The 282856-nt window shown below is 43.5% G+C and overlaps 1 protein-coding gene and 60 non-coding genes across 62 annotated transcripts; all 61 read left to right on the top strand.

Moving 5' to 3' along the window:
- The first annotated feature begins 248 nt into the window (after window positions 1-248).
- TRNAI-UAU (transfer RNA isoleucine (anticodon UAU)) lies at window positions 249-341 on the top strand. The gene is given in 2 exon segments: window positions 249-286; window positions 306-341. It is a non-coding gene; the product is annotated as a tRNA-Ile (tRNA).
- A 417-nt stretch (window positions 342-758) lies between these two features.
- Window positions 759-831, top strand: TRNAR-CCU (transfer RNA arginine (anticodon CCU)). The gene has a single exon. It is a non-coding gene; the product is annotated as a tRNA-Arg (tRNA).
- Window positions 832-2360: 1529 nt separating this feature from the next.
- TRNAI-UAU (transfer RNA isoleucine (anticodon UAU)) lies at window positions 2361-2453 on the top strand. Its single transcript is given in 2 exon segments — window positions 2361-2398; window positions 2418-2453. It is a non-coding gene; the product is annotated as a tRNA-Ile (tRNA).
- Window positions 2454-2860: 407 nt separating this feature from the next.
- Window positions 2861-2933, top strand: TRNAR-CCU (transfer RNA arginine (anticodon CCU)). The gene has a single exon. It is a non-coding gene; the product is annotated as a tRNA-Arg (tRNA).
- Window positions 2934-4462: 1529 nt separating this feature from the next.
- TRNAI-UAU (transfer RNA isoleucine (anticodon UAU)) lies at window positions 4463-4555 on the top strand. Its single transcript is given in 2 exon segments — window positions 4463-4500; window positions 4520-4555. It is a non-coding gene; the product is annotated as a tRNA-Ile (tRNA).
- Window positions 4556-4961: 406 nt separating this feature from the next.
- TRNAR-CCU (transfer RNA arginine (anticodon CCU)) lies at window positions 4962-5034 on the top strand. Its single transcript has one exon. It is a non-coding gene; the product is annotated as a tRNA-Arg (tRNA).
- A 1033-nt stretch (window positions 5035-6067) lies between these two features.
- Window positions 6068-6160, top strand: TRNAI-UAU (transfer RNA isoleucine (anticodon UAU)). The gene is given in 2 exon segments: window positions 6068-6105; window positions 6125-6160. It is a non-coding gene; the product is annotated as a tRNA-Ile (tRNA).
- A 416-nt stretch (window positions 6161-6576) lies between these two features.
- Window positions 6577-6649, top strand: TRNAR-CCU (transfer RNA arginine (anticodon CCU)). Its single transcript has one exon. It is a non-coding gene; the product is annotated as a tRNA-Arg (tRNA).
- A 1143-nt stretch (window positions 6650-7792) lies between these two features.
- Window positions 7793-7885, top strand: TRNAI-UAU (transfer RNA isoleucine (anticodon UAU)). The gene is given in 2 exon segments: window positions 7793-7830; window positions 7850-7885. It is a non-coding gene; the product is annotated as a tRNA-Ile (tRNA).
- A 416-nt stretch (window positions 7886-8301) lies between these two features.
- Window positions 8302-8374, top strand: TRNAR-CCU (transfer RNA arginine (anticodon CCU)). Its single transcript has one exon. It is a non-coding gene; the product is annotated as a tRNA-Arg (tRNA).
- Window positions 8375-9407: 1033 nt separating this feature from the next.
- Window positions 9408-9500, top strand: TRNAI-UAU (transfer RNA isoleucine (anticodon UAU)). Its single transcript is given in 2 exon segments — window positions 9408-9445; window positions 9465-9500. It is a non-coding gene; the product is annotated as a tRNA-Ile (tRNA).
- Window positions 9501-9916: 416 nt separating this feature from the next.
- Window positions 9917-9989, top strand: TRNAR-CCU (transfer RNA arginine (anticodon CCU)). The gene has a single exon. It is a non-coding gene; the product is annotated as a tRNA-Arg (tRNA).
- Window positions 9990-11022: 1033 nt separating this feature from the next.
- On the top strand, window positions 11023-11115 carry TRNAI-UAU (transfer RNA isoleucine (anticodon UAU)). The gene is given in 2 exon segments: window positions 11023-11060; window positions 11080-11115. It is a non-coding gene; the product is annotated as a tRNA-Ile (tRNA).
- Window positions 11116-11531: 416 nt separating this feature from the next.
- TRNAR-CCU (transfer RNA arginine (anticodon CCU)) lies at window positions 11532-11604 on the top strand. The gene has a single exon. It is a non-coding gene; the product is annotated as a tRNA-Arg (tRNA).
- A 997-nt stretch (window positions 11605-12601) lies between these two features.
- On the top strand, window positions 12602-12694 carry TRNAI-UAU (transfer RNA isoleucine (anticodon UAU)). The gene is given in 2 exon segments: window positions 12602-12639; window positions 12659-12694. It is a non-coding gene; the product is annotated as a tRNA-Ile (tRNA).
- A 416-nt stretch (window positions 12695-13110) lies between these two features.
- On the top strand, window positions 13111-13183 carry TRNAR-CCU (transfer RNA arginine (anticodon CCU)). Its single transcript has one exon. It is a non-coding gene; the product is annotated as a tRNA-Arg (tRNA).
- A 1141-nt stretch (window positions 13184-14324) lies between these two features.
- Window positions 14325-14417, top strand: TRNAI-UAU (transfer RNA isoleucine (anticodon UAU)). Its single transcript is given in 2 exon segments — window positions 14325-14362; window positions 14382-14417. It is a non-coding gene; the product is annotated as a tRNA-Ile (tRNA).
- A 416-nt stretch (window positions 14418-14833) lies between these two features.
- TRNAR-CCU (transfer RNA arginine (anticodon CCU)) lies at window positions 14834-14906 on the top strand. Its single transcript has one exon. It is a non-coding gene; the product is annotated as a tRNA-Arg (tRNA).
- Window positions 14907-15939: 1033 nt separating this feature from the next.
- TRNAI-UAU (transfer RNA isoleucine (anticodon UAU)) lies at window positions 15940-16032 on the top strand. Its single transcript is given in 2 exon segments — window positions 15940-15977; window positions 15997-16032. It is a non-coding gene; the product is annotated as a tRNA-Ile (tRNA).
- A 511-nt stretch (window positions 16033-16543) lies between these two features.
- Window positions 16544-16635, top strand: TRNAI-UAU (transfer RNA isoleucine (anticodon UAU)). The gene is given in 2 exon segments: window positions 16544-16581; window positions 16600-16635. It is a non-coding gene; the product is annotated as a tRNA-Ile (tRNA).
- Window positions 16636-17051: 416 nt separating this feature from the next.
- TRNAR-CCU (transfer RNA arginine (anticodon CCU)) lies at window positions 17052-17124 on the top strand. The gene has a single exon. It is a non-coding gene; the product is annotated as a tRNA-Arg (tRNA).
- A 1033-nt stretch (window positions 17125-18157) lies between these two features.
- Window positions 18158-18250, top strand: TRNAI-UAU (transfer RNA isoleucine (anticodon UAU)). The gene is given in 2 exon segments: window positions 18158-18195; window positions 18215-18250. It is a non-coding gene; the product is annotated as a tRNA-Ile (tRNA).
- Window positions 18251-18666: 416 nt separating this feature from the next.
- TRNAR-CCU (transfer RNA arginine (anticodon CCU)) lies at window positions 18667-18739 on the top strand. The gene has a single exon. It is a non-coding gene; the product is annotated as a tRNA-Arg (tRNA).
- A 1033-nt stretch (window positions 18740-19772) lies between these two features.
- Window positions 19773-19865, top strand: TRNAI-UAU (transfer RNA isoleucine (anticodon UAU)). Its single transcript is given in 2 exon segments — window positions 19773-19810; window positions 19830-19865. It is a non-coding gene; the product is annotated as a tRNA-Ile (tRNA).
- A 416-nt stretch (window positions 19866-20281) lies between these two features.
- TRNAR-CCU (transfer RNA arginine (anticodon CCU)) lies at window positions 20282-20354 on the top strand. The gene has a single exon. It is a non-coding gene; the product is annotated as a tRNA-Arg (tRNA).
- A 1033-nt stretch (window positions 20355-21387) lies between these two features.
- TRNAI-UAU (transfer RNA isoleucine (anticodon UAU)) lies at window positions 21388-21480 on the top strand. The gene is given in 2 exon segments: window positions 21388-21425; window positions 21445-21480. It is a non-coding gene; the product is annotated as a tRNA-Ile (tRNA).
- Window positions 21481-21896: 416 nt separating this feature from the next.
- TRNAR-CCU (transfer RNA arginine (anticodon CCU)) lies at window positions 21897-21969 on the top strand. Its single transcript has one exon. It is a non-coding gene; the product is annotated as a tRNA-Arg (tRNA).
- Window positions 21970-22966: 997 nt separating this feature from the next.
- On the top strand, window positions 22967-23059 carry TRNAI-UAU (transfer RNA isoleucine (anticodon UAU)). Its single transcript is given in 2 exon segments — window positions 22967-23004; window positions 23024-23059. It is a non-coding gene; the product is annotated as a tRNA-Ile (tRNA).
- A 416-nt stretch (window positions 23060-23475) lies between these two features.
- TRNAR-CCU (transfer RNA arginine (anticodon CCU)) lies at window positions 23476-23548 on the top strand. Its single transcript has one exon. It is a non-coding gene; the product is annotated as a tRNA-Arg (tRNA).
- A 1033-nt stretch (window positions 23549-24581) lies between these two features.
- Window positions 24582-24674, top strand: TRNAI-UAU (transfer RNA isoleucine (anticodon UAU)). The gene is given in 2 exon segments: window positions 24582-24619; window positions 24639-24674. It is a non-coding gene; the product is annotated as a tRNA-Ile (tRNA).
- A 416-nt stretch (window positions 24675-25090) lies between these two features.
- Window positions 25091-25163, top strand: TRNAR-CCU (transfer RNA arginine (anticodon CCU)). The gene has a single exon. It is a non-coding gene; the product is annotated as a tRNA-Arg (tRNA).
- A 1025-nt stretch (window positions 25164-26188) lies between these two features.
- Window positions 26189-26281, top strand: TRNAI-UAU (transfer RNA isoleucine (anticodon UAU)). The gene is given in 2 exon segments: window positions 26189-26226; window positions 26246-26281. It is a non-coding gene; the product is annotated as a tRNA-Ile (tRNA).
- A 416-nt stretch (window positions 26282-26697) lies between these two features.
- Window positions 26698-26770, top strand: TRNAR-CCU (transfer RNA arginine (anticodon CCU)). Its single transcript has one exon. It is a non-coding gene; the product is annotated as a tRNA-Arg (tRNA).
- A 1033-nt stretch (window positions 26771-27803) lies between these two features.
- TRNAI-UAU (transfer RNA isoleucine (anticodon UAU)) lies at window positions 27804-27896 on the top strand. The gene is given in 2 exon segments: window positions 27804-27841; window positions 27861-27896. It is a non-coding gene; the product is annotated as a tRNA-Ile (tRNA).
- A 416-nt stretch (window positions 27897-28312) lies between these two features.
- TRNAR-CCU (transfer RNA arginine (anticodon CCU)) lies at window positions 28313-28385 on the top strand. Its single transcript has one exon. It is a non-coding gene; the product is annotated as a tRNA-Arg (tRNA).
- Window positions 28386-29418: 1033 nt separating this feature from the next.
- TRNAI-UAU (transfer RNA isoleucine (anticodon UAU)) lies at window positions 29419-29511 on the top strand. Its single transcript is given in 2 exon segments — window positions 29419-29456; window positions 29476-29511. It is a non-coding gene; the product is annotated as a tRNA-Ile (tRNA).
- Window positions 29512-29927: 416 nt separating this feature from the next.
- TRNAR-CCU (transfer RNA arginine (anticodon CCU)) lies at window positions 29928-30000 on the top strand. The gene has a single exon. It is a non-coding gene; the product is annotated as a tRNA-Arg (tRNA).
- A 1034-nt stretch (window positions 30001-31034) lies between these two features.
- TRNAI-UAU (transfer RNA isoleucine (anticodon UAU)) lies at window positions 31035-31127 on the top strand. The gene is given in 2 exon segments: window positions 31035-31072; window positions 31092-31127. It is a non-coding gene; the product is annotated as a tRNA-Ile (tRNA).
- A 416-nt stretch (window positions 31128-31543) lies between these two features.
- TRNAR-CCU (transfer RNA arginine (anticodon CCU)) lies at window positions 31544-31616 on the top strand. Its single transcript has one exon. It is a non-coding gene; the product is annotated as a tRNA-Arg (tRNA).
- Window positions 31617-32649: 1033 nt separating this feature from the next.
- On the top strand, window positions 32650-32742 carry TRNAI-UAU (transfer RNA isoleucine (anticodon UAU)). Its single transcript is given in 2 exon segments — window positions 32650-32687; window positions 32707-32742. It is a non-coding gene; the product is annotated as a tRNA-Ile (tRNA).
- A 416-nt stretch (window positions 32743-33158) lies between these two features.
- Window positions 33159-33231, top strand: TRNAR-CCU (transfer RNA arginine (anticodon CCU)). Its single transcript has one exon. It is a non-coding gene; the product is annotated as a tRNA-Arg (tRNA).
- A 1019-nt stretch (window positions 33232-34250) lies between these two features.
- On the top strand, window positions 34251-34343 carry TRNAI-UAU (transfer RNA isoleucine (anticodon UAU)). Its single transcript is given in 2 exon segments — window positions 34251-34288; window positions 34308-34343. It is a non-coding gene; the product is annotated as a tRNA-Ile (tRNA).
- A 416-nt stretch (window positions 34344-34759) lies between these two features.
- TRNAR-CCU (transfer RNA arginine (anticodon CCU)) lies at window positions 34760-34832 on the top strand. Its single transcript has one exon. It is a non-coding gene; the product is annotated as a tRNA-Arg (tRNA).
- A 1028-nt stretch (window positions 34833-35860) lies between these two features.
- Window positions 35861-35953, top strand: TRNAI-UAU (transfer RNA isoleucine (anticodon UAU)). Its single transcript is given in 2 exon segments — window positions 35861-35898; window positions 35918-35953. It is a non-coding gene; the product is annotated as a tRNA-Ile (tRNA).
- A 1090-nt stretch (window positions 35954-37043) lies between these two features.
- TRNAI-UAU (transfer RNA isoleucine (anticodon UAU)) lies at window positions 37044-37136 on the top strand. The gene is given in 2 exon segments: window positions 37044-37081; window positions 37101-37136. It is a non-coding gene; the product is annotated as a tRNA-Ile (tRNA).
- Window positions 37137-37552: 416 nt separating this feature from the next.
- TRNAR-CCU (transfer RNA arginine (anticodon CCU)) lies at window positions 37553-37625 on the top strand. Its single transcript has one exon. It is a non-coding gene; the product is annotated as a tRNA-Arg (tRNA).
- Window positions 37626-38653: 1028 nt separating this feature from the next.
- TRNAI-UAU (transfer RNA isoleucine (anticodon UAU)) lies at window positions 38654-38746 on the top strand. The gene is given in 2 exon segments: window positions 38654-38691; window positions 38711-38746. It is a non-coding gene; the product is annotated as a tRNA-Ile (tRNA).
- A 1090-nt stretch (window positions 38747-39836) lies between these two features.
- On the top strand, window positions 39837-39929 carry TRNAI-UAU (transfer RNA isoleucine (anticodon UAU)). The gene is given in 2 exon segments: window positions 39837-39874; window positions 39894-39929. It is a non-coding gene; the product is annotated as a tRNA-Ile (tRNA).
- Window positions 39930-40345: 416 nt separating this feature from the next.
- Window positions 40346-40418, top strand: TRNAR-CCU (transfer RNA arginine (anticodon CCU)). Its single transcript has one exon. It is a non-coding gene; the product is annotated as a tRNA-Arg (tRNA).
- Window positions 40419-41451: 1033 nt separating this feature from the next.
- Window positions 41452-41544, top strand: TRNAI-UAU (transfer RNA isoleucine (anticodon UAU)). Its single transcript is given in 2 exon segments — window positions 41452-41489; window positions 41509-41544. It is a non-coding gene; the product is annotated as a tRNA-Ile (tRNA).
- A 416-nt stretch (window positions 41545-41960) lies between these two features.
- On the top strand, window positions 41961-42033 carry TRNAR-CCU (transfer RNA arginine (anticodon CCU)). Its single transcript has one exon. It is a non-coding gene; the product is annotated as a tRNA-Arg (tRNA).
- Window positions 42034-43066: 1033 nt separating this feature from the next.
- On the top strand, window positions 43067-43159 carry TRNAI-UAU (transfer RNA isoleucine (anticodon UAU)). The gene is given in 2 exon segments: window positions 43067-43104; window positions 43124-43159. It is a non-coding gene; the product is annotated as a tRNA-Ile (tRNA).
- Window positions 43160-43575: 416 nt separating this feature from the next.
- TRNAR-CCU (transfer RNA arginine (anticodon CCU)) lies at window positions 43576-43648 on the top strand. The gene has a single exon. It is a non-coding gene; the product is annotated as a tRNA-Arg (tRNA).
- Window positions 43649-47489: 3841 nt separating this feature from the next.
- Window positions 47490-47582, top strand: TRNAI-UAU (transfer RNA isoleucine (anticodon UAU)). The gene is given in 2 exon segments: window positions 47490-47527; window positions 47547-47582. It is a non-coding gene; the product is annotated as a tRNA-Ile (tRNA).
- A 1989-nt stretch (window positions 47583-49571) lies between these two features.
- Window positions 49572-49644, top strand: TRNAR-CCU (transfer RNA arginine (anticodon CCU)). Its single transcript has one exon. It is a non-coding gene; the product is annotated as a tRNA-Arg (tRNA).
- A 2703-nt stretch (window positions 49645-52347) lies between these two features.
- Window positions 52348-52440, top strand: TRNAI-UAU (transfer RNA isoleucine (anticodon UAU)). Its single transcript is given in 2 exon segments — window positions 52348-52385; window positions 52405-52440. It is a non-coding gene; the product is annotated as a tRNA-Ile (tRNA).
- A 2046-nt stretch (window positions 52441-54486) lies between these two features.
- On the top strand, window positions 54487-54579 carry TRNAI-UAU (transfer RNA isoleucine (anticodon UAU)). The gene is given in 2 exon segments: window positions 54487-54524; window positions 54544-54579. It is a non-coding gene; the product is annotated as a tRNA-Ile (tRNA).
- Window positions 54580-56568: 1989 nt separating this feature from the next.
- TRNAR-CCU (transfer RNA arginine (anticodon CCU)) lies at window positions 56569-56641 on the top strand. The gene has a single exon. It is a non-coding gene; the product is annotated as a tRNA-Arg (tRNA).
- Window positions 56642-57674: 1033 nt separating this feature from the next.
- TRNAI-UAU (transfer RNA isoleucine (anticodon UAU)) lies at window positions 57675-57767 on the top strand. Its single transcript is given in 2 exon segments — window positions 57675-57712; window positions 57732-57767. It is a non-coding gene; the product is annotated as a tRNA-Ile (tRNA).
- Window positions 57768-59080: 1313 nt separating this feature from the next.
- TRNAI-UAU (transfer RNA isoleucine (anticodon UAU)) lies at window positions 59081-59173 on the top strand. Its single transcript is given in 2 exon segments — window positions 59081-59118; window positions 59138-59173. It is a non-coding gene; the product is annotated as a tRNA-Ile (tRNA).
- Window positions 59174-78115: 18942 nt separating this feature from the next.
- KANSL3 (KAT8 regulatory NSL complex subunit 3) lies at window positions 78116-246792 on the top strand. Of its 2 annotated transcripts, XM_073622066.1 has the most exons (23): window positions 78116-78305; window positions 85534-85795; window positions 93590-93760; window positions 93867-93957; window positions 94101-94286; window positions 94454-94585; window positions 94695-94811; window positions 99447-99548; window positions 99836-99907; window positions 108843-108917; window positions 126951-127108; window positions 146505-146568; window positions 164617-164817; window positions 177726-177855; window positions 178154-178231; window positions 187162-187332; window positions 189168-189249; window positions 196580-196728; window positions 227421-227542; window positions 228602-228824; window positions 230204-230325; window positions 231013-231157; window positions 244812-246792. In XM_073622066.1, exons 2-23 carry the CDS (start codon window positions 85554-85556, stop codon window positions 245282-245284), a joined length of 3306 nt encoding a protein of 1101 aa, XP_073478167.1. In that variant the 5' UTR covers window positions 78116-78305; window positions 85534-85553; the 3' UTR covers window positions 245285-246792. The 2 variants fall into 2 exon arrangements, with proteins under 2 accessions (XP_073478167.1, XP_073478168.1); XM_073622067.1 differs by lacking the exon at window positions 231013-231157 and having other exon boundaries at window positions 244812-244948.
- Window positions 246793-282856: the final 36064 nt, after the last annotated feature.

The following is a 282856-nucleotide window of genomic DNA, read 5'->3' as shown; positions in this document are numbered from 1 at the left end:
AGTTGCAATATCATTTTTTCTTTCAAAAAAGTTTTACTTTTTATTTTTAAAAAACTGTCCTTGAGCTCCAGTCAAGTGGCTTTGGCAGTGTTTTTTTTCTAGGAGCACTTATAAGCTACCATTTCTTGCTATGAGAGAAAATCAATTCTCTTTTGTCTGGGGTAAGCAGGATTTTAGGTTTTGGATCACTTGGAGGTCTGTTTTAAACCGAGGAGAGATGGATAATGGATCTTTCGGATGATGCCTGCGCTCCAGTGGCGCAATCGGTCAGCGCGCGGTACTTATATGGCAGTACTTGTTCAGCAATGCCGAGGTTGTGAGTTCGAGCCTCACCTGGAGCATGCTTTTTCTTGCTTTTTGCCTTTCTTAATGGAAAATGTCGTCTGCACTTGCACCCTACGGCCTGAGAACTTTACCACAAGGCAGTAAGCGCCCAAAGAAACTTAAGGTTCTTTCCTCAGTGGTGCTTGAATGAGTTGTCTTTCAGTTACACTGACCACATTCTTTAAACTCTGGACCAAAACTGATAACGAGAATGTGCGCCTTCTACTTGTTGAAAAGAGGCGTGGAGCGCTGCGACATGGCTTTTCCCTTTCAGAAAGCTCATTCTTCTAACTTTGTAGCTCAAACCACTTGCAATTCTGTAGCAAGTTTGCAAGGGAAAATAAATCAAAGACTTTGCCACCCTTACCTTGTAAAGTAAGAGAACGGATGACTTATGAATGAAAAAAAAGGGGGTTTGCATGCATCCAGTGCAAGCCCCAGTGGCCTAATGGATAAGGCACTGGCCTCCTAAGCCAGGGATTGTGGGTTCGAGTCCCATCTGGGGTGCTCAAGAACTTGCTTGGCTCTGTCTAAAGCAAGGCTTTCAAATAAAATCTTTAGAAGTTACCTTTCCTGATGCCTTAAAGGGGTTGTAAAGGTAAAAATTTTTTCACCTTAATGCATTCTATGCATTAAGGTGAAAAAACTTCTGACAGAACCGCCGCCCCCAGGCCCCCCGTTTTACTTACCTGACGCCTCGAAAGTCAGCTTCGCGTTCCCGACATCTGTTCCTCCGCTCACCCTGGCCGCTGATTGGCTGCAGTGGATGGATTGAAAGCAGCGCAGCCATTGGCTCGCGCTGCTGTCAATCACATCCGATGACGCGACGCGCCGGGGGGCGGGGCCGAGTGATACAGCGAGCGGCTATAGCCGCCGGCTGTATCACTGGAGCGCGCCCGCAAGCACTCACCACCGTGCGAGGGAGCTCGCATTAAGGTGGTGAATGCTTGCGGGGAGGAGCTGAAACAGCCGCCGAGGGACCCCAGAAGACGAGGTTCGGGGCCACTCTGTGCAGAACGAGCTGCACAGTGAAGGTAAGTATAACATGTTTGTTATTTAAAAAAAAAAAAAAAAACACCTTTACAACCGCTTTAATTAATATGTGTGCCTCTTATTAGTAGAACTCACAATTAGTTGAGCATCATGCTATCAGCTGAACAGAATCTTCTGCAAGATGGCTACAAGTCCAAATCTCCTGCAATGTTTCAGCCAAACAATGTCTTCAACTCCCCACAAAGGAAAAGCTGCTTTTATTAGGAAGGAGCTTTGCATTTTGTCCGACGTTCTCCTGACATCCCATTGTGGCATGCAAATCCGGTGGGCTAAAATCTTCAAGCAAAAAGGCCATCCTGACAAGTAGCATTGGTAAGACGTGTTTTTCCTGATGTATCAACATATATGAATAGCAATCAGCATCACTCCTTAGAGGTGTGCCTCCTTTGCTTCACATGACATGGCGTTGTTGCATTTTTTGAGATTTGCACTGATAGCCACTGCTCTGGGACATGTTCAGAAGTCTTCTTGCCGCAAACAGTCAGAAACAGAATCTCATGTGAATCCGCAGCTTTTCTGACAAATAGAGCATTAAAATGCTCAACACAGTGTCTGGATAGTGGCATTTTAAATGTATTAACAACTCTTGTGTTTTATCTGGGTTTACGCACAAACTGACTTTGGTCCAAAGGTACTTGGTATTTGGTATTACCTTCCACTTCTTGGTTTACAGTGGACCTTTTAGTAACTTTTAGTAACTTTTGCATGAATATATTCCTAACACGTCACAATAGCAGTTGCAATATCATTTTTTCTTTCAAAAAAGTTTTACTTTTTATTTTTAAAAAACTGTCCTTGAGCTCCAGTCAAGTGGCTTTGGCAGTGTTTTTTTTCTAGGAGCACTTATAAGCTACCATTTCTTGCTATGAGAGAAAATCAATTCTCTTTTGTCTGGGGTAAGCAGGATTTTAGGTTTTGGATCACTTGGAGGTCTGTTTTAAACCGAGGAGAGATGGATAATGGATCTTTCGGATGATGCCCGCGCTCCAGTGGCGCAATCGGTCAGCGCGCGGTACTTATATGGCAGTACTTGTTGAGCAATGCCGAGGTTGTGAGTTCGAGCCTCACCTGGAGCATGCTTTTTGCCTTTCTTAATGGAAAATGTCGTCTGCACTTGCACCCTACGGCCTGAGAACTTTACCACAAGGCAGTAAGCGCCCAAAGAAACTTAAGGTTCTTTCCTCAGTGGTGCTTGAATGAGTTGTCTTTCAGTTACACTGACCACATTCTTTAAACTCTGGACCAAAACTGATAACGAGAATGTGCGCCTTCTACTTGTTGAAAAGAGGCGTGGAGCGCTGCGACATGGCTTTTCCCTTTCAGAAAGCTCATTCTTCTAACTTTGTAGCTCAAACCACTTGCAATTCTGTAGCAAGTTTGCAAGGGAAAATAAATCAAAGACTTTGCCACCCTTACCTTGTAAAGTAAGAGAACGGATGACTTATGAATGAAAAAAAAGGGGGTTTGCATGCATCCAGTGCAAGCCCCAGTGGCCTAATGGATAAGGCACTGGCCTCCTAAGCCAGGGATTGTGGGTTCGAGTCCCATCTGGGGTGCTCAAGAACTTGCTTGGCTCTGTCTAAAGCAAGGCTTTCAAATAAAATCTTTAGAAGTTACCTTTCCTGATGCCTTAAAGGGGTTGTAAAGGTAAAAATTTTTTCACCTTAATGCATTCTATGCATTAAGGTGAAAAAACTTCTGACAGAACCGCCGCCCCCAGGCCCCCCGTTTTACTTACCTGACGCCTCGAAAGTCAGCTTCGCGTTCCCGACATCTGTTCCTCCGCTCACCCTGGCCGCTGATTGGCTGCAGTGGATGGATTGAAAGCAGCGCAGCCATTGGCTCGCGCTGCTGTCAATCACATCCGATGACGCGACGCGCCGGGGGGCGGGGCCGAGTGATACAGCGAGCGGCTATAGCCGCCGGCTGTATCACTGGAGCGCGCCCGCAAGCACTCACCACCGTGCGAGGGAGCTCGCATTAAGGTGGTGAATGCTTGCGGGGAGGAGCTGAAACAGCCGCCGAGGGACCCCAGAAGACGAGGTTCGGGGCCACTCTGTGCAGAACGAGCTGCACAGTGAAGGTAAGTATAACATGTTTGTTATTTAAAAAAAAAAAAAAAAACACCTTTACAACCGCTTTAATTAATATGTGTGCCTCTTATTAGTAGAACTCACAATTAGTTGAGCATCATGCTATCAGCTGAACAGAATCTTCTGCAAGATGGCTACAAGTCCAAATCTCCTGCAATGTTTCAGCCAAACAATGTCTTCAACTCCCCACAAAGGAAAAGCTGCTTTTATTAGGAAGGAGCTTTGCATTTTGTCCGACGTTCTCCTGACATCCCATTGTGGCATGCAAATCCGGTGGGCTAAAATCTTCAAGCAAAAAGGCCATCCTGACAAGTAGCATTGGTAAGACGTGTTTTTCCTGATGTATCAACATATATGAATAGCAATCAGCATCACTCCTTAGAGGTGTGCCTCCTTTGCTTCACATGACATGGCGTTGTTGCATTTTTTGAGATTTGCACTGATAGCCACTGCTCTGGGACATGTTCAGAAGTCTTCTTGCCGCAAACAGTCAGAAACAGAATCTCATGTGAATCCGCAGCTTTTCTGACAAATAGAGCATTAAAATGCTCAACACAGTGTCTGGATAGTGGCATTTTAAATGTATTAACAACTCTTGTGTTTTATCTGGGTTTACGCACAAACTGACTTTGGTCCAAAGGTACTTGGTATTTGGTATTACCTTCCACTTCTTGGTTTACAGTGGACCTTTTAGTAACTTTTAGTAACTTTTGCATGAATATATTCCTAACACGTCACAATAGCAGTTGCAATATCATTTTTTCTTTCAAAAAAGTTTTACTTTTTATTTTTAAAAAACTGTCCTTGAGCTCCAGTCAAGTGGCTTTGGCAGTGGTTTTTTTCTAGGAGCACTTATAAGCTACCATTTCTTGCTATGAGAGAAAATCAATTCTCTTTTGTCTGGGGTAAGCAGGATTTTAGGTTTTGGATCACTTGGAGGTCTGTTTTAAACCGAGGAGAGATGGATAATGGATCTTTCGGATGATGCCCGCGCTCCAGTGGCGCAATCGGTCAGCGCGCGGTACTTATATGGCAGTACTTGTTGAGCAATGCCGAGGTTGTGAGTTCGAGCCTCACCTGGAGCATGCTTTTTGCCTTTCTTAATGGAAAATGTCGTCTGCACTTGCACCCTACGGCCTGAGAACTTTACCACAAGGCAGTAAGCGCCCAAAGAAACTTAAGGTTCTTTCCTCAGTGGTGCTTGAATGAGTTGTCTTTCAGTTACACTGACCACATTCTTTAAACTCTGGACCAAAACTGATAACGAGAATGTGCGCCTTCTACTTGTTGAAAAGAGGCGTGGAGCGCTGCGACATGGCTTTTCCCTTTCAGAAAGCTCATTCTTCTAACTTTGTATCTCAAACCGCTTGCAATTCTGTAGCAAGTTTGCAAGGGAAAATAAATCAAAGACTTTGCCACCCTTACCTTGTAAAGTAAGAGAACGGATGACTTATGAATGAAAAAAAAAGGGTTTGCATGTATCCAGTGCAAGCCCCAGTGGCCTAATGGATAAGGCACTGGCCTCCTAAGCCAGGGATTGTGGGATCGAGTCCCATCTGGGGTGCTCGAGAACTTGCTTGGCTCTGTCTAAAGCAAGGCTTTCAAATAAAATCTTTAGAAGTTCCCTTTCCTGATGCCTTAATTAATATGTGTGCCTCTTATTAGTAGAACTCACAATTAGTTGAGCATCATGCTATCAGCTGAACAGAATCTTCTGCAAGATGGCTACAAGTCCTCTTGTCCAATACCAAATCTCCTGCAATGTTTCTGCCAAACAATGTCTTCAACTCCCCACAAAGGAAAAGCTGCTTTTATTAGGAAGGAGCTTTGCATTTTGTCCGACGTTCTCCTGACATCCCATTGTGGCATGCAAATCCGGTGGGCTAAAATCTTCAAGCAAAAAGGCCATCCTGACAAGTAGCGTTGGTAAGACGTGTTTTTCCTGATGTATCAACATATATGAATAGCAATCAGCATCACTCCTTAGAGGTGTGCCTCCTTTGCTTCACATGACATGGCGTTGTTGCATTTTTTGAGATTTGCACTGATAGCCACTGCTCTGGGACATGTTCAGAAGTCTTCTTGCCGCAAACAGTCAGAAACAGAATCTCATGTGAATCCGCAGCTTTTCTGCCAAATAGAGCATTAAAATGCTCAACACAGTGTCTGGATAGTGGCATTTTAAATGTATTAACAACTCTTGTGTTTTATCTGGGTTTACGCACAAACTGACTTTGGTCCAAAGGTACTTGGTATTTGGTATTACCTTCCACTTCTTGGTTTACAGTGGACCTTTTAGTAACTTTTAGTAACTTTTGCATGAATATATTCCTAACACGTCACAATAGCAGTTGCAATATCATTTTTTCTTTCAAAAAAGTTTTACTTTTTATTTTTAAAAAACTGTCCTTGAGCTCCAGTCAAGTGGCTTTGGCAGTGTTTTTTTTCTAGGAGCACTTATAAGCTACCATTTCTTGCTATGAGAGAAAATCAATTCTCTTTTGTCTGGGGTAAGCAGGATTTTAGGTTTTGGATCACTTGGAGGTCTGTTTTAAACCGAGGAGAGATGGATAATGGATCTTTTGGATGATGCCCGCGCTCCAGTGGCGCAATCGGTCAGCGCGCGGTACTTATATGGCAGTACTTGTTGAGCAATGCCGAGGTTGTGAGTTCGAGCCTCACCTGGAGCATGCTTTTTCTTGCTTTTTGCCTTTCTTAATGGAAAATGTCGTCTGCACTTGCACCCTACGGCCTGAGAACTTTACCACAAGGCAGTAAGCGCCCAAAGAAACTTAAGGTTCTTTCCTCAGTGGTGCTTGAATGAGTTGTCTTTCAGTTACACTGACCACATTCTTTAAACTCTGGACCAAAACTGATAACGAGAATGTGCGCCTTCTACTTGTTGAAAAGAGGCGTGGAGCGCTGCGACATGGCTTTTCCCTTTCAGAAAGCTCATTCATCTAACTTTGTAGCTCAAACCACTTGCAATTCTGTAGCAAGTTTGCAAGGGAAAATAAATCAAAGACTTTGCCACCCTTACCTTGTAAAGTAAGAGAACGGATGACTTATGAATGAAAAAAAAAGGGTTTGCAGGCATCCAGTGCAAGCCCCAGTGGCCTAATGGATAAGGCACTGGCCTCCTAAGCCAGGGATTGTGGGTTCGAGTCCCATCTGGGGTGCTCGAGAACTTGCTTGGCTCTGTCTAAAGCAAGGCTTTCAAATAAAATCTTTAGAAGTTACCTTTCCTGATGCCTTAAAGGGGTTGTAAAGGTAAAAATTTTTTCACCTTAATGCATTCTATGCATTAAGGTGAAAAAACTTCTGACAGAACCGCCGCCCCCAGGCCCCCCGTTTTACTTACCTGACGCCTCGAAAGTCAGCTTCGCGTTCCCGACATCTGTTCCTCCGCTCACCCTGGCCGCTGATTGGCTGCAGTGGATGGATTGAAAGCAGCGCAGCCATTGGCTCGCGCTGCTGTCAATCACATCCGATGACGCGACGCGCCGGGGGGCGGGGCCGAGTGATACAGCGAGCGGCTATAGCCGCCGGCTGTATCACGGGAGCGCGCCCGCAAGCACTCACCACCGTGCGAGGGAGCTCGCATTAAGGTGGTGAATGCTTGCGGGGAGGAGCTGAAACAGCCGCCGAGGGACCCCAGAAGACGAGGTTCGGGGCCACTGTGTGCAGAACGAGCTGCACAGTGAAGGTAAGTATAACATGTTTGTTATTTTAAAAAAAAAAAAAAAAAACACCTTTACAACTGCTTTAATTAATATGTGTGCCTCTTATTAGTAGAACTCACAATTAGTTGAGCATCATGCTATCAGCTGAACAGAATCTTCTGCAAGATGGCTACAAGTCCAAATCTCCTGCAATGTTTCAGCCAAACAATGTCTTCAACTCCCCACAAATGTATTAACAACTCTTGTGTTTTATCTGGGTTTACGCACAAACTGACTTTGGTCCAAAGGTACTTGGTATTTGGTATTACCTTCCACTTCTTGGTTTACAGTGGACCTTTTAGTAACTTTTAGTAACTTTTGCATGAATATATTCCTAACACGTCACAATAGCAGTTGCAATATCATTTTTTCTTTCAAAAAAGTTTTACTTTTTATTTTTAAAAAACTGTCCTTGAGCTCCAGTCAAGTGGCTTTGGCAGTGTTTTTTTTCTAGGAGCACTTATAAGCTACCATTTCTTGCTATGAGAGAAAATCAATTCTCTTTTGTCTGGGGTAAGCAGGATTTTAGGTTTTAGATCACTTGGAGGTCTGTTTTAAACCGAGGAGAGATGGATAATGGATCGTTCGAATGACGCCCGCGCTCCAGTGGCGCAATCGGTCAGCGCGCGGTACTTATATGGCAGTACTTGTTGAGCAATGCCGAGGTTGTGAGTTCGAGCCTCACCTGGAGCATGCTTTTTCTTGCTTTTTGCCTTTCTTAATGGAAAATGTCGTCTGCACTTGCACCCTACGGCCTGAGAACTTTACCACAAGGCAGTAAGCGCCCAAAGAAACTTAAGGTTCTTTCCTCAGTGGTGCTTGAATGAGTTGTCTTTCAGTTACACTGACCACATTCTTTAAACTCTGGACCAAAACTGATAACGAGAATGTGCGCCTTCTACTTGTTGAAAAGAGGCGTGGAGCGCTGCGACATGGCTTTTCCCTTTCAGAAAGCTCATTCTTCTAACTTTGTAGCTCAAACCACTTGCAATTCTGTAGCAAGTTTGCAAGGGAAAATAAATCAAAGACTTTGCCACCCTTACCTTGTAAAGTAAGAGAACGGATGACTTATGAATGAAAAAAAAAGGGTGTGCATGCATCCAGTGCAAGCCCCAGTGGCCTAATGGATAAGGCACTGGCCTCCTAAGCCAGGGATTGTGGGTTCGAGTCCCATCTGGGGTGCTCGAGAACTTGCTTGGCTCTGTCTAAAGCAAGGCTTTCAAATAAAATCTTTAGAAGTTCCCTTTCCTGATGCCTTAATTAATATGTGTGCCTCTTACTAGTAGAACTCACAATTAGTTGAGCATCATGCTATCAGCTGAACAGAATCTTCTGCAAGATGGCTACAAGTCCTCTTGTCCAATACCAAATCTCCTGCAATGTTTCTGCCAAACAATGTCTTCAACTCCCCACAAAGGAAAAGCTGCTTTTATTAGGAAGGAGCTTTGCATTTTGTCCGACGTTCTCCTGACATCCCATTGTGGCATGCAAATCCGGTGGGCTAAAATCTTCAAGCAAAAAGGCCATCCTGACAAGTAGCGTTGGTAAGACGTGTTTTTCCTGATGTATCAACATATATGAATAGCAATCAGCATCACTCCTTAGAGGTGTGCCTCCTTTGCTTCACATGACATGGCGTTGTTGCATTTTTTGAGATTTGCACTGATAGCCACTGCTCTGGGACATGTTCAGAAGTCTTCTTGCCGCAAACAGTCAGAAACAGAATCTCATGTGAATCCGCAGCTTTTCTGCCAAATAGAGCATTAAAATGCTCAACACAGTGTCTGGATAGTGGCATTTTAAATGTATTAACAACTCTTGTGTTTTATCTGGGTTTACGCACAAACTGACTTTGGTCCAAAGGTACTTGGTATTTGGTATTACCTTCCACTTCTTGGTTTACAGTGGACCTTTTAGTAACTTTTAGTAACTTTTGCATGAATATATTCCTAACACGTCACAATAGCAGTTGCAATATCATTTTTTCTTTCAAAAAAGTTTTACTTTTTATTTTTAAAAAACTGTCCTTGAGCTCCAGTCAAGTGGCTTTGGCAGTGTTTTTTTTCTAGGAGCACTTATAAGCTACCATTTCTTGCTATGAGAGAAAATCAATTCTCTTTTGTCTGGGGTAAGCAGGATTTTAGGTTTTGGATCACTTGGAGGTCTGTTTTAAACCGAGGAGAGATGGATAATGGATCTTTCGGATGATGCCCGCGCTCCAGTGGCGCAATCGGTCAGCGCGCGGTACTTATATGGCAGTTACTGTTGAGCAATGCCGAGGTTGTGAGTTCGAGCCTCACCTGGAGCATGCTTTTTCTTGCTTTTTGCCTTTCTTAATGGAAAATGTCGTCTGCACTTGCACCCTATGGCCTGAGAACTTTACCACAAGGCAGTAAGCGCCCAAAGAAACTTAAGGTTCTTTCCTCAGTGGTGCTTGAATGAGTTGTCTTTCAGTTACACTGACCACATTCTTTAAACTCTGGACCAAAACTGATAACGAGAATGTGCGCCTTCTACTTGTTGAAAAGAGGCGTGGAGCGCTGCGACATGGCTTTTCCCTTTCAGAAAGCTCATTCTTCTAACTTTGTAGCTCAAACCGCTTGCAATTCTGTAGCAAGTTTGCAAGGGAAAATAAATCAAAGACTTTGCTACCCTTACCTTGTAAAGTAAGAGAACGGATGACTTATGAATGAAAAAAAAAGGGTTTGCATGCATCCAGTGCAAGCCCCAGTGGCCTAATGGATAAGGCACTGACCTCCTAAGCCAGGGATTGTGGGTTCGAGTCCCATCTGGGGTGCTCGAGAACTTGCTTGGCTCTGTCTAAAGCAAGGCTTTCAAATAAAATCTTTAGAAGTTCCCTTTCCTGATGCCTTAATTAATATGTGTGCCTCTTACTAGTAGAACTCACAATTAGTTGAGCATCATGCTATCAGCTGAACAGAATCTTCTGCAAGATGGCTACAAGTCCTCTTGTCCAATACCAAATCTCCTGCAATGTTTCTGCCAAACAATGTCTTCAACTCCCCACAAAGGAAAAGCTGCTTTTATTAGGAAGGAGCTTTGCATTTTGTCCGACGTTCTCCTGACATCCCATTGTGGCATGCAAATCCGGTGGGCTAAAATCTTCAAGCAAAAAGGCCATCCTGACAAGTAGCGTTGGTAAGACGTGTTTTTCCTGATGTATCAACATATATGAATAGCAATCAGCATCACTCCTTAGAGGTGTGCCTCCTTTGCTTCACATGACATGGCGTTGTTGCATTTTTTGAGATTTGCACTGATAGCCACTGCTCTGGGACATGTTCAGAAGTCTTCTTGCCGCAAACAGTCAGAAACAGAATCTCATGTGAATCCGCAGCTTTTCTGCCAAATAGAGCATTAAAATGCTCAACACAGTGTCTGGATAGTGGCATTTTAAATGTATTAACAACTCTTGTGTTTTATCTGGGTTTACGCACAAACTGACTTTGGTCCAAAGGTACTTGGTATTTGGTATTACCTTCCACTTCTTGGTTTACAGTGGACCTTTTAGTAACTTTTAGTAACTTTTGCATGAATATATTCCTAACACGTCACAATAGCAGTTGCAATATCATTTTTTCTTTCAAAAAAGTTTTACTTTTTATTTTTAAAAAACTGTCCTTGAGCTCCAGTCAAGTGGCTTTGGCAGTGGTTTTTTTCTAGGAGCACTTATAAGCTACCATTTCTTGCTATGAGAGAAAATCAATTCTCTTTTGTCTGGGGTAAGCAGGATTTTAGGTTTTGGATCACTTGGAGGTCTGTTTTAAACCGAGGAGAGATGGATAATGGATCTTTCGGATGATGCCCGCGCTCCAGTGGCGCAATCGGTCAGCGCGCGGTACTTATATGGCAGTACTTGTTGAGCAATGCCGAGGTTGTGAGTTCGAGCCTCACCTGGAGCATGCTTTTTCTTGCTTTTTGCCTTTCTTAATGGAAAATGTCGTCTGCACTTGCACCCTACGGCCTGAGAACTTTACCACAAGGCAGTAAGCGCCCAAAGAAACTTAAGGTTCTTTCCTCAGTGGTGCTTGAATGAGTTGTCTTTCAGTTACACTGACCACATTCTTTAAACTCTGGACCAAAACTGATAACGAGAATGTGCGCCTTCTACTTGTTGAAAAGAGGCGTGGAGCGCTGCGACATGGCTTTTCCCTTTCAGAAAGCTCATTCTTCTAACTTTGTAGCTCAAACCACTTGCAATTCTGTAGCAAGTTTGCAAGGGAAAATAAATCAAAGACTTTGCCACCCTTACCTTGTAAAGTAAGAGAACGGATGACTTATGAATGAAAAAAAAAGGGTTTGCATGCATCCAGTGCAAGCCCCAGTGGCCTAATGGATAAGGCACTGGCCTCCTAAGCCAGGGATTGTGGGTTCGAGTCCCATCTGGGGTGCTCGAGAACTTGCTTGGCTCTGTCTAAAGCAAGGCTTTCAAATAAAATCTTTAGAAGTTCCCTTTCCTGATGCCTTAATTAATATGTGTGCCTCTTACTAGTAGAACTCACAATTAGTTGAGCATCATGCTATCAGCTGAACAGAATCTTCTGCAAGATGGCTACAAGTCCTCTTGTCCAATACCAAATCTCCTGCAATGTTTCTGCCAAACAATGTCTTCAACTCCCCACAAAGGAAAAGCTGCTTTTATTAGGAAGGAGCTTTGCATTTTGTCCGACGTTCTCCTGACATCCCATTGTGGCATGCAAATCCGGTGGGCTAAAATCTTCAAGCAAAAAGGCCATCCTGACAAGTAGCGTTGGTAAGACGTGTTTTTCCTGATGTATCAACATATATGAATAGCAATCAGCATCACTCCTTAGAGGTGTGCCTCCTTTGCTTCACATGACATGGCGTTGTTGCATTTTTTGAGATTTGCACTGATAGCCACTGCTCTGGGACATGTTCAGAAGTCTTCTTGCCGCAAACAGTCAGAAACAGAATCTCATGTGAATCCGCAGCTTTTCTGCCAAATAGAGCATTAAAATGCTCAACACAGTGTCTGGATAGTGGCATTTTAAATGTATTAACAACTCTTGTGTTTTATCTGGGTTTACGCACAAACTGACTTTGGTCCAAAGGTACTTGGTATTTGGTATTACCTTCCACTTCTTGGTTTACAGTGGACCTTTTAGTAACTTTTCATAGCAGTTGCAATATCATTTTTTCTTTCAAAAAAGTTTTACTTTTTATTTTTAAAAAACTGTCCTTGAGCTCCAGTCAAGTGGCTTTGGCAGTGTTTTTTTTCTAGGAGCACTTATAAGCTACCATTTCTTGCTATGAGAGAAAATCAATTCTCTTTTGTCTGGGGTAAGCAGGATTTTAGGTTTTGGATCACTTGGAGGTCTGTTTTAAACCGAGGAGAGATGGATAATGGATCTTTCGGATGATGCCCGCGCTCCAGTGGCGCAATCGGTCAGCGCGCGGTACTTATATGGCAGTACTTGTTGAGCAATGCCGAGGTTGTGAGTTCGAGCCTCACCTGGAGCATGCTTTTTCTTGCTTTTTGCCTTTCTTAATGGAAAATGTCGTCTGCACTTGCACCCTACGGCCTGAGAACTTTACCACAAGGCAGTAAGCGCCCAAAGAAACTTAAGGTTCTTTCCTCAGTGGTGCTTGAATGAGTTGTCTTTCAGTTACACTGACCACATTCTTTAAACTCTGGACCAAAACTGATAACGAGAATGTGCGCCTTCTACTTGTTGAAAAGAGGCGTGGAGCGCTGCGACATGGCTTTTCCCTTTCAGAAAGCTCATTCTTCTAACTTTGTAGCTCAAACCACTTGCAATTCTGTAGCAAGTTTGCAAGGGAAAATAAATCAAAGACTTTGCCACCCTTACCTTGTAAAGTAAGAGAACGGATGACTTATGAATGAAAAAAAAAGGGTTTGCATGCATCCAGTGCAAGCCCCAGTGGCCTAATGGATAAGGCACTGGCCTCCTAAGCCAGGGATTGTGGGTTCGAGTCCCATCTGGGGTGCTCGAGAACTTGCTTGGCTCTGTCTAAAGCAAGGCTTTCAAATAAAATCTTTAGAAGTTACCTTTCCTGATGCCTTAAAGGGGTTGTAAAGGTAAAAATTTTTTCACCTTAATGCATTCTATGCATTAAGGTGAAAAAACTTCTGACAGAACCGCCGCCCCCAGGCCCCCCGTTTTACTTACCTGACGCCTCGAAAGTCAGCTTCGCGTTCCCGACATCTGTTCCTCCGCTCACCCTGGCCGCTGATTGGCTGCAGTGGATGGATTGAAAGCAGCGCAGCCATTGGCTCGCGCTGCTGTCAATCACATCCGATGACGCGACGCGCCGGGGGGCGGGGCCGAGTGATACAGCGAGCCGCTATAGCCGCCGGCTGTATCACGGGAGCGCGCCCGCAAGCACTCACCACCGTGCGAGGGAGCTCGCATTAAGGTGGTGAATGCTTGCGGGGAGGAGCTGAAACAGCCGCCGAGGGACCCCAGAAGACGAGGTTCGGGGCCACTGTGTGCAGAACGAGCTGCACAGTGAAGGTAAGTATAACATGTTTGTTATTTTAAAAAAAAAAAAAAAACACCTTTACAACCGCTTTAATTAATATGTGTACCTCTTATTAGTAGAACTCACAATTAGTTGAGCATCATGCTATCAGCTGAACAGAATCTTCTGCAAGATGGCTACAAGTCCAAATCTCCTGCAATGTTTCAGCCAAACAATGTCTTCAACTCCCCACAAATGTATTAACAACTCTTGTGTTTTATCTGGGTTTACGCACAAACTGACTTTGGTCCAAAGGTACTTGGTATTTGGTATTACCTTCCACTTCTTGGTTTACAGTGGACCTTTTAGTAACTTTTAGTAACTTTTGCATGAATATATTCCTAACACGTCACAATAGCAGTTGCAATATCATTTTTTCTTTCAAAAAAGTTTTACTTTTTATTTTTAAAAAACTGTCCTTGAGCTCCAGTCAAGTGGCTTTGGCAGTGTTTTTTTTCTAGGAGCACTTATAAGCTACCATTTCTTGCTATGAGAGAAAATCAATTCTCTTTTGTCTGGGGTAAGCAGGATTTTAGGTTTTAGATCACTTGGAGGTCTGTTTTAAACCGAGGAGAGATGGATAATGGATCGTTCGAATGACGCCCGCGCTCCAGTGGCGCAATCGGTCAGCGCGCGGTACTTATATGGCAGTACTTGTTGAGCAATGCCGAGGTTGTGAGTTCGAGCCTCACCTGGAGCATGCTTTTTCTTGCTTTTTGCCTTTCTTAATGGAAAATGTCGTCTGCACTTGCACCCTACGGCCTGAGAACTTTACCACAAGGCAGTAAGCGCCCAAAGAAACTTAAGGTTCTTTCCTCAGTGGTGCTTGAATGAGTTGTCTTTCAGTTACACTGACCACATTCTTTAAACTCTGGACCAAAACTGATAACGAGAATGTGCGCCTTCTACTTGTTGAAAAGAGGCGTGGAGCGCTGCGACATGGCTTTTCCCTTTCAGAAAGCTCATTCTTCTAACTTTGTAGCTCAAACCACTTGCAATTCTGTAGCAAGTTTGCAAGGGAAAATAAATCAAAGACTTTGCCACCCTTACCTTGTAAAGTAAGAGAACGGATGACTTATGAATGAAAAAAAAAGGGTGTGCATGCATCCAGTGCAAGCCCCAGTGGCCTAATGGATAAGGCACTGGCCTCCTAAGCCAGGGATTGTGGGTTCAAGTCCCATCTGGGGTGCTCGAGAACTTGCTTGGCTCTGTCTAAAGCAAGGCTTTCAAATAAAATCTTTAGAAGTTCCCTTTCCTGATGCCTTAATTAATATGTGTGCCTCTTACTAGTAGAACTCACAATTAGTTGAGCATCATGCTATCAGCTGAACAGAATCTTCTGCAAGATGGCTACAAGTCCTCTTGTCCAATACCAAATCTCCTGCAATGTTTCTGCCAAACAATGTCTTCAACTCCCCACAAAGGAAAAGCTGCTTTTATTAGGAAGGAGCTTTGCATTTTGTCCGACGTTCTCCTGACATCCCATTGTGGCATGCAAATCCGGTGGGCTAAAATCTTCAAGCAAAAAGGCCATCCTGACAAGTAGCGTTGGTAAGACGTGTTTTTCCTGATGTATCAACATATATGAATAGCAATCAGCATCACTCCTTAGAGGTGTGCCTCCTTTGCTTCACATGACATGGCGTTGTTGCATTTTTTGAGATTTGCACTGATAGCCACTGCTCTGGGACATGTTCAGAAGTCTTCTTGCCGCAAACAGTCAGAAACAGAATCTCATGTGAATCCGCAGCTTTTCTGCCAAATAGAGCATTAAAATGCTCAACACAGTGTCTGGATAGTGGCATTTTAAATGTATTAACAACTCTTGTGTTTTATCTGGGTTTACGCACAAACTGACTTTGGTCCAAAGGTACTTGGTATTTGGTATTACCTTCCACTTCTTGGTTTACAGTGGACCTTTTAGTAACTTTTAGTAACTTTTGCATGAATATATTCCTAACACGTCACAATAGCAGTTGCAATATCATTTTTTCTTTCAAAAAAGTTTTACTTTTTATTTTTAAAAAACTGTCCTTGAGCTCCAGTCAAGTGGCTTTGGCAGTGTTTTTTTTCTAGGAGCACTTATAAGCTACCATTTCTTGCTATGAGAGAAAATCAATTCTCTTTTGTCTGGGGTAAGCAGGATTTTAGGTTTTGGATCACTTGGAGGTCTGTTTTAAACCGAGGAGAGATGGATAATGGATCTTTCGGATGATGCCCGCGCTCCAGTGGCGCAATCGGTCAGCGCGCGGTACTTATATGGCAGTTACTGTTGAGCAATGCCGAGGTTGTGAGTTCAAGCCTCACCTGGAGCATGCTTTTTCTTGCTTTTTGCCTTTCTTAATGGAAAATGTCGTCTGCACTTGCACCCTATGGCCTGAGAACTTTACCACAAGGCAGTAAGCGCCCAAAGAAACTTAAGGTTCTTTCCTCAGTGGTGCTTGAATGAGTTGTCTTTCAGTTACACTGACCACATTCTTTAAACTCTGGACCAAAACTGATAACGAGAATGTGCGCCTTCTACTTGTTGAAAAGAGGCGTGGAGCGCTGCGACATGGCTTTTCCCTTTCAGAAAGCTCATTCTTCTAACTTTGTAGCTCAAACCGCTTGCAATTCTGTAGCAAGTTTGCAAGGGAAAATAAATCAAAGACTTTGATTTATTTTCCCTTTATTTTTCTAGGAGCACTTATAAGCTACCATTTCTTGCTATGAGAGAAAATCAATTCTCTTTTGTCTGGGGTAAGCAGGATTTTAGGTTTTGGATCACTTGGAGGTCTGTTTTAAACCGAGGAGAGATGGATAATGGATCTTTCGGATGATGCCCGCGCTCCAGTGGCGCAATCGGTCAGCGCGCGGTACTTATATGGCAGTACTGTTGAGCAATGCCGAGGTTGTGAGTTTGAGCCTCACCTGGAGCATGCTTTTTCTTGCTTTTTGCCTTTCTTAATGGAAAATGTCGTCTGCACTTGCACCCTATGGCCTGAGAACTTTACCACAAGGCAGTAAGCGCCCAAAGAAACTTAAGGTTCTTTCCTCAGTGGTGCTTGAATGAGTTGTCTTTCAGTTACACTGACCACATTCTTTAAACTCTGGACCAAAACTGATAACGAGAATGTGCGCCTTCTACTTGTTGAAAAGAGGCGTGGAGCGCTGCGACATGGCTTTTCCCTTTCAGAAAGCTCATTCTTCTAACTTTGTAGCTCAAACCGCTTGCAATTCTGTAGCAAGTTTGCAAGGGAAAATAAATCAAAGACTTTGCTACCCTTACCTTGTAAAGTAAGAGAACGGATGACTTATGAATGAAAAAAAAAGGGTTTGCATGCATCCAGTGCAAGCCCCAGTGGCCTAATGGATAAGGCACTGGCCTCCTAAGCCAGGGATTGTGGGTTCGAGTCCCATCTGGGGTGCTCGAGAACTTGCTTGGCTCTGTCTAAAGCAAGGCTTTCAAATAAAATCTTTAGAAGTTCCCTTTCCTGATGCCTTAATTAATATGTGTGCCTCTTACTAGTAGAACTCACAATTAGTTGAGCATCATGCTATCAGCTGAACAGAATCTTCTGCAAGATGGCTACAAGTCCTCTTGTCCAATACCAAATCTCCTGCAATGTTTCTGCCAAACAATGTCTTCAACTCCCCACAAAGGAAAAGCTGCTTTTATTAGGAAGGAGCTTTGCATTTTGTCCGACGTTCTCCTGACATCCCATTGTGGCATGCAAATCCGGTGGGCTAAAATCTTCAAGCAAAAAGGCCATCCTGACAAGTAGCGTTGGTAAGACGTGTTTTTCCTGATGTATCAACATATATGAATAGCAATCAGCATCACTCCTTAGAGGTGTGCCTCCTTTGCTTCACATGACATGGCGTTGTTGCATTTTTTGAGATTTGCACTGATAGCCACTGCTCTGGGACATGTTCAGAAGTCTTCTTGCCGCAAACAGTCAGAAACAGAATCTCATGTGAATCCGCAGCTTTTCTGCCAAATAGAGCATTAAAATGCTCAACACAGTGTCTGGATAGTGGCATTTTAAATGTATTAACAACTCTTGTGTTTTATCTGGGTTTACGCACAAACTGACTTTGGTCCAAAGGTACTTGGTATTTGGTATTACCTTCCACTTCTTGGTTTACAGTGGACCTTTTAGTAACTTTTAGTAACTTTTGCATGAATATATTCCTAACACGTCACAATAGCAGTTGCAATATCATTTTTTCTTTCAAAAAAGTTTTACTTTTTATTTTTAAAAAACTGTCCTTGAGCTCCAGTCAAGTGGCTTTGGCAGTGTTTTTTTTCTAGGAGCACTTATAAGCTACCATTTCTTGCTATGAGAGAAAATCAATTCTCTTTTGTCTGGGGTAAGCAGGATTTTAGGTTTTGGATCACTTGGAGGTCTGTTTTAAACCGAGGAGAGATGGATAATGGATCTTTCAGATGATGCCAGCGCTCCAGTGGCGCAATCGGTCAGCGCGCGGTACTTATATGGCAGTACTTGTTGAGCAATGCCGAGGTTGTGAGTTCGAGCCTCACCTGGAGCATGCTTTTTCTTGCTTTTTGCCTTTCTTAATGGAAAATGTCGTCTGCACTTGCACCCTACGGCCTGAGAACTTTACCACAAGGCAGTAAGCGCCCAAAGAAACTTAAGGTTCTTTCCTCAGTGGTGCTTGAATGAGTTGTCTTTCAGTTACACTGACCACATTCTTTAAACTCTGGACCAAAACTGATAACGAGAATGTGCGCCTTCTACTTGTTGAAAAGAGGCGTGGAGCGCTGCGACATGGCTTTTCCATTTCAGAAAGCTCATTCTTCTAACTTTGTAGCTCAAACCACTTGCAATTCTGTAGCAAGTTTGCAAGGGAAAATAAATCAAAGACTTTGCCACCCTTACCTTGTAAAGTAAGAGAACGGATGACTTATGAATGAAAAAAAAAGGGTTTGCATGCATCCAGTGCAAGCCCCAGTGGCCTAATGGATAAGGCACTGGCCTCCTAAGCCAGGGATTGTGGGTTCGAGTCCCATCTGGGGTGCTCGAGAACTTGCTTGGCTCTGTCTAAAGCAAGGCTTTCAAATAAAATCTTTAGAAGTTCCCTTTCCTGATGCCTTAATTAATATGTGTGCCTCTTACTAGTAGAACTCACAATTAGTTGAGCATCATGCTATCAGCTGAACAGAATCTTCTGCAAGATGGCTACAAGTCCTCTTGTCCAATACCAAATCTCCTGCAATGTTTCAGCCAAACAATGTCTTCAACTCCCCACAAAGGAAAAGCTGCTTTTATTAGGAAGGAGCTTTGCATTTTGTCCGACGTTCTCCTGACATCCCATTGTGGCATGCAAATCCGGTGGGCTAAAATCTTCAAGCAAAAAGGCCATCCTGACAAGTAGCGTTGGTAAGACGTGTTTTTCCTGATGTATCAACATATATGAATAGCAATCAGCATCACTCCTTAGAGGTGTGCCTCCTTTGCTTCACATGACATGGCGTTGTTGCATTTTTTGAGATTTGCACTGATAGCCACTGCTCTGGGACATGTTCAGAAGTCTTCTTGCCGCAAACAGTCAGAAACAGAATCTCATGTGAATCCGCAGCTTTTCTGCCAAATAGAGCATTAAAATGCTCAACACAGTGTCTGGATAGTGGCATTTTAAATGTATTAACAACTCTTGTGTTTTATCTGGGTTTACGCACAAACTGACTTTGGTCCAAAGGTACTTGGTATTTGGTATTACCTTCCACTTCTTGGTTTACAGTGGACCTTTTAGTAACTTTTAGTAACTTTTGCATGAATATATTCCTAACACGTCACAATAGCAGTTGCAATATCATTTTTTCTTTCAAAAAAGTTTTACTTTTTATTTTTAAAAAACTGTCCTTGAGCTCCAGTCAAGTGGCTTTGGCAGTGTTTTTTTTCTAGGAGCACTTATAAGCTACCATTTCTTGCTATGAGAGAAAATCAATTCTCTTTTGTCTGGGGTAAGCAGGATTTTAGGTTTTGGATCACTTGGAGGTCTGTTTTAAACCGAGGAGAGATGGATAATGGATCTTTCAGATGATGCCAGCGCTCCAGTGGCGCAATCGGTCAGCGCGCGGTACTTATATGGCAGTACTTGTTGAGCAATGCCGAGGTTGTGAGTTCGAGCCTCACCTGGAGCATGCTTTTTCTTGCTTTTTGCCTTTCTTAATGGAAAATGTCGTCTGCACTTGCACCCTACGGCCTGAGAACTTTACCACAAGGCAGTAAGCGCCCAAAGAAACTTAAGGTTCTTTCCTCAGTGGTGCTTGAATGAGTTGTCTTTCAGTTACACTGACCACATTCTTTAAACTCTGGACCAAAACTGATAACGAGAATGTGCGCCTTCTACTTGTTGAAAAGAGGCGTGGAGCGCTGCGACATGGCTTTTCCATTTCAGAAAGCTCATTCTTCTAACTTTGTAGCTCAAACCACTTGCAATTCTGTAGCAAGTTTGCAAGGGAAAATAAATCAAAGACTTTGCCACCCTTACCTTGTAAAGTAAGAGAACGGATGACTTATGAATGAAAAAAAAAGGGTTTGCATGCATCCAGTGCAAGCCCCAGTGGCCTAATGGATAAGGCACTGGCCTCCTAAGCCAGGGATTGTGGGTTCGAGTCCCATCTGGGGTGCTCGAGAACTTGCTTGGCTCTGTCTAAAGCAAGGCTTTCAAATAAAATCTTTAGAAGTTCCCTTTCCTGATGCCTTAATTAATATGTGTGCCTCTTACTAGTAGAACTCACAATTAGTTGAGCATCATGCTATCAGCTGAACAGAATCTTCTGCAAGATGGCTACAAGTCCTCTTGTCCAATACCAAATCTCCTGCAATGTTTCAGCCAAACAATGTCTTCAACTCCCCACAAAGGAAAAGCTGCTTTTATTAGGAAGGAGCTTTGCATTTTGTCCGACGTTCTCCTGACATCCCATTGTGGCATGCAAATCCGGTGGGCTAAAATCTTCAAGCAAAAAGGCCATCCTGACAAGTAGCGTTGGTAAGACGTGTTTTTCCTGATGTATCAACATATATGAATAGCAATCAGCATCACTCCTTAGAGGTGTGCCTCCTTTGCTTCACATGACATGGCGTTGTTGCATTTTTTGAGATTTGCACTGATAGCCACTGCTCTGGGACATGTTCAGAAGTCTTCTTGCCGCAAACAGTCAGAAACAGAATCTCATGTGAATCCGCAGCTTTTCTGCCAAATAGAGCATTAAAATGCTCAACACAGTGTCTGGATAGTGGCATTTTAAATGTATTAACAACTCTTGTGTTTTATCTGGGTTTACGCACAAACTGACTTTGGTCCAAAGGTACTTGGTATTTGGTATTACCTTCCACTTCTTGGTTTACAGTGGACCTTTTAGTAACTTTTAGTAACTTTTGCATGAATATATTCCTAACACGTCACAATAGCAGTTGCAATATCATTTTTTCTTTCAAAAAAGTTTTACTTTTTATTTTTAAAAAACTGTCCTTGAGCTCCAGTCAAGTGGCTTTGGCAGTGTTTTTTTTCTAGGAGCACTTATAAGCTACCATTTCTTGCTATGAGAGAAAATCAATTCTCTTTTGTCTGGGGTAAGCAGGATTTTAGGTTTTGGATCACTTGGAGGTCTGTTTTAAACCGAGGAGAGATGGATAATGGATCTTTCAGATGATGCCAGCGCTCCAGTGGCGCAATCGGTCAGCGCGCGGTACTTATATGGCAGTACTTGTTGAGCAATGCCGAGGTTGTGAGTTCGAGCCTCACCTGGAGCATGCTTTTTCTTGCTTTTTGCCTTTCTTAATGGAAAATGTCGTCTGCACTTGCACCCTACGGCCTGAGAACTTTACCACAAGGCAGTAAGCGCCCAAAGAAACTTAAGGTTCTTTCCTCAGTGGTGCTTGAATGAGTTGTCTTTCAGTTACACTGACCACATTCTTTAAACTCTGGACCAAAACTGATAACGAGAATGTGCGCCTTCTACTTGTTGAAAAGAGGCGTGGAGCGCTGCGACATGGCTTTTCCATTTCAGAAAGCTCATTCTTCTAACTTTGTAGCTCAAACCACTTGCAATTCTGTAGCAAGTTTGCAAGGGAAAATAAATCAAAGACTTTGCCACCCTTACCTTGTAAAGTAAGAGAACGGATGACTTATGAATGAAAAAAAAAGGGTTTGCATGCATCCAGTGCAAGCCCCAGTGGCCTAATGGATAAGGCACTGGCCTCCTAAGCCAGGGATTGTGGGTTCGAGTCCCATCTGGGGTGCTCGAGAACTTGCTTGGCTCTGTCTAAAGCAAGGCTTTCAAATAAAATCTTTAGAAGTTCCCTTTCCTGATGCCTTAATTAATATGTGTGCCTCTTACTAGTAGAACTCACAATTAGTTGAGCATCATGCTATCAGCTGAACAGAATCTTCTGCAAGATGGCTACAAGTCCTCTTGTCCAATACCAAATCTCCTGCAATGTTTCAGCCAAACAATGTCTTCAACTCCCCACAAAGGAAAAGCTGCTTTTATTAGGAAGGAGCTTTGCATTTTGTCCGACGTTCTCCTGACATCCCATTGTGGCATGCAAATCCGGTGGGCTAAAATCTTCAAGCAAAAAGGCCATCCTGACAAGTAGCGTTGGTAAGACGTGTTTTTCCTGATGTATCAACATATATGAATAGCAATCAGCATCACTCCTTAGAGGTGTGCCTCCTTTGCTTCACATGACATGGCGTTGTTGCATTTTTTGAGATTTGCACTGATAGCCACTGCTCTGGGACATGTTCAGAAGTCTTCTTGCCGCAAACAGTCAGAAACAGAATCTCATGTGAATCCGCAGCTTTTCTGCCAAATAGAGCATTAAAATGCTCAACACAGTGTCTGGATAGTGGCATTTTAAATGTATTAACAACTCTTGTGTTTTATCTGGGTTTACGCACAAACTGACTTTGGTCCAAAGGTACTTGGTATTTGGTATTACCTTCCACTTCTTGGTTTACAGTGGACCTTTTAGTAACTTTTCATAGCAGTTGCAATATCATTTTTTCTTTCAAAAAAGTTTTACTTTTTATTTTTAAAAAACTGTCCTTGAGCTCCAGTCAAGTGGCTTTGGCAGTGTTTTTTTTCTAGGAGCACTTATAAGCTACCATTTCTTGCTATGAGAGAAAATCAATTCTCTTTTGTCTGGGGTAAGCAGGATTTTAGGTTTTGGATCACTTGGAGGTCTGTTTTAAACCGAGGAGAGATGGATAATGGATCTTTTGGATGATGCCCGCGCTCCAGTGGCGCAATCGGTCAGCGCGCGGTACTTATATGGCAGTACTTGTTGAGCAATGCCGAGGTTGTGAGTTCGAGCCTCACCTGGAGCATGCTTTTTCTTGCTTTTTGCCTTTCTTAATGGAAAATGTCGTCTGCACTTGCACCCTACGGCCTGAGAACTTTACCACAAGGCAGTAAGCGCCCAAAGAAACTTAAGGTTCTTTCCTCAGTGGTGCTTGAATGAGTTGTCTTTCAGTTACACTGACCACATTCTTTAAACTCTGGACCAAAACTGATAACGAGAATGTGCGCCTTCTACTTGTTGAAAAGAGGCGTGGAGCGCTGCGACATGGCTTTTCCCTTTCAGAAAGCTCATTCTTCTAACTTTGTAGCTCAAACCACTTGCAATTCTGTAGCAAGTTTGCAAGGGAAAATAAATCAAAGACTTTGCCACCCTTACCTTGTAAAGTAAGAGAACGGATGACTTATGAATGAAAAAAAAAGGGTTTGCATGCATCCAGTGCAAGCCCCAGTGGCCTAATGGATAAGGCACTGGCCTCCTAAGCCAGGGATTGTGGGTTCGAGTTCCATCTGGGGTGCTCGAGAACTTGCTTGGCTCTGTCTAAAGCAAGGCTTTCAAATAAAATCTTTAGAAGTTCCCTTTCCTGATGCCTTAATTAATATGTGTGCCTCTTACTAGTAGAACTCACAATTAGTTGAGCATCATGCTATCAGCTGAACAGAATCTTCTGCAAGATGGCTACAAGTCCTCTTGTCCAATACCAAATCTCCTGCAATGTTTCTGCCAAACAATGTCTTCAACTCCCCACAAAGGAAAAGCTGCTTTTATTAGGAAGGAGCTTTGCATTTTGTCCGACGTTCTCCTGACATCCCATTGTGGCATGCAAATCCGGTGGGCTAAAATCTTCAAGCAAAAAGGCCATCCTGACAAGTAGCGTTGGTAAGACGTGTTTTTCCTGATGTATCAACATATATGAATAGCAATCAGCATCACTCCTTAGAGGTGTGCCTCCTTTGCTTCACATGACATGGCGTTGTTGCATTTTTTGAGATTTGCACTGATAGCCACTGCTCTGGGACATGTTCAGAAGTCTTCTTGCCGCAAACAGTCAGAAACAGAATCTCATGTGAATCCGCAGCTTTTCTGCCAAATAGAGCATTAAAATGCTCAACACAGTGTCTGGATAGTGGCATTTTAAATGTATTAACAACTCTTGTGTTTTATCTGGGTTTACGCACAAACTGACTTTGGTCCAAAGGTACTTGGTATTTGGTATTACCTTCCACTTCTTGGTTTACAGTGGACCTTTTAGTAACTTTTAGTAACTTTTGCATGAATATATTCCTAACACGTCACAATAGCAGTTGCAATATCATTTTTTCTTTCAAAAAAGTTTTACTTTTTATTTTTAAAAAACTGTCCTTGAGCTCCAGTCAAGTGGCTTTGGCAGTGTTTTTTTTCTAGGAGCACTTATAAGCTACCATTTCTTGCTATGAGAGAAAATCAATTCTCTTTTGTCTGGGGTAAGCAGGATTTTAGGTTTTAGATCACTTGCAGGTCTGTTTTAAACCGAGGAGAGATGGATAATGGATCGTTTGAATGACGCCCGCGCTCCAGTGGCGCAATCGGTCAGCGCGCGGTACTTATATGGCAGTACTTGTTGAGCAATGCCGAGGTTGTGAGTTCGAGCCTCACCTGGAGCATGCTTTTTCTTGCTTTTTGCCTTTCTTAATGGAAAATGTCGTCTGCACTTGCACCCTACGGCCTGAGAACTTTACCACAAGGCAGTAAGCGCCCAAAGAAACTTAAGGTTCTTTCCTCAGTGGTGCTTGAATGAGTTGTCTTTCAGTTACACTGACCACATTCTTTAAACTCTGGACCAAAACTGATAACGAGAATGTGCGCCTTCTACTTGTTGAAAAGAGGCGTGGAGCGCTGCGACATGGCTTTTCCCTTTCAGAAAGCTCATTCTTCTAACTTTGTAGCTCAAACCACTTGCAATTCTGTAGCAAGTTTGCAAGGGAAAATAAATCAAAGACTTTGCCACCCTTACCTTGTAAAGTAAGAGAACGGATGACTTATGAATGAAAAAAAAAGGGTGTGCATGCATCCAGTGCAAGCCCCAGTGGCCTAATGGATAAGGCACTGGCCTCCTAAGCCTGGGATTGTGGGTTCGAGTCCCATCTGGGGTGCTCGAGAACTTGCTTGGCTCTGTCTAAAGCAAGGCTTTCAAATAAAATCTTTAGAAGTTCCCTTTCCTGATGCCTTAATTAATATGTGTGCCTCTTACTAGTAGAACTCACAATTAGTTGAGTATCAGCTGAACAGAATCTTCTGCAAGATGGCTACAAGTCCTCTTGTCCAATACCAAATCTCCTGCAATGTTTCAGCCAAACAATGTCTTCAACTCCCCACAAAGGAAAAGCTGCTTTTATTAGGAAGGAGCTTTGCATTTTGTCCGACGTTCTCCTGACATCCCATTGTGGCATGCAAATCCGGTGGGCTAAAATCTTCAAGCAAAAAGGCCATCCTGACAAGTAGCGTTGGTAAGACGTGTTTTTCCTGATGTATCAACATATATGAATAGCAATCAGCATCACTCCTTAGAGGTGTGCCTCCTTTGCTTCACATGACATGGCGTTGTTGCATTTTTTGAGATTTGCACTGATAGCCACTGCTCTGGGACATGTTCAGAAGTCTTCTTGCCGCAAACAGTCAGAAACAGAATCTCATGTGAATCCGCAGCTTTTCTGCCAAATAGAGCATTAAAATGCTCAACACAGTGTCTGGATAGTGGCATTTTAAATGTATTAACAACTCTTGTGTTTTATCTGGGTTTACGCACAAACTGACTTTGGTCCAAAGGTACTTGGTATTTGGTATTACCTTCCACTTCTTGGTTTACAGTGGACCTTTTAGTAACTTTTAGTAACTTTTGCATGAATATATTCCTAACACGTCACAATAGCAGTTGCAATATCATTTTTTCTTTCAAAAAAGTTTTACTTTTTATTTTTAAAAAACTGTCCTTGAGCTCCAGTCAAGTGGCTTTGGCAGTGTTTTTTTTCTAGGAGCACTTATAAGCTACCATTTCTTGCTATGAGAGAAAATCAATTCTCTTTTGTCTGGGGTAAGCAGGATTTTAGGTTTTGGATCACTTGGAGGTCTGTTTTAAACCGAGGAGAGATGGATAATGGATCTTTCGGATGATGCCCGCGCTCCAGTGGCGCAATCGGTCAGCGCGCGGTACTTATATGGCAGTACTTGTTGAGCAATGCCGAGGTTGTGAGTTCGAGCCTCACCTGGAGCATGCTTTTTCTTGCTTTTTTCCTTTCTTAATGGAAAATGTCGTCTGCACTTGCACCCTACGGCCGGAGAACTTTACCACAAGGCAGTAAGCGCCCAAAGAAACTTAAGGTTCTTTCCTCAGTGGTGCTTGAATGAGTTGTCTTTCAGTTACACTGACCACATTCTTTAAACTCTGGACCAAAACTGATAACGAGAATGTGCGCCTTCTACTTGTTGAAAAGAGGCGTGGAGCGCTGCGACATGGCTTTTCCCTTTCAGAAAGCTCATTCTTCTAACTTTGTAGCTCAAACCACTTGCAATTCTGTAGCAAGTTTGCAAGGGAAAATAAATCAAAGACTTTGCCACCCTTACCTTGTAAAGTAAGAGAACGGATGACTTATGAATGAAAAAAAAAGGGTTTGCATGCATCCAGTGCAAGCCCCAGTGGCCTAATGGATAAGGCACTGGCCTCCTAAGCCAGGGATTGTGGGTTCGAGTCCCATCTGGGGTGCTCGAGAACTTGCTTGGCTCTGTCTAAAGCAAGGCTTTCAAATAAAATCTTTAGAAGTTCCCTTTCCTGATGCCTTAATTAATATGTGTGCCTCTTACTAGTAGAACTCACAATTAGTTGAGCATCATGCTATCAGCTGAACAGAATCTTCTGCAAGATGGCTACAAGTCCTCTTGTCCAATACCAAATCTCCTGCAATGTTTCTGCCAAACAATGTCTTCAACTCCCCACAAAGGAAAAGCTGCTTTTATTAGGAAGGAGCTTTGCATTTTGTCCGACGTTCTCCTGACATCCCATTGTGGCATGCAAATCCGGTGGGCTAAAATCTTCAAGCAAAAAGGCCATCCTGACAAGTAGCGTTGGTAAGACGTGTTTTTCCTGATGTATCAACATATATGAATAGCAATCAGCATCACTCCTTAGAGGTGTGCCTCCTTTGCTTCACATGACATGGCGTTGTTGCATTTTTTGAGATTTGCACTGATAGCCACTGCTCTGGGACATGTTCAGAAGTCTTCTTGCCGCAAACAGTCAGAAACAGAATCTCATGTGAATCCGCAGCTTTTCTGCCAAATAGAGCATTAAAATGCTCAACACAGTGTCTGGATAGTGGCATTTTAAATGTATTAACAACTCTTGTGTTTTATCTGGGTTTACGCACAAACTGACTTTGGTCCAAAGGTACTTGGTATTTGGTATTACCTTCCACTTCTTGGTTTACAGTGGACCTTTTAGTAACTTTTAGTAACTTTTGCATGAATATATTCCTAACACGTCACAATAGCAGTTGCAATATCATTTTTTCTTTCAAAAAAGTTTTACTTTTTATTTTTAAAAAACTGTCCTTGAGCTCCAGTCAAGTGGCTTTGGCAGTGTTTTTTTTCTAGGAGCACTTATAAGCTACCATTTCTTGCTATGAGAGAAAATCAATTCTCTTTTGTCTGGGGTAAGCAGGATTTTAGGTTTTAGATCACTTGGAGGTCTGTTTTAAACCGAGGAGAGATGGATAATGGATCGTTCGAATGACGCCCGCGCTCCAGTGGCGCAATCGGTCAGCGCGCGGTACTTATATGGCAGTACTTGTTGAGCAATGCCGAGGTTGTGAGTTCGAGCCTCACCTGGAGCATGCTTTTTCTTGCTTTTTGCCTTTCTTAATGGAAAATGTCGTCTGCACTTGCACCCTACGGCCTGAGAACTTTACCACAAGGCAGTAAGCGCCCAAAGAAACTTAAGGTTCTTTCCTCAGTGGTGCTTGAATGAGTTGTCTTTCAGTTACACTGACCACATTCTTTAAACTCTGGACCAAAACTGATAACGAGAATGTGCGCCTTCTACTTGTTGAAAAGAGGCGTGGAGCGCTGCGACATGGCTTTTCCCTTTCAGAAAGCTCATTCTTCTAACTTTGTAGCTCAAACCACTTGCAATTCTGTAGCAAGTTTGCAAGGGAAAATAAATCAAAGACTTTGCCACCCTTACCTTGTAAAGTAAGAGAACGGATGACTTATGAATGAAAAAAAAAGGGTTTGCATGCATCCAGTGCAAGCCCCAGTGGCCTAATGGATAAGGCACTGGCCTCCTAAGCCAGGTATTGTGGGTTCGAGTCCCATCTGGGGTGCTCGAGAACTTGCTTGGCTCTGTCTAAAGCAAGTCTTTCAAATAAAATCTTTAGAAGTTCCCTTTCCTGATGCCTTAATTAATATGTGTGCCTCTTACTAGTAGAACTCACAATTAGTTGAGCATCATGCTATCAGCTGAACAGAATCTTCTGCAAGATGGCTACAAGTCCTCTTGTCCAATACCAAATCTCCTCCAATGTTTCAGCCAAACAATGTCTTCAACTCCCCACAAAGGAAAAGCTGCTTTTATTAGGAAGGACCTTTGCATTTTGTCCGACGTTCTCCTGACATCCCATTGTGGCATGCAAATCCGGTGGGCTAAAATCTTCAAGCAAAAAGGCCATCCTGACAAGTAGCGTTGGTAAGACGTGTTTTTCCTGATGTATCAACATATATGAATAGCAATCAGCATCACTCCTTAGAGGTGTGCCTCCTTTGCTTCACATGACATGGCGTTGTTGCATTTTTTAAGATTTGCACTGATAGCCACTGCTCTGGGACATGTTCAGAAGTCTTCTTGCCGCAAACAGTCAGAAACAGAATCTCATGTGAATCCGCAGCTTTTCTGCCAAATAGAGCATTAAAATGCTCAACACAGTGTCTGGATAGTGGCATTTTAAATGTATTAACAACTCTTGTGTTTTATCTGGGTTTACGCGCAAACTGACTTTGGTCCAAAGGTACTTGGTATTTGGTATTACCTTCCACTTCTTGGTTTACAGTGGACCTTTTAGTAACTTTTAGTAACTTTTGCATGAATATATTCCTAACACGTCACAATAGCAGTTGCAATATCATTTTTTCTTTCAAAAAAGTTTTACTTTTTATTTTTAAAAAACTGTCCTTGAGCTCCAGTCAAGTGGCTTTGGCAGTGTTTTTTTTCTAGGAGCACTTATAAGCTACCATTTCTTGCTATGAGAGAAAATCAATTCTCTTTTGTCTGGGGTAAGCAGGATTTTAGGTTTTGGATCACTTGGAGGTCTGTTTTAAACCGAGGAGAGATGGATAATGGATCTTTCGGATGATGCCCGAGCTCCAGTGGCGCAATCGGTCAGCGCGCGGTACTTATATGGCAGTACTTGTTGAGCAATGCCGAGGTTGTGAGTTCGAGCCTCACCTGGAGCATGCTTTTTCTTGCTTTTTGCCTTTCTTAATGGAAAATGTCGTCTGCACTTGCACCCTACGGCCTGAGAACTTTACCACAAGGCAGTAAGCGCCCAAAGAAACTTAAGGTTCTTTCCTCAGTGGTGCTTGAATGAGTTGTCTTTCAGTTACACTGACCACATTCTTTAAACTCTGGACCAAAACTGATAACGAGAATGTGCGCCTTCTACTTGTTGAAAAGAGGCGTGGAGCGCTGCGACATGGCTTTTCCCTTTCAGAAAGCTCATTCTTCTAACTTTGTAGCTCAAACCGCTTGCAATTCTGTAGCAAGTTTGCAAGGGAAAATAAATCAAAGACTTTGCCACCCTTACCTTGTAAAGTAAGAGAACGGATGACTTATGAATGAAAAAAAAAGGGTTTGCATGCATCTTGTGCAAGCCCCAGTGGCCTAATGGATAAGGCACTGGCCTCCTAAGCCAGGGATTGTGGGTTCGAGTCCCATCTGGGGTGCTCAAGAACTTGCTTGGCTCTGTCTAAAGCAAGGCTTTCAAATAAAATCTTTAGAAGTTCCCTTTCCTGATGCCTTAATTAATATGTGTGCCTCTTATTAGTAGAACTCACAATTAGTTGAGCATCATGCTATCAGCTGAACAGAATCTTCTGCAACATGGCTACAAGTCCTCTTGTCCAATACCAAATCTCCTGCAATGTTTCTGCCAAACAATGTCTTCAACTCCCCACAAAGGAAAAGCTGCTTTTATTAGGAAGGAGCTTTGCATTTTGTCCGACGTTCTCCTGACATCCCATTGTGGCATGCAAATCCGGTGGGCTAAAATCTTCAAGCAAAAAGGCCATCCTGACAAGTAGCGTTGGTAAGACGTGTTTTTCCTGATGTATCAACATATATGAATAGCAATCAGCATCACTCCTTAGAGGTGTGCCTCCTTTGCTTCACATGACATGGCGTTGTTGCATTTTTTGAGATTTGCACTGATAGCCACTGCTCTGGGACATGTTCAGAAGTCTTCTTGCCGCAAACAGTCAGAAACAGAATCTCATGTGAATCCGCAGCTTTTCTGCCAAATAGAGCATTAAAATGCTCAACACAGTGTCTGGATAGTGGCATTTTAAATGTATTAACAACTCTTGTGTTTTATCTGGGTTTACGCACAAACTGACTTTGGTCCAAAGGTACTTGGTATTTGGTATTACCTTCCACTTCTTGGTTTACAGTGGACCTTTTAGTAACTTTTAGTAACTTTTGCATGAATATATTCCTAACACGTCACAATAGCAGTTGCAATATCATTTTTTCTTTCAAAAAAGTTTTACTTTTTATTTTTAAAAAACTGTCCTTGAGCTCCAGTCAAGTGGCTTTGGCAGTGTTTTTTTTTCTAGGAGCACTTATAAGCTACCATTTCTTGCTATGAGAGAAAATCAATTCTCTTTTGTCTGGGGTAAGCAGGATTTTAGGTTTTGGATCACTTGGAGGTCTGTTTTAAACCGAGGAGAGATGGATAATGGATCTTTCGGATGATGCCCGCGCTCCATTGGCGCAATCGGTCAGCGCGCGGTACTTATATGGCAGTACTTGTTGAGCAATGCCGAGGTTGTGAGTTCGAGCCTCACCTGGAGCATGCTTTTTCTTGCTTTTTGCCTTTCTTAATGGAAAATGTCGTCTGCACTTGCACCCTACGGCCTGAGAACTTTACCACAAGGCAGTAAGCGCCCAAAGAAACTTAAGGTTCTTTCCTCAGTGGTGCTTGAATGAGTTGTCTTTCAGTTACACTGACCACATTCTTTAAACTCTGGACCAAAACTGATAACGAGAATGTGCGCCTTCTACTTGTTGAAAAGAGGCGTGGAGCGCTGCGACATGGCTTTTCCCTTTCAGAAAGCTCATTCTTCTAACTTTGTAGCTCAAACCACTTGCAATTCTGTAGCAAGTTTGCAAGGGAAAATAAATCAAAGACTTTGCCACCCTTACCTTGTAAAGTAAGAGAACGGATGACTTATGAATGAAAAAAAAAGGGTTTGCATGCATCCAGTGCAAGCCCCAGTGGCCTAATGGATAAGGCACTGGCCTCCTAAGCCAGGGATTGTGGGTTTGAGTCCCATCTGGGGTGCTTGAGAACTTGCTTGGCTCTGTCTAAAGCAAGGCTTTCAAATAAAATCTTTAGAAGTTCCCTTTCCTGATGCCTTAATTAATATGTGTGCCTCTTACTAGTAGAACTCACAATTAGTTGAGCATCATGCTATCAGCTGAACAGAATCTTCTGCAAGATGGCTACAAGTCCTCTTGTCCAATACCAAATCTCCTGCAATGTTTCTGCCAAACAATGTCTTCAACTCCCCACAAAGGAAAAGCTGCTTTTATTAGGAAGGAGCTTTGCATTTTGTCCGACGTTCTCCTGACATCCCATTGTGGCATGCAAATCCGGTGGGCTAAAATCTTCAAGCAAAAAGGCCATCCTGACAAGTAGCGTTGGTAAGACGTGTTTTTCCTGATGTATCAACATATATGAATAGCAATCAGCATCACTCCTTAGAGGTGTGCCTCCTTTGCTTCACATGACATGGCGTTGTTGCATTTTTTGAGATTTGCACTGATAGCCACTGCTCTGGGACATGTTCAGAAGTCTTCTTGCCGCAAACAGTCAGAAACAGAATCTCATGTGAATCCGCAGCTTTTCTGCCAAATAGAGCATTAAAATGCTCAACACAGTGTCTGGATAGTGGCATTTTAAATGTATTAACAACTCTTGTGTTTTATCTGGGTTTACGCACAAACTGACTTTGGTCCAAAGGTACTTGGTATTTGGTATTACCTTCCACTTCTTGGTTTACAGTGGACCTTTTAGTAACTTTTAGTAACTTTTGCATGAATATATTCCTAACACGTCACAATAGCAGTTGCAATATCATTTTTTCTTTCAAAAAAGTTTTACTTTTTATTTTTAAAAAACTGTCCTTGAGCTCCAGTCAAGTGGCTTTGGCAGTGTTTTTTTTCTAGGAGCACTTATAAGCTACCATTTCTTGCTATGAGAGAAAATCAATTCTCTTTTGTCTGGGGTAAGCAGGATTTTAGGTTTTGGATCACTTGGAGGTCTGTTTTAAACCGAGGAGAGATGGATAATGGATCTTTCGGATGATGCCCGCGCTCCAGTGGCGCAATCGGTCAGCGCGCGGTACTTATATGGCAGTACTTGTTGAGCAATGCCGAGGTTGTGAGTTCGAGCCTCACCTGGAACATGCTTTTTCTTGCTTTTTGCCTTTCTTAATGGAAAATGTCGTCTGCACTTGCACCCTACGGCCTGAGAACTTTACCACAAGGCAGTAAGCGCCCAAAGAAACTTAAGGTTCTTTCCTCAGTGGTGCTTGAATGAGTTGTCTTTCAGTTACACTGACCACATTCTTTAAACTCTGGACCAAAACTGATAACGAGAATGTGCGCCTTCTACTTGTTGAAAAGAGGCGTGGAGCGCTGCGACATGGCTTTTCCCTTTCAGAAAGCTCATTCTTCTAACTTTGTAGCTCAAACCGCTTGCAATTCTGTAGCAAGTTTGCAAGGGAAAATAAATCAAAGACTTTGCCACCCTTACCTTGTAAAGTAAGAGAACGGATGACTTATGAATGAAAAAAAAAGGGTTTGCATGTGTCCAGTGCAAGCCCCAGTGGCCTAATGGATAAGGCACTGGCCTCCTAAGCCAGGGATTGTGGGCTCGAGTCCCATCTGGGGTGCTCGAGAACTTGCTTGGCTCTGTCTAAAGCAAGGCTTTCAAATAAAATCTTTAGAAGTTCCCTTTCCTGATGCCTTAATTAATATGTGTGCCTCTTATTAGTAGAACTCACAATTAGTTGAGCATCATGCTATCAGCTGAACAGAATCTTCTGCAAGATGGCTACAAGTCCAAATCTCCTCCAATGTTTCAGCCAAACAATGTCTTCAACTCCCCACAAAGGAAAAGCTGCTTTTATTAGGAAGGAGCTTTGCATTTTGTCCGACGTTCTCCTGACATCCCATTGTGGCATGCAAATCCGGTGGGCTAAAATCTTCAAGCAAAAAGGCCATCCTGACAAGTAGCGTTGGTAAGACGTGTTTTTCCTGATGTATCAACATATATGAATAGCAATCAGCATCACTCCTTAGAGGTGTGCCTCCTTTGCTTCACATGACATGGCGTTGTTGCATTTTTTGAGATTTGCACTGATAGCCACTGCTCTGGGACATGTTCAGAAGTCTTCTTGCCGCAAACAGTCAGAAACAGAATCTCATGTGAATCCGCAGCTTTTCTGCCAAATAGAGCATTAAAATGCTCAACACAGTGTCTGGATAGTGGCATTTTAAATGTATTAACAACTCTTGTGTTTTATCTGGGTTTACGCACAAACTGACTTTGGTCCAAAGGTACTTGGTATTTGGTATTACCTTCCACTTCTTGGTTTACAGTGGACCTTTTAGTAACTTTTAGTAACTTTTGCATGAATATATTCCTAACACGTCACAATAGCAGTTGCAATATCATTTTTTCTTTCAAAAAAGTTTTACTTTTTATTTTTAAAAAACTGTCCTTGAGCTCCAGTCAAGTGGCTTTGGCAGTGTTTTTTTTCTAGGAGCACTTATAAGCTACCATTTCTTGCTATGAGAGAAAATCAATTCTCTTTTGTCTGGGGTAAGCAGGATTTTAGGTTTTGGATCACTTGGAGGTCTGTTTTAAACCGAGGAGAGATGGATAATGGATCTTTCGGATGATGCCTGCGCTCCAGTGGCGCAATCGGTCAGCGCGCGGTACTTATATGGCAGTACTTGTTGAGCAATGCCGAGGTTGTGAGTTCGAGCCTCACCTGGAGCATGCTTTTTCTTGCTTTTTGCCTTTCTTAATGGAAAATGTCGTCTGCACTTGCACCCTACGGCCTGAGAACTTTACCACAAGGCAGTAAGCGCCCAAAGAAACTTAAGGTTCTTTCCTCAGTGGTGCTTGAATGAGTTGTCTTTCAGTTACACTGACCACATTCTTTAAACTCTGGACCAAAACTGATAACGAGAATGTGCGCCTTCTACTTGTTGAAAAGAGGCGTGGAGCGCTGCGACATGGCTTTTCCCTTTCAGAAAGCTCATTCTTCTAACTTTGTAGCTCAAACCGCTTGCAATTCTGTAGCAAGTTTGCAAGGGAAAATAAATCAAAGACTTTGCCACCCTTACCTTGTAAAGTAAGAGAACGGATGACTTATGAATGAAAAAAAAAGGGTTTGCGTGTATCCAGTGCAAGCCCCAGTGGCCTAATGGATAAGGCACTGGCCTCCTAAGCCAGGGATTGTGGGTTCGAGTCCCATCTAGGGTGCTCGAGAACTTGCTTGGCTCTGTCTAAAGCAAGGCTTTCAAATAAAATCTTTAGAAGTTCCCTTTCCTGATGCCTTAATTAATATGTGTGCCTCTTATTAGTAGAACTCACAATTAGTTGAGCATCATGCTATCAGCTGAACAGAATCTTCTGCAAGATGGCTACAAGTCCTCTTGTCCAATACCAAATCTCCTGCAATGTTTCAGCCAAACAATGTCTTCAACTCCCCACAAAGGAAAAGCTGCTTTTATTAGGAAGGAGCTTTGCATTTTGTCCGACGTTCTCCTGACATCCCATTGTGGCATGCAAATCCGGTGGGCTAAAATCTTCAAGCAAAAAGGCCATCCTGACAAGTAGCGTTGGTAAGACGTGTTTTTCCTGATGTATCAACATATATGAATAGCAATCAGCATCACTCCTTAGAGGTGTGCCTCCTTTGCTTCACATGGCGTTGTTGCATTTTTTGAGATTTGCACTGATAGCCACTGCTCTGGGACATGTTCAGAAGTCTTCTTGCCGCAAACAGTCAGAAACAGAATCTCATGTGAATCCGCAGCTTTTCTGCCAAATAGAGCATTAAAATGCTCAACACAGTGTCTGGATAGTGGCATTTTAAATGTATTAACAACTCTTGTGTTTTATCTGGGTTTACGCACAAACTGACTTTGGTCCAAAGGTACTTGGTATTTGGTATTACCTTCCACTTCTTGGTTTACAGTGGACCTTTTAGTAACTTTTAGTAACTTTTGCATGAATATATTCCTAACACGTCACAATAGCAGTTGCAATATCATTTTTTCTTTCAAAAAAGTTTTACTTTTTATTTTTAAAAAACTGTCCTTGAGCTCCAGTCAAGTGGCTTTGGCAGTGTTTTTTTTCTAGGAGCACTTATAAGCTACCATTTCTTGCTATGAGAGAAAATCAATTCTCTTTTGTCTGGGGTAAGCAGGATTTTAGGTTTTGGATCACTTGGAGGTCTGTTTTAAACCGAGGAGAGATGGATAATGGATCTTTCGGATGATGCCCGCGCTCCAGTGGCACAATCGGTCAGCGCGCGGTACTTATATGGCAGTACTTGTTGAGCAATGCCGAGGTTGTGAGTTCGAGCCTCACCTGGAGCATGCTTTTTCTTGCTTTTTGCCTTTCTTAATGGAAAATGTCGTCTGCACTTGCACCCTACGGCCTGGGGTGCTCGAGAACTTGCTTGGCTCTGTCTAAAGCAAGGCTTTCAAATAAAATCTTTAGAAGTTCCCTTTCCTGATGCCTTAATTAATATGTGTGCCTCTTATTAGTAGAACTCACAATTAGTTGAGCATCATACTATCAGCTGAACAGAATCTTCTGCAAGATGGCTACAAGTCCTCTTGTCCAATACCAAATCTCCTGCAATGTTTCAGCCAAACAATGTCTTCAACTCCCCACAAAGGAAAAGCTGCTTTTATTAGGAAGGAGCTTTGCATTTTGTCCGACGTTCTCCTGACATCCCATTGTGGCATGCAAATCCGGTGGGCTAAAAAGGCCATCCTGACAAGTAGCGTTGGTAAGACGTGTTTTTCCTGATGTATCAACATATATGAATAGCAATCAGCATCACTCCTTAGAGGTGTGCCTCCTTTGCTTCACATGACATGGCGTTGTTGCATTTTTTGAGATTTGCACTGATAGCCACTGCTCTGGGACATGTTCAGAAGTCTTCTTGCCGCAAACAGTCAGAAACAGAATCTCATGTGAATCCGCAGCTTTTCTGCCAAATAGAGCATTAAAATGCTCAACACAGTGTCTGGATAGTGGCATTTTAAATGTATTAACAACTCTTGTGTTTTATCTGGGTTTACGCACAAACTGACTTTGGTCCAAAGGTACTTGGTATTTGGTATTACCTTCCACTTCTTGGTTTACAGTGGACCTTTTAGTAACTTTTAGTAACTTTTGCATGAATATATTCCTAACACGTCACAATAGCAGTTGCAATATCATTTTTTCTTTCAAAAAAGTTTTACTTTTTATTTTTAAAAAACTGTCCTTGAGCTCCAGTCAAGTGGCTTTGGCAGTGTTTTTTTTCTAGGAGCACTTATAAGCTACCATTTCTTGCTATGAGAGAAAATCAATTCTCTTTTGTCTGGGGTAAGCAGGATTTTAGGTTTTGGATCACTTGGAGGTCTGTTTTAAACCGAGGAGAGATGGATAATGGATCTTTCGGATGACGCCCGTGCTCCAGTGGCGCAATCGGTCAGCGCGCGGTACTTATATGGCAGTACTTGTTGAGCAATGCCGAGGTTGTGAGTTCGAGCCTCACCTGGAGCATGCTTTTTCTTGCTTTTTGCCTTTCTTAATGGAAAATGTCGTCTGCACTTGCACCCTACGGCCTGAGAACTTTACCACAAGGCAGTAAGCGCCCAAAGAAACTTAAGGTTCTTTCCTCAGTGGTGCTTGAATGAGTTGTCTTTCAGTTACACTGACCACATTCTTTAAACTCTGGACCAAAACTGATAACGAGAATGTGCGCCTTCTACTTGTTGAAAAGAGGCGTGGAGCGCTGCGACATGGCTTTTCCCTTTCAGAAAGCTCATTCTTCTAACTTTGTAGCTCAAACCGCTTGCAATTCTGTAGCAAGTTTGCAAGGGAAAATAAATCAAAGACTTTGCCACCCTTACCTTGTAAAGTAAGAGAACGGATGACTTATGAATGAAAAAAAAAGGGTTTGCGTGTATCCAGTGCAAGCCCCAGTGGCCTAATGGATAAGGCACTGGCCTCCTAAGCCAGGGATTGTGGGTTCGAGTCCCATCTAGGGTGCTCGAGAACTTGCTTGGCTCTGTCTAAAGCAAGGCTTTCAAATAAAATCTTTAGAAGTTCCCTTTCCTGATGCCTTAATTAATATGTGTGCCTCTTATTAGTAGAACTCACAATTAGTTGAGCATCATGCTATCAGCTGAACAGAATCTTCTGCAAGATGGCTACAAGTCCTCTTGTCCAATACCAAATCTCCTGCAATGTTTCAGCCAAACAATGTCTTCAACTCCCCACAAAGGAAAAGCTGCTTTTATTAGGAAGGAGCTTTGCATTTTGTCCGACGTTCTCCTGACATCCCATTGTGGCATGCAAATCCGGTGGGCTAAAATCTTCAAGCAAAAAGGCCATCCTGACAAGTAGCGTTGGTAAGACGTGTTTTTCCTGATGTATCAACATATATGAATAGCAATCAGCATCACTCCTTAGAGGTGTGCCTCCTTTGCTTCACATGGCGTTGTTGCATTTTTTGAGATTTGCACTGATAGCCACTGCTCTGGGACATGTTCAGAAGTCTTCTTGCCGCAAACAGTCAGAAACAGAATCTCATGTGAATCCGCAGCTTTTCTGCCAAATAGAGCATTAAAATGCTCAACACAGTGTCTGGATAGTGGCATTTTAAATGTATTAACAACTCTTGTGTTTTATCTGGGTTTACGCACAAACTGACTTTGGTCCAAAGGTACTTGGTATTTGGTATTACCTTCCACTTCTTGGTTTACAGTGGACCTTTTAGTAACTTTTAGTAACTTTTGCATGAATATATTCCTAACACGTCACAATAGCAGTTGCAATATCATTTTTTCTTTCAAAAAAGTTTTACTTTTTATTTTTAAAAAACTGTCCTTGAGCTCCAGTCAAGTGGCTTTGGCAGTGTTTTTTTTCTAGGAGCACTTATAAGCTACCATTTCTTGCTATGAGAGAAAATCAATTCTCTTTTGTCTGGGGTAAGCAGGATTTTAGGTTTTGGATCACTTGGAGGTCTGTTTTAAACCGAGGAGAGATGGATAATGGATCTTTCGGATGATGCCCGCGCTCCAGTGGCACAATCGGTCAGCGCGCGGTACTTATATGGCAGTACTTGTTGAGCAATGCCGAGGTTGTGAGTTCGAGCCTCACCTGGAGCATGCTTTTTCTTGCTTTTTGCCTTTCTTAATGGAAAATGTCGTCTGCACTTGCACCCTACGGCCTGGGGTGCTCGAGAACTTGCTTGGCTCTGTCTAAAGCAAGGCTTTCAAATAAAATCTTTAGAAGTTCCCTTTCCTGATGCCTTAATTAATATTTGTGCCTCTTATTAGTAGAACTCACAATTAGTTGAGCATCATACTATCAGCTGAACAGAATCTTCTGCAAGATGGCTACAAGTCCTCTTGTCCAATACCAAATCTCCTGCAATGTTTCAGCCAAACAATGTCTTCAACTCCCCACAAAGGAAAAGCTGCTTTTATTAGGAAGGAGCTTTGCATTTTGTCCGACGTTCTCCTGACATCCCATTGTGGCATGCAAATCCGGTGGGCTAAAAAGGCCATCCTGACAAGTAGCGTTGGTAAGACGTGTTTTTCCTGATGTATCAACATATATGAATAGCAATCAGCATCACTCCTTAGAGGTGTGCCTCCTTTGCTTCACATGACATGGCGTTGTTGCATTTTTTGAGATTTGCACTGATAGCCACTGCTCTGGGACATGTTCAGAAGTCTTCTTGCCGCAAACAGTCAGAAACAGAATCTCATGTGAATCCGCAGCTTTTCTGCCAAATAGAGCATTAAAATGCTCAACACAGTGTCTGGATAGTGGCATTTTAAATGTATTAACAACTCTTGTGTTTTATCTGGGTTTACGCACAAACTGACTTTGGTCCAAAGGTACTTGGTATTTGGTATTACCTTCCACTTCTTGGTTTACAGTGGACCTTTTAGTAACTTTTAGTAACTTTTGCATGAATATATTCCTAACACGTCACAATAGCAGTTGCAATATCATTTTTTCTTTCAAAAAAGTTTTACTTTTTATTTTTAAAAAACTGTCCTTGAGCTCCAGTCAAGTGGCTTTGGCAGTGTTTTTTTTCTAGGAGCACTTATAAGCTACCATTTCTTGCTATGAGAGAAAATCAATTCTCTTTTGTCTGGGGTAAGCAGGATTTTAGGTTTTGGATCACTTGGAGGTCTGTTTTAAACCGAGGAGAGATGGATAATGGATCTTTCGGATGACGCCCGTGCTCCAGTGGCGCAATCGGTCAGCGCGCGGTACTTATATGGCAGTACTTGTTGAGCAATGCCGAGGTTGTGAGTTCGAGCCTCACCTGGAGCATGCTTTTTCTTGCTTTTTGCCTTTCTTAATGGAAAATGTCGTCTGCACTTGCACCCTACGGCCTGAGAACTTTACCACAAGGCAGTAAGCGCCCAAAGAAACTTAAGGTTCTTTCCTCAGTGGTGCTTGAATGAGTTGTCTTTCAGTTACACTGACCACATTCTTTAAACTCTGGACCAAAACTGATAACGAGAATGTGCGCCTTCTACTTGTTGAAAAGAGGCGTGGAGCGCTGCGACATGGCTTTTCCCTTTCAGAAAGCTCATTCTTCTAACTTTGTAGCTCAAACCACTTGCAATTCTGTAGCAAGTTTGCAAGGGAAAATAAATCAAAGACTTTGCCACCCTTACCTTGTAAAGTAAGAGAACGGATGACTTATGAATGAAAAAAAAAGGGTTTGCATGCATCCAGTGCAAGCCCCAGTGGCCTAATGGATAAGGCACTGGCCTCCTAAGCCAGGGATTGTGGGTTCGAGTCCCATCTGGGGTGCTCGAGAACTTGCTTGGCTCTGTCTAAAGCAAGGCTTTCAAATAAAATCTTTAGAAGTTCCCTTTCCTGATGCCTTAATTATTATGTGTGCCTCTTATTAGTAGAACTCACAATTAGTTGAGCATCATGCTATCAGCTGAACAGAATCTTCTGCAAGATGGCTACAAGTCCTCTTGTCCAATACCAAATCTCCTGCAATGTTTCTGCCAAACAATGTCTTCAACTCCCCACAAAGGAAAAGCTGCTTTTATTAGGAAGGAGCTTTGCATTTTGTCCGACGTTCTCCTGACATCCCATTGTGGCATGCAAATCCGGTGGGCTAAAATCTTCAAGCAAAAAGGCCATCCTGACAAGTAGCGTTGGTAAGACGTGTTTTTCCTGATGTATCAACATATATGAATAGCAATCAGCATCACTCCTTAGAGGTGTGCCTCCTTTGCTTCACATGACATGGCGTTGTTGCATTTTTTGAGATTTGCACTGATAGCCACTGCTCTGGGACATGTTCAGAAGTCTTCTTGCCGCAAACAGTCAGAAACAGAATCTCATGTGAATCCGCAGCTTTTCTGCCAAATAGAGCATTAAAATGCTCAACACAGTGTCTGGATAGTGGCATTTTAAATGTATTAACAACTCTTGTGTTTTATCTGGGTTTACGCACAAACTGACTTTGGTCCAAAGGTACTTGGTATTTGGTATTACCTTCCACTTCTTGGTTTACAGTGGACCTTTTAGTAACTTTTAGTAACTTTTGCATGAATATATTCCTAACACGTCACAATAGCAGTTGCAATATCATTTTTTCTTTCAAAAAAGTTTTACTTTTTATTTTTAAAAAACTGTCCTTGAGCTCCAGTCAAGTGGCTTTGGCAGTGTTTTTTTTCTAGGAGCACTTATAAGCTACCATTTCTTGCTATGAGAGAAAATCAATTCTCTTTTGTCTGGGGTAAGCAGGATTTTAGGTTTTGGATCACTTGGAGGTCTGTTTTAAACCGAGGAGAGATGGATAATGGATCTTTCGGATGATGCCCGCGCTCCAGTGGCGCAATCGGTCAGCGCGCGGTACTTATATGGCAGTACTTGTTGAGCAATGCCGAGGTTGTGAGTTCGAGCCTCACCTGGAGCATGCTTTTTCTTGCTTTTTGCCTTTCTTAATGGAAAATGTCGTCTGCACTTGCACCCTACGGCCTGAGAACTTTACCACAAGGCAGTAAGCGCCCAAAGAAACTTAAGGTTCTTTCCTCAGTGGTGCTTGAATGAGTTGTCTTTCAGTTACACTGACCACATTCTTTAAACTCTGGACCAAAACTGATAACGAGAATGTGCGCCTTCTACTTGTTGAAAAGAGGCGTGGAGCGCTGCGACATGGCTTTTCCCTTTCAGAAAGCTCATTCTTCTAACTTTGTAGCTCAAACCACTTGCAATTCTGTAGCAAGTTTGCAAGGGAAAATAAATCAAAGACTTTGCCACCCTTACCTTGTAAAGTAAGAGAACGGATGACTTATGAATGAAAAAAAAAGGGTTTGCATGCATCCAGTGCAAGCCCCAGTGCCCTAATGGATAAGGCACTGGCCTCCTAAGCCAGGGATTGTGGGTTCAAGTCCCATCTGGGGTGCTCGAGAACTTGCTTGGCTCTGTCTAAAGCAAGGCTTTCAAATAAAATCTTTAGAAGTTCCCTTTCCTGATGCCTTAATTATTATGTGTGCCTCTTATTAGTAGAACTCACAATTAGTTGAGCATCATGCTATCAGCTGAACAGAATCTTCTGCAAGATGGCTACAAGTCCTCTTGTCCAATACCAAATCTCCTGCAATGTTTCTGCCAAACAATGTCTTCAACTCCCCACAAAGGAAAAGCTGCTTTTATTAGGAAGGAGCTTTGCATTTTGTCCGACGTTCTCCTGACATCCCATTGTGGCATGCAAATCCGGTGGGCTAAAATCTTCAAGCAAAAAGGCCATCCTGACAAGTAGCGTTGGTAAGACGTGTTTTTCCTGATGTATCAACATATATGAATAGCAATCAGCATCACTCCTTAGAGGTGTGCCTCCTTTGCTTCACATGACATGGCGTTGTTGCATTTTTTGAGATTTGCACTGATAGCCACTGCTCTGGGACATGTTCAGAAGTCTTCTTGCCGCAAACAGTCAGAAACAGAATCTCATGTGAATCCGCAGCTTTTCTGCCAAATAGAGCATTAAAATGCTCAACACAGTGTCTGGATAGTGGCATTTTAAATGTATTAACAACTCTTGTGTTTTATCTGGGTTTACGCACAAACTGACTTTGGTCCAAAGGTACTTGGTATTTGGTATTACCTTCCACTTCTTGGTTTACAGTGGACCTTTTAGTAACTTTTAGTAACTTTTGCATGAATATATTCCTAACACGTCACAATAGCAGTTGCAATATCATTTTTTCTTTCAAAAAAGTTTTACTTTTTATTTTTAAAAAACTGTCCTTGAGCTCCAGTCAAGTGGCTTTGGCAGTGTTTTTTTTCTAGGAGCACTTATAAGCTACCATTTCTTGCTATGAGAGAAAATCAATTCTCTTTTGTCTGGGGTAAGCAGGATTTTAGGTTTTGGATCACTTGGAGGTCTGTTTTAAACCGAGGAGAGATGGATAATGGATCTTTCGGATGATGCCCGCGCTCCAGTGGCGCAATCGGTCAGCGCGCGGTACTTATATGGCAGTACTTGTTGAGCAATGCCGAGGTTGTGAGTTCGAGCCTCACCTGGAGCATGCTTTTTCTTGCTTTTTGCCTTTCTTAATGGAAAATGTCGTCTGCACTTGCACCCTACGGCCTGAGAACTTTACCACAAGGCAGTAAGCGCCCAAAGAAACTTAAGGTTCTTTCCTCAGTGGTGCTTGAATGAGTTGTCTTTCAGTTACACTGACCACATTCTTTAAACTCTGGACCAAAACTGATAACGAGAATGTGCGCCTTCTACTTGTTGAAAAGAGGCGTGGAGCGCTGCGACATGGCTTTTCCCTTTCAGAAAGCTCATTCTTCTAACTTTGTAGCTCAAACCACTTGCAATTCTGTAGCAAGTTTGCAAGGGAAAATAAATCAAAGACTTTGCCACCCTTACCTTGTAAAGTAAGAGAACGGATGACTTATGAATGAAAAAAAAAGGGTTTGCATGCATCCAGTGCAAGCCCCAGTGGCCTAATGGATAAGGCACTGGCCTCCTAAGCCAGGGATTGTGGGTTCAAGTCCCATCTGGGGTGCTCGAGAACTTGCTTGGCTCTGTCTAAAGCAAGGCTTTCAAATAAAATCTTTAGAAGTTCCCTTTCCTGATGCCTTAATTAATATGTGTGCCTCTTATTAGTAGAACTCACAATTAGTTGAGTATCAGCTGAACAGAATCTTCTGCAAGATGGCTACAAGTCCTCTTGTCCAATACCAAATCTCCTGCAATGTTTCTGCCAAACAATGTCTTCAACTCCCCACAAAGGAAAAGCTGCTTTTATTAGGAAGGAGCTTTGCATTTTGTCCGACGTTCTCCTGACATCCCATTGTGGCATGCAAATCCGGTGGGCTAAAATCTTCAAGCAAAAAGGCCATCCTGACAAGTAGCGTTGGTAAGACGTGTTTTTCCTGATGTATCAACATATATGAATAGCAATCAGCATCACTCCTTAGAGGTGTGCCTCCTTTGCTTCACATGACATGGCGTTGTTGCATTTTTTGAGATTTGCACTGATAGCCACTGCTCTGGGACATGTTCAGAAGTCTTCTTGCCGCAAACAGTCAGAAACAGAATCTCATGTGAATCCGCAGCTTTTCTGCCAAATAGAGCATTAAAATGCTCAACACAGTGTCTGGATAGTGGCATTTTAAATGTATTAACAACTCTTGTGTTTTATCTGGGTTTACGCACAAACTGACTTTGGTCCAAAGGTACTTGGTATTTGGTATTACCTTCCACTTCTTGGTTTACAGTGGACCTTTTAGTAACTTTTAGTAACTTTTGCATGAATATATTCCTAACACGTCACAATAGCAGTTGCAATATCATTTTTTCTTTCAAAAAAGTTTTACTTTTTATTTTTAAAAAACTGTCCTTGAGCTCCAGTCAAGTGGCTTTGGCAGTGTTTTTTTTCTAGGAGCACTTATAAGCTACCATTTCTTGCTATGAGAGAAAATCAATTCTCTTTTGTCTGGGGTAAGCAGGATTTTAGGTTTTGGATCAAGGGAGAATAAATCAAAGACTTTGCCACCCTCACCTTGTAAAGTAAGAGAACGGATGACTTATGAATGAAAAAAAAAGGGTGTGCATGCATCCAGTGCAAGCCCCAGTGGCCTAATGGATAAGGCACTGGCCTCTTAAGCCAGGGATTGTGGGTTCGAGTCCCATCTGGGGTGCTTGAGAACTTGCTTGGCTCTGTCTAAAGCAAGGCTTTCAAATAAAATCTTTAGAAGTTCCCTTTCCTGATGCCTTAATTAATATGTGTGCCTCTTACTAGTAGAACTCACAATTAGTTGAGCATCATGCTATCAGCTGAACAGAATCTTCTGCAAGATGGCTACAAGTCCTCTTGTCCAATACCAAATCTCCTGCAATGTTTCTGCCAAACAATGTCTTCAACTCCCCACAAAGGAAAAGCTGCTTTTATTAGGAAGGAGCTTTGCATTTTGTCCGACGTTCTCCTGACATCCCATTGTGGCATGCAAATCCGGTGGGCTAAAATCTTCAAGCAAAAAGGCCATCCTGACAAGTAGCGTTGGTAAGACGTGTTTTTCCTGATGTATCAACATATATGAATAGCAATCAGCATCACTCCTTAGAGGTGTGCCTCCTTTGCTTCACATGACATGGCGTTGTTGCATTTTTTGAGATTTGCACTGATAGCCACTGCTCTGGGACATGTTCAGAAGTCTTCTTGCCGCAAACAGTCAGAAACAGAATCTCATGTGAATCCGCAGCTTTTCTGCCAAATAGAGCATTAAAATGCTCAACACAGTGTCTGGATAGTGGCATTTTAAATGTATTAACAACTCTTGTGTTTTATCTGGGTTTACGCACAAACTGACTTTGGTCCAAAGGTACTTGGTATTTGGTATTACCTTCCACTTCTTGGTTTACAGTGGACCTTTTAGTAACTTTTAGTAACTTTTGCATGAATATATTCCTAACACGTCACAATAGCAGTTGCAATATCATTTTTTCTTTCAAAAAAGTTTTACTTTTTATTTTTAAAAAACTGTCCTTGAGCTCCAGTCAAGTGGCTTTGGCAGTGTTTTTTTTCTAGGAGCACTTATAAGCTACCATTTCTTGCTATGAGAGAAAATCAATTCTCTTTTGTCTGGGGTAAGCAGGATTTTAGGTTTTGGATCAAGGGAGAATAAATCAAAGACTTTGCCACCCTCACCTTGTAAAGTAAGAGAACGGATGACTTATGAATGAAAAAAAAAGGGTGTGCATGCATCCAGTGCAAGCCCCAGTGGCCTAATGGATAAGGCACTGGCCTCTTAAGCCAGGGATTGTGGGTTCGAGTTCCATCTGGGGTGCTTGAGAACTTGCTTGGCTCTGTCTAAAGCAAGGCTTTCAAATAAAATCTTTAGAAGTTCCCTTTCCTGATGCCTTAATTAATATGTGTGCCTCTTACTAGTAGAACTCACAATTAGTTGAGCATCATGCTATCAGCTGAACAGAATCTTCTGCAAGATGGCTACAAGTCCTCTTGTCCAATACCAAATCTCCTGCAATGTTTCTGCCAAACAATGTCTTCAACTCCCCACAAAGGAAAAGCTGCTTTTATTAGGAAGGAGCTTTGCATTTTGTCCGACGTTCTCCTGACATCCCATTGTGGCATGCAAATCCGGTGGGCTAAAATCTTCAAGCAAAAAGGCCATCCTGACAAGTAGCGTTGGTAAGACGTGTTTTTCCTGATGTATCAACATATATGAATAGCAATCAGCATCACTCCTTAGAGGTGTGCCTCCTTTGCTTCACATGACATGGCGTTGTTGCATTTTTTGAGATTTGCACTGATAGCCACTGCTCTGGGACATGTTCAGAAGTCTTCTTGCCGCAAACAGTCAGAAACAGAATCTCATGTGAATCCGCAGCTTTTCTGCCAAATAGAGCATTAAAATGCTCAACACAGTGTCTGGATAGTGGCATTTTAAATGTATTAACAACTCTTGTGTTTTATCTGGGTTTACGCACAAACTGACTTTGGTCCAAAGGTACTTGGTATTTGGTATTACCTTCCACTTCTTGGTTTACAGTGGACCTTTTTTTTTTACGTTATAACAAACTTTTTATTTGCAAGATTGTACATAATACATGAAAAGCATTGGTACACATGTTTAACATCTTACAGAAGATATTCCGTACTCAAGGAACATGATACATACACATACATTTCTATCCTGTAGTTAGTACTTTAGGTTCATATATAATCCGTACACTTCCACACTCATATTTAGTAAGTATCAGGATAAGCACCATTTATGTGCATGTCGTAGACTCTTGTAACCATCTATCCCATATTCTGTTATACTTGTTTGGACAACCTCTGTTAATATAGAGGAATTTTTTATATGGAAGGGTTGTGTTAATGTCTCTTTTCCAGTCCACCAATTGAGGGGGTTTCTGCCAAATAGAGCATTAAAATGCTCAACACAGTGTCTGGATAGTGGCATTTTAAATGTATTAACAACTCTTGTGTTTTATCTGGGTTTACGCACAAACTGACTTTGGTCCAAAGGTACTTGGTATTTGGTATTACCTTCCACTTCTTGGTTTACAGTGGACCTTTTAGTAACTTTTAGTAACTTTTGCATGAATATATTCCTAACACGTCACAATAGCAGTTGCAATATCATTTTTTCTTTCAAAAAAGTTTTACTTTTTATTTTTAAAAAACTGTCCTTGAGCTCCAGTCAAGTGGCTTTGGTAGTGTTTTTTTTCTAGGAGCACTTATAAGCTACCATTTCTTGCTATGAGAGAAAATCAATTCTCTTTTGTCTGGGGTAAGCAGGATTTTAGGTTTTGGATCACTTGGAGGTCTGTTTTAAACCGAGGAGAGATGGATAATGGATCTTTCGGATGACGCCCGCGCTCCAGTGGCGCAATCGGTCAGCGCGCGGTACTTATATGGCAGTACTTGTTGAGCAATGCCGAGGTTGTGAGTTCGATCCTCACCTGGAGCATGCTTTTTCTTGCTTTTTGCCTTTCTTAATGGAAAATGTCGTCTGCACTTGCACCCTACGGCCTGAGAACTTTACCACAAGGCAGTAAGCGCCCAAAGAAACTTAAGGTTCTTTCCTCAGTGGTGCTTGAATGAGTTGTCTTTCAGTTACACTGACCACATTCTTTAAACTCTGGACCAAAACTGATAACGAGAATGTGCGCCTTCTACTTGTTGAAAAGAGGCGTGGAGCGCTGCGACATGGCTTTTCCCTTTCAGAAAGCTCATTCTTCTAACTTTGTAGCTCAAACCACTTGCAATTCTGTAGCAAGTTTGCAAGGGAAAATAAATCAAAGACTTTGCCACCCTTACCTTGTAAAGTAAGAGAACGGATGACTTATGAATGAAAAAAAAAGGGTTTGCATGTATCCAGTGCAAGCCCCAGTGGCCTAATGGATAAGGCACTTGCCTCCTAAGCCAGGGATTGTGGGTTCGAGACCCATCTGGCGTGCTCGAGAACTTGCTTGGCTCTGTCTAAAGCAAGGCTTTCAAATAAAATCTTTAGAAGTTCCCTTTCCTGATGCCTTAATTAATATGTGTGCCTCTTATTAGTAGAACTCACAATTAGTTGAGCATCATGCTATCAGCTGAACAGAATCTTCTGCAAGATGGCTACAAGTCCTCTTGTCCAATACCAAATCTCCTGCAATGTTTCTGCCAAACAATGTCTTCAACTCCCCACAAAGGAAAAGCTGCTTTTATTAGGAAGGAGCTTTGCATTTTGTCCGACGTTCTCCTGACATCCCATTGTGGCATGCAAATCCGGTGGGCTAAAATCTTCAAGCAAAAAGGCCATCCTGACAAGTAGCGTTGGTAAGACATGTTTTTCCTGATGTATCAACATATATGAATAGCAATCAGCATCACTCCTTAGAGGTGTGCCTCCTTTGCTTCACATGACATGGCGTTGTTGCATTTTTTGAGATTTGCACTGATAGCCACTGCTCTGGGACATGTTCAGAAGTCTTCTTGCCGCAAACAGTCAGAAACAGAATCTCATGTGAATCCGCAGCTTTTCTGCCAAATAGAGCATTAAAATGCTCAACACAGTGTCTGGATAGTGGCATTTTAAATGTATTAACAACTCTTGTGTTTTATCTGGGTTTACGCACAAACTGACTTTGGTCCAAAGGTACTTGGTATTTGGTATTACCTTCCACTTCTTGGTTTACAGTGGACCTTTTAGTAACTTTTCAAGCCTGCATGAATATATTCCTAACACGTCACAATAGCAGTTGCAATATCATTTTTTCTTTCAAAAAAGTTTTACTTTTTATTTTTAAAAAACTGTCCTTGAGCTCCAGTCAAGTGGCTTTGGCAGTGTTTTTTTTCTAGGAGCACTTATAAGCTACCATTTCTTGCTATGAGAGAAAATCAATTCTCTTTTGTCTGGGGTAAGCAGGATTTTAGGTTTTAGATCACTTGGAGGTCTGTTTTAAACCGAGGAGAGATGGCAATCGGTCAGCGCGCGGTACTTATATGGCAGTACTTGTTGAGCAATGCCGAGGTTGTGAGTTCGAGCCTCACCTGGAGCATGCTTTTTCTTGCTTTTTGCCTTTCTTAATGGAAAATGTCGTCTGCACTTACACCCTACGGCCTGAGAACTTTACCACAAGGCAGTAAGCGCCCAAAGAAACTTAAGGTTCTTTCCTCAGTGGTGCTTGAATGAGTTGTCTTTCAGTTACACTGACCACATTCTTTAAACTCTGGACCAAAACTGATAACGAGAATGTGCGCCTTCTACTTGTTGAAAAGAGGCGTGGAGCGCTGCGACATGGCTTTTCCCTTTCAGAAAGCTCATTCTTCTAACTTTGTAGCTCAAACCACTTGCAATTCTGTAGCAAGTTTGCAAGGGAAAATAAATCAAAGACTTTGTCACCCTTACCTTGTAAAGTAAGAGAACGGATGACTTATGAATGAAAAAAAAAGGGTTTGCATGTATCCAGTGCAAGCCCCAGTGGCCTAATGGATAAGGCACTGGCCTCCTAAGCCAGGGATTGTGGGTTCGAGTCCCATCTGGGGTGCTCGAGAACTTGCTTGGCTCTGTCTAAAGCAAGGCTTTCAAATAAAATCTTTAGAAGTTCCCTTTCCTGATGCCTTAATTAATATGTCTGCCTCTTACTAGTAGAACTCACAATTAGTTGAGCATCCTGCTATCAGCTGAACAGAATCTTCTGCAAGATGGCTACAAGTCCTCTTGTCCAATACCAAATCTCCTGCAATGTTTCTGCCAAACAATGTCTTCAACTCCCCACAAAGGAAAAGCTGCTTTTATTAGGAAGGAGCTTTGCATTTTGTCCGACGTTCTCCTGACATCCCATTGTGGCATGCAAATCCGGTGGGCTAAAATCTTCAAGCAAAAAGGCCATCCTGACAAGTAGCGTTGGTAAGACGTGTTTTTCCTGATGTATCAACATATATGAATAGCAATCAGCATCACTCCTTAGAGGTGTGCCTCCTTTGCTTCACATGACATGGCGTTGTTGCATTTTTTGAGATTTGCACTGATAGCCACTGCTCTGGGACATGTTCAGAAGTCTTCTTGCCGCAAACAGTCAGAAACAGAATCTCATGTGAATCCGCAGCTTTTCTGCCAAATAGAGCATTAAAATGCTCAACACAGTGTCTGGATAGTGGCATTTTAAATGTATTAACAACTCTTGTGTTTTATCTGGGTTTACGCACAAACTGACTTTGGTCCAAAGGTACTTGGTATTTGGTATTACCTTCCACTTCTTGGTTTACAGTGGACCTTTTAGTAACTTTTAGTAACTTTTGCATGAATATATTCCTAACACGTCACAATAGCAGTTGCAATATCATTTTTTCTTTCAAAAAAGTTTTACTTTTTATTTTTAAAAAACTGTCCTTGAGCTCCAGTCAAGTGGCTTTGGCAGTGTTTTTTTTCTAGGAGCACTTATAAGCTACCATTTCTTGCTATGAGAGAAAATCAATTCTCTTTTGTCTGGGGTAAGCAGGATTTTAGGTTTTGGATCAAGGGAGAATAAATCAAAGACTTTGCCACCCTCACCTTGTAAAGTAAGAGAACGGATGACTTATGAATGAAAAAAAAAGGGTGTGCATGCATCCAGTGCAAGCCCCAGTGGCCTAATGGATAAGGCACTGGCCTCTTAAGCCAGGGATTGTGGGTTCGAGTCCCATCTGGGGTGCTTGAGAACTTGCTTGGCTCTGTCTAAAGCAAGGCTTTCAAATAAAATCTTTAGAAGTTCCCTTTCCTGATGCCTTAATTAATATGTGTGCCTCTTACTAGTAGAACTCACAATTAGTTGAGCATCATGCTATCAGCTGAACAGAATCTTCTGCAAGATGGCTACAAGTCCTCTTGTCCAATACCAAATCTCCTGCAATGTTTCTGCCAAACAATGTCTTCAACTCCCCACAAAGGAAAAGCTGCTTTTATTAGGAAGGAGCTTTGCATTTTGTCCGACGTTCTCCTGACATCCCATTGTGGCATGCAAATCCGGTGGGCTAAAATCTTCAAGCAAAAAGGCCATCCTGACAAGTAGCGTTGGTAAGACGTGTTTTTCCTGATGTATCAACATATATGAATAGCAATCAGCATCACTCCTTAGAGGTGTGCCTCCTTTGCTTCACATGACATGGCGTTGTTGCATTTTTTGAGATTTGCACTGATAGCCACTGCTCTGGGACATGTTCAGAAGTCTTCTTGCCGCAAACAGTCAGAAACAGAATCTCATGTGAATCCGCAGCTTTTCTGCCAAATAGAGCATTAAAATGCTCAACACAGTGTCTGGATAGTGGCATTTTAAATGTATTAACAACTCTTGTGTTTTATCTGGGTTTACGCACAAACTGACTTTGGTCCAAAGGTACTTGGTATTTGGTATTACCTTCCACTTCTTGGTTTACAGTGGACCTTTTTTTTTTACGTTATAACAAACTTTTTATTTGCAAGATTGTACATAATACATGAAAAGCATTGGTACACATGTTTAACATCTTACAGAAGATATTCCGTACTCAAGGAACATGATACATACACATACATTTCTATCCTGTAGTTAGTACTTTAGGTTCATATATAATCCGTACACTTCCACACTCATATTTAGTAAGTATCAGGATAAGCACCATTTATGTGCATGTCGTAGACTCTTGTAACCATCTATCCCATATTCTGTTATACTTGTTTGGACAACCTCTGTTAATATAGAGGAATTTTTTATATGGAAGGGTTGTGTTAATGTCTCTTTTCCAGTCCACCAATTGAGGGGGTTTCTGCCAAATAGAGCATTAAAATGCTCAACACAGTGTCTGGATAGTGGCATTTTAAATGTATTAACAACTCTTGTGTTTTATCTGGGTTTACGCACAAACTGACTTTGGTCCAAAGGTACTTGGTATTTGGTATTACCTTCCACTTCTTGGTTTACAGTGGACCTTTTAGTAACTTTTAGTAACTTTTGCATGAATATATTCCTAACACGTCACAATAGCAGTTGCAATATCATTTTTTCTTTCAAAAAAGTTTTACTTTTTATTTTTAAAAAACTGTCCTTGAGCTCCAGTCAAGTGGCTTTGGTAGTGTTTTTTTTCTAGGAGCACTTATAAGCTACCATTTCTTGCTATGAGAGAAAATCAATTCTCTTTTGTCTGGGGTAAGCAGGATTTTAGGTTTTGGATCACTTGGAGGTCTGTTTTAAACCGAGGAGAGATGGATAATGGATCTTTCGGATGACGCCCGCGCTCCAGTGGCGCAATCGGTCAGCGCGCGGTACTTATATGGCAGTACTTGTTGAGCAATGCCGAGGTTGTGAGTTCGATCCTCACCTGGAGCATGCTTTTTCTTGCTTTTTGCCTTTCTTAATGGAAAATGTCGTCTGCACTTGCACCCTACGGCCTGAGAACTTTACCACAAGGCAGTAAGCGCCCAAAGAAACTTAAGGTTCTTTCCTCAGTGGTGCTTGAATGAGTTGTCTTTCAGTTACACTGACCACATTCTTTAAACTCTGGACCAAAACTGATAACGAGAATGTGCGCCTTCTACTTGTTGAAAAGAGGCGTGGAGCGCTGCGACATGGCTTTTCCCTTTCAGAAAGCTCATTCTTCTAACTTTGTAGCTCAAACCACTTGCAATTCTGTAGCAAGTTTGCAAGGGAAAATAAATCAAAGACTTTGCCACCCTTACCTTGTAAAGTAAGAGAACGGATGACTTATGAATGAAAAAAAAAGGGTTTGCATGTATCCAGTGCAAGCCCCAGTGGCCTAATGGATAAGGCACTTGCCTCCTAAGCCAGGGATTGTGGGTTCGAGACCCATCTGGCGTGCTCGAGAACTTGCTTGGCTCTGTCTAAAGCAAGGCTTTCAAATAAAATCTTTAGAAGTTCCCTTTCCTGATGCCTTAATTAATATGTGTGCCTCTTATTAGTAGAACTCACAATTAGTTGAGCATCATGCTATCAGCTGAACAGAATCTTCTGCAAGATGGCTACAAGTCCTCTTGTCCAATACCAAATCTCCTGCAATGTTTCTGCCAAACAATGTCTTCAACTCCCCACAAAGGAAAAGCTGCTTTTATTAGGAAGGAGCTTTGCATTTTGTCCGACGTTCTCCTGACATCCCATTGTGGCATGCAAATCCGGTGGGCTAAAATCTTCAAGCAAAAAGGCCATCCTGACAAGTAGCGTTGGTAAGACATGTTTTTCCTGATGTATCAACATATATGAATAGCAATCAGCATCACTCCTTAGAGGTGTGCCTCCTTTGCTTCACATGACATGGCGTTGTTGCATTTTTTGAGATTTGCACTGATAGCCACTGCTCTGGGACATGTTCAGAAGTCTTCTTGCCGCAAACAGTCAGAAACAGAATCTCATGTGAATCCGCAGCTTTTCTGCCAAATAGAGCATTAAAATGCTCAACACAGTGTCTGGATAGTGGCATTTTAAATGTATTAACAACTCTTGTGTTTTATCTGGGTTTACGCACAAACTGACTTTGGTCCAAAGGTACTTGGTATTTGGTATTACCTTCCACTTCTTGGTTTACAGTGGACCTTTTTTTTTTACGTTATAACAAACTTTTTATTTGCAAGATTGTACATAATACATGAAAAGCATTGGTACACATGTTTAACATCTTACAGAAGATATTCCGTACTCAAGGAACATGATACATACACATACATTTCTATCCTGTAGTTAGTACTTTAGGTTCATATATAATCCGTACACTTCCACACTCATATTTAGTAAGTATCAGGATAAGCACCATTTATGTGCATGTCGTAGACTCTTGTAACCATCTATCCCATATTCTGTTATACTTGTTTGGACAACCTCTGTTAATATAGAGGAATTTTTTATATGGAAGGGTTGTGTTAATGTCTCTTTTCCAGTCCACCAATTGAGGGGGTTTCTGCCAAATAGAGCATTAAAATGCTCAACACAGTGTCTGGATAGTGGCATTTTAAATGTATTAACAACTCTTGTGTTTTATCTGGGTTTACGCACAAACTGACTTTGGTCCAAAGGTACTTGGTATTTGGTATTACCTTCCACTTCTTGGTTTACAGTGGACCTTTTAGTAACTTTTAGTAACTTTTGCATGAATATATTCCTAACACGTCACAATAGCAGTTGCAATATCATTTTTTCTTTCAAAAAAGTTTTACTTTTTATTTTTAAAAAACTGTCCTTGAGCTCCAGTCAAGTGGCTTTGGTAGTGTTTTTTTTCTAGGAGCACTTATAAGCTACCATTTCTTGCTATGAGAGAAAATCAATTCTCTTTTGTCTGGGGTAAGCAGGATTTTAGGTTTTGGATCACTTGGAGGTCTGTTTTAAACCGAGGAGAGATGGATAATGGATCTTTCGGATGACGCCCGCGCTCCAGTGGCGCAATCGGTCAGCGCGCGGTACTTATATGGCAGTACTTGTTGAGCAATGCCGAGGTTGTGAGTTCGAGCCTCACCTGGAGCATGCTTTTTCTTGCTTTTTGCCTTTCTTAATGGAAAATGTCGTCTGCACTTGCACCCTACGGCCTGAGAACTTTACCACAAGGCAGTAAGCGCCCAAAGAAACTTAAGGTTCTTTCCTCAGTGGTGCTTGAATGAGTTGTCTTTCAGTTACACTGACCACATTCTTTAAACTCTGGACCAAAACTGATAACGAGAATGTGCGCCTTCTACTTGTTGAAAAGAGGCGTGGAGCGCTGCGACATGGCTTTTCCCTTTCAGAAAGCTCATTCTTCTAACTTTGTAGCTCAAACCACTTGCAATTCTGTAGCAAGTTTGCAAGGGAAAATAAATCAAAGACTTTGCCACCCTTACCTTGTAAAGTAAGAGAACGGATGACTTATGAATGAAAAAAAAAGGGTTTGCATGTATCCAGTGCAAGCCCCAGTGGCCTAATGGATAAGGCACTTGCCTCCTAAGCCAGGGATTGTGGGTTCGAGACCCATCTGGCGTGCTCGAGAACTTGCTTGGCTCTGTCTAAAGCAAGGCTTTCAAATAAAATCTTTAGAAGTTCCCTTTCCTGATGCCTTAATTAATATGTGTGCCTCTTATTAGTAGAACTCACAATTAGTTGAGCATCATGCTATCAGCTGAACAGAATCTTATGCAAGATGGCTACAAGTCCTCTTGTCCAATACCAAATCTCCTGCAATGTTTCTGCCAAACAATGTCTTCAACTCCCCACAAAGGAAAAGCTGCTTTTATTAGGAAGGAGCTTTGCATTTTGTCCGACGTTCTCCTGACATCCCATTGTGGCATGCAAATCCGGTGGGCTAAAATCTTCAAGCAAAAAGGCCATCCTGACAAGTAGCGTTGGTAAGACATGTTTTTCCTGATGTATCAACATATATGAATAGCAATCAGCATCACTCCTTAGAGGTGTGCCTCCTTTGCTTCACATGACATGGCGTTGTTGCATTTTTTGAGATTTGCACTGATAGCCACTGCTCTGGGACATGTTCAGAAGTCTTCTTGCCGCAAACAGTCAGAAACAGAATCTCATGTGAATCCGCAGCTTTTCTGCCAAATAGAGCATTAAAATGCTCAACACAGTGTCTGGATAGTGGCATTTTAAATGTATTAACAACTCTTGTGTTTTATCTGGGTTTACGCACAAACTGACTTTGGTCCAAAGGTACTTGGTATTTGGTATTACCTTCCACTTCTTGGTTTACAGTGGACCTTTTAGTAACTTTTCAAGCCTGCATGAATATATTCCTAACACGTCACAATAGCAGTTGCAATATCATTTTTTCTTTCAAAAAAGTTTTACTTTTTATTTTTAAAAAACTGTCCTTGAGCTCCAGTCAAGTGGCTTTGGCAGTGTTTTTTTTCTAGGAGCACTTATAAGCTACCATTTCTTGCTATGAGAGAAAATCAATTCTCTTTTGTCTGGGGTAAGCAGGATTTTAGGTTTTAGATCACTTGGAGGTCTGTTTTAAACCGAGGAGAGATGGCAATCGGTCAGCGCGCGGTACTTATATGGCAGTACTTGTTGAGCAATGCCGAGGTTGTGAGTTCGAGCCTCACCTGGAGCATGCTTTTTCTTGCTTTTTGCCTTTCTTAATGGAAAATGTCGTCTGCACTTACACCCTACGGCCTGAGAACTTTACCACAAGGCAGTAAGCGCCCAAAGAAACTTAAGGTTCTTTCCTCAGTGGTGCTTGAATGAGTTGTCTTTCAGTTACACTGACCACATTCTTTAAACTCTGGACCAAAACTGATAACGAGAATGTGCGCCTTCTACTTGTTGAAAAGAGGCGTGGAGCGCTGCGACATGGCTTTTCCCTTTCAGAAAGCTCATTCTTCTAACTTTGTAGCTCAAACCACTTGCAATTCTGTAGCAAGTTTGCAAGGGAAAATAAATCAAAGACTTTGTCACCCTTACCTTGTAAAGTAAGAGAACGGATGACTTATGAATGAAAAAAAAAGGGTTTGCATGTATCCAGTGCAAGCCCCAGTGGCCTAATGGATAAGGCACTGGCCTCCTAAGCCAGGGATTGTGGGTTCGAGTCCCATCTGGGGTGCTCGAGAACTTGCTTGGCTCTGTCTAAAGCAAGGCTTTCAAATAAAATCTTTAGAAGTTCCCTTTCCTGATGCCTTAATTAATATGTCTGCCTCTTACTAGTAGAACTCACAATTAGTTGAGCATCCTGCTATCAGCTGAACAGAATCTTCTGCAAGATGGCTACAAGTCCTCTTGTCCAATACCAAATCTCCTGCAATGTTTCTGCCAAACAATGTCTTCAACTCCCCACAAAGGAAAAGCTGCTTTTATTAGGAAGGAGCTTTGCATTTTGTCCGACGTTCTCCTGACATCCCATTGTGGCATGCAAATCCGGTGGGCTAAAATCTTCAAGCAAAAAGGCCATCCTGACAAGTAGCGTTGGTAAGACGTGTTTTTCCTGATGTATCAACATATATGAATAGCAATCAGCATCACTCCTTAGAGGTGTGCCTCCTTTGCTTCACATGACATGGCGTTGTTGCATTTTTTGAGATTTGCACTGATAGCCACTGCTCTGGGACATGTTCAGAAGTCTTCTTGCCGCAAACAGTCAGAAACAGAATCTCATGTGAATCCGCAGCTTTTCTGCCAAATAGAGCATTAAAATGCTCAACACAGTGTCTGGATAGTGGCATTTTAAATGTATTAACAACTCTTGTGTTTTATCTGGGTTTACGCACAAACTGACTTTGGTCCAAAGGTACTTGGTATTTGGTATTACCTTCCACTTCTTGGTTTACAGTGGACCTTTTAGTAACTTTTAGTAACTTTTGCATGAATATATTCCTAACACGTCACAATAGCAGTTGCAATATCATTTTTTCTTTCAAAAAAGTTTTACTTTTTATTTTTAAAAAACTGTCCTTGAGCTCCAGTCAAGTGGCTTTGGCAGTGTTTTTTTTCTAGGAGCACTTATAAGCTACCATTTCTTGCTATGAGAGAAAATCAATTCTCTTTTGTCTGGGGTAAGCAGGATTTTAGGTTTTGGATCACTTGGAGGTCTGTTTTAAACCGAGGAGAGATGGATAATGGATCTTTCGGATGACGCCAGCGCTCCAGTGGCGCAATCGGTCAGCGCGCGGTACTTATATGGCAGTACTTGTTGAGCAATGCCGAGGTTGTGAGTTCGAGCCTCACCTGGAGCATGCTTTTTCTTGCTTTTTGCCTTTCTTAATGGAAAATGTCGTCTGCACTTACACCCTACGGCCTGAGAACTTTACCACAAGGCAGTAAGCGCCCAAAGAAACTTAAGGTTCTTTCCTCAGTGGTGCTTGAATGAGTTGTCTTTCAGTTACACTGACCACATTCTTTAAACTCTGGACCAAAACTGATAACGAGAATGTGCGCCTTCTACTTGTTGAAAAGAGGCGTGGAGCGCTGCGACATGGCTTTTCCCTTTCAGAAAGCTCATTCTTCTAACTTTGTAGCTCAAACCACTTGCAATTCTGTAGCAAGTTTGCAAGGGAAAATAAATCAAAGACTTTGTCACCCTTACCTTGTAAAGTAAGAGAACGGATGACTTATGAATGAAAAAAAAAGGGTTTGCATGTATCCAGTGCAAGCCCCAGTGGCCTAATGGATAAGGCACTTGCCTCCTAAGCCAGGGATTGTGGGTTCGAGACCCATCTGGCGTGCTCGAGAACTTGCTTGGCTCTGTCTAAAGCAAGGCTTTCAAATAAAATCTTTAGAAGTTCCCTTTCCTGATGCCTTAATTAATATGTGTGCCTCTTATTAGTAGAACTCACAATTAGTTGAGCATCATGCTATCAGCTGAACAGAATCTTCTGCAAGATGGCTACAAGTCCTCTTGTCCAATACCAAATCTCCTGCAATGTTTCTGCCAAACAATGTCTTCAACTCCCCACAAAGGAAAAGCTGCTTTTATTAGGAAGGAGCTTTGCATTTTGTCCGACGTTCTCCTGACATCCCATTGTGGCATGCAAATCCGGTGGGCTAAAATCTTCAAGCAAAAAGGCCATCCTGACAAGTAGCGTTGGTAAGACATGTTTTTCCTGATGTATCAACATATATGAATAGCAATCAGCATCACTCCTTAGAGGTGTGCCTCCTTTGCTTCACATGACATGGCGTTGTTGCATTTTTTGAGATTTGCACTGATAGCCACTGCTCTGGGACATGTTCAGAAGTGGCTCCTTTTAGTAACTTTTAGTAACTTTTGCATGAATATATTCCTAACATGTCACAATAGCAGTTGCAATATCATTTTTTCTTTCAAAAAAGTTTTACTTTTTATTTTTATAAAACTGTCCTTGAGCTCCAGTCAAGTGGCTTTGGCAGTGTTTTTTTTCTAGGAGCACTTATAAGCTACTATTTCTTGCTATGAGAGAAAATCAATTCTCTTTTGTCTGGGGTAAGCAGGATTTTAGGTTTTGGATCACTTGGAGGTCTGTTTTAAACCGAGGAGAGATGGATAATGGATCTTTCAGATGACACCTGCGCTCCAGTGGCGCAATCGGTCAGCGCGCGGTACTTATATGGCAGTACTTGTTGAGCAATGCCGAGGTTGTGAGTTCGAGCCTCACCTGGAGCATGCTTTTTCTTGCTTTTTGCCTTTCTTAATGGAAAATGTCGTCTGCAATTGCACCCTACGGCCTGAGAACTTTACCACAAGGCAGTAAGCGCCCAAAGAAACTTAAGGTTCTTTCCTCAGTGGTGCTTGAATGAGTTGTCTTTCAGTTACACTGACCACATTCTTTAAACTCTGGACCAAAACTGATAACGAGAATGTGCGCCGTCTACTTGTTGAAAAGAGGCGTGGAGCGCTGCGACATGGCTTTTCCCTTTCAGAAAGCTCATTCTTCTAACTTTGTAGCTCAAACCACTTGCAATTCTGTAGCAAGTTTGCAAGGGAAAATAAATCAAAGACTTTGCCACCCTTACCTTGTAAAGTAAGAGAACATTTTGTCCGACGTTCTCCTGACATCCCATTGTGGCATGCAAATCCGGTGGGCTAAAATCTTCAAGCAAAAAGGCCATCCTGACAAGTAGCGTTGGTAAGACGTGTTTTTCCTGATGTATCAACATATATGAATAGCAATCAGCATCACTCCTTAGAGGTGTGCCTCCTTTGCTTCACATGACATGGCGTTGTTGCATTTTTTGAGATTTGCACTGATAGCCACTGCTCTGGGACATGTTCAGAAGTCTTCTTGCCGCAAACAGTCAGAAACAGAATCTCATGTGAATCCGCAGCTTTTCTGCCAAATAGAGCATTAAAATGCTCAACACAGTGTCTGGATAGTGGCATTTTAAATGTATTAACAACTCTTGTGTTTTATCTGGGTTTACGCACAAACTGACTTTGGTCCAAAGGTACTTGGTATTTGGTATTACCTTCCACTTCTTGGTTTACAGTGGACCTTTTAGTAACTTTTCAAGCCTGCATGAATATATTCCTAACACGTCACAATAGCAGTTGCAATATCATTTTTTCTTTCAAAAATGTTTTACTATTTTTAAAAAACTGTCCTTGAGCTCCAGTCAAGTGGCTTTGGCAGTGTTTTTTTTTTCTAGGAGTACTTATAACCTACAATTTCTTGCTATGAGAGAAAAACAATTCTCTTTTGTCTCGGATAAGCTGGATTTTAGGTTTTGGATCACTTGGAGGCCTATTTTAAAACGAGGAGAGAGGGATGTTGGATCTTCCAGATGGTGCAATCGGTCAGTGTGCGGTACTTAAATAGCAGAATCCGTTGAGCAATGCAGAGGTTGTGGGTTAGAGCCTCACCTGGAGCATGCTTTTTGCCTTTCTTAATGGAAAATGTCATCTGCACTTGCACCCTACGGCCTGAGAACTTTAACACAAGGCAGTAAGCGCCCAAAGAAACTCAAGGTTCTTCCCTCAGTGGTGCTTGAATGAGCTGTCTTTCAGTTACACTGACCACATTCTTTAAATTGTGGACCAAAACTGATAACTAGAATGTGCGCCTTCTACTTGTTGAAAAGAGGTGTGGAGAGCTGCGACATGGCTTTTCCCTTTCAGAAAACTCATTCTTCTGACTTTGTAGCTCAAACCGCTTGCAATTCTGTAGCAAGTTTGCACGGGAAAATAAATCAAAGACTTTGCCACCCTTACCTTGTAAAGTAAGAGAATGGATGACTTCTAAAATAAAAAAAAAAAGGGTTAGCTGACACTTGAGGCAATCCCCAGTGGCCTAATGCATAAGACACTGGCCTCTTAAGGCAGGGATTGTGGGTTTGAGTCCCAACTTGGGTGCTTGACATTTTATTGTTGTCTCTTTCAATGGGGGACTCTTGCAAGCCTTTAGAAGTTCCCTTTCCTGATGTCTTATTTAACATGTGTGTCTCTCATTAGTAGAACTCAGATTAGTTGAGCATCATCAGGTGAACAGAATCTTCTGTAAGATTGCTACAACCCCTGGCAAAAATGCTTGGAATCACCACTTGAATGAAAATGTTCATTTAACCACTTCCCGGACGGCCTATAGCAGATTGACGGCGGCCGGGAAGTGTTTCAGTTATCCTGACTGGGCGTCATATGAAGTCTAACAGGATAAAATGCAGGCGTGCTCAGCGTGGCGACTGGAGGTGCTGTGTGTCAGTCTGACACACTGCATCTCTGATCTTGGTATGGAGCCTCTGACCAATCACAGCTGATCATCGCGTGAACCAAGAAGTGCCAGTAAACGGTATTTCTCGGTTCACGCTGACAGGGAGAGCCGATCGGAGGCTCTTACTGTCGGGGGGGGGGGGGTGTCTGTGCTGATAATCAGCACATTGATTATCAGCACAGCCCCATCACATGTGCCACTGCAGCTGCAAAAAAGTGCCCATATGCTGCCAGTTAGTGCCCCCTCAGGATCACCTGAAAGTGACAATTAGTGCCCAGCAGTAAAACCTGTCAGTACCTCACCATCAGTGCCCATCAATTCTACATATCAGTGCCCGCCAGTGAAGGAGAAAACAAAATTTTATAACCAAAATAAAAAAAAGCATTATATTTTTCAAAAATTTCAGTCTTTTTTAGTTTGTTTAGCAACAAATAAAAACTCAAGAGGTGATCAAATACCACCAAAAGAAAGCTCTGTTTGTGGGAACAAAATGATAAAAATTTTGTTTGGGTACAGTATAGCATGACCGTGCAATTGTCATTCAAAGTGCGACAGCGCTGAAAGCTGAAAACTGTCCTGGGCAGGAAGGGGCGAAAGTGCCTGGTATTTAAGAGGTTAATTGTGTAAAAAAAAATAGACTAATTACAGACATGCCTCTAAACTATTTTCATTTAAAATTCCAGCCTTCTGGCTTTAACCACTTAAGGACCGAGCCTCTTTCTGAGATTTGTTGTTTACAAGTTAAAAAACGTTTTTTTTGCTAGAAAATTACTTAGAACCCCCAAACATTATACATTTTTTTCTAACATCCTAGAGAATAAAATGGCAGTCGTTGCAATACTTTCTGTCACACAGTATTTGCATAGCCGTCTTACAAGCGCACTTTTTTGGGAAAAAATACACTTTTTTGAATTAAAAAAATAAGACAACAGTAAAGTTAGCTCAATTTTTTTTTATATTGTGAAAGATAATGTTACACCAAGTAAATTGATACCCAACATGTAACGCTTCAAAATTGTGCCCGCTCGTGGAATGGCGACAAACTTTTACTCTTAAAAATCTCCATAGGCGACGTTTAAAAAATTCTACTGGTTGCATGTTTTAAGTTACAGAGGAGGTCTAGGGCTAGAATTGCTCTCACTCTACCGATCGCGGTCATACCTCACATGTGTAGTTTGAACGCCGTTTTCCTATGCGGGCGCTAGTCACATATGCGTTCGCTTCGGTACACGAGCTCGTTGGGAAGCTCGTTGGGAAGGGGAGCGTTTACATTTTCAAAAAAAAAAAATTTCTTATTTATTTTACTTTTTTTTTTTTTTACATTTTTAAACAGTTTTAAAAAAAATGGTGTCACTTTTATTCCTATTACAAGCAATGTAAACATCTCTGGAACTCCCTGCCCCAGTATGTCCGATCAGCCCCTACCCTGTCCACCTTTAGGGGATCCCTGAAAATTCATTTATTCAGGAAAGCCTATCCCACACCCACATAACAACTATCCCCGAGCCACCCCCATCAGATCATTCTCTGCAGTTATTACCTTTTGTACCACCACTGCCTCCATTTAGAATGTAAGCTCCATGAGCAGGGCCCTCCTGTACCTTTTGTATTGTACTGTAATTGTGTTGTTCCCCTATACATTGTTGGCGCTATATAAATCACGTATAATAATAATAATAAAAAACAGGACCTCTTAAATATGAGTTCTGGGGTCAAAAAGACCTCAGATCTCATATATACATTAAAATGCAATAAAAAAAATGAAAAAGAAAAAAAATGGCCCTTTAAGAGCTATGGGCGGAAGTGACGTTTTGACGTCGCTTCCGCCCTGCAGTGATATGGAGATGGGTGGGGGCCATCTTCCCCTCACTCGTCTCCATACCCAGGCAGGGGACAGACGCAATCGCCTCCGCCGCTGCCAACAGCTCCGGTAAGCGGCGGAGGGCACTGGATCGCGGTGGGAGGGGGCCCCTCTCCCGCCGCCAATAAAAGTGATCTCGCAGTGAATCCGCCGCAGAGACCACTTTTATCTTAAAGCGGACCGCTCACTGAAAAGGAGGATACCGGGGTTATGGCAGCTAGCTGCTGCCATAACAACGATATCCTCCTTCAAAGTACCGACATATAAAGACGGTGGGCGGTCCGGAAGTGGTTAAGAATCAGTTAAAAAAAAAGAAAGAAAACTTTACTCAGTTGCAACTGTGTTTGCAGATCAAGCAGAGGAAATCTTACAGAAAATACAAAATTATTTGCAACACTCGCTAATGGGTTTTGCTAAACAATGTGAATGAAATGACAGGATTAATTTCTCCCAGTATATATAAAACCAATATAATATAGAATTAATTATCAGACCAAAACATCTGTGATTTGCGTAGCCAACAATTACTCCTCTGCAGTTGGAGTGAGAGTCAAACTATGTAAAACGTGTACGCTAATATAGTTATAATATTATTAAAGACCCAACCTCTCTGCCCTATATATCTACGTCCACACACGTGAGATTGTCCTGGGGGGATAAAAAAAAGAGAGCTTTTATAATAGAAAAAATTAGGGGGAGGTTTGTAGTTACCTACAACTACTCCCTTAACCTCTGTGTCATATTGTATTTTATTTTGTGCTATAATATAGAGTGACTTTTTGTCTATGTGATATTCTCCCCACCATATCCTACCCCCTGTCTTAGGGGGAAAACCTTGAATCTTTGAATTTTACTTTACTCATATAATCATAAGTGACATATAGTGATAAAAGACAGGAAAAAAAAAAATAAATAAATAAAATTTTGTAATTCCTTGCCACCTTAAACCACTAAGTGATAATAAATTAAAATAATCTTCTCACACTATGGAAAATAAAACCCTTGTCCCCAATCTCACACAATAAAAAAAATAGAAGAAGAAAACCCCAGAAAAATGGGAGGGAAAAAAAAAAAAAAACTACAACTAAAATACTCACAGCAATCCTAATACCTCCCCTCCCCTCCCCCTATTTCCAATCCCACTTTTGTTCTGTTTGAGTACTTGTGGGTCTCACAATCAGCGGAGAAAAAGGGAAGTAGTGAAACCAATCCTAACCAGATCTGGTATTTTGTTCCCCCATACATTTAAAAAAAAAAAAAAAAAAAAAGAGGGGGGGAGGGAGGAACAAAAGAGAGAGAGAGAAAAAAAAAGAAAGAAAAAAACCCAAAAAAAATGAAAATAGGAGCCCCTTTTATCCATATGGATCTATATTTCCTAATAATCTACTCCAAGCAAAAAAAAAAAAAAAAAAAAAAGGGAGGAGGGGGTAAAATTTTGGCCAAAAAAAGTAAAATAAAAGATTTTCCCTTTCCTTTCCCTTCCCCTCCCCCCAATTCTATGGTTTCTCTTGTTGATTTCTTTGCTCTTTTAATCCTTGAGATTCTGGGTCTAGCCTCCTTAGTTCAGCAGGCCTTCGTCGTATTTGTCCCGAGATTGCTTTTAGCCAATTGGGAATGGGAGTTGCCTCTGTCTCCAGAAAGAAAAACAGCCCAGGTAAGTCTGCTGGGCTAGACAAGAAAAAAGATGAGTGGCCTTTCCTTACGGTTAACGAGATGGGGTACCCCCACCGATATGTGCCCCCTAGTTGCCTAATCTTGTCTAGTAATAGATGTAGCAACGCTCTCCTTTGCAAAGTATTCCTCGATATATCTGCTAATATTTTTATAGGGATCCATTAAAAATAATCTCTCAGCTCCCACGCCTTGCGTAGAATGATCTCTCTGTGTGTATAGCGAAGCATACAGCATACGATGTCTCTAGGTCTTTTTAAATCTGTGGATCGGGGACCCAGCGCTCTATGTACCCTCTCAAACTTGAGGTCCTGGGGGGCCACCAGAGCGCCAGTTGTTGGCATATTTTCAATACTATAGATTGTAAAGTCTCCTCACCTGTATCTTCCGGGACCCCTCTCAGCCGTAGATTGTTACGACGGCTCCGGTCCTCAAGCTTCCAGGTGCAGCTGTAGTGCAAGAGCCTGTACAGCTTGCTGATCCTCTGTCTGCTCCAGCTGAGCCACTCTCCTCTCCAACAGGGCTGATGTTGTTTCTCTAGTAGAGACCCTTTCCGCCAATGATTGTACCTCTACCTGGATAGTTTAAAGTTTTTACGATGCGTCTCCTCCACGCAAAGGATTAGTGTCTCCATATCAGCACGGGTAGGTAATGCCTGGAGGAGAGCTTTAAGGGCCTTGATTTCTCCCTCCACGGTAGGTATCAGTGCACCAACTTGCTGTCTCTGCTTCTGTGTAGTCTGCTGTATGATAGAAGCACAGATAGTTTCTGTAGCCACTACAGGAGTTGACGCTGGTAAAGCAGCCATTACAGCTTCCGAATAGGAGGCAGACTGAGCCCCCGTCGTACGGTTCTGTAGGCTAGCGGATCTTGTCCCTGGAAAGTAGCTATGTATCTCTGGTTGAAGTGTCGCTGCTGCTGTACGCTTCTCTTTTTCCTTCCCCCTTCTTGTGGTACTCGTACCGAAAGGGCAGTTATTTTACCGGCTAGTTTGCTGGAGGACATGAGGAGCTCTGATAGCACAAGTCCTCACTCCCCTTTCATCTCCTGACCACACCCCACATGGTCCTCCAGATTTTTTTTTTTTTGCAGTAAACCATACTAATGAAAAGAAAAATCGGATGTTGTGGTCACATCAGACAAAAATTTTGGAGCATGAACATTCAGTTTTTATCTGACAAAAATTTGTAATGGGTTGTCAAAAGCAGCGTACTAACAATCAGAAAATCGGCAGATCGTTCATCGGATGAAATTTAACTTCAGATTTTCTGACCGTGTGAACGGGTCTTTAGACTGGGGTGCCACAACACTTCTCAAGGGTGCTAAGACTAGAAAAAGGTTGGGAAAACAGGCATATCCCAATATGGGGGCATAGGTTACAGACATTACACAGCTACACATCCTCCCTCAAGATTATCTTGCTTTCTCACCACTCTCTTCTTCGTAGATCCCAACTGTCCCTGATTTTGAGGGACTGTCCCTGATTTGGAGCAATGTCCCTCTGTCCCTCTTTCTTCCTCATTTGTCCCTTATTTTGGTCTGATCTGTATAGTTGTAAATAAAATGCACTTTTTATCTTTCAAAAAGTGTTTCCCAGTGCTAAACTTTTCATCCAAATTCTAAATTGCTGCATTTGTAAATGTCAAAAGCCAATATAAAAGAATAGTAGTGGTAAAAAAAAAAAAAAAAGCCCTTGAGGATTTAAACGCTTCAGCTCTGAAAGATTCTTTCCCCCTTCCTGACCAGAGCACTTTTTACAACTTGGTACTGCGTCGTTTTAACCACTTCAGCCCCGGAAGGATTTACCCCCTTCCTGACCAGAGCACTTTTTACAATTTGGCACTGCGTCGCTTTAACTGCTGATTGCGCGGTCATGCAATGCTGTACCCAAATGAAATTTGCGTCCTTTTCTTCCCACAAATAGAGCTTTCTTTTGATGGTATATGATCACCTCTGCGGTTTTTATTTTTTGCACTATAAACGGAAAAAGACCGAAAATTTGGAAAAAAAATGATATTTTCTACTTTTTGTTATAAAAAAAATCCAATAAACTCAATTTTAGTCATACATTTACGCCAAAATGTATTCGGCCACATGTCTTTGGTAAAAAAAAAAGTCAGTAAGCATATATTTATTGGTTTGCGCAAAAGTTATAGCGTCTACAAACTAGGGTACATTTTCTGGAATTTACACAGCTTAGTTTATGACTGCCTATGTCATTTCTTGAGGTGCTAAAATGGCAGGGCAGTACAAACCCCCCCAAATGACCCCATTTTGGAAAGTAGACACCCCAAGGAAATTGCTGAGAGGCATGTTGAGCCCATTAAATATTACATTTTTTTGTCCCAAGTGATTGAATAATGATAAAAAAAAAAAATTACTAAAAGTTGTCACTAAATGATATATTGCTCACACATGCCATGGTTATACGTGAAATTGCGATCCAAAATACATTTAGCTGCTTCTCCTGAGTATGGGGATACCACATGTGTGGGACTTTTTGGGAGCCTAGCCGCGTATGGGGCCCCGAAAACCAAGCACCGACTTCAGGATTTCTAAAGGCGTAAATTTTTGATTTCACTCCTTACTACCTATCACAGTTTTGAAGGCCATAAAATGCCAAGATGGCACAAACCCCCCCCCAAATGACCCCATTTTGGAAAGTAGACACCCCAAGCTATTTGCTGAGAGGCATGTTGAGTCCATGGAATGTTTTTTATTTTGACACAAGTTGACCGCCTGAAGGCGGTGCTTGGTTTTTGGGGTCCTGTACGCGGCTAGGCTCCCAAAAAGTCTCACACATGTGGTATCCCCGTACTCAGGAGAAGCAACAGAATGTATTTTGGGGTGTAATTTCACATATTCCCATGGCATGTTTGAGCAATATATCATTTAGTGACAACTTTGTGCAAAAAAAAAAAAAAAAAATGTGTCTTTTTCCCGCAACTTGTGTCACAATATAAAATATTCCATGGACTCGACATGCCTCTCAGCAAATAGCTTGGGCTGTCTACTTTCCAAAATGGGGTCATATGGGGGGGTTTTAAACTGTCTTGGCATTTTATGCACAACATTTAGAAGCTTATGTCACACATCACCCACTCTTCTATCCACTTGAAGACAAAGCCCTTTCTGACACTTTTTGTTTACATGAAAAAATTATTTTTTTTTTTGCAAGAAAATTACTTTGAACCCCCAAACATTATATATTTTTTTTACAGCAAATGCCCTACAGATTAAAATGGTGGGTGTTTCTTTTTTTTTTCACACAGTATTTGCGCAGCGATTTTTCAAACACATTTTTTGGGGAAAAAAAACACACTTTTTAAAATTTTAATGCACTTAAACACACTATATTGCCCAAATGTTTGATGAAATAAAAAAGATGATCTTAGGCCGAGTACATGGATACCAAACACGACATGCTTTAAAATTGCGCACAAACGTGCAGTAGCGACAAACTAAATACATTTTTAAAAGCCTTTACAGGTTATCACTTTAGATTTACAGAGGAGGTCTACTGCTAAAAGTACTGCCCTCGATTTGACCTTCGCAGTGATACCTCACATGCATGGTGCAATTGCTGTTTACATTTGACGCCAGATCGACGCTTGCGTTCGCCCTTGCGCGAGAGCAGGGGGGGACAGAGGTGCTTTTTTTTTTTTTTTTTTTGCTTTTTTATCTTATTTTTAAACTGTTCCTTTCATTTTTTTTAATCATTTTTATTGTTATCTCAGGGAATGTAAATATCCCCTATGATAGCAATAGGTAGTGACAGATACTCTTTTTTGAAAAAATTGAGGTCTTAGACCCTAGATCTCTCCTCTGCCCTCAAAGCATCTGACCACACCAAGATCGGTGTGATAAAATGCTTTCCCAATGGCACTGTTTACATCCGGCGAAATCAAAGTCATGAAATGCTCGTAGCTTCCGGTTTCTTAGGCCATAGAGATGTTTGGAGCCATTCTGGTCTCTGATCAGCTCTATGGTCAGCTGGCTGAATCACCGGCTTCTCAGGTTCCCTGTTGGGACAGGAGAGCCAGAGAAAAACATGGAAGACGGTGGGGGGGGGGGGGATTCCCTCCCACTGCTTGTAAAAGCAATCTAGAGGCTAATTAGCCGCTAGGATTGCTTTTACATGAAAGCCGACCGCTGGCTGAAAAGAATTATACCAAGATGATACCTAAACCTGCAGGCATCATTCTGGTATAAGCACTCAAAGTCCAGCAACATACCAGTACGTTGCTGGTCCTTGTTGGGCATATATTGTAAACTTATTTTCATGCAGCCTGTGGGCTGAACGAAAAAAGTACTAGTTACTTACCGGAAACTGTCTTTCTGGGAAATCTTCCAGGACGGCACACCTGAGAGATGATAGGCTCCTCCCTACAGGAAACACAATCAATCAACAGCTGTTTTAAGTCCACACCCTTCCCCTTGATCCTCAGTTTGTAGAGAAGTAACTCCTGAACCTGGTTCACAAGGGAAATCATTCCTCATAGGCACTCACCTTCTAGTGTTCTAAAATTTTTCCCCCCTCCAATGGGTGGGAAGTAGGCCTGCCGTCCTGGAAGATTTCCCAGAAAGACAGTTACCGGTAAGTAACTAATACTTTTCTCAAGTCATCTTCCAGGACGGCACACCTGAGAGGATAATCAAGTACCTCAGGCCTACCTTAGGGTGGGACCACTGCAAGACCCTCTTGGCGAACCTCGGTTCTGCAGTAAGCTTTACCTTCACTCCATATGCTTGATGAAGGTATCTTAGCTGAATCATGCGGCTGATCTGCCGGTCTACTCCACCGGTGTCCCTGCCTTCTCTGCTTCGGATGCAGGATCTAGGTGGAGTGGGCTCTTAAAGATGGAATCAGAAAACATGTTAAACTTGTAGGTTATCAATGTTGCCTGTCACATATCTAACAACAATGGCCTATTCTGCCTATAGGTGCTGCTTAGAACCACTAAAAAGATTAATCGGAGACCTGTGTTGTAAGACAAGGACACTACATTGATCCATAAGGGGGCCTGTCTTAACACAACCCTGTCCAGGGAAATAAAACTGCCAAAAAAGGGGGGCCCCTGACAGACAACCCCTTTTTGTTCATTTTTATCTTTACGTCAGCAAAGACTGAAGGGAAACCTACTTAAGGGAAATAGATTAACAAAAAACGTAATCCCCGGGTTTAAGGCATGCCCAATCTATAGTTTTACTTACGCCTGAGAGCCTACTCAGGAGATTAACATCCATAGCAGGAGAAGAACACTCATATTGCTACATCTAGTTTTGCTAGAAGGGCAAAATGAAGGCCATGCACCGAGCTGTAACCTATTTGGTCGGGTATACATCTTTATACTTCATCTTCAGGCCATAAAACTCCTCTGAACCAAACTTCCTAAGTTCTTATTAAAAAGGGCGATTCATTAACGCCTTCCTCCAGTGACCCATAACTCTACTGGGCTTCACCCTAGGAAATGGCTCTGGCATCCCTGAATGTAAGGGGTCGAGGCTTTCTGACATGTGACATCTGCAGCCAGAACTCCTGGCCCTTCCACGGAAGAGAAGGCTGACATACAAAAAGGTGATACATGTATTATTAATATCACAAATAAAAAAATCATAGATTGTGGACATAGCACAATAGATGTAGACAGAAAGGACACAAGCATAGACAACAATGTTGTGTATCTGAGTGTGACTAGCTAAACCAAAATATCAAATATGGGAAGAGACCCAAATCTGAACCTCACAGTCTGGTTTTCTGATGTGCGGCCAATATGTAAGCATTAAGACACAAGCACACCTTAAATGCTGCGCATTTCTGAAGTGCAGCTAGCTAGGTCATAACTGGTAAATACAGAAAGGACGGGAACCCCCTTTTACAGTGGTGTTTTACTGATGTACAGTAAAACAAGGCCATAAAGAGAAGACAGAAAGACCCAAACTTCTATGTTGCGTATTTATGACGAACCACCAAGTACAGTTATAAGACAATCCTTCCTGTTATGCAGTTCTGTAGTGCAGTTACATAGAACCAACAGAGAAAGAACACAAGCAACCTACAGCATTGAGTTTTTCTGAAGTGCCATAAGGTAAGGCAATATGAAACAGAAAGCACCAACAAGCTTCAATGTTGAGTATTTCTGCTGTGCAGCAACATAAAAACAGAGAAACAACAGACAGCCTTTACAGCTGCAATCTTTCTGGTCTACTGCAAAATAATGCAATAACTCCACAATGAGTATTCCTGCTGCGTTGTAAAACCTGAAAAAGAAGGGACAGATAAGCTTAGGGTTCCCACACCCGTGCAACCCAACCTGCCACTTGGGACTGCAAGACGCATGAGAAGTCATATACTATGGCTTCCAAAGGGTACCATTCGTGACTGTGCGACTCCAGGTCGCAACATCTCTAGCAGTCCCTGCTTACGGAACCACAGACCTCAAGATTACACAGGTCGCAGGAAAAGCAGCTTTCAGGTCGAACAAACAAGGGGTCCCCATGCTGTGGCTCCCTGGAGGAGTGCAGCCAACAACCCCCTACTGTGTATACCTAAGAAACAGCAAGGAAGATCAATGAGAAACACCACTTACTGCTGTGCCTTTCTGATATACCTGTGGAGGGAGAAACACAATCAAAAACTGAGGATCAAGGGGAAGGGTGTGGACTTAAAACAGCTGTTGATTGATTGTGTTTCCTGTGGGGAGGAGCCTCTCATCTCTCAGGTGTGCCGTCCTGGAAGATGACTTGAGAAAAAAAAAGAGATTGGGTATGCCCATCATTAGAATACCTCCCTTCATCCACCCACTTCTAATGATGGGCATACATGCACCGTTTATATATGCCGAAGCATGGGGGCATCCACCCCAAAAGGTAGGAGCAAATCGCTCCTCCGCCCCTGCTGCCCCCACGCTTCGGTATATATGCTCTTTTCTTTAACTGTGGTGGTGAAATCACCTCCTACAGCGCTGGAGTCACGGCTTTATGTATCGTGGGAGCAAACACTGTTGCTGTCAAGATAAATAAATCCGAGCTGCAACTCAATGGCGTACCTGCTAAGCAAATGATGGTTAACAATAAAACAAAGTAACATTACAGTATAACAGTAAGACTTACCATACCTGCAAAGCAAATACAAAAAAAGCATAGTAAAAAATAAAACATTTTTTAACGCAACCTGCGCCTAAAATATATATATGCCGAAGCAAAAGCAAAAGGTAGGAGCAAAACGCTCCTCCGCCCCTGTGCTTTGGCATATATGCTGAAGTATGTAACTGTGGTGGTGAAATCACCTCTGACAGCGCTGGAGTCACGGCTTTATGTATCGTGGGAGCAAACGCTGTTGCTGTCAAGATAAATAAATCCGCCCTGCAGCTGAATGGCGTACCTGAAAACAAAAAAATGGTTAACAATAAAACACAGTAAACAGTAAAGTATAAAAAAAATTGCATACCTATAAAGCAAACATGATAAAACATAATAACAATAAAACATTGCAGAATAGAATACAGTAAAAAAGAGCAGAACAATAGAGAGAGAATAGAGAGAGAACAATAAAATGACTTTCTATTTTTTTTTTATCGTATATTTTTTTTGTGGTTATTTATTTTATTTTTTTTACACTTTTTTTGTAACTGTAACTATAACCTGTTCCAGGTTCGGGTCTCTCAAAATGCGATGGCATCTCGAGAGACCCTGTGAAAGTGTGCCTAGTCTGTGCAGTGCTGTACCCTACGCTAATACTCAACTAGTGTATGGTAGCGTTCAAAACATTCACCAATGCAAAGACCAGGATTGTCAGGACAGGATAGCGGGTGTCACGCCTATATCCACGCTTGCTGCAGACACGACATCTTTTTTGGGGGGCTCGTTGGGTAGGGGTACTCGGGAGGACATAAAGAAAATGCCTCTCATGCAGCCGGCTTACTGCATTTGGTTGGGGAAGGTGAGGTGGAGCACCGGCTGGAAACAGAAGGGCTCTGACGATCTCTTCCTGGAATTTAAGGAAGGATCCAGTCCGTCCTGAAGCTCTGTATAGCACATAAGCGTTCAGCAAAGCCAATTGAAAAATATAAACAGACACTTTCTTGTACCAGCGTCTGGCCTTACGGGCAACTAGGTACGGCGCCAACAACTAGTCATTGAGGTCCACCCCTCCCATATTTTGGTTATATTCGTGGACACAGAGGGGTTTCTCCACAACACCAGTCGCCGTAGTAATTTGGACCGTCGTGTCTGCATGAAGGGAGGTAAGAACGAAAACATTCTTATTATCCCTCCACTTCATAGCGAGCAAATTATTACACTTCAAGCAGGCTCTCTCCCCCAGCCTAAGACGGGAATCTACAAGCCGCTGGGGAAAGCCCCGACGATTAGGTCGCACGGTGCCACATGCTCCAATCTGATGATCAAAAAGGTGACTAAAAAGTAGGACGCTCATGTAATAATTGTCCACATATAAGTGGTACCCCTTTCCGAATAAGGGTGACACCAAGTCCCACACTATCTTGCCAGCGCTACCTATGTAGTCAGGGCAGTTTGTTGGCTCTACGTGACTATCTTTGCCCTCATAAACCATAAAACTACATGTATAGCCTGTGGCCCTGTCACAGAGCTTATACATCTTGACCCCGTATCTAGCAAGCTTGCTGGGAAGGTACTGTTTGAATGACAAGCGGCCAGAAAACTTAATCAGGGACTCATCAACGCACACAACTTGATGGGGAGTAAACAAGTCTGCAAAACGTTGGTTGAAGTGGTTTACGAGGGGTCGAATTTTGTAAAGCCGATCGTATTCAGGGTCTCCACGAGGACGACAGAGTTCATTGTCATTGAAGTGCATGAACCGCAATATCTGCTCGTATCGTGCTCTGGTCATGGAGGCAGAGAACAAGGGCATATGGTGAACTGGGTCAGTGGACCAATATGACCGCAACTCACTCTTTTTTAGTTATGCCCATGTTGAGGGAAAGGCCCAGAAAGAGCTTAAATTCGGAGACCGTAATTGGTCTCCAATCTCTGGCAAGGAAGGACTGGGGAATAGTGGCGATCTGTTAACCAGCGTAAAAATTGCTTTGGTCCGCAATAGATCTATAGAGATCTTCGGTGAAAAACAGCGAATAAAAATCAAGTGGCATAAAATCAACTGTTTCCACCTGAATGCCGGGTTGGCCAGTGAATGGGGGAAGTACGGGTGCTGCAGAAGTGGTGAGTTCCCAATTAGGATTGGCGGATGCAGCAGGAAGGGCACTATGGGCACGACGGGCCTGTGTTTGTCTTCTTGGTGGCAGCGGGATACTACTTGTGCTTGCCACCTCACCAGCTTGAACTGCACTTATGGGACTCGCCACGTCACCACGTGATACTGCAGTGCTGGATGTACGACCAGGGTGTACTAGGCCGCTGGTGCTTGCCAGTTCACCAGAAGGAATAGCGGCGCTAGTACTGCTCTGCTCCATACGAGGGACCTGCGGTTCTTGCACATCAACTACAGAAGAAGAAGTTCGGGGTCTGGTACGCCTGACCTTGGCAGGGACCACAACTCCGTCATCAGAGCTATCTGTCATGGAGCCGCTGTCGTCTACAGGATCGTATTCTGAGCCTGAATCTGACAGATGAGTGACTTCCTCTTTACTATCTGTCATGCTCAGAAACGTGTAGGCCTCTTCACTAGTGTACCTTCGATTTGCCATTTTGGGCTCTAAATTTAGTGCTCTAAATTTAGTGGTACACTAGTGAGACTCACAGGTAAAAAAGCTCCTGACTGTTAGCGACTGTAACAAAACGCTACCAAAAAAACTGTTAGCGATCGCAGGGATCAGGCCTGACTCTGCGAACGCTGCAGTTATGTGTGTTTAGTGTTTTGTAAGTGACAGTGATCGATCGATACTGCACTTGGGTGGGCTGGGCCGAGGGGCAAAACGCAGGTGCTAGCAGGAATCTGGGCTGATCCCGCTAACGCTGCGTTTTTGGGAACCCTAAACTGCTGGGGACGCTAGTATAGATCTGATCAGATCAGATATTGATCCGTTCAGATACTATACCACTAAGGGAGGTATATACTGCGTGCGTGGGTTTTAGCGGTACTGGCGCTAACCTGACACTGCTGGGGCGACGCAGATCCTATCTGACCCTAAAACTTAACTTACATCACCGCCGGGCGATCAGGGGGTTAAACCTTTGTTAGGTAATAAACGGCGGGTGCCCTGAAACTATAAAAAACAAACTAACTAACCAGCATCACCCATAACAGTTATACGGTGATCACTGGTGAAAGTGTTAACTAGGGGGCAATCAGGGGGTTAAAACCTTTATTAGGTAGTATATGGGGGTCCCTGACGCTATAAAACGCTGACGGCGAACCTAAATACTTACCTCCCTAGCTAGCGTCACCTGTGACACTAATACAGCGATCAGAAAAACGATCGCTTGGCGACTGGGGGTGATCAAGGGGTTAAAACTTTATTAGGGGGGTATCCTAGACCTAAAGGGGGCTAACACTAACTGCCCTACCAAACTGACACCAATGCAATAATCAGTAAAAAAAAAAATGCTACTGGTGTCACTGTGACAGGGGGGTGAAAAGTGTGCCTAGAGTATTCTACTGTAAGTGTAGTGTTGGTGCACTTACTTGGATGTCTTCTCTCCTCGGTGCCGGAACGAAAAAGACCGACACGAGGAGAGATGACATCACTTCCTCTGCTGCTGTTTACATTACAGAGGCAGAGGAAGATTGTCATTCGTTGGGAGCAATCACGAGGGGGTGGCCTCCCCCTCAGCATGGATCGCTCCCCTAACAATGCCGACCGCCAGGTACGTGATTTTGCCTGCCCGTGCCATTCTGCCGCAGTATATCTGCGTTAGGCGGTCGGCAAGTGGTTAACTGAAAATTGCACGGTCCTGCAATGCTGTACCCAAACGAAATTTGCCTTCTTTTTTCCCCCCACAAATACAGCTTTCTTTTGGTGGCATTTGATCACCTCTGCGGTTTTTATTTTTTGCGCTATAAACAAAAAAATAGCGACAATTTTGAAAAAAAAAAAAAACAATATTTTTTACTTTTTGCTATAATAAATATCCCCAAAAATGTTTTTAAAAAACAAAATTTCTTCATCAGTTTAGGACAATATGTATTCTTCTACATATTTTTGGTAATAACATATCGCAATAAGCGCATATTGATTGGTTTGCGCAAAAGTTACAGCATCTACAAACTATGGGAAAGATTTATGGCATTTTTTTTTTACTAGTAATGGCGGTGATCTGCGATTTTTAGCAGGACTGCGACATTGCGGCACATTTTTGGGACCAGTGACATTTATATAGCGATCTGTGCTATAAAAACGCACTGATTACTGTGTAAATGTCACTGGCAGGGAAGGGATTAACACTAGTAGTGATCAAGGGGTTAACTGTATTCCCTAGTTTGTGTTTCTTACTGTAGAGGGGATACAACTGACTGGGGGAGGAGACATATCTTTGTTCCTACTTAGTAGGAACAAACAATATGTCTCCTCTCCCCTGACAGAACAGGGATTTGTGTGTTTACACACACAAATCCCCGTGCTGGCTCTCAGGGTAGCCGGCGACCACGCGCATCGGGTCTCCCACAGAGCAGCAGGCTCGCGCGCCCCCTGGTGGCTCTTAAAGGGAACAACGTACCCATACAGGGTTTCGCCCAGCAGAGCCATTCAGCCGACGTATATCGGCGCGAGCCGGTTGGCAAGTGGTTAAAGCGGTGTTCCAGCCATAAAAATTTTTTTTTTTAAAGTCAGCAGCTACAAACACTGTAGCTGCTGACTTTTACTAACGGCACCGCCATCCTCACTAAGGGAAACAGGCAGTGGAGCCTTGCGGCTTCACTGCCCGTTTCCTACTGCGCATGCGCGAGTGCCCTGGCGATTTGTGAATGGGCGGCTGTCTTCTGTGACACACACAGGTCCCAGAACACACCGCGCCCAAATTTCCTAGAAAACAACGCGAGGAGGAGAAGAATGAAGATCATCACAGGATAGGAAGTGGCAGATTAGGATGATCTGCCTAGCAACAGGCATTTCTGGTAAGTAAAAACTTTTTTTTTTTTTTTAATGTATTGTAACCACTTCCCGAACGGCGCACGCCGATGTACGTCGGCAGAATGGCACGGCTGGGCAAATGGACTTACAGGTACGTCCATTTGAATTCCCCGCCGTGCCATTGCTGTGCGCGCGCCGGCCAGGAGCTCCGTGAGTCGGGTCGCAGGTCCCGCGGACTCTATCACCGTGGGCATATCCGCGATCGCCTCACGGAGAGGACGAACGGAGAGATGCTGATGTAAACAGCATCTCCCCGTTCTGCCTAGTGACAAGTGTCACTGATCACAGCTCCCTGTCATCGGGAGCTGTGATCAGCGTAGTGACACACACAGCCCATCCCACCTACAGTTAGAATCACTCCCCTAGGACACACTTAACCCCTCCCCGCCCCCTAGTGGTTAACCCCTTCACTGCCAGTGTCATTTACACAGTAATCAGTGCATTTTTAATCGCACTGATCGCTGTATAAATGACAGTGGTCCCAAAAATGTGTCAAAAATGTCCGACATAACATCGCAGTCACAATAAAAATCGCTGATCGCCGCCATTACTAGTATAAAAAAAAAATTATTAATAAAAATGCCATAAAACTATCCCCTATTTAGTAAACGCTATAACTTTTGCGCAAACCAATCAATAAACGTTTTTTTTTTACCAAAAATATGTAGAAGAATACGATCGGCCTAAACTGAGGAAAAAAATATGGTTTTTTTTTATATATTTTTGGGGGATATTTATTATAGCAAAATGTAAAAAATAATGTTTTTTTTTTTAAATTGTCGCTCTTATTTTGTTTATAGCGCAAAAAATAAAATTGCAGAGGTGATCAAATACCACCAAAAGAAAGCTATATTTGTGGGGAAAAAAGGACGTCAATTTTGTTTGAGAGCCACGTCGCACGACCACGCAATTGTCAGTTAAAGCGAATCCCAAAAAGTGCTCTGGTCAGGAAGGGGGGTAAAATCTTCGGGAGCGGTTAAGGAGCATTTTTATGTTTTTTTTTTTTTTTCAGGATGGACCTCCGCTTTAATTAACCTTTTTTTTTTGGGTTGATTCTCCTTTAAAGGGGGTGTGTCCTATACCTACATGCATTTGCTAGTAGGAGTCCCTCATTCCCATCTCAAAATGTTGGGAGGTATGTCTTCTTTCAATGTGATAATTTGAGCGTCTCCATCCATATCTTGAGCAAATGCTATCAACTCTACCTTACCGCCGTGTCTCCTGTCACCGTTTGGTACCAACCGCAGCATCGCTTCTACAGCTAGCTATACGTCATCAACCCCCCTAAACTTCCCGCTCACTAATCACGTGACGCTGCGGGCACGCGCAAACACAGGCGCGCACGTACGCAGCACGCTGTAGGCCTGAGACACCGGAGAACGGAGGGGGGGAGGGCAGCCAGAGCGGAGAGGAGTGGGCGGAGCCCAGGACGGTAGCCGGGACGATGAGGAGGGATAAATATAGCGACTACAGGGAGCAGTGAGACGGGTGAGTCCGGTTCTGTGGGGGGAAAGTACAAAGGAGCCATGACAAAGCACAATTCGCTGCCATGTCAACACGGTGCTGTGTGGAGCCAGTACAGCCCTGGCTGGGGTAGCTGTGATGGTGTAGTAGGGAGCTCATCCTTGTCCAGCTCACGTGCAGAGTGTGTATTGCTGCTTTGTACACTTTATGGCTTTTTTGCTAATCTAGAATGCTGCCTAAGCTGAGTTTCCTATTTTAATAAGGTGTTTGCCCAAGAGAAAGCACAGCAGCTGTATACAGATGATGTTCAGGTAGTCAAGGCTTTATTCCAGTGATGGTCGTAGTCCCTTCCTGCAGACTCCCCTTTGTAACATCTTTCACCATATCGGGCTTAGCGGTTATAAAAGAAAATTAAAAAGAAAAAAAAAACCTTTAAGTATCAAACATGTTATACGTGTACCTGCCGTGTGCACTGGAATTACACAGAGGGTCCCCAGTCCTGCTCTTCTGGGGTTTTCCGCTGGTATTCTCAAGTCCTTCTCTTCAGGGTATGCCCCTATAGCAAGCTGCTTGGTATGGGGGCCTGGCGGGTGGGCTCGCTTCTGAGCCGGGCTGTGTGCTTCCATAGACACCCGCAGCGTGGATTGGTAACCCCCCCCCCCCCCCAGCTTACAGATCAACTGCTGCTGCTCCATCCTGTAAATGCAGGGAGAGAGCCGTTTCAGATGGGCACAGCATTGGTTTAAGTGAGGAGTTTTTGCTGAAATCGCAAGAAAAACGCCAAAATATTTCCATCTAAATCCTATGGGACTTTTCACACCACTGCAGTGCACTTTTCAAAACCGGACCAAACACGCAGCTCGCCATTGAAATGAATAGAAAACACATCAAAAACGCACGGTTTCATAGGTCCATGTTGGGTGTCAGGCACCGGAAAAGATTACAAAAGCATATGTGTTTTTAATGCATTTTTTTTTCCCAATGGAGCAGTGTGAAAGCACCCATTGGTTAGTATTTAGGAGCTGAGGGGCGATACTTCTACTGGGACTCTTTTTTTTTTTTCCTTAAAGCGGACTTCCACCCAAAAGTGGAATTTTTGCTCATTTGTCTCCCCCTCCGGTGCCACAATTGGCACCTTTTCAGGGGGGGGGGAGACACAGGATACCTGACTTTGACAGGTATCCTGTTCACACTTCCGGGAGTCCGTGCTGCCGTCCGTGATGTCACCGCAGGGCTCCCTGCTCCTCTCCCTGTCGCCGGGCCAGTAGGTGAGAGGAGCGGGGCCTTGCGCATGTGCAGTAGGGTTCCCAAGGTGAAGCTGTAAGGCTACACTGCCGGGTCTCCCCTACCCGCAATGGCGGCGGCAGCACTCGACAGCTGATGGAAACATCAGCTGCGGTGCCAACATCGCTGGACTCCAGGACAGGTAAGTGTCCGATTTATTAAAAAGCCAGCAGCTGCAGTATGTGTAGCTGCTGGCTTTTAATTGTATTTTTTTTTTTTTTTGGACCTCCACTTTAACCACTTGCCGACCAGCCGCCGCAATTGTACTGCGGCAGAATGGCGCGGCTGGGCGAAACGACGTTAGGTAACGTCGATTTGCCCTGTGGCTACTAGGGGCGCGCGCCCCCTGCTCGCCCACCTAGCCGATGCGAGTGCCCGGCGGTTGCGATCACCACCGGGCTCCCGCGACTGTTCGGGGGGCACACGGAGAACCGGAATCTGTGTGTATAAACACAGTTTCCGGTTCTCTGAGGGGAGAAGTGACAGATCGTCTGTTCATACAGAGTATGAACAATGATCTATCTCTTTCCCTACACAGTCCCCAACCCCTTCAGTTAGAACACACATTAGGGAACACATTAACCCTTCACTGCCAGTGGTAATCAATGCATTTTTATAGCACTGATTGCTGTAAAAATGCCAATGGTCCCAAAAATGTGTCAAAATTGTCCGATGTGTCCGCCATAATGTCGCAGTCCCGATAAAAATCTCAGATCGCCGGCATTACTAGTAAAAAAATAATAATAAAAATGCCATAAAACTATCCCCTATTTTGTAGACGCTATAACTTTTGCGCAAACCAATCAATATACGCTTATTGCAAATTTCTTTTTTTACCAAAAATATGTAGAAGAATAGATATCGCCCTAAACTGAGGAAAAACATTTTTTATATTTTTTTGGAGGGGATATTTATTATAGCAAAAAATATTGCGCTTTTTTTTTTAAATGTCGCTTTTTTTGTTTATAATGCAAAAAATAAAACCGCAGATGTGATCAAATACCACCAAAAGAAAGCTCTATTTGTGGGGAAAAAAAGGACGTCAATTTTGTTTGGGTACAACATTGCACGGCCGCGCAATTGTCAGTTAAAGCGACGCAGTGCCGAATCGCAAAATGTACTCTGGTCAGGAAGGGGGTAAAATCTTCCGGGGCTGAAGCGGTTAAAGGGGTATTTAAACCAAAAACATATTATATTGCAGTTTACCAATCCTTAGATGTGGTGGCCACATCAGTTTTCTTTTTCTATGCCTAGTACACACAGGCCAAATGTCGGGAGACATCAGCCAGTTCAATAAAAAACGGCCAACATTCGAGCCCTGTGTATGACAGAAGCTGGCCGAGTATGCTGGAAGACCAGCTCCTGATCGGCGATCTCAGCCAATGGCTGAGAGTGATCACTGGAGTATTTTGGTGGGGGACTTCGTTGGATCGTTCTTACAGTGGTTCAGACTGGAGCTGTACGTTTTTTTATAGTTGAACCCATTGGGTTGAACGAAAGAAAAAACTATTAGTGTGTACTAGGCTTTAGGCCTTTTCCCTCTGTTTTCACCTGGTGATCTGACCAGTAAGGCCCCTTACACGCGGGGCAGAGTCCGATTAGATCAGCAAGGGATCTCCTGCTGAGCCAAGCAGGGCGCATGCCTGGTCCATGTTTGCGCAGTTTATGCAGAACATACATGGACAGAGCCCACTATGCTCTATAGACAAGGCGGGTGTAAACGGACTCCACTGTCCGGTTACACCCAACTGCCCTCCAATCTGATCTGCTTAGAAGGAGGGGGACAGAGCCCCTTCCATTTGTTTTTAGTGGACTGGATCAGATTGGAGGTAGGTAGGTGTGTATGGACACAAGCTTTTTATCCAAGAAAAACATACTCACAATCTTAGTGAATCCTATATTGTCCTTTTCTCCCTGTACTGTTCTGCTACACTCCCCACTCCACTATCTTTCTTTACTTTGTCATCAGAAGCTGACTGTCTCTATTGGGATTTAGCAGCAAGCGTTCTGATGAAGCTGCTCTAGATAAAATATTTGTCCGGTGCTTTGGGGAAGCCTCCTGGGATATGTGACATCGATATCTCAGGAGGCTGCATTCATGTCATTCTTGCCTAGGATTGAATGGGGGGGGGGGGGGGGGGGGTCAACCGTCAACCCCAACAGGGACACAGGCAGTGATTGAAACCTGACAGAGGTTCTAACCCATTCCATCCGTTCAAATCTATTAAAAAAAGAGTTTGTCTGGACTTCTGCTTTCATCTCTTTTCAAAGATGACTTGAGGGTAATAAAGTTGGCAATTTATAATATGTAAACATCTTGGGGTCAATTCACTAAGAGTTAAAAAATAAATTAAATAAATAAAATTCAGCATGCGGTAACAATTGTGCAGGTGTTCAATTCATTAAGAGTTTTGCGTAAATACTGAATTTGGTATTTGTTCGATTTAGCGCGGTAATTGCCACATTATTTAATGCGGAGATATAGATATATATATATATATATATATATATATATATATATATATATATATATATATATATATATATATATATATATATATATATATATATATTATTAGTATGAACACACGATCGGTCTCCTCTCCCCTGAGAGAACCGGGATTTGTGTATACACACACACATCCCCGTTCTCCTTCTGTCACGAGCGATTGCGGGTGCCCAGCGGACATCACGCCCACCGGGCACGCGCATCAGCTCCAGGGACACGTGGTGGGCGCGTGCGCCTGCTATGAGGTCTTAAAGGTGCAACGTACAGCTACGGCGATTTGCGCAGCCGTACCAACCTGCTGCAGTATAACTGCAGCGGCTGGTCGGCTAGCGGTTAACAAAATTGGTAAAATCCTTGTTGTTTATTTTATTTTTTTATCCCCCCAGCAAAAATGGAGTTGATATTTAACCACTTGCTTACTGGGCACTTAAACCCCCCCCCTCCTGCCCAGACCAATTTTCAGCTTTCAGCGCTCTTACTATTTGAATGACAATTGTGCGGTCGTGTAACACTGTACCCAAATGAAATTTTTATAATTTTATTTCGCCACAAATAGAGCTTTCTTTTGGTGGTATTTGATCACCTCTGGGTTTTTTATTTTTTGTTAAGAAAATGAAAAAAACCCGAAAATTTTGAAAACAAAACGGTTTTATATTTTTCTCCTTCATTGATGTACGCTGATGAGGTGGCACTGATAGGTACTGATTAGGGTTGTCCCGATACCGATACTAGTATCGGTATCGGCACCGATGCCGAGCATTTGCCCAAGTACTTGTACTCGGGCAAATGCTCCCGATGCTTCCCCGATACCTAAAAGTCAGCAGTGATCGGCGCATGGGGGAGATACAAGCTTCTCCCCCAGCGGCTTTCAGCTGCTTTAGTGACACAGCGGTGATCGCTCACCGCTGACTGTCACTGCATTATCCTCCATGCCCCCTCCTTTCCTCTGTGCCTCTCCGCTGTCCCCCTCCGTTCTTCTCTCCTTTTCTGTCCCCTCCGTTCCTCTTTCCTCCTCTGTGCCTCTCCGCTGCCCCCCTCCGTTCCTCTTTCCTCCTCTGTGCCTCTCCGCTGTCCCCTCCGTTCCCCCCTCCTTCTCTGTCCCCCTCCGTTCTCCCCCTCCGTTCCGCCGTCCTCCTCCTCCTTCCTTTGTGAATAGACAGAGTCAGCTGACTCTGTCCATTCACATAACTGAAACATTGTAATCTCTTGTGATTACGATGTGTCAGTTTATGAATGGAGAGGAGCCGCTGTCTTCTCTCCATTCATTCTCAGTGCAGCTGAGGCTGCAGAGAAAGGGACTGGGGAATCTCTATCCTCTGTCTCTTTCTCTGTCTCAAGGGGGAGATATCAGAGGTCTGTTAAGACCCCTGATATCTCACCAAAGCCCCCCAACAGGGCTGATTAAAAAAAAAAACAAAAACAAAAAAAACACATATTGCAATAAAGAATAAAAAAAAAATTATTTTAAAAAATAAAAATTGTAAATTTAAAAAAAAAAAACAAAACAAAACACACACACATACACGGTTCACCCCCCCCCCCCCAAAAAAAAAAAAAAAAAGCACTGTTAAAAAAAAAATTTAAAAAAACACTGTCACGTGACATAAAAAAAAAGTATCGGTATTCGGTATCGGCGAGTACTTGAAAAAAAGTATCGGAACTTGTACTCGGTCCTGAAAAAGTGGTATCGGGACAACCCTAGTACTGATAAGGCGGCACTGGTGGTCACTGATAAGGCGGCATGGATGTGTGGCACTGAAGGGCATTGATAGGTGGCACTGGTGGGTGGCAGTAATGGGCATTGGTAGGTGACACTGATAGACAGCACTGCTAGATGGCACTGATTGGCATGACTGGTGGATATTGATAGGTGGCACTGATTGGTGCGACTGATATTCACTGGTGGGCACTGATGGCACTGGCAGGCGGTACTGGTTGGCACAGATGAGGCGGCTGTGCCTCTTCCGGACCGATGTCCCTTCAACAGAAGCCGATCTGATCGGCTTTTTTTTCTCCTCACGCCGTCAATGAGAGGAGAAAAAAAAAAAGATTACCGAGCTGCTGTTTACATCACATGATCAGCTGTCATTGTCTGACAGCTGATCATGTGGTAAGGGGCCGATCTGTGATCACTCGAGTCTCATTGACTCGGTGATCACAGAGTGTGCCGTGCGCGACCCGCCGGGGGCATGCAAAGGGGAGGACGTCTATTGACGGCCTCCCGGCAACGTAGGTCCACACAGTAGTATTCCGCTATAGCGTGGACAGGGAGAGGTTAAGGATAAGAGTGGCTGGGTCTTGATTCACTTTAATTCACCTCTTCCAGGTGCGTATGCTTGTTTTTCCTATATTTCTGCACTGCTCTGCTTAGCCTCCTGGTGTGACAAAAATGGCTTTTGGATTTGGAGGAACATGTGGCTGAAATGGGTGGGATATAAGAGTCTTAAGCCTAGTACACACAGACCCATCGTCGGGCGACATTGGCCAGTTCAATAAAAACAAGCCCCAATTCGGTCCTTATGTATGACAGCCGGTACAACGGAAGCCAGCCATTTGGCCCGCTTCTGTCGGACGAGCATGCTGGAAAACCAGCAGCCAACCAGCTCCCGTTCAGTGCTCTCAGCCGATGGCTGAGAATACTGATTGGAGGGTTCTTGCGAGGGTTCTGTCCCCCTGTCAGAACACAACAGCTCAACATGAAGATCGTCGGATTGTTGGTACAGTGGCTCCACCCAGAGCTGTCAGTAGTGTGTACCAGGCTTTAGCATTTACAGGGCTCCCTTTCTTTGTTCCCAGCAGCTGAATGGAGCAGCGATCTGCATGAATGAAAAGTTTAAAGGGTTTGTAAACCTTCGTGTTTTTTCACCTTAATGCATCCTATGCATTAAGGTGAAAAAACACCTGACAGTGACTGGCCCCCCAGCTCCCCATTTTACTTACCTGAGCCCTAGAACTTGACCCACTGGGACACGCTGTCTCACTGCTCGGGGTTCTCGGCTCTTGATTGGATAGATTGATAGCAGTGCAGCCATTGGCTCCCGCTGCTGTCAATCAAATCCAATGCCGCGGGGACGGGGCCGAGTCCTGCATTCGGCTTCTATGGACGTCGAATGCTGGACTCGGGAGTGTGCCTGCAAGGCAACCCTCCGGGAGAGCGCTTCTCCCAGGGGGTTATCTGATGTGGGGAGGAGCCGCGAGAGCTGCCGGGGGACCCCAGAAGAGCAGGTTCGAGGGCCACTCTGTGCAGAACGAGCTGCACGGTGGATGTAAGTATGATATGTTTGTTATTTTTGCCAAAAAATAAAACAAACCCTTACAATCACTTTAACCATGTAAGTTGAGCAGGTATGAGCTCTGTTTAGCTGATGAGATATGATGTCCATATCCAAGCCATATTTGGAGGTGGTAGTTACCAGTATGGTAGCATAAAAAAGTGTAATATATTCTTTTCATTTACAGGTTTTATTATTCTGTGTCCCATGCCTGGGGTCTGTGGTGTGGCAAAAATGTCACACAGGACAAGTGAGCGAGACCTGCAGTCTTCAGCGCGTCGAATGGGCACATCCCTTCTTTTCCAGTTGTCTGTGCATGAACGAGAGTTGGACTTGGTATTTCTTGATCACAGCTATGCCAAGCCTTGGAGTGCCCACCCTGATGCCAGCAATGCCCGTCCCACCCGTACCCTTTTCATCACACCTCGTAGACAGCAGGAAAGTGCCATGTAAGTTTTTTATTCTTTGTAATAATTCCAAGAAGACAGTTTGAGAATGAATGTGGATCTTATTGTTTCAACATTTTTAGAAAAATATGTTCTGGTTAACCTCTTGCTGCCTATATAACAAATCTGTGCAGCAGCAAAGATGTTAGGCTTTAATGTCCACACGTTGCACATATGTGTCTATGGACAGCCAAGGTTCCTATGCTGAGAGCACACTTCCTGCACACTCTCAGCAAAGTGACTGAGCTGTCATAGATAGCTCCTGGTCTCATAATGATTGCGAGCTGATGTAACTGACTTCCGATCATGTGACAGACAGTCACAGTGGTCACATGATCAGGAAGTAATTTCTGTTCCTTGGCCATAAAGACCCAGTTAGAGGTACACCTGTGCTGGGTGGGAAGGGGTTAAAGGAAGGTTTATGTACAGTGGCAAGAAAAAGGATGTACACCTCTTGGAATGGTTTTTTTGCAGTAATTTGCCATAAAATGTGATCTGATCCTCATATATAGTCACAACAATAGACAAACAGAATGGGGTTGATTTACTTAAACTGCAGAGTGCAAAATCTGGTGCAGCTCTGCATAGAAACCAATCAGCTTCCAGTTTATTTTTTTGTCCAAGCTTAGTTGAACAAGCTGAAGTTAGAAGCTGATTGGCTGCCATGCACAGCTGCGCCAGATTTTGCGCTCTCCAGTTTTAGTAAATTGGCCCCAATGTGCTTCAAGAAGTCCAGCCTAAGCTTGTTTGGCTGGGCTTCTCCTATGGGTCACAGCAGTGCAAAACTGAAATCCACTCTCTGCTGACGTCACAGAAATCACTCCAGGCACCACGCCATCACGACAATAAAGTCTGTATCCGCCAGGTGCCTGGACTGATACCCGTCTCAGCGAGCCGCTGAGAGCCTGCGCCGGACGGTTCCCGCGGTTTGACAGTCAGCAGCTCTCTGCTCCGGGAGCTGTGAGAACCGAGCCATCGGCGGTGTTCGATCACTCAGTTCTCTGTGCAGAGGCGCCAGGGGACTGATGCTGCATCCATCTAGGTAAGTATGATTCTGTAAAAAAAAAAAACATAATTCTCTTTTAAAGTGTTACTAAACCCACAACAGCAAAATCAGTCTGTGTATGCAGTAAATCCTGCTTGTTATACTCACTGTGGAACCTACAGGGTTAATCCTCTGCATTGTGTAAGAAGGCTGTTTGGTCCCATCTTGTTGATCCCCTCCCTCTTCCACGCTCCCCAATAAATCTCCTGATAGTAAAAAGCCTTGGGGCACTCTGCACATGCCTAGCTTGGTGTGTATTGCTAGAGAGGTGTGTTTTTTTTGTTTTTTCTTTTTTGTTTTTTTTTGAGAGGGTGCATGTGACTGGCAGAGGGCCAATCAGTACTGTCCAGACAGAGGGTCAGGGGTCATGCAGAATCATAGGACAGAGGAGAATGACCCCCCCTTACAAGTTTTAATCAGACACTGATAGAAGTCACAAGACTGCTATATACTGCTGGTGAGAAAAGGTATTTAGCCATTTATTTTTACTAAAATAATTGCATTTCCATGTTCGGTGTACTGTGGGAGACCAGACATAGTAAACGCGGGGTCCTGGGTTTAGTAACACTTAAGACCCCATTCACACAGGGGCAACAAGACTTGCAGGTCGCCTCAGCGAGGCGACCTGCAAACGACTGCCCGGGCGACTTGCAAAATTACTTCTGTATAGAAGTCTATGCAAGTCACCCCCGAAGTCGTACAGGAACCTTTTTCTAAGTCGGAGCGACTTGCGTCGCTCCCCTTAGAACGGTTCCATAGCACAGAACGGGAGGCGACTTGTCAGGCGACTAGGTCGCCTGACAAGTCGTCCCTGTGTGAATGGGCTCTTAAAGCTAACACATGTCTTTATTGAACACGCCCATTAAACATGCACAGTGCTGGAGGAAAAACTAAGTGAATCCATAGATTGAAATAGATAATTATCACCACAGGGTGGTGCTGTGGATACCAAAATAATATATACCGTATATATGCCACGTCACATTAACTGGAAATGCTTTTGGAAGGATTGGTATTGGACTTTATAGGCACTGAGATACACAATGTTTAAAGATAAAAATGTTTTTATTACAAATTGATTAAAAATGAACAACCAGACAGACGCTAGTTTAAAAACTTTGCAAAGTAGAAATTGCCTATATGCTATTACAACACACAACCCATACACCAAGAAATATACTCCTGAATGATCATGATGAACAGTTATTGTTCTATCAGGCTTGGTGTGAGTTGATCATAGTTTGCAGTAGATCGGCTGTACATGTTACGCGCATAAACACTTCTCAGGCGCTTAGGCTTGCATTAATATGCACCTCAACCAGGAGTTAGTAACAAAGTAGGTAAGTATCCAGAATACGGCGGATGTTGCAGACAAGTGTCATCACATATATGACTAGTCTATATTGGTGGAGACAGTATTGAACCCCGATTTAGCAGTGGTTACAAAAGTAGCATGGTATAGCATACTGGGTAGAGGGGAAGCATATAACAAGCCTATAGATCCTATACGACAGTCGAAGCTTCAAAACATCTAGAGAAAATAATTTCTCAATAGCTGCAGCAGAAGGGTAGTAGTGTATCCTGATCATGAATGTAGAACTGCGTTGTGACATCCGCGCCAAAGATCGTTCAGCATGATGAGGGGGTGATGATGTTACATCTACAGTATCTCACAAAAGTGAGTACACCCCTCCACATTTTTGTAAATATTTTAGAGAAAGAAATGACACTTTGCTACAATGTAAAGTAGTGTGTGTGCAGCTTGTATAACAGTGTAAATGTGTTGTCCCCTCAAAATAACTCAACACACAGCCATTAATGTCTAAACTGATGGCAACAAAAGTGAGTACACCCCTAAGTGAAAATGTCCAAATTGGGCCCAATTAGCCATTTTCCCTCCCAGTGTCATGTGACTCGTTAGTGTTACAATGTCTCAGGTGTGAATGGGGGGAGCAGGTGTGTTAAATTTGGTGTTATCGCTCTCACTCTCCCTTACTGGTCACTGGAAATTCAACATGACACCTCATGGCAAAGAACTCTCTGAGGATCTGAAAAAAAGAATTGTTGCTCTACATCAGGGATATGCAATTAGCGGACCTCATCATGCCTCTGCCTCTGGGTGCCATGCTTGTGGCCGTCAGTCTTGCTATGCCTCATGGGACTTGTAGTTCTGCAACAGCTGGAGGTAAGCTAATTGCATATCCCTGCTCTACATAAAGATGGCCTAGGGCAGGGGTAGGCAATTATGGCCCTCCAGCTGTTTTGAAATTACAAGTCCCATGAGACATTGCAAGACCCTAACAATCACAGACATAACTCCTAGAGGCAGAGGAATGATGGGATTTGTAGTTGCTCCACAGCTGGAGGTCCGAGGTTGCATACCCCTGGCCTAGGCTATAAGAAGATTGCCAAGACATTGAAACTGCTCTGATTTAGCCCGGTGGCCAAGCCCATACAGCAGTTTAACAGGACAGGTTCCACTCAGAACAGGCCTCGCTATTGTCGAGCAAAGAATTTGAGTTCACGTGCTCAGCGTCATATCCAGAGGTTGTCTTTGAAAAATAGTTTGAGTGCTGCCAGCATTACTGCAGAGGTTAAAGGGGGTGGGGGGTCAGCCTGTAAGTGCTCAGACCATACGCCACACACTGCTTCAAATTGGTCTGCATGGCTGTCGTCCCGGAAGGAAGCCGCTTCTAAAGATGATGCACAAGAAAGCCTGCAGTTTTCTGAAGACAAGCACACTAAGGACATGGATTACTGGAACCATGTCCTGTGGTCTGATGAAAACAAGATAAACTTATTTGGTTCAGATGGTGTCAAGCGTGTGTGGCGGCAACCAGGTGAGGAGTACAAAGACAAGTGTGTCTTGCCTACAGTCAAGCATGGTGGTGGCAGTGTCGTGGTCTGGGGCTGCATGAGTGCTGCTGGCACTGGGGAGCTACAGTTCATTGAGTGAACCATGAAAGCCAACATGTACTGTGACATACTGAAGCAGAGCATGATCCCCTCTCATTGGCGACTGGGCCTCAGGGCAGTATTCCAAAATAACGATCCCAAACACACCTCCTATACGACCACTGCTTTGCTAAAGAAGCTGGGGGTAAAGGTGATGGACTGGCCAAGCATGTCTCCAGACTTAAACCCTATTGAGCATCTGCGGGGCATCCTCAAAAGTAAGGTGGTGGAGCGCAAGGTCTCTAACATTCACCAGCTCTGTGATGTCTTCATGGAGGAGTGGAAGAGGACTCCAGTGGCAACCTGTGAAGCTCTGGTGCCCAAGAGGGTTAAAGCAGTGCTGGAAAATAATGGTGGCCACACAAAATATTGACACTTTGGGCCCAATTTGGACATTTTCACTTAGGGGTGTACTCACGTTTGTTGCCAGCGGTTTAGACGTTAATGGCTGTGTGTTGTTATTTTGAGGGGACAGCAAATTTCCACTGTTATACAAGCTGTACACTCACTACTTTACATTGTAGCAAAGTGTATTTTCTTTAGTGTTGTCACATGAAAAGATATAATAAAATATTTCCAAAAATGTGAGGGGTGTACTTACTTTTGTGAGATACTGTACATCCCCACCAGCTCCGTGCCTATAAAGTCCAATACCAATCCTTCCAATAGCATTTCTAAGTGAACCCTAATGCCGCGTGTACACGACCGGACTTTACGGCATACTTGGTTTGGCGGACCAGAGTCCGCCGCACAATCCGATCGTGTGTAGGCTCCCGCGGACTTTTACATGTTTCAAATTTTTCCGTCGTAATTCGCTGGACTCGACAGACCAGATGCGACGCAAGGGCAGGGTACTGCATCTCGCGCTCGCTGCAATAGGAAAAAACTATTTTCCTATTGCGGCCAGCGTGAGGCATACCAGGCCCTTAGGTCTGGTATGGATTTTAAGGGGAACCCCCTACGACGAAAAATCGTCGTGGGGCCCCCCAAAATCCATACCAGACCCTTATCCGAGCACGCAGCCCGACCGGTCAGGGAAGGGGGTGGGGACAAGCGAGGGCCCCCCCCCTCCTGAACCGTACCAGGCAGCATGCCCTCAACATGGGGTGCTTTGGGGGAGGGGACGGCCCCCCACCCCAAAGCACCTTGTCCCCATGTTGATGAGGACAAGGGCCTCTTCCCGACAACCCTGGCTGTTGGTTGTCAGGGTCTGCGGGCGGGGGGGCTTATCGGAATCCGGGAGCCCCCTTTAATAAGAGGGCCCCCAGTTTCCTGCCCCCCACCCTATGTGAATGAGTATGGGGTAAATGGTACCCCTACCCATTCACCTGGGGGGGAAAAGTGTCAATAAAAAAAACACACTACACAGGTTTTTAAAGTAATTTATTAGACAGCTCCAGGGGTCTTTTTCCGACTTCGGGGGTCTCTCCGGTTCTTCTCCGCTGTCTCCGGCCTCTTCTCCCGTTGTTTGACCTCTTCTACGCGCTCTCCGGGTCTTCTGCCAGGCTCCTCCGCTATCTTCTGCTCTTTTGCCGCTCTTTTGCTAGCAGTGGCCCGGTCTTCTGCCTTCTTGTCTTCCTCCCTCTTCTCTTCTTGCGATGTTGACACGACGCTCTCTCTGGCTGGAATGCTCTCTGAGCGCTCCGATGTGACTTATATAGGCGGTGACCCCGCCCCCTTATGCCGTCACAGTCCCTGGGCATGCTGGGACTGTGACGGCATAAGGGGGCGGGGTCACCGGGTGATGTTGACCACGCCCCCTAAAACGTCACAGTCCCAGCATGCCCAGAGACTGTGACGACATAAGGGGTCAGGGTCACCGCCTTCATAAGTCACATCGGAGCGCTCAGAGAGCATACCAGCCGGAGAGAGCGTCGTGTCAACATCACAAGAAGAGAAGAAGGCAGAAGTCCGGGCCCCTGCTAGCAAAAAGCGGCAAAAGAGCAGAAGATAGCGGAGGAGCCCGGCAGAAGACCCTAAGAGCGCGGACAAGACCCGGAGAGACCCCCGAAGCCGGAAGAAGACCACCAGAGCTGTCTAATAAATTACTTTAAAAACCTGTGCAGTGTGTTTTTTTTTTTTTTTATTGACACTTTTTCCCTAGGTGAATGGGTATGGGTACCATGTACCCCATACTCATTCACATAGGGTGGGGGGCCGGGATCTGGGGGCCCCCGGATTCCGATAAGCCCCCCGCCCGCAGACCCCGACAACCAATGGCCAAGGTTGTCGGGAAGAGGCCCTTGTCCTCATCAACATGGAGACAAGGTGCTTTGGGGTGGGGGGCCGCAGGGTGCCTCCCTCCCCCAAAGCACCCACTCCCCATGTTGAGGGCATGCGGCCTGGTACGGTTCAGGAGGGGGGGCACTCTCTCTTCCCCACCCCCTTTCCTGACCGGCCGGGCTGCGTGCTCGGACCGGGGTCTGGTATGGATTTTTGGGGGGACTCCACGCCGTTTTTTTCGGCGTAGGGGGTTCCCCTTAAAATCCATACCAGACCTAAGGGCCTGGTATGCCCCGCGACGGGGCTCTCAAGGTGTCAATCTCGCTGATAAAAGCAGCGAGATTGACTTCCTTTTTCTAGTCCCGTCGTACCCGAGTCACGTTCAAAATGAACAGACTTGGCCGTGTGTGGGCAAGTCCGTTCATTCTGAAAGTCCGTCAGGAAGACCGGCGGACCTAGTCTGCCGGAAAGTCCGGTCGTGTGTAGGCAAGTCCGTCCGTTCAAAAAGTCCGGCGGGAAGAACGTCGGACCTAGTTTCCCAGAAAGTCCGGCTGTGTGTACGCAGCAATAGGCAACAGAAACTGTTTGCAGTCTGTAGTTTGCACACCCGAGTCGAATTAATGAGCTTAGAGGTGTGTTTTAGAGCTACTTTGATACATAAAAGACAGTCAAACATTTTAGAATTGCTGTTCACAAGAAGCATCAGCTGATGTGAACTATGAATAGAGAAACAGCTTAAGGTTTGAGGACATCCCTGGAACTGACAAACATCCTTGTTCATGAGTCTACCATATATAAGTCTTTGAACAGGCAAGATGTCTGACAGAACGCCATGGAGGAGGCTACTGCTCTCCAAAAAGAACATTGCTGTGCGCCCAAAGTTTGCTACTGAGCACCCTGGAAAACTGCAACGCTACTGAGAAAATGTCTTTAGACTCATGAAACGAAAGTTGAATTGTTTCTGGAAGTATGGCACAAAAAAGGTAACAGCTTACCAACGTCAAAACATCATCCCAATATTGAAGTATGGTAGAAGGAACATCATGATTGGGCTGGCTTTGCTGCCTCAGGGCCTGGACCATTTGCCATCATTGAGGGGAAAATGAATTCCCAAGATTACCAAATTATTCTACAGGATAATGTCAGAGTGGCTAAGCTGAAGCTTAGAAGTTGGGTGATGCAGCAGGACAATGGCCCTAAGCATTGAAGTAAATCCACCACAGACTGGCTTCAGAAAAAGAGCATGGCCCAGGCAGAGAGCCGTTGTTTCTGAGCTGAAGCAGTTTTGTAAGGAGGAATGGTCAAAAATTCCTCATGAACGTTGTGCAGCTCTGATCCAGAGCTACTGAAAGCGCTTGCTTGAAGTCATTGCTGCCGAAGGAAGTTTGACCAGCTGTTGCCTTCCTTTTTTTTTTTATGGAAAATGTACTGCAGAAAACCAGTTGAGTCCATGGGCTTCACATACGTTTCTTGCCACTGTAAATAAATGAGCAAAAGACAATATACCATAATAGTACTGATACTAATAGTTGTCATTGTGTTGGCCTGATCATATTCGTTTTACCACTTTGCAGCGAGGCAGATGTTCCAATTGATGTTGAGACTGTCACTCCCATTTCCATGCCATTATATGATAACCAGAAGGCGCGAAGTGTTATGAATGAGTGTGAACGTCATGTGATCTTTGTGCGAACAGACACTGAAGCTCCTCCACCACCTGATGACTGGGAAGATCACCTTAATAGGTTAATCTTTTCTTTTGTATCAAAGCAGATTTTCAAATGAACAAGCACATTTTGGTTAATTGCATCTTACCCTTTTTAATGTGGTTTTATTATCAATTGCTATTAGGACTGGTTGGAGTACCTCACAGAATAAGCTTTTTAACAAGGTCCTGAAAACTTTACAAGCTGACCGCCTTGCTCGACTTGCTAATGATGGTGTAAGTACATGTGCTGGTTTTCTTGCTGCCTTTTTTCACTGAACTTGTATAGCGCTTTGACCAGGCCAGATTTTAGCAGTTAAATCTAATTAATTGTACTGAATTTGCATCATGAAAGCAGTCTTTGCTTATTGCCCCTTCAGGCCACCAATGAGCCGGTGCTGAGAAGAATTGCTGTGGACAAATGTGCCCGTCGCGTACGTCAAGCTCTCGCCTCAGTAGGATGGGACACCAAACTAGTGCAGTGGCTGCATAGCACACTGGTGGAAACCCTCAGTTTACCACTGCTTGCTGCATATCTGGATGCCCTGCAGACATTGAAAGGCAAGGTACTGCTTCATTTGGCATAGATAACAATGTATGTAAATAATATGTCTGTCCAAATTATGTGGTATCAGAAGATGAAGATTTGGCTGTGTTTGTAGTCATGTTGTATATGACTGGACATATATCCATTGTGTGTAATAAGGAGATAATGTCTTGTGGCTCTCTACAGGTACCAGCTCTTATTGATCGCATGCTACTAGCCACGACTGTCAGATCAGGAGGAGCCAGTGCAGAAGCATTATCTCTACTATTGAAGAGACCATGGGATCCAGCAGTTGGAGTACTATCCCATAACAAGCCTGTAAATATATTCACGTTGTGTCTTGCTTTTTTTCTGATTTTATTTCCAAATTTCCTTTTTTTTTTTTTTTTTTTTTTTTTTTTTACGAAATCTTAATTTTTTTTTTCAGAGCAAACTCCCAGGTTCCCCTCTCATCCTCATTGCTCCATCAGGACCAACCAATTCAATATTTCCCACTTCGCGGCGACACCGTTTCTGGCAATCCCAGCTCTCCTGTTTAGCTAAGGTTTGTTTTAGTGCACTCATTATTACTTAAAGTGGTTGTAAACCTCAGATATGAAATATGAACTAAGCATATCCCTCTATAGTGTGTGCTTGTCTCAAGAGCACTGTGTCATTTCTGTCTGCTGCTTTGTTCCTCTATCCTGACACCAAGAGAAAAAAGGTGATAGGGGCGGGAGCTCCAGCAGATTGACAGCCTCAGGTCTGTTCCCATGTGCTCCCTCCCCTCCAATCAGATCTCAGAGCTCTCCTCGCTGAGCTCAGTAGCATGCATCTTCAGCTCTCCTCCACTTTTTTTTTCTGAACGCGCAGACAAGCTTTATAAATTCTGCTCTTTGAATGGATGCAAAGAATAGAATACTGCAGATAAAAAGGTACAACTTATAGGAGGATTTGTTTCAGTTCTGTGTATCTCCTGAGGCTAGTCACTTCACTCCATATATGAAAGGGTCATTTATTTACACTTACATATACCTATTTTATTATTGTATTTGGTAATAGGAAAAAAGGAAGAATAGATAATTGTTCCACATTATGTCTTAACACTTCATAAAGTTTAATGTCAATTTGCCTCCTCTGAACAATGACTGAGGTGCCAGCTTGTTAAATGATATAGCATGCATTAAGATAAAAAGCCTTCTGTCTTTACAACCACTTTAATTGCACACAATGCTGACCAGGATGCTGTTTGTAGATTTCTGGAAAAGGAGAAGGTCACAAACATTACTATTTTGTTTGTTGGCTAAAAACTAGATAATATAAAGCAAATGTAACATTCAAGAAGCAGGAATTGTAACTTTTTTTTAGTGTTCAGGCAATAAGGTTTTTCTAGAGGCAAAACCCCAAGGGCTGGAATTGCCCCTGAGAATCACTTATATTTGACATCTGTTATCTTTAAGGTGCTGGCTGGCCACTTGCGTTTCATTAAATATGTGGGAGCAAAACATTAGTTGAAAAAAAAAAATTAAGTGCCCTTTTCATTAACAAAAGCTGAACTCCTGGCAAACCTTTAAAAACACAGGGAGCTGTTTTACCTACAAGTGGATTTGTAATTCTGTTCATCTAGTCTAAAGATTTACTGTATGCAGCCCTGCCAGACTGCACAGTCAGGTAATGGATACTACCTTCTTTGTGGCAGTGAGGAATTGGTTATCCACTCTCCTCCCCCTGTCTACTTACTGGACAGCGAAAGAGTAGCAGCAGAGTGACGAGGTCATCCCTTATGCTCTCCCCTATCAGCATGTTCTTTTTCAGCACATATGCATACAACACACCTGATAGGCTGCTAGTGCTGCCGTTTTTTTTGGCTTCTCTAAAATTGCAAGAGGCGCAAGTCAAGTCAGACTGAGGTACATGCACTGGTTGAATTAAAAAAAAACAAAAAAAAAATGCTCTTCTGGAGTCCCTTGGCGGCTCCGCCCCACATTAGATAACCCCCTAGCAGCGCTCTCCTGGGGGGGGGGGGTGTTACCTTGAGGGCACACTCCCGAGTCCAGCATTATAATACAGGTCTAAGCCCCGCCCCCTAGCGCCCGCGTCATTTGATTTGATTGACAGCAGTGGGAGCCAATGGCTGCTCTGCTATCAATCTAGCCAATCAAGAACCAAGAACCCTGGCCAGAACATTGTATCTTGCATTACCCCTGCCTTGGTTTGTTTATTGTAACTTTTGGTTAAATAAAAGAATTACAAAAAAAACTGACCTGGAAGAGCATGGCAATCACTGTAGTAGCCCCAGCTACTACAATTATTTTCAGTTTGCCCAGCGGCCAATCGGGTATGGATATATGCATACTTACAGTGGTTATAAAAGGTTTACACACCCCTGTTAAAATATCAGGTTTCTGTGATGTAAAAAAAGAGACAAAGATAAGTCACTTCAGAACTTTTTCCACCTTTTAATGTGACCTATAAACTGTACAACTCAGTTGAACAACAAACTGAAATCTTTTAGGTTGAGGGAAGTAAAAATAAAAAAACGAAAATAATATGGTTGCATAAGTGTGCACACCCTTAAACTAATACTTTTGAAGCACGTTTTGATTTTATTTTCAGTATTTTGGGGTGTGAGTCTATCAGCATGGCACATCCTGACTTGGCAATATTTGCCCACTCTTCTTTGCAAAAACACTACAAATCTTTCAGATTGCGAGGGCATCTCCTGTGCACAGCCCTCTTCAGATCACCCCACAGATTTTCAATGGGATTCAGGTCTGGGCACTGGCTGGGCCGTTCCAAAATTTTAACCGGTGAAGCCATTCCTTTGTTGATTTGGATGTATGCTTTGGGTCGTTGTCATGGTGAAAGATGAAGGTCCTCTTCATGTTCAGCTTTCTATCAGAAGCCTGAAGGTTTTGTGCTAATATTGACTACTGGTATTTGGAACTGTTCATAATTTCCTCTATCTTTTACTAAGGCCCCTGTTCCAGCTGAAGAAAAACAGCCCCAAAGCATGATGCTGCCACCACCATGCTTCACTATGAGTATGGTGCTCTTTGGTGATGTGCAGTGTTGTTTTTGCGCCAAACACAACACATCTTTTGGAATTGTGGCCAAAAAGTTCAACCTTGGTTTTATCAGACCATAACACATTTTCACACATGCTTTTGGGAGACTTCAAATGTGTTTTTGCAAAATTTAGCCGGGCTCGGATGTTTTTCTTCATAAGAAAAGGCTTTCGTCTTGCCACTCTACCCCATAGCCCAGACATATGAAGAATATGGGAGATTGTTGTCACATGGACCACACAGCCAGTACTTACCAGATGTTGCTGTAGACCTCTTGGCAGCCTTCCTGACCAGTTTTCTTCTCGTCTTTTCATCAATTTAGGAGGGACGTCCAGTTCTTGGTAATGTCACTGTTGTGCCATATTTTCTCCACATGATGATGACTGTCTTCACTGTGTACCATGGTATATCTAATGCCTTGGAAATTCTTTTGTACCCTTCTCCTGACTGATACCCCTCTGATGCCTTGGAAGCTCTCTCAGACCGTGGCTTTTGCTATAGGATGCGACTAAGAAAATGTCAGGAAAGCACTACTAGAACAGCTGAACATTATTTAGGGTTAATCAGAGGCACTTTAAATGATGGCAGGCGTGTACTGACTCCTCTTTAACGTGAGTTTGATTGTGATTGCTTAAATCTGAGCACAGCTACATCCCCAGTTATAAGAGGGTGTGCAGACTTATGCAACCACATTATTTTTGTTTTTTTATTTTTACCCCCCAAAAGAGTTCAGTTTGTTTTTCAATTGTGTTGTACAGTTTTATAGGTCACATTAAAGGTGGAAAAAGTTCTGAAATGATTACTCTTTTCTTAATGATTTCTCATTTTTTAACATCACAGAAACCTGACATTTTAGCAGGGGTATGTATACTTTTTATTAAGGATGCACCATTGCCACTTTTTTAACACCCAGTACCGATACTATTTTGCAAGTACTCGCCGATACTAATTACCGATACCTATCGCGTAAGTAGCGGGGTGGTTTGGGGGTTATTACTGTACATTATATACAGACCAGTCTGTACCCTGACACTGTACTGTACATTATATACAGACCAGTCTGTACCCCGACACCATACTGTACATTATATACAGACCAGTCTGTACCCTGACACTGTACTGTACATTACATACAGACTGGTGTGTGTGTAACATAGTATGGTGTACAGTACAGTGTCAGGGTACAGACTGGTCTGTTTGTATATTATGTACGGTTTTAGGGTACAGACTGGTCTGTATATAATGTATGGTGTCGGTGTATAAACCGGTCTGTACCCTGCTGACATTGTACTGTACATACTACACTAACCTGTTTGCAGGACTTGCTCCAGTTGCTCCCCTCAGTACTCGGTTCTGCTTCCAGGGACACTTCCACAGCTGCCTCACATGGAAACACACATGCTGATGCTGTCCAGCCTCTTGCCCTTGGTGACCTGCCCACTCTCTGTCATTGGATACCAGCCAGCTCTATCCAGCCTAGCAGCCAGCTCTCTGTCTGTGCAGGAATAGAGGAGTTATGACATCACCCACCCTCTTCTTGTTTACACAGGCAGGAGGGGATTGCGGCAGATCTGTATAATGAAAGAAGACAGCCGGGAGCAGGAGTGTCAGTGTGGCCAAACTGTTCCCACTGTGCTGCTGCATGTTTGTATTGCCCGATCACCATGCGCAGTCATTCCCCGCCCCCCATCCTGGCGGGATTTGTGCTGCTCCGAACCCCCCTGCCAGAGGGGAGGAGGAGGCGTCCCGCCCCCAGCTGACATAAATTCCGGTATCGTTTTTGGTATCTGAGCATTTTCTCGAGTACCGATACTCTCAAATACCTAGTATCGGCACCGATATCGATAAAAGTATCGTATCGGTGCATCACTACTTTTTATATCCACTGTACATTGTGCCAAGCTTGACCAGTGTAAGTATGCCATGAGGATCCTTCCTGGAGTTCAGTTTTAAAGAATACAAAGCTGCTCTATGTACCAAAGTTAAGCTTTAAACCCGTGATGATATTTTTATGTGAAAATATTTATATTAAATAAACACATTTGTCTGCCATCTTCACATTAGGAAATCCTTATTATCCTTAACCATTTTACTGTTCTACAGCATAAAAATGATTTTTATGTCTCTTCAAGGTCATTCCTGTTGGTTCTCAGCTGGTTAATAGCGGCAGTGGGGTGACTTCCTTACAGTGCCTAGAAAACATGATTGGTGGATTGCGCAACAAAGTAGTTGAGGTATGTAAAGCTATGAGAATAAGGGGGTCCTTGTCACACATAATGTTGTACTTGAAGCACAATGGATCGCCTATTTTGTAACAAAGATTTTTTCCTTTTTTTGGTTATTTTTCAGTTCCAGTAAGCCTTGCAGAATTGTTGTCCTAAGACATAACGTACTAATTATGATGATGTACACTGACATGTCTCCCCCCCCCCTGTATAGCCATGTTTATTCATGGTGTAACCTTGGTACCTCCAGAACTGAACTAAGTATGATAAAAATACTTGCGTTTTTCTGCTTATAGATTCACAATCATTTCCCTCACAAGCCTGTCATTCTGCTTGGATGGAATACAGGAGCATTAATTGCGTGTCATGTGAGTATTGACTACTTAAGTGATGTTGTTACTACACCTCTATTTAAAAATGTAATGTATGAATAAAATGTATAGGCACTTTTTTATTTTAAACATTTATAGCAGGGACATTGTGTTCATTACTATTTTCAGCAGTTTGTTTTTAAAGCTAGTTTTTATTTCTTTTTCACAATGAGTTTAAAAAATTCTTCAGAATGATTTAAAGCGGTAGTAACCTCAATTAAAACATTTCCATTTAAAATGGGGCCGCTGCGGGTTTATTCTATAATGTGCTAGAATTGCACTGCATATTATCAGATCATGGCAGACTTGCCTGTCAAAAGCATCTCTCCAGCACTGCACTGTCACTGCTCCAGCAGGTCGTGACCACTTCCCTCTTTGGCCGGTCTTCCTTCCGGGTTCGTGCTCTCCGGTCACTTCTATAGCCATGCCATGAAGACGTCACTTCACCACAGCACACAGTGGATGCCTTACTTGTGGTCTGAGCTGTACATGTGTGAAACTGTCTAAACAGTTCATGTAAATTATATCCAGTAAGGTAGACACTCACTTTACATATTTCCTGGTAAATTTTCTAGCATTCACTTAACCACTTCCCGCCTGGCCTATAGCAAAATGATGGCTGGTCGGTGGTTCCTTTATCCTGACTGGACGTCATATGGCGTCTTTTGGGATAAAAGCCGGCACCCGCCGATCGGTGGTGCGGCGTGTCAGTCTGACACCCAACACCGATCATGGTAAGAGTCTCACGGTGTAAACAGGAAGAGCCATGTATCAGGTCAGATGCTAGTGAGGAGAGCCGATCGACTGCTCTCCTGACAGGGGGGATCTACGCTGATTGATTACCAGCGCAGCCCCCCGAGATGCCCACCTAGGACCACCAGGGATGACCACCAGGTATGCGACCATTGCCGCCAATCTGTGCCCAAAAATGATGCCAATCAGTGCCCATCAGTAATGCCTGCCAGTGCCTCCTTTACAGTGATGCCCATCAGTGCCACCTATGAGTGTCCATCAGTGCCGCATATCAGAGCCACCTATCAGTACTGCATATCAGTGCCTGTCTGCAGCCTCATCAGTGCCCATCAGTGAAGGAGAAAACTTGCTTATTAACAAAATTTTTGGTCTTTTATTTGTTTAGCAAAAAATAAAAACCCCAGAGGTGATCAAATACCACCAAAAGAAAGCTCTACTTGTGAGAATAAAATGATAAAAATGTGGTTTGGGTACTGTGTAGCATGACCGCGCAATTGTCATTTAAAAAGCTACAGCGCTGAAAGCTGAAAATTGGCTTGGGCAGGAATAGGGGAAAGTGCCTGGTATTGAAGTGGTTAAGGAGCTGCCAGACAGAGCCATGTGCCTTAACCACTTGCTTACAGGGCGCTTAAACCCCCCTCCTATCCAGACCAATTTTTAGCTTTCAGCGCTAACGCACTTTGAATGACAATTGTGCGGTCATACAACACTGTACCCAAATGAAATTTTTATCATTTTTTTCACCACAAATAGAGCTTTCTTTTGGTGGTATTTGATCACCTCTGCAGTTTTTACTTTTTGTTAAAAAAAAGTAAAAAACTGAATTTAAAAAAAATTTTTTTTTTTTTTATATTTTGTTATAAAAAATTTTAAACTGGTAATTTTTCTCCTTCATTGATGTACGCTGATGAGGCGGCAGTGATGGGCACTGATGGGTGGCAGTGATGGGCAGCACTGCCAGGTGGCACTGATTGGCACTACAGGTGGGCATTGATAGGTGGCACTTGTGGGCACTGTTAGTGTGGCACTGTTAGTGTGGTACTGTGGGCTCTTTTAATTGGCACTATTAGGTGGCACTGATGAGGCAGATGTGCCTCTTCCACTTGGGGACCAATGTCCCTCACATCCCAGCCGGTGATTGGCTTTTTTTTCTACTCACGCTGTCAGCGTGAGTAAAAAAAAAAAAAGATTACCGATCTTTTGTTTACATCATGTGATCAGCTGTCATTGACTGACAGCTGATCACATGGTAAGCGGCCGGGAGCGGCCCCTTACTCGGATCGGTGATCAGCCGAGTCTGTGACTCGGTGATCACAGCGCGCCCTGCAGGGCGCGCGCAGGGAGTGTGCACAGGGGAAGCCGTCATATGACGGCCTCCCGGGAATTCAGGTCCGCGCTGTGGCCGTCATTCGGCCATAGCGCGGATGTGTAGTTGTTAAAGTGTATAAAAACTCTAAAGCTTATGTTGTAAAGCGCTGCACAAACTGTTGTATAATCGTTTTCATTATATTTGACGTTGTGCCTTACTAATTTAAATTTTTACTGTGAATCCGTTGCAAAGCTTCTGCCTGTAACAGGACTTTCTGTATGATTAAAAAAAAAATTGGCAAACAGGCAGGATTTTAATGCAGAAAAGGCATACTATGTCACCTGTATTAAATTTATTAACTGCCTGTATGCCTTATACACTGAGCTGTGCACACACAAGTCAGTGTAAAAATTTCATCAATGCTGAGATGAGTGAACTCTTGTGCATGCGCTGGAATAACGTCATCTGTGCCGGGCCAATGAAAATGGGCAAAGTTCGATACTCGTAAGCCAGTTCGACCGCAGATGACAATGTCTGTCAGGAAAGACTGTGATGCTGGATAGAAGGTGAGCATAGTTCTACTGTAAGCCTCTGCCTCACAATTAGCGTAGTCAGTCTGACATTTGTATTTCTTCATTTGTCCATTGTGCTTCCTGCGGTCATTACAGACAATCCATTGGTAGACTGACAACACTGCTGCTAATTTTCAAAACAGTGGGTTTGTGGTGTTGGCCTGTAACAGCACCTGCCAATACTAGCAACCTTTCCAGATAAGAACGTTTGCAACAGAAGAACCATAAAAGGTTTTCTTAACCTTACGTGGACTAGCCACTGTATATGTATTGCTGGTCCGTTGACCTGTTACCGGTACATGCTTCAGGAACTGTGCACCTGCACACGCACAATATTGTGATCGTGATGTGATTGGATACAGCGGACCACAGGCAAAGATAGATACAGAGCCAATGAGGAGTGGCTCTGCACCATGTGATCACTGTGACCAGTCACAGAATGCAAACAAAGGCTGCTGTTAGCAGCTATGCCTCATTTACTGGCTGGTGATCAGGAAGCTCTGCTTTCTCTCACACACTGATCAGCGGATGAGAGGAAAGGGAGCCTCCTGACCACCAGCCAGCAGCACTGCAATTCATTATCTGTGCCAACAATATTGAAATCTACACCTCTACTGTCAGTCACCCCTGTACAGTGTATGTCAGCCCCATTCTGGCATGTATAAAAAACCATCACCTTATCCTGCACATCTGTACGTTAACCCCTTCAGCTCCATCCTCCCACTATATGTGACTTGTACATTAGCCCCTTCATCTCCTGATCCCTCTGTGTATGACCTGTAAATGTATTGTATGTAGTGCACTATTACCCAACTACATATTTTAACCCCCTCAATACCAGCACATTTCCTCATTTCAAAAAATTGTGGCAAAAAGATCATCTTGGGGTGTCTACTTTCCAAAAGGGTCCATTTCGGTGGGCCTTGTGCTGTCTGAGCATTTTTATTTGCTATGTTTTAAAACAAGAAAGTAAAGGGAAACCGGGTGTTTTTTTTGTTTTTTTTTTTCTTCTTTTTTTTTTTTTTTTTTTTTTCTTTTCTTTTTATATAGTAAAAAAAAAATTAAAAAAAAAACTGGTTATTAAATATTGCCAAAAGAAAGGCTCTATTTGTCTCCATAAAAAGATATAAAATTCATTTGGTTGTAGTGTTGCATGACAGAGTAGTTTTCAGTACTGAAAAAATACATTCTGCTATTCGTTCTGAGTATGGCGATACCCCATGTGTGAGACTTTTCCACAGCCTGGCCACATACAAAGGCCCAACATCCATATAGCACCATCAGGCGTTCTAAAGGCATAAGTTACACATTTCATTTCCTGAGTACCTATCACATTTTTGAAGGCCCTGGAGCACCAGGACAATGGAATTACCCACAAAATGACCCCATTTTGGAAAGAAAAAAACCCAATGTATATTCTATGAGGCATACTGAGTCTTTTGAACATGTCATTTCTTTCCACAAGTTTTTTGAAAATGTGGAAAGAAAATGAAAACCTATTTTTTTCTCACAAAGTTGTCAATTTAGAAGATCTTTCTTACACATAGCATGTACATAGCCAAAACGACACCCCAAAATATATTCTGCTACTCGTCCTGAGTATGGCGATACTCCATGTGTGAGACTTTTCCACTACCTGGCCACATACAGAGGCCCAACATGCAAGTAGCACCTCCAGGCTTCTAACACATAGCATGTAAACACCAAGAATTACACCCCAAAATACATTCTGCTGAGCAACAGGTAAAAAAAAAAGCTCACCTGTGGTTTTAGCAGGCAGGAATACCCTTCAGAGCAGCCAAAGCATTTGTCCAGACAGCCAAAGGAAATGTCCAGGAATTGTCCAGGCAGCAGACAGATATGGAAAAGTATGAACATAGTTCAGTACAGTCCAAGGTTTAGCAGGCAGTCCAGGTGGCAGGCATAGGCATGGCCAGTCCAGGTGGCAGGCAAAGGCATGGCAAGGTCATGTGGCAGGCAAAAGGCATGGCCAGTTCAGGTGGCAGGCAGAGGCATGACCAGTACAGGTGGCAGCAGGCAGCACTTTGTACATTGGGCTTTGGTCAGGTAAGACATGAGGACCGGGGTAGAGGCTTCTTCCCACCCAAATCTCTACGAAGCATCCGAGTCTCCAGACCCTAATCCGAGAAAACTAAAAACCTGGAGAAAAATGTTTTCTCCACTCGGAAAACCTTTTCTGGAGCCCCTTACATATGTGAGACCCCTGTGCTGTATAGTGGCAGGGCAAATGATCAGTTCAGGAGGCAGGCAAAAAGCATGGTCATTTAACAGTCCGGGTCAATTCACGTTGAAGGCAGAAAGATGTTTGGCAGAGGCAAAGTTGTTAAGAGTCCGGGTCATTCACAGAAATGGCAGATAGTGGAAAAAAATCATCTTCACTGTACTAATAGTGTAGTGAAGTATGATAGCTCTGATGGCACGTTCCAATACAGAGGCCTGGCTGGGAGGGACATTGGGGACAGTAGTATCGGGTGTCACAGCGAATTCCTCTACTTGCACACGCACAACATTTATTTTGGGGTTTGCAACCTGTTTGGGTAGGAGGGAGGATTTCGGGAAAGTGCCTTTCATGGAGTCTGGCTAATGAATCGGAGCAAATTAGTTGAGGGGCTTGGTCTTGGGGATGGAGAAGGGCTGTGACAACGTCTTCTTGGAGTTTTAGATAGGTTAGGGAACTTTGGGTGCACTTAGAAAAAATTATATATGAATTAAATAGGGCAACTTGCAGCAAATAAATGGCGACTTTCTTGTACCAAAATAGTGATCTCCTGGTGGCCAAGTAGGGCTGCATCATCTGGTCGTTCATATCCACCCCCCCCCCCCCCCCCCCCATGTATAGGTTGTACCAATGCACACATTTTGGCTTCTGTATGGGGCCTCCTCTCCTCTGAAGTTCCACCAAGGTGTCATTATGTATTGTTGAAAGGATGTAGACCTCTCTTTTTTTATCTCTCCACTTCACCGCTAGTACTTCTTCAGTCCGCATACTGGCCATTTCATCCTGCTTCAATTTCTTGGTGACCAATCTTTGTGGGAAGCCTTTGCGGTTGGTCCGTGCTGTCCCACAGGCCACAGTGTTCTTTAGGTACAAATGGCGGAAAAGTGGGAGACTAGTGTAGAAATTGTCTACATATAGGTGGTAACCTTTCCCAAGTAATGGTTGGATCAGCTGCCAGACAATTTTGCCACTTGTTCCCATGTAGGTAGGGCATCCAGGGGGGTTTAGCTGTCTGTCTTTTCCCTCATAAATGATAAAGTCATATGTGTAACCCGTGGCCCTGTCACACGCCTTATAAAATTTTACCCCACGTCTGGCTCTTTTACTGGGGAGGTATTGTTTTATTCCGGGTCTTCCGGTGAAGTGTACTAGGGATTCATCCACACATATATTTCTATCAGGGGTAAACATCTCCTTGAATCTGGCGCAAAAAAAATTGATTAGGGGCCGAATTTTGAATAATTTATCGTAACTGGGATGATTTCGAGGGAGGCATTGGGCATTGTTATTGAAGTGTAAAAATCTCATGATCATCTCATAACGGGTTCTGTCCATCAATGACGAATAGACCGGCATGTGGTGGATAGGTTGGGTAGACCAGTAGGAATGGAGTTCATTTTTTTTTTTTTGTCAGCCCCATGTTGAGGGTTAGGCCAAGGAAAATTTTTAATTCTTCCACGGTGAGGGGTTTCCAAACAAAAGGATGGGCATATGAGGAACTTGGATTGTTGGCTATATGTTGGCTGGCGTATAGATTACATTGCTCCACAATGTAGGTTAGGAGATCATTGGTAAAAAATAAATGAAAATAATAAAGTGGGGTTACATTTTCCATCTGCATCTGAGGGCCTGGCTGGGCTGTAAAAAGGGGTATTACAGGTTCTACTGACGTATCGGGCAGCCATGTTGGATACAGTAGAACATCTGGGAGGCTAGTATGGGCACTGCCTCGTTGATGGGATCCATTGCTAGCATCTGGCCTATCTTCTAGGAAGGTTGCAGAACTGCTAGTGGATGCCTGCCTATCCCGGAGTGCTGCGCTGCTGGTGGATGCCCTGGAGTGCTGCGCTACTGGTGGATGCCTGCATATCATCCTGGAGTGCTGGGCTGCTGGTGGATGCCCTGGAGTGCTGCGCTGCTGGTGAATGTCTCCTCCTGCTCATTTCTCCTGATTCTCCTTGTTAGGATTCTACCTTCCTCTGTTTCCAACTCGGAGCCACTGCTTTCCACTGGCTCATAGATGCTATCCGAGTCTGACGGAGAGAATTCCCCGCTACTCTCGTCCGACATACTCTGGAGTATTTGGAGAGTCTCCTCTGCGCTGTAAGAACTTTTCGTCATGTTGGCGGGCAGATGTGCCAGATGGGGGGGGGGGCAGATGTGCCAGATGGCGGGGGGCAGATGTGCCAGATGGCGGGGGGCAGATGTGCCAGATGGCGGGCGGCAGATGTGCCAGATGGCGGGCGGCAGATGTGCCAGATGGCGGGCGGCAGATGTGCCAGATGGCGGGCGGCAGATGTGCCAGATGGCGGGTGGCTAGATGTGCCTGATGTTGGCGGGCAGATGTGCCTGATCGTGGGCAGATGGCGGATGTGCCAGATGTTGGGTGGCAGATGTGCCAGATGTTGGGTGGCAGATGTGCCAGATGTTGGGGGGCAGATGTGCCAGATGATGGCGGGTGGCAGATGAGCCAGCTGTTGGCGGGCGGCTGATGTGCCAGCTGTTGACGGGCTGATGGCAGATGTGCCAGATGACGGGCTGATGTGCCCGCTGTTGGTGGACAGATGTGCCAGTTGACGGGCAGATGTTCACTGACAGGTGTTTTCACTGTTTTGGGGACGCTGTGTTTTGGGGACACTAGCTGGGTGATCAGTGGGTAAACGGCTATAAAACTCACTGATCTCCCGGCTGCAGCACAGATCTCTCTTCCTCTCCTCACTGACAGGCTCTGTGTGAGGAGAGGAAGAGATGAGAGCAGTTACAACGCTCTCTATTTACATTACATGATGACTGGGATTGGACACAGTCGTCATGTGATCAGGAGGGCCAATCACAGGGCCCTCTGTGTTGTACTGCTCCACTGTCTCTGGGGGGCACAGGCAGATCGGGGTCGCGCCGCTGCGCGGGCACGTGGCGGCGCGATCTCCTGTCAAATGCCACCCCTCCCCCATGTTTACTATACGATGGCTGTGATTACACACAGCCATCGTGCGGATCAGGAGGGTAAATCACATTGCCCTCCTGCCGCTCCGAGATGTGGTGTGTCCGGGTGACACGCGCGCATCGGGATTGCGCGGCTGCGCGATCCCGCTCCTTCTGAAGGACGTTCGGGAACGTCCAGTCAGAAGGAGGGAGCTCCCACCCGGCCACTGCACATAAAGTGGTTAAGAAAACTTTTTACAGCGAGGCATGTGCCAAGCAAACTGGCACTGGCTTTTGGATTTACGTCCATTTTAAAGAGGAACAATGGATGGGAAGAATAAAATTACATTTATGATACTCTTTCATTAGCATTAATAAAGCAGTTGGCTAAAAGTAAATTCTGTTGGCAAGAACAAGGAAGAGTTAAAACATCTGCTTTTTTTTATTACTGTCTGTTCATACTAGTATGTTTTTCCCCTCACTTCTTTGTCCCATTGATAATGTTCACCAAAACAGGAGATCTCTCCAGTCATGCCACATTTAAGAACCCCCCTTTTTTTTTTTTTTTATTCCTTCCCAGTGGCTGAGAAATTTTATCTTTCCACCCTTTCCCACTCTTATCTAAGCCTAAAAAAAATGTTGCGATCAAAGATTTGAAGTCTGAAACTCTGATACATAATGACAATGGAATTTTAAGAATTGCCTTGAACAGTAATGTGTACTAGTTTGCTGGATTTCAGTTTACATTAGCTTAATATATATTTTAGGTACACCAAAACAAAAGGTGTGTAAAATTGTATTTCTTTTCTTCGGAGACAGCCACAGCTTAATTAGAAAAGCATATTCCCTGATGCTGCAGAGAATGATCCTTGTGACCCTTGCTTTCTTTGAGGAAGCAGTGGTCTCTGCGGAGTTTGAACTCACACCCTTTGCTGAGTTAGAAGCTCTCCAATGAGCATGTTGCCTTTTTTTCTGTTGGCTTCCTGTTTTTTTTTATTCTGTGCTGTTCTTTTTGGTTCCCTCTGAATACTGGTTTGCCAGAAGGATGTTGTGCCAAATGTATTAATGATGATTGGTCGAATTGTTTGTTATTTAGATAAGTAGACAAACTGTAACATTTATGTCTCATTTGCTTAGGTGTCTTTGATGGAGTATGTGACAGCTGTGGTGTGCCTGGGATTCCCTTTGATGACTATGGATGGACCTAGAGGGGTAAGTGCTTACTATTAAAAAACAGAACTTGTTAAATCAAGGGAAACTCGAGGCAAAGTTTCCAGGAAGAAAAATTAATGCAGTTCTATATTCATTAATATACTCTTAATTTCTTTTCATATATCAGGGGACACACAGCCATAGTAGTTACTATGTAGGTTATAGGCCTCCTTTAGGTGATGGACACTGGCACGCCCTAAGACAAGAAGTGAACTCCCTATATAACCCCTCCCACCACTGGGAGTACCTCAGTTTTTTCATCAGTGTCTAAGGTGTGGTCACGAGTGAAGATGTGCTGTGCTGAGCCACTGGAGCAATCCTTGCTGGGGCTAACCATGCTGACCGGATCCATTCAAAGTGTCCTTTTTTGGGCCAAATTGAATGGTACCTGGGCCTCGTGTCCGAAGAAACGAGGTTTTGCCTGCGAATGCTTCTCTTTTTAGAGAGCCATACCCTGGGATCCAGTACTTTTTGGTAGTAAGGCCATATGGTTTTACTGGCAGGGTGCTGTTGCAGGTCCAGGATTGTGGGTTACCTCTAGGTTCCCCTGCTCCTGAAGGTTTACGGAGCCCACCGTGAAGGGTGAAGATTGGGTCTGTTGGTTTACCACAGAAAACCCTGCGGATGGGAAGGTAAGTGGAGTTTTCTAAGAAATATTTTCTTATGAATGTCTCCTTTAAGTAAATAATGTTGTCATGCCTATGTGTCACCACTGGGGGCTGTATTAAGCACTCACCGCCACATGCTGGAAACAGCACTCTGTCAGGAGTCGTTCACTTCCTCTTTCTCCTCTGTCCAAAGCAGCAGGAAGGTCTTCTAAAAGATCTGGAAGATACTAATATATCCTCTTCCGAGGATCCTAATATGGAGGGCGTAGTCTCACAAGACAGTTTGCTGGTACACTCCCTTACTAAATTGGTTCGCTCAAACTTTTTGCTGCCTGTAGTGCAGTCTATTGATGAGCCCACCTCTGGTTTGGGTTCACTAAAGCCTCCCCCATCTGGGGATGCTTTTCCTATCTATTCATGGCTAAAAAAGCTGATGTATTCAGAGTGGAAACACCCGGATAAGCAGTTTTTTCCTCTAAAAAAAGTTTTCTACACTTTATCCTATGGAGGAGGAATTCTACAAGTATAAATGGGGGGAGGGTTCCAGCAATTGATGCTGCAATCGCCTTGGTGAATAAAAATCTCACTTGTCCGATAGACAATGCGCAGATGTTAAAGGATCCAACAGATAAAAAGTTGGAATTTCTTCTTAAGAGCAACATGTCTCTGGCAAGTTCAATAGCACAGCCGGTTCTTGCAGCAATTGGTGTATCTCAGTCCATAAAGGATCAGTTTGTAGAGATACTTAAGATTCTTATGCTAGGACTAGTGCATACACGCAGAGTCCTGTGGCTGAAGAATTGGTCAGCCGAAGCACCGTGTAAGAAGCTCTTGGCCAGTTTCCCATTTCATGGTGAACGGTTATTTGGAGACAGTCTAGATAAATAAGGATCTCTAATGGGAAAAGTTCTCTTTTACCGGTAAAGAAGAAGTTTAAACATTTCTCCTTTAAGCGTGCTTCCTCTCCAGTGCCAGGAGCATTTGACTCTAGGCAGTCTCGATGGCCTCCACCGTAAAGCTCAAGAGGAGCACCTCAGCGGCAGTCCCAGGGCCAAAAGAGGACTTGGGACAGAAAGCCCGCAAAACAAAATGCTAAAGCCTCCTTATGAAGGGGCGCCCCCGCTCGCTCGGATGGGGGGAAGGCTTCTGCAATTTTCAAAGATCTGGCAGGAACAATGTCAAGACAGATGGGTGGCTTCCTCAGTTTCTCTAGGTTACAAACTAGAGTTCCGAGAATTCCATCTCCTCGTTTTCTAAAATCAAATGTTTCCAGAGAAAAGGAAGTCTCTCTTTCTAGCTCTGGATCATCTCTTATCCCAGGAGGTGATATCAGAGGTTCCCTTAGAGGAACAGGGTTCAGGGTTTTATTCAAACCTTTTCACGGTTCCAAAACCAAACTGGGAGGTAAGACCCATTCTAAATCTCAAAGATCTGAACCGGCACTTAAATATCCGGTCCTTTCGCATGGAGTCAATCCGATCGGTTGTTTCCATTTTGCAAGGAGGGGAGTTTTTGGCATCGATCGATATCAAGGATGCATATCTCCACATGCCGATATTTCCCGCTCATCAAAAATTTCTACGCTTCGAGGTAGAAAATCGTAATTTTTAGTTTGTGGCTCTGCCATTCGGTCTAGCCACCGCGTGTGTTCACAAAGATCCTGGCACCTCCCTTAGCCAGGTTAAGGGCTCAGGACATAACTGTCGTAGCCTATTTAGACAATCTGCTTTTAGTAGATCAATCAGTCTCTGGTCTAAACCAAAGTTTAATCTCAGCTATAAGCTACCTGGAATTCCTAGGTTGGATACTCAACCTAGAACAGTCCTCCTTAAAACCATCAAGGAGATTACAGTACTTGGGGCTGGTCATAAATACCGTACAAAAGAAGGTATTCCTACCCCAGGCAAGAATCAGCTCCATAAAAGAACTGATTCAACTTGTCAAAGCAAAGAGAAATCCTTCCATTCGGCTGTGCATGAATTTGTTAGGGAAGATGGTGGCCTCCTTCGAGGCCGTCCCTTATGCGCAGTTTCATTCAAGGCTGCTACAAAATACCATTCTGTCGGCCTGGAACAAGATGGTTCAGGCTTTGGACTTTCCAATGCACTTATCCCCCGAGGTGCGTCAGAGCCTCAATTGGTGGTTGATATCCAGCAACCTCCAAAAGGGCAAATCCTTTTACCAGTATCCTGGAAAGTAGTAACAACGGATGCAGCCTTCTAGGCTGGGGAGCAGTCCTGGAAGAAGCTTCTGTCCAGAGGAAATGGTCCAAGTCAGAAAGGACCTTGCCCATCAACATTCTAGAGATTCGGGCAGTACGTCTGGCCCTAGAATCCTGGACGCTCAGGCTACGGAATTGTCCTGTGACTATTCAATCTGACAATGCCACGGCTGTGGCCTACATCAATCACCAGAGGGGCACGAGAAGTCGTGCAGCCCAAAAAGAGGTGAATCATGTTCTAGCTTGGGTAGAAAGCAACATTCCTTGCCTATCAGCGATTTTCATTCCAGGGATAGAAAATTGGCAGTCGGACTACTTGAATTGTTTTCGGGAGAATGGTCCCTTCCCCCCCGACATCTTTCTGTCAATATGTCAAAGATGGGGTATTCCGGACGTGGATCTGTTCGCGTCCAGATTCAACAACAAAGTCGACAACTTTGCGTCAAGGACGAGGGATCCGCTGGCGTGCGGAACAGACGCCTTGGTCTTCCCATGGGATCAATTTTCACTGATCTATGCATTTCCTCCGGAAATGCTACTTCTGCGCCTTCTCCGCAGGATCAAGCAGGAACAGAAGGAGGTGATTCTGGTGGCCCAGAAGATCTTGGTTTGCCGAGATCATAAAGATGGCGGTAGGAGTCCCTTGGACCCTGCCATTGTCGCCAGAGTTTCTCGCTCAAGGTCTGGTATTCCATCCTACCTTACAGACGCTAAATTTAACGGTTTGGCTATTGAAACCCACATTCTAAAGGACCGTGGGTTAATCCCCCTTCAGTAGTGTCTACTTTGGTTAATGCTAGGAAGCCAGCCTCCAGAGTCATTTACTATAGAGTCTGGAAGGCATATATTTCCTGGTGTGGATCCAGGGGTTGGCACTCCAGGAAGTATGTCATAGGTAGGATCCTTAAATTCCTGCAAATGGGATTGGAAATGAAGCTGACCTTGAGTACTATCAACAGCCAGGTCTCGGCCTTATCAGTATTTTTTCAACGGCCTCTTGCTTCTCACTCTCTGGTGCGTAGCTTTATTCAGGGGGTAACACGAATTAATCCCCCTGTCGGGGCACCTCTAAATCCTTGGGATTTGAAGTTAGTCTTGTTGGCTTTACAGAATCAGCCTTTTGAGCCTATACGGGCAATTCCCTTGGTTCTTTGGACAAGAAAAATAGTCTTTTTGGTTGCCATATTCTCTGCCAGAATTGTATCGGAATTGGCGGCTCTGTCTTGTTAAGAGCCATATTTGATCATGCATAAGGATAAGGTGGTATTGCAGCCTCATCCTGAATTCCTACCCAAGGTGGTGACAGGTTTTCATTTGAAACAGGATATTATTCTGCCTTCTTTCTTCCCAGAGCCTCAGTCTAGGGAAGAGAAGGCACTACGTTCCCTTGATGTAGTAAGAGCGGTCAAGGCCTATTTAAAGGAGACCGTTCAGGTTCGCAAAACAGATGTTTTGTTTGTACTGCCAGAAGGTCCTAAAAGAGGACAAGCAGCATCAAAATCTACTATTTCCAAATGGATTTGTCAAGTGATTGTTCAAGCTTATGGTCTAAAGAAGAAAATTCCTCCCTTTTCATGTTAAAGCGCACTCCACCAGGGCTGTTAGTGCCTCTTGGGCGGTGCATCACCAGGCCTCTATGGCTCAGATCTGCAAGGCCGCAACTCAGTCCATACATTTACTAGATTCTATCAAATCGATGTTTAAAGGTCATGAGGATATTGCCTTTGGGTGTAGTGTGCTGTAGGCTGCAGTATAAGTCCTCTAGCCTCTTAATGCCCTACTTTTTTTTGTTGTGTCTCCCTCCCTTCAGTTGCCATTGCTATGGGACATCCCACATAGTAACTACTATGGCTCTGTGTCCCCGATGTATGAAAATAAAACAGGATTTTTGGGGCAGCTTACCTGTAAAATCCTTTTCTTTGAAGTACATCAGGGGACACAGAGGTCCCTCCCTTCTTGGAATACACGTGTATTGCTTGGCTACAAAACTGAGGTACTCCCAGTAGTGGGAGGGGTTATATAGGGAGTGCACTTCTTGTCTTAGGGCGTGCCAGTGTCCATCACCTAAAGATGGCCTATAACCCACATAGTAACTACTATGGCTCTGTGTCCCCTGCTGTACTTCAAAGAAAAGGATTTTACAGGTAAGCTGCCTCCAAAAATCCTGTTTTTTGTTTTAATGCAAACAAGTACCTTAAAGGCCAGCTTCGCCTTTAGCAACATGTTACACCCATATTTGGGGTATAACACATTGCTAAGTATTTCCACGCATCCTCCATCCCTCAGCCACTTTTACTTTTAAAATCGGCTCTTTGCCCACAAAGCCGAATCATTCAAGTCCTGTCTGCCACCACAGCAGACAGACTTGTAATTCTCAATGGAATAGGAGACCAGCACACTCATAGTCTATTGACTCTTCCTCCAACCTTCTGACTGAAAGGCTGTGCAAAGGAACAGGCAAGGAGGTTTGGAGGATGAGTCTGCAGGAGCCTGACATTGCATTTGTGATCCACTGATTGTGGATGCAATGCTTTGCAGGTTCTTGTAGGAAAAACAATTAAATGCACATTTTTCCTGTTACTAGTTTTAATTTCACCTGGTATTATCCTCTTGTAGTCCTTAAACAGAGCTCAGACTGGGGAAGAAGCCAATTAGTTGTGCTGCAGTGCAAGGAGCATGCTAATGGAAGGATAGAGTAGGGTGACAGTGGAGAGCCTTTCAGTCTAATGCTTCTACTTTTACTATTCAGTCACAGTAATGGGGAGGGGCAAGACCTGTATTTGTTAATGGACTGTAGCAGAGAAAAGTCAGGACTGTGCTGTGTGACAGAGCTGTGCAAATCACAGAACCGGATGGACAGGAATTGGAAATCCTTTAGCAGATATAAAAAGTGGATATAAAAAGTCTACACACCCCTGTTAAAATGTCAGGTTTCTGTGATTTAAAAAGTGACGCAAAGATAAATTCAGAAATGTTCGACCTTTTTAATGTGACCTATAAAACTATAACTCAATTGAAAAACAAACTGAACTCTTTTGGGGGGGTAAAAATAAAAAACGAAATAATGTGGTTGCGTAAGTGTGCACACCCACCTAATAACTGGGGATGTAGCTGTGTTCAGAATTAAGCAATCACAATCAAACTCATGTTAAAGAGGAGTCGGTACACACCTGCCATCATTTAAGTGCCTCTGATTAACCCTGTTCTAGTAGGTCTTTCCTGACATTTTCTTAGTCGCATCCTACAGCACAAAACATGGTCCGCAGAGAGCTTCCAAAGCATCAGAGGAATCTCATTGTTAAAAGGTAGCAGTCAGATGAAGGGTACAAACGAATTTCCAAGGCATTAGATATACCATGGAACACAGCGAAGACCGTCATCGAGTGGAGAAAATATGGCACAACAGTGACATTACCCAGAACTGGACGTTCCTCCAAAATTGATGAAAAGACAAGAAGAAAACTGGTCAGGAAGGCTGTCAAGAGGCCTACAGCAACATTAAAGGAGCTGCAGAATACCTGGCAAGTACTGGCTGTGTGGTACATGTGACAACAATCTCCTGTATTCTTCATATATCTGGGATATGGGGTAGAGTGGCAAGACTGAAGTCTTTTCTTAGGAAGAAAAACATCTAAGCCCTGCTAAATTTTGCAAAAACGCACTGAAGTCTCCTAAAAGCATGTGGGAAAATGTTTTGTGGTCTCAGATGAAAACAAGGTTGAACTTTTTGGCCATAATTCCAAAAGATATGTTTGGTGCAAAAACAACACTGCACATCACCAAAAGAACACCATACCCACCCTGAAGCATGGTGGTGGCAGCATCATGCTTTGGGGCTGTTTTTTCTTCAGCTGGCACAGGGGCCTTTGTCAAGGTAGAGGGAATTATGAACAGTTCCAGATACCAGTCAATATTGACACAAAACCTTCACGCTTGTGCTAGAAAGCTGAACATGAAGAGGAACTTCATCTTTCAGCATGATCACGACCCAAAGCATACATCCAAATCCACAAAGGAATGGCTTCACCTGAAGAAGATATAAAGTTTTGGAATGGCCCAGCCAGAGCCCAGACCTGAATCCGATTGAAAATCTGTGGGGTGATCTAAAGAGGGTTGTGCACGGGAGATGTCCTCGCAATATGACGGATTTGGAGTGTTTTTGCAAATAAGAGTGGGCAAATATTGCCAAGTCAAGATGTGTCATGCTGATAGAATCCTACCCGAAAAGACTTGAGTGCTGTAATGAAATCAATAGGTGCTTCAACAAAGTATTCGTTTTAAGGGTGTGCACACCTATGCAACCATATTATTTTAATTTTACTTCCCTCCATCTAAACGATTTCAGTTTGTTGTTCAACTGAGTTGTACAGTTTATAGGTCACATTAAAGGTGGAAAAAGTTCTGAAATTATTTCTTTGTCTCATTTTTTTTTTACATCACAGAAACCTGACATTTTAATAGGTGTGTGTAGACTTTTTATATCCTCTGTATATGTAATTTTTGTTTAGCTGGTTTAACCACTTCAGCCCCAGAAGGGTTTACCCCCTTCCTGACCAGAGCACTTTTTACAATTTGGCACTGTGTCACTTTAAAGTGGAGTTCCACCCAAAAGTGGAACTTCCACTCATTAGATTCCTCCCCCCCTCCGGTGACACAGTTGGCACCTTTCAGGGGGGAGGGGGGTACAGATACCTGTATATTACAAGTATCTGTACCCACTTCCGGCGTAGATAGCCGCAGAATCTGCGGGTATTTACGCCACATCCTGTCCCCCCCCCCCCCCGCTGCCTGCTGGGAAACACACGGGTCCCAGAGGCAGCAGGGACCATTCGTATTGCGCTGCGCGACTCGCGCATGCGCAGTAGGGAACCGGGAAGTGAAGCCGCACGGCTTCACTTCCTGATTCCCTTACCGAAGATGGAGGCCGCAGCACCCGAGGACGGAGAGACGCTTCGGCCTCGGGTGCCGACATCGCGGGCGCCCTGGACAGGTAAGTGTCCATGTTTTAAAAGTCAGCAGCTGCAGTATTTGTAGCTGCTGACTTTTAAAAAAATTTTTTTTCGGTGCCGCTCCGCTTTAACTGCTAATTGCGCGGTCATGCAATGCTGTACCCAAACGAAATTTGCGTCCTTTTGTTCCCACAAATAGAGCTTTCTTTTGATGGTATTTGATCACCACCTTTTATTTTTTGCGCTTTAAACGGAAAAAGACCAATAATTTTGAAAAAAAAAAAAACGGTATTTTCTATTTTTTGTTATAAAAAAAAATCCAATAAACTCAATTTTAGTCATACATTTAGTCTAAAATGTATTCAGCCACATGTCTTTGTCTCTGTTATAGTGTCTACAAACTAGGGTACATTTTCTGGAATTTACAGAGCTTTTAGTTTATGACTGCCCATCTCATTTCTTGAGGTGCTAAAATGGCAGGGCAGTACAAACCCCCCCCCAAATGACCCCATTTTGGAAAGTAGACACCCCAAGGAAATTGCTAAGAGGCATGTTGAGCCCATTGAATATAAATTTTTTTGTCCCAAGTGATTGAATAATGACAAAAAAAAAAAAATTACAAAAAGTTGTCACTAAATGATATATTGCTCACACAGGCCATGGGCATATGTGGAATTGCACCCCAAAATACATTTAGCTGCTTCTCCTGAGTATGGGGATACCACATGTGTGGGACTTTTTGGGAGCCTAGCCGCGTACGGGGCCCCGAAAACCAAGCACCGCCTTCAGGATTTCTAAGGGCGTAAATTTTTGATTTCACTCCTCACTACCGATCAGTTTTGAAGGCCATAAAATGCCAGGACAGTACAAACCCAACCACCCCCCCCCCCCCAATGACCCCATTTTGGAAAGTAGACATCCTAAGATATTTGCTGAGAGGCATGTTGAGTCCATGGAATATTTTATATTTTGCCACAAGTTGCGGGAAAATGACAAACTTTTTTTTTTTTTTTTTTACACAAAGTTGTCACTAAATGATATATTGCTCAAACATGCCATGGGCATATGTGGAATTGAACCCCAAAATACATTTTGCTGCTTCTCCTGAGTATGGGGATACCACATGTGTGGGACTTTTGGGAGCCTAGCTGCGCACGGGGCACCGAAAACCAATCACCGCCTTCAGGATTTCTAAGGGCGTAAATTTTTGTATTTCACTCCGCACTACCGATCACAGTTTCGAAGGCCATAAAGATGGCACAAAAGCCCCCCAAATGACCCCATTTTGGAAAGTAGACACCCCAAGCTATTTGAGAGGCATGGTGAGTATTTTGCAGCTCTCATTTGTTTTTGAAAATGAAAGAAAAAAAAAAATGTAGTGTCTACTTTCCAAAATGGGGTCAATTGGGGGGGGGGGTTGTGCCATCTGGGCATTCCATGGCCTCCAAAACTGTGATAGGCAGTGAGGAGTGAAATCAAAAATTTACACCATTATGCCGCGTACACACGATCGGACTTTACGGCATACTTGGTCCGGCATACCGGATTTTGTCGGACAATTCGATCATGTGTGGGCTCCAGCGGACTTTGTTTTTTCTCAAAAGTTTGACGGACTTAGATTTGAAACATGTTTTCAAATCTATCCGACGGACTCGAGTCCGGTCGAAAAGTCCGCTCGTCTGTATGCTAGTACGACGGACAAAAAACGACGCTAGGGCAGCTATTGGCTACTGGCTATCAACTTCCTTGTTTTAGTCCGGTTGTACGTCATCACATACGAATCCGTCGGACTTTGGTTGATCTTGTGTAGGCAAGTCCGTCGTAAAGTCCGCCGGGCAAAGTATGCCGTAAAGTCCGATCGTGTGTACGCGGCATTAGAAACCCTGAAGGCGGTGCTTGGTTTTTGAGGTCCCGTATGCGGCTAGGCTCCCAAAAAGTCTCACACATGTGGCAACCCCGTACTCGGGAGAAGCAACAGAATGTATTTTGGGGTGTAATTTCACATATTCCCATGGCATGTTTGAGCAATATGTGATTTAGTGACAACTTTGTGGAGGAAAGAAGGAAAAAAACAATAAGGGGAGGAGGCTAAGAAAAAAAGGAGAAAGCGCACATATATTTACAAAATAATCCCCCAAAAAAATCAAAAATAGACAATAATTCATATAGTGACATTGGAATCCATATATACACAGAACTCACTATATAACAACAGCGGTTTCGACACAGAATGATATGCTATCTAAAGTTTTTTAATTTTTATAAGCAAATTCACCTTGTGGATTCAAAGGCCAAAATTCAGGGGAAGTAGAGAAAGGGGGTATAAAGGGTGTACCTAGATGTAGAGACTTGTTGACCAAAAAGGGAGAGGAAAAGAGGGGGGGGGGGTGTAGGGGAAGACAGAAGGGGGAATAGAGGACAAGAAGAGGAAGCAGTAGGAAAGGAAGAATAGGGGAAGGAGAGTAGAACAGGGGGAAAGAAAATATCCTGTAGACAGAGATACCTCTTGCAGAAAGGGTTTATAACTTAATTTTTCATTTAGTCCAGGAAAAAATGAATCCAACGAGATTCTTAACTGTAAAAGTTTTTGGTCACTACTTCCTTTTCTAACATCAGTGAGAATATGTTCTAATGCCATACATTTTATGTTGTGCAAACTGAAATAATGAAATAAGCCAACATGGCGACTAATTGGGGTTTCCATTTTACGTTTTGTATTAGACATGATCCTTGATTTGCTTCAGAAAGGGGCATTTAGTTTTAACAAAAAAACAATTGCATGTACATTTCATTAAATATACTATTCCAGGGGTCTGACAAGTTACTATGTCTAATTCTATGAATTTGATTGTTGGGCAGTACTATCTCATTACTATTTGACTTGTCTCACTTGTTTATGTTGTTTTGTGTAAGAATTGATTATTCTCACTGACTGAGAAGTTGGTTTAATTTTTTCTTATAGATCAAAGTATCACATACATGAGCTTTGGCTCTATTAAAAGCTTTTTTTTAAAATGCTATGGGTTTACCTAGAGATGTAAAATTTCCAGAAATTTTGAAGTTGGGGAAAAAAAAAATTGAAAAAAAATGCTACTTTTAGCACTTTTTTGTCTTTTTAAGATTGAAAATCATTCTGTTACTTAACTAGCTTATTAAAAATATAGTGTAGCCAAACAATTATCACAAACAGAATTTACTTTTTTGTAATATTTGTAACAAATCTCCTGAACTGCTTACTGATTTTGCCTCCACAAAACAATTTTCAACACCAAAAGTAACAATTTTTCATATTTCCTCTCCACGGTATTAAATAAAAATAAAAACCCCATTCTCATAAAAAGAATTGAAGATGGGAGAAGTGTTAAGAAGAGAGTGGGACTAAGTTTCAATGGACATTTAATCAGAATAATTTTTTGAGCTGAAATTGTCAGTATCCGTCTCTTCTGCAGCTACTCGTTTTTTTGTCCGTCATCACAATTAGAAACTTCTAAAAACTTAAGGTGAACATCCTGTCCTAAAATATTTTATTCATCATGTTAAAATAAAATATTCCACAATTTTTTTTTTTCTTTTTTCAATTTTTTGAAAAAAAAACAAAAAAGCCTTCAGGGAAAAAAACGTGTTTTTTTCCGAATGTTTCCGTTTTTTTTCCGGGCCTTCACATCTCTAGGTTTACCCTCTCTTGCATAGACATGAATAAAGGCGATTTGCCTCAATTTGAAAGTCCTCATCTCATCTCTACTAGTTTTGCCTTAATCTAAGGTACTGACTGTAGGGAATACTGTGGACCAAAGATTGAGGATGGGAACTAGAGGCATGTAAAATGGTGTTGCCAACTTTCCTTGTGAGGATAAATCTCAGAAGATCCAACATAAACTCATTTGTATGTGTAGGCAGGTTGACCCCATTCACGCAATTGGTCTGCTACAACCCGTAATCCCAGCTCATGCCCGATTGTATTGTACAAACTCTCAACGTCAATGGCAACAAGCCAGGCATATTCAGGGACAAAAATGCCCTCTGTGATTTTAATAAGGTTGATGGTATCCTGTACATAGAACAACAATCTCACATGGGGACTCAGATATGTATCAATTAGGCTACTTGCAGTTTCAGTTAAGCATCCACATCCGGAAATGATGGGACGACCGGGGGGATGAGTTAAGGACTTGTGAAATTTAGGTAAAGCATAAAAAGTAGGAACCTTAGGTTCCTGAACATTTAGAAAGGTCCAAGGTTGCTTGTCAATCAAGTTTTTAGACTAGGCTTTGGTAATGATACTTCTGCATTCATTGCAGTAACAATCAATGACTGTTCGGGAAATTGGTCTATATCATTCCCGATTTTGAAGAATATGTAGACACGTGTTCATAATTTGCACAATCCATAACCACAAGGTTTCCACCCTTATCGGCTGGTTTGATTATTAAATCCACATTTTTTTGTAATGATTGTAGTGCCTTTCTATGAGGTGGAGAGAAATTGTCGGGACAAGACCTCGACCAAGTCATCTCTTCCACTTCTTTGGTAATTTGTTGCACGAAAGCCCAAATATTAGGATTGTTACCCAATGTGGGAAAGTTCTTTGATTTAGGTTTAAATAGTTGTGGAGGGGGGAAACATTTATTCGATGTAATTCGATCTCGTAATAGTGGAGAGTCAAGGGGTGAGTCAATAGACTCGCTAAACTCTCCTCCCACAATTCCATGAGTTCTTGAACCGCCTGAACCTCTCTAATTGTGAGTAGAGGAGACTAGATGGTCAATGTTCTGAGGCTTATGATATAAGACTTTAAACATTAATCGTCAAGCAAAAAGATAGATCTTTTTAATAATATCGAATCTGTCTGCATTTGCATCAGGACAGAAGGTTAAACCTAACTGTAAGACTTGAATTACCTCTGCAGTTAGTGCTTAAGATGACATATTTAGCATTTGAAATTGTGTTTCTCCATCAGGAGTTACATAGTGAGAGTTTCAGGGGTCGCTAGATTTCGGGACTCCGGAGTTAGTTGTGGTAAAAAAAAAATAGAGGCCACCTGTAGGGTCAGTTTTAGTAGGTATTGACATAGTAGTCACTTACCTTAGTGGACGTTATTGTCTGTGCTAGTGTTGAAGAGAAAGAAAAAGGAGCAGATAAAGAGCCCGCTTATGAGGAGTGTTTAGTCGTTGTTGTGAGTTTTTTGGATGAACCACTGGTGATTCACGTTCATGCACAAGGCTTTCTATAAATGGCTGAACAGCGTTCACCCTAACATGTTTTCGTTTCCAGAGTGGGATGATGTACCGCTGCTTGAACACAGCACTGTATACTTTATGTAGCTGATGCTACGTACATTTCATACAGCACTCCCAGCGGGCACATCTGTTAGTCAAGGAAATAGCTTGTTTGTGCCAACTTGACCCAAAGGAGCTATTTAAGGTCATAGTAAGCCTGCAGTTCTACTTAAAGTATGCTTCTTTATATTGTAAAGACAATGTGTGTCTTAATGCATTTTCTAATCAAGGCCCCATTCACACCTGCGCGTTTGTGATCGTGGGCAGAATCGCTTCGATTCCAAAACTCTCTTCAAAACTGACAAATCTCACTACGCTTGTTTAAGTGCCATTTATTTTCAGTGGCTCCTAAACGCGGATGCGATTCTGCCACGATTGTCACATGATAAATTGCGCTGCAATTGCTTCAAGCCACGTCGCTCAAAGAAAGTGAGAGTGTGAAGATGCAGTTGCTGCTACTGACGACTCCTGTCTTGACCCCCCTAATAAGTAGAAAAAATGGGACTATTCCGGTACTCAAATATTGATGTATCGTAATTGGTGTAAGGATAAGTTTAAAAAACCTTATAAAAATATATAAATTTTAATCAAAACAGAATAAAATTACAGTTACAATTACAATTGCAATTATAGACAATATCACTCCATATCATCATAAAAGGGAAATACCACACAAACAAAACAGGTGAATTCCGCAAAATTTGGATGAGAAGTATATGTGGAGCTTTAAATCTCGACCGGTTCCGAGGTTAAACACCGCTTCCTCAGGAGAAGCAATCTAGAACATGATGTAACATAGTTTAGCATATACAGGCAAATACAAAAATTACAAGAAATCATTGCAGCAACATTTTTTACCAAAAATAATCAAATACATCATACACGTATAATAAAAATAAGGACAAGCTCACCCAGTCAGGCGGTTTCCTTAAGTATGCAGAACCCAATAAAAATCCCCCCGCAGCGGACACAGGGGATGACAGACAGCCTCTGATGGATAAGAGTATAATTAACCAAACTGTAAGCATCTTAGTGCCAGTGGGATCCTAAAGGGGTGTGCCATAGCCGTAAGATTGTAAAGAGCCTTCAGTGGTTGTATAGAGGATAAATCTAAAGTCCAAGGAAATAGGGGGGGGTGGAGGGGGGTAGGGAAAGGAGGAGGAGGGGGGGAGGGGTAGGGAAAGGAGGAGGAGGAAAGGGGGGGGAAGGAAGGGGGGGGAGACCCAGTGACGTCAGAGGCCGCTCACGTTGGCGTGCCCTGACTTCCGGGTTGGGGAGCTCAAATGGCGGCCACTCCGGCCTCTATTTGAGCCTGACAGCCTCCTGACACAGAGCTGTGTTTTGCTTCCTTCCCTAACAGGTCAGTTTACCACTCCTCTTATTTGACTGCTATACTCTTGTCCACTGTGTACTGTCTTTCTCCATACATCCAAATCTTGCTTCCTTCATGTTACTATTATGCTTACCCAGTACACTGGTTTGGTTTCAATGTAAGACTAAACTGATATTGCCCTGTAGCTTTAGCTGGGCTGTACTATTATCATCTTTACTGCCTGTCATTGTACTTTCCATTCCTTACATATATCCTAGCAGGCTTGTTAGCTATGGGATCTATGTGTGCAACACTCTTTGCCCTACATTCCAATTACTAGCCTTTCCTTATATATCATTATACATATATGTATATTAGTAGTTTATTTAGACGTTTACAATTTTTTCCTAGTTGGATTGGCTTTAATATGATGCGCCCATTAGCCTGCTAATTTGGGAGTCTGAAGCAGTACTTTTGATGGCTTTATATGATCACCTCTACCTACAATTTCTATAAGTGGAACTCCTGCAACCTATCTAGCTCATGCGTCTTACAGTAATCAATACATAGTTGGTGAGTGCTAGCGCCTGTTACCAGTGTGTAGCCCTGTTTTTAATTATCATTTTGAGCCCTTAGTATCCCTTCCTTCCTTTGGTGGTGGTCTGGTTAGTCTATCTCTTGTCCTTTCCCTTTTCCTCCCCCCCTTCCCCCTCCCTCTCCCTCCCCCTCCCCCTTCCCTCCTCCCCTTACCCCTCCCCCCCCCCCTTTCCTCCTCCTCCTTTCCCTACCCCTCCCCCCCCCCATTTCCTTGGAGTTTAGATTTATCCTCTATACAACCACTGAAGGCTCTTTACAATCTTACGGCTATGGCACACCCCTTTAGGATCCCACTGGCACTGAGATGCTTACAGTTTGGTTAATTATACTCTTATCCATCAGAGGCTGTCTGTCATCCCCTGTGTCCGCCGCGGGGGGATTTTTATTGGGTTCTGCATACTTATGGAAACCGCCTGACTGGGTGAGCTTGTCCTTATTTTTATTATACGTGTATGATGTATTTGATTATTTTTGGTAAACAATGTTGCTGCAATGATTTCTTGTAATTTTTGTGTTTGCCTATATATGCTAAAACTATGTTACATCATGTTCTAGATTGCTTCCCCTGAGGAAGCGGTGTTTAACCGCAAAACCGGTCGAGATTTAAAGCTCCACATACACTTCTCATCCAAATTTTGCGGAATCCACCTGTTTTGTTTGTGTGGTATTTCCCTTTTATGATAATATGGAGTGATGTCTATAATTGTAACTGTAATTTTATTCTGTTGTTTTGATTAAAATGTATATATTTTTATAAGGTTTTTTAACTTATCCTTACACCAATTACGATACATCAATATTTGAGTACCGGAATAGTCCCATTTTCCCTACTTATTAGGGGGGTCAAGACAGGAGTCGTCAGTAGCAGCGACTGCGTCTTCACACTCTCACTTTCTTTAATCATGACGTTTCGGGATGATGGTACCTTTTATCTACTATTAACTATTTTGTAACTTAGGCCGCGATATATTTTTCCACGTCGCTCAAAGCTTGTTGCTCAAAAAAGAGCAGGAGCTTCTTTTGGGCGACAAGCTTTGCGCAATGCAGTTTGCTGATTGGACTTTAACCACCTCAATACTGAGCACTTTTTCCCCCTTCCTTCCCAGACCAATTTTCAGCTTTCAGCGCTCGCACTCTTTGAATGACAATTGCGCGGTCATGCTACACTGTATCCAAATTAAATTTTTATCATTTTGTTCACACAAATAGAGCTTTCTTTTGTTGCTATTTATTCACCACTTGGTATTTAATTTTTCCCATAGTGTCTTTCAGGACAGCCACCTATCAGAGACCTCAGCTCCTCCCTTTTCAGGAAACACCGCCCAGCCCAGAATTAAAAGCATGCTTCCCTACCAGCTCCTCAGTTCTGGTGTTTCCTCTGGCAGGGAGACACCACAGGGAACTGTGGCCAAGACAGCCAGGGAGGCTGAGGCCTGTATGTCTGGGAAGGAGTCAGAGGTCTCTGAAGACTAGTGGCGATGCTATGCCTCGGGGAGAGGTTACCTAGCAGCCACACTGTTTTTTTTTGTTTTTTTTTTATTGCCACCCCAGCTTCTCCGAAGGTTGTATCATGGGAAGCTCTGGGAGCCCGCTTTCAGGTTCTCAGTGGAGGCTCATGTGATCAGGAGGGCCAATCGCAGAGCCCTCCTGCCGATCCAACATGCGCTGTGTCCGGGTGACATGCGGCTGCGCGATCCCACTCCTGAGGGAAGTTCAGTAACTTGTCCACGCAGAAAGAGACCACCCGGCCGTTTATGTGCAGTGGCCGGGTAGGAAGTAGTTAAGAAATAATGCTCTAAGGTATAAGAGTCTGTTTTGGTTTTTTTTTTTGTTTTTTTTTTTTTTTTATAAGTCATTTTTAAGCTATACGATTCTTTATATTGTATTACTGTTAAGAAAACAAATAGTGTAGCGCTGTAAAAATCATAATGAAATAAACTAAACTTGATGCAAGTCAGAATGGGTAATATACCCAAATACACCTAATAAAATATAAACCTAAATGATAGTCCGTGCATGTAATTGATTAAATGTCCGTGAAGGTCAAATATGCAAAAAAATGTCAAATGTTCAAAAAAAGTTCAAAATATTCAAAAAAATAAAACAAACTTCATATAAATATCCAAACAGTGACTGAGATGTGTGGCTAGAGTGAAGGGAACCACCGCCGATAAACAGAAGGCTTACCAAAACGTTTGAACCCAAAAGAACATACGCTAAATGGGTCAAACAAGCTGTGTTGTGTGAACAACCCCAGACGATATCTATGGAGGCGAAACACGTCGGCAAGGACTCCACTGCCACCATTTGATTTTAAAAAGCGCTTGTTTTATCTACCCAATGTAAGTTTTCTAGCTTCGTTAAATATATTTGCTATTTTAAACGGAATTATGCTATGTGGCCCTTTCTGTTCTCCTATATAACCACCCTCATCACATCCATGGATGTTTGACCACAGTCTCCCATGCAACTACCTTGTAAGGACATCCTCGATCTTGTGGACAGTTGGGTGTCCCCGGTCTAGCGATTTAGCGAAATTACAGCGTCCATCCATCACTGTTGTTCACACAACACAGCTTGTTTAACCCATTGAGCGTATGTTCTTTTGGGTTCAAACATTTTGGTAAGCCTTCTGTTTATCGGTGGTGGTTCCCTTCACTCTAGCCACACATCTCAATCACTGTTTGGATATTAATATGAAGTTTTTTGAACTCTTTTTGAACATTTGACATTTTTTTTGAATATTTGACCTTCACGGACATTTAATCACTTACATGCACGGACTATTATTTATGTTTATATTTTATTAAGTGTATTTGGGTATATTACCCATTCTGACTTGCATCACGTTTAGTTTATTTCATTACGATTTTTAGAAAGCTACACTATTTTTTTTCTTATTTGTTTTGCTATATCTAATTGTTGTGTTAGCTGCTATTACTAAGGGCAGCACAGAATTATTTTTTACACTATTATATTTTATTACTATGGCTGATGGTAAAGAGCGTTTTGTTTTTATTTTTTGCCAAAATTGAAGCTGGCTATAAAGTTAAAATGCTTGCTTCTTCAGGATGTTGATGACCCTCTCATTGATATGAAGACCCCAGTACTTTTTGTTATTGGTCAGAATTCACTTCAGTGTCATCCAGAAGCAATGGAAGATTTTCGAGAGAAGCTAAGAGCTGATAACAGTCTTGTTATTGTTGGAGGAGCTGATGATAATCTTCGGTAAGAATCAAAAAGACTTTTAATGCTTTGTTCTTGCTGAGCTATTTTCATGTTTGTCATGCAGTTATTTTCAGTGATCGTATTCCATCTATTGGCAAATGTTTGCGGGACATGTACTTTTACTGATGCTATTAGGCACCACTCTTGCTCGAAATCTGTGCATGACAATAGTGACTTCTCTGCAGCAAACTATTGACTGAAGTTTTATATTGTGTTTTCTTCATTCTTGAATTAGAGCTTCAAGATTTAAGTGCATCTTTGTTTAGTGAGATAAGTAAAATTGTTTGTGCTACTTTCTGTCTCTCCTCTCACAGGCTGAGAGACAGTAGCAGGAGCCACTGACCCCCGTTGCTGCCATCTTGTGAGGAGGGATTGGGGCCAAGCTGCACTGTGTGTGTCAACAGACACACACAGCCTTGCTTAGCAGCGCGCCCGCACAAGTGCTCCCATAGCAAGCAGCCAAGAGCACCAGTGGGGGACCCCAGAAGGGGAGATTGGTATCTGCTCTGTGAAAAAACATTGCACAAAGCAGGTAAATATGATATTGTTTTAAAAAAAAAAATTATAATTTTACAATCGCTTTATGGGTAGATTTACATGTGCATCTAAATCTCCCTTTAAACAGAAGCCCAATCTGTGTTCAGAGGCTACTGACAAGCGGTGAGGAAGCGATGTGACACCACCTCACTGTGTTTTAACCCCATTTTTGCAGACAAAAGCACTGACAGCTCTGCAGGAGACCTGCATGGCATCAGTAATCTGCTGATCGCTAATGCAATGCTTTACCAAAACAAAAAATAATAAATGCACATTTACCTGCAAAAAAAATGTGCATTTATTATTTTTTGTCAAAAGGTGAACTTATCCTTTTAAATCAATATTTTTTACTTTCTGCTATAAAACATATTCAATAAAAAAAATGTAAAAATCGAATTTCTTCATCAGTTTAGGCTAATATGTATTCTGCTACATATTTTTGGTAAAAAAAATCCCAATAAGCGTATATAGGTTTGCGCAAAAGTTACAGCGTCTACAAAATAGGGAATATATTCATGGCTTTTTAATTTTTTTACTTGTAATGGCGGCGATCAGCAATTTTTAGTGGGATTTCGGCGTACAAATTGGACACCTGACACTTTTATGGGAACCAGTGACATTATTACAGTGATCAGTGCTAAAAATATGCACTGACACATTATAGATGACACTGGCAGGGAAGAGGTTAACAGGGGCAATTGGAGGGTTAAGTCTGTTCCCTGTTTGTGCTTTCTTACTGTGGAGGGGATGGGCTCATTGCATGGACACAGTGATCCGTTTTCCCAATTAACAGTAACACAAGATCACAGTGTCCATGCCTGACAGCACGGCGCTCTGCCTTGTTTACATCTTGGCAGACCGCCGTTCTATCTATGTGTGGGCTCCCCCTGTGGCTAATCAGTGCGCCTGATCGCACCTCCGGCGAAGCGCACTCGCTAGAGGCTATTTAACAAAATCACGTATAGGTACTTGATTTTGCGCAATAGAGCCAACCTGCAGCAGCATATAGGCAGTCCGGCAACTGGTTAAATGAACAGGCAACTGGATCGTTTTTTTGGGGGGGGGGTTCTTTTTATGGTTACAACCGCTTTAGGAGATCTTTTGCAGACCAGTTCCTTTCAGCTGGCTACTTCTGGACATCGGAGTGTGATCCACACACAAAGGTGCATTTCAGATCTTACACTGCACATAGAAGATGTTGGAGGGGGGCACAGTGACATACTAGGCTACCTGTATGCTGAACATGCTATTTCTGATGCAGGTATCCTCTGGCAGTGACAGGGAGTGCTTTAATTATCCCATTAGACCTGTTCACCTGGGTTTAGGCCCTTCTTCCTTAAAGCTGGGCTCCAGCCTATCTTTCAGTCTTGCACAGTTGTACAGGGTCCTCTCTTGTACTGTAATTATTTACTCTGATTTTCCTGCACAATTGCGCTTCTCTCAATGTGCATTAGTTGCAGCAAGTCAGATAGAGCCAGTCTCATTTCCTTACAGGAGGATATCCAGCATCAGCTAACCCTTTCCTCTCCAGCCTGACTGTCCCTGGCCTGTCCGATTTCATTCATTAGATTTCAGTTCTTTCAATTATGGTGGATCATCATCATATTTGGGTCTTAACTGGGATGGCAAATGCAACCTGCCTGAACACCCACTCCTCCAACCATCTAGTAATTTTGTTATTTGCATAATGCCTCCCAAGAGCCAGCTCACTGCTTGCATTGGGGCTGAGCGCTCCTAAGCTGATCATAGATGGATCCAAATTCTGCCAGGTCAGCAAGGACTGGCCAAATTTCGATTCATCTAAGGCCATTCCCACTTAAAAGAAGTTGATCTAATAGTCGATTCTGTTGAACAGGAACGTTGGAAAATTTTTATTTGATCACCGGCTGCAGCCAGTAAGCTGCAGCACTGGTCAGTTTATTCTGACTGTGGAAGAGTCCTCACTGTCAGAATACAATAGTACAGCATGGAGGATTCCTCCATCCAACTTGTTTGTGGCTGATCAGCGAAAAAAAAGACCCATCTATGGGCAGCCTTATGTGGAGTACTGTGGCAGGGCGCTCTGATGTTTTTACAATGCTAGGTACAGCACTCTGCTGACCCCTCCCGCCAGTCATGATCTGCTAGCAAAGAGGCCCAGTGATGAGGTCACTGGATCTAAAAAGTAATATAATGAAAACAGGTTTTATTTAAAAATGTCATTAGCATGTTGATGGAGGAGAGAGGAACCAGGAAAGGCAAAATATAAGCAGATTAAACCTCAGCTTTAACTGTTTTTAGTAGGCTTTTGAAGAATGCCCTTCTGGTGCACTTCCCTGTTTGGTTTTACCCAGACAAATGTCCTTCATCATCCTGATAAGTGTCCTGTCTGTTGCTCAAGCAGGATTATTACAGAGCATTTTTTACTTCGGCAAGGTGTATGTCTGCCCTAGGGTTTTTTTTCCAATTGTACACCAGCCGTTTGGCCGACTTCTGTTGGACAACCATTCTGGAAAACCAGCAGCTGATCGGAGTGTTCTGGCTGGGGGGGGATGTATTAAAGGATGTAAGGGAAGGCTCCCCGCCTTAAGAATACAATAGCTCAGTGGGAGTGATTCCCCCATCCATCTTGAATGTGTGGATAGGGGAATTGGTTAATTTTTATTTTTTTTGTTCCACATGCTAGTTGAACGGAAAAAAAAATGAATCAATAGGGCCTGCCGAATTTTCACTGCCACTAACCACCAATGCAGGGGGGATCGTGGCAGTAAAAGTTAACCACCCCTTCCCCCACTTTGGTGATCATGGCAGTAACACTTAACTTCCTCATCATTGCTGTCAACGAGAGCAGCCAATTCTCTGGCTGTACCATTGCCAGCTCCATTGTGCATGCTCTCTGCCAGTGGAAGCTGTTCAATTCCTCTTTTTTTCTCTACAAGCCACCCTAAGTGACTCTTTGCATCAGTCATGGGGGCAGCTCCAGGATTGCACATAGATACACACGTCCACCCTATCTCCCTCTCTCCCCACCGCGTCATAACTCTGTCATCAAGTAGGGCAGGTCTTCTTTTCCCTGCCGTACCTGACACATTACGCAAGCTTGTTCTGGGCCCTGTTATACATTGTGATTGGCAGAAACTCCTCCAGATAGCCTTGCTGCCAGTGTTTATCACATAATAGATACATATTTTTTTAGCACATCACCATAGCATCACCACTGTGCGAGCACAGGAAAAGTACTTCCGCTTCTAGTGTGATGTTTGTAGCTGCGTCACAGGATTATTCCTTGCTCTTCCTCCAGATATTGGAGTTCAAGGTAGGGAGTGATTGAGAGATGTCACATGACCACGGTATATGAACTCTTCTAGTAATTATTTTGCTGTGTTTTAACCACTTGCCGACCGCCTAACGCATATATACGTCGGCAGAATGGCACGGGCAGGCAGAATCACGTACCTGTACGTGATCTGCCTCCCGCGGGCGGGGGGTCCGATCGGACCCCCCCCCCCCCGGTGCCAGCGGCGGTCGGCATTTCACTGGGAGCGTTGGGAGGCGAGGGGGAGACCATCCGATCGTGGCCCCCTCCTCGCGATCGCTCCCAGCCAATCGGAATCCTATCCTGCCTGTGTGTAGTTTCACACAGGCAGAGGATGTGATGTCATCTCTCCTCGGCTCGGCAGTTTCCGTTCCAGCGCCGAGGAGAGAAGACATGTAAGTGCACAAAACACACACACACACACAGTAGAACATGCCAGGCACATAAAACACCCCCGACCCCCCCGATCGCCCCCCGATCCCCCCCCAACCACCCCCCCAACCACCCCCCCGTCACAAACTGACACCAAGCAGTATTTTTTTTTCTGATTACTGATTGGTGTCAGTTTGTGACAGTTACAGTGTTAGGGCAGTGAGTGGTAGCCCCCTTTAGGTCTAGGGTACCCCCCTAACCCCCCCTAATAAAGTTTTAACCCCTTGATCAACCCCTGTCACCAGTGTCACTAAGCGATCATTTTTCTGATCGCTGTATTAGTGTCGCTGGTGACGCTAGTTAGGGAGGTAAATATTTAGGTTCGCCGTCAGCGTTTTATAGCGTCAGGGACCCCCATATACTATCTAATAAATGTTTTAACCCCTTGATTGCCCCCTAGTTAACCCTTTCACCACTGATCACCGTATAACCGTTACGGGTGACGCTGGTTAGTTCGTTTATTTTTTATAGTGTCAGGGCACCCGCCGTTTATTACCGAATAAAGGTTTAGCCCCCTGATCGCCCGGCGGTGATATGCGTCGCCCCAGGCAGCGTCAGATTAGCGCCAGTACCGCTAACACCCACGCACGGAGCATACGCCTCCCTTAGTGGTATAGTATCTGAACGGATCAATATCTGATCCGATCAGATCTATACTAGCGTCCCCAGCAGTTTAGGGTTCCCAAAAACGCAGTGTTAGCGGGATCAGCCCAGATACCTGTTAGCACCTGCGTTTTGCCCCTCCGCCCAGCCCACCCAAGTGCAGTATCAATCGATCACTGTCACTTACAAAACACTAAACGCATAACTGCAGCGTTCGCAGAGTCAGGCCTGATCCCTGCGATCGCTAACAGTTTTTTTGGTAGCGTTTTGGTGAACTGGCAAGCACCAGCCCCAGGCAGCGTCAGGTTAGCGCCAGTACCGCTAACACCCAAGCACGCACCGTACACCTCCCTTAGTGGTATAGTATCTGAACGGATCAATATCTGATCCGATCAGATCTATACTAGCGTCCCCAGCAGTTTAGGGTTCCCAAACACGCAGTGTTAGCGGGATCAGCCCAGATACCTGTTAGCACCTGCGTTTTGCCCCTCCGCCCGGCCCAGCCCAGCCCACCCAAGTGCAGTATCAATCGATCACTGTCACTTACAAAACACTAAACGCATAACTGCAGCGTTCGCAGAGTCAGGCCTGATCCCTGCGATCGCTAACAGTTTTTTTGGTAGCGTTTTGGTGAACTGGCAAGCACCAGCCCCAGGCAGCGTCAGGTTAGCGCCAGTACCGCTAACACGCACGCACGCACCGTACACCTCCCTTAGTGGTATAGTATCTGATCGGATCAATATCTGATCCGATCAGATCTATACTAGCGTCCCCAGCAGTTTAGGGTTCCCACAAACGCAGTGTTAGCGGGATCAGCCCAGATACCTGCTAGCACCTGCGTTTTGCCCCTCCGCCCGGCCCAGCCCACCCAAGTGTATCGATCGATCACTGTCACTTACAAAACACTAAATGCATAACTGCAGCGTTCGCAGAGTCAGGCCTGATCCCTGCGATCGCTAACAGTTTTTTTGGTAGCGTTTTGGTGAACTGGCAAGCACTAGCGGCCTAGTACACCCCGGTCGTAGTCAAACCCGCACTGCAGTAACACTTGGTGACGTGGCGAGTCCCATAAGTGCAGTTCAAGCTGGTGAGGTGGCAAGCACAAGTAGTGTCCCGCTGCCACCAAAAAGACAAACACAGGCCCGTCGTGCCCATAATGCCCTTCCTGCTGCATTCGCCAATCCTAATTGGGAACCCACCACTTCTGCAGCGCCCGTACTTCCCCCATTCACATCCCCAACCAAATGCAGTCGGCTGCATGAGAGGCATTTTCTTTATGTCCTCCCGAGTACCCCTACCCAACGAACCCCCCAAAAAAGATGTCGTGTCTGCAGCAAGCGCGGATATAGGCGTGACACCCGCTATTATTGTCTTTCCTGTCCTGACAATCCTGGTCCTTGCATTGGTGAATGTTTTGAACGCTACCATTCACTAGTTGAGTATTAGCGTAGGGTACAGCATTGCACAGACTAGGCACACTTTCACAGGGTCTCCCAAGATGCCATCGCATTTTGAGAGACCCGAACCTGGAACCGGTTACAGTTATAAAAGTTACAGTTACAAAAAAAAGTGTAAAAAAAAAAAAAAAAACACAAAAATATAAAATAAAAAATAATAGTTTGTCGTTTTATTGTTCTCTCTCTCTCTCTATTCTCTCTATTGTTCTGCTCTTTTTTACTGTATTCTATTCTGCAATGTTTTATTGTTATTATGTTTTATCATGTTTGCTTTTCAGGTCTGCAATTTTTTATACTTTACCGTTTACTGTGCTTTATTGTTAACCATTTTTTTGTCTTCAGGTACGCCATTCACGACTTTGAGTGGTTATACCAGAATGATGCCTGCAGGTTTAGGTATCATCTTGGTATCATTCTTTTCAGCCAGCGGTCGGCTTTCATGTAAAAGCAATCCTAGCGGCTAATTAGCCTCTAGACTGCTTTTACAAGCAGTGGGAGGGAATGCCCCCCCCCCCCCACGTCTTCCGTGTTTTTCTCTGGCTCTCCTGTCTCAACAGGGAACCTGAGAATGCAGCCGGTGATTCAGCCAGCTGACCATAGAGCTGATCAGAGACCAGAGTGGCTCCAATCATCTCTATGGCCTAAGAAACCGGAAGCTACGAGCATTTTATGACTTAGATTTCGCCGGATGTAAACAGCGCCATTGGGAAATTGGGAAAGCATTTTATCACACCGATCTTGGTGTGGTCAGATGCTTTGAGGGCAGAGGAGAAATCTAGGGTCTAATAGACCCCAATTTTTTCAAAAAAGAGTACCTGTCACTACCTATTGCTATGATAGGGGATATTTACATTCCCTGAGATAAAAATGATTAAAAAAAAAAAAAAAAAAATGAAAGGAACAGTTTTAAAATAAGATAAAAAAAAAATAATAATAATAAAGAAAAAAAAAAAAAAAAAAGCACCCCTGTCCCCCCTGCTCTCGCACTAAGGCGAACGCAAGCGTCGGTCTGGCGTCAAATGTAAACAGCAATTGCACCATGCATGTGAGGTATCACCGCGAACGTCAGATCGAGGGCAGTAATTTTAGCAGTAGACCTCCTCTGTAAATCTAAAGTGGTAACCTGTAAAGGCTTTTAAAGGCTTTTAAAAATGTATTTAGTTTGTCGCCACTGCACGTTTGTGCGCAATTTTAAAGCATGTCATGTTTGGTATCCATGTACTCGGCCTAAGATCATCTTTTTTATTTCATCAAACATTTGGGCAATATAGTGTGTTTTAGTGCATTAAAATTTAAAAAAGTGTTTTTTCCCCAAAAAATGCGTTTGAAAAATCGCTGCGCAAATACTGTGTGAAAAAAAAAATGAAACACCCACCATTTTAATCTGTAGGGCATTTGCTTTAAAAAAATATATAATGTTTGGGGGTTCAAAGTAATTTTCTTGCAAAAAAAAATTATTTTTTTATGTAATCAAAAAGTGTCAGAAAGGGCTTTGTCTTCAAGTGGTTAGAAGAGTGGGTGATGTGTGACATAAGCTTCTAAATGTTGTGCATAAAATGCCAGGACAGTTCAAAACCCCCCCAAATGACCCCATTTTGGAAAGTAGACACCCCAAGCTATTTGCTGAGAGGCATGTCGAGTCCATGGAATATTTTATATTGTGACACAAGTTGCGGGAAAGAGACAATTTTTTATTTTTTATATTTTTTTTTGCGCAAAGTTGTCACTAAATGATATATTGCTCAAACATGCCATGGGAATATGTGAAAGGCAGTCATAAATTAAAGGCTGTGTAAATTCCAGAAAATGTACCCTAGTTTGTAGGCACTATAACTTTTGCGCAAACCAATAAATATACACTTATTGACATTTTTTTTACCAAAGACATGTGGCCGAATACATTTTGGCCTAAATGTATGACTAAAATTGAGTTTATTGGATTTTTTTTAGAACAAAAAGTAGAAAATATCATTTTTTTTCAAAATTTTCCATGTATAGCGCAAAAAATAAAAACGGCAGAGGTGATCAAATACCATCAAAAGAAAGCTCTATTTGTGGGAAGAAAAGGACGCAAATTTCATTTGGGTACAGCATTGCATGACTGCGCAATTAGCAGTTAAAGCGACGCAGTGCCGAATTGTAAAAAGTGCTCTGGTCAGGAAGGGGGTAAAACCTTCCGGGGCTGAAGTGGTTAAATATTTTAATTTTTATTGTGGTGAGAGGTTGGTTGCTAGGAAGTTGGTAATCAGGGTTTATTATTAATTTAATTATCCATAAATTGAATGACAGCCATTTGCATGGTAATATGTTATACTTTAAATGTTTGTTGCCCTAGAAAAAAAAAAAAGGATCCTGTTCCCTTAAAGCGTGTTATACAGCACAGTGCTTGTGCTGTGTAATTTGGCTTCCGGTATCACCTAAAATACCTGGCTGATCCTGCCTGGTCCCCCACATCCCCCCTGTAAACTGACTATGGTATACCGTGGCTGCTGAGCCCTGACACCACGGTCAGCTTACGTGCCTCCGTCATCTGCAGCCCTGCTCTCCTCTGTCCTCCTCCCCCTCCCCTCCCTGCCTGTCAGCTCCGTCCACTCCACGATCCTCCCCTCCTGGTGCAATCAAATCTATAATATAAGCCTGCCATGTGTCCCTGTGCCTTTGCTGTATAAAAAAGATGCAGATTTTATCGTATATCAGAGCGTCTCCCAGTGCTCACGTGACTCCTCGGCTCTCTCTCCTCTGTCCTCCCCGGCTGATGTCAGCGGCAGTGCTCGGCCCCGCCCACTATAGCTGTCAGCCAGGCAGAGGAGATAGCTGAAGTCACGTAGCGACAGGAGCTGCTCTGATATACGATATAATGGGCGATTTTTTTTTTTTTTTTTTTTTTTTTAATACAGCACAGGGGCACATAGCGTTATATAACAGAGAGGATGGCATGATCATCATATAGTGGGTTAACCACTTTAAAGGGGTTGTTAAGGCATTGTGTGCAATCACTTCCTGACCCTCTGCTAGGATAATCTGTAGTATATGATGTATGCCGTTTTGTAAAATTCATCTTCTTAATACCTTATTCCTTCTCCCCGATCATCGGTCGCACGACCGCCGTCGCTCTCTTCCTCCGATGTATGTACTAGGGAGGGAGGGGTCAAGATCTCCCTCTGATTGCCGGGCAGTCACGTGACATCACTCTGTAGTGCATACATCTAAGGAAGAGAGTGACGGGCGGTCACGTGACTCTGATCGGGGAGAAGGAAGAAGTTATTAAGAAGAAGAATTTTACAAAACGGCTTACAGTATATACTACAGGTAATCCTAGCAGAGGGGCTGGCAGTGATTGGGAGCAGTAATGTTTGCACTGCTCGGACCGGTGCTAGAAGGGGAGTGGAGGGGTGGCTCACACACAGAGCTGACAGGCAGGGAGGGGAAGGGGGAGGGGGAACACAGGAGAGGAGAGCTGCGGATGACGGAGGCACCTAAAATGACCATGGTGTCAGGGCTCAGCAGCCATGATTAACCAGGGTCAGTTTACAGAGGGGAGGACATAGCCAGGCAGGATCAGCCAGGTATTTTAGGTGATACAGGGGGCCAAATTACGCAGCACAAGAACTGTGCTGTATAACATGCTTTAAAGGAAAAGGTTCTTTTTTGTTTTTTAGGTAAAAAAAGCTTTAAAGTAAAACAAAACCAAAACTTTTTTTTTTCCCCACTTTGGAAAAAAGTACTGCACAGGAGGGTAGGATTATAACCTGTGTAAGGTTTATTTTTGCCATCTGTGTCCCATTGGGGGAGATTTCTGTTCACTTCCTGGCCCCTAGCCAGAACATGAAGTGAGGGAAAATCCCTTGTTTTCAGAACTGGAAGATTTTCCTTGTTCTCCTGTTCTGGGGTCTTGGGATTTAATGTTACTTTCACTTTGTGATAATGGTAAACAGGACAAATCAAGAGAGTGAAACTCCCTAATGGGGACACAGAAGCAATAAAAACCTGACAGGTGTTTCTAAAACCCACTCTATCCAAAACTAAAAAAAGTTTTGCCTTTAGTTCTTCAACTATCCATGGATTGATCGAGTCAGCAGATGTATTACAAGTCTCGGCAAGCCAGTATGCTCAGTCCCAGCAGATTGCAGCAGGCAATGATTTAGCCAGACAGGTGTATCATGCATTATAGCAAGTTAATTTAGCTAAAAGAAATGCAGGTAAAAAGCAGCAGCAAGCTAATTTATGAAGCAGTTATATAGCTATAGCAGTCATTTGCATAGTAATATATTGTACTTTAAAGTAATTGTAAAGAATTTGTTTTTTTAAAAACAAACAAAAAAAGTTATATTTACCTGCTCTGTGCAATGGTTTTGCACAGAGCAGCCCTGATTCTGTTCTGGGTTCCCCCGCTGGTGCTCTTGGCTCCACTTGCGGGCTCGATCCTGCGCTGCACTATGCGCGTCTGTTGACAAACAGTGGCGCTTGGCATCAGCCCCTGCTCCCTCGTCCCTGGATTGATTGATTGACAGCAGCAAGAGCCAGTGAGAAGGGGGAGAGAGCTGTACCTAAAAGGTTTTTTTACCTTAATGCAGAGAATGCAATAAGGTAGAAAACATTTAACCTTTACAACCACTTTAACAATCCATGAGTTGCGTGAGACAGCAGATGTATCAATAATCTCACCAGACTGATGTGCTCATTCCCAGCAAATTGATTGCAGCCAAATATGCATTGTAGCAGGCTAATTCAGCAAACAAGTACTACAGGTGAACAAATGCACCACAAGTCCAAGCAAGCTGGTTGTAAAACAGTTGTATATGTAGCAGCCATTTGCATAGTGCTGTGATATACTTGTAGCGCTGGTAGATTTGCAATCTACCGCATGTTAGGTAAATTTAGTAAATTGTGCGTTAGGAAGGTTAAAGTTTGCCTCTGTTCCAGCTTGGCTGACGTTGTGTGTGTTTCCGTGCTGACCGGTGTGTGTCGCTGTCGCCACTGGTCAGGGTTGGAAAGGCAACGTGTTGAAGCGTATGGATGCTCCTCTGTCCCGGAGGCACACTCGGTGGAGGTGGTCCTCCGCGTTGCATTCTGGGCGAGGCTATTTATGGGACAGACGCCATATTTTGGGGTTTGTTTTACAGCCACCTGCTGGCCCTCCTGGCCGACAGGTATGCGTTAAAGAGCTACTTCGTGGTCCTCCGTTCGGGAGGCTCACGATACAGCGGCGCAGGGGTGGGTCCAGAGGCTTTTCTGGAGCCTACCACCGCAGCCGAGGAATGGTCCTGAGCTGTCGGTTCTGTGTGACGAAGCTGGACAACCGAGGAGATCCCAGGGGAGGACCTGTCTTGGAGAGATCGCGCAGCGTGCTGGTCTATAGAGGGGCCTGGTGACTCGGTTGGAGGACGTATCCAAAAGTAACTATACAGCATAGTGTTGCCGGCTCGGCTTAAAGGTTCAAGCACTGTGACTGACTTTCACTGCAGAAAACCCTATACATCCTGTGGCAGAGGATTGTACGGATTTTGTTCCCAAACAAGTCTGTGGCAGAGACTTTGATTTGTGCTGCGTGCTGGCTGCTAGACCGGTGAGAGAGGCCTATCCAGACGAGCAAGGAGTGTGTCCCACGAGGGGAGTGCATTTCAAATAGTATTTGAATTCTACGAGGACATTTTGTCAAGAGAACCCTACCAGAGAATATTTGAGTTTCTTCTGCAAGTTTCCTTTCTACCTCTTTCCTGCTACTCCCTAAGTCGTTTGTTTTAATAAAGCATTGAAAACGTACTCCAGTGTTGGTGCCTGTGTTGTCCAGGAGTAAACTCAATGGAACCCTAGACCCGGTGCCGGTGAAACAGAGGGAAGCAGAGTGAAGGTAACAGACCCGCTTAAACCAGCAGCTCCACCCTGAGTTAGTGCTACATACTTATTCATCTATAGATAGAGACTGAATTGGCAGCTACATATTGAAGGGGACTGTGCTGCAGATGAGGATCAGCATGGTGCTAATAGGGCCTGTGGGGCAAACAAATGCATTTTACCATTAGGCATTCACGGAGGGCCACATGCTATGTCTCTACAGTAGTGTAAACATTCTTGGTCTGACATCAGGCTTAGCTTCTGTGCTATTTACCACCTGCAAAACAGTACTGGTAGTAAGAGAGTATCCTGGGCTGGCCTACAATTTTTTCTGTCTGCCAGTGTCCAATCCTCCTTTAGACAGCACTATATATCGACATTTGGCCTCATCTGTTGTCCGCTTCGGGCATGTTTCCTTTAGGCAGCTATTGAGCTGCATGCAGTCCCCAGTTCCTGATCATTTTGGGCATACTAGGTGTTGCCCTCCCCTCAGATGGACTGTTTTTGGACGTGCTGAATAATATATGATTTCCTGTGTTCCTCAACTAACAAAGAAAAAAATATTTACTGAGTACAAAAATTCTATTTTACCACTTAACCACTTAAGGACCGCCTAACGCCGATTTACGTCGGCAAGGCGGCACGGGCAGGCAAAATCACGTACATGTACGTGATTTGCCTCTCGCGGGTGGGGGGTCCGATCGGACCCCCCCCCGGTGCCCGAAGCGGTCCCGTTCTGTTCCCCGGCGATCCGAGATGAGGGGGAGGCCATCCGTTCGTGGCCCCCCCCTCGCGATCGCCGCCGGCCAATGGGAACACTCCTTTGCTGCTGTATGCTAAACAGCAGCAAAGGAAATGATGTCATCTCCCCTCGGCTCGGTATTTTCCGTTCCAGCGCCGAGGGGAGAAGACATCAATGTGAGTGCACAACACACTACACACACAGTAGAACATGCCAGGCATACAAAACACCCCGATCCCCCCCCCGATCGCCCCCCGATCCCCCCCCAATCACCCCCCCCCCCCTGTCACAAACTGACACCAGCAGGTTTTTTTTTTTTTTTTTTTCTGATTACTGCATAGTGTCAGTTTGTGACAGTTACAGTGTTAGGGCAGTGAATATTACCCCCCTTTAGGTCTAGGGTACCCCCCTAACCCCCCCTAATAAAGTTTTAACCCCTTGATCACCCCCTGTCACCAGTGTTGCTAAGCGATCATTTTTCTGATCGCTGTATTAGTGTCACTGGTGACGCTAGTTAGTGAGGTAAATATTTAGGTTCGCCGTCAGCGTTTTATAGTGACAGGGACCCCCATATACTTCCTAATAAATGTTTTAACCCCTTGATTGCCCCCTAGTTAACCCTTTCACCACTGATCACCGTATAACCGTTACGGGTGACGCAGGTTAGTTCGTTTATTTTTTATAGTGTCAGGGCACCCGCCGTTTATTACCTAATAAAGGTTTAGCCCCCTGATCGCCCGGCGGTGATATGCGTCGCCCCAGGCAGCGTCAGATTAGCGCCAGTACCGCTAACACCCACGCACGCAGCATGCGCCTCTCTTAGTGGTATAGTATCTGATCGGATCAATATCTGATCTGATCAGATCTATACTAGCGTCCCCAGCAGTTTAGGGTTCCCAAAAACACAGTGTTAGCGGGATCAGCCCAGATACCCGCTAGCACCTGCGTTTTGCCCCTCCGCCCAGCCCACCCAAGTGCAGTATCGATCGATCACTGTCACTTACAAAACACTAAACGCATAACTGCAGCGTTCGCAGAGTCAGGCCTGATCCCTGCGATCGCTAACAGTTTTTTTGGTAGCATTTTGGTGAACTGGCAAGCAAGCACCAGGCAGCGTCAGGTTAGCGCCAGTACCGCTAACACCCACGCACGCACCGTACACCTCCCTTAGTGGTATAGTATCTGATCGGATCAATATCTGATCCGATCAGATCTATACTAGCGTCCCCAGCAGTTTAGGGTTCCCAAAAACGCAGTGTTAGCGGGATCAGCCCAGATACCTGCTAGCACCTGCGTTGTGCCCCTCCGCCCGGCCCAGCCCAGCCCACCCAAGTGCAGTATCGATCGATCACTGACACTTACAAGGCACTAAACGCATAACTACAGCGTTCGCAGAGTCAGGCCTGATCCCTGCGATCGCTAACAGTTTTTTTGGTAGCATTTTGGTGAACTAGCAAGCACCGGCCCCAGGCAGCGTCAGGTTAGCGCCAGTACCGCTAACACCCACGCACGCAGCATACGCCTCCTTTAGTGGTATAGTATCTGAACGGATCAATATCTGATCCGATCAGATTAGATCTATACTAGCGTCCCCAGCAGTTTAGGGTTCCCAAAAACGCAGTGTTAGCGGGATCAACCCAGATACCTGCTAGCACCTGCGTTTTGCCCCTCCGCCCGGCCCAGTCCAGCCCACCCAAGTGCAGTATCGATCGATCACTGTCACTTACAAAACACTAAACGCATAACTGCAGCGTTCGCAGAGTCAGGCCTGATCCCTGCGATCGCTAACAGTTTTTTTGGAAGCTTTTTATTGAACTGGCAAGCACCAGCGGCCTAGTACACCCCGGTCGTAGTCAAACCAGCACTGCAGTAACACTTGGTGACGTGGCGAGTCCCATAAGTGCAGTTCAAGCTGGTGAGGTGACAAGCACAAGTAGTGTCCCGCTGCCACCAAAAAGACAAACACAGGCCCGTCGTGCCCATAGTGCCCTTCCTGCTGCATTCGCCAATCCTAATTGGGAACCCACCACTTCTGCAGCGCCCGTACTTCCCCCATTCACATCCCCCAACGAAATGCAGTCGGCTGCATGAGAGGCATTTTTATGTGCTCCCGAGTACCCCTACTCAACGAACCCCCCCCAAAAAGATGTTGTGTCTGCAGCAAACGCGGATATAGGCGTGACACCCGCTATTATTGTCCCTTCTGTCCTGACAATCCTGGTCTTTGCATTGGTGAATGTTTTGAACGCTACCATACACTAGTTGAGTATTAGCGTAGGGTACAGCATTGCACAGACTAGGCACACTTTCACAGGGTCTCCCAAGATGCCATCGCATTTTGAGAGACCCGAACCTGGAACCGGTTACAGTTATAAAAGTTAGTTACAAAAAAAGTGTAAAAAAAAAAAATATATATATAAAATAAAAAAAAATAGTTGTCGTTTTATTGTTCTCTCTCTCTATTCTCTCTCTCTATTGTTCTGCTCTTTTTTTACTGTATTCTATTCTGCAGTGTTTTATTGTTATTGTTATTGTTATTGTTATTATGTTTTATCATGTTTGTTTTTCAGGTATGTAATTATTTATACTTTATTGTTTACTGTGCTTTATTGTTAACCATTTTTTTGTCTTCAGGTACGCCATTCACAACTTTGAGTGGTTATACCAGAATGATGCCTGCAGGTTTAGGTATCATCTTGGTATCATTCTTTTCAGCCAGCGGTCGGCTTTCATGTAAAAGCAATCCTAGCGGCTAATTAGCCTCTAGACTGCCTTTACAAGCCGTGGGAGGGAATGCCCCCCCCCCCCCACCGTCTTCCGTGTTTTTCTCTGGCTCTCCTGTCTCAACAGGGAACCTGAGAATGCAGCCGGTGATTCAGCCAGCTGACCATAGAGCTGATCAGAGACAAGAGTGGCTCCAAACATCTCTATGGCCTAAGAAACCGGAAGCTACGAGCATTTTATGACTTAGATTTCGCCGGATGTAAATAGCGCCATTGGGAAATTGGGGAAGCATTTTATCACACCGATCTTGGTGTGGTCAGATGCTTTGAGGGCAGAGGAGAGATCTAGGGTCTAATAGACCCCAATTTTTTCAAAAAAGAGTACCTGTCACTACCTATTGCTATCATAGGGGATATTTACATTCCCCGAGATAACAATAAAAATGATTTAAAAAAAAAAAAAATGAAAGGCACAGTTTAAAAATAAGATAAAAAAGCAAAAAAATAATAAAGAAAAAAAAAAAAGCACCCCTGTCGCCCCCTGCTCTTGCGCTAAGGCGAACGCAAGCGGCGGTCTGTCGTCAAACGTAAACAGCAATTGCACCATGCATGTGAGGTATCGCCGCGAAGGTCAGATCGAGGGCAGTAATTTTTGCAGTAGACCTCCTCTGTAGATCTAAAGTGGTAACCTGTAAAGGCTTTTAAAGGCTTTTAAAAATGTATTTATTTTGTTGCCACTGCACGTTTGTGCGCAATTGTAAAGCATGTCATGTTTGGTATCCATGTACTCGGTCTAAGATCATCTTTTTTATTTCATCAAACATTTGGGCAATATAGTGTGTTTTAGTGCATTAAAATTTAAAAAAGTGTGTTTTTTCCCCAAAAAATGCGTTTGAAAAATCGCTGCGCAAATACTGTGTGAAAAAAAAAAATGAAACACCCACCATTTTAATCTGTAGGGCATTTGCTTTAAAAAAATATATAATGTTTGGGGGTTCAAAGTAATTTTCTTGCAAAAAAAAAAAAACTTTTTCATGTAAAAAATAAGTGTCAGAAAGGGCTTTGTCTTCAAGTGGTTAGAAGAGTGGGTGATGTGTGACATAAGCTTCTAAATGTTGTGCATAAAATGCCAGGACAGTTCAAAACCCCCCCAAATGACCCCATTTTGGAAAGTAGACACCCCAAGCTATTTGCTGAGAGGCATGTCGAGTCCATGGAATATTTTATATTGCGACACAAGTTGCGGGAAAGAGACAAATTTTTTTTTTTTTTTTTTTTTTTTTTGCACAAAGTTGTCACTAAATGATATATTGCTCAAACATGCCATGGGAATATGTGAAATTACACCCCAAAATAGATTCTGCTGCTTCTCCTGAGTACGGGGATACCACATGTGTGAGACTTTTTGGGAGCCTAGCCGTGTACGGGACCCCGAAAACCAATCACCGCCTTCAGGCTTTCTAAGGGGCGTGAATTTTTGATTTCACTCTTCACTGCCTATCACAGTTTCGGAGGCCATGGAATGCCCAGGTGGCACAAAACCCCCCCAAATGACCCCATTTTGGAAAGTAGACACCCCAAGCTATTTGCTGAGAGGTATAGTGAGTATTTTGCAGACCTCACTTTTTGTCACAAAGTTTTGAAATTTGAAAAAAGAAAAAAAAAAAAAGTTTTTTCTTGTCTTTCTTCATTTTCAAAAACAAATGAGAGCTGCAAAATACTCACCATGCCTCTCAGCAAATAGCTTGGGGTGTCTACTTTCCAAAATGGGGTCATTTGGGGGGGGTTTGTGCCACCTGGGCATTCCATGGCCTCCGAAACGGTGTTAGGCAGTGAAGAGTAAAATCAAAAATTCACGCCCTTAAAAACGCTGAAGGCGGTGATTGGTTTTCGGGGCCCCGTACGCGGCTAGGCTCCCAAAAAGTCCCACACATGTGGTATCCCCATACTCAGGAGAAGCAGCTAAATGTATTTTGGGGTGCAATTCCACATAGGCCCATGGCCTGTGTGAGCAATATATCATTTAGTGACAACTTTGTGCAAAAAAAAAAAAAAAAAAAAAAAAAGTGTCACTTTCCCGCAACTTGTGTCAAAATATAAAATATTCCATGGACTCAATATGCCTCTCAGCAAATAGCTTGGGGTGTCTACTTTCCAAAATGGGGTCATTTGGGGGGGGGTTGTGCCACCTGGGCATTCCATGGCCTCCGAAACTGTGATAGGCAGTGAAGAGTGAAATCAACAAGTTACACCCTTAGAAATCCTGAAGGCGGTGATTGGTTTTCGGGGTCCCATACGCGGCTAGGCTCCCAAAAAGTCCCACACATGTGGTATCCCCGTACTCAGGAGAAGTAGCTGAATATATTTTGGGGTGCAATTCCACATAGGCCCATGGCCTGTGTGAGCAATATATCATTTAGTGACAACTTTTTGTAAATATTTTTTTTTTTTTTTTTTTTTGTCATTATTCAATCACTTGGGACAAAAAAAATAAATATTCAATGGGTTCAACATGCCTATCAGCAATTTCCTTGGGGTGTCTACTTTCCAAAATGGGGTCATTTGGGGGGGTTTTGTACTGCCCTGCCATTTTAGCACCTCAAGAAATGACATAGGCAGTCATAAACTAAAAGCTGTGTAAATTCCAGAAAATGTACCCTAGTTTGTAGACGCTATAACTTTTGCGCAAACCAATAAATATACGCTTATTGACATTTTTTTTACCAAAGACATGTGGCCGAATACATTTTGGCCTAAATGTATGACTAAAATTGAGTTTATTGGATTTTTTTTATAACAAAAAGTAGAAAATATCATTTTTTTTCAAAATTTTCGGTCTTTTTCCGTTTATAGCGCAAAAAATAAAAACTGCAGAAGTGATCAAATACCATCAAAAGAAAGCTCTATTTGTGGGAAGAAAAGGACGCAAATTTCGTTTGGGTACAGCATTGCATAACCGCGCAATTAGCAGTTAAAGCGACGCAGTGCCAAATTGGAAAAAGACCTCTGGTCCTTAGGCAGCATAATGGTCCGGGGCTCAAGTGGTTAAAGGCAGTAAGTGGAGCTCTAGAGTCTGTTAATTCCAAAAGAATGCGGTTTGATCTTCAGCACACATAACTAAATAGGTCAGATGGGCACATCCTAATCTGTTTGCTCTTAGGGCCCAGTACTGATTTTTAAGTGGAAAGAACCATGAAACAAGGGAGAAACCGCTGCTGGACTTGCATTTTAGAGAGTTTAGCATGCTTTGCGAGGAAATTGTTTTAGAACCACACCGAGTCAAATGTTGCAAAATAAATATTTCATACAAGTCGTGGGAAATTAAAGTCAAAGATATACATATAAAAAAACTTGTAGATATTAAAATACCATAGTAACTTGCCTAATTTTTATTACTCAAAGGGAATATGTAGTGAGTTATACATGTTTTCTTTATAAATGGTGGCCATGAAAAAAAATGTATCCTTTATAAAGAAAAAAACAAAAAAAAACCTATGAACTAAAAAAATAAAAAAACAAAAATAATAAAACGAACCCACAACCATAGAAGTCCAGTTTAGTAGGTCTCTGATTATTTTTGCTTGTTGACTAGAATTATTGATAAGGTCATTTAGAAGTGCCCTTATTTTTTCAGAATAATATTACAGTGGAACTGCTGAACAGAATATTGCATTGAACAAAACATTTTTTTAAGTTGTGTAATGTCCAGTAAAAAATATTTTAATATTTGAAAATGTCACTCATACACTTCTGTTTTAATCTATTTTCCCAGGATAAGCAAAATGAAGAAAAAAACAGAAAGTCTGACCCAAAGTATGGTGGACAGGTGCATTCAGGTAAGATGAACTTAGGTTCTGTATTGGTTTATGTAGTATTTGTGCATTTCTGATATGGTAAGTACCAAAAAATTTACTTAAAATGCAGGGTGATGGTGTGTAATTTTGTGTAGAGAATATCTTTTGACTGTCAGTCTTTGTGTTTTGTAGGACCCTATGGTGTACCTTATCTAAATGTTAACACATTAACATAGATTTTCAGTTCCATAATCTAAAAAAATCATAGGACTTTCAACAGTTATACAGATCAGAACAAACCGCAGTAACTGACACTTTGCTGTTAATGTCATGTTAACCACTTCCCGTCCGCGCTATAGCCGAATGACCGCTACAGCGTGGACCTACTTTGCCGGGAGGATGTCATATGATGTCCTTCCATGCATGGGTGGCCTGCGCGCCCCCTGTAGGGCGCACGCAACATGCTCTGTGATCAGCAAGTTAATGAGACTCGGCTGATCACAGATCAGAGTGCCCGACCCCTTACCATGTGATCAGCTGTAAGCCAATGACAGCTGATCATGTGATGTAAACAGAGACGGTAATCGGCTATTTTTTCTCCTCGCTAATAGCGTGAGGAGAAAAAAAAAGACAATCAAAAAAAAAAAAAAAAAAAGACGATCACTGGCGGCTGTCCCCATCAAGAGAGCAGCCACTGCCTCATCTGTGCCGCCTACCAGTGCTCTTAGTGCCACCTATCAATGCCACCTATCAGTGTTGCCTACCAGTGCCCATCAATGCCATCTATCAGTGCCACCCATCAATGCGGCCCATCCGTGCCGCCTTATCTGTGCCCATCAGTGCAGCCTCATCAGCGCATATCAATGAAGGGAAAAAATTACCTGTTAGCAAAAAAAAAAAAAACCCCAGTGGTGAATAAATACCACCAAAAGAAAGCTCTATTTGTGTGAAAAAAATGATAAAATTTTATTTGGGTACAGTGTTGCATGACCGCACAATCATTCAAAGTGCAACAGCGCTGAAAATTGGTCTGGGCAGGAGGGGGGTTTTAAGTGCCCAGTAAGCAAGTGGTTAAATTAGGTTGTTTAGCCTAATTAGCCCTTTTATCTGATTACATGATGTTTATTAAAAAATGAGTGATAGTAGGAAGAAAGTAGCTGGAGAGTAAAAAAAACAAATTGGGCAAATGGGAAATTCTGGGTAATATTAATTGCAAATTATTAAGTTGCTCAAGATGCATTACGAAGATTTGTATTCAGGTGTTATCCTAAACTCTAATCAAGAGAACCAATTTGGTCACGGTGGATGGCGTTATGCTTTTTAAAATTGTGCTTGAGTGAAAGTATTTTCAAACTCTTTCCCTGTGTGCAGAATATTGCAATAGGATTTTATTACTGATGCATAAACTTCTAAATTTCTTCAATTTGGATCCTTTGAACAGATCAATTAGAATCAGATAAGATCCATAACTGGCAACTTATTGTTTTGGGGAGGGGGCAGAGGGGACTAAGCAAATATCTTCGAACAGCAGTGCAGTGCATTGAGTTGCAATTCTGTTAACATGCTGCATTTTTCTGCACTGCATCAGACCGCACATAACACCGCATTGTGGTATGAATGAGGCACATAAACAATTGTTTTCTATGTGCCCTAGGAGTGACTTACATTTATCCAGTGCTAAAAATGCAGGTCACCACACATAATGACATAATGTGAGCGAGCTCCTAAAGCCGAACTTCAATTCACCTCCAAACCCCCCTCGGGCACCATCTTTAGGGTGCATCCACAGGGGACTTTCCATGTGCGCACAAAAATAGGGAAGGTTTCAGACTTCCCTGGTAGCCATCTTTGTGCATGCGTAGTAAACCACGCATTCTCAAATTTCCCACAGGGCTCTCTGGGTGACCTGATCCCTGCAGCATATCTGTGCACATGCAGGGGGTGGGGAGAAAGTCTTGCCTAGGCAAGAAATGCAGAAGTGCACAAATAAAGTACTTAAAAAAAAAAAAAAAAGCACAGCAGGGCAGCACAACATTAGTCAGGGTGAAGGTCCACCTTTAACCACTTCAATACCAGGCACTTTTTAGCAGCTGTGGTGGCACATCTAAAGAGGCTTCGCTGATAATCAGACCGACCCCCTCCCCACACCGACAGGGAGAGTCTCCGATCGGCTCTCCTTGTCAGCGCGAACCGAGGAATGCCGTTTACTGGCACTTCATGGTTCACGCGATGATCAGCTGTGATTGGTTAGTTAAAGAGGACCTTTGCCCCCCTCTCTCCATTTACCTATTTTCCCCCTGCTTACTGGGTTGTCTCTTGTGCACATTTTAGATACTCATCCACCCAGAGGTGGGTGAGATTCTCTTGTCTTCTGCAACCGCTCGGCCCCATGCTGCCTTGTTGCTTGTCGCCAGCTCTTTTGGATTCAGATGGTGCGCCTCCTGATGAAGCGGCACCAGGCATGCCCACTTCCTCCTTTCTGAATGAAGGGGTATGCCTCCCGCGATAGTGCCCCGCTGCAGAAAGTGCATGTGACATGCATATCCCTGGAGGTACAGGGAGCATTGTGCACGTCATTCACCTAGGCAAGTGACAGCGCTGTTCATGTAGCAGAGGGGTGGATTGAAGGAAAGTTTATTTCCGAGAATGAAGATCCACTTTAAGTAGTTTTGTACTGACTACTAATTAAAAAGTTATTTTAACCAAAGCCATTGTTTGCATATTAAAGGTACCTGTATGAACTTTCCAATTAATTTCAGGGCATCCTTGCACCCCAGACTCCTCGGGCTTTTAAAAGACATTAAATTGTGCAGTCTCCCAGGTGTTGCTTTTTATTATTGCTACTTTTAACAGTAAGTTGGATCCAGCTAAAGGAATTTCGCTTACTTTCATTGACGGACACATCTCTTCTGATTTTTGACCATAGGGTTTTATAGCGTATAAGAATAAACCTCAAGTCGTGGAGTTTTGTAGGCAATTGAAAAAGAGATGATCCATAATTTTATAAACCATATAAATTTTATTACAAAAAGATTTCAGTAAAATTCCAAATTGGAAGTAAAAAGATACAACAGCAAGTGATGATATCGCACTACATGAAATTAGATACGGTCATAAAGAGGTAGTCCCCAGCTACTTGCTGTTTCTTCATTGGTGAATTACTATGAAATAGAGTAGATGGGGATATCCAACACGTTTCGAAAGATGCAATTATAAGCAAATATTCCTCAGGGAATAATACCACTTCTGAAACGTACAATTGAATTGAAAAACAATATATATTATATATAACTGTATATGGATATACAGTCCCTGACAAAAGTCTTGTCGCTTCTCTATTTTGTAGAAACTCCTGCTATTAACCTGACTTATAATTAATCAATTGGTGTTAGAAATAGCTCATATGAAAAGCTAAAGCCCTCCCAAATGATGTTTAATGCACTGAAATAAATTAGTTTCACTGAAAAAAGATTCATCATTTAATCAAGACAGACAGGTCAAATTTTGGCAAGACAAAAGTTTTGTCGCCTATACAGAAATTGAACAACTTTACTGAAAATCCAAAAATATGTCAGCAAATTAAGTAGTGGTGCTGTGAGATCCAAATTCAATATCTTTTATGACTTCCATGAGCTTGAAGGACAGCATCCATGCGGTTTGGCAAGGATTCATACAATTTATTGATGAAGTCATCAGGAATAGCAAAGAAAACAGTCTTGCATGCCTCCCAGAGTTCATCAATATTCTTTGGTTTCGTCTTCCATGCTTCATCTTTCATCCTACACCACATATGCTCAATGATGTTCATGTCTGGTGACTGGGCTGGCCAATCCTGGAGCATCTTGATCTTCTTTGCCTTAAGGAACTTTGATGTGGAGATGGAAGTATGCGATGGAGCACCATCCTGCTGCAAAATTTGGGTTGGAAATATAAGAGGTAGCTAAGATTTCTTGGTATTTTAGACTATTGATGTTGCCTTCCACCCTGCAGATCCCTCGCACACCCCCATACTGGAAGCAACCCCAGACCATGATTTTGCCTCCACCAAACTTCACTGTTTTCTGGGTAAATCTCGGCTCCATGCTGGTTCCAGTAGGTCTCCTGCAATATTTGCAGCGACTGTGGTGTAATTCAACAGAAGATTCATCTGAAAAATCCACCTTCTGCCACTTTTCCAGAGTCCATCCTTTTAGCAGGCTGTGGCCCTTGGCAAATGCCACAAGGTTTTTCAATTGTCTTTTGTTTAGTGCTGGCTTATGGGCACTGATTCGACCATGGAGGCCATTTCGAGACAGAATCCGACAAACTGTTCTGGTTGACACAGTGACTTCAGGTGACCAGGTCTCGTGGAGCTCTGCTGCAGTGGAAAATGGGCTGGCCTTGGATTTTCGAGCCAACAAACGGTCCTCTCGAGCAGTTGTCTTGCGGGGTCGGCCTGACCTGGCCTTGTCCAAAACGTCTCCAGTCTCTTCAAATCTTTTTTTTATCCTCTGAACTTGACGCTGAGACACATTGAAGGTGTCTGCCACATCAGCAGTGGATCTGGTCTTCAGCCTCTTGATAATCAACACTTTAGTCGCCGGGTGAATCTTAGGCATGTTTGCAGAGGTCTAGTTGCAGTTGAGAAGGTCTAGTGTACTGGTGTTCTTTTTATACACACCTGAGACCTAATTGATCTATTATTAGTCACAGGTGAAGCTCATATAACAAGGCGACAACACTTATGTCTTGGCAAAAATTGACTCAATGGATTTTACCAAGCTGTGAATATTAGAATACTTTTTGTCAGTTTCGTTTTACACTAAAACATTATTACAAAAGCTGTTGGGATTAAAATTACCCATTTCTTGTAACAAAATCTTGATGTATGTATATATATATATGTGTGTGTGTGTGTGTGTGTGTGTATATATATATATATATATATATATATATATATATATATATATATATATATATACATACACACGTACAAACATATCCATATATACACTTACAATGTTTACATTTTCTTCTCCTTGAAATGTGTCATATGTCATCATATACTCTTCATAAACTCCCGAGACCCACAAACAAAGCCAAGCTGTATAATGCCCCAAAGGGAGATAGAAGATGGACTATAGAGAAGAAAAGAAAAAAACAAACAAAAAAATGATGAAAAAATCCCTTGGAAGATACCGTATTTATCGGTGTATAACACACACTTTTTTCCCCTTAAAGTCAGGGGGAAATCGTGGGTGTGTGTTATACGCCGATCTCCGCTCCGCTGAGGGCAGTGAAGCGAGCGCCGCCGATACCACATAGCCAAGTGTACTCGGCTAGTCTCGGCTCTGCTCACAGTCGTGCCCAGTCCCGCCATTGGACTTATTTTATGTCCATCATAGGGGCGGGACTGCGAAAGGAGCCGAGCATAGCCGAGTACACTCGGCTTTGTGTATGTCGGCGGTGTTCCGTGTAGAGCTCATAAATCAGCTGTTGATGTTCGGAGACTTTCGGCGTCTCCTATGTCCTACCTACTGCGCAAGCGCTGTGCCTGCACAGTACAGGGCGGACGCTATCCGATGGGGGACATTATTCGACAGGACACCAGCGCTCACTCCTCTCCCCTCAGCGGAGTGGAGATCAGCGGCAATTTTAAATAATCAGCCTGCGTGGGCAAGTTTGCAATGACACAAGGCTGCAATGACACTGGACAAAGCTGCAGATGGACACTGATAAGGCTGCATTGATGGGCATTTAAATGTAAGGTTTTTTTTTCCTTAAAATTCCCTCCTAAACTTGGGGTGCGTGTTATACGCCGGCGCATGTTATACGCAGATAAATACGGTAATTAGTATTTATTCCATGGGATACTGGGTCAACCAACATGATGTTCACCAAAAGGCTGGCCCAGTAAATGCCTCAATCCAAATGGACTTACTTGTAAAAAAAACTTTAACCAGTCTTGCATCAAAAGGTTACACCCAATATGCGGGTGCATAAGCTGGCTGTGATTTATTACAGGATACTAGTAGGTTACTGGCGATCCTGGGGTGTATGGCATGCTCCACAGCAAGTGGAACATCCATGCCCTCAGTGGTGGAGAAGGAATAGCGTCAGCTGACATTTCCAGCGTCCCTATGTACTGCGCAATGCGCAGCAAAAATTACGCTAGTTGCGTCAGGCCGACTTGCGCAATCATGTCAGACCTACACCCCAGGTTGCCGCATCACATCCTGTCTCAGCGATGACAACATCCGGAGTCCAGGAGGGGCAGCCATGATGGAGACCAAAAGGAAGAAAATCAATGTATAGCACATAGGCAAAGGATAGAATTGCCTAATTCCTAATACAGATGGAAGGAAAAATTATATATATAGGCTGATGATAAATTTATATTTTTTTTTTTCTTCCATCTGTATTAGGAATTTACAGTTTATGAAGAGTATATGATGACATATGAGTTTCAGACCCCCTTAAATTTTTCAGTCTTTGTTATATTGCAGCCATTTGCTAAAATCATTTAAGTTCACACAGTACTCCATATTGACAGAAAAACACAGAATTGTTGACATTTTTGCAGATTTATTAGAAAAGAAAAACTGAAATATCACATGGTCCTAAGTATTCAGACCCTTTGCTGTGACACTCATATTTAACTCAGGTGCTGTCCATTTCTTCTGATCATCCTTGAGATGGTTCTACACCTTCATTTGAGTCCAGCTGTGTTTGATTATACTGGATTGGACTTGATTAGGAAAGACACCTATATATATATATATATATAAGACTTTACAGCTCACAGTGCATGTCAAGCAAATGAGAATCATGAGGTCAAAGGAACTGCCTGAAGAGCTCAGAGACAGAATTGTTGCAAGGCACAGATCTGGCCAAGGTTACAAAAAAATTTCTGCTGCACCTAAGAGCACAGTGGCCTCCATAATCCTTAAATGGAAGATGTTTGGGACGACCAGAACCCTTCCTAGAGCTGGCCGTCTGGCCAAACTGAGCTATTGGGGGAGAAGAGCCTTGGTGAGAGAGGTAAAGAAGAACCCAAAGAGCACTGTGGCTGAGCTCCAGAGATGCAGTCGGGAGATGGGAGAAAGTTGTAGAAAGTCAACCATCACTGCACCCCTCCACCAGTCGGGGCTTTATGGCAGAGTGGCCCGACGGAAGCCTCTCCTCAGTGCAAGACACATGAAAGCCCGCGTTGAGTTTGCTAAGAAACACCTGAAGGACTCCAAGATGGTGAGAAATAAGATTCTTTGGTCTGATGAGACCAAGATGGAACTTTTTGGCCTTAATTCTAAGCGGTATGTGTGGAGAAAACCAGGCACTGCTCATCACCTGTCCAATACAGTCCCAACAGTGAAGCATGGTGGTGGCAGCATCATGCTGTGGGGGTGTTTTTCAGCTGCAGGGACAGGACGACTGGTTGCAATCGAGGGAAAGATGAATGCGGCCAAGTACAGGGATATCCTGGACGAAAACCTTCTCCAGAGTGCTCAGGACCTCAGACTGGGCCGAAGGTTTACCTTCCAACAAGACAATGACCCTAAGCACACAGCTAAAATAATGGAGTGGCTTCACAACAAATCTGTGACTGTTCTTGAATGGCCTAGCCAGAGCCCTGACTTAAACACAATTGAGCATCTCTGGAGAGACCTAAAAATGGCTGTCCACCAACATTTACCATCCAACCTGACAGAACTGGAGAGGATCTGCAAGTAGGAATGGCAGAGGATCCCCAAATCCAGGTGTGAAAAACTTGTTGCATCTTTCCCAAAAAGACTCATGGCTGTATTAGATCAAAAGGGTGCTTCTACTAAATACTGAGCAAAGGGTCTGAATACTTAGGACCATGTGATATTTCAGTTTTTCTTTTTTAATAAATCTGCAAAAATGTCAACACTTCTGTGTTTTTCTGTCAATACGGGGTGCTGTGTGTACATTAATGAGGAAAAAATTAACCTAAATGATTTTAGCAAATGGCTGCAATATAACAAAGAGTGCAAAATTTAAGGGGGTCTGAATACTTTCCGTCCTCACTGTATGTTGTTTTTTTCAATTCAATTGTATGTTTCAGAAGTGGTATTATTCCCTGAAGATTTGCTTATATTTGCATATTTTAAAACGCGTTGGATATCCCCATCTATTCTATTTCATCGTAGTTCGCCCATGAAGAAACAGCAAGTAGCTGAGGACTACCACTTTATGATCATATCCAATTTCATGTAGTGTCATATCACTTGTATGTTTTTAGTTCCAATTTGAAGTTTTACTCAAATCATTTTGTAATGAAATTTATATGGTTTATAAAATTATGGGTTATCTCTTTTTTTCAATTGCCTTCAAAATCCCACAACTTGAGGTTTATTCTTATATTCTATTTCAAGGGATGGTGGCAATCACATATATAGCCATATGAGTCTTTAATTTTTCTAGGGTTTTATAGCGTTACCTATAGCAGTAGGACACTAGGCAGAAAAGAATACAGCATCACCTGTGGGCAGTCCTAGCTGATATAAACTCCCTCTCTGCTATAGACAAGCCATTTGTTTCTGCCTAGTGTTTCCTGTGGTTCCATAGGTTCTTTGTTCTTGGGATTTTTTCTTGCAAAGCATCTTGAATCAACAGCCAGGCTGGACAATCTAGATCCAGTAGTCATACCAGCCTGGCCAGCGAGTGCATGGAGACCTTTATCTATGCACTGGTTCGGCTGCATCAGCCCCTTCCTGGACCAGGACAGCCAGCGAGTTAGTCTTGAAGGGGTACATATGACTGGGCCTGACATCCCTGTCACAGTGCTACGCTGGCCGTCAGGACCGCCCCTGTCGACCGACGCATGGGAGGTGGAACTGTTTCAGGAGTGTTACCCATAACCTTCATAAATTGGTAAGTAGATTGCCCCTTCCCTGGGATAGTTGGCACTGCAGGGTTCTTCTCCTTCCCTCCAGGCCTGTCTTGCTGCCAGTGCTGTCTCCCATCCTTATCTGTTGCACAGGATAGCAGCCAAAGGGATTTCAGTCATTCTGGTAGCTCTAGACTGGCCTGGTCAACCCTGGTACGTCGATGAGGTGCGGCTGGTCGCTCCCTGGAGGTTGCCCCTTAAGGAAGAGATTCTGTCCCAAAGACCGATCTTCCACCCTGCTTTTTCTTCTCTGGCTTTGACAGAAAGGCTGTTAATAGCCTGGTTCTGAGAGGCAGGGGGTTGTTGGGTTTGGTGATCCCTACAGTGTTGAAGGTGCACAAGTCTACCGCTTGGAAAATGTATCTCCTGATGGGAGGCTCTGGATGTCCAGCCACGCTTCTTGTCAGTGGTTTGGGTTTTGGCCTTTCTTCAGCAGGAAGTTGATCACAAGTTTGCCTTGAGAGTATTCAGGATATTCCCAGACTTACTCACCTCACTTAGTCACCTTTTTGGTCGACATCACTTCTGCACAGCGGGGGTCAGAGTTGGCGGCCATATTCTGTAAGTCTCCTTATTTGGTCTTACACAGGTATTAGGTGAAAGTCAAAACCAGAGGAGGGGGAGTACAAGGATTATGACGGTGCCAGGAAAAACACTGTATTTTCAAATTTTAAAGTTAAAAATAATTTTATTATTACACAAAAATCGTAGAAAATAGACAATACAATCACAGAGACATGGTGTGCATAATTGCTAAAAACATATCTGTAGCAAGCTTCACGTCACTTGGCCTAAGAAGCGTAGCGGCCAATGCAGTGGGTAGGTATTTTAGATGCCCGACATGTTTCGCCAGTATTGGCTTCCTCAGGGACAGATTATTGATACCTAAAGCGCTACAGTAACTCTATGGAAAGAGATATAACAATCAATGTGCATGCTAAGACAGATAATACATTAGATACAAAAAAGGATATGAGGGATCTAGATATTCACATGTTTGCGAGTCGTCAGGGTAGATCAACCCCCACCACCAACCAAATGGTGCCACAGGAGGCTCCCCCATACACACAACACCAGATAGCCAAAGGCCCCCAACCAGACATTCTAAAGATGGAAAATATATACCTGCAAATCACCAGGAGGGTGCCACACACCTCCGGAGCAGGGCCTCCAGCAAGAACCACAATAGGTAGCTGCAGGGAGCAATAGGAAAGGCCTGGCCACATATATGTCTAGAAATACAATTATTTATAGATAAGTTATTTTATAATAGTTTCTAGAGGGGTCATATGGCCCCCCATTTAGTAGAGGAATAAAGAAAGTATATAGGACTAACATAGTCTCTAATTAATATACTTACAGCAAAATACTCTTTAACATAAATAACAGGACACCGATAGATCACTAACGTTGAGAGGAATTCAGCAACAACAGAGAGGGTATCTCTATAAATTAAATAGAAAAGAGAAATTTGGTGGCATATGGAATTATCTAAAAGATAGTGCAATTATATATTGCACTTTGGCTAAATCAGTAAATAGAGCAAAGTAAGTTTGACACTTACCATTAAATAGATATAGAATCAAATAGTGAGCTGAGAGAAAGCCTGCAGCCGGTTGCAACGCCAGATGAGGCAAACTGAAGGACAAGAGACAGTATCAGCAAAAAGTGAGTCTATGAAGAAAATAAGTAAACCAATACCCTGAGTACAGATGATCCACAAAAATGCCTACCAGATCAGATGGCAATGAATGTATCGGTGTCCTGTACATCCCTGGCGTGTGTGTTGGCCTGGGATGCCGGCGTTCTTATGCCCCCCTCACACGAGCGGCGTCTGACGTCACCGCACGTGTGAGCGGACGAAAAGGCCACCGCGCATGCACCACTCGCAATTCCGTTCAGGCCTACAAGGTCCAGAAGGAATTGCGGTGGTGTCTATGGTGATGTGTAAACACATCACAGGCAGCCCGCAGTATCTGAACGCAGCAATTGGCAGCGTGATACCTGGAAGATGGTGTAAATTTCCAGTGTGCCGTGGCTAGGGCGGGCAGAGGATAAACCAATGCCCTTGAGTGTCCATACAGCTAAATGTGTCTCTAGCGGGAGGCTAAAAGCACCAGATTGAGTGCGCACTTACCACAGTGAAGTACAGGGGCCCGAGGGCAAATAAGCTGGAAGTGGAAAGGGAAGGGGGAGGGGAAAGAGGAAGAGGGGGGGGAAACTAGGCATCCGGAGGTACAGGAGTGCCAGCCAGGGCACAAAAGGGGGGGGGGGGAGAGGGGGGAAATGAGTGAGAATAAGCCAGGGATATATATAGGGCCCCAAAGAAACGCCTGCACACACGGCATAAATACAAATGGGACAGAACACAGGAGGAAACAATAGAGAGGGGCTGGGTCCCTGGGATGTGCCCACACAAATCGCCCTGACAGCTCGCAAAGACGACATAAAATGGTGACACAAAATATCCATCAACTACCAACCAAATGATTATGATCGGGACATGTATTTAATACAATACTAAACATGTCATGATGATTGAAAAGGTATATCTTGGATATATATATATCATATACAATCATGTAAGCAAAAATGAAAACTTAAATAAAAAACAAAAAGGGAAGAAGGGGCTGTATCCTGGTCTGACATGACTATCTTACACGTGGGGAAGGCAAGAGGGAGGAAAATACAGAAGCATAGACAAAATATGTAATGAAAAGTATATAAAATAAAATAAAATGGGGGGGTACAAAAGAATTTTATGAGAAATAAAGAAAAATTGTTATTGTCCACCCCCTGAAGGGGTCTCCCTATAAAAAGGGTTTGAAACTAATATTTTCATTAAGCCCAGGGTATGTGGTAGCTTCCAAAATATGTATCCACTTAGTTTCCAATTGAAGGAGTTTTTGGTCAATGTCTCCACCCCTTACATGTGCAGGGATGTGTTCCAATGCAGTAAACCCCACAACATGGGGATTGGAGTCATGGTGCTGTGCTATATGTCGATTAACAGAGGTAGAGGTCTTTCCTTTAAACAAGGGTTTGATATGATCGCGAATCCTAACACAGAATTGGCGTTTAGTTTTACCTACATAATAGCTACCACATATACATGTGGCAAGGTATACTACACCAATAGTTTGACATGTGATCTTGTGTTTAATTCTATGTGTCTGGCCATTTGGGAGCGGTTAACAGATAACACTATCCAAAAAATATATTCAGTCTCAGCCTCAAATCACCTACCGTCGTTCCCCGTCCCTACGGGACAAAGTTACGGCGAGTCATTATACACCCAAATCAGAGTGTCTTTCATCAGTGTTTGGCACATTTCCATGTGGCCACTGCGATATATGTGAGTTCGTTTATGATATACGCGAGAAACCGCTCCCAAATGGCCAGACACATAGAATTAAACACAAGATCACATGTCAAACTATTGGTGTAGTATACCTTGCCACATGTATATGTGGTAGCTATTATGTAGGTAAAACTAAACGCCAATTCTGTGTTAGGATTCGCGATCATATCAAACCCTTGTTTAAAGGAAAGACCTCTACCTCTGTTAATCGACATATAGCACAGCACCATGACTCCAATCCCCATGTTGTGGGGTTTACTGCATTGGAACACATCCCTGCACATGTAAGGGGTGGAGACATTGACCAAAAACTCCTTCAATTGGAAACTAAGTGGATACATATTTTGGAAGCTACCACATACCCTGGGCTTAATGAAAATATTAGTTTCAAACCCTTTTTATAGGGAGACCCCTTCAGGGGGTGGACAATAACAATTTTTCTTTATTTCTCATAAAATTCTTTTGTACCCCCCCATTTTATTTTATTTTATATACTTTTCATTACATATTTTGTCTATGCTTCTGTATTTTCCTCCCTCTTGCCTTCCCCACGTGTGAGATAGTCATGTCAGACCAGGATACAGCCCCTTCTTCCCTTTTGTTTTTTATTTAAGTTTTCATTTTTGCTTACATGATTGTATATGATATATATATATATATCCAAGATATACCTTTTCAATCATCATGACATGTTTAGTATTGTATTAAATATATGTCCCGATCATAATCATTTGGTTGGTAGTTGATTTTGTGTCACCATTTTATGTCGTCTTTGCGAGCTGTCAGGGCGATTTGTGTGGGCACATCCCAGGGACCCAGCCCCTCTCTATTGTTTCCTCCTGTGTTCTGTCCCATTTGTATTTATGCCGTGTGTGCAGGCGTTTCTTTGGGGCCCTATATATATCCCTGGCTTATTCTCACTCATCTCTGCCCCCTCCCCCCCCCCTTTTGTGCCCTGGCTGGCACTCCTGTACCTCTGGATGCCTAGTTTCCCCCCCCTCTTCCTCTTTCCCCTCCCCCCCCCGTCCCCGGCCCCTTCCCTTTCCACTTCCAGCTTCTTATTTGCCCTCGGGCCCCTGTACTTCACTGTGGTAAGTGCGCACTCAATCTGGTGCTTTTAGCCTCCCGCTAGAGACACATTTAGCTGTATGGACACTCAAGGGCATTGGTTTATCCTCTGCCCGCCCTAGCCACGGCACACTGGAAATTTACACCATCTTCCAGGTATCACGCTGCCAATTGCGGCGTTCAGATACTGCGGGCTGCCTGTGATGTGTTTACACATCACCATAGACACCACCGCAATTCCTTCTGGACCTTGTAGGCCTGAACGGAATTGCGAGTGGCGCATGCGCTGTGGCCTTTTCGTCCGCTCACACGTGCGGTGACGTCAGACGCCGCTCGTGTGAGGGGGGCATAAGAACGCCGGCATCCCAGGCCAACACACACGCCAGTGATGTACAGGACACCGATACATTCATTGCCATCTGATCTGGTAGGCATTTTTGTGGATCATCTGTACTCAGGGTATTGGTTTACTTATTTTCTTCATAGACTCACTTTTTGCTGATACTGTCTCTTGTCCTTCAGTTTGCCTCATCTGGCGTTGCAACCGGCTGCAGGCTTTCTCTCAGCTCACTATTTGATTCTATATCTATTTAATGGTAAGTGTCAAACTTACTTTGCTCTATTTACTGATTTAGCCAAAGTGCAATATATAATTGCACTATCTTTTAGATAATTCCATATGCCACCAAATTTCTCTTTTCTATTTAATTTATAGAGATACCCTCTCTGTTGTTGCTGAATTCCTCTCAACGTTAGTGATCTATCGGTGTCCTGTTATTTATGTTAAAGAGTATTTTGCTGTAAGTATATTAATTAGAGACTATGTTAGTCCTATATACTTTCTTTATTCCTCTACTAAATGGGGGGCCATATGACCCCTCTAGAAACTATTATAAAATAACTTATCTATAAATAATTGTATTTCTAGACATATACGTGGCCAGGCCTTTCCTATTGCTCCCTGCAGCTACCTATTGTGGTTCTTGCTGGAGGCCCTGCTCCGGAGGTGTGTGGCACCCTCCTGGTGATTTGCAGGTATATATTTTCCATCTTTAGAATGTCTGGTTGGGGGCCTTTGGCTATCTGGTGTTGTGTGTATGGGGGAGCCTCCTGTGGCGCCATTTGGTTGGTGGTGGGGGTTGATCTACCCTGACGACTCGCAAACATGTGAATATCTAGATCCCTCATATCCTTTTTGTATCTAATGTATTATCTGTCTTAGCATGCACATTGATTGTTATATCTCTTTCCATAGAGTTACTGTAGCGCTTTAGGTATCAATAATCTGTCCCTGAGGAAGCCAATACTGGCGAAACATGTCGGGCATCTAAAATACCTACCCACTGCATTGACCGCTACGCTTCTTAGGCCAAGTGACGTGAAGCTTGCTACAGATGTTTTTAGCAATTATGCACACCATGTCTCTGTGATTGTATTGTCTATTTTCTACGATTTTTGTGTAATAATAAAATTATTTTTAACTTTAAAATTTGAAAATACAGTGTTTTTCCTGGCACCGTCATAATCCTTGTACTCCCCCTCCTCTGGTTTTGACTTTCAAAATTTTTGGGATGAGGCGCCGTATCACATTGAGGGCCACCCAGCCACATAGTAAAACAGGTATTGGGTGGTTTTCTGTTCGTGTTGTCTTGCCTTCCCTGTGTCCACAGCCTTTGCACCCTAAGGAGGTTTTGCTGCACTCCTTGGATGTGGTACATTCAGTCTGTGTGTATACCTGCCTATTACAGCTACTCTCCAGAAGTTGGATTCTCTTTTTGTGGTCACAGACAGCCCACGAAAAGTCCTGGCGTCCTCCTCTGCCACTATTTCCTGATAGATTTGGCAGACTATTGTTCAGGCGAATGCCATTAAGGGTTGGGCTCCTTCCTTCCCCATTATGGCGCACTCCACCAGGGTGGTTAGTGCCTCTTGGGCATTCCGACATCAGGCGTCTGTCTGTGCCTTAGGTTGCAAGGCAGCTACCTGTTCATCTGTGCACACTTTTACCAAATCTTACAAAGTTGATGTGTTTGCATCTTTTGGATGTTTGTTTTGGCCACAAGGTCTTTCATTCCACTGTTTTGAGGTTCCTTGTTTCTTTCCCCTTGAGTGGTATGTTTTGAGTGGATTGCATATTTGCCCTATTTTTGTTTGCCCACACCTTATTTAGGGCTGCTTTGGGACATCCCTATGGTCAAGAATCAGAAGAGCTGTGTCCATCAATGAACATTAGAGAAAACTGGATTTTTTATTACTCCCTTTCTGTGAGTTCATTGACAGAGCACCCACCCCTCTATTTGAGTATTTTATCTTTCTTGCCCTGCTTTGTGACTAACTGGCTTGCCTATAGCAGAGAAGGGGATTATACCAGTTAGGACTGCCCATAGGACGTGCTGTGTTTTTTTTCTGCCTAGTGTCTCCTGTAGTTGGCACTAATAATATCCTGCAGTCAAGAATCAGAAGAGCTAAAATCGGAGAAAGGGATTTTACAGTGAGTAACAAAAAAGTTTAGTTTTTTTTCCCCAATTTACTAAATGTATGTAGATATGCATTATAGATGTAATTGTTTTGATTCAGAATTAGTCTTAAAGTGGTTGTAAACCCTAAAAAATTAAAAAAAAAACTGCAAAACAAAGGCATAATGAGCTAGTATGCATAGCATACTAGCTCATTATGAACTACTTACCTGAGATCGTAGCCCCCGCAGCAGTCCTCGTTCAGAGCTCTGGCGGCCGAAATTGCTCCTGGAGTTACTTCCAGGTATCGTGGGCTCCGGCGCTGTGATTGGCCGGAGCCGCGATGACGCCACTCCTGCGCATGCACGCGGAAGCCGCCAGTAATGGCACGGGCTAACTGAAGCACCGGCACGTACGTGCCATTGCTTCAGTGCGTATGTGCCGATGACGTCGGCACATGCAAATACAGGGGATATCTCCTAAAACGTGCAGGTTTAGGAGATATCCAGGGTAGCTACAGGTAAGCCTAATTATAGGCTTACCTGTAGTAAAAAGTAGTTGTAAAGGGTTTACAACCACTTTAAATTCAATCTTATTTTGGAGCCTTGTTAAGCTATTCCACAAACTTTCCAGTGAATTATGCTTGCCCTTTAAAATATAACACTTGTACAACGCAATTAAATATTTGAAAGGTTAGACTGTAATTAGGGCTCAACGTTAGCATCATTGCAGGCAAAATGTGAAATCGTAAGGGTTTACACAATAGGATAGGTGCTTAACAATGGACCGCTCCTTGTAATTCTAAAAGCAGTGTTACACACACTACTTGTTTATCTTGGAAATCCCCTTCAACAACGCAGAGGGACCTGGGCTCTTTACTCTGTGATTATAATCAGTAACTAAGTTCTTGCGATTACACTGTTTGGCTAGAGGGGCAGAAGGTCTCTTTGGAGGAAGTCTTCTTGTACTAGAGACATTGTTTTTGTGCTTGTCATCTATCCAGTATAAACATTATTACTGCCAGTGAAAATTTTAAGATGAGCCTCTCTATTCTGTGTTGCTCCTTGATTGTGAAAGTGACACTAAACAATATCCTCATTCTCAAATAATAATCTATATTCATCTCCTACTTAATGGCCTGTAATCTATTTTTCATTAAATCATCTCCTCACTTCTGTTATTTGCAGCCATGTACACTGCCCTATGCACACTACAAGTCCCTAGTCCATCTCGCGAGCAAGCAAAAGAGGGTGGACTATGTTCCTACATACAGTGAGAACAATGGAGAACAAACATAGCCACCATCTAACAAGAAGTCAGATCACAGCAGCAGAAATTTGGAAAGTCGGAGGAGGCTGAGAGCAATAGCTTTTAACTTGTTCTAGCTTGTTCAATTAAGCTTTAACAAAAGGACCTGGAAGCTGATTGGTTTCTGTGCAGAACTGCGCCAGATTTTGCACTTCCCAGTTTTAGTAAATCAATCCCCAATTGCCTATCTCAGGGGCCTGTCCACACTTCATATACAGATAATCAACATTCAGAGTTTAGTGTCATTTTAAATTTAAAACTTGAACTGTATTTGGCTATATTTAGGCTCTTCATCAAGATTGTCATAATGCTAATTTGCATGTATCTGGAAAACCAATGCTATGGGTTATTTCTTGAAATAATCTTTAGGAGCAATCCTTGTTTTGGGCACTATGTTTGCAAAATTCAATTCTACACAAAAATGGCAACAATCCAAACTTTTCCATTGAAATTTAATAGTACAACATTTATCTACATGTTTTTATGGGTGTCGGTTTTTGCAAAACTTTGCTAGTTGCTCTGTACCTTTGTTTTGGATTCATATATTTTTTGTTTCAGTGGCGTTCCTTCAAAAATATAAAAGTGAAAGAGAGAAACCCCCTAGGGGTGGGGCTTTAAAGGCACTACCACATCAACAAGAAATAGTAGAAAAATAGAAAATATTTATTGACATAACATGGGTAAAAAATATAAACAGCATTCATTTTATTGCCAGGTTCTGTTCACATGGCAAAGAGGTGCGCTGTAAATCCTGTGCAAAACACTTGACTACACCTGTACATAATTATAACGCTGAAAAATTGCACCCCTAGTGATGTTTTTAATGGATGCCCTCCATTTTATGCCTTCAGTTTTATGTAACTGAATATATACAAATAGAAGGTGATCAGTATAGCTGGTGCTATTCAAATATAAACATGTTAGGTGGCCTTCAATCAATGTTGGCAAAGCCTCGTATATGGTGTGCATATGAGCTTTTATAATTTCAGTAATTCTTCTTTCCACAGGACGAGATTGCTGACTTTCTCACAGGGGTCTTAAATCGGGCTGAGGGTCATTCTGGGTCTGATCCTCGTGATCTTGATGCAGAGAAGAAGAAGAAGTCCAGAGATTTCTTGAGGAGGGACCTGCCTTTAGATTTGCCAGAGCGGAGCAGCAGACCAGCTTCACCTGGTGCTCGCTTCCCTGCCTCCCCCTCTGGCTCTGAGGTGAGGAAATAAGTTCACATTATCTGGACATAAAAATACCAGTAATATGACAATAGTGGAACACAGCTTATTAAAGTTGGCTACCTGACCTGTGCATGCCAACCACAGTGTGAAATTGTCTTCCATGTTTTTCAAAACCCCATATGCATGGCTCTATATACCTGTGTATGATATGGCATCTTCCTGTATGTTGTTAATACCTGAGGAAACAAAAGCTCTTTTATACATATGCATATACAGCAACTTTCTTTTTAATGTGGTTCATGCACATTCATATATGCATGTTTTTGTGCATTTTACATTTTTTTTATATTTTATTTTACATGCACGTTCATATGCAAGATTTAGAAGAATCATTCTGGATAGGCTTTTTCCACATTGCAGATGCATTCAAAATGGCATAAAAGTGCGCAATGCACATGTTTACAACTTATTTCAACCGGTTTGCTTTGCACACGTATTTCTTTTTTTAAGTTTTGCTGCCCCTACAGGAGGATTGAACACTGGCAAACAAAAAAAAAAACTGTAAGGCCAGCCCAGGATAACCCCTCCTACTACCAGCATGCCTCAGTTTTTTGCTAGTTTCCTAAGAGAATGGATGTTTCCCTTTTATCTATGCTGTGTAAAAGACCACCCTATTTTAGCTTGAACCTTTTTTTTTTCTTCAATCAGGACTCTTCCTTGCTGCTTTCTGTGATTGCAGCTATTCCGTGTGGCTGTCCTCAGTTTGGCATTTGGAGCTCTGCATCCACTGGACTAAACATTATGGAAATAGCCTGGAAGTGACCTTCTACATAGGGTGCTTTCCAGACTGTTCTGGTAGCAAGTTAGCCACAAAGCCACCGACTTTCCTTCAGAGCTTGCCTTGTCTTTTACTTTGTGAGTGGGACAGTCAAGTCAAGCCCCAGGAGCTCCCTTAAGTATATGTCACAAAGCACCTTTAAATTTCTGGGTTACTCACCGGTTTCCACCGCAGAAGGGGTAATGCTGTGCATCTAAGCATTGACATCATCCGCTTGCTTTTTCCCCACCATACAGCTTTGAGACCGCATCTTCCCACTGCTGGTCTTGCTTAGCAAAGCGCCACAATGAACTTCGATCCGTTCATGCTTCCTGCCTACAGTGGCTTTGTTCATCTCCAGCCACCTACCCTTCACCTGCTACTGTCATCTAGGTTTTGTGAGCACCTGAGGACTTATTTTACTTAATCGCCACATGGTCGCAACATGCCTAATTTGTAGAGCAAAATATTACAGTGCACACATGCAAAAAAGACATTTACCCCCAGCAGGGCTAGTTTAAAACACCTAGACAATCAAAAAAATATTAGCAAAAAATATGGGGATTTGGTCACACCATATTGCTATATGGTGCTAAGCCCACTTACTGCGACAAAGTACCCCGTGATTAGTGGGTCCTACACTATCCATGGATTGGGAGATCCTGCTTCTCTGAACCATGAGAGCAAACACTCTTCTATATGGGAGAACTTTGAGGTCTCCACCCATGACACAAGTGGACACTAATGAGAGGCACTTAATGAAAGAGTGGGGTGCTCCGCACCCAAAGGGATTTGGTCAGAATCCATACAATAAACAAACAAGATATTTGGGGGGCACACCCTAAAAGATGCATTAAAGCTGGTGTAGCCATAGGACCATACAGCAGAGCAAAATATTACAGCGCACACATGCAAAAAAGACATTTACCTCCAGCAGGGCTAGTTTAACCACGACGATGTACGTTCAAACTTTGAACGGGGATATCGTTGTTATGGCAGCAGCTAGCTGCCATAACCCTGGTATCCCCGTTTTCGTGCGGCGGCTGGCTTTCAGATAAAAGTGGTCCCTGCGGTGGATTCGCTGCGAGATCACTTTTATCGGTGGCGGGAGAGGGCCTCCCGCCGCGATCCGGTGCCCTCCACCACTTACCGGAGCCGTCGGTAGCGGCGGAAGCGATCGCGTCCTTCTCCGTGGTGTGTCTGGAGACGAGTGAGGCTAAGATGGCGCTCACTCGTCTCCATGACACTGCTGGGCGGAAGCGACGTCAAAACGCCACTTCCGTCCACGCCTCTTAAAGGCACATTTTTTCAAATGTCATTTTTCTAAATGACTTTTTTTTTTTTTTTTTTTTTTTTTTTTTTTATTGCATTTTAGTGTAAATATGAGATCTGAGGTCTTTTTGACCCCAGATCTCATATTTAAGAGGTCCTGCCATGCTTTTTTCTATTACAAGGGATGTTTACATTCCTTGTAATAGGAATAAAAGTGACACCATTTTTTTTTTTTTAAAACAGTGTAAAAATAAATAAAATATTGTAAAATAAATAAAAATAAAAAAAATTTTTTTTTTAAAACCCCCCTGTCCCGACGAGCTCGCGCGCAGAAGCGAACGCATACGCGAGTAGCACCTGCATATAAAAACGGTGGTCAAACCACACGTGAGGTATCGCAGTGACCGGTAGAGCAAGAGCAATAATTCTAGCCCTAGACCTCCTCTGTACCGCAAAATATGCAACCTGTAGAATTTTTTAAACGTCGCCTATGGAGATTTTTGAGGGTAAAAGTTTGACGCCATTCCACGAGCGGGCGCAATTTTTAAGCGTGACATGTTGGGTATCAATTTACTTGGCGTAACATTATATTTCACAATATAAAAAAAAATGGGCTAACTTTACTGTTGTCTTATTTTTTTTATTCAAAAAAGTGAATTTTTTCCAAAAAGAGTGCGCTTTTAAGACCGCTGCACAAATACGGTGCAAAAAAAAGTATTGCAATGACCGCCATTTTATTCTCTAGGGTGTTAGAAGAAAAACCATATATAATGTTTGGGGGTTCTAAGTAATTTTCTAGCAGAAAAACCTGTTTTAAACATGTAAACACCTCAAAATCCAAAACGAGGCTAGTCCTTAAGTGGTTAAAACACTTAGACAATCTAAAAAATATTAGCAAAAAATATGGGGATTTGGTCACACCATATTGCTATTTTGTGCTAAGCCCACTTACTGCGACAAATTACCCCATGATTAGTGGGTCCTACACTATCCATGGATTGGGAGATCCTGCTTCTCTGAACCATGAGAGCAAACACTCTTCTATATGGGAGAACTTTGAGGTCTCCACCCATGACACAAGTGGACACTAATGAGAGGCACTTAATGAAGAAGTGGGGTGCTCCGCACCCAAAGGGATTTGGTCAGAATGCATACAATAAACAAACAAGACCAAATCCCTTTGGGTGTGGAGCACCCAACTCTTTCATTAAGTGCCTCTCATTAGTGTCCACTTGTGTCATGGGTGGAGACCTCAAAGCTCTCCCATATAGAAGAGTGTTTGCTCTCATGGTTCAGAGAAGCAGGATCTCCCAATTCATGGATAGTGTAGGACCCACTAATCATGGGGTACTTTGTCGCAGTAAGTGGGCTTAGCACCATATAGCAATATGGTGTGACCAAATCCCCATATTTTTTGCTGATATTTTTTAGATTGTCTAGATGTTTTAAACTAGCCCTGCTGGAGGTAAATGTCTTTTTTGCATGTGTGCGCTGTAATATTTTGCTCTGCTGTATGGTCCTATGGCTGCACCAGCTTTAATGCATCTTTTAGGGTGTGCCCCCCAAATATCTTGTTTGTTTATGCCTAGTTTGTAGACGCAGGGGAACGGTCCAGTTGGGTTTTCCACTCGCATCTACATCCAATCCTCCTGTGGACAGCAGTATAATCCAATAGTAAAAAAATTCCTATGTCCCACAATGGACTCCAAGAAAAAGATTTTACTGTATTAGTGTAACCCTAATTGAAAATATAAATACAAGTGCTTTTCTGTCTCAAGTAAAGATAACAAAAATGTGCACAAGGTAATGGTGAATGGCAATAAAATTGACAATATGATCATTTCCAATAGTGAACAATGTCCTTCAATGACAAACTTATTAAAGGTGTTAATAAGTCTTTAACTTCATCCACCACAAGGAGGAATCCCCCAATGTGTTCCACTGCAAAAACCCACTCCAAATGTGTATGTGCAAACGTGAAGGGTTACCAGAAGGGCATGACCCCCAATTATGAGTGGTTAAACTGCGCCTGTTAGATATAGCAGTAACACAACCTGAATGGACCTAGGGTTCCATCATCTCTCCTCAGTTTCCCTCCACAGACCACCCACATTATATGAAAAGGAAAAGAAAGTGCCACATGCTCCCAGTAGTGTAAACACCGCTGGATAAAATTTCAATAAAATGGTTTTTAGAACTCATATAACATGCTTCATCATAACACCAATTACTGTTTTGTTTGGCACTGTTATGGAGCCCTAGGTCCATACAGGCGGTGTTACTTCTATATCTAACAGGCGCAGTGTGACCATTCATAACTGGGGTAAGCCTTCACTTTTGGCACTCATATAAAGTGAGTTTGCACATTTTTTATCTTTGAGATTAGCACAGCACTTGTATTAAAATTTTTATTTGTCTATACAGTGCATCTGGAAAGTATTCACAGTGCTTCACTTTTCCCAGATTTTGTTATGTTACAGCCTTATTCCAAAATGGAATAAATTCATTATTTTCCTCAAAATTCTACAAACAATACCCCATAATAACAACATGAAAGAAGTTTTTTTTTAAATCTTTGCAATTTATTAAAAGTAAAAAACGGGAAAAAAAAATCACATGTGTATTCACAGCCTTTGCCACGACACTCAAAATTGAGCTTAGGTGCATCCTGTTTCCACTGATCATCCTTGAGATGTTTCTACAACTTGATTGGAGTCCACCTGTGTTAAATTCAGTTGATTGTACATGATTTGGAAAGGCACAAGGTCCCACAGTTTAACAGTGAATGTCAGAGCACAAACCAAGCCATGAAGTCCAAGGAATTGTCTGTAGACCTCCAAGACAGGCTTGTATCAAGGCACAGATCTAGGGAAGGGTACCGAAAAATTTCTGCAGCATTGAAGGTTCTGCAGCGTTGAAGCAATGAGCACAGTGGTCTCCATCATCCGTAAATGGAAGAAGTTTGGAACCACCAGGACTCTTCTTAGAGCAGGCCGCCCAGCCAAACTGAGTGATCACGAGAGAAGGACCTTAGTCAGGGAGGTGACCAAGAACCCGATGGTCACTCTGACAGAGCTGCAGCATTTCTCTGTGGAGAGAGGAGAACCTTCCAGAAAAACAACTCTCTGCAGCACTCCACCAATCAAGCCTGTATGGTAGAGTGGCCAGGAAGAAGCCACTTCTTCGTAAAAGGCACATGACCGCCCACCTGGAGTTTGCCAAAAGTCACCTGAAGGACTCTGACGATGAAAACAATTCTATGGTCTGATGAAACAAAGATTGATCTGGAAGAAACCAGGCACCACTCATCACCTGGCCAACACCATCACTACAGTGAAGCATGGTGGTGGCAGCATCATGCTGTGGGGATGTTTTTCATTGGCAAGAACTGGGAGACTAGTCAGGATCGAGGGAAAGATGAATGCTGCAATGTACATAGACATCCTTGATGAAGACTTGCTCCGGACCTCAGACTTGGATGAAGGTTCATCTTCCAAAAGGACAACAACCCTAAGCACACAGCCAAGATAAGAAGGGATTGGCTGCAGGTAAACTCTGTGAATGTCCTTGAGTGGCCAAGCCAGAGCCCAGACTTGAACCCAATTGAACAACTCTGGAGAGATGAAAATGGCTGTGCACCGACGCTCCCCATCTAACCTGATGGAGCTTGAGAGGTCCTGCAAAGAAGATTGGGAGAAACTGCCCAAAAATAAGTGTGCCAAGCTTCTAGTATCATACCTAAAAAGACTTGAGGCTGTAATTGGTGCCAAAGGTGCTTCAACAAAGTATTGAGCAAAGGCTGTAAATACTTATGTACATGTGGGTTTTTTTTTGTTTTTTTTTATACATTTTCAAAGATTTCAAACAAACTTCTTTCACATATGGGGTATTGTTTGGAATAACAAAATGTGGAAAAAGTGAAGCGATGTGAATACATTCTGGATGCACTGTATGTTAACCCCTTCTGGACCGCCCACTGTATACGGTATATACGTCATTACTTTGACACTATATACCGTGGTTATGGCACCGGCTAGCTGACATAACCCTGTTTGTTTTTTGTTTGTTTTTTTTAAACTGTGGGCGATCCTCTTTCACATAAGTGGTTCCAGCGGCAGATTCCCCACGGGATCACTTTTATGGGCAGCGGGTGAGGTGCTCAAAACCCCCAGCCCCCCGAACCCCCGCCGCTTCTTGGTAGTTTCCCCCCGCTTACCAGAGCCGTTGGTAAAGGGCGAATCGATCCAATCCCCTGGAGCAATGGGCAGGAAATCGAGTGGGGGCAAGATGGCCCCCCACTCGACTCTATGCCCTTGGAGGACCGGAGTGATGTCTGACGTCGCTTTCGCCTAATAGCCTTAATTTCTTTCTCGAACATCACGGGACACAGAGCCACAGTAATTACTGATGGGTTATATAGGTATCACTGGTGATTGGACACTGGCACACCCTATCAGGAAGTTCAACCCCCTATATAATCCCTCCCCCTTGCAGGGATACCTCAGTTTTTACGCCAGTGTCTTAGGTGATGGACGTGTAAAGATGTCCTGTGCTGAGCTCCAAAGGGAATATCCTAAGATCCTATACTGGGGCAAGCCAGGCGAACCGGATCCATTCAAAGTGTCTTTTCATGGCCGAATTGAATGGTACCCGGGCCTCGTGTCCGAAGAAACGAAGTTTTACCCGTAATGCTTCTCTTTTTAGAGAGCTGGACCCCGCAGATCAGAAAATGGCTTTAAACTTCCTAATTTCTGGCGAGGTGCTTTACGGTCCCAGAACTGTTGGATCCCCCTACTGATGGGGGCCCCAGTCTCTGACGGTTTTTTCAAACGGAGCCCACCGTGAGAGGTGAAGATTGGGTCTGTGTAAACGGCACCCTGCGGCTGGATAAGGTAAGAGGAGATTCCACAGAATTTTTGAGTTCTAGTGGCTTTTCTCCTTTAAGGTAAATGCATGCTATGCCTATTGTGACCACCGGGGGCTGCCAAGAGCACAAACCTACACATGCTGACTGACTGTCTCAGGTGTTCAGTGCTGATTATGTCCCAGCATCTCAAAGCAGGCTGCAAGCAGGTAAGGTGGAAAGGGGGATTTCTCATGTTTGAATGTTCCCCCCAGGCTAGAGAGGGGCCACAGGGGTCTAGAAAGTGGTTATACCACCCGGGCTCTGCGGCCTAATGGCCACCATCTCTGAAGATAGCCGTTCAGGCAGATCTTGTTACCAGTCTCCCTCCTCCCCCCCCCCCCCCCATCCCCAGCCTTTTCTCCAGAAGCATGACAGGAGAGTCGGCAGTGCGGGAAGCGCTCGTTTTTTTTCAAAACTCGAGGGGGGGGGGATGTCAGCACAGAGTGTTTAGACTCCCACTCAGGCCAGCTGCAGGCTATTAAAGGCACTCTGTACAGGTGCACTCAGCCTTCTGAGAGACACAGAGCTGACGGTCGCATGTAAGGTGGGACACAGGCATTCTCCTAGGCAGCATTTACTGAAGTAACACTAGACTGAGCATTGGGTAGCAAGGCTTTTAGCCAGACTACATCGCTCAGCGGGCAGTGTTCATTTGTATACCTCACACCTTGTTGCTTTGCACTATGGGTAGAAGAGGTTCAAGCACCCCAGGAACCAGAGACACTAGGGGATCTCGTTCAGGTTCTGAGGGCCCCCTGTCGGCAGCATCCTCCCCCCCCTAAAGATGGGCCAGGGACGGCTAGCCAGGGAGAGCCATCGGGGTCAGGGGCTACACCTGCTTCTGGCACTTCAGCCCCTGTATATATTACACAAGAGGTTTTTTCCTCAACCATTAATGGTCTAGAGGAAAGATTAATGGCCGTGATTACGTCTTCACTCAGTGGAAGAAAACGCACTAGGCTTTCCTCTGTTCCCCAAGACCCTCAGACAGAGGAGCTCTGGGATAAAGGAGATGAATCCCTTTCAGAGGATCGGGATGGGATGGATGATTCCTCTTCGGAGGATTCAGGTGAAGAGGGACCCTCTGCGACTTCCCAAGAGGAGAAAGTCTTAGTGCAGATCCTCACTGGATTGGTCCGCTCCACATTTAAGTTGCCCATACCTGAAACTGCTAAAGAATCCTCTTCTGCTTTGGGGTCACTGAAACCTTTCCAAGCAGCACATGCTTTTCCTGTTCATACTTTACTTGAAAAGCTTATTTATTCTGAGTGGGATCACCCAGACAAACGTTTTTTTCCGCCGAGAAAGTTTTCAACACTTTATCCGATGGAAGAAAAGTTTATTAAAATGTGGGCAATACCGGCTATTGATGCCGCCATTTCCTCCGTAAATAATAGCCTGACTTGTCCTGTAGACAATGCTCAGATGCTCAGGGATCCTGTATATAAAAGGATGGAATCCCTATTGAAGGATGTTTTCTCCTTAGCAGGATCAGTGGCCCAACCTGCAGTAGCAGCGATTGGAGTCTGTCAATACTTAAGAGACCATGTTAAGCAGGTCATCAAAGTATTACCTGAACAGCAGGCCCAGGGGTTTGCTAACCTTCCAGCGGCCTTATGCTTTGTGGTTGACGCCATTAGAGATTCTATCGTGCAAACCTCCCGTCTTTCACTGGGGTTGGTGCATATACGTAGAATCCTATGGTTGAAAAATTGGTCAGCCGAAGCACCATGTAAGAAGCTACTGGCTGGGTTTCCATTTCGTGGTGCAAGGTTGTTTGGAGAGGACTTGGATAACTATATCAAGAGAATCTCTTGTGGGAAAAGCACTCTCTTACCTGTCAAGAAGAGTAAGCGTCCCTCTTTCAAACGGACTCTTTCCCCAGCGCCGGGGGCTTCAGCCTCCAGGCAGTCTCGACGGCCGCCTCCATCGGGGTCCAGAGACAAGAGTCAACCCCAGGGACAAAAGAAGTCCTGGGGAAAGAAGCCTACTAGGCAAAATACTAAGACCTCTGCATGAGGGGGCGCCCCCGCTCACTCGAGTGGGGGGAAGACTGCGACAGTTCTCAGAGCTCTGGCACGAGGACTTCCAGGACAGATGGGTAGTCTCCACGGTAACCTTAGGGTACAAGCTGGAGTTTCAGGAATTCCCTTCTCCTCGGTTCCTCAGATCAAATGTTCCCAGAGACCCAGAGAAGAAGCAGTCGCTCCTTCTAGCGTTAGAGCGACTTTTGTCGCAGGAGGTCATTATGATAGTTCCCGCAAAGGACCAGGGATTGGGCTTCTATTCCAACCTTTTTACGGTCCAAAAGCCAAATGGGGATGTCAGGCCCATTTTGGACTTAAGGGATCTGAACCGATTCCTAAGGATTCAATCCTTCCGCATGGAATCAGTTCGAACAGTAGTTCCCACCCTGCAGGGAGGAGAATTTCTGGCATCAATAGACATCAGAGATGCATATCTGCATGTGCCCATTTTTCCTGCTCATCAGAAGTTTCTGCGCTTCGAGGTAGGAGGGCGCCATTTCCAGTTTGTGGCTCTGCCTTTTGTGATAGCCACTGCACCTCGAGTGTTCACAAAGATCTTGGCTCCTCCTCTGGCCAGATTAAGGGCTCAGGGTATAGCTGTCATAGCATACCTAGACGACCTGCTCTTGATAGACCGGTCGGTAGCCTCTTTGAATGGAAATTTGAGGACCACGGTCAGGTATCTAGAACACCTGGGTTGGATCCTCAACTTAGAAAAGTCTTTCCTAAAACCAGTAAGAAAACTGGAGTATTTAGGTCTGATTATAGATACAAGCCAGGAGAAAATATTTCTACCCCAGGCAAAGATCACTGCTTTGAGAGAGCTGATTCTGACAGTAAGGACCAAGAAGGGTCCCTCAGTCCGCCTTTGTATGAGGCTACTAGGGAAGATGGTGTCTTCATTCGAAGCAGTTCCCTATGCTCAGTTTCACTCAAGAATGCTGCAACACAGTATTCTGTCGACCTGGAACAAGAAGGTTCAGGCATTAGACTTTCTGATGCACCTGTCGCATGCGGTGCGTCAGAGCCTCAATTGGTGGCTCATACCCGAAAACCTGCAGAAGGGGAAATCCTTTCTACCGGTTACCTGGACGGTGGTAACAACAGATGCCAGTCTGTCAGGTTGGGGAGCAGTTCTGGAACAGGCTGCGGTCCAAGGGGTATGGTCCAAGACAGAGAGGACCTTACCCATCAACATTCTGGAGATCCGGGCGATACATCTAGCTCTAAAAGCCTGGACTATCAGGCTACAGGGTTGTCCGGTCAGGATCCAGTCCGACAATGCCACAGCAGTGGCTTATGTCAATCATCAGGGAGGCACCCGGAGCCGAGCTGCTCAAAAAGAGGTGAACCAGATCTTAGTCTGGGCAGAGATGCATGTGCCATGCATATCGGCAGTTTTCATCCCGGGAATAGAGAATTGGCAGGCGGACTATCTAAGTCGCCAGCAGTTACTTCCAGGGGAATGGTCTCTGCATCCCGATGTCTTTTGGGCCATATGCCAAAGATGGGGGGTTCCAGATGTAGATCTCTTTGCATCCCGATTCAACAAAAAGATAGACAGATTTGTGGCAAGGACAAAAGATCCTCTTGCATGCGGGACGGATGCGTTGGTGATTCCGTGGCATCGGTTCTCACTGATTTACGCATTCCCGCCTATTCTGCTACTACCACGACTCCTTCGCAGGATCAGGCAGGAAAGGAAGTCGGTACTTCTGGTGGCCCCCGCTTGGCCCAGAAGGACTTGGTATGCAGAAATAGTAAGGATGACGGTGGGTTCCCCGTGGACCCTACCGGTACGCCCAGACCTGTTATCTCAGGGTCCAGTGTTCCATCCTGCCTTACAAACGCTAAATTTGATGGTTTGGCTATTGAGACCCACGTTCTGAAGAGTCGTGGGCTCTCAGGTCCTGTCATATCTACCTTGATTAATGCAAGGAAGCCAGCTTCCAGGATGATTTATCATAGAGTCTGGAAGGCTTATATAACCTGGTGTGAATCCAGAGGTTGGCATCCCAGGAAATATGTCATAGGTAGAATCCTTGATTTTCTACAGATGGGATTAGAGATGAAGCTGGCCTTGAGTACCATCAAGGGCCAGGTTTCTGCTTTATCAGTATTATTTCAGTGACCACTTGCTTCGCATTCTTTGGTCCGAAACTTTATGCAGGGGGTGATGCGTCTTAATCCTCCGGTTAAAGCGCCCCTAAACCCCTGGGACTTGAATTTGGTCCTGGCTGTGTTACAGAAACAGCCTTTTGAACCAATAAGTCAGATTCCTTTGGTCTTGTTGACAAGGAAATAAATTTTTCTGGTGGCCATCTCTTCTGCTAGAAGAGTATCAGAATTAGCAGCTCTTTCCTGTAAGGAACCTTATTTGATTATACACAAGGATAGAGTGGTACTACACCCTCATCCTAGTTTTTTACCGAAGGTGGTTTCTGATTTTCATTTAAACCAAGACATTGTTCTACCTTCCTTTTTTCCAGATCCCTGTTCTCCGGAAGAGAGATCTCTACATTCGTTGGATGTAGTAAGAGCAGTTAAGGCCTATCTAGGGGCAACTACTCAGATCCGCAAGACGGATGTTTTGTTTGTGCTGCCAGAGGGTCCCAATAGAGGACAGGCAGCGTCAAAAGCTACCATTTCTAAATGGATTCGACAGTTGATCATTCAAGCTTACGGTTTGAAACAGAAGATTCCTCCGTTTCAGATCAGGGCACATTCCACAAGGGCTATTGGTGCTTCTTGGGCAGTGCATCACCGGGCCTCTATGGCTCAAATCTGCAAGGCCGCAACCTGGTCTTCAGTTCATACATTCACCAGATTCTATCAGGTGGATGTGAGAAGGCGTGAGGATATCGCCTTTGGGCGTAGTGTGCTGCAGGCAGCGGTACAGGGTCCTCAGGTCTGATTGCACCCTACTTGGTCGTGGTTCCCCCCCCTCAGGTAGCATTGCTCTGGGACATCCCATCAGTAATTACTGTGGCTCTGTGTCCCGTGATGTTCGAGAAAGAAAATAGGATTTTTTAAAACAGCTTACCTGTAAAATCCTTTTCTTTCGAAGGACATCACGGGACACAGAGGTCCCGCCCCTCTTCTAATACACTATATTGCTTGGCTACAAAACTGAGGTATCCCTGCAAGGGGGAGGGATTATATAGGGGGTTGAACTTCCTGATAGGGTGTGCCAGTGTCCAATCACCAGTGATACCTATATAACCCATCAGTAATTACTGTGGCTTTGTGTCCCGTGATGTCCTTCGAAAGAAAAGGATTTTACAGGTAAGCTGTTTTAAAAAATCCTATTTTTTTTATCAATAACAGCAGAAAAAGGGCACCTAGGTCAGTGTGATAGTAAAAGCAAGTAACACTTTATTCAGATACACTTACATAAAAGTATCTTGCAAGCTGCACACAGGGTGGATGTGGATCATCAATCAAGCAGTCAGCCGTCACAAGGGATGAGAAGACCACTGTGGGGATAAGCTCAGACCTGACATATGGAGGTGTAAAACCAGCAGCGTCTCCAGCTCTCACACCTGCTCTCACAGAGCGAGAAAGAGACCAAATCAGGACGGGGGCAGGCCACAACGCGTTTCTGAGGCGCCGCCTCCTTCAGGCAAAAACTTAGGTTGTGAAAGCTGGAGACGCTGCTGGTTATACACCTCCAGTGCTAGGGCTAGCTGCCTCCATATCACTGATCACTCCCTCAGGTGTTTTATATCCTGAGTCTTCTCATTAAAAAGAAAAATAAATGCAGCCCTAGTGTGCTTTTGAGTGCATTGATTTGAAGTATAGTAAATTACAAATAGTTTTTTTTAGAATTCTTATGTATTCTATAATGTTTATTAACTTGACAATCTCTTCGCTCAGTGATGGATAACAGTATTTATTTTATTTTTTTTTACATTTCTTTAAGGATATGTCTAGCAGTCCCACATCCAGTCCTAAGACTAAATTAACAGCCGCATCCCATAAACCAGGGCAAACAACATTACCACTGAAGACCACAATGAGACCAGGAACCACTGTAAATCCAAAAACTCAAGGTATGGTATGCACTCTAAATAGTTTGTTTAGACAGGATTTTTTCCAACAAACATTTCAGTCTTCATTATTTCTAACAGCAATGTTTTTCTGTGTTGAGTTTAGTAAAGTGTTTTGTGCCTGGATTTCAGAAATTCTGCGCTGGGTGGATGCTCTTAGTGCTTCCTATAGGATATCCATGTTTTTCCACTCTGGCAGACTGTTTCAATATGGGAATCCTGTTTTACGATGACATTGGAAATTAATTACATATTTTGTTTTTTTCTCCTCCCTTTATGCATTGTGCATTTTGTCTTCCAGCCCAGTTTGCAGCTTTCCTGAAACAAAACATGCTGGTGAGGAAGTCTCTCCCTGCAGGTTCATCCTCTTGTGTATTTGGTGAGTATTCACATTTGAATGCCCCCATTTTGCACAGCACAGAAAATTTTACTTGGGGCATTGTTTATTCAAAGGGAAACACATTGGGGGGCATTTAATAATTATGTCACACAGCACAGTCAATGCTAAGCAGGAGATTTATTATAATTATGCAGCTTCATATATAAATTTCTCCCTCTGCATCTTTGGAGTAACACAGCGACAGAATAATACTTGCTTTTGGCCACTTCTTCATCATTGTGCATGTGTATTGTGTGACAAATCTGGCTCAGACCTCAAAACGGTCTCATTTGGATATACATAATAAAGGGAGCAAGGGTCATAAAAAATTATTAAAAGCACAGCCTGATTTCTGTCTTAACCGTTTTTCTACCACAACCGTTTTTTCAGATTTTGCACATTGGGTCCCTTGCACACAGTAATTTTTGGGTGCTGGAAGGCATGAGTGCAGCATTCAGCTCTTTTGCCTGCACCCTTTCAAAGTCTATGGCAGAGGTATGGGGGCTGAATGCTGTACCAATTGTAGGTCATGTTTAGGCCCCTATGGGTTTAGGAACAAATGCCCAGAACACAGGTACCACTTGGTACAATATTCATCCCAGTCCATCTGTAGCCTGCTATAGAATTTGTGTAAGGGGCCTTAAAAAGCACATTTTAGGCCTGAAAATTAGTTAAATCCTCTAAGCGTTATAGCCTTTCTGAAATTTTTTTTTATGAACAATTTTTTTATGTCACATCATATTAAAACACACCTTTAACAAAAGGATATTATTAGTAAAGAACACATTTATTTTGACATTAATGCACAAAAACACACAATATACTACCCCCCCCCCCCTTTTTTTTTTCTTGTAAAATGTAAAAAAAATTAGGTTGCAAAGACTAAATAGATACCTAACATGTCAAGACCTAAAGTTGCGTGTGCCAGTGAAACGGCAACAAGCTGGTACCCAAAGATGTCCATAGGCGACACTTTAAAGGTTATCAATTGAAAGTTAACCATGAATGATGGCCCCAGAAATATTGCATTTCTAAGTATCATAAATGTTAAGCTTTCCTTTAGAAGATTTCGTTTTAACCCATTATTTTTCTGAAATTATTCTGGAGAAGTTGGCTTTAGACCCTGGGAGGTGTTTGTCACCTGCAGTCTTAAGCCCCGTCCACAAGGGCTGAATGTCAGGAGACAACGGCCGGTTAAAAAAAAAACGTCCGACATTCAGCCTGTGTGTATGTTGGTCTGTCCGACAGAACCCGACCGCACATACTGGAAGACCAGCAGCTGACTGATTCCGATCAGCGCTCTCAGCCAGTGGCAGAGCGTGCTGATTGAACTGTTCTGGCAGGGGTCAGAACCCAACAGCTCAGCAGGGAAGATCGCTGAAATAAACTTGCATGGTTAGTACATCAGCTCCGACCGGAGTTGTCAGTTTTTGTTTTTTGTAGTGTGTACCCGGCTTTTAGCCGGCCATATCTGTTCAGATCTGTTCCTGCTGAACCAGTGTCTTGCCGAGAAAGTTCCCTCAGCGGATAAGGACCCCCCTGTACTGCCAGCGCTTGCGCAGTACGAATGACTAGGAGCCGCCGAAAATAGCCGAAGAAAAACTTCAATCAGCTGTACACGGCGCCTGCGCCCTAGGTCCAGGTTCAAGCCCCACCATCCAAGTGGACCTAGAGGGAGAATAAAAAAGTGCCGAGCGCAGCGAGGCCTTGCCCGAAGCGCGGCGAGCGAAGCGAGCCTGCGAGGGGCCCTCTTACAGGCGCCGTGTACAGCTGATTTCTTCTCTATTTCGCTTCGGATATTTCCGCCAGCTCCTACTGCGCAGGCCAGGGGGGTCCTTATCCGCCGAGAGGAACTTTCTCGGCAGAACACCGGCAACCATTCAAACCATGTGTGAGCAGGCTGGATGGGCCCAAGTTGATTTATCTTGGGTAAAACCGGCCTGTCGAATTTTACATTTGATTATTGCTAGTGGCTATTATTCCCCAGGGGTGCAGTAAAGAAAATCGTTCTGTCCATGGCCGGCTTTAAGTAGCCACTTTTGAAAAATGACTAACTGTAACGGACATATCTGTCGTTTCAAAAATTGGTTCCTGCTGTTGTGGAACCCTAGTAAAATGTGTTCCACCTAAAAACCAAAAGCAGTGGGGGCGTGGCCTGACACTGCATGGAGTAGGACGTGTGGACTCTGAGCTCCGTCTATTACTCCTGTAAAATCATTAATCCTGGACCTATTCACTGACCAACTGGCTGGACTACCTCTCTGGGACACCTGGGACAGCTGGCCCTGACTCCTTGAAGAAAAAAACGCACGGCGGCCCGAACGGAGCGGCGATCTCCCGCTCGGCGGGTAAAAAAACTAATCGAGACCACGGCTTCGGCCTACAACCGGAGGCCGCGGCCATCTTGGTACACCTCGTTCTCGGCCCTGCTTGGATCCAGCCACATAACACAGGTACCTGGCTGCTAGAAAACTCCCTGAAGGAGCTACACTGTACTCATCCCTCCTCCTCCTAGCCTGCTCACCCATCTGAGGCCCAGAGAGACTGACACTTACAAACGGCCTAGCTGGCGGCCTGGGCCTACATGTGCTGACCGGCGGCCATCTTGGCACACCTGCCCCTTATACCTGTGCAGTACACATAGACCGCAGCCCTGCTGTCCCCCTGTAAGGGAGGTTTCTCCTGAGGACGTGGCCTGACAGTGGAATAGGACGCATTCCTGAGAAGATCTGCCCAGTACTCCTGATTTTACCTCATCCTGCACCCGCAGACTCCTCTAAACAAGCTTAGTAGCTTCCCTCTTGTGACCGCTGAAGAATCCAGTCAAGATGTCTCCCACAAAGGCTCAGAAAGCAGCGACGGCGGCAAAACTAGCCCAGTACCGCCGGCAGGAAGGAGAGGAGATGGAGGAAAATGATGCCGCGGAAAAGCCTGAGGAGGAACGCCCGGCGGGAGATACGGATCGGCTTCTCGAGGCAATCACATTCTGCAGAACTTCACTAACAGCCCAGATAGAGGAGGTAAAGGTAGATATATCTCTGATCCGGCAAGATTTACATAAACTCCGGGACCGGGTTAAAACTACAGAAAACCGAATCAGCAATGTGGAAGACGCCATCCCGCCCCTGCAAGAGGGGACAGAACGTATACAGCGCCAAATCCAGCAACTGTTCTCCAAGCAAGACGAAATGGAGAACAGACTGAGGAGATGCAACCTGCGATTAATTGGCCTCCCTGAAGGCGCTGAGGGAAAGGACCCCACCACATTCCTGGAGCAGCTACTCATCACACACTATGGCAGAGAGGCTTTCTCCCCAATGCTAGCTGTGGAAAGGGCCCACCGAATGCCTGCCAGACCGCCTCCGCAGGGAGCACCCCCGCGCACCTTTATAGCCAAGCTCCTTAATTATAAGGATCGGGATGCGGCCCTGAGAATGGCGCGAGAAAAAGGCAATATTCAACTAGGGAACAGTAAAATCGCCATATTCCCTGACTTCTCAACAGAAGTACAGCGCCGCAGACAAGGATTCACAGAAGTCAAACGCAGGCTGAGATCAAAGCAAATTAAATATGCCATGCTATTTCCAGCCCGACTCCGAGTAGAGCAAGATGGCAGAGTTCACTTTTTTGAGGACCCCGAGGAGGTGATAACCTGGCTGGAACACCAGGGGGCACCGGAGAGAGCAGACTGATACCGCTGTAAGTACTTTTTTTTTTGCCTTTTTTTTTTTTTCTTCTTTTTGCTACCACTTACCACAATCAATACAGCATACAACTCCTGACACTTATTGCAGACCTGATTAGAAATTAACAGATATACGCTGTGCACTGAAGTGGACATATACAGATCAAACTGCTAGATTTAAATATTCTTTGCACTAGCCCATTTATTCGCTCAGGGAGCCAGATGGAAGACCCGCCAAGGAACTGTGAGTTGTATCCTTACCACGAGAGTCAAGTTTAGCCTAACAGTCAACAAGCTGATTTTTTTCCCTTACCCACATTTTTTACCTTAATTTGTTTTCCCCTGACATCTGAAGTGGCTCAATATGTTTTTTTGAGAAGACGGAGCCCCGGAGAGGACACAGTCCTGCCCCTCTATTGCAAAGTGCAGCGAGACTTTACCCCACTCGACATCAGAGAATATGCTAGTGGGATTGGGGACCACTGCAATGAACAATTATATACCGCTCCTCCAATACGGAGTGTAACCCGTCAGCACTCTCTTGTGCAGTGGCCCCAAGTGCTCACATGTTTATGGCTTCAACATGCAAAGTTTTGTATTTCCTTGTTGGGGATTTTCAGTCGGTTTGGGGATGATGCCTGCAACGGTTGGGGAGGTTGCAAGGCGTGGTGGGGGGGATAGTTCAACCGTTGAACAGATTTATATGTGTCATAACTAGATGGTACACCAACCAAAGTTGGACATTGTTGTTGCAGACAAAAAACGTTATGCTATACTTAGTACAATGCACACTAAATATACATTACAGACATCTGAGTAGACTAACCAAAAATCTAGATGTATATATGCTGGCTGAAATACGTTGCTGTATAGAAGGGAACACATGGGGACCCTAAAGTTTCTTACCTGGAATGTGCGGGGCCTGCGTGAGAAGATAAAACGCTCGACGGCCCTCACGTTCCTTAAAAAACAACACGCTGACATCTTGGTCTTAGTGGAGACTCATGTGGAAGGGAGATTGCAAATGGCTCTTCGCCGACCATGGGTCGGATGGGCATTTCATTCAACCTACACATCACACGCACGTGGAGTATCAGTTTTGGTGGCCAAATCGGTACAATTTGAGCTTATAGAGGTTTCCACAGACCCGCAGGGACGGTATGTCTTTTTATCTGTCAAGCTGTATGGGGAACCTTTTCTTATTCTGGCTTTCTATGTACCCCCCCCATTCTCCATACCCATAATCTTAGAGGGCTTCACATTCATGACCAAACACCCCACAGTCCAGGCGGTCTGGCTGGGGGATTTTAACACCACACTAAACCCCTCGGTAGATATACTTCAACCCTCGAATCCACATCCAATAACCAACAGAGAAACCAAATTTGCCAAGCTAATTTCCTCCTTTCACCTTGTGGATTCTTGGAGATACAAATACCCACACAAACAATCATTCTCTTGTTTCTCTTCCTTCCACAGCTCTATGTCTAGAATTGACATGATACTGTTATCACAAAGTCTCACACCCCGACTACTGGAGACGGCTTTTTCTCCCAGGTTGTTGTCTGACCATAGCCCATACTGGATTACACTAAGCGTGCCCACTGACAAACCAAAGCGGAATTGGCGATTAAACCCGTTCTGGCTCTCGCTACTCCCTGAGGATGATGAACTTATGAATGAGTGGAAGTCGTTCTTCAGGAACAACGACCGCTCAGCTTCCCTGGCAACAATCTGGGAGTCTTTTAAATCTCATGTTCGCATGATACTCTCAACCCGCATTAACAGAGTTAAAACAGATTCCTCTGGAGAGCTTGATAGAGCGATAGCGGTACTATCCCAATCCGAACAAAACTATATAGATGATCCCTCTCCCGCAAATGCAGACTCACTTAAACTACAGGCCAGAGTAGTAGCCCAACTCCAATATGGGAAAGAAAGACACAAAATGTTCTTTGCTAAACAAAAGCTGTTTGAGCACGGGGAAAAGGCTGGCAAGCTCCTAGCATACCTGGTACACAGTGAAGATAGACCCCCTGTGGTAATATCTTTACACGGTCCTGGCGGTGAATCCATCACTGATCCCCTCACAGTAACCTCTATGTTCAGGGATTTTTTTATTGACCTCTACACCTCAAAAAGTCCTGAGGATAAGGGCCCAATGAACTCCTTTTTGGAGGAGACGGCGTTTCCCCAGTTAACAAAAGACCAGGTTGACCTTCTTGAGGCACCACTCAATGAGGAAGAAATAGCGTTGGCTATTGCTGGATTTGCCAGGTCCAAATCCCCGGGCTCGGACGGCCTACCTATAGAATTTTACTCCCAATTCGGTGATTTTTTGATCCCAAAACTTCTAACCTTATATAATCACCTATTCGAGACATTTACACTCCCCGCTTCTATGAGAGAAGCAACAATAGTCCTCATACCCAAACCGGGAAAAGATCCAGGATACCCCGAATCCTACCGCCCAATCTCCCTATTACAAGTAGATATCAAGATATTAGCCAAGGTACTCTCCCTCCGACTCAATCAGGTCATTCTCTCTCTGATACATACGGATCAGGCGGGGTTCATGCCTGGTCGTAACACCTCGTTCAACCTACGAAAATTGTTTATAAATTTACAGGCCACACATGAAAATGTGGGATCCCGGGTGATTGTGACGCTTGACACGGCCAAGGCATTCGACTCCGTGGAGTGGGGATACTTGTGGCAATGCTTGGGAAGATATGGCTTTGGCCCCAGATTCCTTAAGTGGATCAAACTGCTTTATCAAAACCCCACAGCTAGAGTGGTGGCGAACAGATGGCCGTCTCAGGAGTTTGACCTCAGCCGAGGCACGAGACAGGGCTGCCCTCTTTCCCCACTTCTCTATGCCTTGGCTGCAGAGCCTCTGGCTGTGTCGATCCGTGCAGACCCCGAGATTGTGGGTCTACAAATGGGAACCTTAACTGAAAAAATTAGTTTATATGCGGACGATACCCTATTATACCTCGCTGACTCAGGCCCATCCCTTCAAAAAGCACTACAGTTGATCGAACATTTTGGAACGTTTTCTGGTTTAAAGATGAACTGGGAAAAGTCTCAGATACTACCTATAGACAGTTTCCCACCATCTGAATCATGGACAGATACCCCACTAAAAAGAGCAGACACAATCAAATACTTGGGAATCCATATATCCAGAGATCCGGCTGATTATATTCCCCTTAACATTGAACCCCTTTTTTCACTAGTCAAAACCAAACTACGTACTTGGGCCCGCCTACCACTAGGAGTATGGGGTCGCATAAATCTGATAAAAATGGTCCTTCTCCCAAAAATTCTTTACATATTGTGGCATACCCCACTCTATCTCCCATTAAAACACTTTAAGTCTCTTGAAGCTTTACTCAAACCCTTTGTGTGGGGGACTAGCAGACATAAAATCGCATGGTCAGCGCTTAAAAACCCGACAGACATGGGGGGAATGGCCCTACCGGATCTGAACCTTTATTACATTGCATCACAATTATCACAACTATTCCACATAGACAAGACAGACAACGTACGCTTCCTGACCCTTCTTTGTTCCAAAAGTGTGCAACTCACAGGCGACTCTCTATACGCAATATCGGCGGGATCCAGGAATACTGAAATGGGGGGAGACAAGAAGTCCTTGCTATACCATTATAGACGTATTTGGGACCTTGCCTCCACCAAATTAGAAATACCAAGACTGCATGATCATACACCGATATGGCACAATAGAGATATGTCAGAATTCATTAACATACCGGGCTCGGAGCTGTGGGAGTCTAGGGGAATTTACTATATACATCATCTGCTGTTCAATGGAACTCTCAAAACCTACGACATACTCAAAGAGGAATTCTCACTTCCACACTTCATGTTCTTCAGATACCTGCAAGTAAGACATGCAACCCAAACACAATTATCACAGGTTGAGGCTCCTCCTGCTCTTCATCCCGTTATGGCTATTGTTAAAAGTACAGACCCACGTGGACTAATATCCACATTTTATAATATGCTTCTAACTCCCACCTCGTCAAAAATAGCGTTTGATTTGAAGCCTCGATGGGAGAGAGAGGTGGGCCCGATGGAAAATGAGGAGTGGGAGGAAGCCCTCGGGACATGCAAAGCAGTATCACCAAAACTCTCGGACAGACTCTCTCAGATTTACATAACACATAGAACATACCTCACCCCAATTCGAGTAGCCAGATATAAGCGTAATCAGTCCACTCTATGCCCGATGTGCGGCCTAGAAACAGGTACGTTCTTTCATTTAATATGGACATGCCCCAAGATACAACAACTATGGAAACAGGTCATAACATTTCTACACGACACCATGGGCTCCCCAATAGCGTTAGAACCAAAACAATGTCTCCTAGGGATATTTCCAGACACAGTTGACAAATTCACCAAGATATTCCTACATGAGACTCTATTCTCCGTCAGAAAAATTATTGCAAGAAAGTGGATGAGACCATCCCCTCCCAGTGTGACGGAGTGGAAAATAGAAGTTAACAGTACCTTGCCATACAAAAAACATATTTACATTAATAGAGGATGTCCGACAAAATACAACAAAATCTGGGATCGATGGTTGCAAGAACCTGAAACTTGCACTTAACCATAAACTCGCTCAGTAATACAGCACGTGGATCTCTGTACCTAAAACTCTATTCCAGATACACACAGAGAAAGTATAAACCAAAAGATACCACGGGTCATGTTGTTCTCCCAAAATGGTCATGTCTGTACTAAACACAATATATCCCCTATAGACTTAAAGGTATAAAACAGCGTCACATTATGCATATATATACCACGTGTACTAAAATAAAATACAATTAAACCAGATATGTTCAACGGGGGGGGGGGGGGGGGTGGGAGGGAGATAATATTACACATTATGATGATAGTAGTTCATGGTGGTATACATTTATTTCTACATTGACATATACTACCTCTAATGTTGATTATATTAACAATGTATACTGTCCTTGTTTAATGCGCTTTTTTATGTATATATATTTATACATATTGGTAATACTATGTATTTATATGTATCATCTTTGCCTAATAAAACCTTGTTTGATGAAAAAAAAACAAAAGCAGTGACCGATCTCTCTGGGATACCAAAAATTGGTTTGAAGATCCCACTGCAAACAACCAAATGTTATGCTTTGTGGTTAAATACTTCATTAAACTAACTATCCGCTTCTGTGCCCAGTCCCAGTATCTTCAGAAACAGACGATAAGGACGACAACAGAGTGCAGCTGAAGAGACCTCCCAGCCCTGGAAACAGCTCTGGAATGAAGCCTTCCAAGCGTCCAAAAATCAAAGTGACCATTGTCTCTCATGGTGACGGAGCAGGAGGAGGCACCTCTAGCTCACAGGAAGGTCTGTGATTGTGACTAATATACTGTCTGCTGCGAACGTGCTACTTGCCTAACTCTTGTGCTGCTTCACACACCTGTTTCCTAGTAGAATAGGTACAGGAAATGAGACTTCTTATCTAACCAACTGAACTGTTCTCCTGACACTGACCTCCTAGAGAATATGGGCATTGGTCCAGCAGCCTCTTGTTTTTGCTTTCATCTGCAGCCCAAGGTTTTCTGTGCTAACTGCATTTCACCACCGAGCACACGCCATAGTAATCATGAGGACCAGAGTGACTTTTGCAGAACTGTATTATATCTGTAAGATGAATTGCAGGAAGCACAGAACTGCCTTCCCCCATCTCCTGTAACTAGATCTGAGCAGTTGATGACATTTTGTAAGCAGTGCTGCCCAGCTCAGCCAGTTCAGCTGCCCTAGTTTTAAGACGGCCACAGTTTACAGATCACTAATGTGTAATTTACTACCAGAGTTTTTGCATTTGCCCCACCATTCTGACCATTGTGGCTCTTTCCTTTAAGTGCCTCTTGGTCTTTTCAACATTAAGCAACCGTTTCCCAGATCTACAGAGCTGCCACCTGGTCATGTTCTCTCAGATGGATGTCGTGGCCTCATCTGATGCAAACTTTGAGCGTAAGGTCTTTCAGGTGGGTCTTTAAAGCTGCAGACAGTCCCAAACTTTCTCTAGTTTTTCCTGAGCCTGTAAGCATTTGTTTGCTGTGTTCTCCACCCCTCATTTGGACTGCTTTTGGGCTTACCAAATTTTAAAGATATCTATGTTCCTCACTGGATGAGAAGGAGAATAGAATTTTTGTAAAATCCTATTCTTGCAGTCGATGAAGGGATGCAGGTTCCATCCCTCTGTATTTATGATAAAAAAAATTTTGGCTGCTCACTGTGCTGGAAAATCATTGGGCCTCATGCACTCAGGATGTTTTGCACTCCTCCTGGAAACACTTATTCCTGGCAGCAGCGTTTTGTCAGAAAAAACACGAGATGCTTGTAAACCTGTGTAACGAGTTTAGGCATGTTTATAGGTGTCAAGCCCTTGGGCATTAAATTCATTGGCCAAAATAATAATGTATTCTGGCTATTAAAATGAATTATCAATCAGGCGCTAAATGCGCCTAGCGTTAACGCGCATTTAGATGCGTTTACACTAGTCAAGCATTTTTTCTGCCAAAACACTGCTGCTCCTAGACACATGGACAGTGAGGTTTTTGAGGCCTTAGTGACACATCAAACACAGGTATTCTTCCTTTAACATGCTTAACCACTTCCGGACCGCCCACTGCAGCAGGGCGGCCCGGCTGCTCAAAACGACGTACCTGTACGTCGTTTCGTGCATGAGATACTTTAGGCAGATCCCTGTTCTGACAGGGGACAGCATGGAGATCTGCTGTTCCTAATGATCGGGAACAGCGATCTCTGTGTTGTCCCAGTGAGCTTATCCCCCACACAGAACACACTCAGGGGACACAGTTAACCCCTTGATCGCCCCCTAGTGTTAGTCTATTCCTCGCCAGTCTCATTTACACATTGGTCAGTGCATTTTTTTTTAGCACTGATGACTGTATTGGTGTCACTGGTATACAAAAAGTGTCGATTAGGGTCAAATTTGTCAGCCGCAATGTCGCAGTCCCGCTAGAAAATCGCAGATCGCCGTCATTACCAGTAAAAACAATTAAAAAATAAATAAAAGTCCATTAATCTAGCTTTTTTTTATATTGGAAATAAGATCTTGTCAAATGTAAGTTAAACTAATGCTAATATTTAAAGATGTAAATGTACGTCATAACATCATCATGTAAGATGTAATTGTTTTCTTTTCTATGCAGCCTCAAAGTCTTCATCTTCACCAGTGATTGGCCAGTCTACAGTGGGTACAAAAGAGATCTCCAGTCTGCTTACTTCATCTAAGTAGGTTTTGTGCATCTACCTTGTCATTAGTGTCAGCTCAAATGTTGCCAGTCATTATAATTCGTAAAGGATGTTTTTAGACAGAATAGTAATTCAACTGCTATTCTCAATGTCAGTCATAAAGGTTTTTTTAATGTGATGAAACCTTTGCAGCTGTTGCTCTGGGCATTTTAATTTTGTGTATCTCTGGGTCATCACTGAATTTGTGAAATATTGAATATTATTCTTCCACCTTAACACCAAAAAATAAAAAAATTCCCAACACCCTCCCCACCCCTCTGGTCTTAACTGTGTTTATCTGCTGTGCCAATAACCTTCCACCTCCCTTGTGTACCGATGTACCTATCCATACGCTTTCAAACTCTGTACACAGCTGGCTGTGTAGCAGCATAATGGCGGAAATGGCTATTGCTGTCTCTTCTTGCTTAAAGCAGACCTACAAGTGAAAGTACCACTCGTGCTCGTTTGCATAAGATTTTTAAGCATTTATTGTAAATGCTTAATTTAAAAAATTTTTGTACATTATTTATTTAATTCATGAATTGTTGCACATATTTATTTTATAATTTGTTGCACATGTTTTTTTACACATCTGTTTGGCTAATCCTAACAGGATGAAATGGTTTATATTTAGTGATAGAATTGTTGGAGCTAGCACTGGTACATATTCCCATTTATTATATTATCAATGGACTGTTGTCAGTAGGGTTCAAACCCACAGCTGTGTTGCACCAAATACAAAAGGATCTTCCCTGGTAGAGATGGAAAGAGTGTAGAGTAACCTAACTGGTATCACCAGTTATACCCAGCTTCATCAGGGGCACTCCCCAAATATTGGGGGAGTTTAGAGCATTTACCTATGCTTTTGACTGCCTGTTCTGTACATACCTCTGCTGAGGAAAAGGACTCATAATTTGTCGCCCACGTCCCTGGGCCCAGATGGACAATATCAGGACCTTGCTACAGAAGATCGGGGAGATCCTGTAAGTTTACTGATTAGCATTACAACCTAGTATCTGGTACTGATGCTGGTAGGTTGTTCTACAGGTCCAGGACAATGATCCCCGGGGGGGGTTGTGGTTGTATCCCCGAAGGCCTTTATTTCTTGCAGCCTTAACCTGGTGAGAGCAGCCTTGTGAGAAATTCCCCATGTGGTTGTCTCCATTGCCAGTGTACCTTTCCTGCAGGCCCATAGGGTGCTTTGCTGCTGCTGGAAGGGTAGGCGTGTCGGCTGCCTGTGTTTGGTGTTTGTTAACTTATTCTGCTGCATGCCTCAGTCTTCACTGCTATTGTGATATCAGTGGAGAAGGGAGTTGGTTCTGGCTGCACAGCATGCACATATGACATCACTGCCGCATGTGCAGCCACATTTTGGGGTCCCCAGCATCTGATACATGAGGAAGCATTCCTGTAGCAGTGGACGTATTTCCGGTTTGGGATGAGGCTTGTATATCTCAGAAAACCTTGGCAGAATGCAGGCAGCAATGTCGGGGGACAAACGGATGGGCTCTCAAATCCTTTCTTTGCATAGGGAATGCCCCCTGCATAATTTGCCCTCCCTACAGGGTCAGATTAGTTTGGAGTCCCTGCTCTTATCTGGTCTTTCCCCTGATTCAGAGACTTGTTCCTTCAATTTCTTCCTGTCTGGGGGCCAACTTGGGATTGAACAAACAGCTCTCAGGGGTTCTCACTGGGTTGGAATGCCTAGATGTAGATGTGGTCACTTTTTCTCCTTCCCTTTTGTGAGAGGATGAGGTGTTGGAGGGATTATCCTTTGGACTCAGATGTGGAAGAAAGGGAAACAAATTGGGAGTCCTCTTTTGAAGACGAACATGGGTCCTGGCGCGTCTCAGACACAGAGGACCACGGTTGTGTTTTTTTTTTGTGCGGATGCAGTCAGAACTAACGCTTACCCATATATATTCCAATCTGACTATGCAATCAATTCTAGATTAACCAAAACTATGTAACACGAGGACCCTCCCTAACTATCCAACTAAATTGTAACCAATTGGCTAGAATTGTGCACTACATTGTTGGTAGAGTAAATGAACAGATTTTAATGTGTGGTAAAAGCCACCATCCACATTACAATCTGCCCATACAATTTTTGTACAGTCAACTTGAGATTTACCAAAGCTATGCAATATGACTACCTACCATGAATTTTCTGAACAATTCATATCCAGTGAACTTTTAGCCATCAATTCGGGCAAGCCCTTGCACTACAAAGTGATCACCTGGAGGTGTTCAAAGCTTTTATCGGAGGTGGAGGACTCTGTGGGTCTTGTGACTTTCTGGCTCAATGGAAAGCTGGATAAGGGATCCTCAGATGTTTGCTGTGGCTATCCTTGTGACACCCTAAGATTAGTTTTCTGCTGTGGTGGGGCCTGATATTCCATCCTGCTTTACAAATGCTGGCTTTGACAGCATGACTATTGAGTCCTATGTTCTAAGAATCTGGTGTTTCTGGGAAAGGGCAGGGCAAGAAAGCTGACCTCCAGTAAGGTGTGCCATCACACTTCGATTACTTATTTTGGCTGGTGTGAGACTCATAAGTTTCATCCCTGACATTGTGTCACAGGGCTCTTCTCCTGTCTGGTCTGGAGTTGTCTCTGGCCTTGAGTACTATCAAGGGCCAGATTTCAGTCTTGACTATTTTGTTTCAGAGGCTTATTGTGTCTCTCAACCTGGTAGAGGTCTTTATACAAGGGGTCATGCAGATTGTTCTGACTGTCAGGTCTCGGTTGTCCCTGCTGGATCACAATTTGGTTTTGTCTGTTTTACAGCATGTTCCATTTGAACATTGAGGATATTTCTTTTGTGCTTCTTTACAAGGTGGCCATTACTTTGGCTGGAAAAGGTCTCGAAGCTTGCTGCACTCTCTTGTAAAGAACATCTTGTTTTCCACTGAGATAAGGTAGTGTTGAGGCCTCAACCATAATTTTTGCCTAAGGTGGGGTCTTCTTCTTTTCACCAGAACCAGGTCACTGTGTTACTTTCTTTTTGTCTGAACCCCAGACACCCTGAAGAGAAATTTCTTCACTCCTTGGACGTGGCCCTACATTATGCAGGCTTACCTAAACTCTGTGGCTTCGTTTCGGCAGTCTGGTTGTGTTTGGCTTTGTAGGGGCAGGCTGTTTCCCAATCTACTATTTCTCATTGGATTTAGTAACTCATTTCTCAGGTCTATGTAATTTAGAACAAGGTTCCACATTCTCCAGTCAAGTTCCATTCTACCGGGAGTGTCAGTGCTTCCTGGGCAATTCAGCATCAAGCTTCAGCTGTTAAAGTTTGTAATGCTGCTACCTAAGGTACTAAGTTTTACATTTACTAAGTTTTTATTAGTAGACCTTTTCACCTCTGTGGACATCGTTTTTGGGCAGAAGGTGCAGCAGACAGCTCTGTGTTTTTCTCTCTTCTGTTGTTCTTGGATTTGTTGCGGTGTTGCCCACCCTCCTTGTTCAATGCTTTGGGACATTCCAAGTAGTCTGACAGTCAGAAACCAGGTGTCCTTTGATGTATGATTTAAAAAAAAGTTAGAATTTTTGGTTTACCTGTAAAAAAAAAAAAAAAAATTTCTTGGAGTACATCACAGGGAGATCCCTCCCCTCTTGCATGGTTCCTCATTGGTTGCTACAAAACAGAGGCTGCGCTGGGGGTATTATGCTTGGGCAGGTAAACCTGCTTTTTTTTTTTTTTTTGGCCAGTGTTCATCCACCTATAGCAGCATAGCCCAAGTAGTCATGAATAAGAAGAAACCCTGTGTCCCATGATGTACTTCAAGAAAAGCATTTTGCAAGTAAACTGAAAGTAATACTTTTATCGATATCAGCACAGCAATTATTGATTGCTCTGTGCTCCCACTGTCTATAATGACTAGTCAGAGGGTTTAACCCTTGCTGCTATGCAGTACAGGTTGTGAGTACCCCTTATGGAATATACTTCACAAAACATAGTGGATCATCACAAGGAAATAGGTCAGCAGCCTTGCCTGCTCACACTCAACTAATGGCTCAATGGGGTAGGAGGTCAGTAACATTACCCCAAAAGTAGAAATTCTGCTAGTCCTGACTGCTTTCCCAATATGCTAACATCTTCACCAGGCTTAAGGTTACCATTTTAATCCTTGAAGAGAGTTGGACAACTCTGGGCAGCCGCACTCCAATGAAAAAAAGGTTTCTTATGCCTTTTATTGTAAGAACAGGATCACACTGTACAAATCACAGCAAAGCAATACAGGCTAACGCGTTTCACACTACCAAGAGTGCTTACTCATGAGTGTGAAACGCGTTAGCCTGTATTGCTTTGCTGTGGTTTGTACAGTGTGATCCTGTTTTTACAATAAAAGGCATAAGAAACCTTTTTTCATTGTAGTGCGGCTGTCCAGAGTTGTCCAACTATCTTCACCTGTTATATGCATTTGCCAGCACCTGGGGCTCTTCATTCCTAGAAGAGAGACTTTCATCTCGGTGAACCTGCCTGGAGTGGTGGTATCCCTTCTCTTTATCTGGATTTCTGGACTTATACCATTTTAATCCTTATTGATGCAGTACTCACTTACTTTGCCTTAAAGCAGCTTGCACTGACATGGCCAAAGGTTATCAGCCTAGGTTCACTAATGATGCCTCAGCCCCAACAAAACCTTTTCTGTACACTTGCTCTTACAGCATGTGTTGTGTGATGACTGGCCTCATCCTAAAAAACTTTTTCTTCTAAAGTGTTTTGTTCAGCAGTACCATATTGAGAAGTTCCTCAAGAAACGGGCAGTCCCAGTCGTGGACCCTGCCATTTCCTACCATAAAACCTTAACGGTACCTGTTAATGTCCCTGCGGAGCACCTTGCGAGAAAACCCATCCATGGGCATTGTCCCTCTAACTCCTTGGACACATGCATCAAGGAGGTCTGGGGAGGGAGAGAATACCCTTTTACTGCAGAAACCGAGGGTCGAAGCTTTTGTGGGTAAATCCTTCGATTTTGAAAGCGAAAAAGAGTTTTTCTTTCTTTCCTGAAATGCAGTTCTGCTGCAAAACCTGGACCTTCAAAGTCTGGGAACAAGCCCTCCTCTCAGAGGGGGAAAGCGGACTTATTATCAAAGTGGACAACAGCCTGTTGGCCCTCAATACCATCTGGTCCAAGGGCATCTCAGACGTTTGGGTCCAGATCATGTCCATGGACTACAAACTTGCCAGTGACCAATCACATTTAAAGGCAGATGCATAGTCCATAAGACTCTGATCCGGTGTCCTGTAATATACTTCAAGAAAAATGTTTTATAGGAGAGTCAAAATTTCTAATTTATTTATTTTTTTGTCTAAAAACTCTTAATGGGACTATTTGTAGTTAAAATTTAAAACAAAAACCTTGTTCATAATCCGTTTTTAGAGGTGAGCACTGGAAAGAGTACATAACTGAGCAAGGTATTTGTATTAGGTAGAGGAGTGACCCTTGTAGAATCTGAGAAGTATACCTATATCTTCTTAATATGATCAGTTTTTTATGGCTTATACATTTTCCGATGAAAGTGAGTGACAGAGATAAATAGAAATATTATAGCCATTAAAGCAAAAAGCACATAAAGGAGAGTGCAAAATCCTTGAAACTCTGTGGGAGCTTCTTATGTGCATAAAAGCACTAAAGTGTACATCGTTAGTTGTAGTTCGATACTGGAGAACAAGTTAAAAACCTGAGTCTGGTCGAAGAGCCTAGAGATGATTTTTTTAGGGTACTACAGAACAATACATACATGTTCTACAGTGTGACAGTCCAACAGCACAGTGTAGATACAGTGTACTCTAATGAGAAAAACATTAAAGTAAACCTGTGACCCGGGATATGGACATTCAAGTATTTACATATTCTCAAATGAGCTTTAAAACAAGCTTCCACTGACCTTTTTTTTTTAGCTGCATGCACTGTAGAGCAATTCTTCCTGAAAGTTCACAGCATAAGTTGTTATTCTTTGAGCAGCTCAGCTGTCTCTGTCCTCACCCCCTTCCCCAAAGCTTCTGCTGTATGTTCACATAAGAGATGTGAAAATTGGAAAGCTGCTGAGTCACTGCTAATGGGGTGAGGTGAGCTAGTAAGAGAGAATCACTTGAAGGACTTCAGTGTTTCTGCTGGGTTTTTTGTTGTTGTTTTTTTTAGGATTTGTGGCTCCACAATACCTGCAGCTATTATATAGGTCAGTGAGTATTTGTATTGTTTGTTGCTTTCATCCTACATCAGATTATTTTCCTTTGGTAATTGTATTTCTGCTTTCTGTACAAGAACTGGTTGCTCTTCAATCTATGCATCCCATTCATAATTGTGGTCTATGCTACTACAAATTGCACCTTGTCTGTTAATCCTTCATGCTACAGTTGACAGCCAGTCTGGTCTAGGTCTCTCTAAAGCAAATTACCCTACTCTGCTCCAGTAAAATACAAAAAGGAGCCAGTTTAGATGCCAGCCTGTCTTCTTCCTATGTTGAGAGACGGTTCACACAACCAACACTTTAAAATGCTGTGATACTACAATGGCTGTACTGACACTGAGATGCCCCGAGTTTCTGGCCAAGTTAGTGATTCAAGCCAGTATAGCACTTCAAAATTTCCATCACTGACACACATTCATGACCTGGATCCATTTTAAGTCGCCAAGACAGTTTTCTCATGTCCTAAGGTAAATTATAGGCGTTTTCCATACTTTGAGTGATTAAAGCTGTTTACATCCTAAAATACCTTTAGTATGTGTGGGAATGACAATACTATTCTCCAAATGTAAATTTATGTTTTATAGGCTATTTTAGATTTCCTTCACCGATAAATCATCCAAACTTATTTCACAAGTTTAATCATAAAGTTTAGAATTATGGTCATCTGTAAATAACTCATTCAACTTGTTTAATTTTTAGAGTCAAATATGTTTTTATTGTTTTTAACAGAATATGATAAAACGATACAAATATCTTTCAGATGTCCTTATCATGGGGTAAAACAATACAAGTCTCACTTTTCTGTCATCAGTGGAAACTTATCCATGATATGCACTGTTACACCGCCGTCTTCTAAAAGAGATGGTGACACATTATACCTGGAGTCGTGAGAGTCCAACTTGTTTAATTTTTAAAGTATTCTCTGCTTCTAGCTATCTTGTAACAAACATGCAGCAAAACAAGTGTCTTGAGGTCTGTGTCTGTGCCTATTTGCTGCTTCTGGATCATGCCCGCAGATGTTGTTTAAGCTTTTTTTTTTTTAGTAAAGGTTCTTTGTTTTTCCTAGCTGTTCTGTTAGACCCTTTGAACAAGTCTATTTTTTATTTAATAAAATGTTACAATTATGTTCACAGACTAGCTTCTGAAAATGCCTCATCGAGCTCAGCTGTTTCAGGTCTGATCCCCAGCGCATCAACCCCTAGTGCTTTCCACTCCATCCAGAGCCGGCTGGTATCCAGCATTTCCCCTGGTGTGCAGAACCAACAGTCTAGTACACTGTCAGGTAAAACTGGGTTGACTCCTAATAATTTATCTGTAGTATCAAGTAGCAAATATAAAGGGGATTTTACCTGTTTTAAATGAGGTGCAAAATTTAAATCAATTTAACTCATAGTCGATTGTAAACAAAATTTGCATCCAAAATAGCTACAGTACATTATCCTTTTGTTTGCTTTACTCGCTACATGTTTTTCTGCCCTATTAAAGATGGCGTTATCTATAGCAAAAAACATTTTCAATTTGTTACACTGCCTTTTTTGTCTATCATCTGCTCTCCAGCCCTCCATGTACTTAGAGTATCTGGGTCTGATTCTAGATAAGTCTCAGGCAAAAGGTATTTTTTCCGAAAACAACTTCTCTCTCAAAGATCTCGTTCTTGACAACTGAATTCCCATGGTGAGATGCCCCATGGGAGCCCTAACGGTAGCCTCCTTCGAGGCAGTACCCTTTACACCAGTTCCATTTAAAGAGCTCTCCAACAAAACATTCTATCAGCATGGAAAAAGCAGGCTCTTTCCTTGAATCTACCCGTGCTTCTATCCTCCTAAACAATAAATTCCTTATCCAGGTGTATTATCCTTTTAACTCTGATGGGAGTGGGAAAATCCTTCCGCCCCTACATTAGGAAGTATCTTATCACAGACGCAAGTCTGTCAGGCTGGGGAAGAGTTTTCCAATCCTTGACAGTTCAAAGTACATGGCAAAGCGAGGAGACTAAATTCCCCATTAACATCTTGGTGCTCAGAGCTGTCAACCTGTCTCTTCAGCACAGGACTCCCTTCTAAAAGGACATCCATTTTAGGTTCAATCAGACAATGTCACCACAGTGGTATATATCAACTATCAAGGGGGCATGGATAGAAACTCGGTGCCTAGTGATTTCATGCAATCCACATTCCAGGAGCGGACAGTTGCCAGGCAGATTATCTCAGCCGCCACCACTTGGACCTGGAGAATGGTCTCTTCAGCTTTTTACTGTTCTCTTCATTTTAGCTTTAGAACCTCTAGAAATCACGATCCGTTTAAACCTCTCTATCAAAGGCCTAGAAATTGCAAATATCTGTCATAAAATATAAATTTTTACAGATGATATACTTCTCCTTATTTCTTTTCCAAACGTCACCTTGCCCAATCTTTTTCGATTACTCCATTAATTTGCTCCTATTTCCAAACTCACAGTTAAAAAAAAAAAAAAAAAAAAAAAATCAAATGCCCTAAATATCTCCATTAATCCTCATTGCCAAGCTCTTATTCAGAAAAATGTAAACTTCTCATGGCTCTCTACATTACCCTACACTAGTTATTCATATTTCTTCTACATTTGATTCTTTATATGCTGCAAAGTACCCGTCCCTCATTAAGAAAGCATCTCAGCTATTGTCCACTTGGAATAAGTGCTGTTAAAATGTCATACCTACTTAAACTATTATACTCCTTTTGGGTACTACCCATTTTAATTCTGGCTAATAATGTACTCAGAATTGAACAAGGAAAGATACTTAAATTCATCTGGGGCCCTCAAAAACCATGTATTCTAGCTTCTGTACTTAAAAAAAAAAAATTTTTTAAAATGGGTGGCCTTGGAAACCATGACACCTCCAAATATTATCTAGCTAGTAAAAATTGCGCCTCCATGCTACCTCGGAACTCCCAGTCTGGATGTAACTGGCTATTATTCAATGCTCCCCAGTCCCAATATATAATTTTAATCTGGATCACTCCTTCTTGCCGAGAAGATGATCCCACTTTACACCACTCTCTTTCTTGCTGGGCCTGTATTAAGTTTCTCTGCCGTTCATTGATGGACACAGCCTCTTCTAATCTCGACCGTAGGGTTATATTGCCACCTACAGGAGTAGGACACTAGGCAGAAAAAATAAAATCAGTACCACCTATGGGCAGTCCTGGCTGATATAAACACCCACTCTGCATAGGCACTTCAGCTCATCCACACAGCTGCTTATTGGGCACAAGTAGGACATTTAAATAGTTCCAAGTGTCATACATGTCCCAGTTTCCTGGCGCCAGACTTTTTGTTGTTTTACTCCAGTTTTTTCTGCCTAGTGTCATATACCATTAAGGGTCAGGTTCCTCCCTGTCCTGTAGCAACACTCTACTCGGGCACTTAGTGCTTCCTGGACCTTCCATCATCAGGCGTCTGTGTCTCAAATATGCAAGGCGGCTTACCTGGTCATCTGTGCAAACCTTTACAAAATTTTACAAGGTGGATGTCCTGGCGTCTTTGGGCACTTGTTTTGGTCGCAAAGTTTTGCAGACGGCTGTTTGAAGTTTCTGTTTCCTCTGGTGTGTCTATTCTAGGTGGACTCTTGTGTTCCTGCTTAGCTCCTGTTGACCTGGTTTTGTATTTCCATATTTTGGCCTTTGTTTTTTTTCCTCCCACCCCTCACTTGTTGGGCACTACTTTGGTACGTCCCTATGGTCGAGATTAGAAGGCACTGTGTCCATCAATGAATGAAAGAGAAAAAAGGATTTTGTTTATTTTTTGTTACCGTAAAATCCTTTTCTCTGAGTTCATTGAGGGACACAGCACCCACCCCTCTGTTCTTTTTCTTTAACACTGCTTGTAACTGACTGGTGTGCCTATGCAGAGAAGGATTTTATATCAGCTAGGACTGCTTATAGGCGGTGGCAAGTTTATTTTTTCTGCATAGTGTCCTTCTCCTGTAGGTGGCAATATAACCCTATGGTCGAGGTTAGAAGATGCCAATGAACTCAGAGAAAGGGTTTTACGGTGAGTAACAAAAAAATCCAGTTTTTCTAGTCACCTAAACCCCCCCAATGCTTTTAACAATTCTGAGAGTTTAACTTAGTGGCATGACAAAACCTTTTGTTGTTAAATGGAGTCAAATCTTATTCCTATCTTTTGGAACATTGGCATCTTCCTTCTTCAGAATTGTCTCGATTACTTCAGATAACTGTATTCATACAAAATCGCCTTTCTGGCTTTTCCAACCTTTTTGACACCTTTCGATAAATTGTGCAAAATGAACCCCTGCTCCCCTGGCCTTATATCTCTCGTATATGCTGCTCAAGTTTCTTACACTAATAAACCTACTTAAGTCCTTGATTGGGAACATGACCTAGGAGAATCTCTAGACATTACAGAATGGCATAAAATTTGGTTAGAAATAGGTAGCTGTTTCAGTAATGCTTTGGCACAAGAAAATGCACATAAAATTTCTAGTTCGCTGGTATATGACCTCTGAGACTGTCACATTTTCTCCATATCACCCCCCTGTTCTTTAGCGGATGCAACGCCAATGTTACCTTACTCCATATTTGGTGGGAATGCCCAATAGTCCAAAATTTATGGATACAAATTTATAATCTGAGTTGTAAAATTCTTCACAAACATTTAGATATTAATTAATGGGAGGCGTTGCTTCATAAGCCAATTTTGAGCTTTAGAAAACCAGAAAGAAGATTGATTTCTTTCTGCTCAACAAACTATTGCTAAGGCTTGGGGCAAACCATCCCTGAACTTTAGAGAGGTAAAACAAAAATTATGGGAACCCTTGTCCATTCTTCTTGATAACCATTCTCACTTTGAATATATGGTCTCTGTTGTTAGATTATACAACCAAACTTGATATTGATATTTCTTTGCTTTCTCTCTAATCTTTCTCCACACTACTTCCTTCTACTCTTTCTCTTATCCTCCTATTAATTATTTTTTTTAATGAAATTACCTCACTTAGATTTCTCAATTGAACATTTTTATCTTCCTCGCACTTCTGGTCTCTGTTTTCTCTTCTAAATTGTTATATTCTGAATTTGAATCATGCATGTATCATTTAATTAATAATTTAATTATATACAATAAGTTTGCATGTAACTTTATTTCTATTATACTTTTCTCTTTAAAGGGTAACTCCACTTTCGTAGGAAAAAAAATTGCAAATAAATAAAATAGCATATACAATTGCGACTTAAGTCATATTGTAATCAAATGTTTTTAAAAATTACCTTTCCTTTTCAATTTGCAGCTCTAATTTTCTGTAAAATGCAATGCAATATGGTTACCTGGAGGTGTTCTGTACACAGAGGTGTCCGTTTATGAAACTGTGAACAGCAGTGATCCCGAGGATCGCCGCTGATCTCAGCTCATAAACAGTTTATGAAACAGATGATCAGGGGAGAACATGTTCACTGAGAATCTGTCATTGTCTGACACAGAAACAGCCAGTTTATGAAGCTGCGATCTCAGCACTTCACTAGCGATCTGTGTCAGAATTCACACTCGAGCTGGTGAATCGGGGAGTGAAGAGAGAATCCAGGGGGAACAGAGGAGGAGGGAGGAAGATTATTAACTTCCTACTACCTCAATCAGACCCCCAAGACAGTAACCATGCCCCACTGCCATATTTATGTGTATGTGTATATGTATAATCATAATTATGTAGGGGGCTATTTATTTTATTAACATGAGGTGGGCCGTCTTTCCATGTACTGAGCAGTGATATTTAATAACTGCTTAATAAACAGACACCTCAGTGTTTCGGTGAATTTCTGTACTGCAATCTCGTTATGTCTCACAAAATTACAGTATCAGGGGGCGTTCTCCGCTGTTTTAAGCGTTTGTAGATTGCTTTACTTCACAAAAGGTGAAGCGATCTACACCACTTCAAAAACTGGCACACTGAATGTCAGAGAATAGAGCAGTGGATAGTTTCCTCTGCTTCATAAACGGACACCAGAATGTGTACAGAACGCCCCCCAGAAACATAATGTCCTGCTTGTGTGATTGGCTACAAGAAAAAGAACCATTGCTCCAGGTGTATAAAGATAAGGCTGATTGGAGTATCTTGCAGAGTGCTAGCCCCGGCCTGCCTCCGTGGGAATTTTGGAAAGAAGACAGAAATGGCCGCACATCCAGAACTTCCGATTGCCTTTTATTTTGTTTCACAAAGATAACACCAAAGACACCAAACTGTGGTCACGTAGACACATTGCACACATACATCTTGTGCTTAATCATGATTAAGCACAAGATGTATGTGTGAAACGCGTCTATGTGACCGCAGTTTGGTGTCTTTGGTGTTATCTTTGTGAAACAAAATAAAAGGCAATCGGAAGTTCTGGATGTTCAGCCATTTCTTTCTTTCTTTTGTGTGATTGGGTCACTGATTTCCCCGGAAGTCTACACTAAGATACAAATCAGATTTTTGGCATCCCCAGGAACAAAAATATCAATTTTTAATGGGATACTCCCAATAAAAAATCACGTCTAAAGGAATGCAGACCCTGCAATTTTCCTGTTTAGAGCCCTGCAGATGCAGCAGCTGATTGATAATTATGAAACCACTCCCATTAGATTCACTTACCACATGTACACAGACAAACACAGTGATTTCTTCAGAATAACAAAAGGTAGGAATCTGCAACAAAGTTTGTTAAAATCCTTGTTATGTGTTTAGGGGAATGTTTTTTTTTTTTTTCTCAACAAAAGTGGAGTTGCTCTTAAAAAAACCTCAATAAAAAATATTGTACAGCAAAAATGGGGTATTTATAATGTGGATATCCTAGCCTTCAGACACAACAGCAAGATACACCTATGTTTGTATTGCGAATTAGGGATCCTCTAGCTCTGGCCTCGGATGCTCTAATTATGCCTTGGCTCCAGTTTAGGCTAGTTTATGCCTTACTGAGTATTTTACCTCACCTGCTCCACATAATAGAGCAAGGAAGGATGACTGTGATTCTTTTGGTAACAAACTGGCCCGCACAAGCCTGTTGCACAGACATACTCAAACTTCTTGCAGAAGACCCCTGGCCTCTTTCCAACAGACCGAATCTACGATCTTAAAGCTTTCTATTCCATCCTGCTTCACAGTTTCTGGCTTTAACTGCATCGCTGTTGAAACCCAGTTCCTAAAGTATATCAGGGGTATAGCTACCTGGAAATCTTACTTTGCCTGGTGTCAGTGCAGTCAAGTTAGTCCCAAAGTTTACTCTTTATCCCACTTCCTGGCCTTCCTACAAACTTGACTTGAGCAGAATCTAGCTCTCAACACACTAAAATGGCCTTCTCCATCAGTTTCCAAAGGCCCATAGCTTCACATTTCCTCATATAAACATATTATATTCAAGATGTTTCTTGTATTAAGCCCCCCTTGCAGAACCCTATGCACCCCTGGGAGCACAGTTTGAACCCATCAAGGATATTTCTTTGGAGTCTCTTACCAATAAAGTAGCCTTTCTAGTGACCATCACATCTGTTAATCTCAGAGCTAGCAGCTTTTTCCTGGAAAAAGTCCTTTGCCAAATTTCCCAACGACAAGGTCATATTACGCTCCAGACCATCCTTCCTTGCAAATGTGGTTTCAGCATTCCATCTCAGTGGGAACATTGTTCTGCCCCTTGAACTCTGTGCAGAGTGTACCTAGCCTTCCATTAGACAAGCAGATTCCATTTGTCTTCTAATCTGGTCCTTGCAAGGGCCACCCACCTCAAAATCCACAATTGCTAGGTGGATTAGGATTTTTTTTTTAAAGGGTAAATTTTATTCAGATTTCAAATAAAGAGAGTTACAACATCCATAACATTTCTTACAAAAAATGACCACTATGAAAGAAAAAAAAAAAAACTTTCACATAGAGGTTATAAAGTATTAGATTTTACATGCCAGTCCATACACTACTAGCATCCTGGTTATACAGCTATATGTGACAAAATCTTGTGTACTTCCATTCGGTCACGCATGGAAGTGTAAACAAAGAACATAGGAAAAAGAACAAATAAACTGAACCTTAAACTTGTATGATAATAATGCACACCACCTTTCTGATATCAAGCTAATAAACCCAACTCTATATCCATATATAGTCAGCTCCATTTCGTACATTTACATAATCAAATTATGCCTCTACCATTACATCAACTACACCTTTATGTCCCCGGATACCTATGTAATCCAACTGCCCAATATTTTGGGGCAACCCCTGGAAGTATATATTAATTTATACATTGGCAATGCCCTGTAGGTGGATTAGGAATTTAATTGCTCAAGCTTATGCTTAAAAACAAATGCCCCCTCCTATGCTCCAAGCCTCTGTCTTCCAACTCCGTAAGGCTGAGACCTTCTGTTAATACCCTTTCAAAGTTTTACTGGGTGAATGTCTCATCTTCTGCTGATTCAGCTTCCGCCTGCGAGGTTCTTACAGCGACACTATAAACCTGGAGTGTTTACCCCTGTTGTTTTAGGGCTTTTTGGCACAGTTCTGTTGCCTACTTGTTGCCCACGCTTGTTTTCATTGTTTTGGAACCTCCCGTGGTATATGAACAAGTTGCCTATGTCCTGCACTGTACGAATAAGATGAGAGGAATTTTGACTTGGCTATAAATTCCATATCTTGGAGTACAGTACAGGACACACTCCCTAAACTCTCCCTGTTTACTCTGCATTGCTTGCAACAAAACTGAGGACTTATGCCCCGTACACACGGTCGGACTTTGTTCGGACATTCCGACAACAAAATCCTAGGATTTTTTCCGACGGATGTTGGCTCAAACTTGTCTTGCACACACACGTTCACACAAAGTTGACGGAAAATCCGATCGTTCTGAACGCGGTGACGTAAAACAAGTACGTCGGGACTATAAATGGAGCAGTGGCCAATAGCTTTCATCTCTTTATTTATTCTGAGCATGCATGGCACTTTGTCCGTTGGATTTGTGTACACACGATCGGAATTTCCTGCTCTCAAACTTTGTGTGTCGGAAAATCCGATGGAAAATGTCCGATGGAGCCCACACACGGTCAGAATTCCCACAACACGCTCCGATCGGACATTTCCCATCGGAAAATCCGACCGTGTGTACGGGGCATTAGAGTGGGGCGCATGTCCTTTAAAAGCTTGTCAGTGTCCAGTCACTTGAAGGTACAAACCTATAGCCCATGATGTATGAATATGTTGCTGTGAAATACAGGCAGATACTTATTAATTATGCTATACCATCAGGGAGGCGTGAGATTGGCCCCAAATTTATTCTGCAGCAGAACAGTGACCCCAAACAGACAATGTCACTAAAACTGTCTTCAGTGTAAAGAAGAACAAAGTCTTGGAAGTGATGATTTGGCCCCCACAGAGCCCTGATCACAACATCGTGTCTGCCTGGGATTACATGAAGAGATAGAAGGAATTGAGGCAGCCTACATCTCATAGCGGAAAGGCTCTGAAGCCCCCTGCTCAGTGGCTTCAACTTCCTCAAAATGCAGAGCACCTCTGGCACAAAGTCTTCCCTCAAGCCTTCTTCCCGGTGAAGAGGTGCCCTCACTCCAAGGAGTGGGGAAATGTCTGTCACAATCGCCTATCTCTCGGATTACAGACATCCCAGACTTGAAGGTTCGATCAGTGGTTTAATGGAGTACAAAATAGAGTTCCATACTCCACCCTCTCACCAGTTTTCTTCTTTCAATTAACCAAAATCTGCCCACGGACAGTCAGATTTGTACCCCTGAACCATATCTTGTCCCAGGGAGTAGTTGTTCCAGTGCCTCTAATGATCAAGTTCAAAGTATTCTATTCAAACCTGTTCATGGTACGAAAAACCCAACGGGGGGTATACATCCTATCCTGGACTTAAACCTCCAAAAACAAATACCTTCAAATTCAATCACTTCTAGCTTGTAACACTGCCTTTTAGCATATACTCTGCTCCCAGAGTATTCACAAAGATACTTGCACCACTACCTGCTCTTGCTCTTCTAAGAACTCCTGGCCTCCAGGTCACAGGCTATCTAGACCAGGGGTAGGCAACCTCAGCCCTCCAGCTTTGGTGAAACTACAAGTCCCATGAGACATTGCAAGACCCTGACAATCACAGGTATGAATCCTAGAGGCAGAGGCATGATGGGATTTGTAGTTTCAAAAACAGCTGGAGTGCCGAGGTTGCCTACCCCTGATCTAGAGCTTCTCTTAAAGAGCTCATCCTCTTTCCAGCTATCTGCAAACGTACACAAGACAATTCAGATGCTTCAGGCTTTTGGTTGGATGATCAGCTCTCCAACCTTTTTGTTTGCCTGAAATATTGGACCTAATTCTACACAGCCCAATCAAAAGTGTTTCTCTGTCAGAACTCATTCTTGGGATCTAAGATCAAAGAGGCACCCCTGTGTTAGATCTATGAGAGTTCTGTGCTTCATGGCAGCCTCATTCAAGGCTGTTCAATTTGCCCAATTTCATTAGAGACCCAACAGAACATCTTGTATAAATACAGCGCTCACAGAGACCCATAATAGGTGACAAAAACATATAGTCCATATAAAAAATAAATAAATAAATGCTTCACAACTAATGTGCGAAATCGCAGGGAATGCGCTCACAGACGCATAGTAGGTGACAAAAACATATAGTCCATATAAAAAAGGTGTTTCATAACTAAATACAGTCCATATAAAACTAAAAAGGTGCTTCGCAACTAATTTATGAAATCACAGGGAATGCTACACATCTGGTGTGCAAAAAGTGCAGAGAAAAAGGTTGCAGAAAAATATTTTCAGGCGTTCCAAGGCACCCCCACATGTGTCCCCACTCACCAAATCACAATGACACCCAGCTTTTCAGTCTGGGAGTCAATAAGGCTTAGAACGATATCCAGAGAACGACACAGGATGGCAGGTTCACTGATGAGATGATAAACGATCCTTCAACGTAAATGCTCAGCCATACAAAACAGGTACCCAAAAAGGAAGAAAAAAGGGGGGACCAATAGTGACGTATGCTTAGAAAGCAAATTTATTGTGCTAAAAAAGTATACTTACAAAAGTAAGTTAAAAACAGGCATTGAAATTGTAAGAAGATGCAGCAAACACCATTGAGGATGTTCCTACGAGACTGGAAGTGATGTCAGTGCCGGAAGTGAGTCACGTCAATGCATTTCGCCCTCCCACAGGGCGTCATCAAAGTGGGGTTTTTCTCCCTTGTTCTGTTGAGGTTTTTGAGTTTGTTTGCTTTGTTGTTGTTGGCTTGGAATTTCACATAATATTTTATCCCTCAGAACTTTCATCACTTTTGTTCCACATCTATGGACTCAATATCAAAAATCAAATCACCCCCCCCCCCCCACTGCTATACACATGTGTGATAAATAAAATCCTACATCTATTTCATTCATTTATATTCTCAAAGTGATTTCATTTTTATATACGTGAAAGAAAAAAAAACAGAAAAAGGAAAGGAGGAGAGAGGAGGCAGGGAAAACGGAACTCCTAATTACCACCAATATAATTCACATAAACCTGAGTTTGTCTAAATTCCAACCAGCTCTTCCAGGTATTGGCATATTTTATTTCTGAATCATTTTGCATATGTATTACTTCCTCCATGCACCTAATTTTATCTATCTCCCTAAACCAATCCTTTATCGTCGAGATATTTTTTGACTTCCAATGTTTCGGAATTAATGCCTTTGTTGCATTCAGCGTGAATGGTAAAATTGTTTCTCTGTATTTCTTCCTTCGTATCGCCATTACATGAAACAGGCACTGCTAAGGATCGAAATTCTTTTTTTTTTTTTTTTTTTTTTTTTTTTTTCAAGCCACTTGAGTTAACTTAATTCAGAGACAGCTTTCAGATTAATACTCATATATGTCTCTAACCCAGTTACATCATTGTGGCCTTTCAGACTTTTTTTTTTTTTTTGGTTTTTGTATTCCATGCTTAAATGGTTATAATATTACCAAAATATAACACATAAAACACATAACTGATACATCTAGCCCAGCTGGCCACAATCCTCTTATTATTATTGTGCATGACTATAAAATATTACTTTTCTATCTAATATGCCCTCTCCCCCCACCCCCCAGTGGCCCACCATTGTTGAGCCCACATAGTTCCAAGGCACACCCAAAAATCTAGCTGCAGTTCTGTACATTATTCTCTCTTGGCTTCAAAACTCTAAGCTGCACCCAACTCAACATCTCTCCCTTATTAGGAAGGCGAATGCTCTCGGCGCTGAAGTAGCACTGATAGAGGATATGGCATTGCTTGGACCCACAGGTTCCATAATCTCACAAACTTATTGTAGTTGCCTAATCTAGTATAGAATGTCCTTTCATTCCACACTGTAGAGTTGACAGTTCCAACCCAAGCTTCTGGGGTCGGAGGTGTTCTTGATTGCCAAGACTGTGCTATTAGTTTTCTAGCTTGAAACAGACATCTTGCTACCGCTACAGCTGTACTCCGGTCGCTCAACCCAATATTAACATGTCCCAGCACACAGGTCTAAGGGTCAAGCTCTAAGTTGGTTCTAAATGTGGTGTTTTTTTTCTTTAAAATCTCGGACCAATACTTAACTAGTTTTGGGCACCTCCAGACCATGTGGATTAAATCGCCTGTTCCTCTACATCTAGGGCAATCATCGTTGGTTCTACGACCAAACATAAACAGCTTTTTTGGTGTATGATAAGTTCTGTGCAGCAGCATCAGGTGGGAAGCTTTTTGTGATGGAGAGACTGACACCTCTGATCCAAGCTCCAGAATCCTTTTCCACTGCTCGTCCATTATCTCCCCCACATCAGCCGCCCATCTGTCCCTACCCCCAGGAAGGCCTACCTGTGTGTTTATTCTCTTTGTTAGTTGGTTATATGTCTCTGTAATTAAGCCCTTGGTGGTCTCTGATTTAATTATTGTTTGTAATAGTGGGATCCTACACCATGTGGGGGGCTGTCTACTAAACTGTTTGCTCAGGGCATGCCTAATCTGTAGGTAACTATAAAAAACTTGACTTGGTATCCCATACTCGTGCCTCAAATCCTCGAAAGATTTCAGGGTAGCCCCCTTGTATAATTGTACCAGCCGATTTATCCCACTACTTTCCCACATCTTTTTCCTATCAACAGATAGTAATTCATGCAAGTGCTTATTGTTCCAAATTGGCTAAAATTCTGAAGTTCCTTTATACCCCTTCTGTTTGCCAAACCCTAGTGATCAATTTAAGCGTCGGAATCTCTCCTTGCAATGAATCTGCCTCCAGTGCTTCCACTAATGAACTATGTAGGTTCCCCTGTAGGATAATTTTGACACTCTTACTTCCCCCTCCCTCTGTAGCGCATCCACCTAGTTGTTGTAACTGGGCTGCCAGGAAATAGCTAAACGGATGGGGGACCCACAGTCCCCCCTCCGTGGCGGGGCACTGCAATTTTTGTAGTCCAATCCTGGCCTGCCCTTTTTTCCAAATTAACTCCCTAAAGAGGGATTGGATTTTTTGAAACCACTTCTCCCCAATCCAAACTGGGGAGTTGTGGAGCAAATATAGCAGCTGCGGCATCCATACCATTTTGATCAAATTGGCTCGACCCGCCACAGACAAAGGAAGTCTACTCCAGATATCGCATTTTTTTTCTTAAATTTTGATGAGAGGGACCAAGTTGTCCTCAATAAACGCACCAGGGTCCTTGGACAGCACAACACCGAGATACTTAATCTTCCCCGTTACTTTCAGTTGGGGCAGACACATCGAGATAGGATTGGCCAATGAGTCGACCGGCAGGAGCGACGATTTCTCCCAGTTGATAGCTAATCCCGAGAACTTACCAAAGTCCTCAACCAGATGCATCACTTTCTCCAATGAGGAGGTCGTGTCCCCCCAGGAAAAATAGAACGTCATCCGCGAAGAGCGATATTCTCTCTTCCACCCCCTTTCTATGAAATCCCTGCAATTCGGATGATGATCTCACCGCTCCTGCCAATGGCTCCATGGCCAGAACAAACAGCAGAGGAGACAGGGGGCAACCTTGTCTTGTCCCTCTTTCGAGGGGGAAACTTTCCGAGTATTCGTTATTTATCCTGAGCCTTGCCCTTGGATGGTTATATAGGATTTTAATCCAGCTAATAAATACGGGGCCAAATCCAAACCTCTCTAGCACCCTCCATAAATATTCCCACTCCAGAGTATCAAAGGCCTTGGCAGTATCCAAAGACAGTATGGCTCTAGATCCTGCATTTTCTGTTGGTACCTGAAGATTCAGATATGCCCTTCTAATATTAGTACTGGTAGACCGACCGGGGATAAACCCTGATTGGTCCAGGTGCACAAATTTTGCGATACATTTTTTCAATCTGGATGCCAATACCCTTGCGACAATCTTGGCATCTGAACACAGCAGTGATATCGGTCTATACGAAGAGACTTCCAGTTGGTCTTTCCCCTCCTTTGGTATCACTACTATATCAGCCTCCGACATTGATGGAGGTAGCCTTCCATCCTTGGTCGTCTGTTCCAGCACTTTTAGGAGCTCCGGGTAGCAGGACCTCCCCATACTTCCTATAGATCTCCAATGGCAGCCCATCAGGGCCCGGAGATTTCTGGCCTGTCAACTCTGCGACTGCCTTTTGTAGCTCTTCCAAGGCCAGAGGGGACTCCATCTCACTTCTATCCCTCTCCGTGAGTATGGGCAGGTCTATCTTTTCTAAGAACCCGTCCATATCGCGCCGGTCCAAACCCCGACGCGACCTGTACAGGTCTCTATAGAATGTCTCTAGGACCTCAGTGGGGTTAGATGTAACCTTTCCAGCCGGTGTCTTAATTGAGGAGATGGCCGATGGGGACAGATTGGACTTAGTTAAAAGCGCAAGCATTCGGCCTACTTTTTCCCCTTTACCAAAGTAATTTTGTTTCTGGAAAAGTCTTTTGTTCTCTACTCTTCTGTTAATTACTTCTTTATACTCTTGTTGTTTATTAAGCCAAATTTCCTGTTTTTCAGGGGTTGGGTCCACCACATATTGTGCTTCTGATTCCATGGCTTCCCTACTAGCCCTCGCCTCCCATTCCCTTGACGTTTTCTTTATTATAGCAACCTGCTGATGTAGTAGTCCCCTGAGGTATGCTTTTAGGGTATCCCACACTACCCCTGCTGGTGCTGTACCTGAGTTAAATGTTACAAACTCTTTTAGTTTAGAGACTACATCTGCTGGGCTGCTTATCAAATCCAACCATAGTGGTTTTATTGTCCACCTTTTCTGGCTAGATCTAATATTTAAATTTAGGGTCAAAGGTGAGTGGTCCGATATTTCCCTCGGCTTATACTCTATATTTCCTATTAGTCGCAGGGCTTCACTGTTACCCACTTCCATATCTATACGCGAAAGCGTAGAATATGACCCTGAGTAACAGGAGTACTGCTGAGTGTTTGGATTGTGAGATCTCCACAGGTCGCACCATCCGATCTCTTCAAGAAGTTGGCCTAGGCGCCCCTCTGATACCCTTTCCACCCAGATCACGGGTGGAAACCGATCCATGTTTTTATCTAGAACTGCATTAAAGTCCCCCACCACTATTATCGGAGTATCTACCTCACTATCCACAAACTCTAACAGATCCAACATGATCTCTGTTTTAAACGGAGGGGGGATGTAAACATTTGCTATCACCAAAGGTTTATTTTCCACAACGCAGCTCAAGAAAACATAATGTCCCAGCATGTCTATCCTGGCTGTCCTGCAGGAAAATGAGATACCTCTCCTCACCAGTATGCTCACACCTCTTAAATAAGAGGTATGAACTGAGTGATACTGTTCTTGAAATTTATAACTCCGAACATATAGTTTAGTTTCATTAGTAAGATGAGTTTCCTGCAGGCAAGCCAGTTCGACACCATAGGCCTCCATCACCAAAAACACTGCTGCCTTTTTAACAGGGTCACCCATGCCCCTAATGTTCCAAGAACCTATTTTTAGCGTTTTAAAAGGCATCTAAGGAAGATAAATAAAAGAAAAAATAAGAGTAATAAAGAGAACAACACCCTAAAAAGAAGGGGCAATTCGTTTGTACGTTTGTGTATGCAAATCTTGCCATCATCTCTGTGGTTGTGTCAAACGAGAAAGTGAAAGGGGGGGAGGGCAAGGGGCCCCCACATCCAGGGACCACTCCCCCGTCTCCCCTTATATTATTTAACTGCAAATATAAACCACATGTGCAAATATGTTTTATTTTTGTAAACCCCCTCTTCCTAAATACATGTGCCTTACGTTCACCCCGTTGTCTGACCCTATATCTCACTGTAAACCCCCCTCCCCCCCAACTTCTACCTGACCCATTCCCCTACTCCCCGCCCTTTTTCGTGACCCCCCCTCCTGCCTAACTAGGCTAACCCTAGGGGCTGCTGTGCTTGTGACCTTTTTCCTCCCTCCCAACCATTCAAGAAAAAACTCCCCACTCATATACTGAACAAGTACTTTGTGATGCACTTCCAAACTCCTCCCCCCTCCCACTACCCAATTCCAAAACACCAAAACAATACTTGAAACATATATAACTCGTGAAACCACATCCTTCATCCGTGCTTCCATCTGACACACACCCCCCCCCCCCCTTCCCCCCTCCCCCGTGCCATCCACTATATGCTGTAGAAAGGAAAAAAAAAAAAAAAATTTAACTAGCCTTATGCAACCCCTAGCTCTGCAGGTTCATTTTGTTATCTTCAAGCCATTTTGTTGCCCCTGCCGTTGTATCAAAAAAATGGGTAGCCCCTAGGGCAGTAATACGTAAACGTGCCGGATACAACAGGGCATATTCTATTTTATAGTTCCGTAGATTACGCTTAATGTCCCTGAATTCGGCCCTTCGTTTCTGCAGGTCTGGAGAGTAGTCGGGGAAAAATAAAATTTTACACCCGTTGTGGAGGATATCCCCCATTTCTCTGGCCCTGCGCATCAATATTACCTTATCTCTATAGTTAAAAAGTTTCATAATTATTGGTCTGGGATACCCCCCTGATGGTGGGGCCCTAGTTGGCACACTGTGGGCTCTTTCAATAGCAAAAAGGTGAGAAAAGGTTTCCGTCCCGAATATTCCCCTAAGCCACTTCTCCAAGAACTCCTCCGGGTGGGGACCCTCGCTCCGCTCGGCCCACCACCCTCACGTTGTTCCTGCGAGACCTATTTTCCATTTCCTCCATTTTGGCTTTATGCAGACCAATCTGCGTTTTCATTACTTTGAGCTCTTGCTTTAATGGGGTTAAATCATCCTCAACCTGACTCAACCTCTCCTCCAATGTGGTTGTTCTAGCAATAGTCCTTTGCAGTTCTTGGCTTACTGGGATTAGCTCTTCCTTTAACCCCTTCAGCTGGTCGCACAGGTCACTTAGGGAGGCCTTACAGGAATTAACAGCGCATAGAACATCTTTCAATGTAGGCTCCGCTGTTACTGATGCATTTTGCTCGGCGACATTGTTAGTTGTCATTCCTGAGGGCTCACCCGCAGAGCTTTTACTGCTCGCAGTTTTTGTAATGTGCGTTGCTATCGATCCTTTTCCTAGGCTCTTCCTATCCCCAGGGCCCTCCACATAAGATTTCTCCTGCTGTTGCTGGGTGCTTTTAGATGGTGATGAGGTAGAGGGGTGCGCAAATTTTTCCAATTTGGCCGCTGCTGCTACCTGGTTCCCCTTTTCTTCTGATGTACGAGTCGTTTGGGAGCTAGTGTTCTCCTGCAACTCCTCCCCCTTTTTTCTAGTCATGACTTATTATATAGTCCGGGGGAACAATTGCTGCCACTGGGGCTATCACCCGGCCTGATATAATAAGTATTTCAGCGTTATTAGGTTATTGTATTGTTACCATAAATCAATCATCTGTTTTATTTGTACATCCCACCATCAGCCACCAGCCAGCAGGATATCTCTCTCCCTCACAGGGACAAGCCACTATGTAATGATAAGTCAGGCTGCCTAAACCTCAGCCCCTCCACATCATAGGCAGCAATTCAGCCCTTAGAGGGAGAGGGAAAACAGTCCGCTTCTTCAATGGCCAAAATAATTGGTACCTTAATGCTGCCAGATTACCTGGGCAGCGCAGTGATGCTCCCAATGATCGCCTCCTCTGCTGTCGGCGAGCGCCGTCCCCGCCGCCTCCTCCCGCTGGCGTCAGAGCCGTTGCCCCGGCAACCCTCACAAACACGGCGGTTGTCCCGCGCTCCTCCTCACCGCTCCAAGTAAGGGGCCGCTAGCACCGTCCTTCTCTGGTCCTCGTCCTCTCCCACTGTCCAGACGACAGCGTCGATGTTCCGGCGGCACACACCGGTACAGGCAGGGTCAGAGGGAGCCAGGCGGCCGAACAAGCACCAGACTTTGCGGGGAGGGAGAACTCATCCAGCTGGGCTTAACCAACCAGGCTAGTACAGATGATCACGGAGGCATCGGGCTGGGGGAAGATCTCTAACACCTCCTCTCACTCCGACATCCGGTCCGAGCAAGGATCGAAATTCAATCCCACTAATCTTCTTTATCCACTCTACTACTTCCCTCCAAAATGGTTAAATTAGGGGACATTGCCACCATATATGTTCGTGAGTTCCCTCCCACAATCCCTCCAGCAAAGAGGAGATAGATCGGGATTTATTTTATGCAGCTTTAATGGGACATAATACCACTTCTTCATTAATAATTTAGAATTAGTTTCTTTCATCCTTGTGTCCATTGAAGACGAATAAACATAATCAGACTTTACTTCTCATTATTTCAGGCAGTGAACGATTAAGTTCTAATTTCCAACTTTGAAAAATACACAAGGAGTCCACATCTGAGGAGGTCATCAGCAACCTATATACGTTGGAGATCCCTTGTCCATTTTTTCCCCCTTGGTCAACCAATCTTTCCCATGAATCCAACCCCCTTTCTGATCAAAGAGGCTTTGGGAGAGAGCCTACAAAATGTTGACGTTGTCTGTATCTCCATACATCCCAAGGCGTTGTGCCATATTTTTCTCGTAGTTCCGATTATGAACAGAAGATATTTCCTTTCAGAACATCTTTTAATCTTAGATGGTCAAAAGAGGTCCATTTTAAATATAATTTATTATACTTACCTGGGGGGAAATAGTTATTGCCTGTGAGAGGCATCGCGGGGGCTATTGTATTGCCAAGATCTACTTTTAGAAAGCTTGTCCCACATTCTGAAAGTCTCTACAGTAATTGGAGCCATATCTCTTCGAGAGACCTCCTATATTGGCTTGGTATCAATAAAATCTGATTCAGAGCTGAATTGCTCAGCTCTGACTCAAGTGACACCCATTTTTTATACGGAGAGCCATGGACCCAGTCCAAAATTCTCCATATTACTGCCGCCTCATGATATTTTTCCAAATCTGGAAGAGATAGTCCCCCCTCTCCTTTGGTCTTCTCAAAATTTTATAGGCAATACGATTCCCTCTGTTATTCCATATACATTTTTGTAGTATCAATCTAAGAGTTTTAAAGTAAGCCACCGGAATATTTATCGGAAGGCACTGGAAGACATACAAAACTTTTGAGAGAATCATCATTTTAATCACGCTTATCCTCCCAAACCATGACAATCTGTGGACAGGGTAACCTTTCAAATCTTGTTTAATTTTATTCAATAAGGGCAGGTAGTTGTCATGGTATAAATTCATTGTTAATGTAGACAGAAACACTCCCAGATATTTCAATCCTTTCTTCTTTCACTTAAAGGGGTATAGGATTCTAAGATCCCTACCTTCATCTGAGGGAACAGAGATATCTAGTATCTCAGTTTTCTCCATATTTATCTTAAGGTTTGAAATTCCCCCATAGTTATTTAGTCCTTTCAAAACTTCCGGCAGTGTTTTTGTAGAATACGTTAGATATAACATAACATCATCTGCAAACGCAGATATCTTATGTTCCTGTCCTGCAACTTCTATACCCGTAATTTTATGATTCGCTCTTAGAGAGGCTAGGAGGGGTTCCAGGGAAAACACATAAGAGTAAGGGCAAGAGTGGACATCCCTGTCGTGTACCATTAAATAACTGAAAATTCTCAGATAGAGTTCCATTGACTTGAATTTTAGCCGTAGGATTCAAGTACAGGGCCTCTATCCACCTCAACATTCGCGGGTCCATACCGAATCTATGTAATGTCCGTAACATAAAATCCCAGTCTTGTCTATCAAAGGCCTTTTCGGCGTCTTCTTCCCCTTTTTTGCAGCATGCATCAGTAAAGTTGTTCTTAGTATATTATCTCTTGCCTCCCTCCCGGGAACAAAACCAGCTTGATCATTCTCAATACAGTCAGGCATAAGTAATCTCAGTCTTTCGGCCAAAATCCGAGCATATATTTTAACATCCTCATTAATCAAGAATATTGGCCTAAAGCTCAAGCACAGTGATGAATCATTTCCTTCCTTACACAGAAGTGATATATAGGCCCCCAAAGCTTCTTGACGGATTTTCATGCCTTCCCCAATGGAGTTCATACATAAGTGATAGAGGGCTCAGAATACCTATAAACTTTTTAAAGTATAAGGATAACCGTCCGGACCTGGACTTTTACCAGCCTTGCTTTTCCTAATTGCCTGCTCTAATTCATCCGTAGAGATGTCTTTTTCTAATTTACTTGAATCTTCCTCTGATATTACCGGCAGCTTAATTTTCCGTAAATACTGGTCTATTTTATTACCTTTATTTTGTTTATCTTCTGGGTTTTGAGTGGTATTTACTTGATATAATGATTGATAATACTCTAAAAAAAATTGTACTTCAATCCCTAGTAGAATATTTCATCTCTCCCTTTCTATCTTTCATTTTTGCAATATAATTTAAGTTCCTTCTTGGTTTAATAATCCCTGCCAACCTTTTCCCAGGTCTGTTACCAAATTCATACTGACTTTTTGCTGTTCTAATGCATGCACGTTTAGCTTTTTGCTCCATCAATTCCCTCAATGCCTCACGTTTTCCTATCAATTCCCTCTTTACTTCATTATCATTTAGATTTTTATGTAACTGCTCCAAATCCTGGGTCTCTTGTAAAAGAGATTGTTTATGAGCTGTCTAAATTTTTTTCCTCTTAGCCCCTTCTGCTAGTAATCTCCCTCTCATAAATACTTTGTGTTTCCCATAAAATAGTTGGATCAATATTCTCTACGTTATTCTCTTCAAAAAACAGATTCATATTCCTTTCCAATTCCTCCACTATACCCTGATCGTATAGAAGTGATTCATCCAACCTCCAAGTTCTCTGCTTATCTGGTATATTTTTTAAATCCAAGCTAACAATAACCGGGGCATGATCTGAGAGGGTAATTGATTTCACTTCTGCCTTTAGTAGCCCCTCTAATAGTTGATGATCCAGAAAAATGTAGTCAATTCTCGAATACGAAGAGTGTATCTGTGAATATGTAAAATCCCTCCCCTTAGGATGCATGATTCTCCAGGCCTCCACTAGCTCTTGCTGGTGTAGCTTTTGTTTTACTATCTTAATATGTTTGCACTCTGAACGCAGAGAGAAGGGCTGAGTATCTAAGGGCCGGATCAAGCACAAAATTAAAATCCCTGCCATAATTACATTCCCTTCTTTAAAATGATATAGCTTATTCATTACTTTTCTCAAAAAGGAACACGGGTGGTTATTGGGGCAGTATATGTTCACCAAGGCATACTCAATATTAAACATGGAACCCTTGATGAACAAATACCTTCCTTCGGAGTCAGATTTCAATGCTTTTAAATTGAACAATGTATTTTTATCAAAACTTATTGCTATTCCTTTAGACCAGTGGTTCTTAACTCCAGTCCTCGGGACCCACCAACAGGCCAGATTTTAAAAATTACCTTGGGGAGTTGCAGACTAGAATACTGCAATCACCGAGCAGCAAGTGATATCACCTGTGATGTATTTCAGCTATCTTGCAAACCTGGCCTGTTGGTGGGTCCTGAGGACTGGAGTTGAGAACCAGCTTTAGACCTCTAAGCAGGGGAATATCCATGAAACCAGACAGGGAAATTTTTAGAGTTCATTCCAACCCTGGATAACCCACTAAAGTGAGTCTCTTGTAAAAAGACAATATTAGGTGACCAACTTTTTAATTCCTGCAATATTTGATGCCGTTTACTAGGGCTGTTTAGGCCCCTGACCTATGTCAATATCTTCAATGGTGCCATGTCTTACATAGGTGGAAGGTAGAATCCCATACATTTTTGCTATAAGGTGGTAATACAAATACTTCTGATTTACCAGAGATGATCCATTTAACCACTTGAGCCCCGGACCATTATGCTGCCTAAGGACCAGAGGTCTTTTTCCAATTTGGCACTGCGTCGCTTTAACTGCTAATTGCGCGGTCATGCAATGCTGTACCCAAACGAAATTTGCGTCCTTTTCTTCCCACAAATAGAGCTTTCTTTTGATGGTATTTGATCACCTCTGCAGTTTTTATTTTTTGCGCTATAAACGGAAAAAGACCGAAAATTTTGAAAAAAAATGATATTTTCTACTTTTTGTTATAAAAAAAATCCAATAAACTAAATTTTAGTCATACATTTAGGCCAAAATGTATTCGGCCACATTTCTTTGGTAAAAAAAATGTCAATAAGCATATATTTATTGGTTTGCGCAAAAGTTATAGCGTCTACAAACTAGGGTACATTTTCTGTAATTTACACAGCTTTTAGTTTATGACTGCCTATGTCATTTCTTGAGGTGCTAAAATGGCAGGGCAGTACAAAACCCCCCGAAATGACCCCATTTTGGAAAGTAGACACCCCAAGGAAATTGCTGAGAGGCATGTTGAACCCATTGAATATTTATTTTTTTTGTCCCAAGTGATTGAATAATGACAAAAAAAAAAAAAAATATTTACAAAAAGTTGTCACTAAATGATATATTGCTCACACAGGCCATGGGCCTATGTGGAATTGCACCCCAAAATACATTCAGCTGCTTCTCCTGAGTATGGGGATACCACATGTGTGGGACTTTTTGGAAGCTTAGCCGCGTACGGGGCCCCGAAAACCAAGCACCGCCTTCAGGATTTCTAAGGGTGTAAATTTTTGATTTCACTCTTCACTGCCTATCACAGTTTCGGAGGCCATGGAATGCCCAGGTGGCACAAAACCCCCCCAAATGACCCCATTTTGGAAAGTAGACACCCCAAGCTATTTGCTGAGAGGCATGGTGAGTATTTTGCAGCTCTCATTTGTTTTTGAAAATGAAGAAAGACAAGAAAAAACTTTTTTTTTTTTCTTTTTTCAATTTTCAAAACTTTGTGACAAAAAGTGAGGTCTGCAAAATACTCACTATACCTCTCAGTAAATAGCTTTGGGTGTCTACTTTCCAAAATGGGGTCATTTGGGGGGGTTTTGTGCCACCTGGGCTTTCCATGGCCTCCGAAACTGTGATAGGCAGTGAAGAGTGAAATCAAAAATTCACGCCCTTAGAAAGCCTGAAGGCGGTGCTTGGTTTTCGGGGTCCCGTAAAGGCTAGGCTCCCAAAAAGTCTCACACATGTGGTATCCCCGTACTCAGGAGAAGCAGCAGAATGTATTTTGGGGTGTAATTTCACATATTCCCATGGCATGTTTGAGCAATATATCATTTAGTGACAACTTTGTGCAAAAGAAAAAAAAAATTTGTCTCTTTCCCGCAACTTGTGTCGCAATATAAAATATTCCATGGACTCGACATGCCTCTCAGCAAATAGCTTGGGGTGTCTACTTTCCAAAATGGGGTCATTTGGGGGGGTTTTGAACTGTCCTGGCATTTTATGCACAACATTTAGAAGCTTATGTCACACATCACCAACTCTTCTAACCACTTGAAGACAAAGCCCTTTCTGACACTCATTGTTTACATGAAAATTATTTTTTTTTGCAAAAAAATTACTTTGAACCCCCAAACATTATATATTTTTTTAAAGCAAATGCCCTACAGATTAAAATGGTGGGTGTTTCATTTTTTTTTTTTCACACAGTATTTGCGCAGCGATTTTTCAAACGCATTTTTGGGGGAAAAAACACACTTTTTTAAATTTTAATGCACTAAAACACACTATATTGCCCAAATGTTTGATGAAATAAAAAAGATGATCTTAGGCCGAGTACATGGATACCAAACATGACATGCTTTAAAATTGAGCACAAACGTACAGTGGCAACAAAATAAATACATTTTTAAAAGCCTTTAAAAGCCTTTACAGGTTACCACTTTAGATTTACAGAGGAGGTCTACTGCAAAAATTACTGCCCTCGATCTGACCTTCGCGGCGATACCTCACATGCATGGTGCAATTGCTGTTTACGTTTGACGACAGACCGCCGCTTGCGTTCGCCTTAGCGCGAGAGCAGAGGGCGACAGGGGTGCTTTTTTTTTTTTTTTCTTTATTATTTTTTTTGCTTTTTTATCTTATTTTTAAACTGTTCCTTTCATTTTTTTTTTTTTTTTTTAATCATTTTTATTGTTATCTCGGGGAATGTAAATATCCCCTATGATAGCAATAGGTAGTGACAGGTACTCTTTTTTGAAAAAATTGGGGTCTATTAGACCCTAGATCTCTCCTCTGCCCTCAAAGCATCTGATGACACCAAGATCGGTGTGATAAAATGCTTCCCCAATTTCCCAATGGCGCTATTTACATCCGGCGAAATCTAAGTCATAAAATGCTTGTAGCTTCCGGTTTCTTAGGCCATAGAGATGTTTGGAGCCACTCTGGTCTCTGATCAGCACCGGCTGCATTCTCAGGTTCCCTGTTGAGACAGGAGAGCCAGAGAAAAACACGGAAGACGGTGCAGAATAGAATACAGTAAAAAAGAGCAGAACAAGAGAGAGAGAACAATAAAACGACAACTATTTTTTTTTTTTTTTATATATTTTTATTTTTTTTTTACACTTTTTTTGTAACTAACTTTTATAACTGTAACCGGTTCCAGGTTCGGGTCTCTCAAAATGCGATGGCATCTTGGGAGACCCTGTGAAAGTGTGCCTAGTCTGTGCAATGCTGTACCCTACGCTAATACTCAACTAATGAATGGTAGCGTTCAAAACATTCACCAATGCAAAGACCAGGATTGTCAGGACAGGAGGGACAATAATAGAGGGTGTCACGCCTATATTCGCGCTTGCTGCAGACACGACATCTTTTTTGGGGGTTCGTTGGGTAGGGGTACTCGGGAGGACATAAAGAAAATGCCTCTCATGCAGCCGACTGCATTTGGTTGGGGATGTGAATGGGGGAAGTACGGGCGCTGCAGAAGTGGTGGGTTCCCAATTAGGATTGGCGAATGCAGCAGGAAGGGCACGACGGGCCTGTGTTTGTCTTCTTGGTGGCAGCGGGACACTACTTGTGCTTGCCACCTCACCAGCTTGAACTGCACTTATGGGACTCGCCACGTCACCAAGTGTTACTGCAGTGCTGGTTTGACTACGACCGGGGTGTACTAGGCCGCTGGCGCTTGCCAGTTCAATAAAAAGCTACCAAAAAAACTGTTAGCGATCGCAGGGATCAGGCCTGACTCTGCAAACGCTGCAGTTATGCGTTAAGTGTTTTGTAAGTGACAGTGATCGATCGATACTGCACTTGGGTGGGCTGGGCCGGACAGAGGGGCAAAATGCAAGTGCTAGCAGGTATCTGGGCTGATCCCGCTAACACTGCGTTTTTGGGAACCCTAAACTGCTGGGGACACCAGTATAGATCTGATCAGATCAGATATTGATCCGTTCAGATACTATACCACTAAGGGAGGTGTACGGTGCGTGCGTGGGTGTTAGCGGTACTGGCACTAATCTGACGCTGCTTGGGGCTGGTGCTTACCAGTTCACCAAAATACTACCAAAAAAACTGTTAGCGATCGCAGGGATCAGGCCTGACTCTGCGAACGCTGCAGTTATGCATTTAGTGTTTTGTAAGTGTCAGTGATCGATACTGCACTTGGGTGGGCTGGGCTGGGCCGGGTGGAGGGGCAAAACGCAGGTGCTAGCAGATATCTGGGCTGATCCCGCTAACACTGCGTTTTTGGGAACCCTAAACTGCTGGGGACGCCAGTATAGATCTGATCGGATCAGATATTGATCAGATACTATACCACTAAGGGAGGTGTACGGTGCGTGCGTGGGTGTTAGCGCTACTGGCGCTAACCTGACGCTGCCTGGGGCTGGTGCTTGCCAGTTCACCAAAATGCTACAAAAAAAACTGTTAGCGATCACAGGGATCAGGCCTGACTCTGCGAACGCTGCAGTTATGCGTTTAGTGTTTTGTAAGTGACAGTGATCAATCGATACTGCACTTGGGTGGGCTGGGCGGAGGGGCAAAACGCAGGTGCTAGCAGGTATCTGGGCTGATCCCGCTAACACTGCGTTTTTGGGAACCCTAAACTGCTGGGGACGCTAGTATAGATCTGATCTGATCTGATCGGATCAGATATTGATCCGTACAGATACTATACCACTAAGGGAGGTGTATGCTGCGTGCGTGGGTGTTAGCGGTACTGGCGCTAATCTGACGCTGCCTGGGGCGACGCATATCACCGCCGGGCAATCAGGGGGCTAAACCTTTATTTGGTAATAAACGGCGGGTGCCCTGACACTATAAAAAAATAAACAAACTAACCAGCGTCACCCGTAACAGTTATACGGTGATCAGTGGTGAAAGGGTTAACTAGGGGGTTAAAACATTTATTCGGTAGTATATGGGGGTCCCTGTCGCTATAAAACGCTGACGGCGAACCTAAATATTTAGGTCCCTAACTAGCGTCACCAGCGACACTAATACAGCGATCAGAAAAATGATCGCTTAGCGACACTGGTGACAGGGGGTGATCAAGGGGTTAAAACTTTATTAGGGGGGGTTAGGGGGGTATCCTAGACCTAACGGGGGGTAATACTAACTGTCCCAACACTGTAACTGTCACAAACTGACACCAATGCAGTAATCAGAAATAAAAAAAAAACTGCTGGTGTCAGTTTGTGACGGGGGGGGGGGGGGGGGTTTGGGGGGCGATCGGGGGGGGATCGGGGTGTTTAGTGTGCCTGGCATGTTCTACTGTGTTGTGTAGTGTTGGTGCACTCACATACCTGTCTTCTCTCCTCGGGTCGGAACGGAAATTACCGAGCCGAGGAGAGATGACATCATTTCCTTTGCTGCTGTTTAGCATACAGCAGCAAAGGAATGATGTGATTGGCCGGCGGTGATCGCGAGGGGGGGGCCACGAACGGATGGCCTCCCCCTCACCTCTGATCGCCGCTGGACAAAAGACGACCGCCTCGGGCACCCACCCACCCGCGGAAGGCAAATCACGTATATGTACGTGATTTTGCCTGTCCGTGCCACCTTGCCGACGTAAATCGGCGTGAGGCGGTCGTCAAGTGGTTAACTATCACACAGTTTAACAAGATATGACAAAAACTAACACCCCCTATTACATCCCCGTTAGGGTTCCTTTTGTGGACCCCCCTCCCAGCCTCCCCTCCAAATATTTTGGCCTAGCTGGCTGTCGCCCAACTTATGAGCGACTATCCAGGCAGGGCATCCCTTGGGAGTAGTATGTCTGACTGGATCACCAGATCTCATTCCGAATTCAGGAATGGCGCTGGTGAGCACTCAAATTCTGGTACAGCCGTGCATGGTAACCAAACGGCTTCTAACTTCAGCTTGTTCAGTTAAGCTTTGAAAATAAATCCTGGAAGCTGATTAGTTTCTATGCAGAGCTCGACCAGATTTTGCACACTCCAATTTTAGTAAACCCCCCCCACATGGTGTCTTATCAATATCTTTTTGTGAGGTCTCCAGAACTAGACACGGTATTCCATAGGAGGTCTAACTAAAGATCTATATAAGGCAATCAGGAACTTCTTGCGTCTGCTGGTGATTCCACGTGTGATGCACCCCAGATTTTGCTTCTCCACTGCCTGGCCACACAGTTTGCATATCTGGAAATATGAAATAGGCACCAAGCTAATCTTAACTGCTTAGCTGAAAATAGCCTGTTTACAGAACTGAATACCTGAAACTCAGATTACGCATACAGCTAACTGTTTCGTAAGTGTGGCCATTTCCTTCTTACATTTTCCTTTGTAGTATTGTTTGTGATATTAAATAAAGACGGTCTCAGAGCTAGGCTGTCTCTTTAGAAAACACAGAATGCACCCTTTGTTAAATATTACTTTGTAAAATAAAGATTTAGGATACTTGCACATGGTAAAGTATGTTTCAACATTTTTGGCCAAAATTTCAGGCGTTCATTTTGTTTGTACACAAATAAAATAAATTCAATCTCCCAGAATGCAATTCCGACCTCTTCAAATTAACTTTTTGCGCACCTAAGCATGGAAAATATTGGCTGGGAACACAGATTTCTGTATTTTTTCTTTCTTTTTTACTCATCGATATGTAGTGCATGTCTACGCACATGTGTGTGCAGACACATTGAAAACACTGGGCTGCATCTGTAAAAAAATAAAAAACCTGTATGCCTTAGCCCAGGGGTAGGCAACCTTGACGAGGTGGAGCTCTACCTGAACAACATGGGAGAAGTCCAAGATCACCAGGCACAGTGTCGCCTCCTCACACTTGATTTGAACTTCTAATTGCTGTACTGCCATGTAGCAAACGCATGCATTGCATGGTAATCATGGGTTTAAATCAGGTGGTGAGGAGGCAACATATCGCCTCCTCAGCACCTGTCAAACACACTCGGATCGCTTTTCACTTGTGTACTTGTGAATGAACCCTTACTATTCTGAGGCCCCTATAAGGCTGCTTTCACACTGATGTGCTGCGGTTTACCCACACCGCTGGTGCAGCGCAGTCTATCTGCAAATTTCCTGGGTTTGCTGCGCTTTGCCCTAGACTTCTGTTATATAAGCAGAAATGGAATAAGGTATTCATAGCACTCTATCCTGTCTACTCATACCAGTGCGGTTCAGTCACATAGCCTCAGCCATACTAGAAGAAAAATATGCCTTCTCCCCAAGGACAGGAGAAAACAAAAAAGAAAGGCTAAAAATGACTGAGAGTACGGGTCGCTCATAAAGAATTCATAAATTTATTTACCAAAATGGATTTTTAAAAAGCATGTTGCTGCCTAGCAACTTCAGGTGTAGAAAACCTAAAATCTGCTAGATAGTGCAAGGTATTGCACACTAGCTGTGCCAAAGACACAAAACCCAGACAGGGTACAAAACAGAAAACCTTAAACAAGAAACAAAAAACACACACATAGTTACATAGGTTGAAAAAAGTCACCAGTTCAACCTGAATGAGTATGGGTGCGTGTCTACAATTGTCCCTATCCCTATACATGATGCTCATCTATTATTATTATTTTTTATTTAAGGTACCCATATAGCGCCGTCAATTTTTACTCAGCACCCTTTTTACTGCTAGGCAAGAGTGCTACGCACTACAACACTGTGTGTTGCCCATCAAAACCGTCCGGACGCCAACTTAATTGGCACAAAGGGACACCTCCATGGCAACTGCTGTTTGTCAAGTTAATAATGTATCTAGGAGGTGTGTCACCCCCTTGGAGGCTCGAGCTGTGGGGCTAGGGAGGGACCAGGGAGACACTGTCCAGATGATCTCTGTATGGCATGAATACAGGCAGTGAGACTAGCTGAGATTAATTAGTTGAGGGTCCCATAATGAGAATGTCCATGTATGTCAGAGATCCTAGTGAGTTCTGAGCTGAACGATATAGATAGTGGTAGTGTATTGTAGATCCTGAGAGTAGCCTAGGATGAGAGGCGTTGTTTGGGAAGGGCTTCACCACAGCTGCTGTGTGCTGATAAATCTGCTGGCACTCCTCATATTATTATCACTGGCCGGTATAGAGATATTCTGAGGAACAGAGGGGTCTAGAGAATGTTAAGATGAGGTGAAGTATCAGCATGGGTTGAGGCTATTGTGTATAGTAACACAATTGCATATGACAATACAATGATGATGTCAAAAAATAGCTGTACTTATCCCCTCCACCGGAATGACTGTGCTCGATCCTCCGCTGTGTTCACCAGCCAATGTCCGTTGTTAGCGCTATTTACTGCTTGAATGTCCATCCCTTCTAGGGTTTAAATTTAGCCTGCCATGCACCAACTTGGGGCTGGTGGTGTCGTCACGGACTTTTCCTCGCTATCTCTCTTGTCATCTCACACACATGATCTCATGTGGGCCATCCTCCCTTCTGCTACCGCCAAGTGGTGCTCTCCAAACAGACAAACAGTTCCCCTCGTGGGATCCCTCATACGCTCGCCAACACTATAGGGGATGCTGGTGTGGCGTCAGGAAGGTGATGACGTCAATCACCATCCTGACGACACACCAGCAGTGTGAGATGACAAGAGAGATGGCGAGGAAAAGTCTGTGACGACACCCCCAGTCCCAAGTTGATGTGTGGCAGACTAATTTTAAAACCTAGAAGGGACGGACATTCAAGCAGAAAATGGCGCTAACAACGGGCATTGGCTGGTGAACACCGCGGAGGATCGGGCACTGTCATTCCGGTGGAGGGGATAAGTACAGCTATTTTTGACATCATCATTGTATTGTCATATGCAATTGTGTTACTATACACAGTAGCCTCAACCTATGCTGATACTTCCCCTCAGCTTTACATGCCCTAGACCCCTCCGTTCTTGAGAATATCTCCCTTCCTCACACGCACATACCATCACAGATGTAGTCAGTGAAATATACCGGCCATGAGAGTGATATGAGGAGCACCAGCAGATTTATCAGCACACAGCACCTGTGGTGAAGCCATTCCCAAACAATGTCTCTTATTGTAGGCTACTCTCAGGATCTACAATACACCACCACTATCTACATCGTTCAGCTCAGAACTCACTGGGATCTCTGGCATACATGGACTAGCACGGATATTCCTGTTATGGGGCACTCAACTAATTAGTTAATCTCAGCTAGTCTCACCACCTGTATTCATGCCATACAGAGATCATCTGGACAATGTCTCACTGACACACCTCCCAGATATGTTATTAACTTGACATACGGCAGTTGCCATGGAGGTGTCTTTGTGCCAATTGACTTGGTGTCCGGATGGTTTTGTGTGTGTTTTTTGTTTCTTGTTTTAATGTTTTCTGTTTTGTGTCTTTGACACAGCTAGTGTGCATTACCTTACACTATCTAGCAGATTTTAGGTTTTCGACACCTGTAGCTGCTAGACAGCAACATGCTTTTTAAACATCCATTTTGGTAAATAAATTTATGAATTCTTTATGAGCGATCCGTACTCTGTCATTTACAGGCTTTCTTTGTTGTTTTCTCCTCTCCTTGGAGAGAAGGCATATTTTTCTTCTATTATAAACTGCAGGTGTGGTGCACTTCCTGAAAGCGCACCAAAACTCCTGCATTCAGAAGTTTTGGTGGGCTTTCAAAACCTGCAGGATATAATAGAAGTCTATGGCAAAGCACAGCTAACCCAGGAAATTTGCAGATGCACTGCACTGCACCCTCGTTGTGGGTAAACCGCAGCTCATCAGTGTGAAGCAGCCCTATACTAATATTCCCACTGTATTGCTTCACACTGACCTGAAGATCCTTTCTTTCCTGCTGCTGGCACCACTCTGGAGACCACTAGCTGGAATAAGAGGTAGAGTGCAGTTGGTATCCCTCCACATGGGACAGGAGCCAGCACTACAGAGGAGGCATCAGCTTATGTGGTTCTTGCTCCCTACTACAGGTCCAACTTTACAAGCAGTCCCTCTGCATTGCTCTTTGTTTGATGCTCTGGAATGGTTGGTCAGCAAGCCCAGACAATGATCTACCAGTCACCTGTCTGCAATCTACTGGTAGATCGCAAACTACTGGTTGCTGCCCCCCGCTTTAGGCAGCACTGTGCAAGAAGCCTTAGTCTATAAAAGCACAGGAAAGCTGATCCCAAAATATTATAGTTTTTCTTTCATTTTTCTGCTAATGCTTATATGATTTGTTATATGATGTGTTGATTGCAGGAACAAACTCTGGAGCCTCAGCCAGCAGTCTCCTTCAAGGATTAAGTTTCAGCTTACAGGATATAGGAAGTAAATCTGGTACTCTTCCTAGCACCAGTGCCAGCTCTGGATCTACCACTCAGGTACTTCACTAGTTGCAAAACACATAACAGAGGTCTCTGGCAACTGTGTTGCAAATTTGATCCATGCAGTCCAAAATAAATATAGGTATATTCATTAAAGCACTCAGTGTTGCATATTTATAAGTTTTAATTAAATATACTGATCATATATTGTGCTTAGGATCCATTTATGCTTGATCAAATGGACCACAAACTGAATAGAATTAGTTGGCACTGTTTATGTGGTTCACTGCTAAATGCTTGCATGTCGGTGTATATGAGAAGGTTATTGTCCATTTACAAGGATGTAAAGGGTAACTCCACTTTTGTGTGGAAAAAAAATTAGCAAATAAAATAATAATAATATGGCGTATACAATTGCGACGCAGGTCATATTGTGATTAAATGTTGTTAAAAATTACCTTTACTTGTCAGTCTGCAGAGCTGTAACTTTCTATAAAATACAATATGACTGCCTTGAGGTGTTCTGAACACAAATGGTTTACACAACACCCCCCAGATATGTCATTTTCTGCATGTGTGATTGGCTTACCAATTTTCCCAGAAGTCTGCACTAAGATACAAATCAGGTTTTCAGCATCCATAGCAACAAAAATTGCATTTTTGGTGAGATACTCCCATAGGGAAATCGCATCTAAAGGTATGCATATCCTGCTTTTTTTGCTCATTAGAGCCCTGCCGATGCAGCAGTTGACTGATCATTATAAAAATGCTTCTAAACAGATTCACTCACATGGACACAGATAAACAGCTATTTCTCCAGAATAACACAAGGTAGGAATCTGCAACAAAGTTTTTGGAATCCTTGCAATGTACATGGATCACCCAGAGGGGAATGATTTTTTTCCCAACAAAAGTGGAGTTACTCTTTAAAATTTCTGTTGTTACCACCCAATACAGTCTACTTTGCGAAGTAAGCAGAGTAAAGCATTAGTAAAAGTTAAAGTGCAAGACAACCTACAGAATTACATGCGTGTTAAATATAACTTATTTGTATCTATTGATGTTTATATTTTTAATAATATAAAGGAAGTTTGCTAATGTATTTTTTTTTCATAGACAATGGCAGTTAAAGCTCCTGCTCCTCTTCAAAGCTTGGGCACGATAACCACTGGAACTGGGACAATCCTTCGAACCATCCCTGTGGTGACTGCTTCTTCATCCCTTGTGGCATCAGCTGGTGGCAAACCCACTGCTATTCATCAGCTACTCACAAATGGTGGCCTGGCAAAACTGGCTAGTAGTATTCCTGGCTTGGCACAGTTATCCAGCCCAACTACAGGTATCTCAGTTGTTCAGTTGCCGTAATTAGCCCTCTGCTCACTGTAATGCATGCAATTAATTTTACATTAAAGTTAACATTTAGCTAAAAAAAAAAAAAAATTCATACAGCATTAGTTACATCACTTACCTGTAATGAAGGATGTCCCTGCCGGACAATCTGTACTGCTGAAGACCCAAAACTGTTTACCATTGCAGCATTGGAATTTCAGAGACAGGAAGAGAACAGGCATCCCTGCTGTTAAGACTTCTTCTCCAGGATCATTCTACCTGCACAAAGTGGCCCGTGCTTCATTACGGATAAGTGATGTGACTAAAGCTAGTGATGTGTTTTTATTTTAGCTAAACTTCAGCTTAAAAAAATTATAATTTAAGAATATCCTAAGGGATGTGTTTGCATAAAGCACATTGACCGTTAACCCTCTACATACTATAGCAAAATGACAACTTGGCGGTGCTTTAGTTATCCTGACATATGACGTTCTGTCAGGATGCGCGATCTGTCACCAGCCGTGTCCATGGGACACAGCCGATGATCAACCCGAATACCGGCTCACTGTCGGTACCATGTGACCGCGATGACAAATCACAGCAGGTCACATGACAGTTGTACACAATGGATGGCTTCCTTTCAGGCTATCCAATGTGTAGAAATGTGACGCTAGCTGTGATTGGTCAATTTGATCACATGGTACAGACCAGGCCAATCAAAGCTAATCACATGGTAAAGCTGGGCTGTGAACAATCACAACAAAAACAGACTGAATAAATCGGTAAAATGCTTGCTTGTAGCAATGTAATACATTGCTATAGGCAAAAATAATGTGTGTAAAAAAATAAATAAATCCTGATCACTTCTCGAGAGCAGTACAATGTTACTAAAGTCAGTGTGTTAAAAAAAAAAAAAATTGTAAAAAAAGGAAGAAAATGTAATTTAAAAAAAAAATTATATATATAATTATAATTTGTTTTTCCTACTGTCACCAGTCAGTGTCCCTGATCACTGCCACACCAGACGCTGTACTGAACTGGTGAGAACATTTTTTAAAAAAAACCCCGCCATGCCTCCTACTAAATACCTTGATTACAGCTTTAAATACCACCAGCTTTATTTGTGTGAACAAAATGATACAAATTTTATTTGGGTATTGGGTGTTGCATAATCGCGCAATTGTCATTCAAAGTGCGACAGTGCTGAAAGCTGAAAATTGGCCTGGGCAGGAGGGGGTAAAAGTGCCCGGTATTGAAGTGGTTAAAACAAGAATTCTTAGTTTACACCTACTGACTTTTTTAGGCCAGCTACAAGTAACCCAGCTAATAATGGCTTCTGAAACTGCTATACTCTTCATCATATTTAACTTGTTTTTTTTTTCTGTATAGGCTTGAAGGCACCTACCACCATTACTGTTACGCTTCGTGGCCAGCCCAGCCGTGTCACCACACTGAGTCAGGCCAGTATAGGAGCAGGGGCCCATGCCAAACAGGATGATGTCTCTCAACAGGTATGAAATCTCACATATGTCTAAGATCTCCATTCTGTTTACCTTATGTTTTTATAAAAAAGGTAAATTAATATCTGCAAGGGGTTACCAACCTTGTCTGGTTCAGCTTCCTTATTTGATGATTGAGGGTGATAGGAACATTTTTAAAATGCTGTGTATCCTTTTAGATTCTGTACTCCAATACCGGAAAATACTGAAAATTCCTAAGTGTAACACAAGATATTTTCTTATTGTTTATAAAGGAAGCCTTTGTAACATGAAGTTGTTGAAATAAGCTCCCCAAAATCTGGAATAATCAGATTTTTTGCACATTGCTACACTTTCCTCAAAATTGTGTGTACTGGTATACATGACCATGTTCCTGAGGGGTCAAAGGGTCATACTTGTTGATCAGTTGTGTTTGGATCACGTATTATTTATAGCTGTTTTATATCTCTTGTATCTGTCTGCCGAATTAATGTAACTACACTGACCAATATACGTTTAATCCATATACTTTGCTTGTTTTTATTAGTTGTGTGTTGCTTAGCAAGGCGTTCTGTAGCTGAAACTTGTGAGGTAATATAAGGAAAGGAAATTCATATGCGCATGTTCTGCTGTACATGTCTAGATGTATATTTTCCTGGGAAGACATGTATACTATGCATGAACTGGTCTCTGACCTTGTGTCTCTGCTGTGATCTTCAGGCCTCAGACTCCTCTTCCATCATGGTATCTGCTAGTAAAGTCCTCCCCCCTACTGTGGCAGAACAGTGCAAGGTAGCAACAGCCAGCGACAGGACTCCGGGAGAGAAGTCCTTATCCATAGTGCGTGCGGTAACCCCTCCAGCAGGTGAGAAGCCCGGTTTTACACCTGCTATAATCAATTGAGGTGATTTGAGATAGATAGTGAAGTGAGGATTGATGATAATTATTAAGTCTGAACCTGAAATCCCAGCCACATAAATCTCAATATGTAGCCACTAGGGATCTGTTAGATGTGTTTGTTGCCAATTCAGACAGCATATTTACTTAATGACTGCTGGAATCCTCCTCCTTTTAAGAAAAACGAAGCGATCATTTAAATTATATGCAACATTTTTATAGGTTGCTGTGAAATGGGTTGTAAGTTTTGGGTAACACGGACTCTTTGCTTTCTCTATTTTTTTAAATCTACCCCCAGCATTTAGGGTCAGATGTGTGTGGCCGAACAGCAGAGTTTTTGCCTTTTAGTTTACCATCAGAGTATGCACTGAATGCAGGTACTTTGTGACCCAAGCCAGTGCTCTGTTCATTAGGAAATAGTGACTTTACTGTAGCATGAGGGGTTGTGCTCACTAAGATAGTAAACTCTTACTGAAGAAGTAGTGACTACTGAATTGGAGCAACATTCTTGGAAACATTATATGACCTATACAATACATGACCTATACTGTAATTGCTTGTGTATGGAGAGCAAATACTATGTCTTTCAAACAGCCACCTAAATTTCCTGCATGATCACGTATAGTGAAGTTTAAGAGGGAGCATCTACATGTAGATATTTCAAGCATCTAAACATTGTAAACTGAGGAGTAAAGTTTGAGATGCAAACAGAGAACATGGCCTACCAGCTATATTGGTTGTTTCATCCAGACATCGCAGTACTGCATCAGTCCTTTCCAGTGCCTTTATTAGCAATGTTGTGATGCTAGAAAGCACTCATGTTTTTGTGTCCCACACAGCTTAGACCCCTTTCACACTGAGGCGTTTTTCAGGCGATTTTGAGCTAAAGATAGCGCCTGAAAAACGCCTCCACTGCAGTCCCAGTGTGAAAGCCAGAGTGCTTTCACACTGGGGCGCTGCGCTGGCAGGAGGTTAAAAAAAGTCCTGCAAGCAGAATCTTTGGGGAGGTGTATACACCGCTCCTCCACTGCTCCTGCCCATTGAAATTAATTCAATGGGCAGGAGCCCATTGTAATGAATTCAAGCGCTTTCCAGGCACTTCGGCAGCGGCGCTACACAGGGGCGTTTAACCCTTTATTTGGCCTCTAGTGGAGGTTGAAAGTGCCCAGTTAGCAGCCGAATAGAGCTGCTACAACGATGGTAAAGCGCCGCTAAAACTAGCAGCGTTTTACCGTCAACGCCCGCCTGCCCCAGTGTGAAAGCAGCCTTAGTGTAAATACTCCAAGTGAGATTCAACCTGTCTTAGAAGTTCTAATGTTCTTGGTGATTTGAAAAGCAGAGAGAAAGTTACCAATCCCAGGCCTCAAAGCACACTCCTACTGACCCTCAAAGTAGCTGTGTTTGCTTATTCTGCAAGGGGTTACCAATATATTAGATTAGGGCAATTGAGCAAACGTAATCATTCTGGATTAAATTAGTAGCTTACTGAATGTTTTCATTTGTTTCTTGGTATAGACAGGATGTTAATGGCCTCTCGGGAAGGTGCAGAAGACGTTGCTCATACTTAAAGCATATTTAAACAAGGATTCACCAAAGTGGCTGCTGTTCACTTCCCAGATTTTCTAAATTAAAAAAGAGCAGGCGCTTTACTTACATCAACACATAACATTCATCAAATATATACCATAATGTGATTCTATGTGTGAAACAAAATCCAACTAAACAAAATGTCCATTAGTGATCCTATAGGGTTGATTTACTAAAACTGGAGAGTGCAAAATCTGGTGCAGGTGTGCATGGTAGTCAATCAGCTTCTAACTTCATTTGTTCAATTAAGCTTTGACAATAAAACCTGGAAGCTTATTGGTGCACCCCTGATTTCTCATTCGTTCATTGGCAGACACAGCTTTCTTTATTCAGAACTATAGGGTTATATCTCCCCCTACAGGAGTTGTACACTAGGCAGAAAAAAGACTTGGCTACACCCATGGACAGTCCTAGGTGATATACACCCCCCTCTCTGCTATAGGCCTTCCGTTTTTTTTCCTGCCTAGTTAAGAGTAAGGACCTAGTTCCCTGCTGGGATCTATATTCCTGGCAATTTTTATTTTTGTTTGTTGTTTTTCCTGGATTTTTCCGGTGAGATCTACAATCAACTGCCGGGCTGGGCATTCCATCCAGTGGTCACTCCAGTCTACCCTGCAAGCGTGTGCAGACCGCAGCTATGTGATAGGTCGGCCGCAACATAGCCCTACTGGACGGGGGCTGCCCCTGCGAGTTAAACGTCTCGTGAGCTCGCATACGACCGGGTCTCGACTCAAGTCGCAGCGTCCCTCATGGCTTTGATGGCAAGGAGGTTCTGTCTGGAGCGGTGCCCGCTTGGTCCTAGTATGGTGAGTAAATGTCCCCTTTTGCCCTTAGGGGGTTTTTGTGGCGGACGTAAGCCCCTCTTCGGGTCGGTCAGTCCTGCGGGTCCCCTCTGCCCCTGCACCTTCTTTTCCTGGCCCAGGAGGTCCCTTGGTAACTCCCCCCCCCCCCCCCCCCCCATATGGGGTAATGTGCCTGTAGTGGGTCCTGGGGGACGGGGTTGAGTACTGGTGGGCTGGGGGTACGCGCCGCCTAGGTGCACTGGGTCCGGTGCCCGGATTCACTTTTTCTCATTCTCATCCTGGGATGCTACAGGGTTCTCCTTCATCTGTGGTAGTCTCGTGTAGCACGGCCGGTGGCCATTTTGCCATAGCCGGCGTCCTTTCCCCTAGTGCCTGATGACTCGCCAGCGGCCATGTTTGTGTAGCTAGGCGGCCATGATATGGTGGATATTGACTCAGGCAGCGGTGGCCATTATTGTGTAGCCTAGGACGTTGTTTTTAGCAGGCGTAAGCTCCTCCTTTTAACGCGGCGCTGACTCCTGTGTTTTCTTCTTCCTCGGACACCACGTGTGTGCAAGTCTACACCTGAGGCAGCAAGCACTACGCTGGTGGGGTGGTGAGTCTGGGGGATCCCTCCTCTCTCTGCTGTGGGGTGTCCTGGTGATCCGGTACCAGTGTGGGAGGTGTCCAATTGCAGTGGTCACTCTTGGTGGGGGATTCTATTTTCTCTCCTATGGAGTCTCAGGAGCATATTTCCCCACCTGACCCCCTATCAGAGGCTGCAGGTCCCTCTTGGCTCCAGCCATCCGTTGACGCACTGACGACTGCCCTGGAGTCCTTTGGACCCGGGTGGAGGTGGCTTTTGGGCGGCGGACTAGCAAAAAGCGTCCCCCGCCTTCCCCTGCTTCATCTGTCTCGTCAGATCCTGAATCTGATTCGGCTGCTGTGGACGGGGCCCACCCTGTGGGGTCTGCGGCCGCGCTCCTAGATATTTCGGACAGTGAGGCGATTCCTCTGCCCCAGTGGCTGAGCACGAGAAAGCGCTGGTGGACGCACTGATTGCATCTGTGTGGGAAATTTCAAAAATGGAGGCACTCACAAGGCTCCTCGCGCGGCAAAAGTGTTCTCTTATCCCTCCTCTTTTGACAAGTTTGTCTCTAAAGAATGGAAGCGTCCAAAATGTCCCTTTAATCCCAAAGTGCTTCGCTATGCATTTGCCCTTTGAGGAGAGTCTTCTCAAAAAGTGGACGACTGCACCTGTGGTGGATCCCCAGTTTCTCGGCTGAACAAAACCACCATGATTCTGGTTGAGGACTCTCTGGCCTTTAAAGATCCGGCTGACAGGAAGGTAGAGTCTCTGAGCCGCACTATGTTCAATATTGCGGGTTCGACGCTTCGGCCGGTCTTGGCTATTGCCCTGGTGTCTCAAACACTGACAGAGTTAGCAAAGCTGCTGCGCTGTGACCTGGAAGGTGACCAGTTATCTCCTGCCTTCACTGAATTAGCGGACCAACTGGTCCAGGGCCTGTAGTTTGTCTGCGATGCCTCTTTGGACGCAGCTCCCTTGCTTTCTAAGCTGTCTGTTTCAGCGGTAGTGCTTCGACGGGTATTGTGGCAAAGTGTTGGACTGCGGACCAGGCCTCTAAAAAAAAAAAAAAAAAAAAAAAGCCTTTCAAGGCGATCGTTTGTTTGGGGCCACTCTGGATGATATCATTAAGAGTGTCACAGGGGGGAAGAGTACTTTTCTTCCACAGTCAAAGAAGGGGAAGGGGCCAAGTTGCAAGCATGGTCCTTCCTTCTCGGCGCACAGAAAGTTTTTTCGTCCCTCAAGCAGAGTCCCCAGCGACCCTGAGGGGCGACGTGGAGATCACTGTTCAGACTCTGGCAGATTTTGGGTGGCTGATTACCAAAAGTCTGCGTTAATTCCAGTTCGGAAATTGGTTTATCTGGGTCTGACTCTGGATTCCGCTCGGGCCAGAGTGAACTTTCCACAGGACGAACTACAAAAAATTACAGACGGCAACTCATTTACTGCTGTCCAGCAGGTGGGTCTTCCTGCGGACTTGCATGCGGGTGCTAGGCCTGATGGTGTCTACCTTCGAGGCGGTCCCGTTCGCTCAGTTCCATACGAGACCCCTGCAAAAGAAGATCTTGTTAAAATGGGACAAATGTTCTGAGTTTCTGGACAGTCAGATTCGGCTGAGTCAAGGAACCAAAGGGTCCTTGATCTGTTGGCTTCATTCACCTTGTCTTCGGCAGGGAAAATCCTTTCTCCCTCTGTACTGGACGGTGGTCAGCACCGATGCCAGTCTGTCCTGGTGGGGAGGAGTCCTGGGCCTGAGCTCGGCTCAGGGTCACTAGACGCTAGAGGAATCCAGGCTACCTATCAACATCTTGGAACTCCGGGCGACCAGACTCTGTCTGGATCATTGGACGGATCAACTTCAGGGGCTCCCGATACGGATCCAGTCAATGCCACGGCGGTGACCTATGTCAATCACCAGGGAGGGACAAGGAGTGTGTTAGCCGGCCTGGAAGTAGCCGACATTCTACGGTGGGAAGTGCGTTTCGCCCCGGCCATCTCCGTTGTTCACATTCCTGGGGTGGACAACTGGCAGGCGGATTATCTCAGTCTCCAAGTATTGGACCAAGGGGAGTGGTCCCTTCATCAGGAGATATTTCAACATATCTGTCTATGCTGGGGATCTCCAGAGATGGATCTGATGGCATCCCGAATCAACAGGAAGGTGCAGAGGTTTGTGGCCAGGTCCCGGGACCCTCTGGCGGATGCCTCAGACGCTCTGGTGGTTCCGTGGGGCCAGTATCGTCTGATTTACGCCTTTCCTCTTCTCAAGCTTCTGCCGCAGCTGTTGCGCAGGATCGAGGCTGAAGGAATTCCGGTCATTCTAGTGGCCCCGGACTGGCCTCGTCGGCCTCGCCCCCAGGTGGCTGCCTCTCAGGGAGGATCTGCTATCCCAGGGGCTGATCTTCCACCCTGCTTTACCGTCGCTGGCTTTAACGGCATGGCTGTTGAAAGCCAGGTGTTGAAGGATAGGGACTTGTCTGCATCGGTGATTCCGACACTATTCAAAGCTAGGAAGTCTACTTCCAGGAAGGTATATCATCGGACGTGGAAAGCATACATTTCATAGCTTGAGCCAGTGGGGTTTCACCCACGTTCCTTTTTGGTGGATCGAATTTTGACTTTTCTTCAGAGGGGCGTTGAAAAGAATTTGGCCTTGAGTACTGTCAAGGTGTCAGCCTTGGTGGTTTTCTTCCAACGTTCCCTGGCTTCGCATTCCCCAGTGCGTACCTTCATTCAGGGAATGCGACATATGGTTCCACCAGTGCGATCTCCCTTGCTACTGTGGGATTTGAATCTGGTACTTTCGGCTCTACAGAAGCCTCTGTTTGAAAATATTCAACAAAATGACCCTGCTCACATTATCACAGAAGGTGGCCTTCTTGGTGGCTATTACTTCTGGTATATCCTGGTATATCACTGAATATCGTGGTCATTCTCAAATCCGCTGTATGCTCTCTGTTGTTTCTGCCAGGTGGGTCATGTCTCATCATTTACCAAAAAAAATGCAGAAGGATTATAACATACTGCAGTATTTATTAAAAATGTTAGATCCGCCAATGTATAAAAACAATATCTATTCACATTAGATAGTGCCTTAGAGACTGGCACCATTGTATACAGTTGGTATTAGACGGAACCGCCACACCACTTTATTCACTCGAGCCAGCATGCTTTCCAAGAGCCGGATATGCCTCACCAGATGTGACATCACTATAGAACCGGAAGTGACGGCAAGGCCTGCTTCAACACGTTTCACCAATGGGATCAAATCCTTGTGAGTGCAGTTTTTATTTGCATGCTGGCACATATACAGGCAAATGTATGAAGAGGAAGGAAGAATCACAAGCGCATGTTTTTTTTTCACCTGGTGCTGGGATATTTGGCATTGGACTTTATCGTGTATAGTTGAAACTCCTTTTTTTGCTTTTGGATTTAACACAAAGGACCACATAGTGTACTTTATTTTGTTTAGTTGGACTTTATTTGTTTTACACATAGAATCACATTGTGGTATATATTTGATCATTGTTTTATGTGTTGATATAAGTGAAGCTCCTGCACTTTATTATTTTGATCCATGGGTGTTGCATACACTTGGGGCAGCTATAATAAATGTTTGGTAATTATTTAGCTTTGAGGGGCCTTATTTAGCTTGTTCTTTAAATTAAAAAAGAGACCCTTTTTAAGAGGAAGGTTAAGCATTATGTAAAGAAGACCTGTAATTAAAAAAAAAAAATACATAGGTTGATCTCCTTTTGAAAATTGTATGCAGATAAGGACTTTATTCTGACTTTCCTGATCTAATTTTTCCAGTTCAGTGACCCAGAAAATATTGAAGCTATTAGGTCAGCTTTGCAGCCAGCCAGTGTCTTCAGAAGGAGATAACCTGTGGATTCCACTGTCCTAATAACAGATCTATTCGAACAGACCAGTTAGAATCAAGGGTCAACTCTTGAGTACATAATCAAGCTGTCCTGGCTTCTTTTCAGCAACTTATAAATATAATTTGGGTTTGCTTTTGCAGAACTTTACTGAGTCATTGCATAACTAATTCAGGCATTTTTATCATCCATGGTAAAATATTTTTCACAAATAGTCAACTGGGAAACCTCTGGGTAGGGCTTATAATGCAAATGTTTCCTGTACCCCCCAGTAAACAGGATAAAAAGGGGTTTCTTTCTCATTCATTGAGGGATACTGGAAGTTATACTGCTATCTACAGGAGGATTAGACACTGAAAACCCAATCAAAAAATGCCAGCCCATGAAAACCCTTCTATTCCCAGCATGCGTAATTTTTTTTGCTAGTGTCTAAGAGGATGGACTTGTTCTTTTCAGCTCTGCCGCAAAATGACAGCTTTTTTTACTAGCTTTTTTCTTCAATCAAGATTCCTGTTTCATTGGTGCTTGAATTGTGTTACATGACAGCTTCCTGGATCAGCCTTTCCACCGCCTGCCTGTTAAAAGCCAAACCCAGACCCCTCTGATCTTGGATGATGTGAGGGTTCTGCAGGCATGCAGGATTTTATAAATCAAAAAGCATAGATGCTTGCTGACCCTGACTGCAAAGGCCTCAAGCACACTCTTGCTCGTTCCCTTGTAGGATTGCTGTTTGATTCGTCTGCAGCTGCTAATGCCATCTGCCTCCGACAGATGGCATCTGTTTGACAATGAGTCTCTGCAATCCTTGATGGACAAACGTGCCTCTGCCATCACTCAAAGACTGAAAAAGACTGTTTCAACTCTAACTGCTCTAGTACAAACCACTCAAAATCTTGAGGAAAAGCCTGTTGCCACTAACACTGTCCCCAGTCTGGGATCTTTTAGTGCTCCTAAAACTGCAGACATATTCCTCGTGCACCTGCTATTTGCAGTCTTCCTTTATGAAGACTGGAAGCATCCTTATAAGATGTTTGTATCCTCCGCACACCTATCAGTCCTGCACCCATTTGAGGAGGTCTTTGTTAAGAAGTGAGCTTCCCTCTCAGTGGATTTAACAGTCTATTATTCCTGGGGAGGATGTACACCTGTCTGTAATAACCCCACCAACAAAAGACTGGAACCCCTTTCTAGCACTCTATTCATCCTGACAGGTCATTTACTGCAACCTGTCTTAGCCATGACCTTGATTTGTCAAACCTAGATTGACTGATTAGAAGGGATGTGATCACTATAGCATTTGGAAGACCCACAGTATTGAGCCTTCATTTCATGTATGAATCTCCTGTCAGTGAACATGAGGACTTTTTGGCTAAAGTACTCGACTATCTCTTAAAAGAGGTTGTTCCGCATTCTGAGCTTCCCTGGATGTCTTTGTCAAGCAGAGTACCCGTTGCAGGAGTACTCCTTTCCCAGCCTAATGCTATCCAAAGCCTAAGGCTCTGTCTGGAAAGCCTCACCCCCTGCCAGAGGCCAAAAAAAGTATTTTTCCTTGCACCATGATCTCAAACTCTTACGCTCAGACCCAAATATGGCATGCAGTGCAACTGCAAGCCATGAAGTTCTAAGACCCGCAAACCCTCAGATAAATCTTCTATAGCATGAGAGTACTCTTCCACTGTCCAAAGTAGGGCGGGCATCTGTTAGCCTTTGCAGACACTTGGACAGCCTGCATCTTAGAGTTGGGTGCGAAAGGTGGTTTCCAGGTGCTGCAAGCTAGAGTTTCCTTCCCTGTCCCGTTCTTGGTTCATCACTTCCAACCTGTCTGTATCAACATACAGACTAGCAGATCTCCATGCAGCCCTAGGGGGTCTTTTGGAACAAGCTGTCATTGCTTCAGTCTCTGTGGCAAAACAGTTTCAGGGGTTTACTTCAACCCATATATTGTTCCCAAACCAAAAGTAGGTATCTGGCGATCTTGGCTCTCAAGGCCCTAAAAGTCTTTACGTGGGCCCAGAAAATCCTGAATAGAATCCACCATCTCTGTCATAGTCTTCAACTATTAGGAAAACTTTCTGGCCTCTGTGGACATCAAGGATTTGCATGGTACCATTTTTCCATCTGCTCCTACGCTTTGCTGTGCGTCCTCTGCTTTACCAGTTTGTCATGTTCTGCACCTAAAATATTCACCAAGGTGCTAGCCGAAATATTCGCCTTGCTGAATTCTCTGGGCACTCCCATTGCAAGATATGTGGACAACCTCCTCCTAAGAGGACAGTTGGCACAGGTCCAGTCCTTGGCACAGACCAGCACTCAACAATAGGTTGTCCCTGGCTTGGTAGCTCAGGCTGGCTCTGGCATCAGACAAGTGTTTTCATCCTGGTTTCTAGAAGATCCTTTAGCTGGATGCCAGCCTGTAGGGCTGGGGAGGAGTCCTGGGCACCTTGTTGGTGCAGGGATTTTGGATATCTGAGGAATCTCATCTCTGGATCAACATTGTGAAACTACAGGCAGTTTGGCTGTCCCTGCAGCGCTGGACCCCCCGACTGGAGGGTGATCCGATCCAGATTCAGTCACCAAGGCATTGGCGTACATCAACCATCAGGGGAGAATCAAAAGCCCTGCCATGGAAAGAGTGGTAGAGTACATCCTGTCCTAGGCAGAACTTCACTTTCCAGCCTTGTCCTTGTTTACATTACATGCATGGACAATTGGCAGACAGACTTCTTGGCCAGGGCCTGTGTCACAGTTGAAGGGTGCCAGATGTGGACCTTCTGGCCTCCAGGTTCAACAACAAACTAGGCAGAGTTGTCATGAAGAAAAAAAATGCTCCTGCGCGTGAGAAATTGCTGTGTGGCTGATTGAAAACGACTGTCTCCATTGGTCTAGACACCACATTGGCTGTGCTGCCACTCCCAACAGGTCAGGGAACACCCAAGTAGAGCTCTAAAAAGAAAAGGAACAGAGGGCGCACCAGCCTAGTGCATCACCTTTGCGATCATTTATAATTTTTTAAAGAAGCATATAAAACTTACCGTATATACTCGAGTATAAGTCGAGTTTTTCAGCACATTTTTTTGTGCTGAAAGTGCCCCCCTCGACTTATACTCGAGTCAAGCACTTTTCTGCAGCAAAAAATTTTATTTTCCGACGAACCGACTTTGGGGCCACGTATCTCAGGGCCACTTGGTGCTAGGAACCCCAAATGGTGTGCAAACCCAGTGGAACTGGTACCACAACATAGCCAAAGATGGAGTTCCTAGCACTACGTGGTCCCGAGATACGGGGCCCCAAAATCGGTTTGGAAAATGTCATTCTCTGCTGCAGAAAAGTGCTTGACATTTTCTACACCGATTTTTGGGGCCACTTGGTGCTAGAATCCCCAGCTTTGGATATTTTATGGTGCTAGTTCCACTGGGTTTGCACACCAAATTTTGGTCAATTGTGTCCATCTGCAGCAATGTCATTTTGGGACCCTTTGGGTTCAGAGACCCCAAATTTTTGGCTGCAGCTAGGGGGCATCTAGGAACCCTTAACTACCAAGTTTGAAGTTCGGGGGACCTATGGCTGCAAATGGGCACAGTGAGGCTGCAAATGGGCATTGTTGACCCTCTTTTTCCACTTACAGTAGCTGTGCATTTCTCACCCTCGTCTTATACTCGGGTCAATAAGTTTTTCCCATTTTTTTGTGGTAAATTAGGGCCTCGACTTATACTCGGAACGACTTATACTCGAGTATATACGGTACTCACAAAGGATAAAATCAAACAAAATATATAAAATCCACCAGATGCCCCATCCACCATGGTCCACTGGTCAGTGACAATTGTGGGAGGAAGAGTCCAAAAACTGACGTGTTTCGTGAGATATCCCCTTTTCTTCAGATCTAAATTTAGATTGCAGGTAGCTGGTCTTTATATCATCAATAAAAAATTTTAAAAATTCCCATGTGACGTCTGGTTTAAGTCCCTCCCTTCTGTGGGAGGGCTGGTACAATTCGATAAATACACATAAATAAACCTCAAATAGGACCAAGCATCATAAGGATTATATATATATATATATAAATATATATGAATATATATATATATATATATATATGAATTATACACAGGATCAACACAATAAATTCATATCTTTAGCGCTGTATCTTCAAGCACTATGCACCAGGCATTATAAGCTTTTCTATGCGAATGGATACTCACTGTCATTTGAGGTAGTACTGGGGTGTACACAAGTCCAGAGTAACAGAGCATAAAGTGGAGGGGCTATGCTAATGATTGCCAGCTGGAAGGGCTGAACAGGCACTGTCACAGATGAAAAGTGCCCATGCTGGAACGCATGCCGGCCGAAAACCAGGAGGTATGGCCGCATCACTGGAAGTGACATCTGCGCATCACACATGGCCGGCATCTGGAACACAGCGCGGCCATACTTCCTGGTTTCGGCCTGCGTGCCATCCAGCATTTGTATGGCATGTTATAAATGGCACTTTTCATCTTTGACAGTGCCTCTTTAACGCCCTGTTACTCTGGAGTGCCGTACACCCCAGCACTACCTCAGATGACAGTGAGTATCCATTCCTATAGAAACGCTTATAATGCCTGGTGCATAGTGCATCATGCTTGAAGATACAGAGCTAAAGATATGAAATGTGTTTTTGTTTTTTGTTTTTTATTGAGCGTGTGTGTGTGTATATATATATGTGCGTGTATATAAATATATATATATATATATCCTTGTGATGCTTTGTCCTATTTGAGGTTTATTTATGTGTGTATTTATCTAATTGTATTATCTGACTGTACCAGCCCTCCCACAGAAGAGGGGGGGCTTAAACCAGAGGTCTCATGGGACTTTTTTGGGAATTTTTTTGATATAAAGACCAGCTAGCTGCACTCCAAATTTAGCTCTGAAGAAGGGGGGACATCCCTCGAAGTGTGTCATATTTTTGGACTCTTCCTTCCACAATTGTTACTGACCAGCAGACCATGCTAGATGGAGCATCTGGTGGATTTTATATATTTTGCTTCATTTTATCCTTTGTGAGTATGTTTTATACGCTTCTTTATAAAATAATGAATTGTCGCAAAGGTAATCCACTAGGCTGGTGCGCCCCATGTTCCTTTTCTTTTTAGGCAGAGTTATCCCCAGGTATCCTCTAGCGGAAGCAGTGGATGTTCCAATGACTTAATGGGAGCAGTACATTCTTTGACTTTTCTGTTAGGTGTCTCCGTGAGGATCTGAATTTGGTTCTCTCGACACTTCTGCAATTTGAGCCAGGGATATTCCCCTTTCCCACTCTCACCTACAAGGTGGGGTCTCTTTTTTTTGTCATCACCTCAAGATGAGTTTCTGAGCTAGCAGGCTTATTCTCTAAAGAACCCTTTCTGGTCATAAACCAGAACAAGGTTTTGTTGAGGCCCGAACTTCCATCCTGAGATAGTTTCGACCTTTCACCTTAAGCCTTCCTTCTGTCCAGCTGCAATTCTTAGAGGGGGATCACCTTCTATTGCCTGGAAGTAATTAGGGCCGTGAGTTTCTCACAAACCACTGTTTCCTTCAGAAAGACTGACACTCTCTCTGTCATTTTTGTTGGTCACCGTAAGGGTGACAATTGTTTCTCAGATTTGCAAGGCTTCCACATGGTCTACTGGTCACATATTTTATCAGGTGAATGCTCAGGCCTCATCTGATGCCATCTTCTAGCATACGGTCCTTCAGGCAGCTCTTTGAATTACAGGCAGCCCCAAGTTCTGTTTTTTTTTTGGGGGGGGGGGGCCTTTTAGCCTTTTGTATGCTGTTGCTAAATCCTTAGTTGGACCGCTTTTAGGCATCCCAACAGTACTAGACTTCTTGTGTCCCTCAGTGGATGAGGATGAAAATCAGATTTTTGTACGTGCTGTAAAATGCTTTTCTTGGAGTTAGTTGAGGAACACAGGTCCAACCCCTCTGTGTTTATGAACAAAGTCTTGGTACTGCCATCTGAGGCATGCTGGGAGTATAAGGAATTATTCTGTGCTGGTCTACAATTTTTTGTCTGTGCCCAGTTCTCCTGTAGGTGGCAGCATAACCCAAGGCACAAGACTTCCCCAAAAATCTTATTTAAAGCGGAGGTCCGCCCACCGCTGCAAAAATTAAAAACCAGGATGGCTTAAAAAAAAAAAAAACTAAAAGTTGCACATACTGCAGCTGTTGACTTTTAATAATAGGACACTTGCCTGTCCTGGAGTCCAGCGATGTCGGCACCGCAGCTGATGTTTCCATCAGCTGTCGGGTGCATGCCGCCTCCATTGCGAGTGAGGGAACCTGGCAGTGAAGCCTGGTGGCCGGGGGAGGAGGAGGACACCCGGGCAGTGATGTCAATACTGCTCCCGGAACTGGGAACAGGATACCTGTGAAAGACAGGTATCCTGTCCCCCCTTCCCCCCGAAAGGTGCCAAATGTAGCACCGGAGGGGGGCGGGGAGTACAACAAGCGGAAGTACCACTTTTGAGTGGAACTCCGCTTTGCCATAAGTAATTATCTTGGGTATTAAAACTCTGCTTTAATGTTAACCATAATTTACCATAACTAGTTATATTGGGTATAAGGTCTGCTTTGTCTCCCAATAAACATTTAAAGATAATGTATGTTGGTGTCTGATTTTGTTGTCAGACTGAAGTTTGACTTCTAGATTGTCTTCTTTTTTTTTTTTTTTTTTTAAACCTTTAGAGTATAAATAGCATAGTTATCCTAGTGATATGCTTCATCAGTTTATTTACTGTTGATTTTTTTATATCCCCCCAGTGACTACTAGCCCACCGAAGACGTTGTATGTCATGTCAGATGCCAAGCTTTCTGCACTCACCAAATCTGTTGGCAGCGAATTTGCATCTTTACCACTGAAGCCAATGGCCTTACAAAGTTCACCTGCTATCTCCCCTGGAACAGTGACGTTTACAACACCATCACTAGCTAGCACATCAAACACAACTTGTACGGTGGTGCTGTCTAAGATTGGTCCGGTTTTGCAAGCTTCTCCAAAAACTGTTATCTTAGCAAAGACTGATTCAAGTGATAAGTCATCTGGAAATCACATGATTGGTTCTGTGGAGAGTCTGGGCAGAGTGCCATCTGTGGTTGATGAGGGCAGCACAATAATTCACAGTCGAGAGTCACTGGTGAACAGGCAGCTACTGCAGCCTGCTCTGATAGCCTTATCTAGCACTAGCCATATGGTGCAAAACACAGTAACATCTGCTAGTCAAAAACCACAGTGACTCTGGTACTAAACATAAACTTCCATGGGAAAAGTTACATAGTCAATCCTTCTGAGTGGCCCAGATTAAAGTACAGCAGAAGAATGACTGTCCCTGACAGAGGAGTCACTGTCTGTAAGGTATAGAGAAGACTAGGAAACTTGGGTATAGGTGGTATTTTGGGAAGCATAGCCAGACAATGACCAGCAGACCAGCACAACAAACATTGCATGTTGTATTTTGGGTAGTTCGAACAACCAAAACAAAGCATTATATGTGTTTTGTAAATAGAGGTTGTGTTTGGAGTGACTAAGCATTGCTGCAAGGTACTAAAGTTTCCCTAGAAGTAGTCATTTTGTTTATACATAAACAGCTGATCTGTTTCTCAGGATCTAATGATGTTACTGCAGCCAGAGACAGAGTGCTTCTTAACTCAGTGATTTCAGGCCTTTGTGGGAGTTAGGTTGAATCTGAGATCAGTCCACAAAATGCTTATTCCCATTGGTCGGTGTCAAAAGCACCTCAAGTGTTCACTCAGTCCATAAAAAGCATTACTCTGTACTCCTTGAGGAAAGTAAAACAGTCATTTTCCTCTTTATTTCTCAAATCTGCACTAAAGAAATCACAACTCGATATGGCAGCATCTTTTAAAGTGGTAATAAACCCAAAAGGATACATTTATTATATTGCAGCTTACTATTACTTAAATGTAATGGCTGCATTCATTTTCATTTTTTAGGCTTTGTTCTATTTTCATCTGGTGATCTGGCAGTAAGGCTCCATTCACACTTCTACGACTCCAAAGTTGTGTCGCCTTTGGAGTGCAGCTTTGTTGCAACTTTGACGTAATTTTGGATGGGTGCAACTTGCTACGAATTTGTCTTTGGCCAGTGATAATGGACAGATGTTGCACACAAGTTGCATTGTATATCATTTAGGTATGACTTTCATGCAACTTCTGAGGGCTATGGCCCTCAAGTTGCATGAAAGTTGGACCAAAGTAGTGCATGAACTACTTTGAAGTTGTTGCAACTTTAAGTTGCACTTATATGAATGGTTATCGTGGGAAACAACTTGTCATGCAACTTTGATGTCCAAAGTTGCATGACAATTCGCACAAATGTGAATGGAGCCTTAGTCTGTTGTTTTGCAAAAGAACAAGATGGTAATGACGGGGGGGAGCTTTGAAGACTTCCGTTTTGTGATCTTTGGTGCCTCATGACTTGGCAATTTGAGCCCTTAGTTTTGATGGCCTATACGTGAAAATGTACTGTATAATAAGACGACTGGTTGTAGATGTATGTATGTATGTATATACTATGTTCAGAATGTAGATTTCCAAACTAGTATCAATTTTTTTTTCTTTTTGTATGTAATGTTATACTGCTTTGTGCATAATGTAAATAATTATATATAAACCAGTTCACCCCAATTTATTATAGTGGAGTTGGCAATATATTGGCCTATTTCCCTTTCATTAGCAATTAATTTGTTGTTTGGGAGAGAAAAAAATAAAACTTTTACATTAACATGTTTGTGTTTTGTGAATTTAATCAAATGTTAATTTTCACATTATGTTTATATAACCTGGTCGTGTGACCCACAACAGTCTGAAAATGCGTGTGGTATTGGTACATACACTCACCGGCCACTTCATTAGGTACACCTTGCTAGTAATGGGTTGGACCCTGAGTAGAATTATAGGGGTCTGATAATGTTGAGTTATACATATACATATATATATTATATGTATATAGAGACTGTCACTTTAAGAATTTATAATATGCTTGATTTGTTTTTTTCCTTCTTAGATGGCTTGTTTCAATTCCTGGAAAATCAAAACTGTTGGATATGTGACGAGACAAACTACTGATAAGAACCCAGAAAGCTGCTCAAAATAGGCTTTCGTACCAAAACCAGTCTGAACTGACCAGATACTGCTGAATTCTTTTTTTTTGCCAGTCACATGATGTATACACCCATGTACCTGTTCCCTTGCTACTAAGAAGATATGAATGCTGATTGGACTAAAGTATACAGTCAAACCTATAACACGCCTAGACCTTATGCATAGTCATACGTATAAATAGCCTGTAGATGTAACCTCAGAAACACTTTCACTTTACTGCTTTATTGAAAACTGTGTTTTGTGTTTCTCCACTGCAGTGTATGGAATAAAAGCACCGTTTCCTTTTTATCGATTTGGGCTCACTGTCAGAAAAAGGTCTTGATTTGGAGACTCCCTAACCTGATTTAACAACCCCCTTTTGCCTTCAGAACTGCCTTAATTCTTCATGGCATAGATTCAACAAGGTGTTGGAAACATTCCTCAGAGATTTTGGTCCATATTGACCTGATAGCATCACAAAGTTGCTGCAGATTTGTCTGCTGCACATCCATGATGCGGATCTCCCATTCCACCATATCCCAAGGGTGCGCTATTTGAATGAGATCTGGTGACTGTGGAGGCCATTGGAGTACAGTGAACTCATTGTCATGTTATAGAAACCAGTTTGAGATGATTTGAGCTTTGTAACATGGTGCATTATCCTGCTGAAAGTAGCCATCAGAAGATGGGTACACTGTAGTCATAAAGGGGTGGACATGGTCAGCAACAATACTCAGGTAGACCGTGGCATTTAAATGATGCTCAGTGTGGTACTAGGGGGCCTAAAGTGTGCCAAGAATATATCCCCACATCATTACACCACCACCACCCTGAACCGTTGATACAAGGCAGAATGAATCCATGCTTTCATGTTGTTTAGACCAAATTCTGACCCTACCATCTGAATGTTGCAGCTGAAATCAAGACTCCCCATACCAGGTAATGTTTTCTTTATCGTACACCATGGGACACAGAGGCTCAAAGTAATTACTAAGTGGGTTATATCTCACCTTCTGGTGCTTTACACTAGTGTAATCAATTAGACAGGAAGTTTCCTCCCTATATAACCCCTCCCCTACAGGGAGTACCTTAGTTTTTTCGCCAGTGTCTAAGGTGTTGGTTACGGTTAATGAGTTCTCCTAGATGTCCTGAACAGGGTCAGGGAGCTACGCTATCGGATCCATTCAAAGAGCCAAAACAAAAGCTAAAGTGGATGAACGAGGTTTTGCCTGTAATGCTTCTCTTAGGAGAGCTGGGCCCTGAGATCCAGCACATTGGTCACATTGCTATACCACAGGTTTGCTCTGACAGGGCGCTATACATGGCCCAAGGCAGTGGACCCTACGTTCAGAGGGGACCTCATCCTTGTCTATTAAGAGAGTGATCTGTGTCTATTAGGAGAGTGATCTGTCTGTTTCTCGGTGGCCACTGGGAGCAGTGTGCTGTTCTATCATGCTTGTACTCTGGCTCAGGCAGGCTGCTGTTTTTTCCCCAGCCACTAGAGGGCGCAGATTTGCTCCTAGCCTATTGTAGGCAGGAAGAAGAAGGGCAGCCATTACCATGTGCTGACAGGTCGGACGGCCTTGGAGACAGAACAGTGGGCCGTGAGTGTGTGAGTGCCAGGTTGGGAACAGGTACAGACAAGTCATGATTACATGCTGCATATTTTCTGCCTATCCATGGGGCATGTACAAGCTGTAAGTAGTAGATACATCACTGGATGATTAGCAGATCACTTTAAAAGGGTCATTTTATGCTTGTGGGCAGAAACAGTATAATATACGTGCTTGCAGTTTTGAAATGCATGTTGTTATATTACATGTTTTCAAGGTTTGAGCATAGTGCAGATGTGCTTAGTATCCTACAGGTATAAGTATAGGACCAACTGCAGTTGATGCAGGTGCTTGCTTGCTAAAATCACACAGCTGCTAAATAGGCACAGATGCTGATATGCTTAGTTGCTAAAATCACACAGTTGCTAATATGCACAGATGCTGATATGCACAGTTGCTAGTACGCACAGATGCTGATATGTACAGTTGCTCAAATCGCACTGTTGCTAGTATGCAAAGATGCTGATATGTACAGTTTCTAAAATCACACAGAGTTGCTAGTACGCACAGATGCTGATATGTACAGTTGCTGAAATCACACAGTTGCTAATATACACAGATGCTGAATTACACAGTCACTAAGGTCGCATGGTTGCTTAAAACGCACAGATGCTGAAATACACAGTGGCTGGATCGCACAGTTGCTGCTAAAATGCACAGGTGCTGCTTAAACGCAAGGTTGCTGCTTAGACAAACAGGTTGCATAAAGATACATGGTCATGTGTGTACAAAATGCATGTTTGAACGTGTTTGTGTTTAAAAGAAAAAATAACAAACAAAACATGCTTAATTTTTTGATCACATAACGCGCGATCGCATAAGGTGACAGGATCGCTTAAAGATACAGTCACATAAAGATGCATGTTTATGTTTGTATAGATATGCATATGCGTTTTTTTTTCTTTTCTCCTAGTGGCATGGTTACGCAGAAAGGCTTGATCATCAGGCTACAAAACCTCCACAGGATGCTCATGCAGGTGCTTGCTTACAAGCTAGCCAAATGCACAACTGCTGGGATGCATAGTTGCTGATGCGCATTGTTGCTAATGCAAAACCAGTTAAATGCACGTTGGCGGTTCCTCTTTACTAGTCCACATGTTTGCAAGGAAGAGTTCCTTACATTTACCTTTGCTAAGGTGCTAGGGAAGATGGCTTTATTCAAAGCGGTTCCCTATGCTCAGTTTTGTTCAAGGCTGCTATAAACATTATTCTGTCTGCCTGGAACAAGTAGATTTTAACCTAGGCATTATCTAAAGGGTCTGGTCCCAGGGATACGCCGTCACCTCAGCAAGATGGCAGAAAGAAAGAACCTTCATGCCGATTACCTGGGAGGTGGTAGCTACGAAGGCTGCCCTCTAGGGATGGAGACCAGTACTGAAGGAGACCACTGCCCAGGGGAAGTGGTCAAGCTCAGAGAGCCTTGACTGTCAACATTCTAGAGCATCCGATGGCACGTCTGGCTTAATGGCCTGGGTGTTTAGATTACAGGATTGTTCTGTCAAGGTACAATCTGACAATGCCACATCAGTAATTTACTTCAGTTACCGAAGAGGCACAAGAAGTCACGCAGCCAGAGGGAAGTAGGCCATGTTTTGGTTTGGGCAGAGGAGCTTGTACCTTGCCTATCAACAATCTTCATATCGTGAAATGGAGAATTGACAGGCGGCTCTCTGGAGCCGTCAACAATTGTTCCCGGGAGAATGGCTTCTGCACCCTGACTTTTTTCTGACCAGATAAGAATTTTGGGTGTCCAGGTTCAACAAGAAGTTGGACAGCTTTGTGTCAAGGGCTAGGGATCCACTCGCATATGGGACAGATGCGTTGGTGACCCTGTGGGATCAGTTTTTCACTGATTTATACGTTTCCCCAGTTCAGCTGCTTCCACAGCTTCTACGCAGGATCAAAGTGGAAGGGAAGCCGGTAATACTACTAGCCCGGCATGGCCCAGAAGATCCTGGTATGCAGAGATCATAAGGTTGGCAGTAGGTTAATCGTGGACTCTTCCATCTAGTCCAGACTTGCTTTTGCATCTGGCCTTACAATCGCTAAATTTAACGGTCTGTCTATTAAAGCCCACATGTTAAAGAATCGGGGCTTTCAGGTTCATTGGTAACTGCCCTGATTAACGCAAGAAAGCGGGCCTCTAGAAACATTTATTATAGGGTCTGGAGGGCCTATGTTTCCTGGTGTGAAACCAAAAGATGGCAACCTTGGAGGTATGTCATAGGTAGAATTCTTGCCTTCCTACAGTTGGGGGTAAAAATTAAGCTAGCCTTCTCCATATCCAATGGTACTAGACAGGGATGCCCCCTGTCCCCTTTGATTTTTATTCTTACTATGGAACCCCTCCTACGCAAACTTGGAGAAAACCCAGACATTAAAGGAGTAGAGATTAATCATAAGCAATTTAAAGTAGCGGCATATGCGGACGATATCCTACTATTCCTCACAGACCCAATTACGACCATCCCCAATCTTCTCAAAGACTTTGATACCTTCAAATCCCTCACAAACCTAAAAATAAACTTCTCCAAATCAAAAGCCCTTAACATCTCTCTACCTAACGACATCGTCACGCAATGCAAACAAAACTTTCCGTTTAGCTGGGAACCCAAAGAAATCACATACCTAGGCATTAAAATACCTTCCAAACTGACAGATATCTTTAGACTAAATTTCTTACCTATCCTACAAACCCTCCAAAACGACCTACAAAAATGGAATATGAGACCCTTTTCTTGGTTTGGCAGAGCAGCTGTCCTAAAAATGAATGTGCTACCTAGATTGCTTTACCTATTCCAAACCATACCCGTACACATTCCTATATCCTTTTTTTCCACACTCAAAAAGCTATGTAGAAATTTTATTTGGTCCTCCAAACAACCTAGACTAAACTGGACTAGATTGACGACTCCCAAATCGCTGGGGGGTCTACAAATACCGGACATACAAAAATATTACTGGGTCTGTCACCTCTCCAGAATTGTCGACTGGCACATTAACGACACCAATAAAGACTGGGTATCTATCAAACGCATTCTCCCCAATACCGTTGAGACTTCTGCCGTGGATCGATCAAAAGAAAATACCGAAAGAAACATCACTACACCCACTCATTAACCCCACGTTGAAAAACTTCACGGCAGTTAGCACATTGCTCCGACTGAAACCCACTCCTGGCCCTATGACACCCTTGGAAAATAACCCAGACTTTGAACCTGGAGTACATCCACGCATCACCACATCAGACCCACATAGACCCAGACTCAAAATACAACAGCTGTTCCATCAAAAATCCCTCATGACGTTCCAAGCCTTGACCACCACATTCCCAGACTACCACATACCATTTTACAAATATCTACAGATACGTCACTTTATTCATGGCCTCAAGCCCACCGCAGACATACACAGGGAACTTACACCCTTTGAACTCTTGTGCACGGCTCAAGAACCCCAAAGACATCTCATATCATCCATATACGCTCTGCTATTTTCCAATCATGAACTTAAACAAGACAAACTAGTTAGACAATGGGAACAAGATTTGAATATAGATCTCACCACCGAGGAATGGACACATATTCACAATCATATGCATAAAGGTTCCCTTAACACCTCTACCCAGGAAAACAAATATAAAATCTTCACGAAGTGGTACAGGACTCCTGACAAAATTCACAAATTCAAACCTACTATTCCTCCACTCTGTTGGCGTTGTAACGAAACCAAAGGTACACTACTGCATATATGGTGGGAATGCCCACTCATTCAAAATTACTGGGCTGAAATACACCGCTTGATCATTCAGATAACGACATACTCCCCTGACTTCACTCCTGCTCAATACTTACTTCATCACACCTCGCTCCCACAACGAACTTATAAAAAATCCCTGGTTTTACACCTCATCAATGCGGCCAATTTATGTATCCCAGTACTTTGGAGAAGCACCTCTCCCCCCACTGTCCAAGATTGGATCCGGAGGGTAGATGGATTGGCTGAAATGGAAAACCTTATCCATCAATCTTCCGACACTCCGTCCAAATACAAACACATCTGGGCGTGTTGGTTTCATTTTAAATCAGCCAATGCCGAGAATACCTCAGCTAATCGCCCTCTCCCGGGGCTCGAGGGACGAACGAACACACAAACACATGAATATATACACCAATAAACATGTAACAGGCTGACAAAACCTCCGTCTCACCCTCCCCTCTCCTCCCCCCCTTACCCCTGTTCTACATTCCCCACAATCCTCAAGATTGCTCTGCAATCACTCCGTGCATTTGGAGTCTCCTCAGCAATATGAAGAACCTATTCGGATAGCACCGACATGTTTCTGTAACAGCTACTCCTATGTTCCCCCTGATGGGCACAGCTAGTTCCCCTTGGGGGTGTCCGGGAGGGGGAGTAGAGCTCATATGGTCGGTCAACATCGAACATTAAAATGAATGCTTACCTATTACAAATCTTCAACCACAAAATCCAACCATACATATATACAGAGAAAACATTGCTGTTATAGACACCGATGACTCCCCTCTTAAAGATACACCAGCATTATCATCTTATAATACAGGGTTAGAGCTCACAACTGCACTCCTGACGTATTAATTGGTCTTCTCTTCCTTCAGATACAAATCAGCGAAAAGTGCAGATACAATTGTTGATACTATGTTCCATAAGGTACTGCTTTATCCCTTAGGATTTATCTGTTATATTCATCTTATGTATCCTTATGACATGTACCTCTGTAACTCCTGCTGTAATCTTGTGAAAACTCAATAAAATATCTAAAAAAAAAAAAATTAAGCTAGCCTTGACTACCATCAAGGGTCAGATCTCGGCCTTTGTGATAGTTTTTCAAAGGCCGCTTGCTTCGCATTCTTTGATCCGGGCCTTTTATACAAGGGACAACGCGTATAAATCCGCCAGTTAGGTCGTACTTGTGCCGTAGGGTTGAGTCTAGTTTTGTCGGCATACAAGGACAGCTCTTTGGGCCAATGCATCATATTCCTTTTGATCCTCCTAACGGGGGAACTGGTGTTCTCCGTTGCGGTAGCCTCCGCAAGAGTTTCAGTGTTGGCAGCTTTCTTTTGTATAGTGCCATACTTAATTATTCTTAAGGATAGGGTTAAATCCTCACCCAGCCTTTTTCCTTTTTTCTAAAAGGATCTACCTGTCATTTGAATCAGCACGTTTCTTACCTTTCCTTTTTTCCAGAACCTTGTTCTGTGGAAGGAAAGTTATTAATTCCTCTCAATATAGTGAGAGCGGTTAAAGGTGTCTGGTATCTGAATGTTTCAAGATACAGGAATCTGGCGTTTGTTGTGCTGCCAGTGGACACTAAGAATGGGCAGTCAGCGTTCAAATCAGCTATTAAAATGGTTGCACTCTCTCGTTGTAGTGAGAGCAGTCAAAGGCTATCTAAAGCGACTGCTCAGATATGGAAAACTAATGTTTGTGGCGCTACCTGGAGGTCCTAGGAAAGGGCAGATAGCATCTAAATCAACTGTTGTTTTAATGCTGATTTGTCAAGTTATTATTCAGGCTTGCGGTTTGAAGAAAAGGTTTTCTCCTTAGGGTGCACTTTATCAGGGCAGTAAGCGCTTCATGGGCGGTACGTTACCAAGCCTTTATGACTCCGATTTACAAGGCCGCTACTTGGTCGTCTATACATACGTTCTCTAATTTCTATCAGGTGAATGTAAGACGGCAAGAGGATGCCGCTTTTGGCGCAGTGTACTGCAGGCAGCAGTATAAGTCCTTACGTCTGATGGCGGTCTGCGTTTATTTGTGTCTCCCTCCCCTCAGTAGGCATTGCTTTCGGACATCCCACTTAGTAATTACTGTGAGCATCTGTGTCCCGTGATGTACGATAAAGAAAATATGATTTTTATAACGGCTTACCTATAAAATCCTTTTCTTGGAGTACATCACGGGACACAGAGCTCCGCCCCTCTTGTGGGACACTTATTTCTTTGCTACAAAAACTGAGGTACTCCCTGTAGGGGAGGGGTTATATAGGGAGGAAACTTCCTGTCTAATTGATTACACCAGTGTCCAGCACCTGAAGGTGAGATATAACCCACTTAGTAATTACTATGAGCCTCTGTGTCCCGTGATGTACTCCAAGAAAAGGATTTTACAAGTAAGCTGTTATAAAAATCCTATTTTTTCAATCTTCTATTGTCCAATTTTGGTGAGCCTGTGCGATCAGTTTTCAGTGCGGTCAGTTCCAGAAAAAAAAGTAGAACATGCTGCATTTTTTTCTGCACTGCACTGGACTGTACTGGAACGTGGTAAAACATCAAAAACGCACTGGTGCACACACGTCCTTATTTAAGGTTAAGAAAAAAATGCACTGGATTGCATTTAAAAACACGCATGCAGAAATCTGGCCATCGCTAAATATGGATCTTCTAGTTTCCAGGTTCAACAAAAAACTTGACAAGCAGCAAATGTTCACTGCTGTGCAGCTGTCTGCACCACCTAGTCTTTTTTTTTTTTCTTTTCTAAGTTCTGCCAGTCCCCATTTTACAGGTTATTTTTCTTAGGCCTATTAGCCTTTGGTATGTTTTAACACTCTTTTAGACTGTTATTGGATGTCCCAAGAGTCTTCAGAACTCCCATTTCCCTCAATGAACAAGTAAGAAAAATAGGACTTTTGTACCCATGTACTCATTTTGACTTTCTTGAAGTTCATTGAGGGACACAGGTCCCTCATCTCTGTTTTATTGTCATGCTGTCAGAAGTACGAATGCCAAAATACTGAAGCATGATGGTTGTAGCTTTTTGTTGCCATGTCCTTGGATATGTTATGACTAATGCCGCGTACACACGGTCGGACTTTTCGGCTACAAAAGTCCAACGGACAATCCGATCATGTGTGGGCTTCCCCGGACTTTCAGCGGACTTTTCCAGCCGCAAATCTGACGGACTTTAGATTTGGAACATGCTTCAAATCTTTACGTCGTAACTCCACCGGTCCCAGAAATCCGCTCGTCTGTATGCTAGTCCGACGGACAAAAACCCACGCTAGGGTAGCTATTGGCTACTGGCTATCAACTTCCTCATTTTAGTCCGGTGTACGTCATCACGTACGAATCCGTCGGACTTTTGTGTGATCGTGTGTAGGCAAGTCCGGTCGTTAGAAAGTCTGTTGAAAGTCCGTCGAAAGTCTGTCGGACTTTTGTAGCTGAAAAGTCCGACCGTGTGTACGCGGCATAAGCGTTATTGGGCGTGAAATGCGCCATTAGTTCATGTCTCTCTGTTGATTGCTGTAATGTTGTCTTGAATTTTTGGATCCATACTAAAGAGTTATGTGCAGTTACGAGCTTGATCAGCACCTGATCTTTATTGGGGCATGAGTGGTGTGGACTGACTTGGCGCGGTATATGACTTTGCTATGTGTAGTCCAATGGACTGGACAAATTAATACAGGAACTTGATTCTACGTTGTTCTATGGACCATAGGATGAGTACATGGATTGAAAACTGGCTACAAGGGCGAGTTCAGAGGGTGGTGATAAATGGGGAATACTCAGAATGGTCAGGGGTGGGAAGTGGGGTCCACCAGGGTTCTGTGCTGGGACCAATCCTGTTTAATTTGTTCATGAACGACCTGGAGGATGGGGTAAAAAGCTCAATCTCTGTATTTGCGGATGACACTAAGCTAAGCAGGGCAATAACTTCTCCGCAGCATGTGGAAACCTTGCAAGAAGATCTGAGCAAATTAACCACTTAAGGACTGAGCCTCTTTCTGAGATTTGGTGTTTACAAGTTAAAAACAGGTTTTCCCTAAATGTCTTTCAGGACAGCCAGCTTTGAGAGACCTTGGCTCCTCCCTTCACAGGAAACACCGCCTTAGCTTCAAGATTTAAGCCCCTCCTGCCCCACTGGGGGCCCTCAGTTTCGGTGTTTCCTCCGACGGGGAGACATCGCTGGGAACCAGGGTTGATCAACTGGGGAGGTTGAAGCCATTTTTTTACTGTGGCGAGAAGCTTTCCCTATCTCTATTTTTTCGTTGGCGGAACCTTGGGCCTTAGGGAAGGTGCCATTTGCTTAGCCACCCCAGCTTCTCCTGAGGGTGGGGAAGAAGCTTTGGGGGCCCCACTCTCGTTCTGTCTAGGGGGGCGTAGTTGGAAGTGCTTTGTTCCTCCCCACGTTTGGTGTGGCCGGTGAGGGAGCTCAAAGCTAGACCAGAAGACGTAGTGACGTCACGTCCAGTAGGGGCGTGCACTTCTGCCAGGGCCTGCGGCTTTCGGTTTCAGCCACGGTGTATGAGAGAGGGCCAGGCTCTGGCTGGTACGAGCCTGCAAACACTGTAGATGTCAGCAAGCGGCTCAGGAAGGCAGACCACCACGAACCTCAGCGGGAGGTTCCAGGGCAGAGGCGGCCCAGACTACTACTGATAATGCCAGCACCAGCCACTAAGGTGAGCGGAACCCTGAGGTGGGTATTCCCTTTTACCCGATAGCGCCACGGGTGTAGACCCCTCTGGTGGTCGAGGGGTTGGGAGGTGGTACTGGGACCTTGGTGGTGTTTGGTCCTAGGGACACTCTGCTTAGGAGTATGGCCTTGCATTTGGTTTTAAAAGTGAGCTGGAGGACTGCAATGCTCAGCATGCCGTTTGTGCAGTAAGCCTGAGGAACTGCATTGCCCAGCATGCCCTTTGTGCAGTAAGCCTAAGGAATCGCAGTGCCCAGCATGCCCTTTGTGCAGTAAGCCTGAGGAACTGCAGTTCCCAGCATGCCCTTTGTGCAGTAAGCCTGAGGAACTACAGTGCCCAGCATACCCTTTGTTCAGTAAGCCTGAGGAACTGCAATGCCCACTGTGCGGTGAGCCTGAGGAACTACAAAGCCCAGCATGCCCTCTGTGCGGTGAGCCTGAGGAACTGCAATGCCCAGCATTCCCTCTGTGCAGTGAGCCTGAGGAACTGCAATCCCCTGCATGCCCTTTTTTTTTCAGTCGGGTTCAGCCCCAGGCTGTCCCCCCGTCAGCTCAGCAGAGTATTGCACCTGCCCGCCAGTCTTATCCTCTGCTATTGGAGGGGCACTAGTGACAAGCTGAGGAGGAGCCATTTAGCGCTTCTTCAGGCTCCCAGGTGGAGTCAGAGGAAGAGGGGTTGGGTGGTGAGCCCTCTTGCTACAGGCTTTCCCTTGAGGGGGTGGAGGATTTCTTGGGAGACATCCGTAACATCCTGGTAATCCAGGAGAAGAAGCCGCTATCACTCCAGGACCAGATGTATCAGGTCTTGGGGGAACAGAAGACGTTGTTCCCGGCCCAGGAAGGTCTGGTGGAAGCCATCAACGATTGGCTAGACCTGGGAAGAAACCCTTCCTTTCGAGGGCCGTGAAGCCTAGGTTTTCTTTTTAAGGAGGACGTCAGTCGGTAGGGTACTCAGACTGGACGCAGCCTTCTATCAGGTTTCCAGGCGTACAGACCTTACCTGGGAGAGATCCCATGGACAAGAGGATGGATCCGCTCTTGAAGGACACCTGGGACTCTACCTTGGGGCGCACATAGGAGCAGGGACTGAAACAATCTGGTCATCCTTTCCCATGCTTTTGCGCGGGGGGTGGCATATAGTGCAGATGCCTCGTCTGATTCACTGCATATGTCTGCCAGATCCTCAGCCCTAGTCAACTCAGTTAGAGCTTAGCAGTAGGACAGTGCGTCCAAGGCTAAGCTCTGTGGGATTCTCATAGAGGGCTTGTTTTGAATTGGTCCTGGTCTGGAAACCATTTAGATCAGACTGCTGATGGGTGAGAGTCCTTTCCCATCTGCTGTAGTATGGGGAAGCAAGCAAGGAATAAGTCTGGCCCTCAGAGAGGATTCAGGGTTCCAAAGGCCGACGTGAACCCCAGAGAGGTCTTGGGGTCAGTAAGGCAGTGCGAAATGGGGAGTTCGTCCTCCCGAATAGTCTGAAGGAAGATTGGGGGCCTTCCTCCAATCTTTTCTTCTAGGGATGATAAGAAGGGGTCACCGGCTTGATTTTGCAAGCCCACCCTCCCCAGCCGTTCATCACCAGTTTACCAAACTGCATGGAAAAGCGTCAGCCTTACTACCCTCCCTGGAAAATCCTAAATGTGGTATCAACAGTGGCTTAGTGGCTGGCACTCCGGACTAGCAGCACTCAAACCATAGGTTCTATCTCGGACAGGGTATCGCCTGCTTGCGGCTTGAATAGTAAACAGCAGAGTATCCTGAAATTAGGCAAGGGCCTAGTTACCAGTGCCACATCAGTATGTTGTTTTAAAAGGGTGTTCCCGGTCCTGGAAGCTTGGGTGAAAGCCATCAAAGGCTGTCAGGACCTGGTGAGGAAATCCTTTTTTTCAGGGGGAGGTAGAGGAGCCAGTTAGCACTTCTTCCGGCTTCCAGGTAGAGGGGTTGGACAGCGAGTCCTTTAGACCCTTTCATTACAAGCTTACCCTGGAGGAGATGGAGGATCACTTGGGAGCCATCCGTGCCACCCTGGGAATCCAGGAGTAGAAGCTGTTATCACTCCATGACCAGAGGGGTTAAAGTGGCACAGTGGCTAATGGGTTAGCATTTTTGCCTACCAGCACTGAGTTTCTGGTTTCGCACCCCAAACATACCACTTCATATAGAGAGGGTTGGTTCTTCCTCTGTTAAACATAACTCCTGACTCAGGGACTTTCCTAAATTCAGGACCTGGGGGAAGAGAATAACTTACAGAAGGCTCCGTATAGACTCAGCTACCCCCCCCCTATAAACTGCTTAATGGCAATCACAGACCAGAGGGACACTTATCTGCACATTCCCAGGGTGGAGAGTTGTCAAAAGTTTCCCAGGCTGATGGTAGAACCAGGGAAGGCGTGCAACTCGTTTATCTTGAAACCAAGCTCCTATTTATCTTGAAACCAAGGTTATGTCTCCTATTTTCACTGTACCGCATTGACCCAAGAGGCTTTGATTCCCAAGCCGGTATGTTCTGCCGTGGAACCTTCCTGAATACTGCCAATCCGGGAGGACCTTTTATCTTAGGGCCATTCTGCTGTCCCCAGGTGGAGTGGTGGATTCTCCCTGCATGGCTTCCGAGGAGGAATTGCTAAAGGCAAGAGCTTCTCAGATGGGGTGGTGGCCCTGCTAAGTAGCAGGAAAAGGGAAACCTGCTCCATCTACCGGAGACATTTTCAACAGCTGGTACGCAGAGGGCGTTCCCAATCAGGGGCCCCCTTTTCTACAAATATTTCCATACCAGGTGATTTCTTTTTTAAAAGGGTACCCTCGAAGTTTCACAGAGGCCAAGAAATTATTTTGCCAACTTTCGGTTCAGATCCTGTGGGTGAACATATGTTGGATGTTAACAGGTTGTAGCACCTTTGCCAAACTCTACAGGTTTGACCTGTGGATCACTAAGGATCAGACTTTCAGGGAAAAAAGGGGTCCTACAAGTGGTGGTCCCACCCTAGGGTTAAGTGCTCGTTTATCCTCTCAAAGGTGGCTGTCCTGAAAGACGTTTAGGGAAAATCAGAGTTACGTACCGGTAACGTCTTTTTACAGGAGTCTTTTAGGACAGCACCGATACCCACCCGAAAAATGTGTCTGCAATAAGGTGACTGCCCACTGGCTAAGTGGGTAGCAGTTCTGTCTAGCACCACTGGGGTTGCTGGTTCAATTCCCCAACATTCTATTGAAGTCCCTGACAAGGGAACAGTCAGGAGGATTAAAAGTTATGTGTATGACATGTTCTTGTGTCTCCCCAGCTGGCCGGAGGTACTCTTAGAAGACTGAGGGCCCAGTGGGACAGGAGGGGATTAAATCTTGAAGCTAAGGTGGTGTTTCCTGTGAAGGTAGGAGCCAAGGTCTCTCAAAGGTGGCAGATGTTACGGTACGTACCTCCTGATTTTTTTTTTTTTTTTTTGCTATAAAATGACTTGGAACCCCCAAACATTATATATTTTTCTTCTAACATTCTAGAGAATAAAATGGCGGCCGTTGCAATACTTTTTGTCACACCGTACTTGCGTGGCGGTCTTACAAGAGCACTCTTTTTGGAAAAAATTCACTTTTTTGAATTAAAAAAATAAGACAACAGTAAAGTTAGTCCAATTTTTTTCTATATTGTGAAAGATAATGTTACATCGAGTAAATCGCAGCAATACCTCACGTGTGGTTTGAACACCGTTTTCATATGCAGGCGCTGCTCACGTATGCGTTCGCTTCTGCACGCGAGCTTGGCAGGACGGGGCATGTTAATTGGGTTTTTTTTTTCTTATTTATTTTACCTTTTATTTTTGATTTTTGTCACTGTTCTTTAAAAAAAAAATGGGTGACTTTTATTCCTATTACAAGGAATGTTAACATCCCTTGTAATAGAAAAAAAGCATGACAGGACCTCTTAAATACAATGAGGCAAAAAAGTTTTTAGTCAGCCACCAATTGTGCAAGTTCTCCCACTTAAAAAGATGAGAGAGGCCTGTAATTGTCATCATAGGTATGCCTCAACTATGAGAGACAAAATGTGGAAACAAATCCAGACAATCACATTGTCTGATTTTTGAAAGAATTTATTTGCAAATTATGGTGGAAAATAAGTATTTGGTCACCTACAAACCAGCAAGATTTCTGGCTCTCACAGACCTGTATCTTCTTCTTTAACCACTTAACAACCGGCCCATAGCTGAATGACGGCTACAGGGCGGTTTCTTAACTCTGGAAGGGCGTCCAAGGACGAACACATCCGTCCAGAGGACCCGGCGCATCACAGATCCCGGTAAATGGCCGCTGATCGCGGTCATTTAACGTGATCAATCCATCAAATGATGGAGAGATCACATGTAAACAAACCGGCGTCATCCCATGACGCCGGTTCCTCTCCTCCCCTCTCTGTACCGATCGGTACACTGTGAGCGGAGAAGGGGAGGGATTGGATGGCAGCAGCGCTGTGGGCTGGATGTGTAGTGCCCACAGCACTGCTCAGTGACATCCAGCCATCCATCCATCCATGCTCAGCCATCCCTAATGCTCTGCAATGCCCCACAACACTGTGCAATACTCTGCAATACCCAGCAATACTCTGCAATACCCTGAAATACTCTGCAATACCCCACAATACTGTGCAATACTCTGCAATACCCCACAACACTGTGCAATACCCTGAAATACTCTGCAATACCCCACAACACTGTGCAATACTCTGCAATACCCCACAATACTGTGCAATACTCTGCAATACCCCACAATACTGTGCAATATCCTGCAATACTCTGCCATACCCAGCCATACTCTGCAATACTCGGTGATACCCAGCCATACCCAGTCATACTCGGCAATACCCTGCAATACCATGCCATACTCAGCCATACTCAGCCATACTCGGCGATACCCTGCCATACTCTGCAATACCCAGCCATACTCTGCAATACCCAGCCATACCCTGCCATACCCAGCCATACTCTGCAATACTCGGTAATACACATCCATGCTCTGCCATACTCAGCCATACCCTGCCATGCTCGGCCATACTCTGCCATGCTCAGCCATACCCAGCCATGCTCAGCCATACTCGGCTATACTCTGCCATGCTCAGCCATACTCAGCTGTACTCGGCCTTTGTATGTGGCCAGGCTGTGGAAGTCTCTCACATGTGGTATCGCTGTACTCAGGAGGAGTAGGAGAATCTATTTTGGGGTGTCATTTTTGGTATGTACATGCTATTTGTTAGAAATATTGTATAAATGGACAACTTTGTGTTAAAAAAAAAAATGCGTTTTAACCACTTCCCGCCCGCCGGCTGTCATACGACGTCCTTGACTTTGTGCGGGGATATCTGAATGATGCCTGCAGCTACAGGCATCATTCAGATATCAACTTTTTTAGCCGGCGATTCCCTACAGCATAACGATTATAGCAGCTGTTCCACTGCTTGATCGTTCTTACATGAGGCGAGAGGGGACGTTCCCCCCCCCCCCCTCCCGCCGCCCTGCGGTGCTTCTACCGACTCACTGCTAAGATCGAAGCCAGGATCTTTTTTTTTTTTTTTTACTTCAGGCTTCCCAGCCTAGAGGTGAGATGTGGGGTCCTATTGACCCCATATCTCACTGTAAAGAGGACCTGTCATGCCATACTCCTATTACAAGGGATGTTTATATTCCTTGTAATAGGAATAAAAGTGGTCAAAAAAAATGTTTTTTTGGAAAAAAGCATCAAACTAAAATAAAGTAAAATGAACAATAATAAAAAAAAAAATTTTAAAGCGCCCCTGTCCCTGTGTGCTCGTATGCAGAAGCGAACGCATACATAAGTCCCGCCCACATATGAAAACGGTGTTCAAACCACACATATGAAGTATCGCTGCGATCAGTAGAGCGAGAGCAATAATTTTGGCCCTAGACCTCCTCTGTAACTCAAAACATGTAAAAAATTTTAAAGCGTCGCCTATGGGGATTTTTAAGTAGCGAAGTTTGGCGCCATTCCACAAGCGCATGCAATTTTGAAAGGTGACATGTTGGGTATCTATATACTCAGCGTAACTTCATCTTTCACATTATGCAAAAACTTTGGGCTAACTTTAGTGTTTTGGTTTTTTTTAAAGCACAAAACTGTTTTTTTTTTTCAAAAAAAAACATTCGAAAAATTGCTGCGCAAATACCGTGCGAGATAAAAAGTTGCAATGACCGCCATTGTATTCTCTATGGTCTTTGCTAAAAAAACATATATAATGTTTTGGGGTTCTATGTCATTTTCTACCAAATAAATGATGATTTTTACATGTAGGAGAGAAATGCCAGAATTGGCCTGGGCACTCCAGAACGCCTGAAGGTGCTTCCTGCATGATGGGCCTCTGTATGTGGCCACACTGTGTAAAAGTCTCACACATGTGGTATCGCCATACTCAGGAGCAATAGCAGAATGTGTTTTGGGGTGTAATTTGTGGTATGCATATGCTGTGTGTGAGAAATAACCTGCTAATATGACAATTTTGTGAAAGGAAAAAAAAAACTTGATTTTGCAAAGAATTGTGGGAAAAAATGACAACTTCAAAAAACTCACCATGCATCTTTCTAAATACCTTGGAATGTCTTCTTTCCAAAAAGGGGTCATTTGGGGGGTATTTGTACTTTTCTGGTATGTTAGGGTCTCAAGAATATAGATAGGCCGTCAGTACTTCAGGTGTGATCAATTTTCAGACATTGGCACCATAGCTTTTGGACTCTATAACTTTCACAAAGACCAAATAATATCCACCGATTTGGGTTATTTTTACCAAAGATATGTAGCGGTATAAATTTTGGCCAAAATATATGAAGAAAAATTACTAATTTGCAAAATTTTATAACAGAAACGAAGAAAAATGCATTTTTTTTACAGATTTTTCTGTCTTTTTTCTTTTATAGCGTAAAAAATAAAGAACCCAGCGGTGATTAAATACCACCAAAAGAAAGCTCTATTTGTGTAAAAAAAAGGACAAAAAATTCATATAGATACAGTGTTGCATTACTGAGTAATTGTCATTCAAAATGTGAGAGCACCAAAAGCTGAAAATTGGTTATTAAGGGGGTTTAAGTGCCCAGTGGTCAAGTGGTTAAGAGTCTCCTCTGTCCTCCACTCATTACCTGTATTAATGGCACCTGTTTGAACTTGTTTTCAGTATAAAAGACACCTGTCCACAACCTCAAACAGTCACACTCCAAACTTCACTATGGTGAAGACCAAAGAGCTGTCGAAGGACACCAGAAACAAAATTGTAGACCTGCACCAGGCTGGGAAGACTGAATCTGCAATAGGCAAGCAGCTTGGTGTGAAGAAATGAACTGTGGAGCAATAATTAGAAAATGGAAGACATACAAGACCACTGATAATCTCCCTCAAACTGGGGCTCCACGCAAGATCTGACCTCATAAATGATCACAAGAACGGTGAGCAAAAATCCCAGAACCACACGAGGGGACCTAGTGAATGACCTGCAGAGAGCTGGGACCAACGTAACAAAGGCTATCATCAGTAACACACTAAGCTGCCAGGGACTCAGATCCTGCAGTTCCAGACGTATCCCCCTGCTTAGCCAGTACATGTCCGGGCCTGTCTGAGGTTTGCTAGAGAGCTTTTGGATGATCCAGAAGAGAATTGGGAGAATGTCATATGGTCAGATGAAACCAAAGTAGTTTGGTAGAAACACAACTCATCGTGTTTGGAGGAGAGAGAATGCTGAGTTGCAACCAAAGAACACCATACCTACTGTGAAGCATGGGGGTGGCAACATCATGCTTTGGGGCTGTTTCTCTGCAAAGGGAACAGGGCAACTGATCCGTGTACATGAAAGAATGAATGGGGCCATGTATTGAGTGCAAACCTCCTCCCATCAGCAAGGGCATTAAAGATCAAACATGGCTGGGTCTTTCAGCATGACAACGATCCCAAACACACTGCCTGGGCAAGGAAGGCGTGGCTTCGTAAGAAGCATTTCAAGGTCCTGGAGTGGCCTAGCCAGTCTCCAGATCTCAACCCCATAGAAAACCTTTGGAGGGAGTTTAAAGTCCGTGTTGCCCAGCAACAGCCCAAAAACATCACTGCTCTAGAGGAGATATGCATGGAGGAATGGGCCAACATACCAGCAACAGTGTGTGACAACCTTGTGAAGACTTACAGAAAACTTTTGACCTCTGTCATTGCCAACAAAGGATATATAACAAAGTATTGAGATGAACTTTTGATATTGACCAAATACTTATTTTCCACCATAATTTGCAAATAAATTCTTTCAAAAATCAGACAATGTGATTGTTTGGATTTGTTTCCACATTTTGTCTCTCATTGTTGAGGTATACCTATGATGACAATTACAGGCCTCTCTCATCTTTTTAAGTGGACGAACTTGCACAATTGGTGGCTGACTAAATACTTTTTTGTCCCACTGTGTGAGATCTGGGGTCAAAAAGAATGTCCCTTTAACCACTTGCCTACAGGGCACTTACACCCCCCTTCCTGCCCAAGCCATTTTTCAGCTTTCAGTGCTGTCGCACTTTGACAATTGCGCGGTCATGCTACACTGTATCCAAACAAATTTTTTATCATTTTCTTCACACAAATAGAGCTTTCTTTTGGTGGTATTTAATCTCTGCTGTTTTTTTTAGTTTTTACTAAACAAAAAAGTCCAAAAATTTTGAAAAAAAATTTTTTTTACTTAGTTTCTGTCAGTAAATTTTGTAACAAAGTAATTTTTCTCCTTCACTGATGTGCGCTGATGAGACGGCACTGATAGGCTGAACTGGTGGGCATTGATGGGGTGGCACTTATGGGCACTGATTAGGTGGCACTAATATGCCGCACTGATAAGCACTGATCGGCGGCACTGGTGGGCACAGATAGGCGGTAGTGATGGACACTCGTCTCCATGTCAGGCTAGATAGAGGATCCGATCGCCTCTGCCGCTACCAACTGCTCCGGTAAGCGGCAGGGCACCAGAGAGCGGCAGGAGGGGGGGGCCTCTCCCGCCGCCGATTAAAAGTGATCTTGTGGCAAATCTGCCACAGAGACCACTTTTATCTTGAAGCGGCCCACCCGCTGAAGAAGAGGATAATGGGGTTATGGTAGCTAGCTGCTACCATAACAATGGTATTCCTCTTCAAAGTTGCATCGTAAAACGATGGTGGGCGGTCCGTAAGTGGTTAATGGGGTGGGCAACTACATGGCAAATTAAGTTTAATGTAGAAAAATGTAAAATAATGCATTTGGGTAGCAAACATATGAATGCAATCTACTCACTAGGGGTGAACCTCTGGGGGAATCTTGGATGGAAAAGGGCCTGGGGGTCCTAGTAGATGATATGCAATGCCAAGCTGCTGCTAACAAAGCAAACAGAATATTGGCATGCATTAAAAAGGGTATTAACTCCAGGGATAAACGATAATTCTCCCATTCTACAAGACTTTGGTCCGGCCTCACCTGGAGTATGCTGTCCAGTTCTGGGCACCAGTCCTCAGGGAGGATATACTGGAAATGGAGCGAGTACAAAGAAGGGCAACAAAGCTAATAAAGGGTCTGGTGGTTTTTTAGTTATGAAGAAAGGTTGCGAGCACTGAACTTATTCTCTCTGGAGAAGAGACGCTTGAGAGGGGAAATGATTTCAATTTACAAATACCATACTGGTGAACCTACAATAGGGACAAATCTTTTTGTGGAAGGGAGTTTAATAAGACATGTGGCCACTCACTAAAATTAGAAGAAAAGAGGTTTAACCTTAAACTGTGTAGAGCAGGGATTTGCAATTAGCGGACCTCCAGCTTTTGCAGAACTACAAGTCCCATGAGGCATAGCAAGACTCTGACAGCCACAAGCATGACACCTAGAGGCAGAGGCATGATGGGACTTGTAGTTTTGCAACAGCTGGAGGTCCGCTATTTGCATATCCCTGGCGTAGAGAGTTCTTTACTGTAAGAGCGGCAAAGATGTGGAATTCCTTTGCACAGGCGGCGGTTTCAGCGGGGGGGCATCGATAGTTTAAAAAAACTATTAGATAAACACCTAAACGACTGCAACATACAGGGATATACAATGCAATACTGACATATAATCAAACACATAGGTTGGTCTTGTGTCTTTTTTCAACCTCTCCTACTATGTATATGTAACTACGTTGGAAGACCCTGTCTATAAACTGCCTTGTCCTTACCAAGGGCCTTTAACCATGGAGACTCCCTGGAGGATTGAGGAAGTCTTTGTGTAATTTGGGTATATGGACTATCTGAAGGTCTCCGATTATAATATCCTAGTGATTTATATTATTTCCAAATTTCACAAAGACTTCCCAATCCCCCAAGGAGACCTGAAGGTCTCCGATTATAATATCCTAGTGATTTATATTATTTCCAAATTTCACAAAGACTTCCCAATCCCCCAAGGAGACCTGAAGGTCTCCGATTATAATATCCTAGTGATTTATATTATTTCCAAATTTCACAAAGACTTCCCTATTCCCCAAGGAGACCGATTGTCTCTGTGATTAGAGGCCCCTTGGAAAGGACGGGGCAGTATATAGACCAACTATAAAAAACCATGGTTCTCTCCCTTCATTCTTATGTAAGAGATACCAAAGATGTACTTTGTAAACCAAAAGGATTTAAGGTTGAGGAAAATTGGTTTCTAGTAGGTAGGTATTGATGTCCAATCTTTGTATATGTCCATACCTCATTTTTAGAGTATGAAAGCAGTTACATTTTTGTTCTGGGACAACAGTACCCAGAGATGGGTCATCACATGAGTTTATTCTTGATCTGTACTTTTCCCTCAATAATAATGTTTACCGGATATCAACACATTTCAGGCACCTCCTTTGGAATGATCGAAATATTGGACTTGCATAAAACTTACGTTCAATGACAGTTCCTTTCCTGGACCTCTAAATCACCAAAGAAGGTGGGGCGCTAACAACATGTACTTACTGCAAACTGACCGCAATTAACACTATTTTGCAAGCTCATAGCTTCCATCCTAAGTCACTAATACAAGGGATACCTACAGGACATTTTCTCCGCATTAGGAAGAATTATACAAAAATACCTGACTTCAAAAGGGAAGCTCATCAAACGTATGTGAGGTTTAAGAAAAGCCAAGAAGATTGCTCTTGAAAAAGATAGATCTGATCTTTTAAATTAAAAAACGTCCCTTCATTTGACAGAGATTGGTGACCAACGAGGACCAGTTAAATCTATCACCCAGGTGGTGCACAGTGGTGAGAGGTACTAACCAGAAACTGGCATTTTTTTAATACGGTGTCCATTATTGTCAAATATAATCGGTGAATACCTACAAATAGTTGTCTTCAGGGTGTGGAATTTGCCAAACTTTTTGACCCCATCTGAATGAGGGAGCCTCCTTCACGCTGAGGCGCCATGCAGATCTCCCAGACATGTTCCTTTTCTTAAACATGGAACCCATCCACATACCTGACTGGATGAAGCCGCTGCCTACTAGAGACTTCTGTCAAGCTTCACGGGCACCAGGTCCGGGTCTACCACGTCTCTGCACCAGAAGAAGGAGAGGAGACCTGCCGCCGGCTACTGCCCGAGACCACGAAGCATGAGATTGAGGCCGGGCAGTATGTAAGTGAAGTGGTCTTTCCCCCTTCTGTGTTTTGTTTTATAATCCCTTCTTTGTCTGTGCACAGCCCTTGCATAGTTCCCGTCCAGATCCCTGAGAACTATCTGCCTCCTGCCGGCAAGACATACACAGGGGAGTGAAGCCTTGGCATTACACACAGGGAGGTGACGGGGTATCGTTATTACAATACAAGGAGATGTGCTGAGCCAGGTTCCTGCTGGGACGGCGCATTGCCATACCCCCTCTGGCCCAGGATCTTTGGAACTATTCCAGCCCCACAGACTTCACAGAACTGCAGGACCTGCACATTTGACTGAGGGGGGGGGCTCAGCGGGACTTGGGGTGATTTTGTCGAGGTCGGGACCCGTTGATTGAGACCAATATAAAAAGATTTAAAAAGAGATACAGCAGTACAATCCCACCCCCTGCAGTTACCCGGGAGGGTGGTTGTAAACATGCTTCAGTTCTCAAGGGTAGGCCAGTATTCCCAAGGTATCCGAGCATGTTAGGGGTAGTGGGAAGGGTGAAGCTTGTCCCATCCTTCCTCTTCCCCTCCCACGCTGCTCCTCCGCCTCCCCCTCTCCTCCCCACCCTCTCCCCTCAGTATGCCTTGGCTCCTTTTCTCTTGCCCGCCCCCCTCCTCGCAAGGAGAAGCCCTATACATAATGTAGTGTTCCTATCCTTGGCTTTCCCTGACCCCCCTCACGCATTAATAGATGGTTCTGGGTGCTGGGGACGACGGTCAGTACACACTATGCCCCAGATCACAGATTACACTCTCCCTAAATGTTTAGATATAATAAACATGTGGAGTTCCCCCTTTTTTTTGGGGGGGGAGCCGTTTCATGAAAAGGGGGGAAGATTGACATATGAGCTACTACAGCCCATCTTCAGTGGATCTGTGGGAAAACACCAACAGGCTTCCCATGACATTTTAAGGCTCAATCGCGGGGTCCGGGTCTGTCGGGCGGGCCGCGCCTGACTCCGGCTTACCAGGTGGGTGCCTGGCCGGTATATCAGATCCGCAGGACCCTGAACATGCGATAGCGTTTGGCTCTATGCATCTTAATATATGGGTCGGGATAGGGAGTCTCCGACCCCTGTTGTGTCCAACCACCTTCCACGTATAGGGTTGCGCCTGAACGGTGTCCTATTTTCTCCAAGGGGTCACCAGGTGCACTGAGACTAGGTCTCACCTACGCCCTAGTTTCTCTTCTATCACTACCGTCTTCTTCAACCGCGGTCTTTTCTCCTTGAACCTTTTCTTCTTTTTCTTTCTAATATCTCTCCCTTTTATTCCCTCTACTCTTTCCTTCCTCCCACTAACTCCCCCCTGACCCTCCCTCCATTACCCCTTTTTTTTTCTCTCCTCTCCTCACTCTCCCTTCCCCCCCCTATTCTGGTCACAGTCATGCCTAAGGAAAAAATGGATCCGGTACGCCTGGTCTCCATCAACGTGAAGGGGTTAAGCACCCCGGAGAAGCGCTCCATGGTGCTCACCAATTTAAAACGTATGAAGGCCCACGTGTGCTTCCTCCAGGAGACACATTTCCGTGCAGATAAACCACCAAGATTCCATAACCGCTTTTTCCCCACAGCATACCATGGCTGCTCCTCTGATTCCAAGTCAAAAGGGGGTGAGCATTCTTATCCACAACAATACCCCCTGGGTTTTGAAGGATCGCTGGAATGATGGGAGAGCGCTCTTTGTAAAGGGAACAATGGGGGCAACCCCAGTTACTCTGGTGAACTTATATCTTCCCAACTCTAACCAGCCTTTCTGGAGCAAACCATGGCCAACCTGGGGGACTTCGCCGAAGGGGAAGTACTCTTAGGGGGAGGCATGAACTTTACCATGGATCCGATTTTAGATTCCTCTAGAAACACTTCTCAGAACTCCTACACATCACTGAGGCGTCTTAAGAGAAATCTTCATGCTTTCCACTTGGTGGACATGTGGCGAGTCCTTCACTGGAACCAAAAAGATTATACGCTCTATTTTGCATCCTCATAACTCTTATACCAGAATTGACATGTTGATGGTGCCACAATCGCTCCTATCCAGGGTCGCCTCGGCCTTGATCGGCTCTATCACGTTTTCAGACCATGCACTGGTCTTTGTGGACATAGACCTCCTACAGCCCACTATGAAGCAATGGATATGGAGACTTAACGATTCATTGATACAAACTCCAGAGATAGTGACAGAAGTGAAAGGAGAATTAAGACAGTACTTTTCCACTAATGTGAATCCAGAGGTACACCCAACAATAGTTTGGGAAGCCCACAAAAGCTACATTAGAGGCCTCCTGGTAAAAATAGGGTCTCGTATAAAGAAGGAAAGAGCAAAACAAACTGTAGATCTTATAGCAAAAATTAGAAATCTGGAGACTATCCATAAAAAATCTCTGGCATCCCAAGTTCTGTCAGAATTAACCGTCTTGCGAAACCAGCTCTGATCCTTGGCATTGTTCAAGGCTAAGGAGACCATCTCTAAATGTCGCCATACCTTTTATGAACATAGCAATAAATGCGACAAGATGCTGGCATGAGTATTGAGAGCCCGCACATTCATCCCGGAAATGCTAAATGAGACACACAATAAAATCCATACTACGGAAGAGATTGCCGCTCTCTTCCGGGGATACTACATGGCTCTGTACAAACTTCCATCACCACAGATGGAGAGAGACAGATCCGATGAACAAAAGGCCATTAGAGAATATCTAAGCAAGTCGGGCCTCCCGCAGATTCCAGAAGAGCTAAGAGAACTGGACAAACCGATCTCAGCAGAGGAGGTGACATTGGCAATGACACAAATGCAGACAGGCAAGGCCCCAGGCCCAGATGGATATTCCCTCCTATATTACAAGACTTTTGGAAACGCGCTGATTCCGCACTTCCTATCTGCATATAATGCAGCAGGAGAGGGGACGATTCTTTCCCAGAGACACACTGAGAGCCCACATAGCGGTACTACCCAAAGAAGGGAAGGACCCATTGCACTGTCAAAACTATAGACCGATTTCCCTATTAAATGTTGACTCAAACATTTTCATGAAAATCCTCTCTATGCTGCTGATAAATCTGATCTCATTACTGATCCATTCCGATCAAGTAGGATTTGTCCCGACGAGAGAGGCGAGGGACAACACGATGAAGGCGATCAATCTGATACATGCGGCAAGAACACGGAAGATCCCTCTACTGCTCCTCTCGACAGATGCCGAAAAGGCGTTTGATAGGGTGAGCTGGCCTTTCCTATTTGAAACCTAAGATGCATAGGACTGAAAGAACGTATGATGAGCTGGATATATGCCATATACTCCTGCCCATCAGCTCAGGTTAAGGTCAATGGCTATCTCTCGTCATCGTTTAACATAACGAATGGGACAAGACGGGGGGGTGTCCTCCTTCGCCACTAATTTTTATTCTCACCCTCAAGCCTTTTCTGAGGACTATCAGAAACAACCCTAAGACCGAAGGCCTTAGCCTGGATGCCACCCTGTCCCCAAAGGTTGCAGCTTTGGCAGGACGATCTCCTCTTTTTTCCTGATAAAACCCCTAGCGTCCATCCCGAACCTACTTAAGGAACTAAAGATATATGAGGGATTATCACAATATCGCATTAACTTTCATGTTAATTTGCCATCCTCTCTAAACACACTACTCCAGTCGGATTTCCCTTTTAAATGGGCCACTTCACATATCAAATACTTGGGTATCCGTTTACCCAGAAAGACAGAGGATATTTTTCCTCTCAATTTCCCCCCTCTCCTCACAGCGATAAAAAAAGATCTGAAAGATTGGCAGCACAGTCTCTTTACATGGTTCGGGCCTTGTAGCATAGTGAAAATTAATAATATGCCCAGACTTCTATATCATTTTCAAGCACTCCCAATACAAATCCCTATCGCTTTCCCGAAAGCGGTAAACAGTGTGATAACTCACTTTGTCTGGGCTGGTAAGCCTCCTCGATTGGCTCTAACATTACTCCAACTTCCCAAATGGCGGCATTGCCCTTCCTGATGCCATTCTTTACCACACAGCTTGCCATTTAACCCGCATATTAGACTGGAGCAGACACGTCACCTTGAAATAATGGGTACAAATAGAAAACTCCTTAGCGGGGGTCCAAGTGGATCTACTGCCCTGGTGCCAACAACCTTTGCCAAAACAAGTAGTATCTCACCCCACGGTAGGGGTGACAATCTGGACGGCTTGAAAAGTTTTCCGAGACCTTTCTCTCGCACCTCTACCTTCTCCACTCACCCCTGTAGCGGGAAACCCGGCTTTGATTCCGGGACTTAAGGATCCCAGTTCCCGAGATCTGAAACTAACTGAGAGATCACAAGCTAGACATTATTTTATTAATGGCAATGGGAAAATAGACAACAAATCGACGACCTGGCACTGGGGGGATTATCTTTCTGGCAAAAGATCCAACTATCACATTACATTAGTTCTTTATCCTCTCCAGATTCAATAGGCAACTAACTCCCTTTGAAATGCTCTGCATGGATCAGTCTCCACTGAGGCACGCGATTTCCCTAACATATCAGCTACTGGTGTCCCCACAACCAGACCCCCATACATTGACAAGTGGGAGTGCGATCTGGTACTAAAACTCTCAGTTAAGCAGGTGGAGCGGATCATCCTTTTTTTCTCACAAGACTTCCATGTGTGCGAGACACCAGGAGACGGGATACAAAGTGTTGTCCCGGTGGTACTATACGCCAGTAAAGGTCCACAAGATGTTTCCACAGAGCACGGATCTGTGTTCGAGATGTGGGGAGGAAGTTGGTACCCTCCTCCATGTTTTCTGGTCTTGCAGGTTGTTAAAGCCCTTTTGGACCAAGGTCCACTGCATCGTCCAAAAGTTCTTCCTTTTGCATCACCATGAGATCCCAACCAAGAGTTACAGGAAATCTATATTGCCATTTTTGCTCACAGCAGCAAAAGGCTGCATCCCACTGTTTTGGAAACAGACCCAGCTCCCGACGGTGGCGAAATGGTTAAAAAGAGTAGCGGGCATACACACAATGGAGGACTTGGTGGCCACGGAAAAAGGCTTAAATGAGAAATTCTCCAAAAAATGGCACGAGTTTATCTATTCCGAGGAATATGGTCGGCTAGTGAACCAATGGACAGGGGTATATACATCCTTACCCCCCCTCCACCATCCCCCCTTTGCGCCCCCCCTTTTTCTTTTTCTCCTTCTTTCTCTTCTACTCCCCCCCCCCTTTTTTTTTCTTCTCTCTCCTATAATCCCTTCCTTTTCCCCCCTTTTCTCTCTTCCTCCTCTCTTTTTCTAGCACCTCTCATTTCTATATCTGTTTCTGGTCCTATTCGGTGCTAACACATCAGAAATTGACTTTTAGGGGTCAGAGAAAACCGGCTCCATTCCCTTAACTACTCCTTTTAAAATACGGCTTATGCCGAGGAAAATTAAAGAGGCCATGCGGGGTGCAGGGGATCCCTGCTCAGAAGCCATACATCTTGCCTTTATTCGATTAGGAGACTTTGAATAAAGTGCTCTCATCGTGGTGTAATAAAGTGGATGAAGTGATGCATAGCCTGTACTGTCATTGTATTACACCCTGTTGGGTGTTCTGTATCTCCACATGTTCTATCTTGTTAAATAAAGAATTTACAAAAAAAAAGAATGAGAATGGGCTGGGTCAAAGTGTAGATTTAGGAAACGCCCCAGTAAGGAGACGGAACGTCCTGACGAAGCTGGGTTTCTGGTGAAATGCGTTGACGTAATGTGGTTGCAGGTCTGATGTCATGTAGTCATGCCTCTACTCCTCCCAACTGTGGCAGGCATACAAGTGCTTCAGTGATGGAGCGCATCATCATAGCCACGTGCATTGTAGTTTGCTGGAGCGGCTGTAGTTCTACATTAGGCAGCGGTGTGAAGGAGACACTTAGCAGTGTATCTGGCTAAAGGGCAAGGTCTATCCGCATAGCAGAGCTGGAGGATGTGAGCAGGAACATGGATGTATCAGCTTCAGCTTGGAGGTTTGAGAGTGATTATTAATGGCTCATTGCTATATACTATCACTGCTTGCTGTTTCTCTCCCTCCACATATTTTGCATCTATACACTGCATCTAGCTGAACTTTGCTGTGAGGTATTGTGAGTGACACTGGAGGTTCTTATCAGTGCATAGGTTTATTGCGGTTTCCCTCTGAATGTTCAACTGGATCATGCTTGGAACTTTGGTTTAGCTTGCCAGATTACATCTCCCACGCTGCTTAACTATCTTTGGCCACTCCTTATGCTTTCAATATTCCTGCCTGCTATTTAATTATTATCTTGAAGTAAACAAGTATTTATGATTAGGTGGGGGACTTCTCCCATGCCTAGCTGTCACATGGTGTTCCGCATGCTGATTGATTATCACAGTGCTATTATTTGCTGTTCTGGGCTTTATGCAGCTGTAGCGATGGGTTCTCATCCATGATGGTAATAATGGCCCCTGCAATATAGCACTGTGACCCCTTATGTGTGGTGCCATTTGGGAGAGGCTTTTTACAGCCCCCTAGGTTCATGATTATACTAGTCAGAATTTATTCTTTATAGTGGAGTGTATGAATGTGCGTATGACGTCTAGACGTATGGCATGTACTGAGACAACACTGTCTTATTGACAGTGATGGAAGGTGGTTGGCTTTTTTGATTTTTTTTTTTTATATTTATAATAAAGGTTTTTGTAATTTTGTAGCCTCTAATTGATTTTTGGTTTCATTAAAGCCCCAGAAGCTCATGTTAATGGTCCTTATATTGAGCAATTGTTTGTTCTGCCAATTATTTGGTTGGTTTAAGTGTGCTGGGAAATGTTCTGTTGTTAGGGATGTGATGATGACCTGAAATAATAAGGGGATTCTGTTCTTCAGTGAACAGATCGGACTGACTTATGCGATGTGATCACTCAATTTGTAGAGTGGGCTATCCCTAAAAAGGTTGAGTCCCTTTAATACGTTATCTCCTGTAAGTACACTTAATGTTTAACACACAATTACCTTTTCTGCTTGTAACATTTCCTTGATGTGGGAGGCCCTTTCCAAATGTGCCATTCACAACACTCTTTATGGTCCTCAGTATTGGTTGCAAATTGATGAACAACATTGATAAGTCATGCGATAGCTCATACAACAGAAGACCACCTTGAAACAGTGAGAACTCAGCGTTGTCTTTGACTTTACAGAGGTGTTGGGTATGACAGTATTCGCTCTGATCTCCTGATCAAACTCCAGTTCAACCATTTCAAATGTAGAATCGGTATGATTTGTGATAGGATAATTATCCAAGACTTCAGATAGAGACAACCATGAAATGTCCAGAAATGCAGCGGTTGGTACTCCATTGGTGCCGTGATCAGCTGGGTTGAGGTCCATAGGTCTCATTGATTGGGATTGGAGAACCTTCTGATGCGTTCTACTGTTACTGACATACACAGAACTGTTTTTGAAGTTGCAATTTATTGTCATTTTTTTTGAAAATTAAAGAAATTAATTTTTTTACATAGTTTCACTAGTGCAGTACAGCGTCCTCATATCACTGGCGTGGCAATGATCAGGGATACTGACTGAATAAAAAATTATTTAACATACTTTCACCAGTTTTTTTAACATTTCTCTTTTTTTTTTACTTTTTAAATATTTTACATACTTTCACCAGAGTAGTTCAGTGTCACCATAGTGTACTACTGGGGGGAGGGGGTGATCAGGCTTTTTTTAACACTGATTGTTATAGTGATGATCACTGTAACAGCAATGTTTTGAACTGTCATGAATGGGTTATATTCATAACATCTGTGATTTACTATTGTGTGCTGTGATTGGCTCACAGGTAAAACATGGTACAGGGTACTGTGATTGGCCCAGGTATCGTGATAAGTGTGCGCCAATCACAGCATCACTAAAAGGGAAATTCGTTCATAACAGCTTTTCTTACATTGTGATCGCCAAAATCGGTTGTGTCCAGTGGAACAGCAGACAGCCAAATAATAAAATAAAGGCAGCACATATTACACACATGATTAGGCACACAGTTAACCCTTTGATTGCCCCTAGATGTTAACCCCTGTGTCATTAGTACAGTGTTCGTGTACAGTATTACTGATTAATGTAATAGTGTCACTAATGACGCCGGTATCATTTAGTAACCCTCCCAAATAGCACCAGATTGCCTGCCACCCTATTACAACCACACTATAAGTCGCTGACCACTGTCATTGCAGTATAGTGTCTATAGCTGTGTAAATTCCAGTATCTATACTAGGGATGATCCCGATGTTTGACTCGAACATCGGGTGTTCGCTGAACAGCGAACATTATGCGGTGTTCGCGGCAAATTCAAAAGCCACGGAACACCGTTAAAGTCTATGGGACATTAACATGAAAAGCCAGTATAGAACATTACCACAGCAAAATTACATTACTAAAGGAAAAAAAAGTCATATAAAACTGATCACGGCTGTAATGAATTGTCGGGTCTCCGGAATATAGATAAAACTAATTGAAAAAAACGGCATGGGTTCCCCCCTCAGTCCATTACCAGGCCCTTTGGATCTGGTATGAATATTAAGGGGAACCCCTAACCAAAAATGTAAAAAAAAAATTGCGCTGGGATGCCCCCAAAATCCATACCAGGCCCTTCAGGTCTGGTATGAATATTAAGGGGAACCCTGCGACAATCAGAATCTGGAAGCCCCTTTATCAAGGGGACCCCCAGATCCCGGCCTCCCCCCTATGTGAATTGGTAACAGGTACATTGTACCCCTACCATTTCACAAAAAAAAGTCAAAAATAGTAAAAGAAGACAGGAGACACTTTGGGACAAGTCCTTTATTAAAAAATAAGAAAATAAAAATGTCCCACAATGCTCCTTCCCCCCTATTCTTTACTCCTCCTTTCTTGGCTAATCTCAACCCCTAGTTCTTCTTTAACCTCCCTCTCAATGCTTTTACTTCTTAGTTGCACTTAAGAATCCATCTGGCCACCGGGCATAGCCTCGGTTGAGATGGTTACATGGATAGATATTCAGGACTATTTACAGTTAGGCCCCTGTAGAGACAATCTTTTCAAGTATTTGTTAAAAATCGGACGCAGTCCTACAATCATTCCTGAAACCTTAGTATGTCCAACCACTTTCATGTTTCCAATGTACAACTGTTTTCAGCCTCTGTTATACTTTTATTGTTTTGTTTTTCTTTGATTTACTAGCACACTTATTTTACTTATAAGATGCAAAATTTTCTGTTATGTTTATTCATGATGCATTCTCTACACTGTTATGCCCCGTACACACGGTCGGACATTGATCGGACATTCCGACAACAAAATCCTAGGAATTTTTACGACGGATGTTGGCCCAAACTTGTTTTGCGTACACACGGTCGCACAAAGTTGTCGGAATTTCCGATCGCCAAGAACGCGGTGACGTCAACCACGTACGACGAGACTAGAAAAGGCCAGTTCAGAACCAAGCGCGGCACCCTTTGGGCTCCTTTTGCTAATCTCGTGTTAGTAAAAGTTTGGTGAGAGACGATTCGTGCTTTTTCAGACTCATGGTTTTCAGATCGTTTTCTGCTGTTCAGTTTGTGCTTGTGGGTTTGTATCTGCTCTTCAGTGCGTGCAGCAAGCTACGCGTGACTTTGATTAGTCATTGTGTTCTTGTTTGTTACTGTTTTTCAGGTTGCTCTTCACAGGCCTTGCTGTTCTTCAGTGCGTTCTGTTACTTCGTTCTGAGCAGCCGACCGTTTTCTAGCCATGTTGCGTATACGTACTCCTCGTAGAGTTCGTGCTGTGCGGGGGCTTGGTGTTGGGGTCCTGACTTTGACACAAGTCCAGTCCATGAACAGGGTGGGGAGGAGTTCATGGACCAAGAATTGGTTGCTTCAGCGTGACCAGTTCTGTCATATGCCTTTGCTCCCTGAGATCCGTGAGAATAATCCTGATGATTTCAGGAACTTTCTCCGGATGACTGATCCCGTATTTCACCGTTTGTTGGCTTTGCTGACCCCCTATATTAGCAGGCAGGATACCTGCATTAGGCAAGCCATCACTCCGGAGCAGAGGCTCGTCGCCACCCTGCGGTACTTGGCGACGGGGAGAAGCCTGCAGGACTTGAAGTTCTCGACAGGCATCTCCCCCCAGGCTCTGGGGATCATTATCCCAGAGACCTGTTCTGCCATCATCCAGGTCCTGCAGAAGGACTATATTAAGGTAAAATTTGTATCCTTTAATATCACATTTTATTGTATTTAATGTTTGCTAATATAATGTATTTCTTTCCTCATTCCCTAACTACCATGATTGTAATATGCTGTGAATGTCCCCTTTGTCCTCATGTATGCTGGATTTTTATGTAATTTTTTTTTGTCCTTTATACATATTTGCCTTCACTTACCTCCCCAACATGGTCTCCTGGCCCTATATTCACCTCATGTAGTCACTTAACAATGTATTTTATCAGCTCCATAGTAGTGCTTTACCCCAAACACCCCCAAAAATGTTTTTAAATGTGATTTGTGTTTTAAATTCAGGCAGAGTGCCAGAGGCTTTTTTTGGGGGTCCCCAAATCATTTGGAACCCTCCCTCCCCCCAACTGCTAAGTCAGCTGATACCAATTCTTTATCCTCAATCATCTATCTGCTGACTTTGCCAAACCCATACACACTATACCCATCTCTTCTGTGCTCAGATTTATGGATGAATTCCCCAAAGCATGTAGTGCAAGGGCCTGCCTGTATGCTTTCAAATGGTACTGTTTAAAGTTTTTGGATCCTATTATTATCTTGATAGGTAATAGCAGAATGTCCAAATGTGTACAATGTGTATTTATATCTTTGTATTATGACACTTCTTACCTGTCCAGTGGGCTGCCAATAGTGTAACTAAGGAGGGGCTGTTCCAAGTAATACCCATTGTTTAGGCATTCATCTCTCAATGAAGTGGAGAGGGTTACCTGTCCAAGAGCTCCCCCCCCATAATGTTAGAAATGGCCCATGACAGGGGGGGAGGGGGAATATGATAGGTGTACCTTATACTTTGGTCTTTAAAAATTCTCATTAATAAATGTTATCTTGATGTTGGCCAAGAATGTTTGCGTCTAATCTGCTTTCCATGTTTATGTGCAAAAAGACTATTTTTTTTTTCCTCAACAGTTTCCTTCCACGCCACAGGAATGGCAGACTGTGGCCTCCCACTTTGCCCAGCGGTGGGACTTTCCTAACTGCGGAGGGGCAATTGATGGGAAACACGTCCACATCGTCCCACCACCCAACTCGGGGTCGTACTATTATAATTATAAGGGGTTCAATAGTATTGTGATGTTGGCGGTGGTGTCGGCTAATTATGAGTTCCTGTATGTGGATGTGGGGAAGAATAGCCGGATGTCCGATGGTGGAGTCATCGCCCAGATGGAGTTTTACAGGCGTCTCCAGAATGGCAGCTTGGACTTGCCACCTCCAGAAGAGAATGTGGAAGGACTCCCATTCGTCTTCGTTGTGGATGAAGCATTTGCGCTGGGGGACCATCTTATGCGGCCATTCCCGATGAGGACCCTCACCCCGGACCAGAGGGTTTTTAATTACCGGCTGGCCAGAGCCAGAAGAGTGGTGGAGAACACATTTGGAATCATGGCCAGCCGGTTCCGGCTATTTCTGACACCCATACATATGGCGGAGTCTAAACTGAATCATATTATCCTGGCGTGCTGTGTTCTACATAACTTTTTACGTCAACATTCTGCCAACTATGCTGGCTCAGTTGGGCCTGAGGCCGGAATGATAAATGAAACAACCCTGACGGCGCTTGAAAGTGGCTGTCCTGGCTTGCCCTCCCTGAGTGCCCGTGATGTCTGGCTAAGATACCTTGAGTTCTTTGCGGGTAGGGGGGCCATCAATATGCCAGACAATGTGTGAAGCCTTTATCAAATAAAAAAAAAATAAGCAAATCTTTGGTGACATTTACTGCTTGTGTTTTGTTTAGCTGACCCTGTCAGAAATGTGGTGAGTCGTGAAAATGGCGTGATTGTGTAACCTTACAAAGCACTGTTGGGTGTTATTTACTAAAGGCAAAGGCACTTTGCACTGCAAGTGCACTTGAAACTGCACTTGTAGTGCAAAGTGGATTTGCCCTTATAAAATAACACCCATTGTCACAGAAAACAGTAATTAGAGCACCCCAAAAGTGTTGTAGCGTTGAGACAATTATCCACACATTCTTGATTAATAACAATCTTTTTAATACCTGCACAATTGCATGTGCATTTTGACAAGGTTTTTAAAACAAACCAACATCTTTGTTGTATAACAATTTTTGGGGTGGCATTAGAAAAAGTAGAAATGTCCTTTTAACATAAAACTGGCATGTTTAAAACCAACAAGAAAGACACAAATCTTGAACCTACAAAGTTCACATTTGGTAGAACTTGAAGGCAATATCAGACATGAGTATTTAGGAACTGTGTTTGATATTGCGTTCAGATGGGGTGAAGTCACCCCAGGAAAAGCCAAATTTTTAAGATGCACACCAATTTATGAATGTCAACATGTGCTAGCTGCCATCACGGGGGGATCAAGGCACGTGTTTTGGGGGAGCAACCCCTTCCTCTCAGCTACTTTATTATTGAGGAAGGGGTTGCACCCCCAAAACACGTCCATTGATCTCCCGTGATGGCAGATAGCACATGTTGGCACACTGTGTACATCCTCAAAATTTATCTTTTCTTAAATTTGCGAAACAATTTTAAAAGTGTAGTACACCATAAAAGAAAGGGCTTTGTAGGGGTTTTAAACTCTCCCCAAAACATCAATGATGTTCTTATTTTTTTGAATAACATCATTGATGCTTTTCGTGATGTTTTCCAATGCAACATTACACCCCACGATCTCCCCAATCAGGATCTGGGCACTTTCCGAGGTGAAAGGATCTGGATCCACAACATCACGATCACCTAAAAAGAGAGAAACCAAAAAAAAAACATGTATTATAAATATGCCGGCATCCATCTCTTACCTGAGCCTTTGGTCGCAGACACTCACCACGTCTTCTTCCTCCTCCTGCTCTTCTTGTGTTTGGGGGATTTCCCCTTCTTCCAGAGGTGGGGGGTCTCTGGTCTCCTCGGATGGGGGGTGTCCTCCAAGTCTTTTCTCCCCTATGTGAAAAAAAAGGTATACTTAGCACACAGATATTTGGTGGCAGAACTAGAAATATGAAACATTGCTTGGAAGTGGGGTACAATTGTCTATTTTGGCTGAGTTCCAAAATGTAGAATTTTTAGTGTCCTTTGTCAAGCTTGAATACTTACCTGTCTTGTACAAGCTTCACAGATGGAGACACCCCTATAGTATACACTGGAGCACCTGTGTGGCCTCCTACGAAAAAGGGTGTTCATGTGTCCCACACTAGTGCTCCAGCGTCCAGATGTGAAAACTGCTGCTGAGTGTCCTCTCCTTACACAGAATCTAGTTTGCAATTCATTCTAGTAACAAACACATCTGCACAACCAAATTAGTTTCATACAAGTAGGCCCTAAAAAATGTGGTCCAATGCATATGGCAAAAACAATGGTGTTTTATAGGCCGAAAGATAAATGTTTGATACGAACGAATAATGTGCCCATGAACATGAAAGTTGCCATTTTAAACTGTACAACAGTTCCTAAAAGCACATGGAGCAGCACGAACGTAATAAACACAAAAAGAATAGGAACACAGCACAACTACTTACTTTTTTGCAGCACTCTCCGGATCTTTCTGTACTGCTCGTGTTCTCTTAATTTCAGGTTCGACCACCGCTTTCTGAGCTGATCTTTCTATCGTTGTACCCCGAAATTCCGGTGCAGGCTCTTGACCACTTTCGCCATGATCTTGGCCTTTCGGACATTGGGGTTGGGGTAAGGTCCATACTTTCCATCATAGTCGGCCTTCTTCAGGATGTTGACCATCTCCAACATCTCCCCAAAGGACATATTTGATGCCTTAAATCTTACATAGTTACATAGTCACAT

The sequence above is a fragment of the Aquarana catesbeiana genome, linkage group LG03 (genome assembly GCF_042186555.1).
Source record: "Aquarana catesbeiana isolate 2022-GZ linkage group LG03, ASM4218655v1, whole genome shotgun sequence".
Classification (NCBI taxonomy): domain Eukaryota; kingdom Metazoa; phylum Chordata; class Amphibia; order Anura; family Ranidae; genus Aquarana; species Aquarana catesbeiana.
The sequence above is the reverse complement of the archived record's forward strand: the minus strand, read 5'-3'. Positions and strand labels throughout refer to the sequence as shown.

Bases quoted from the DNA above. Each gene is read 5' to 3' on its own strand.
- KANSL3 (XM_073622066.1), top strand. From the start codon at position 85,554: ATGCCTGGGGTCTGTGGTGTGGCAAAAATGTCACACAGGACAAGTGAG. The intron at 94,287-94,453 runs GTACTGCTTCAT...GGCTCTCTACAG, and splicing joins TGCAGACATTGAAAGGCAAG to GTACCAGCTCTTATTGATCG. The intron at 108,918-126,950 runs GTAAGTGCTTAC...TTGCTTCTTCAG, and splicing joins CTATGGATGGACCTAGAGGG to GATGTTGATGACCCTCTCAT.